Below are 288,358 nucleotides of genomic sequence, written 5' to 3'. Positions count from 1 at the left end.
GCATAATGTGGGACCTTCACGACATACACACACAAGGACTTCCAAAACCCTGATGACCGCTTTCAGAGTGAGGGGGACATACGGTGTGCACACCATACGGGAAGAGGCCCCCACAGCAAGGGTCATATTACACATCCTATTCTCAGTGCAGACACACCACAGGGAGATGTCACCTCTATTTGGAATACAGACAGTGGAACACCCTAAAGGAGACAATTTATCTCACCAACAACCTCTCTGACAATAGTCTTCCCGCACTGGACATCATTGATAACTTGATGTTGGCCACGCTGTATTAGACCATATACTGTTTCTCATTTTCTACTCAAGCATACCAGACCCACTCAACATACACAGTGGGGTGACCTACTGAAGTGTGGGAGATGGCCCAATATACCTGAGAGCCTAGGGGCCCGGCCATGGGTTAATAAGGCCCTGCCAATCGTGAGTGTTTATCCACTGGAAGTCGAGCAAATGATACGCCTCCTGGCAGGCACATGTGCATCTTTCTTGTGGTCTGCATGGAATGTATTAGCATGGACACACCCTTGTATGCCCCTCCTTCCTCCATTCCACCTCTCTAAGTGGTCTATTTACTAAGCAGTGTTAGGAAACAGAGTGAAAAGTGATAAGGTGCCAGCCAATCAGCTCCCAACTGTCATTTTTCAAACACAGCCTGTGAGATGACAGTTAGGAGCTGATTGGCTGGCACCTTATCACTTTTCACTCTGTCGCCTAACACTGCTTAGTAAATAGACCCCCCAATATCTAATGCAGGCAAAATCTAAACATGCAAAGATGTGTAAGGATTATGCTGGCAGGATTCTAGATACCAGCATTATTAGCACCGGGATCGCGTACCCAGCACAAGTGAATATGAAAACATAACACAAGAAAAAGGTGTTGGGATGAGTTTGCTAATTTGTGAATGAATGAAAAAGATGTTGGTAATAAATAATTATATATGTTGTCAGATTACACAGTTATCTAGAGAAAACTAAATGAGACTAGAGTCAGGCTAAACAATATTTATTTTTTCTGTACTTCAGAGTAACCCTCCCCTTACAAGCACCTGTGAAAAACCATTAAGCTGATATCAGTAACCACTATTTTGTATTGCTGTTCTGAGAGGCATGGATGGGACCAGCATTGGGAGGGTGTGCTGGTTCCTGTAGTGCTATTTGGAGGTTTCTGGGGTACCTCCTAGGTGAGTTGGCTGTTATCATCTGGCACAACAGTATGTAATTATGACCCAGAGCGGGTGCTATTATTATGTAGCGTTAGGGATGCCTGTACAGAGGAACCTTGACGCTGCCCGGCGCTTAATCATTTATTTGCAAATATATGCAACAAAGACCTTTGGTATTCAATTATCATGTAATATTCAAGCCTTTGTGCTGGTTTTTTTCCAGTGTGCTGGAGGGAAACTTTTTTCTTTTTTTCTGTAGTGCAGAGTAAACCCCTCTCTTTACAAACACATGTGAAAAACCATTAAGCTGATATGAGCAACCACTATTTTGTATTGCAAAACAATATTTATTACTGTACTGGGGTGCCAAGGGGTGAAAGTACAGAACAATACAGAACAATATATCGAGTTCTGACATGAGGTGCAGTAGCCCTGCCGAAATGCTATGGCAAGTCCCCATTTGCAGCGGCGGAGCACTTTCAAAGGGATCCCTAAAGTACCGTGTCCTAAAATCTTTCATGGTCACCCTTACTGTACCAACCTTTATCAGAAGTACTGATCAGTATGTGCATCCAGTTCTTCCGATTCTTCTATTATCTCAGTACAGCAGCCCACGCACTCACTGACAGAGAACGAATCACTTCTCAGATTGTATCTGCTACTGCTGCACCATGTGATTAGAAGCCCCTTTTTATTACTGCTATGCCAATGAGGAGGGTATAGATCAGTGGTTCCCAAAATGGGTGCCGTGGTCAGTGGCGTAACTAGGGTATTTGGAGCCCAGGGCAAGTGCCCCCAGTAGTAGTGCCCATTATGCAGTGCCCCCCAGTAGTAGTGCTCCTTATGCAATGCCCCCTGTTGTAGTGCACATTTTGCAATGCCCTCAGTAGTGCTCTTTATGCAGTGCCCTTTATACAGTTCCCACAGTAGTGCCCTTTATATATTGCCCACAGAAGTGCCCCTTAGGCAGTGCTCCCAGTATTGCCCCCTATACCATGCCCCTTATACAGTGCCCCCAGTAGTGCCTCTTATATTGTGCCCTCAGTAGTGCCCCCAGTAGAGCCCCTTATATAGTGCCCGCAGTAGTGCCCCTTATGCAGTGCCCCTTATACAGTTCCCCCAGTAGTGCCCCTTATGCAGTGCCCCTTATACAGTTCCCCCAGTAGTGCCCCTTATACAGTTCCCCCAGTAGTGTCCCTTATGCAGTTCCCCTTATACAGTTCCCCCAGTAGTGTCCCTTATGCAGTTCCCCCAGTAGTGCCCCGTACACATAAAAAACACAGACACATAATTATACCACTCCTGAAGGATTCCCTATAGGACGAAACGCGTTGAGGCCACCTGACCCAGGCTCTCTGTCTTTATAAGATAAGCACATTTTTATTCTTATTTTAACTTTGTACTGTGTATCCCCCTACCTTGTAACCCAATAAAAACTCCTGTTTTGAACGTACTGACGAGAAATTACATGTATCTAGCTCGTATACGCTGAAACATCCATACCCCCATGAGGGATTCCTAAAGGGTGCAAGGCAGTTCCGGGAGGAGGACACATTACATGCTATTGAATTAGCGTTATCTGGTACGCAGCCTCTATATATAATTATTGCGCTATTTATAAGAACATACTACACTATATATACCTTTTTTCTCATGAGCTTGCATAAGCTCTTTATAAGGTGTTCTAGTTGATGACATCCCATTCAAACCTATCCACTTCGAATCACCCATCCCTGGAGTTCAGATAAGCTTAAAAGATTATATTTTTGGTACGCACACTTATTTCTATGAGCACTCGTTACCACTGGATTTTAAATACTACACTATTAGGCACATGTCTTCTTAAACCTCTGTTTCAAAACCACTCCATCCGTTAGCCAAAACGGACCCCAAGAGGACTGCTGCCCCCTGTAACTAAGGATCAGTGTTTTGCACAGAATTCTATCCACAACCACATATTGCACTTGTTACACATTTGTGTAATAGACCTTTAACTTAGGGAAATAGTGTTTATTGTGTGCTGCCCACACACTCCACACACATTCCCACTCCTGTGTCTGCCGTTCCTCCGGCCTCGCTCAGCACTATGGGAAAGACGTCATGATGTCTCTTGCTTCACCCACTGTGGGAGCCACAAGGCGGAGCTCATTAGTGAGCTCCAGCCTGGCTCCGGCCCTGGGTGCAACAGCCAATAGTAGTCTGTCTGACAGTACCCAGGGTCGTGCCCCGCTCGACCCCCCCTAGATACGCCTCTGGACCCGGGTCTGCCGCCATTCTCCCTCCTCTCCATCCCTCTTACCAGTCAGCAGCCCAGCACAGGCTGCTGTGGGCTGGGCTGTTATGGGACCAAGGAGACTGCAGCAGTCTTCTCTGTCTGCGGGGGGATGGGTGGGAGCGATCACACTGATCACACCAACCCTGGCTTTGCCCCAGCTGCGGGGCTCACAGCGCCCCCTTGTCATTGCACAAATATTTTATTTTCTAATGTCCACGCCTCCCACAATTAGGCTACGCCCCCATCCCAAGTGTAACGGGACCAGAGCCGGCTCTCTACGGCCTTGCTTACAGGAGTGCAATGGGTTGGTGGTCCAGGACCAAATAAAATTATCAACGTGATAGGCAAAACCAGTGGCAATCATAAATTATGTGTACAAACAGAAGTTAAACCCTGTCCACCACAATATAACAGAACCTAAGGATGACAGATAAGCACAATTTACTTAATTTAGTAATTTTTATGATTTTTATTTTGGTACTGGGGACTTACTATCATAAAATATGTGAACAACCAGAAGTGGAACCCTGTTTACTCAATTTTATATTTTTTGCACAAAGTTCTAAATAAGACACTTTTGGCTCAGGGGCGCCGTGAAAAAATACGGATACTCTAAAAAGAAGGCATAGATGGCTTGCAGAGAAAACTAAAAATAATAAAAAAGTAAATAAGACCATCACAGACCTTGTGCCATAGGGACCTTGCAGTTTTGCCCCTGACATCAATACAAGCTTTACACTCTAATAGAACGTTAAACAGCTAAATAATGTTTATTTCTGCTAAACTCAAACGCACTGCTATCTGATAACATAGTTTAGTTGATATTTGTGTTATTTATGATGTTTTACAAAATAACACTGACATAGAGGAAATTCTAATGTGAAGTAAGGAAGCACCCTTATAATTTACTCTAAACTGTTACAGTTCATATTTCCCAGTTTCACTGCAGCCATCGGTATGACTTCTAACCTTTATCTACACAATGATGTTATAAACATGTAAATAAAAGCTATATTTCAATTAGCTGCTATGCAACATATCTACTATACCTGGCTGAATTAAAAGAAACAGACTAATTCCAAAGTGGATTTCACAGGTCAGTGACTTTAGGCTACAGGATTTCTGCATTTGCGGGTCCTGAATCATATACACGTGGCAGAGTGGCTTCCCCTCCCTTTCCTCATTCCCATCTTCCAGGATCTCTCCGTCAGCAACATAGGAAGTCCCTGTGTATATCCCAGGGGTACAGTATTGGCAGCAGAGGACTGAAACCCGGGAGAGGGGCTGTAGTTTATAATACACTGCTACATATAATTCACCTTAATGCCAGTGCTAACAATTCCCAGCATTACCAGTATTAGCACTGTAATATGCTTTTATTGTTTGTTTTTTAATACTCTGGTAAAATAAGGTTTTTAATAATAAAGCGTTCTATTTTTGACTGATTGCACTGTACAAATAATGTATAAATATTTGACATCACAATGGGTTGCCTGTGTTTGTTTATTTTTTTTGCAGCTGTGTTTTTTTGTTTTTTGTTTTTTAATTGAACACTTGATGAAATATTTAATTGGATGTCTATTTCAATACAAAAAAATAAAATAAAATAAATGACAGGGGGTTTGAAAAGAACAGAACTAACTATGCTAACACATGCATCAGTCAATGTTAGGATTTCAGTAGTGACTCTACCAATGAGAGTTTATACAGTCTATATGAGACTAAAGTAAATCTATGCTCTGTGAGTATATAAGGTCTCTGTATTCACCTAAAAACAATCAAACAAACAACAACAATTGAAAATACTGATAATTTCAGGATTATTGAAAATTCAACAGTTCTGACATTTAATGGGGTAGTCAATAGTTTTTTTCACACCATGGGGTAGATGTATAAAACAGTGAAAAGCACGGAGAAGTGTGTCTTTGGAGAAGTTACCTCCTACCTGTCAGCAGCCCAGCACACGCTGGGCGTTTTAAGAGAGGAGGGGGCCCGTGTGCACTCCTCGTGCAGGGCCCCCTCCTCTTTCCCTGGTGGCTGGCAGCCGACTGACGTGGCTGGCCAGCCACCGGAGCATTAGTAGACTCCGGGCACTAGAGTGTGCCTGGAGACTACTGGGCATGCGCAGAATCCCGAAAAAAATGGGCGCGGCGACCATTTACCGGCATTCTGTGCATGCGCAGTAGACTCCGGGCCATGCGCAGAACACCGGAAAAATGCCCACGGTGGCCATTTTTCCGGTGTTCTGAGCAGCAGTGACACCTGATGCGGGACCATGGCCAGGTAAGTTTAAAAAAAATATGGGTGCAGTGTGTGCGGTGCGGGGCCCCCCTGGACCCGGGGGCACATGTGCCCCGCACACACTGCACCCATTATAGATACGCCACTGCCACTTATAAAAACCCACACTTTAGTAAATAAACCTCTTAATCTCAATAGATAAGACTGTTTGAATAAGAAACATTTTGGGTTGCAATTGTTATGTAAAACAATTTAACTACAAAAAGGTGTTTTAAGCGTATTGCAGCAGTTCTGTGCAGGGGTGTATCTAGGGGCCTGCGCGCCCCTGGCAAAATAAGGGATTGGCGGACAGAGCTGGCTACAGCAGCAGCCCACACTGGAGGGGGGGGAGGGGTGATCTGGGACAGTGCTGCAGCATACACTGCTGTGAAGTGGAGAGGGCTGGCTACAGCGGCAGCCCACACTGCGGGGGTGGGGGGAGGGGGGTTGGAGGTGGCTGCTGCGACAGTGAAAAAGCTCACACTGCTGTGGGGTGGACAGGGTTTCAACAGCAGCAGCGCTGTAGCTGCACAGTGGCAGTGCACACATCATAGGGCGGAGCTTGACAGAGGTGAGGAGCAGGATTGGAAATGAAACCGCTCTGCAGTTTTGACTGGTTTGGTCCTACCTAATCCAGGCACTGCTGTTATTATACAGGTGGCTGTGCGGCAGCGATGCCCCCCTTCACTTCTCTCCCCTCCCTCGTCGTCGTGTTAACAGATCAGCAGCATAGACTTTTGACAGGCAGTACCGGCCGTGGGTGGACCACCGGCACCCCCCCTCGACCGGGCGCCCGTGGTGAGTGCCATCTTGGCCAATAGGAAGATACACCCCTGGTTCTGTGTTACTCTGGGCAGGGCCGGCTCGAGGCATGTTCAACCAGTGTTGCCGAACACTGGTTGCCACCCCATAGAGGGGGCAACCCTCCCAACATCCCAATTTCAACGGGACAGCACTGTCCTGCTGTTCCACCCGTGGGTCAAAGTGTCCCGCGGGTGGTCTGGTCAGGAGGTTCTGCACCCCCACAGCTGTGCGGCGGTGCCGGACACTGGACTAGCTGAATGGATGCTGCGCGCATGCGTGCAGCATCCATTCAGTGGCGGGAAAGGGCTGGGGGAAGCCCAGCTAGTGACGGAGTGCTGCGCTCTCCTCCAGCCTGAAGTTACATGGGAGGAGTGCCATGGGGGCATGTCCCCAAATTATTCCATTTAGGGGCGTGATCTATATTAATTAGGCCATGCCCCAATTTTCGGTTGCGCACGGCTTTGCAACTATCCATGCTGCACAGGGCGCGGCTACCCCTGGAGCTGGGCCTGAGAGATTTATGCAAAGCTGATGGTTAAGCGATTTTTGGTGATCTGTACATGCGTCAGGATTCATTACCACCATTTATTTGCAAAGTGACTGACTGACAGGGACTGTTTGTGGGCGGCAGCAGGGAAGTGGCGACTCAAATGCAGACTTGTCGCAACCATTATTGGGGTGTTGGCGCAGCCTGAGACTGCCATCCCGTACTCAGTAAAAGGGGTTCCGGCGTCTCAGGGCCTGATTCGGGGGCGTATGTAGTTGCAATCGCCGCTGTAATTTCATAAGCTGCAGAGGTACAATTATTTGAAAAATCGCACCCTCCGTATCTTTCTTTCCATGAAATAGGGCGTTACAGGGCGGGACTAGGACAATGGCATTTCACGTAACCACCCTGACTTGTGGGAGCGTATTGGGCATGTAGCATATCCGCATTAGTTGAACGGAACTTGCATTAGCATAAGGAGTTATATCTGGTTTCCCACAACTACAGCCACTTTGCGTAGGACGTAGAATCAGCACCATAGACAATAAGGCTGTATGATTAATATCATTATGACCCAGGGGTCTATGTATTAAACCTTGGAGAGAGATAAAGAACCAACCAATCAGCTCCTGTCACTTTACAGGCTGTTTGAAAAATTAGTTAGGAGCCGATTGGTTGGTACTTTATCTCCGTCCACTTTATCTCTCTCCATGGATTAGTACATAGAACCCAAAGATTTTAGCAACAGACCTCCTATCCTGTTGTTTTGTTGTCTCCCGTCCTGACCTAATTGTATACCTTGTTTATACTTGAACTTTTCATACAGCAAACTTTTTTTTACAATTGATTAATAATCACACAGCAGCGGCGTAACCAGGGCAGGGCGAGCGGGGTACGTCCCCTGGGCGCTGTGGCACCGGCGGCGTGGTGGGGTGCCGCTGGCCACGGTCCCGGCCCGCCCTAGTTAGCCAGTGTAGCGCCGACCGCAGTGGGTGCGGTCAGCGCTACACATTTACACAGGACTGGCGCTAGGCTTCCAGCGCCTGTCCTGTGCTGCACAGCTGAGCCCATTCCCTCCCCCTGAGCGCTTGCCCAATAGCGCCAGGAGGAGGGTGGCAGGCGGGCTCAGGCTGCGCATAACACACCTTGGCGGCGATGTGTGTGTTAATCAGCAGCCAATGAGAGTTAGACAGACTCTCATTGACTGCTGCGCGCCCACTGCAAGAACCGGGCTCCGTCCGGCTCCTGCAGTGGGTAATGGGAGAGACGTCATGACATGACAACATCTCTCCCATAATGCAGAGCGGCCCGTCCCGGGAGGATGGACATGCGGACGGCGACGGGAGCAGGAGCGTGGATACAGGTAAGTATTTTTCTTTTGTTTCATTTCAGTGTGTATTTCGGGGGGGGGCGCGCTCTATTACAAAGGAGGGGACTACTGGGTGGGATACTACTGGGGGCACTGCTTCAGGTGGGGGGGCCACTACTGGGGATACTACTGTGGGCACTGCTTCGGGGGGGACCACTACTGGGGGGATACTACTGGGGGCACTGCTTCGGGGGGGGGACCACTACTGGGAACTGCTACTGGGGGAGGGATACTACTGTGGGCACTGCATCATGGGGGACCACTCCTGGGGACAACTACTGGGGGGGATACTACTGGGGCACTGCTTCGGGGGGGGGGACCACTACTGGGGAGGACCACTACTGGGGGGGATACTACTGTGGGCACTGCAATGTGGGGAATCACTACTGGGGACTACCACTGGGGGGGATACTACTGTGGGCACTGCATCATGGGGGACCACTACTCGGGACTACTACTGGGGGGGATACTACAATGTGGGGAACCACTACTGGGGACTACCACTGGGGGGGATACTACTGGGGGCACTGCATTGTGGGGGACCACTACTCGGGACTACTACAGGGGGCACTGCATCAAGGGGGACTCCTACTGGGGGAACTATATAAAGAGCACTGTATAGGAGGGACGACTACTACTGGGGGCACTGCATCAAGGGGGACTCCTACTGGGGGAACTATATAAAGAGCACTGTATAGGAGGGACTACTACTGGGCGCACTATATAAGGGGCTCACTACTGGGGGCACTGCACAGGGGGGACCACTACAGGAGGCACTGAAAAGGGAGAACCACTACAGGGGGCACTGCATGAGGGGGACAACTACTGAGGGCACTGTATATGGGGGATCACTACTGGGGGCCTGCATATGGGGGATCACTACTGGGGGCCTGCATATGGGGGATCACTACTGGGGGCCTGCATATGGGGGATCACTACTGGGGGCACTGTATAAGGGGAACCACTACAGGGGGCACTGTGTAAGGGGCACTGCATATGGGGGACCACTACTGGGGGCCTGTATAAGGGGAACTAATTGGGGACTGCATAAGGGGGACCACTACTGGGGGTACAGTATAAGCGGCACTACTGGGGGCCTGTATGAGGGGGACCACTACTAGCGGCACTGCATATGGGGGACTGTATAAGGGGCACTGCATTAAGGTGCAAATGGAAAGAAATGTTCCCAGTGACAAGAAAGTGGTGTGTGTCATGTTGACACGCACCATTTTTCAGTGGCCACGCCCGTTTTTTGCTACACGCGCACATAGGGGGGAGGGGGGGCCCTGGGCTCCAAATACCCTAGTTACGCCACTGTCATACAGACACCATTCCTTCTCCAATTCGTTGATTGCTTTTCTACTGTATTCTAGATTTTATTTCACATTTTTGGCTATGTTAATGCTAATCGTACAGATGGTTTGTGTTCAGCACATGGAGTAATCATGGTTTAAACAGAACCAGCTGGTTAGAATGAAAATGTAATGTAATTATAACATGTGAAGCAGTTTGTTTGCCACCATACAATACAGCTCTCTTGATAATTGTGAAAAGAAAATACTCAGATAGAATAAACAGGTCCCAGGAGGGGAGAGTCAGAAAGGATGAGCTAGAGGCAGAGAGGAGCAGTGCAACGCACCATGTACATATCTAGAATGGGTGCAGGGTGTACAGTGTACAGTCCACATCCTGTACCCATTCACAAGACACCCCTCCGTCTGGGAAAATAGCGCCATTGTCCCAAGGATCGGCACATGCGCAATAGACTCTGGCACAATGTCAGTTTACTGAGGACAAGCACCAAGAAGAAGGGGGAGGGGACCCACACAGAGACTGCACACAGGCTCCTTCCTATGTTAAACCACCCCTGCAGGGTACATACACTGAGGTGTTAAAATACCTACAGTCACCAGGGTGGGGAAGGAAATGAAGTATAGGAGTGCAGAAACAGTTGAGGTAGCTAGGGGGAATCGGTATGGAATCCCGGCCGCCGCATGGCCGGCAGTTCGATTCCCGGCAGCTGCAGCCCGACAGATCAGCAGAGCCCGCCAGCGGAAGCCCGACAGTGCTGGAAATCCCGATCGTCCCTAAGGTAAGTATAAACTAACCTAACCTAACTCCCTAACCCTCCTTAGGGGTGCCTAACCCTAACCTCCCCCCCTAAGTGCCTAACCCTAACCCCCCCCTTCCCCGCTGCCTACACCTAAGTCCCCCGGGGGGTGCCTAACCCTAAACTCCCCCCGGGGGTGCATAACCCTAACCCTCCCGGGGGGGTGCCTAACCCTAAGTCCCCCCGGGTGCCCTAAACCTAACCCTCCCCCCCGTGGCTCTCCACTCATGGCGCCCGGCATCCCTTCGATCGGGATAAATTATCCTGGCATCGGGTAAATGACAGGCGTCTAGATATAGACGCCGGTTATTTATCCCACGCCGGGATAAAGCAGCCAGGAAGCCGGCTGTCGGTATTAATGTGGTTTCTCTCCTTCTTAAATGTATTTCCTATATTCAGGGAATAATCCTATGTAAACTAAATACATCATGCAGGCCTTTCCGGGTACTCACAGGATATATAGCCTTGTTATCTTAATGTAATATTCATAATGACACCAACACCACTGATCCCTTCCAACAGTAATTTGTTTTGCTTTCTGGGACTCCCAAGACCTAAGGATGAAGTGGCCCGTACTGTGTAGCACACAATGGAATAGGCTGTCTTCCGGAAAAGAAGGAAAATGTGTCATATCCTCACCCAGAATACAGTATGGCAAAAACATGATTAATACTAAGGGGTATATTTACTAAAGTGAGAGTTTTTAGAAGTGGAGATGTTGCTCAGAGCAACCAATCAGATTCTAGCTCTTATCTTCTAGGTGCTAGTTAAATATATTAAGTAGAATCTGATTGGTTGCTATGGGCAACATCTCCATTTCTAAAAACTCTCACTTTAGTAAATATACCCCTAAGGGGTCTATGTAATAAGTTTTGGAGAGAGATAAAGTGGGCGGAGATAAAGTACAAACCAATTAGCGCCTAACTGTCATTTTTCAAACACAGCCTGTAAAGTGACAGGAGCTTATTGGTTGATACTTTATCTTTCTCCGTGACCAAGCTCCAGCGGCGAAACGCGCATTTGGACAGACGGATGCCAATGTCTGCGCAGCACGGCATCCCAGCTACAAGTTTGTACCCTACAGCGGGATCTTTATTTGTTTTATACATAGGGGATTCATTCCACATCATGCGCTATGTTATATACCATTAGGTATGCAGACTATTGATTTTACTGAATAAATCTCCATTGACAATATTTCTATTAGTCACTCTGCTCCTCATGTGGGAACACAGTTAGAAACAACAGAGGATACTGAGCACTTACTGTTTTAATGTTCAACTTTGGTTATTTATTTATTATTATTTTTTCACTGGTGCAATATATGTTACACCACTGCACTTTTTTGTATACTGTTTACCATTTTTATGAGGTATCTGATATCCTCTTCTCTGACACCAACAGGAGACTTGACAATTATTGTTGCACAGTGGCTACCTAGTAGATAGGCATATTATATCTTTTTACTCTTTTGTTACGCCTTGCGACTTGTTAATACAGTGCTGTATAATATTGTAATGATGTGTTCATAAGATCTGGACAAAATCTCTTTTTTCAGCCTGTTGATTAATAGTTGACATCACTCTGCTATTTGTTCTCATTACGAGTGTGATCTCTGTGCAACCCATTTATTGTTAAGTAGCCACTTAGTAGATAGGTGAATAACCTCCCCCCCCCACTCCTTTTTCTCTGTCATCTACTGCAATCTGCTAATACTGTGCAATCCTGATATGATGCTTTTACAAGTTATTCTGATTTAGCAGGATGATTCCAACCTATATAGGAAATTATTATCTGGTTTTATGTTAACTGTCAGAGCAATACAGTTTGGTGACCTTAGTTGATATTACCCAGCAATTTATTATTTTTTCTGAATGTTATGAGCACAATTTTTGTAAAATCACTTTATGCACTGCAAATGTCTTTGTACCAATGGATATGTGTTTTTCCGGTTGTTTAAACCATTGATGTTTAGTGTGTCCATTCACACCATACCCCAACATATGTTTTGCTTACAGTTAGTTATCTTTACCTCTATTAACTGCGGACAATCTCTATTGAGTAGTTCTCTCACTGAGTGTCCAATGCGATGAGTATGACACCCAACAGTAGAAACTAAATTGGAGTAACGTCCCTGTTATGCTGTTGTTTCTAAGGGTAAACTGCTCTCCGGTAATCTCTCACTCCTCACTGATAGCAATTTGCATAGGTGAGAAGCATTAGAATGAGGAATAGTAGCTCTATACCCTGACCTTCCTTACAATTTGTGCCCGTTACTTTACTGAGACAGTGGCGTAACTTCATCCAAGGTGCCCGGAGGCAAGATGAATTTTGGTGCCCCCCCCCCAATTAAAATTTACCACCCCCCAGCCCCAGCTTCCGCCAGCCCCCTATGCAGTCCCTTTTATACAATGCCCCCAGTAATGGTCCCCCTATGCAGTGCCCTCAGTAGAAGTCCCCCTATGCAGTGCCCGCCTATGTATGACCCAGTAATGGTCCCCCTATGCATTGCCTCCAGTAGTGTTTCCCGTATGCAGTGCCCCCAGTAGTAAGGCCCCTGTAGTGCCACCAGTAGTAATGCCGCTGTAGTGCCCCCATATGATGCCCCCTGTAGTGCCCCCATATGATGCCACCAGTAGTAAGGCCCCTGTAGTGCCCCCAGTAGTAAGCCCCCTGTAATAAGCCCCCTGTAGTGCCCCTAGTAGTAAGCCCCTTGTAATTACCCCAGTAGTGCCCCCAGTAGTAAGCCCCCAGTATTAAGCCCCCTGTAATACCCCCAGTAGTAAGCCCCCAGTATTAAGCCCCCTGTAGTGCCCCCAGTAGTAAGCCCCTGTAGTGCCCCCAGTAGTAAGCCCCCTGTAATGCCCCCAGTATTAAGCCCCCTGTAATGTCCCCAGTAGTAAGCCCACAGTAGTAAGCCCCCTGTAATGTCCCCAGTATTAAGCCCCCTGTAATGCCCCCTGTAGTGCCCCAGTAGTAAGCCCCCAGTATTAAGCCCCCTGTAGTGTCCCCAGCAGTAAGTCCCCTGTAATGCCCCCAGTATTAAGCCCCCTGTAGTGCCCAAAGTTGTAAGTCCCCTGTAATACCCCCAGTAGTAAGCCCCCTGTAATACCCGCAGTATTAAGCCCCCTGTAATGCCCCCAGCATTGTGCCCCCTGTAGTGCCCCCCCCCCCCGCGCTCGCGCAAACACACATATACAAAAAAAAAAAAAAAAAACCTTAATCCCAGCTCCAGTGACTGCTGCCTTCCGTCCCTGGCGCCCGCTCCTCGGAACTATGGGAGTGACGTCACTCCCATAGTGCACTGCGGGACCAGGAGTTCCGGCTGCCGCTGGCCCCCTGGGGGGGGGAGAGAAGGAGCGGGCGCCCGCTGGTAACACACTCAGCGGGTGCCCGGCAAATGGAGGGTGCAGGGGGTGCGACTGCTCCCCCTGCATCCTCCATAGTTACGCCACTGGAGGTGGAGTGCCGATCAGCGGCGTTCCTTCTCCATGCAGCTCTTCCTCAGCAGTGGCCGGGCCCGAATGACAATGGAGCCAGGTGCCCCCTTCAGGGCTGGCGCCCGGCGGCAAATGACTCCACTGTCTCCGGGAGTTCCGCCACTGTACTGAGATATGATGAAACATTAGGGGACACTTGGATGTTTTATGACATGTAACATTAATAGATTGCATGTGCAAAAAAATTTTTTTACATACACATCAATGATCTAAATATTTTGCCCTATTATAAGATGGACTAATTTAGATAGTGTTAATCACATTGAGATCTGCATTGTCATAATGTCATTTTTTAGTTACTTAAGTGATTTACAGTATAAATCTTTATTTCAATTATGTTTATTTATGTTTTTTTGTTTTGATATATTATATATGTGCAACTTATTTTTGTTTAGATTGATGTCTATTGGATATTGAATAAGCATATATATGACATCTATCTTTCCCTTTTTTAAAGTATATCTATTAAAAGTTAAGATTTAATTTTTTTCAATTTTCATCAACCAAAGGAGTGCTCACCAAACAGAGGCCCTGATTCAGACCCGGACGCTATTTGCGGACGGTCATTCTGAAAAAGGAGCCGGATATTTAAATTGAGCGCTCGCTCTTTGTGGTCTGTGGACACCTCTATGTCTGAGCGAGCGTCCGAAAGATGCGCTCGCAATTTTGTAAAGACGCCCCTTTGCCGTTCGCATCATACTTCATCTCCGCTATTTATTAGATTAATCGAGAACATTGAAAGACAAAAAGACAACGAAGTGACGGTGCTTTGTTATTTATGCACACCCATTAAACGCCCGTTTTGACCGTTTGGCACGCCTGCGTTCGGATCTCCACTCCCCGTTTTCAAGCACCTTCCCCTGTTACCACCCACAAACGCCTCATTCTGTCACTCAAATTAGCAGCCCCTCGCTGTTTTACGATCGCACGATTTCCGACCGTAATGACTGGTTGGCGCATGCGCATTACGACCCATACGCATGCACAGTTGTGCGAACATCGCTCGGAGCGAACGAGCGGCCGCTTACGAGCGGCTCTGAATCAGGCCCAGAGTCCATTTCTCTCTCTTTTTTTTCGAATATTGTATTTAACTCTAGTGAGCACCACCACTGCCAAATATATACCATTTATTTTCCCCATTCATTGTATTTAGTGAATAGGAACAGTGGTTTATTATGTTGTATACCAATTAACCCTATCATTTGCTTGTGCGTCATTACTCCCCTCCCCCCTTTTCCTTGATTTTTACATTAGTACATAGACTACTTGATCTGTTTATTGTATTCATTTTATTTATTTTGTTTATTTGATACTGGAGAGTAACCATTTTACCTTTCTCATTGACTTCTGTCTGGTACTCGTCTGTCAAAGGCAATAAAAGTTTGCACATCGCTAACTGTATCTATTAAATGAACCCTCCATAATCTGTGGATGAAAACTTCTTTATTCTTCATACAGTAGTTCATTCTTTTTGGAGAACAGTTGGAATGATTTCTATTTGGTTATCCACATAAAAAATGTTTTCTATGTGCATGTATGCTATAATCAGATACTTTTCCTAATAATTAATAAAATCTGAAACTATAAATGCAAAAAAAGTTTTTAAAAAAGGAAATAAAATTAAATAAAAAAATAAATCTAAACAAAAAAAATAACAAAAAAAACATAATAATAGAAATAAACATAAAATCAAAAGTAAAATAGAACCTAAAACTGAATTGGAAGATACCGGCTTAAAATATTCTTTCACATTTTATGAAAATATTTAAAAAATTCAGAGGGATATTTACCAACATTGCTCACAGGTGCTACTTTGCACTAAAACATACCAAACATTCAGCAACTATTAATCTGTTGCAGTACATAGGATTCTATTTATCATTAAATATTTGCAGAATTCCCCCTGAAAACACCAGTTTTCGGGGGATACCCGCAAGTATTTAGTGTCCCCTGAATGTATTATGGATGGACCACAGCAGATATCTCTGATATCTCGCCAGTAACCGCAACCCCCATAGGCATTCCATAGGCATTACGCCATCTAAAGATAGTAATTAGGCCGGCCCCCTCCAGCGTAAATATGGGGGTGTGGCCTAATTACCATAGGCCATGCCCCCTGTGTGACGGTATTAGGAGGCATGTCCACCTCCAATTAACGTCAGGCTGGGGGGAGCCTCACTAGCTGGGCTTCCCCCAGCCCTCTCCCATCACTGAATGGATGCCGCGCGCATGCGGGGTCCGGCACCGCCACACAGCTGTGGAAGTGCGGGGCCCCCAACCTCCCCATTTAACCAACCGCGGGCCACTTCGGCCCATGGGTGGAACAGCGGGACAGTAATGTCCCGCTGAAATCGGGATGTTGAGGAGGGGTGCGCCCTCTATGGGTGGCGCCCCTGTGCGACCGCTCAGGTCGAACACCCTAGAGCCGGCCCTGATGAAGTAGTGGGTCTTGAAAGATTGTAGAGAGGTGGAGAGTCTGATGGGGAGAGGGAGAGAGTTCCAAAGGTGGGGAGCAGCACGGACAAAATCTTGGAGGCAGGAGTGGGAGGAAGTAATCAGTTGGCATGAGAGTGGTGTGCATTTGTTGAACGAAGAGGTTGGGCAGGAGAGTGAAGGGAGATGAGGTCAGAGATGTAAATGGGAGAGGAATGGGTGAGGGCTTTGTAAGCGAGTGTGAGAACCTTGAATTGGGTTCTGAAGAGGAAGGGGAACGAGTGGGGGCTTGTAGGAGAGGTAAGGCAGATGTATAGCGTTTGGAGAGGAAGATGAGCCGAGCAGCAGCATTGACAGACTGGAGAGGAGAAAAATGAGAGTTGGGGAGGCCAGATAGGAGGAGGTTACAGTAGTCCAATTGGAGATGACCAGTGAGCGTATGAGGATTTTAGTAGCATCCTGGGTAAGAAAGGGTCTGATCTTGGAAATATACCAATGCATCAAAGGATTACAGCAGTACAGCAGGCGTTGAGATTTCGACGCCTGTCATTTAACCCTTGCCGGGATTAGACAGTCGGGAAGCTGGCTGTCAGGATTCATTCCATTCGGCTTCCCGACTGCTTCCCTTCTGACCAAATCATTTAAAATTCTCCATTTAATCGACCATTATTCTATTTGTAATGAAACGCATACTAAATCGCATAAGATTGTAACTGAAAAAATATCTGTTTGTTCTGCCACATTCTCCTAATGTTAGTTAAGTAGTATAAACAGGAAGAAGTGCTATTATTATCATAATATAAATATTATTAAAATAAAAGTATATTTATAAAGTCCCGTGGACAATATCTGTATAAAAAATATGATCAAGGGGCCTATTCATCATGACATAATTATCACTAAATGTTTTGGTGGTATTCATCATGCCTCACTAACAAATGTATCACTTCCGAAAAGCTGTTCTTTTTGCCGAGTCAGTTTTTTGGAAAAGTGATACTTTTCCCCATGTAGCTACAAGGATTTCCTCACTGTTGCATGTCTCTCCCCCTCCTTCCCTCACTCTCTATAACCCCGCTGTGTCTCACCTCCTCCCCCTGCATCCTCCGGTGTTAAATGATAAATAAATTGTCATGTCTCTAACCCAGGACGCTCGATCTGCAAGGCGCTCACCCAAAACCCAGACCTCTAGCCCACACACGCCACCTTTGTCGAGAGCCGCACCTGTCATGTATGTGATGTGATGTGTGCGAATTACAGCAGGAATTTTGTGTACAATGTCAATAGCGGGCTCAGCATGCGGCGGCATTGAATATAAGTGAATGTTGGTGGGGGGTGGTGGAGAGCCATACTGTACTATTAGCTCAGTGAGGTTGAACAGTATGAATGTTTTTTTTTTACTATGTGCGTCTTTTAAGCACAGATTGCAAGTTTTTTTGTTTTGGAAGTAGTACACCTTTTTACTTCGGCTGCTGAAGACTTTATATACGGGAGCACACTGCAGAAAATGACGCTCAGCGCCTGTACTAACATTACAGAATAGTTGCAGTAAATCATACTGTAGAGCACAGTGCAGTAGAGCTGTAGTTTACAGTATTTCAATGTAGAACTCATGCATGCGCAGTTGTGATTTTCAAAAGCGACATCTGGTGGACGAACACTAGTATTACACTCGCCGACAACTACATACGCCAAACTACACCTCAAAGCGACACCCCGTGCCAGAATACGCCGCCCTGCAACCAGGCGCAGTGCGACTAGGTTATCATACTATACGCCATAATGAGGATAGATGAGCGTGGCTACATCTGTATATAGGAAAATGATTTGCCCCTGTTTACAGTCTATTTATATAAGTAAATTAGATTAAAAAGAGAGAGAGATATCAGTCCTGATCTGCAGGGATTGGAAAGTGGACATAAAAAGCTTAGCTTCCAGCCCAATGCTATGAGTATAACAATACATAGATGCAGACGAAATAGTGCTGCTGGGTAGAGTTTATAGTCCAATTATATCAGGGAAGTACATTACATAGGGCGACAGATAAATCCTGCCTTGCAGAGCTCATAGTTTAATGCAATAACACATACATGTAATACAATAAAAAGGAATTGTCCTGCCTTGTATAGCCTACATCAGTGGCTCCCAAACTGGGTGCCATAGCACCCTGGGGTGCCTTGGTACACTTGCAGGGATGTCTCAGGTTGATGTTCCAGCACCAAATCATATTATTTATGGTCAATGTAAGAGACAAAAACATAAAATATGTGGTCAAACAGAAGCGCAACCCTGTCCACCATCACATTACTGAAGCTTGGGATGACAGGTAAGCCAAAGTTACTTAAGCAATCAATTTCTCAATAACAAACTTTTGGCTTAGGGGTGCCATGAGAAAAATACTGATACTCTAGGGTGCCATGATACAAGAAATTTTGGGAACCACTTACCTACACTGACCTAGCACTATAAAATAAGTAGGAAATTATCATAAGAAATCATAAGAAAATATTCTTGGGTCTGCAGGGCTTGCGAGCAAGTTTTGGTACAGGCAAATGCATAAGACAAAATCCCGTCCTACAATGAATATGTTCTGTTGGCAACACAAGGGGATGTAGTTAGCAGACCGGCGGATCGCATTCCGCCGATCTGAATCCCGATGCTGGAAGTCCCATGGAACTTAAGATAGGCTCCTGTATTTCGATGCCTATCTTAATCCCGATGCCGGAACACAGACAGAAGCCAGCTTGAACAAGGTAAGTCCGGAGCCTTTTAGCTGTTGGCCGTGGGGGAGGGGGGAGGTTTAAGCAGCATAGTGGTGTTAGCATTTTGGAGAGGGTTAGGGTTACACACCCCTAGGGGGGGTTATGGTTAGGAACCACTGGGGGGATTAGTGTTAGGCACTAAGGGGGGAGGGTTAGGTTTAGGCACAAAGGGGGGGGACTTAGGTTTAGGCACTAACAGGGAGGGTTAGTGTGCGGGTGGGGAGGGTTAGGCTACAAGGAGGGAGGGTTAGGGGGAGAATGGTGGAGGGTAAGTATACTTACTGGACCCCTGTTGGGATACCAACCATCAGGATGCCGCTGTCTGTATTTTGACAGGAGGCATCCCGACAGCCGGCATTACATACCGATTCCAACACAAGATGCGTCTTATATACAAGAGGAAAACTCCATTCCCAGTCTCTGCTGTTTTCAGTTCAGACCTGGTATACAGAAAAGCAATGCTGTCAGATTTACCAAGCTCTGGAATACTAAGCATTCCAGAGATTGGCCCCCGCAGCTAACACCATCTTTGGATGGTGTTGTGCTGCTCTAGCCTACAGCCTACACATCACAAAACTTACCGGGAATCCTCACCCACCCCCGTCAATCGCCACCACGCATGTGTGGTCTGTAGACTGCATATGCACAGAAGTCCTGGCTCAAGAATGACCGGTGACTTGGTCATTTCACTCCAAGCACATAGCAGGGACGGGCTCCTGTTGGAGCTCCTGTACCTGTGGGTGCTCTTTAATACACTTGGCCAGTATGATCGCTTATTGCAATGCGATCATGAGCACTAATATTGCGCCCCGAGATCACATTGAGCATGTGATCATTGATAAATAGGCCCCTTAGAAACATAGAACGAGTTTCTCCAGAGGTCTCCTTTTTTTCTTTTCCTCCTCCGATTGTTAACTTAAAAAAAAAGCAAAATCTTTCATAGGGTAGTAACAAAGCGTAGAGGTTCTCAAACTCCGCCATTACAGTCCGGGTTTTAAGGATATCCATGCTTGAGCCTAGATGGTTAAATCAAATTGACTGCTGTACTAATTAAGTCACCTGTGATTAAGCATGGATATCCTTAAAACCTGGACTGTAATGGTGGAGTTTGGGAACCTCTGACTTAAGCGGATTTAAGAGTTCACTCTGGACCTCATTCAGAGCCGGATGCTATTTGCGGACGCTCGTTCAGAAAATGTGGCCGGATATTTAAATTGAGCGCTCGCTCTTTGCGGTCTGTGGACGCCTCTATGTCTGAGCGAGCGTCCGAAACATGCGCTCGCTATTTTGTAAAGACGCCCCTTGGCCGTTCGCATCATACGTCATCTCCGCTATTTATTAGATTAATCTAGTACATCAAAAGGCGTCTGAACTGCTCGCAGTGCTTGTGGAAGATTTTACTTCCCGCAATCACTGCGAGCAGTTCAGGCTAAAAGACAACCAAGTGACGCGGTCGATGACGCTGCTTTGTTAATTATGCACACCCATTAAACTGCGTTTTGAACGTTTGGCACGCCTGCATTCGGATCTCCACTCCCCCGTTTTCAGGCACCTTCCCCTGTTACCACCCACAAACGCCTCATTCTGTCACTCAAATTAGCAGGCACTCGCTGTTTTACGAGCGCACGATTTCCGACTGCAATGACTGGTTGGCGCATGCGCATTATGACCCATACGCATGCGCAGATGTGCGAACATCGCTCGGAGCGAACGAGCGGCCGCTTACGAGCGGCTCTGAATCAGGCCCTCTGTCTTCCACACTCACACCCAGTGAGAGGCCTCTGTAAGTAATAGTGCTGGAAAGAGGCGTATCAGCTCCCATATGTGTTTAGGATAAAAATGAGAATAGTTGCACCATTAATATGAAAGAAATAGTACCCGTATGGTAATGCCCTTACATTGGATTCTTGGTTTCAAGCGTATCTAAAATTATTCTTTCACACTTTTCTCCATAACAGCATTCCATGTGGGATGTGTGAGATAAACATAAAAACGTATATAGCGCGATACCGGTTTTTAAAAGGCAAAATATATCTTAATAGATGTACTCGTACTCACATAAAAACAAATCAGTATATACATGTAACAGTGACAGTTTGCAAGCACCAGCCACCTTCCAGAGAGAGCATAACATGTAACAAAACATGTCACATAACATGTCACGCACCACAGGGTATTAGGGCCTGATTCAGAGTTGTAGATTATGCCGATGTTTTTTCAATTGAGCGATTATCAGTAAACCACGCATACTTCTGAGTCACACTCACACTGCGCATGTGTCAAGTGCCATCACCGTAGTCACGCAGAGCGACAATTTATTCACTGTGTGACTGACAGTCGGTAGCTCCCACCTCAACCAACAATGATTGACAGCCAGCAGCACTCCCCTCTCGGCGCAGCTGTAGATCAGCCATGAATTCAAGAGTTGCAGCAGCCGTGGCTCCTGGTAGCAAAAGATCGTGGCCAGCAGTGATCAGGAAGCCGGTATCACCCCCACCCAGCACGGCTGCAGGGCACGCGTTAACCTCCATGGAAGCAAGATCCACTGCTCCTGGAAGCAAACCGCGGCTACTGCGGTGTACAGCCAGTGGCACCCTCACCTCCTCCATCCAGCTGTTGCTGTGTCCTGATCACTGTGGTCAGTATGGAAGAAATGCCAGACATACAGTACTTTAACAGTGTGGGGGCAGTGCCATGGCAGGATGACTTTAATAAGTAAAAAAATAATACCAAAGTTACTGTTGAACATTTTGCATGGTGTGTGCTTGTGTTTCCACTTACCAAATCAATGCTGCAGCTTTCTCCCACATCTTCCTCCTCATCTTTGTGTGGTTTCCCCCAGGTCCCTTGTTTCCTCCCTCAGGTTGGGTACGTGATCCCAGCACATGCAATGCCGACATTCAGAATCCCGGCGCTGTAATCTTGACAGTGGAAATCCTGATGCATGCAGGTAAGTATCCTAGCCCGACCCCTAACCTTAACCCACCTTTCCTATAGTTTAATCCTAACTCTCCCCTCCCAAAGCTGAACCCCAACGCTCCCCTCCACGAAGCCTAACTCTCCCCCCCGCAGCCTAACCCCAACTCTACTCCCCACAGCCTATCCCTTACCCTCCCCTTAGTGCACAACCCAAATCCCTAAACCTAACCTTAATTCTTATCGTCGGGATTCCGGCGCCAGGATTCTGAGCAGCGGCAATGTGTGCTCCAGGACATTGACTACATTCCCCTCCCACAGTTCAAAACCTACTATATATTAGTGTGTTTGTGGGGTGGAAAATGTAGACCGTTACGATCCCCAGGGCTTAAGCACGTCTTGCTGTAAGAGAAAGGCAGCTTGCTAAAGGTGAAGACCTCAAGTTGTAAAGGTCTTATCATCTCTCTACTGCTAATGCTCTAACATAAACCTTATGAGATCTAAGTAAAGGAATACAATAAAATAAGGATACAATAAAATTCAATTATGAAATGTAGTGAATTGAAACCACTAAAATCACCAATGATGTTTATTTAATTGGTAAGATGTTATTTGATAAGTGGCCGATGGTGTTATTGGACAATGCAGCAAGATGACGGCCTCGGCCCAAGTGGATCTTTTCATCACCTTATATGGGCACATTCCAGATTGATGACAGAACGTGCGCTACAACGAGCTGTAGTCTTGATCTAAAGGGAATTCAATTAAAGTTTCAGATCATCAATTCATAGGAAGAATTAAACATTTATGTTTTAACAATAGTGAGAATACAAGAATAACAGCAATGATAGGGAAAATGTAACCAGAATGCAATTCCCCACAGAATTCTAACAAAAAGTGTGTAATGACAAAGTGTAAGCAATCATAGTTTCAGTCATATAAAAAAAAGTTATTTTATCCCAAGTTTTAATTTATATTCCAATGGTATTGTGTTATACAGTACATGGAATCCACAAGAAAATATTTTAAATTTGTCATTTAATGGAATCTTCTTAATTTTTAGGCAAATACATTTTAAATCTTTTATATACAGGAAAATCTTTTTAATTGCTAGTCAAATGGATTTTTTCTTGTAATTTATTGGTACTCTTCCTAATGTGTAATCCACAAGAAATAAAAAATATACTGGCCACCAGATTGGGGTCTACTTAGTATACTGGCCACCAGATTGGGGTCTGCTTAGAATACTGGCCACCAGATTGGGGTCTGCTTAGAATACTGGCCACCAGATTGGGGTCTGTTTAGTATACGGGCCACCAGATTGGGGTCTGCTTAGTATACTGGCCACCAGATTGCGGTCTGCTTAGAATACTGGCCACCAGATTGGGGTCTGTTTAGTATACGGGCCACCAGATTGGGGTCTGCTTAGAATACTGGACACCAGATTGGGGTCTGTTTAGTATACTGGCCACCAGATTGGGGTCTGCTTAGAATACTGGACACCAGATTGGGGTCTGTTTAGTATACTGGCCACCAGATTGGGGTCTGCTTAGAATACTGGCCACCAGATTGGGGTCTGTTTAGTAATCCAGTCTCAAGCTGCACATTCTTACTTACATTTCTGTCTCATGGAATTTATCTCTGTTAGCAAACATTTAGATGTAATGACTTGATTGTTATTGGTATTACCTGGGTGGGGGATGTTGTTCAGTGATGCCTAGTTTATTGTAGGATAGTGCTTGTGTTTATTCAAACCCAGTGCTACATTTCTCCTTTGATTAGTGAGCATTTGTCCCCAGCTGTAGCATGTCTCAATCAGACTTACTTTAAGTTTAGAATCAATATTGCGGCAGCCGTGGATGACGATGGCAGCCGTGTATTAAAAGCACCAAGTGTAATTTATACAACAGTTATACAACAGTTGAACAACATCTAAGACAAGTAATGATCTTGTAATTACATGAACAGTAGTTAGTGTTTTGTATATTTTCGAATGTTTTGAGAAAAAACAATGTATCAAAAACTTCTCTTAATAATCTCACTCCATGGAATCATCTCTAGGACTACTACATCCTTTACTCTCCCTGCAGCTCATCCTTCTGTACATATTGCTGCCTCATTAATCTACCTCCTCTTACAAACACACATGAGCTTTTAACTTATCTATACACACTGACAATGACATCCACAACCTGTCACCATAAAAATCTGTCAGACTAATCCCACAAATATACTTATATCTCTCTCCTGCTGCTTCTAATAGCTGGTGACATATCACCAAATCCAGACCCGGCCCACATGCCACACCCACAACGAACTATAAATTCAGCTAACTTCATAAACATTGCATATCTCCCTTCACCCTCCAAGTCAGTAAAATATGCCTTATGGAATGCACGCTCTGTCTGCAACAAACTAACATCCATCCATGACCTCTTTATTTCAACTAACCTCAACCTTCTGGCAATAACAGAAACATGGCTCACACAATCAGACACTGTCTCCCCTGCTGCACTTTCACATGGTGACCTACACTTCTCACACACCTCCAGGCCTAGCAATTGTAAAGGAGGTGGGGTAGGAATATTACTCTCCCAATCTTTCACATTCACAGTTCTCCCACAGGTACCGTCACTCACAGTTACATCTTTTGAAGTGAATTCTATCAGGACTTTCACCCCTTTCTCTCTGCAAGTTGCTGCTATCTATTGCCCACCTGGCCCACCCCAACAATTTCTGGAAAATTTTTCTGCCTGGCTCCCTCACTTCCTATCCCCAGACATCTCCACCATCATTATGGATGACTTCAATATCCCCATTGACTGTCCAAAATTGCCTCATGCCTCCAGACTACTCTCTATAACCTCCTCTCTTGGCCTCTCCCAATGGACTGACTCCTCTACTCATCAGGAGGGCCACTGCCTTGATCTTGTATTTACCAGACTATGCTCAGTTTCTGATTTCACTAATTCTCCTTTCCCTCTCTCAGATCACAACCTTATCACCTGCACACTCTCCTCCATTACATCAACCTCTATGTAGAAATATTAATGGTATTAACTTTCAACAACTATCTACCTCTCTACAACAACAACTCTCACCAATTTCTGCATTCACTTCTCCTGAGACTGCTGCATCACACCTAAACCAGATTCTAGAAAAAGCCCTAGATGAAGTAGCTCCAGCTACCCATCACACACCACGTAGACTTTGACATCAACCATGGCATTCTAACTTAACAAGGCATCTACAAAAACTCTCATGTAAAGTAGAACGTCAGTGGCGACAGTCTCGTACTCCAAGTGACTTTCTCACATATAAGACTATCTACAACTCTTACCGTACTGCTCTGGACGCTGCCAAACAAACATATTTCCAATTTCTTATCTCTGCTCAAGCCTCTAACCCCAAGCGACTTTTTAATACATTTAAACTGCTTCTTACCCATCCCTCACCCAACCCACCTGGTACTATCAGTGCGCATGATCTTGCGCCCTATTTTAAGGACAAGATTGATAAGATCCGAAATTAAATGGTATGCTCTTCCTCAGCTAGTGACCTGCTCAATTCCCTACCTGAACCCTCTGGCTCATTCTCTTCATTTGACCTCACAAACAAAGATGAAGTATCTATACTCTTCTCATCCTCCTACTCTATTACCTCTCCTCTAGATCCTATATCCTCACAAATCAGTAAAGCTCTGTCTCCTGTGCTCATCCCAACCCTAACTAAAATCTGCAATCTGTCTCTCGCTACTGGCATCTTTCCATCACTGTTCAAGCATGCAGTGATTACTCCCATTCTGAAAAAACAAAAATCTGACCCCAATACTCTCTCAAATTACTGTCCTATCTCCTAGCTCCCATGCCCCTCCAAGCTGCTTGAGAGACTTGTCTACACCCACCTCACACACTTTCTAAACTCACACAACTTATTGGACCCACTTCAGTCAGGCTTTCGTTCCCAACACTCCACAGAGACAGCACTGACTAAGGTAGTAAATGATCTGGTCACTGCCAAGGCTAAAGGCCATTACTCACTCCTAATTCTTCTAGATCTATCTGCTGCTTTTGACACTGTTGACCACTCTCTCCTCATACAAACACTACAATCCCTAGGTCTTAAGGACACAGCTTTCATGGTTCTCTTCCTACCTATCTGATCGCTCTTTTACTGTTCATTTTTCTGACTCTGCCTCCTCTTCGCTACCTCTATCAGTTGGAGTACCGCAAGGCTCTGTCTTAGGGCCTTTGTTATTCTCAATCTATACCACCTCTCTTGGCAAACTAATCCGCTCTTTTGGATTTGAGTACCATTTGTATGCAGATGATGCTCAAATCTACCTATCCTCCCCAGATTTATCACCATCTGTATTGGTCTGTGTGACTGAATGTCTTTCTGCCATTTCATCTTGGATGTCATCTCGCCACCTGAAACTTAATATTTCTAAAACAGAATTAATTATATTTCCACCGGCCAAGAACAGTTACCAACCTGATCTCTCCATCACGCTTGATAACTCGACAATCCATCCTGCTCTACAAGCTCGCTGCCTTGGTGTCATCCTTGACTCTGAACTGTCTTTTGTTCCCCACATTCAATCTGTCTCAAAATCATGTTACATACATCTAAATAACATATCCAAAATTCGACCAAATCTCACACAAGACACTGCAAAAACTCTGATCCATGCACTCATTATTTCCCGCATTGACTATTGCAATAGTCTTCTTACTGGTCTTTACAAAAACAGGCTATCGCCATTACAATCCATTACTAATGCAGCTGCAAGGCTTATCTTCCTTGCCAAACGTTCATTGTCTGCTGCCCCGCTCTATCAGTCCCTCCATTGGTTGCCGGTATTCTACTGTATTCAATACAAAATACTTTTACTTACACATAAGGCCATCAACCAAACCACACCAACATACATCTCTTCACTCAGCTCAAAATATCTCCCCAACCCGACCTCTCCGCTCAGCACAAGATCTGCGTCTCTCATCCCCACGCATTACTTGCTCCCGTTCACGGTTACAGGACTTTCTTCGGGCAGCACCCACTCTATGGAATGCCTTACCATGCACAATAAGACTTACATCTAGTCTCCAATCCTTCAAGCGTTCCCTGAAAACTCACCTCTTCAGGCAAGCTTATCAGATTTCAGAACTGCCCACATAACCTTCATAGCTTCCATGTCTAATTACATCCCCTTTCACAGTCCACACATAACCTCACACACTGTCTTTCTTTCACATCCTCCTGACATTTGGCCGACATTCCTGTGTGACTGGATCATGCAGCCCACCAAGAAACTCTGCAGTCTAGCTGGACCAAATTGCAATATATAGCACCTATCCTTGTGTATCAAAGCCTATTTCCTTATAGAATGTAAGCTTGCGAGCAGGGCCTTCCTACCTATATATCTGTGTGTTATTACCCAGTTTTGTTCTATTAATGTTCCAATTGTAAAGCGCAATGGAATATGCTGCGCTATATAAGAAACTGTTAATAAATAATAAATAAATACTGGCCACCAGATTGGGGTCTGCTTAGTATACTGGCCACCAGATTGGATTCTTTATACATGCAGATCATCTCCACCTTGGGATATCTTGTTTGGACACAGGATTTCTTTTCCCAAATTGAGAATAAAAATGTTGTTAGGCTGAGATGACAGGAGAACAGGACTGAGGACTAGTGAGCTTATCACTACATCTGGAGGTTCTCCTGAGTATTTAGGACACTATCCCTAATAGATCTTGCACTATAAACTGTCTTTTAAACACCATGGAGTGGCTAAGTGTGGATATGGTGTTCACATTTACATATTATATAACTATACCTGTGTTTACTGAAGAATTGTTATTGATATACTAAGATCTGATATATATATATATATATATATATATATATATTAGGGGTGAGCGGGTTCGGATTTCTGAAATCCGAACCCCCCCGAGCCCCCCCGATCCGAGTCCGATCCGAATCAGGCTCGACTTTTCCCGCCTGACTCGGATCTGAAATCGAGGCAAAACGTCATCATCCCGCCTTCCGAGTCTCGCGGGTTTTGGATCCTATATAAGGTACCCACGTCGGCGCCATTTTCTCACTCGGCTGTGGACAGTGAAGAGGGAGGGTGGGAGTTAGGGCTGTGTAGTGTAGTGTAGTGTAGTGCTGCTGTTGTCCACTACTTCAAAGTCCATAGGGGCTGGCTGTGTTGTGCTGTGCTGCTGTTGTTAATAGGGGCTGTGTCCACTACTTCAAAGTCCATAGGGGCTGGCTGGACTGTGTTGTGCAGTCAGTTCTCCATAGGGGCTGTGTCCACTCCAAAGTCCTGTGCAGTGTCCCAGTCCTAAAGGAGTGCTGCAGTGTTGTCCAGGGGGTGCTCTGTCCATCAGGGGTGCTCCCCCCAAGTGCTAAAAAAATAATATATTTTCTGTGTTTGTGAATTGTGTGCGCAGTAGCCGCACGTGCATCAACAAAGTAGTGCCAAGCGTGCGCCTGTGTCATAAGTAAAGGGCCGGCTGGCTTGACCGTTAAGGGTGCTGTAACCCCCGAAAGTACACTCCAGTCCAAACCAAAAAAAAAATTATTTTCTGTGTTTGTGAATTGTGTGCGCAGTAGCCGCACGTGCATCAACAAAGTAGTGCCAAGCGTGCGCCTGTGTCATAAGTAAAGGGCCGGCTGGCTTGACCGTTAAGGGTGCTGTAACCCCCGAAAGTACACTCCAGTCCAAACCAAAAAAAAAATTATTTTCTGTGTTTGTGAATTGTGTGCGCAGTAGCCGCACGTGCATCAACAAAGTAGTGCCAAGCGTGCACCTGTGTCATAAGTAAAGGGCCGGCTGGCTTGACCGTTAAGGGTGCTGTTACCCCCGTAAGTACACTCCAGTCCAAACAAAAAAAAAAATTATTTTCTGTGTTTGTGAATTGTGTGCGCAGTAGCCGCACGTGCATCAACAAAGTAGTGCCAAGCGTGCGCCTGTGTCATAAGTAAAGGGCCGGCTGGCTTGACCGTTAAGGGTGCTGTAACCCCCGAAAGTACACTCCAGTCCAAACCAAAAAAAAAATTATTTTCTGTGTTTGTGAATTGTGTGCGCAGTAGCCGCACGTGCATCAACAAAGTAGTGCCAAGCGTGCGCCTGTGTCATAAGTAAAGGGCCGGCTGGCTTGACCGTTAAGGGTGCTGTAACCCCCGAAAGTACACTCCAGTCCAAACCAAAAAAAAAAGTATTTTCTGTGTTTGTGAATTGTGTGCGCAGTAGCCGCACGTGCATCAACAAAGTAGTGCCAAGCGTGCGCCTGTGTCATAAGTAAAGGGCCGGCTGGCTTGACCGTTAAGGGTGCTGTAACCCCCGAAAGTACACTCCAGTCCAAACCAGAAAAAAAATTATTTTCTGTGTTTGTGAATTGTGTGCGCAGTAGCCGCACGTGCATCAACAAAGTAGTGCCAAGCGTGCGCCTGTGTCATAAGTAAAGGGCCGGCTGGCTTGACCGTTAAGGGTGCTGTAACCCCCGAAAGTACACTCCAGTCCAAACCAAAAAAAAAATTATTTTCTGTGTTTGTGAATTGTGTGCGCAGTAGCCGCACGTGCATCAACAAAGTAGTGCCAAGCGTGTGCCTGTGTCATAAGTAAAGGGCCGGCTGGCTTGACCGTTAAGGGTGCTGTAACCCCCGAAAGTACACTCCAGTCCAAACCAAAAAAAAAATTATTTTCTGTGTTTGTGAATTGTGTGCGCAGTAGCCGCACGTGCATCAACAAAGTAGTGCCAAGCGTGCGCCTGTGTCATAAGTAAAGGGCCGGCTGGCTTGACCGTTAAGGGTGCTGTAACCCCCGAAAGTACACTCCAGTCCAAACCAAAAAAAAAATTATTTTCTGTGTTTGTGAATTGTGTGCGCAGTAGCCGCACGTGCATCAACAAAGTAGTGCCAAGCGTGCGCCTGTGTCATAAGTAAAGGGCTGGCTGGCTTGACCGTTAAGGGTGCTGTAACCCCCGAAAGTACACTCCAGTCCAAACCAAAAAAAAAATTATTTTCTGTGTTTGTGAATTGTGTGCACTGTGGCTGCACGTGCATCAACAAAGGAGCAGCGCCAAGCGTGCGCCTGTGTCCCATAAGTAAAGAGCCGGCTGGCTCATTTCTTAAAGGGTGGTGTAACCCACAAAGTGCACTACTCTCCAGCAAAAATAAAATAATATTTTCTGTGTTTGTGTGCGCTTTAGCCGCACGTATATATATCAATATAACATAAATGGAGGACCAAACTTTCTCCGATAAAAATAAAATAGGGAAAGATCAAGAACCACTTCCTCCTAGTGGTGTTGCTGCTGCTGGGAGTTGTTCATCATCCCAGAGAGGAAGTAGGAACATCACTACTTTTACTAAACAATTGACCCTCCAACAGTCCCTAGCGATGAGGATGAAGTACGACAGCAGTCATCCTGAAGCAAAACGTATAACTGAGGCCTTGACTGCTATGTTGGTGTTAGACGTGCGTCCGGTATCCGACATTAGTGCAGTGGGATTTAGACAATTGATGGAGGTAGTGTGTCCTCGGTTCCAAATCCCGTCTAGATTCCACCTGCATCCTCAAAGCAGCAGCGACAAGCGTGCGTCTGTCTGTTAAAGGGTGGTGACACCCTCAAAGTGTGCTACACAAACAATTAAAATATTGTTCTTTTTTTTCTGTCTTTGTGAATTGTGTGGGCTGTAGCCGCACCTGCATCCTTAAAGCAGCAGCGACAAGCGTGCGTCTGTCTGTTAAAGGGTGGTGACACCCTCAAAGTGTGCTACACAAACAATTAAAATATTGTTCTTTTTTTTTTGATCTTTGTGAAATGTGTGGGCTGTAGCCGCACCTGCATCCTTAAAGCAGCAGCGACAAGCGTGCGTCTGTCTGTTAAAGGGTGGTGACACCCTCAAAGTGTGCTACACAAACAATTAAAATATTGTTCTTTTTTTTCTGTCTTTGTGAATTGTGTGGGCTGTAGCCGCACCTGCATCCTTAAAGCAGCAGCGACAAGCGTGCGTCTGTCTGTTAAAGGGTGGTGACACCCTCAAAGTGTGCTACACAAACAATTAAAATATTGTTCTTTTTTTTTTGGTCTTTGTGAAATGTGTGGGCTGTAGCCGCACCTGCATCCTTAAAGCAGCAGCGACAAGCGTGCGTCTGTCTGTTAAAGGGTGGTGACACCCTCAAAGTGTGCTACACAAACAATTAAAATATTGTTCTTTTTTTTTTGGTCTTTGTGAAATGTGTGGGCTGTAGCCGCACCTGCATCCTTAAAGCAGCAGCGACAAGCGTGCGTCTGTCTGTTAAAGGGTGGTGACACCCTCAAAGTGTTCTACACAAACAATTAAAATATTGTTCTTTTTTTTTTCGGTCTTTGTGAAATGTGTGGGCTGTAGCCGCACCTGCATCCTTAAAGCAGCAGCGACAAGCGTGCGTCTGTCTGTTAAAGGGTGGTGACACCCTCAAAGTGTTCTACACAAACAATTAAAATATTGTTCTTTTTTTTTCGGTCTTTGTGAAATGTGTGGGCTGTAGCCGCACCTGCATCCTTAAAGCAGCAGCGACAAGCGTGCGTCTGTCTGTTAAAGGGTGGTGTAACTCTCAAAGTGCTCCAAAAAATAAAAAACTATTTTTTTAATGTGTTTGTGACTTGTGTGCGATGTAGCCGCACCTGCATCCTTAAAGCAGCAGCGACAAGCGTGCGTCTGTCTGTTAAAGGGTGGTGACACCCTCAAAGTGTGCTACACAAACAATAAAAATATTCTTCTTTTTTCTGTCTATGTGAATTGTGTGGGCTGTAGCCGCACCTGCATCCTTAAAGCAGCAGCGACAAGCGTGCTTCTGTCTGTTAAAGGGTGGTGACACCCTCAAAGTGTTCTACACAAACAATTAAAATATTGTTCTTTTTTTTTCGGTCTTTGTGAAATGTGTGGGCTGTAGCCGCACCTGCATCCTTAAAGCAGCAGCGACAAGCGTGCGTCTGTCTGTTAAAGGGTGGTGTAACTCTCAAAGTGTTCCAAAAAATAAAAAACTATTTTTTTAATGTGTTTGTGACTTGTGTGCGATGTAGCCACACTTGCATCCTCAAAGCAGCAGCGACAAGCGTGCGTCTGTCTGTTAAAGGGTGGTGACACCCTCAAAGTGTGCTACACAAACAATTAAAATATTGTTCTTTTTTTTTCTGTCTATGTGAATTGTGTGGGCTGTAGCCGCACCTGCATCCTTAAAGCAGCAGCGACAAGCGTGCGTCTGTCTGTTAAAGGGTGGTGACACCTCAAAGTGTTCTACACAAACAATTAAAATATTGTTCTTTTTTTTTTGGTCTTTGTGAAATGTGTGGGCTGTAGCCGCACCTGCATCCTTAAAGCAGCAGCGACAAGCGTGCGTCTGTCTGTTAAAGGGTGGTGACACCTCAAAGTGTTCTACACAAACAATTAAAATATTCTTCTTCTTTTTTCTGTCTTTGTGAATTGTGTGGGCTGTAGCCGCACTTGCATCCTCAAAGCAGCAGCGACAAGCGTGCGTCTGTCTGTTAAAGGGTGGTGTAACCCTCAAAGTGTGCTCCACAAACAATAAAAATATTCTTTTTTTTTTCTGTCTTTGTGAATTGTGTGGGCTGTAGCCGCACTTGAATCCTCAAAGCAGCAGCGACAAGCGTGCGTCTGTCTGTTAAAGGATTACATCGGTGACAGCATCCAAGTAGGCATGTCAGACAGTCCGTACCTGTACTGGCAGGAAAAAGAAGCAATTTGGAGGTCCCTGTACAAACTGGCTCTATTTTACCTGAGTTGCCCCCCCTCCAGTGTGTACTCCGAAAGAGTGTTTAGTGCAGCCGGGAACCTTGTCAGCGAAAGGCGTAGGAGGTTGCTTCCACAAAATGTGGAGAAGATGATGTTCATAAAATGAATTATCAACTCTTCCAGGGAGACCAGCCTCCAGAACGTACAGAGGGACCTGTGGTTCCAGCAGGGACGAATTAATACTCTGTGAGGATGAGGATGTACACACTGAAGAGGGTGAGGAATCGGTGGATGAGGAGGATGAGGATGACATCTTGCCTCCGTAGAGCCAGTTTGTGCAGGGACAGATAAATTGCCAGCTTGTTTTGTGGGGGCCCAAACGAACCAATCATTTCAGCCACAGTTGTGTGGCAGACCCTGGCGCTGAAATGATTGGTTTGTTAAAGTGTGCATGTCCTGTTTATACAACATAAGGGTGGGTGGGAGGGCCCAAGGACAATTCCATCTTGCACCTCTTTTTTTTCTTTGCATTATGTACAGTTTGGGGCCTAGTTTTTCAATGCCATCCTGTCTGCCACTGCAGTTTCACGCCTAGATGGGTCACGTGTTTGTGCCGCCCACTTGTGTCGCTTAGCATAGTCATCCAGCTACCTCGGTGCAACCTTTTGGACATAAAAACACTATTGTGAGGTGTGAGGTATTCAGAATAGACTGGAAATGAGTGGAAATTAAGGTTATTGAGGTTAATAATAGCATAGGAGCAGAAAAACCTACAAATTCTGTGATTTTAGCTGTTTTTATGCTTTTTTTCAAAAAAATACAGATCCAAAACACAAAACCCAGAACCCAAAACACGCAAGGGTGGTTTTGGCAAAACCAATCCAGATCCAAAACACGAAGAAAGATCCAGATCCAAAACCAAAACACAAAACACGAAAAGTGGCCGGTGCACACCCCTAATATATATATATAGCAATACACATGCTAACATAGTTACAGCTATGGAGAAATATGTGACTGAGAATTTTTAAATGAAGGGGTCCTGCATAGTATTGACCAGAATGGACTCTTTTTAGTATAGTAGCCAAAAGGGAGGAGGGCCCTACTAGAGACAGCATACATTCAAAAGGGAAAAGATTGAAGTGGCACAAGAGGGTGACATGAAGAGGGTAAGAATTTGGGGAGGAGGTGGGAAGGTTAACTATTCTCTTATCCCCAAAGGGTAGTATTAAATAGAAATAAAGGAGTATATTTTACTAGGAATTGGTATGAATTACTGCCGGACGCAAGTTCAAATCCCGACAGCGGCTGCCTGACATGGGTGAAAATCCAGATTGTCCCCAGGTAAGTATTTACAAACCTAACCTCCCCCCCTAACCCTCCTTAGGGGTGCCTAACCTTAACCTTCCCCCTGGTGCCTTGCCCTAATCCCCCCTCTAAGTGCCTCTAACCCCCCCTTCCCCGCCACCTAAACCTAAGTCCCCCAGGTCTAGCCTAACCCTAACCTCCCCCCGGGGGTGCCTAACCCTAACCCTTCCTCCCCCTAGCCTGACCCTAACCTCCCGCGTGGGTAAGTCCCCCCCGGGAGCCCTAAACCTAACCTCCCCCTCTGCACGGCTGTATGCACTCGACACCCGGCATCACTTCGATCAGGATGCCGGGCGCCGGTCTCCAAGCGTCGGCAAAATGACAGGCGTCTAGATTTCGACGCCTGTCATTTAACCCTCGTCGGGATAAAGCAGTCGGGAAGCCGGCCGTCGGGATTACGTCCACCCATTTCCCGACTGCATACCATTTTACTACAATCATATCTTCATTCTAAAACATAATAATGAATGACTAGATTTATTATATATTATTGGAATATATCAGTTTTTCCAGTTTTATCTGGAGGTTTTCCATGCTTCTGTTCATATTTCTTGCTTATCTAATGGACCTGTCCACTGCTGGACACAATAAATGTAAAATTGACAATTATTTTTATTTAATTTACAACTATAATGGACAATGTTTCTGTAAGGTCATATCCATTACAAGAAACTTATTTTTCCTTACTCCAAATTGTGTATAAATTATGATACACGCAGAGTAATACGAGATGTAAAGGTCAGTGTAATAAGAATTACATCGGTATGACAAAGAGATGTATAAATTTCATGTAGTTTCAATCCCGGCAGTCATGATGTCAGGGCTCAGAATGCTGGTGCCGGCATCCCTGCGGTAAGTAGAGGGGTTAGGGGGAGGGTTAGGGGTTAGGCACTACTGGGAGGGTTAGGCACTAGGAGAAGGGTTAGGGTTAGGCACTGGGTGGGAGAGTTAGGCACTAGGGGGGAGGGCCAGCTTTAGGCACTAGGGAGAGGTTAGGTTTATGTTGCAGGGAGGGAGGGAGGGGTAGGGATAGGGTTAGGATACTTACCAACAGGTGTCAGTATCCTAACCCTGTCTGGATGCCTGTGTCGGGATTCTGACCGCCGGGATCCTGGGTGCCGGGTTGCATAAATGCTAGGTCATAAGAAAAGTGAAAGTAGACACAATAACACTGAGAGCACTTACAGTATTGCCAGATGTTTCCTTGACATAGAGATCACAGGGGCAATTTATGCCGCAAACTCCTAAAAAGAGAAAACAGACACCATAGTACCTAAATGACTCCATGAGAACATTATACAACTTAATGAGGCTGATTCACTTCATTGGGACATTGTCCTCCTCATTTTATACTCATCAGTTATTCTATATTATTATACAGAAAAATAAATATATTATAGTGACATTTTAAGTAAAATGTAATATGCTCTATGATAGTTACTGAGATGCAAAGATTAGTCTATAAATGGAATCCATAACTAGATATTATGGCAGAGCCGTAACTAGACATTGTGGTGCCCTGTGCGAGAAGGAGCATCGGTGTACTCACCATCTCATATTTTGATATTACTGTTAGTTTGCGGCACTGGAGGGGCCATGGCTAGTGATACTGTGGCAGTCTGGTCCTGGGGCTCTTGGCTGTTAATGTTTGTCCCCATTTTGTATGTTTAAATGCTGGAAGGTATGTACATAAGGCCTGATTCAGCTTGGATCGCAGTTAATAATACGCATGCAGTTGGCCGATTATTGCGTTCTGCGCATGTGTACGTATCGCAGTTCGCGTGCGTGAGCCAGCCACTGTGATCGGGACTGTGATCTCAGAGGCTATGCAGACCCATTGAAGAGTGATTGGCAGGAAGTGCCGTTTGTGGTTGGTGACAGGGGGGTGGTTGGGGAAGCACAGGCGTGCCGTTTCAGGGGCGTGCATAAATTAGTCACTGCGAAGCCATACTCAGCCTGAGGTCTCATAGCGTGCTGGCTGTTACCAATTTCTGAGTAAGGTCAGGGCTTGTGCAAGTGTGTGTATGGGTCTGATGGTAGTCTATTGTACCGATGGTTTAGCTATTCTGATAAGAATTATGGATGTGCGTATGGTAAAGTGGGCGTCCTTATGTAGTGCTGAGTTTGCATTGTGATCGCAATGGATTAGCTTGCTATCGGAGTTGATATGCGTGCGTATGCAGTATTGCGATCCGTAGTGAATCAGGCCCATAGATGGAAGAACACAATTGAACACAATTATTATTATTCTCTGTAGGACATCATTTCCTAATAGTAGAGGCTGGCAGTAGTGTCCTTACATTACATTACTGACATGAAATCTGTTGTGTAGATGAAAAATATCCCCATGGTCTAAAGTAATCTAGTAAAATATAGGGGTGAGCGGGTTCGGATTTCTGAAATCCGAACCCCCCTGAGCCCCCCCGATCCGAGGCCGATCCGAGTCAGGCTCGACTTTTCCCGCCTGACTCGAATCTGAAATTGAGGCAAAACGTCATCATCCCGCCTTCCAGGTTTCGCGGGTTTTGGATTCTATATAAGGTACCAGCATTGGCGCCATTTTCTCACTCGGCTGTGGACAGTGAAGAGGGAGGGTGGGAGTTAGGGCTGGCTGTGTAGTGTAGTGTAGTGTAGTGTAGTGCAGTGTAGTGTTGTGCTGTGCTGTGCTGCTGTTGTCCATAGGGGCTGTGTCCACTCCTCCAAAGTCCATAGGGGCTGGCTGTGTTGTGCTGTGCTGCTGTTGTCCATAGGGGCTGTGTCCACTCCTCCAAAGTCCATAGGGGCTGGCTGTGTTGTGCTGTGCTGCTGTTGTCCATAGGGGCTGTGTCCACTCCTCCAAAGTCCATAGGGGCTGGCTGGACTCTGTTGTGCAGTCAGTTGTCCATAGGGGCTGTGTCCACTCCAAAGTCCTATGTAGTGTCCCAGTCCTAAAGGGGTGCTGTAGTGTTGTCCAGGGGGTGCTCTGTCCATCAGGGGTGCTCCCCCAAGTGCTAAAAAAATAAATATTTTTTCTGTGTTTGTGAATTATGTGCGCAGTAGCTGCACGTGCATCAACAAAGTAGCGCCAAGCGTGCGCCTGTGTCATAAGTAAAGGGCCGGCTGGCTTGACCGTTAAAGGGTGCTGTAACCCCCAAAGTGCACTCCAAACAAAATAAAAAAATATTTTCTGTGTTTGTGAATTGTGTGCACTGTGGCTGCACGTGCATCAACAAAGGAGCAGCGCCAAGCGTGCGTCTGTGTCCCATAAGTAAAGGCCCGGCTGGCTTGTCCGTTAAAGGGTGCTGTAACCCCCAAAGTACACTCCAAACAAAATAAAAAAATATTTTCTGTGTTTGTGAATTGTGTGCACTGTGGCTGCACGTGCATCAACAAAGGAGCAGCGCCAAGCGTACGCCTGTGTCCCATAAGTAAAGGGCCGGCTGGCTCATTTCTTAAAGGGTGGTGTAACCCACAAAGTGCACTAGTCTCCAACAAAAATAAAAAAATATTTTCTATGTTTGTGTGCGCCTTAGCCGCACGTATATATCAATATGACATAAATGGAGGACCAAACTTTCTCCGATAAAAATAAAATAGGGAAAGATCAAGAACCACTTCCTCTTAGTGCTGTTGCTGCTGCTGGGAGTTGTTCATCATCCCAGAGAGGAAGTAGGAACACCACTACTGTTACTAAACAATTGACCCTCCAACAGTCCTTAGCGAGGAGAATGAAGTACGACAGCAGTCATCCTGAAGCAAAATGTATAACTGAGGCCTTGACTGCTATGTTGGTGTTAGACGTGCATCCGGTATCCGCCATTAGTGCAGTGGGATTTAGACAATAGATGAAGGTAGTGTGTCCCCGGTTCCAAATCCCGTCTAGATTCCACTTCACTAGGCAGGCGATACCGAGACTGTACAGAAACGTCAGAAAAAGTGTCCTGGAAAATACGGTTGTACCCAATGTCCACTTAACCACGGACATGTGGACAAGTGGAACAGGGCAGACTAAGGACTAAATGACTGTGACAGCCCACTGGGTAAATGGATCACCTTACGCAGCAACAACAGCAGCGTCACCAGTAGCAGCATCTCAGAAACGCCAGCTCGTTCCAAGGCAGGCTATGCTGTGTATCACCGGTTTCAGTAAGAGGCACACCGCCGACAACCTCTTAGAGAAACTGAGGGAAATCATCGCCCAGTGGCTTACCCCACTTAGACTCTCCTGGGGATTTGTGATATCTGACGCCACCAATATTGTGCGGGCATTACATCTGGGTAAATTCCAGTACGTCCCATGTTTTGCTCACACAATAAACTTGGTGGTACAGAATTTTCTGTAAAGCGACAGGGGCATGCAGGAGACGCTTTGGGTGGCCCGAAAAATTTCTGGCCACTTTTGCCATTCAGCGACTGCATGCGCCTGTGTCATAAGTAAAGGGCCGGCTGGCTTGTCCGTTAAAGGATGCTGTAACCCCCAAAGTGCACTCCAAACAAAATAAAAAATTCTTTTTTTGTTTTCTGTCTTTGTGAAATGTATGGGCTGTAGCCGCACTTGCATCCTCAAAGCAGCAGCGACAAGCGTGCGTCTGTCTGTTAAAGGGTGGTGTAACCCTCAAAGTGCGCTCCACAAACAATAAAAAAATTCTTCTTTTTTCTGTCTTTGTGAATTGTGTGGGCTGTAGCCGCACCTGCATCCTCAAAGCAGCAGCTAAAAGCGTGCGTCTGTCTGTTAAAGGGTGGTGTAACCCCCAAAGTGCACTCCAAACAAAATAAAAAATTCTTTTTTTGTTTTCTGTCTTTGTGAAATGTATGGGCTGTAGCCGCACTTGCATCCTCAAAGCAGCAGCGACAAGCGTGCGTCTGTCTGTTAAAGGGTGGTGTAACCCTCAAAGTGCGCTCCACAAACAATAAAAAAATTCTTCTTTTTTTTCTGTCTTTGTGAATTGTGTGGGCTGTAGCCGCACCTGCATCCTCAAAGCTGCAGCGACAAGCATGCGTCTGTCTGTTAAAGGATTACATCGGTGACAGCATCCAAGTAGGCATGTCAGACAGTCCGTACCTGTACTGGCAGGAAAAAGAGGCAATTTGGAGGCCCCTGTACAAACTGGCTCTATTTTACCTGAGTTGCCCCCCTCCAGTGTGTACTCCGAAAGAGTGTTTAGTGCAGCCGGGAACCTTGTCAGTGAAAGGCGTAGGAGGTTGCTTCCACAAAATGAGGAGAAGATGATGTTCATAAAAATTAATTATCAACTCTTCCAGGGAGACCAGCCTCCAGAACGTACAGAGGGACCTGTGGTGGTGGATTCCAGCGGGGACGAATTAATACTCTGTGAGGATGAGGATGTACACAACACTGAAGAGGGTGAGGAATCGGTGGATGAGGACGACATCTTGCCTCCGTAGAGCCAGTTTGTGCAGGGACAGATTAATTGCCAGCTTGTTTTGTGGGGGCCCAAACGAACCAATCATTTCAGCCACTGTCGTGTGGCAGACCCTGGCGCTGAAATGATTGGTTTGTTAAAGTGTGCATGTCCTGTTTATACAACATAAGGGTGGGTGGGAGGGACCAAGGACAATTCCATTCTTGCACCTCTTTTTTTTCTTTGCATTATGTACTGTTTGGGGCCTAGTTTTTCTGCCATCCTGTCTGCCACTGCAGTGTCACTCCTAGATGGGCCACGTGTTTGTGCCGCCCACTCGTGTCGCTTAGCATAGTCCAGCTACCTCGGTGCAACCTTTTGGACATAAAAACACTATTGTGAGGTGTGAGGTGTTCAGTATAGACTGGAAATGAGTGGAAATTAAGGTTATTGAGGTTAGTAATAGCATAGGAGCAGAAAAACCCACAAATTCAGTGATTTTAGCTGTTTTTATGCTTTTTTTTCCAAAAAATACAGATCCAAAACACAAAACCCAGAACCCAAAACACGGAAGGGTGGTTTTGGCAAAACCAATCCAGATCCAAAACACGAAGAAAGATCCAGATCCAAAACACGAAAAGTTGCCGGTGCACACCCCTAGTAAAATATATGTGGTTCCAGTGAGTCCCTGAAACTGCTGCATACACATACTATACATTTTTTAGATTAGCTTTACTATAGTTAAAATGGTCTAACTGTTAGTGTGAGGGTACTTTTATATTTGTAACCTATTTACCTGCTGTGACCTGTGACTGTGCACTGGAGTCCAGTGTGTCAAAGTGGCACTCACACTGGGCCCTTCTATGTAGGACTCTGGCGCCCCCCGGGGGCCCCACTCCCAAACGCTCACCCCAAAATAATTATTGCTACATAATGGTAGCACCCACTCTGGGTCATATAATTACAATTGATGTACTGCATGATAACCCCGGGGGGGTTCTGACTGGGCCTTTCTCATGGCATCACCACTTAATTCACATAGAATACTTTTATCACTTCTCTATTTGTTTGTACATTATATATGTCATTTTAATTCTTTATCATTTCATTAACACTTATTGATTTATCTTTACACATCTTTTCTACATACTTCACTATCACCTTTTTCCCTTTTTCGTGTGATGCCCTGGGGATGGCCCTTGGTTGGAATTTTTTTGGGGTGCCTTGATTCTCAGACGTGAGCCCCTTAATATTAGGGACGCCAGTATAGAGGAGCCTTGACGATTGGCCTGGCGCTTATTCACATATTTGCAAATATGTGTAACCAATACCTCTAAATCTCTATTATTATGTAGGATTTACGTATTGTTTTTGCTGCAGTGTGCTGGAGGGCAAATCTCTCTTTTTTTCTGTGTTCAGACTAAACCCCGCCCTTTACAAGCACCTGTGTTATGCAATTAAGCTGATCTGAGCAACTACCATTTTTCTTTGAAAAATAAGTCCTAAAAAAAGACATTTTCTCTGGACTACGTGATATGTGAAGTTGGATGCCTGTCAGACTGTGGCGTGATACACTTGAGCCTGTTTTCAAGTTTGCTTAAAGAGATAACACCAACAGTGTGTTTACCCAAAGAGAAGATTTCACTTACTACTGGTCACCCCGACCTGGGCATCAGAAGCCAAAGAACAAAGATGCATCAGCAGTTTGGCTTACTTATTCACTAAAGAACCAACCCCAGTGCATGCATCATTGTATATTATCACTGCCCATATATGTGCATCATCGAATGAAAAATCTTCATTGTACTATACATGTTAACAGTAAAACCCATTCTGTTGTTTTATGTAACCATGTGTATCAAATCCCTTGTATCCTGGTATACTGCCAGAATTCTTATTCATTTCTCATTTGTGATCATCCCACGAATATCTGCGCAGAATAGTGGAGGTATTGCTTTACTAAAATTATATGTTCTTTATCACAAGCACACTGTCTAAGAATTCTTCCTTATCAGATGGGGGCTCGTGTCCATGTCCGATAATCTGAAGCCACGGAAGCTGGAGATGAAGGCATCGCTGCACTGGTCACAACGAGAGAGTACAGTCCCGCGGCTTAAGGTAATATACCTTTCTTTTTTATGTATATTTTTTTCTCATCGCTTGTGCCCAGTGCTGCGATCTCTTTCTTCTATGTCTCTCAGAGGCTTGGAAAACAGACTCAGGTTGACGTGAGTTAAGTTTGTGATAAACAGCATGTTTCATTATAAGTTACATAATAAGGGTTAAAGGGTTAAGTTAGGTGTTAAGTTAAAGTTTAAGGGGCTATTCATTAAACCTGAAAATTCTCTGGAGATAATTAGCTTTAGAACTCTCATGGAGTTCTAGCTAATTATAGGTGGAATTCATCATTCCACCTCTCCATAAGTATCTATTCCGAAAAGCTGTCATTTTTGCGATGACAGCTTTTCGAGAAATAGATACTTTTCCCTGTCTACACTAACTTACCGCATCTGGAAACAGTGCTGCGCATGCGCTGTTACATCTGTAAAACCAGCGCATGCGCTGTTACATCTGTAAAACCAGCGCATGCGCAGCACTGCCTACAGATGCGTTAAGTTTGTGTACCCCCCGCCCCCCCCCTCCGCTCACCCCCCTCCCCCCGACTTACCTGTCCGCGCAGCAGCCTCCGGCTCCATCCTGCTGGTCTGTCATGTGGTTTCCCTGCAGACCACATGACAGATTAGAAAAACAAATAATTTTTTTTTTCTTTTTCTAAACTTTCTTGTGCTCTGCTGGGGAGCACACATGTCCGACCAGCCTCCGGAGCCTGAGGACGGAGCAGAGCGCCGGAGGGACTCGTCGGGGGACCTGCACACGCGGATACAGGTAAGTTTCACCTGCTATTCGCCACCTCACAGTGGTGAATAGTAGCTGCATCAAATTCCGAAAATTTATAATTTTCGGAATTTGATGAATACCACAATTTCCACATCCCAATACTAATGTACTAATGTATGGGGAGTGTGGAAATTAACGCAGGGGAACTTAGCAAGGAGATATCTGTGATATCTCCTGTGCTAAGTGGCTACATGAATACCAAAATAACGTTATTTAAGGAAAATGTCCTTAAAAACGTTATTTTAGTGTTGATGAATAGGCCCCTAAGTGTTTAAGTTTCTGTACTAACCAATCATCAATCATCTGTTTTATGTGTTGTTATATGTTAGATATGACTGAAGTATGAGAGATATTCTGTCTGTGTGAATTTGTCTGTCAGAACTGTGTCTCAAAAGAGTGCTGACCTTCAGCTAGTGGGAACAAACGGGGACAACTATGATAAACAGACTCCTTAAACTTTTAATTACATGGTACAAGAATACCTGGAGGACGAGTCTCAGCTGAACATTGGTTGCTGTGGTGCCTTCAGGGATCTTGTGGGCCAGACTCAGATGGTGCGCCTTCACCTGCAGGAGACAGGGTGACAGCAGAGAGTTAGTTACTGGGCACTGGCACACTCAGAGAAAATAGGGAGACAGGAGATTATGGATGGGTAACCTACGTGTCCTCACACAGACATGTAATACCACAGGTGTAGCTCTTATGACTGATTGAGCCTGTAGTATATATTTTGAACATATTTTAATTGGCAGCTGAATTTCTAATACAATTTCAGTATTTAATTCTATAGTACTACAATGGATGACTAGATATATTATATATAATTGGAATAAATTTGTTTCACTAGTTTTATCTGGAGGTTTTTCATGCCTTTGTTCGCATTTCTAAGTTTTACATATTTAGCTTATCTTATTGGCCGCAATTCAAATCAGCGCACTGTTAAGTCGGAGAATGGCGGTTCTCATGACTTAACATGGGTGTTTAGTCATGTCTAGTCGTGAGAACCGACATTCTCCAAATGAAGTGCCAGCCGAAAGGCTGTTAGCGCACCTTTGTCGGATTACTCTTCGCACCCCCAGGAGGGTGTGAGAAGAAATCCTTTTAGTGAGGCCAAACATCAGGTTGAATTGATTAGCTCTGGGAGCTCCCTCCTGGGGCTATTCATCATCACTTTGAATTGAATTACGGCCATGGACTTGTCCACTACCAATAATTTTTTATTTCATTTACAATTATAATGGACTAATGGGTCTGTTTACTAGGCCTTGGTTGGAGATAAAGTGAATGGAGATAAGGTACCAGCTAATCAGCTCCTAACTGCCATGTTACAGGCTGTGTTTGAAAAATGACAGTTAGGAGCTGATTAGCTGCTACCTTATCACCATTCACTTTGTCTCCATCCAAGGCTTAGTAAATAGACCCCTATGTTTTTGCAAGATCATTTGTATTACAAGAAACCTATTTTTCCTCTCTCATATTGTGTATAAATTTTGACACTTGTGGATAAATATAAGATGTAAATGTCAGTGTAATAGGCATTACATTGTATGATAAAGAGATATATAAATAGTACTAGGACATAAGGGAAAGGTAAGTAACCACAATGACAATGAAAGCACTTACCTCAGGTATTGCCAGGTGTTTTCTTGGCATAGGGATCACGGCCTCAGGTATTGCCAGGTGTTTTCTTGGCATGGGGACCATGGCCTTAGGTACTGCGAGGTGTTTTCTTGGCATAGGGATCACGGCCTCAGGTATTGCCAGGTGTTTTCTTGGCATGGGGACCACGGCCTCAGGTATAGCCAGGTGTTTTCTTGGCATGGGGACCTTGGCCTCAGGTACTGCCAGGTGTTTTCTTGGCATAGGGATCACGACCTCAGGTATTGCCAGGTGTTTTCTTGGCATTGGGACTATGGCCTCAGCTACTGCTAGGTGTTTTTCAGGCATAGGGATCACGGCCTCAGGTATTGCCAGGTGTTTTCTTGACATGGGGACCACAGGCTCAGGTACTGCCAGGTGTTTTCTTGACATGGGGACCACAGGCTCAGGTACTGCCAGGTATTTTTTTGGCATAGGGACCATGGCCTCAGGTACTGCCAGGTGTTTTCTTGGCATGGGGACCACAGGCTCAGGTACTGCCAGGTGTTTTTTTGACATAGGGACCATGGCCTCAGGTACTGCCAGGTGTTTTTCTGGTATAGGGTCCACGGATGACAATTTAGGCAGCAAAGCCCTAAAAAGAGAAAACAGACACATTTGCATCTAAAAGACTCAAAGAGAATGTAACAATAGCTAAAGTTATTATAATATAATAATTTACCCATAGCTACACATTATTAGTAATAGCTAAAAACATACAATCTATTCTTATCTATAAATGACACTAATTTTCATCATTTTGCATTTCTATCCATAAATCACATTGTTGTGATATCTGCACAAAGTACTTACGCAGAGCGTCTCATAAGACCAGTGTTACTGGAACTGGGTGCTTTGTCCTTATGGTCCACATGGGCTGGCTCTGTGGAAAAGAATACAGAAGTAGTACAGTTACTACTATGTCTGGTATATGTTTTGCTTCTGTTAGTCAATGGATTATAGTTTGGAACCCCTATTTGTTCCTATTGTTCCTGGGTCAGTCGCTTCCTTTGCCTAATCTGTAACTGTAAAGACCAGCATGTGTACATACCTCCCAACCACCCAGCATGGTAACCTGTGGTGTAACTACAATTTGTATTGCTGCGATAAGTGGTGATGCAGATTGTTAGTGCACAACTAGGATAAACCGACCTCTTAATCTTTTCGATATAAGATAAAAAAAAATACCTGGAGAACGAGGGTCTTTCAGCTGCAATTTGTCTTCTCTTGTAGCACGGTTCCTCTCCAACTGCAGGAGGAAGGGTAAACAGCAGAGAGTTAGTTACTGGGCACCGACAAACTTAGAGAAAACAGGGAGATAGACAATTATGAATGGGTAACCTATGTGTCCTCACACTCATGTAATACCACAGATGTAGCTTTTATGACTCATTGAGCCTGTAGTATATATTTTTTACATATTTTAATCGGCAGCTGAATTTCCAATAGAAAGTAAAAGATCACATTCTAACTAGGGGTGAGCGGGTTCGGTTCTACTCGGTTCCATTCGGATTTAAAAACCGAATTTTATTGGCTATCCAAAACTCGTGACAGCTGATAGCCAATAAGATTTGGTTTTTAAATCCGAACGGAACCGAGTAGAACCGAACCCGCTCATCCCTAATTCTAACCAATCTTATCTTATCTGATTTTGAATGTTCATAATGTTTATTTTATTTAATAAATCCCTTGTTCCACCTCAGTTATATCCAGTAACATAGATAAATATGCTGTTACCCCTTGGGGGCTGCTCACCAGTGTTTTGATGTGCTTGGCCTTGCTCCCGTAGGTGAGTGTCCTGCCACTCAGTGCGCCCTATGATAGATAAAGCTCTGGTTGTAGGGGAGATCACTGAGGAATCCTTACACATTGTAATGAGCAGTTTAAAGATCTACTACTATTGTTTTATACTGTTTGTGAGAAACAAATGATTGCACTAATTACTAATAATATGGTTGATTGCAGCCATTAAGCCGTATTCAGTTAGGTGCAAAAAGCCATTTTCGTCATTTCGCTAGGCAAAAACTTACCCCGGTAATCAATTCCAAAGACTTTTTGCCTCTGCAGAAAGTCAATGCATTAGAATCGGCAAAAATGATTCGCCTATGAAAGATGTTGAAAAAAAAGTGCAGAATTGGGTTTTTGGGGTGCAAACTTGCGGGAACCACCCTGCATACTTGGGACAGCCCCACAAAGGTAAACTGTGTCAAAAAAAAGTTTTAAAAAACTTAACACTCCAAAAAAGTACTTTTATTTTGGGGGCGATAAAAACAAAGTTGGGTGACAAACTTAAAAACTAGCGAAATAGATCCCAGGGGGGTCCCCAAGTATGCACCAGGTGTTTTTAAGATTGCAGGTGCTTGTGGCAGGTGGATTTTTTATGTTTTTTAAAACTTCACATTAGCGACTTCAAAATATGCAAGCACCCATTTTCATGTACCCCAAATTTGCTGGGACTACTTATTTTGATGACAAAAATATTGCTAAATGCCATTATACACCACTTATGTAAAGACGCTAAAAACAAGCTTTGGGAGAAAAAAAAAACATATTACCTTTATTAGGGGTACTACAACACCCCTATAGTGATCCCTTATGTTAGTGCAGCTTTTCGGAGGGTACAGAGTGTTTTCCCCATTTTTGATGGTACTTTTCGCCAGGTCAGAATTCACCGGATGCCATTTTTGCTGATTTCTAATTGAATACGGGGATAAGCGGGGACGCGCGCAATACTTTTCCGCATTGAAAACCAGCAATGACGGCGAAAAGTACGGGACTCAGGGATGTAACAAGGGATCCAAGCGCCCCTGGCAATGTAATGAACTGGCGCCTCCCCTATGCAGTGCCCCCAGTAGTAACCCTCCAGTAGCAATCCCCCTATGCTGCATTGCCCCCATTAGTAGCCCCCCTATACAGTGCCCCCAGTAGAGTGTCCCCCCTATACAGTGCAACCCCCCTAAATTACCCCCAGTAGTGGCCACCCCTATACAGTTCCCCCAGTAGTGGCCACCCCTATACAGTGCCCCCAATAGTGGCCACCCCCCTAAATTGTCCCCAGTAGTGGCCACCCATATACAGAGCCCCCAGTAGCAGGCACCCCCCCATAAAGTGCCCCCAGTAGCAGCCACCCCTTATTTCAGTGCCCCCAGTAGTGGCCTTCCCTATAGAGTGCCCCCAGTAGTGGCCACCCCTATACAAAGCGGTCACCCCCTATTTCAGTGCCCCCCCTCTACACACACACACACACACACACGCAAAGAGAGAAAAAAAAAAACTTACCTGATCCTCGCTCCTGACGCGACCGCCGCTGTCCGCTTAGTCCCGCCCGCTCTTCTCCTGCATGGGAGAGACATCATACGTCATGACGTCTCTCCCATCACATGCTGCAGAGGGAGCCGGAAGACGGAGCTCATTAGTGAGCTCCAGCCGGCTCCCTCTGTGGACAACGCAGCAGCTAATGAGAGTCAGGCTGGCGGCTGCATGTTTGTAAACTGTGTAGGGCAGACCGCCATCACTGCGGTCTGCCCTACACTTGTGGGGCCGAGGGACTTGTCCACCCCTTGGCTACTGGTGGCACTGCCGGGGGGCACCACCCCTTTGGTCGGCGCCCCTGGCGAGTGCCATCCTGGCCAATGGGTAGATACGCCCCTGGTCAAGTGGCGCTGTTTGGGCCTGTCAAATTTCTGTTTATTATCATTCTTGCTTATAGCTTCCTCTTATTTCATCCCCAGCATCTCCTGGCCTCTCCTATCTCTTTCCTGGCCCTTCCCCATGAAGCCATGGCCCTTTTCTGGGTGCATTATGTCCCTTTGAAAAATGAGGGGGCACCAATGCTCTTTCTGGCATAGGGCAACAAAAAGTCTAGTTACGGCTCTGCTCCCTCCCAAGTGCCAAAAAAATATTAGTTAATCAATCAGTTTTTTTTGTGTGTGTTCACGTTAGCCATGGCATCACAAAACGCCTCTGTTGAGATTTGCATAAACATTTTCAAAGGTGAAAATAGAGGATATGGTTTAAAAAATGGAATAAAGCAGCTAAAACTGTGTTCTCTGATTATAGTGTCCCTACTCCCTACCCATGGCCCCTCTACCTGACTTTCAGTGAGTCAGAGGGGCAACTCCATGCAGCCATATTCCAGAGTGCAGCTGCTCCTCCTATAGTCCAGGTCAGAAGATGTGTAGGGGGTGTGGTGATGATATGGACTAAAAATGGAGCTCACATCCACTAAAGTGGACAATGAATCCCCAATCTAACAGGGAGCGCAACAGTAATTTATACACAACACAGGGTGGAATGACGATATAGGCTTGGGTGATGGTATAATCTGGAGTGATGTATACATCATCTTCTTCACACAATATTAATTTGTCCCCGCTGGAATCCACCATTACAGGTGCCTCTTTAATTTTTGAATGTAATTGACAGTAAAGGTCGTTCTCGTAGAATTTGTATTTCATTTTGATGGACATCATCTTTTCCACATTTTGGGGAAGTAGTCTCAGGCCGATCACTGACAAGGTTCCCGGCTGTGCTGAAAACTCTTTCTGAGTACACACTGGAAGGTGGGCAGCTCAAGTAAAGCAAAGGCAGTTTTATGTGTAAGGGCCTCCAAAGGGTATATTTATTTACTAAAGTTTCTAAAAATGAAAAGCGTTCATGTTGCCCATAGCAATCAATCAGATCCTGTCTATCATTTTGTAGAATGCAATAGAGAAATGATAACTACAATCTGATTGGTAGCTATGGGCAACATGAACACTTTTTAGAAACTTTAATAAAACTAAAATTACCCCCAAATTGCCTCTTTTTCCTACCAGTAGTTATTTACATGTATCTCTTTATTTTCAGATCTGTGTCTGTTGGGAAGAAAAAACAAAGTCTTCATCCCTTCTGGGATGAAAATCCACTCTCAGCAAGCAGGCATGGCGCTCAAGAATTCCCAAGAAAGACACAACGTAAAACTTAAACTTTAAACTGAAATGTTGCATTCAATGTTCTGTTCCGCTTGTTCACATTTCTAAGTAATATGGTTAAGTGGACAGTGGGAACAATGGCAATTTGAAGGCCACTAACTAACTCTGTTTTTTTTAATGTCCCTGTACAGGTTGGGAAATGCCTTTACTTCCACTAATCCAAAGGATTATTGAAATCAATTGTTTTTGGAAACACTCTTCCTGGTCCCCTTCTGGGATGAAAATCCACTCCTAGCCACAGAAGCAGGCGCAGGATTCTCAAGAAAGACGCAATGTAAGGCCTAAATCAGGGGTAGCCAACCTCGGCCCTCGAGGGCTACTAACAGTTCATGTTTTCCAGACCTCCTAGCTGGTGCACAGGTGTATTCATTAATCACCAATACATTTGTAAAGATCCACAGGTGGAGTTAATTATTACAGTTATTATTCTGTGAGGAGACCTGGAAAACATGCACTGTTGGTAGCTCTCAGGGTTGGCTAACCCTGCCTTAAATCATAGATCTTACGCTTGAGGCCACTAACTAACTCTGTTCTTTTTAATGTCCCTGTACAGGTTGGGAAATGCTTTTTCATGTGGAAAGCACTACTAGAAGTCTGCCTGGTCCCCTTCTGGGATGAGAAAATCCACTCCCAGCAACAGCCATGCTCAAGGATTATTCTGTTGCAAGGACTGATGTGAATGTGTAAAAAATTTTTTGTAAATGCCTCCTCCACTCCCCTTCTCCCTCATAAGTTTTCTTCTGAACTAAATTATGAAATAAAATTTACTACCAATCAACCCTTCCTGTCCCTGCCCTGCCTTCAACTACATACATACTCCAACTCCCTCAGGCCTCTCTTGAATCATAAAAGTGTTTCCTAATGTGCCATGTTTGAAGTTGAACTGCCATGTGTTTGTGCCGCCCACTGCTGCCGCTTAGATTAGTCAGCCAGCTAGCTTTTTTCAAATTTTGGGCCTAAATTGGATGAAAACAATATAGTGAGCTGCGAGATGGTCAAAATCGACTGGAAATGAGTGGAAATAAGTGTTTTTGAGGTTAATAATATTGTAGGAACAAAAACAGGCCCATTTTATGTGATTTTAGCAATTTTTATGATTTTTTAAGAAAAAATCCAGATCCAATACCAAAACCGAAAAACAAAACACGGAGGTGAGGTTTTGGCAAAACCAATCCAGATACAAAACCAGAGGAGGATCCAGATCCAAAACCAAAACATGGGGGTAAGTGCACATCTCTAAATAACATATGCTGGAATGGATATGACATTTCTTTCTCCACGGGGCACTTTGAAAAAAATTTTTATCTTTTGAACGTTTGCCGCTCTTATATTAGTGCTGCTACCTATCTGTTCTTACCCATCTAAACTTCGCTAACTTACTGTATCTTACATCTACACCTGCAATGGAAGCTACAGACACCGGGAAAGACTGACAAATGGAGATCCAGGCTCCCCACAAGTGGGTAGAGCTGAGATATCATGACCTTCGCACAGCAGAACAGGTGTTCCAGTTACAGATCCCCTGTGCTTACCATTCCGGTGGTAAAACATACGGTCATCAGGGGAGACCACCACATGGAGCCTGGCAGGTATAATTCTAATACTAGACTCCTTAACATTGGACGCATAGCATAAGGGGTTTTTACAGTTAAACGCTCCGTTTGGAATATTATCAGCTCCCCGATCAAGGATAGAGCTATGTCTCTCATATCCTCAGAGCTCTGAATATATTTACAGGACAATTCTAAAAAGGACTCTGATAAAAGCACCTTACAGGTATTCATCTATTGCAGCACTAATATATACAAATCCTTTGAAGAAAGAGAAATACAGTGATACTATTGTGAATTGATACACTGTTAAAAGTTCATGTGCTTTATACGGGTGCCATTATTTTAGATAGAGGAGAATAATATAATACACACTGTTGGAGTATATATGTTTTATACTGATTAATCTCAGCGATTATATTTTATTTTAATAAATCAGAATTTATAGCAATAAATAATTGATTCTTATATGAAGTTTTAGTGAACGTGTCAATTGTATCCACTCCTTGGTTCAAAAGCTGCTATACACATTGTTACTTATTTTTTACCTTGGGGCTGACTAAAGGCCCCCATACATCAGCAATCGATTCTGGCAATTCTGCAATTTGCAGATGATTGTATAAAAATATCTTCAATGTATGGGCTTCACAGATCGCAGATTGCATCCAAAAAGTGATTGGAATTGTTAAATCAGATTGTCCAACATGTTGGATTTCACAGATCAATTGAGACAGTAGATTGCTAGTGTATGGAGATGATCAGCAGATTTGCAGACCATTACAAGTAAAATGATGGGCCTTTCAATATTGGCAGATCTGTGTTTGCTGATAATGATATGCAAATAACTGAAAAAGATCTGTAATGTATGGGTGCAGATTGCTAGATTGGGAAATCCTAAAATCGGGCAATAAATCGTCAAATTGTTCAATTGTGGTTTTCAGATTGCTGATGTATGGGGGCATTTAGGCTTGTTTCTGCATTACTGGGTCTAAAAGAATTGCAATTACAATTAATGAGACCTCTATCATGACTCCATCTGATAATGTCACCACTCAAAGAATGCTTGAGGACTATTTTAATGATAACGGCCAAATAGGCATGTCCGTTTGAGTACTGGCAGGAAAAAAAGGCAATCTGGAAATTGCACGGGGTAGGCGCACATCCCTACTTATTAATGTACTAAATGGACAGTACTGGAAATTAGTCTAGGTCATATTGACCAAGTAAGACTGTGTAAATTGGAGTCAGTGTAATCTAATGGGTCTATTCATCAAAGTTCTGTTTTGCATTTGATTTTATATTCAATTTAGCTCACCTGAAATCAAATCAAATCAAGATATCACTGACAAAATCCCACATTTACAGAAATTTGATTCTGTAAGCCTTTTCTAAATTGAATTTGGTGTGGTAAGATTTTGACTAGTGATTTCTTAAACACAGAATTGAACTCAAAATCACCCAAAATAATACATCTGGCAATTTTAGCATGAGCAGGTGCCAGTTACACAGAAACATGCAGAGACCTGTGAGATCCGTGCATCTTTCTGTTACATTAAAAGTGTAAAATAAAATTAAAATCCACATGGGGTATCCCTCTAAATGCACAACCAGCACCAGGCTTTTCTGAGCCGGTCCTGGTTTGAAAATACATGGGGACAAAAGATGTAGGGTTCTCCCATATTTTCAACATCCAGCACCGGGCTCAGTGAGTCCTTGTACGGAGAACAAAATGAATAGGGTCCCCTGTATTTTCCAAAACCAGCATTGGACTCTTTTTTAGCGGGGGTATAATGTTGCTAGCCAGTCCAGGTTAAGGTTCCCTGGGGAAGTGGGGACCCCCCTTGGAATGGGGGATATACACTCAAATGAGGATGTGAAGTATGTGAAAAAACCATATCAATTACAAATACGTATAAAGTAATTATGTTTATTGATATTAAAATCTCTAAATCCCAATTAGGGATGGCGGTATGTACCCCAATGACCTTCTCACTGTGCGGGATGAGATGCTCTTTCAGGGATTGTCTTTCCGTAAGGTCTTTTATCTTCTCAGTTCCATACGTTACCCTGATGTGGTTTTCTATGAGACCATCAGTGAGGGAAGTAAACTTAGGGGTAACTGATAAGAAATGGAAGCGGAGTACCGCACGTATGATCACCAAAATCTCTGTCCTAAATTTCCATCTTGGATTTCTCTGGGGAGTGGGTCCCAAACAGGTGCAATATTGATGTCTTTTATACCCAGGATGTGGTGATCATTATCTGTTAGCTTCTCCCTGGGGTATAGAAGTATGTTCTTTTCCCTACAGGCTGAGCTCCCAGCATCCCATGGAGGGTGCTCCTGCAGATCACTGTAATGCTCCTCTACAGGTGACTCCCGGAGGTCCAGATGTACAGTGTAAGTGAGCACTGCCTGTGTCTTATTCACAGTGCTGAGACAGGCGGCTAAGCTGCTGGATGTCTGCCTGCCTGATCCAGCAGATCACTGTAACCCTCCTCTACAGGTGACTCCCGCCGGTCCAGGTGTACACTGTAAGTGAGCATTGCTTGTGTCTTATTCACAGTGCTGAGACAGGCGGCTAAGCTGCCGGATGTCTGTCTCCATCTGATCCTGCTTCTGTATTCTGCTCCTGCAGATAACTGTAACCCTCCTCTACAGGTGACTCCCGGAGGTCCAGGTGTACAGTGTAAGTGAGCACTGCCTGTGTCTTATTCACAGTGCTGAGACAGGCGGCTAAGCTGCCGGATGTCTGTCTCCATCTGATCCTGCTTCTGTATTCTGCTCCTGCAGATCACTGTAACCCTCCTCTACAGGTGACTCCCGCCGGTCCAGGTGTACAGTGTAAGTGAGCATTGCCTGTGTCTTATTCACAGTACTGAGACAGGCGGCTAAGCTGCCGGATGTCTGTCTCCATCTGATCCTGCTTCTGTATTCTGCTCCTACAGATCACTGTAACCCTCCTCTACAGGTGAGTCCCGGAGGTCCAGGTGTACAGTGTAAGTGAGCACTGCCTGTGTCTTATTCACAGTGCTGAGACAGGCGGCTAAGCTGCCGGATGTCTGTCTCCATCTGATCCTGCTTCTCTATTCTGCTCCTACAGATCACTGTAACCCTCCTCTACAGGTGAGTCCCGGAGGTCCAGGTGTACAGTGTAAGTGAACACTGCCTGTGTCTTATTCACAGTGCTGAGACAGGCGGCTAAGCTGCCGGATGTCTGTCTCCATCTGATTCTGCTTCTGTATTCTGCTCCTACAGATCACTGTAACCCTCCTCTATAGGTGAGTCCCGGAGGTCCAGGTGTACAGTGTAAGTGAGCACTGCCTGTGTCTTATTCACAGTGCTGAGACAGGCGGCTAAGCTGCCGGATGTCTGTCTCCATCTGATCCTGCTTCTGTATTCTGCTCCTGCAGATCACTGTAACCCTCCTCTACTGGTGACTCCCGGAGTTCCAGGTGTACAGTGTAAGTGAGCACTGCCTGTGTCTTATTCACAGTGCTGAGACAGGCAGCTAAGCTGCCTGATGTCTGTCTCCATCTGATCCCGCTTCTGTATTCTGCTCCTACAGATCACTGTAACCCTCCTCTACAGGTGACTCCCGGAGGTCCAGGTGTACAGTGTAAGTGAGCACTGCCTATGTCTTATTCACAGTGCTGAGACAGGCGGCTAAGCTGCTGGATGTCTGCCTGCCTGATCCAGCAGATCACTGTAACCCTCCTCTACAGGTGACTCCCGCCGGTCCAGGTGTACACTGTAAGTGAGCATTGCTTGTGTCTTATTCACAGTGCTGAGACAGGAGGCTAAGCTGCCGGATGTCTGTCTCCATCTGATCCTGCTTCTGTATTCTGCTCCTGCAGATAACTGTAACCCTCCTCTACAGGTGACTCCCGGAGGTCCAGGTGTACAGTGTAAGTGAGCACTGCCTGTGTCTTATTCACAGTGCTGAGACAGGCGGCTAAGCTGCCGGATGTCTGTCTCCATCTGATCCTGCTTCTGTATTCTGCTCCTACAGATCACTGTAACCCTCCTCTACAGGTGAGTCCCGGAGGTCCAGGTGTACAGTGTAAGTGAGCACTGCCTGTGTCTTATTCACAGTGCTGAGACAGGCGGCTAAGCTGCCGGATGTCTGTCTCCATCTGATCCTGCTTCTGTATTCTGCTCCTACAGATCACTGTAACCCTCCTCTACAGGTGAGTCCCGGAGGTCCAGGTGTACAGTGTAAGTGAGCACTGCCTGTGTCTTATTCACAGTGCTGAGACAGGCGGCTAAGCTGCCGGATGTCTGTCTCCATCTGATCCTGCTTCTGTATTCTGCTCCTGCAGATCACTGTAACCCTCCTCTACAGGTGACTCCCGCCGGTCCAGGTGTACAGTGTAAGTGAGCATTGCCTGTGTCTTATTCACAGTGCTGAGACAGGCGGCTAAGCTGCCGGATGTCTGTCTCCATCTGATCCTGCTTCTGTATTCTGCTCCTACAGATCACTGTAACCCTCCTCTACAGGTGAGTCCCGGAGGTCCAGGTGTACAGTGTAAGTGAGCACTGCCTGTGTCTTATTCACAGTGCTGAGACAGGCGGCTAAGCTGCCGGATGTCTGTCTCCATCTGATCCTGCTTCTCTATTCTGCTCCTACAGATCACTGTAACCCTCCTCTACAGGTGAGTCCCGGAGGTCCAGGTGTACAGTGTAAGTGAACACTGCCTGTGTCTTATTCACAGTGCTGAGACAGGCGGCTAAGCTGCCGGATGTCTGTCTCCATCTGATTCTGCTTCTGTATTCTGCTCCTACAGATCACTGTAACCCTCCTCTATAGGTGAGTCCCGGAGGTCCAGGTGTACAGTGTAAGTGAGCACTGCCTATGTCTTATTCACAGTGCTGAGACAGGCGGCTAAGCTGCCGGATGTCTGTCTCTGCCTCATCCTGCTTCTGTATTCTCCCGGCCAGACTGGACAGCAGCGGTGTACATTGTAGTGGCAATAGGGTCTGTAGCATCAAGGAGTGTGCTCCAGCGCTGTGTGAAGTAGATCTCTGTTCTATATTAACCATGCGGTTGTGTCATGCCTGGTTTAGCCAGAAGTCTGCCACTGGTGCAGCGTTCAGTCCTCTGCCAGCTCGGTAACTTAGCAGCATGGCAGTGTGCGGCCAGGTGGGCATGTCTGTAGTAGGTCGGACAATCACAGCTTCAACTGGGATTTTATGTGAAACTGCATCTAATCACCTGGACTAAGTCTCCTCTTTTTGTTACTGACATACTCCTCATCCTCACTACATTTTCTCTTCATAGTTTTGGGAAATGGTGTAAATATTCCAGTTTCTAGGCATCCAGTTTCTAGGAAAGCTGAACTAAGTCTCCTCCTTTTGTTAGTGCCATACTTTTCACAACGTTTTCTCTTCCTAGTTTTTGGAAATGGTGTAAAGGTTCCAGCTTCTAGGCACTTTATGAGATGTTCCCTCATTAGTTCACAGTTGTAGCTGCTGGTGGGAATGTCGTTGTAGAAGAGCAGCTCCACAGCAGTTGCTATGGCATATACCACACAGTCAAGTGAGTCTTCCGGCTGTTGCTCCACGTCCAGGATTTTGATCATTTTCAGCGTGTTTCTTGGAACAACAGTTCCGTAGAGGTCTTGTAGTTGTTTAAGAGCACAGGGGGTAAACATTAACTCTTGAAGACTGTCTGCAACTTGTATCTCCCCATTCCGAAAGCAGGACACGAAACAGTGTTGGTGACACTTATCTGCGTGGATCTGTACTGCAGGCCCAGAGACGGGGATGTAGGAGCTAAATATTCCTCCCCATGTGCTTTGCAAGCCTTGCGTATTAAATTGTCGCTGCAGTATGTTCTGGGCGGCATCAATGATGCTGGCTTCCAGATGTCCGCGGCCCTGCAGGCTGAGTCTATGTTCATGCGTTAGCCATAAATGAGCCAGCCACATTATCTGTAAATGTGCAAGAAAAAAGTGGAATTATGGATAAATGGCAATATGTTTCTACCTACTAAACCAATGTTATTTACATGTGCTATAAAGACACATGCACAGCATTTGCCCATTGCTTAGGACACTAGGTAATGGTATACAAGGGTGGTAGGGTACTACATATGTAATCAATGTAACAGTATAGTCAAAGTATTTGCTGGAAGCCAATGAGAGTAAAATGAATTAGTGGTATATAACAAAACAAATAGCATAAAGGAGACTGCTGGTGTATGAAATCCGGTCCTAAAGAACACCCAATGTTTTGCAGCAAACCGGGAACAATAAAACATAAGACTGGTAAAGAATGAAAGCCAAAGCCGTAAGGTCACATGACTGCTTTTGCCCATTCTGTGCCTTCATGCCGCTGTGCACAAATGTCACTGTAAGATGGCATTGTAGCACGTTTATGTTCTGGCTGATGACAATGTAGCTGTGGGTTATTATACGGTTGCAGTTATGATAAAGTCAGTGTGGCCTGGCTGTGTTAGCCTATTAAGGAAAGAGTAGGAATGTCATGGTAGGTAACTTTGGCCTACAGTATTTGTGTTTTCAGGGGCTTCACTAGATATCAGCATCCAGGAAAGAGGTCCTGACTGTCAGGCATCTTTCTTCTTAGTCATGTGAGTGCTGATAACATTATGTAACTTATTATGTTTCCCAATGGTGAGATGTGGAGTGAATTAGGAGGACAGTGTCAGCGTGCAGTAGTATATTCTCACATGTGCACTGACCATCTGCCAGATCCCTCTCCCATGTCACTGTAGCACATGAAGCATGCAGACACTGCCGTTTCCATGTGATGTCATTGCAGAGTGGGAACTGGGCAGTGACAATGTGATCACACGTAACCTCCCTGACGTGTGGGAGTGCCATGGGATTGTTGTGGACATGTAGTAAAAGCCATATGTGATTCTGAGTTGTACATAGGGAGAATAAAAGTCTGTGTCTGATGTATCTCTTCTCTTGTACCCAGCATGTAGGTGGTGCAGGTGCAAATACTAATGATGATGGTTACGGCGGCTGGTGTAATATTAATGGGCGGCACAGGTTTCTATGTACAGATGCACAAACTCCTGCATGAGCTGAATGTATAGCCACATTAGTATAAGGTAGTGACTCTGAATACAATTACTGTATATATAGCCACTTTGTATGTGACTCAGAATAAGCCCCCTAATATATGTATAGGGTAAGGGAGAGGGGATAAGATGGTGTACTAAGCCATTCCTTAGTAGTCTGTATGAGTTTAGCAATGGTTGTTATTAGTCAGTGACATATGTAATATGCAGAGTATGCCTGGTATATCTATGTGATTAGGGGCCTATTCATCACTGGGGGCCTGGAATCAAGTGATTGTATTACAGTCATTTATGTTTTAAAATATCCACACAGAGCTGATTGTGTAGGCCAGGGATATTCAACTTGCGGCCCTCTAGTGGTTGTAGAACTACACATCCCAGCATGCTCTGCCTCAGTTTTGCTATTAGGGTATGATAAAGCTGAGGCAGGGCATGCTGGTATGTGTAGTTCCGCAGCTGCTGGAGGAATGCATGTTGAATCCCACTGATGTAGGACAAACAAGCCACAGCATGAAACAGACAGAACAGGAGAGTACAATAAGAAATTCTAATTCTGATATTGATGAGATACATTCTAAGGCGCTTATTTATATTATAGGTGTGGAAAGCCCAATTGTAGAAGAAAATATGATTAATGATGATTGGTAACAAAAACAATTAGAAATAAATAAAGAAAAGATGACAGGGAAAATAATATCCCACCCTGCTAATAATACAACATAGCTCTAAGTAAGCACAAATGGTCATAGCATGGTCTACTTACAGCTAATACACGGGTACAAACATGGTTGTGAGGTCCCCCAAAAAGCTGCAACCAGCACCGGTCTATGCCAGGCTTAGATGGTCCCATTATAATAGTGCCATGCTATTAAACTATATTTTAAAATAATATTTACTTTAAAATATTCTTACCTTAGACTCTCGTATCAGCAAAAAGCGTTAAAGTAATGAAAAATGCGTGCAGATAGCTATACCGATATATAACTAGCACACAACTCACTCTCATCCAATAACTGATTGTCCTGTACCAAGCAGGGCCTTTTTTCCCACACCTGAGTGACATCACAAAGGCTGCCTGTGACATCATCAGCCTCAACCTGCCTGCTTTCCACCACTGCATGTAATGACTCACATGCTTTACTATAATGTTTGTTTACCAGGGATAGCTGGGCTACAAGAAAATGGTCTTTGTTCACCGGCATGCAGATGATGCCAACAATTACATTCTAATTCCCATAACAAAAGTGTGTGAGGGCCCCTATGTACCACCCAATGGATGACAAATGTATATAACACACGTAACTATGACAAGGACCCCTCAGCTCTGGGTCACATAGCAGCTGTTCCCCTTGCATCTATGGTAGTTACGCCCATGGCCATGCAGCTAATTGTATCGAGCCCAAAATGTTTTAATGACCACTACTTTATACCATTGTATTATGAGGCATTATGCAATAGTACACAGAATAAAACAGAGCAGTCCTGAAGGGAAAGGACACCACAGGCCCATGTGCCTATACCAAAGTCACCTTCTAACAGTGATTTGTCAGGTGTCACAAAGCACCATCTCAATATTCAGCATTAAACCTCTTGTCAGATTGTATATTCTCATTACTTCCCTTCCAGATCTTGAAATACAAATAGAAAGTATGGTGGCCACTCACATCAGCTTAATGATATTGCTCAGGTGCTTGTAAAGGCCGAGGTTTATACTGAACTACAGAAAAAAGAAGATTCCCTCCAGCACACTGCAGCAATATTAGCAAAAATACTTGAATCCTACATAATAATAGAGATTCAGAGGTATTGGTTGCATACATTTGCAAATATATGATTAAGCGCCAGGCCAATGTCAAGGCTTCTCTATACCGGCATCCCTAACATTAAGGGGTTCACGTCCGAGGTGCAGAGCAGCCCAAAAGAACCCAGCCAAGGACCACTCCCAGGGCATCACACGAAAAATGGAGAAAGGTGATAGTGAAGTGTAAAGTATAGATGTGTCAAGATAATCAATAAGTGTTAATATAATAAGAAAGAATTAAAATTACATAAATAATAAACAAACAAATGGAAAGGTGATGAAAATATATCTATTGAATTAAGTGGTGATGCCCTGAAAAAGGCCCAGCCAGAGCCACTCCGGGGGCCCCACGCCCAAACGCTCACCCCAAAATAATTATTGCTACAAAATAGTAGCACCCACTCTGGGTCATATAATTACAATTAATGTACTGCATGATAACAGCACATGTATAAGCTGAGAGCTGACTCACCTAGGATGTACCCCAGAAACCTCCAAATAGCACTATAAAGACTAGCACATCCTCCCAATGCTGGCTTCTTTTTTCTGTGGTTCAGATCTTGAAATAGAAGTAATATCTGAGCCTAAGAGCCTGGAGCGTGTAGCGTGTTACTGCAAGCGGATGATAGTGGATATTTCCCATTAGCTCTCGGGTTCTGCAAATGTTTCAGTGACAATAGATCTAGCAAGTAATAATGTATTGTCACTTGTAGGCAGGGGCTGGCATCTTTAAGCCTAGGGGGCAGGCACAAGTAAGTGGCCTGGTTTTTCCACCAGCGCATTGCAGTGGTGAAAGTCACATGATAATAGCCTCTGTAGGTGTGGCTTGTCTAATGTGGGCGTGCTTTAAATAGCCAATTAAATATATGAAAAATTGTTATGTCAAAGTGCTATAAACAAATACAAAGACCAGCCCCATCCCAAACCAGAAACCATTCTAGTGACCACTGCAAAATGCACATAGCGGTATAGTGACGGATATACAATGCAGGAACCATTCTACTTACCAATATACAATACAGGGATACAGGGACCATTCCTGTGACCATTATACAATACAGGGATTATTCTCGTTACTAAGATACAGCACAGGTACATTTCTCGTGACAGATATATAATAAAGGGAACATTCTAGTGACCAATATACAATGCAGGGACAATTGTAGTGACCAATATACAATGCAGGGACAATTCTAGTGACCAATATACAATGCAGGGACCATTCTAGTGACCAATATACAATGCAGGGACCATTCTAGTGACCAATATACAATGCAGGGACAATTGTAGTGACCAATATACAATGCAGGGACCATTCTAGTGACCAATATACAATGCAGGGATAATTGTAGTGACCAATATACAATGCAGGGACCATTCTAGTCACTGATATGCAATATAGGGGACAGTCTAGTGACTGGTATAGAATACAGAGACCATTTTAATGACCTATATATAATGCCTGGACCATTCTAGTACCTAATATATAATAATATTTTATTATTACTATCGTTTATTGATATGGCACCACAAGTGTTCCGCAGCGCCTTACATAGTACAGAAACAAGTGACCAGTGACTTACAGTACAATACAATACAGGACAAGGATAATATACATTGCTACATTTGCGACCATAACACCCAGATAAGCAACCAAGTAAGTAACCAAGTGTTAGGTGCCCTAGTGGGGAGTAAGAAGTAGATGAAAGTAGAGAACAGAGAAGCACAAGAGGGTAGAGGGCCCTGCTTGCAAGAGCTTACATTCTAAAGAGGAGGAGCAGACAGACAGGCATGACACAGATGGGGATGCAGACAATGGACCTCATTCAGACCCGGTCGCAAGCGCTGAGCACTCGCAACTGGGTCGATGTTAAGGCCCTGAGCATGCACAGCGGCCGCACTGTGCGTGCGCAAGCCCCGGAGCGAGAGAGAATTTCTCTCGCTCTGGAGCTCACTACAAAAGGGGTGGCTATCGATGTTAATCGACAGCTCACCCCGTTTTGTAGGCGGGGCGGGGGGTGGCTACACAAATGGAGGCATTCCCAAGCGACCGCCTGCCGTTTTGTCGGCGGCCGCACTGACATCAGTAGTGATGTCAGTGGGGAGCTTCCTGCTCGATCAGAGCAGGAAGCTCCCTGGGGCTTGCGGTTGCCGAGACCCAACCTTAGGGTCTTGTCACAAGCCTCGATGGTCGCGATGGTCTTGACCATCGTGACCATCAACCTGGTCGGTCGCTAAGCTGTGGGTGGTAACCCACAACTTAGCTAGCGACCAGGAGGCCACACTAAAAAATAAAAGCAGCTGCCCTCATTCAGAACGAGCGCTCGCTTCCTGCGACCGCCTCTGAATGAGGGCCAAAGTTCTAGTAACAGGTATATTCTACTACTTGTTAGGGAACAATAAGCAAACAGCCCAGTTAGAATATCTGCATTATGCTCATAGGCTATGAAGCTGCAGTAAATGTACTGTTTTCATTGATAAGTTCAAAGGCGATGGAACGGCAAATATCTATTAATTAAAAACCTCATATGAGAACTTATAGGCCACAGTCAAGCAAGAGTTCAACACATCTAACAATGGCAGCAGCAGTGAAAGTGTGACATACATGTTTACTCACTGACTACTTAGAATATAGTTTAGGAAAAACATTGTAAATGTAAGCAGGCTACATAAGATCCTGGAATTGGGTCTGGCTCTTTAACAGAGCTATGTCCACTGTCACACATATAGCCGCACTTAGGGGCATATTCAATAACCCGCGGGACTTCTCCCGCGAGTAATTGAGGGGTGAAAGTCCCGCGGCGTGGGGTTAAGCTATTCAATAGAATAGCTTTTTCCCCGCGTCAAAAAACAGGACTTCCACGTGAGAACACACTGATTCCGCGAGAACTGCGGAATCAGTGTGTTATTCTAGCTCGCGCGAGGCCGAATAGGGCGGCCTCACGCTGATTTTACCTACATGAGGTGCGAGGTTAAGTCAAACAGCAGGGACACCCGCGTGTGGAATCCCCGCTAAATGAATCCTGTCCAGTGCACAAATTAACCACGGGGTAAGCCCCGCAGCTAATTGAATGTGCCCCTTAGACATTTTTGCACACTGGGCACCCTGTCCTTAAGAATTATTCTTTAATTTCACCTAACATACTTATTTTTCTAGCATAAGGGAGGAGAGACTTTAGATTATTCAAACAGTGGCCAGTAACTGGTATATAATATAATACACAGATAGCGTTGCAGTGACCTCTATTGTAATACAGAGAAAATATAGAGCAAGGAACATCATAGAGACAGCCATATAATGCTGAGAATATTACTGTGACCACCATACACTGCAGAGAACATAACAGTGACAGCCATATAATGCAGATAATATCACGGTTCCCACCATATAATTCAGAGATCATAACAATAGCCACAAGATAATACAGTGACCGCCATATACAGTAATGCAGAGAACTTCATAGTGACCAGCAAATAATGCAAAGAACATCTCATTACAAATATATAATGCAGAGAGCATCACAGTGATCGCCATATAATACAGAGAGCATTACTGTGACCGCCATATAATACAGAGAGCATTACTGTGACCGCCATATAATACAGAGAGCATTGCAGTGACCGCCATATAATACAGACAGCATTACTGTGACCGCCATATAATACAAAGAGCATTGCAGTGACTACCGTATAATGCAGAGGTTTACAGTGACCAACATAAAAAGAAAAGAACATTGCAATGACCTCTGAATAATGCAGAAAAGTTCACAGTGACCGCCAGATAAGGGAGCATCGCAGTGATGAGCCATATAATGCAGAGAGGTTCCCAGTGACCGTCAGGTCAGGGAGCATCGCAGTGATGTGCCAGATAATGCAGAGAGGTCACAGTGACCGCCAGATAAGGGAGCATCACAGTGATGCGCCATATAATGCAGAGAGGTTCCCAGTGACCATCAGATAAGGGAGCATCGCAGTGGCTGCCAGACAATGCAAAGAGGGTCGCAGTGACTGTCAGATCAGGGAGAGTGCAGTGATGTGCCATATAATGCAGAGAGGTTCCCAGTGATCGTCAGATCAGGGAGCGTGCAGGGATGTGCCATATAATGCAGAGAGGCTCCCAGTGACCGTCAGATCAGGGAGCGTACAGGGATGTGCCATATAATGCAGAGAGGTTCCCAGTGACGTCAGTACAGGGAGCATTTCAGTGGCTGCCAGATAATGCAGAGCATCACAGTAATCACCATATAATGCAGAGACAAACAGAGACCCACGTATAACACAGATATTATGAATATCCTCTAACACACAATAATAATCCCCCCCCATAAACACACGTTATTACACCAACCCCAGCACAGACAGTATTAAAACACCTCCCCCCCACAGAGAACAAAAAAAAGCAACTCCACCTCTCCCCATTACATAAGTATTCCATCCCCCACCCCCTCAAATATCATTTAAACATTTGATATCTCCACTGGCACTTACCTGTCTGGAAGGATCTGTCTGGTCCCTGTGGAGCTCCAGGTACAGGAAGAGATAAAAGAGATCAAATGGACTTGAGGTGTTGGAGACTTGGGGTGAGGGGGCGGGGTCTTGGGCAGGGGCAGGAGGAGGTGGATTAAAATAGCCAGGTAGGGCAGGAGAGGGGGCGGGCCTCCTTGTAAGGGGGTGGTATAGGAACAAGTTTAGAATAGCCAGAGAGGGTAGAGGAGGGGGCGGGATCTTGCCCGCGACACTGGGGAGAGTGTATTCAGTAGTGACAGACAGGAGATAGCAGGTGTGGAGACTCAGGGGTGTCTCAAGCAGGGAGGGACTGACACAGACTTGTCTTAGGCAGGAAGCAGGTAAAGTACTGTACCAGTGCACCCTGCACAGCCACTGCTGTGGAGCAGACTCGGAACAATGCTCAGTGTGCAGCTACAAGCTGCATGGATGTGATAGACAGCCGGGTAACAGGCAGAGAATGCTGCCCAGCCGCTCTGATGATTCTATTGTCGGAGCAACTGCAGAGTACTTTCTGCATGTCACCCGGCCATCAGTCATCCATGTGTGTGGCCCTCACTGAAGGAAAAGTGTACCAGCCCGGGGGGCATATGGCACCCTGCCCCCCAGCCCAGCCCGCCCCTGCCTGTAGGGATGAGCGGGTTCGGTTCCCTGAGAACCAAACCCACCTGAACTTTGGAGATCCGAGGCAGATCCGAGTCGGCTCGGGTTCTCCCACCAGACTGACCTGAAAACGAGGCAAAATGTAATCATCCCGCTGTCGGATTCTCGCAGGTTTTGGATTCTATAAAGGTCCTGTGATCGCCGCCATTTTTTCATTACGGCTGTGGAGAGTGAAGAAGGAGGGAGCTGGGATCTGTGCTGTTGCTGTTGTACGCTGACGCTGTGCATAGGGGCTGGCTTTTGTTGTCCATATAGGGGCTGGCTGTTTTCCTGTCCATAATGGCTGGGTGTTGTCTATAGAGGGGCTGGCTGTTGTCCTGTCCATAAGGGCTGGCTGGCTGTTATCTACAGAGGGGCTGGCTGGCTGTTGTCCTGTCCATAGGGGCTGGCTGGTTGTAGTGCTGTGTTGTCCAGGGGGTGCTCAGACTTTTCACACCTGATTGAATATGCCTAACACAACAGAACAATGTGTTACTAGCAATATTCCTGATGACTGGGATTCAGGCATAATACAGTCTCTTAATGGCCCGGTTTGATAACTCACATTCATATTCCTTAATGCTTATCCCAAAAAGATATCTAAGAAGTGAGTAATGCTACTTGTACAGCAGTCATGTTTGTATCCAGGGGCGTATTAAGAGATGTCAGTTCGCTGACGGCAGCCAGGGAGAGAGAAGGGGGCTCCGATAGGGGAGTGAACACAGGCCCCCTCCTCTCTCCCCGGCTGCCATCAGCAAACTGACTGAGCAGTAGGCTCTGTGTACTAGAGTGTGCCCGGAGCCTACTGCACATGCGTAAGTCATACTTACCTACTTTATAGCTATCCTTTCTGGGAGCAGCCTCGGGAGCTGCCGCTAGAGCCTGGTTCGGGGGGTGGGGCCCGGACTGATGATGCAATAATACCCCTTTTCCACCTAAATTCCGGGTCTGACCCGGAGTTGGAACAAAGTCCCTATCCGGATCAGACCTGGAATTTTGCCAGCGCCGACTCAGGATATTCCCGAATCAGCGCCGCTCACACCGCAGTCGGGTCTGCATAGACCCGGCTTTTGCGGAGTGTAAGTTTTCGCTTGGAGATGACGTCATCACCAAGCGCCACTGAAGCCGGACCAATCGGCCGGCTAGCAGCGCACTCCAGGTCATTATGACCCGGAGTGCGCTGTTCTCACAGCAGGGTTTCACGGGCTACGCCCATGTTAAACCCTGCTAGTTACCTGGGTTGGATTGCCGCGTCTCTCGACCCGGCGATCCAAACCTCTCCCCTTTTACACCAGGGAACTGCCCGGGTTAACCCTTCAAAAACCCGGGTTTTAGCCCCGGTGTAAAAGGGGTATTAGACATAAATCGCACCATTTAGCCTTGCCCCTCCTTGCTGGGTCCGCGAATTCCCCATTAAATCTTCCCATCCTGTCTGCTTCACTAGGAAGTGGGCAGGATGCAGGAGATCTGCCTACACTTCCGGGAGTTGCGGGGGGCTTCCCAAAAAATAGGCAAATATGGCGTAAGTCACCGGGAAAATGGCGCGGCAGCCATTTTCCCGGCGACTTCCTACTGCACATGCGCAAAACGCCGGGAAAATGGCCACGTGGTTTTGTGTAGTGCTACTCTGTGGGACTTAGGAGTGGTAAGTATAAAAGTATGGGTGCAGGGTGTGCAGTGCGGGCTCCCCCTGAACCGCACACCCTGCACCCATTATAAATTAGCCCCTGGGTGTATCTATAATGGGTGCAGGGTATATGGTGCACATGTCCAGTGGTCTCACACCACACACCCTGCACCCATAACTTATACTTAACACTCTGCCAATGCTGCTGTAATCACCAATGTAGTCACCGGGAAATGACATGGGTGCCATATTTATAAAATTCTGCCCATGCCCAGTAGAGAAATCGCAGTGCCAGAGTATAATTAGTGCATTTGTCTGTAAGAGAAGGGGGAGACCTGCATGGAGACTGTACATGGGGCCCTACTCTCTTATCATTGTCCCTGACATCAGGTACAATTGTATTGTCATATATATGTAGGAAATCTCATAGTAATAACATACCTTTAGCAGCCAGGTCAGTTTACTGTCCCGATAATTGATATGGCTGCCTGGACTCTTGCGTAGCGCCATAATGCAGTTTCTTAGGGCCAGAAGGGAGCGGTTTATATAGCCACTTTCTTTCAGGGTTAGGCCAGTGTTTTTAGTCTGATATAGAAACAGGAAAGATAATGAAGACACATCTGACTTCAGTCACAGGACCTTATTCAGAGTCAGTCGCGAGCGCTGATGCGCTCGTAACCAACTCGATGGTTAGGCCTGCGCAGACGCAGCGGCCGCACTGCGCGTGTGCAAGCCCCGGAGCGACAGAGAAACTCTGTCGCTCCGGAGCTCGCTACCAAAGGGGCGGCTGTCGATGTTGATCGACAGCTGCCCCCGTTTGGTAGGCGGGCCAGGGGGGTGGTTTCCAAAACGGAGGCGTTCCTTAACGAATGCCTACCGTTTTTTGGGAGGCCCCACTGACATCACCAGTGATGTCAGTGGGGAGCTTCCTGCTGAAACACAGCAGGAAGCTCCCTGGGGCTTAAGGTTGACGAGACCCTACCCTTGGGTCTCGTCGTAAGCCCCGATGGTCGCGATGGTCTTGACCATCGCGACCATCTCCCATAGCGGTCGTTAGAGCTGTGGGTGTTAACCCACAGCCTAACGACCGACATGGAGGCGGCCATTCAGGATGCAAGCGGCCACCCTGTTTCTGAGCGACCCTTGCATCCTACGACCGCCTCTGAATAAGGCCCACAGTGTGGATGTAGCACAAACACAAACTATTGTATGATAAAACTAATTACACAAATTACTTCAATTGTGTCCCAAGATAGTGAATTCCATTCAACTTAAGGGGGATACACACCTGACAGATATACAGATACACATTGCATGTTCCTCTTTGCAGGCCCGGATTAAAGGCAGGGTGACAGGGGCGGTCGTCCTGGGGCCCCCACACATAGGGGGCCCCCGCACACTGTCCCCGATCCCCAGCCGCTTCTACTAACATTAACTGTTCCCTGCTGCTATTCTCGGCAGCCGCTGTAAGAGAACAGCTTAGCTGCTGCGGACAGCAGCAGGGAACAGTAGACTGACTCACTACAGTGACAATCTCGTGAGATTATGTCAAATCTCGCGAGACTGTGGCTGGTCTCAGAGAGAAGAGCCCAGGCTGCCTGCCCTGCAGTGCGTGCGGGGCATAGCAGCTGAGTCGGGCACCCAAGGAACCATTTCCCCGGGCGGCGGGCCGTGGAGATGAGGGCTGAAAGAAAGGTAGCCCACTGTCCCACTACCGCACACATTAGTATCATTAATATATCATATATGCGGATATATATATATATATAAATATATATATTATATATGCAGACAGTATGTGCGTATGTATACAGTATATATATATATATATATATATATATATATATATACATATATATATTAGGGGTGTGCACCGGCCACTTTTCGTGTTTTGTGTTTTGGATCTGGATCTTTCTTCGTGTTTTGGATCTGGATTGGTTTTGCCAAAACCACCCTTCCGTGTTTTGGGTTCTGGGTTTTGTGTTTTGGATCTGTATTTTTTTGAAAAAAAGCATAAAAACAGCTAAAATCACAGAATTTGTAGGTTTTTCTGCTCCTATGCTATTATTAACCTCAATAACCTTGATTTCCACTCATTTCCAGTCTATTCTGAACACCTCACACCTCACAATAGTGTTTTTATGTCCTAAAGGTTGCACCGAGGTAGCTGGATGACTATGCTAAGCGACACGAGTGGGCGGCACAAACACGTGACCCATCTAGGAGTGACACTGCAGTGGCAGACAGGATGGCAGTTAGAAAAACTAGGCCCCAAACTGTACATAATGCAAAGAAAAAAAAGAGGTGCAAGATGGAATTGTCCTTGGGCCCTCCCACCCACCCTTATGTTGTATAAACAGGACATGCACACTTTAACAAATCAATCATTTCAGCGCCAGGGTCTGCCACACAACTGTGGCTGAAATGATTGGTTCGTTTGGGCCCCCACAAAACAAGCTGGCAATTAATGTGTCCCTGCACAAACTGGCTCTACGGAGGCAAGATGTCATCCTCATCATCCACCGATTCCTCACCCTCTTCAGTGTGTACATCCTCATCCTCACAAAGTATTAACTCGTCCCCACTTGAATCTACCACCACAGGTCCCTCTGTACCTTCTGGAGGCTGGTCTCCCTGGAAGAGCTGATAATTAATTTTGATGAACATCATCTTCTCCACATTCTGTGGAAGCAACCTCCTACGCCTTTCGCTGACAAGGTTCCCGGCTGCACTAAACACTCTTTCGGAGTACACACTGGAGAGGGGGGCAACTCAGGTAAAATAGAGCCAGTTTGTACAGGGGCCTCCAAATTGCCTCTTTTTCCTGCCAGTACAGGTATGGACTGTCTGACATGCCTACTTGGATGCTGTCACCGATGTAATCCTCCACCATTCTGTCAATGGTGACAGTATCATATGCAGTGACAGTAGACATGTCAGAAATTGTTGCCAGGTCCTTCAGTCCGGACCAGATGTCCAAACTTGGTCCTGCCTGCCCTGCATCACCGCCAGCGGGTTGCTTAGGATACCTAAGTTTTTTCCTGGCAACCCCAGTTGCGGGGAGAAAATGAAGAAGGAGCCGTTGACGTGTCACGTTCCGCTTCAGCTGACAGTGTGTTCACCAGCAGGTCTTTGCACCTCTGCAGGCTTGTGTCGGCCGGAAAGAGAGACACCACATAGGCTTTAAACCTAGGATCGAGCACGGTGGCCAAAATGTAGTGGTCTGATTTCAACAGATTGACCACCCTGGAATCCTGGCAAAGCGAATGAAGGGCTTCATCCACAAGTCCCACATGCCGAGCGGAATCGCTCCGTCTTAGCTCCTCCTTCACTTTCTCCAGCTGCTTCTGCAAAAGCCTGATGAGGGGAATGACCTGACTCAAGCTGGCAGTGTCTGAACTGACTTCACGTGTGGCAAGTTCGAAGGGCTGGAGAACCTTGCACAACACGGAAATCATTCTCCACTGCGCTTGAGTCAGGTGCATACCCCCTCCTTTGCCTATGTCATAGGTGGATGTATAGGCTTGTATGGCCTTTTGCTGCTCCTCCATCCTCTGAAGCATATAGAGGGTTGAGTTCCACCACCGTGTCACAACCTCTTGCTTCAGGTGATGGCGGGGCAGGTTCAAGAGTGTTTGCTGGCGCTCCAGTTTTCGGCACGCAGTTGCTGAATGGCGAAAGTGGCCAGAAATTTTTCGGGCCACCCAAAGCGTCTCCTGCACGCCCCTGTCGCTTTTCAGAAAATTCTGCACCACCAAGTTTATTGTGTGAGAAAAACATGGGACGTGCTGGAATTTGCCCAGATGTAATGCCCACACAATATTGGTGGCGTTGTCAGATATCACAAATCCCCAGGAGAGTCTAAGTGGGGTAAGCCACTGGGCGATGATTTCCCTCAGTTTCTCTAAGAGGTTGTCGGCGGTGTGCCTCTTACTGAAACCGGTGATACACAGCGTAGCCTGCCTTGTAACGAGCTGGCGTTTCTGAGATGCTGCTACTGGTGACGCTGCTGCTGTTGCTGCGTAAGGTGATACATCTACCCAGTGGGCTGTCACAGTCATATAGTCCTTAGTCTGCCCTGTTCCACTTGTCCACATGTCTGTGGTTAAGTGGACATTGTGTACAACGGCATTTTTCAGGACACTGAGGACACTTTTTCTGACGTTTCTGTACAGTCTCGGTATCGCCTGCCTAGTGAAGTGGAATCTAGACGGGATTTGGAACCGGGGACACACTACCTCCATCAATTGTCTAAATCCCACTGCACTAATGGCGGATACCGGACGCACGTCTAACACCAACATAGCAGTCAAGGCCTCAGTTATACGTTTTGCTTCAGGATGACTGCTGTCGTACTTCATCCTCTTCGCTAAGGACTGTTGGAGGGTCAATTGTTTAGTAAAAGTAGTGGTGTTCCTACTTCCTCTCTGGGATGATGAACGACTCCCAGCAGCAGCAACAGCAGCAGTGGCAGCAGTAGGCGTAGCAATGCAGGATCCTCCGGAGGAATCCCGGATAGGAGAGTCAGTCATGCCAGTGACATGGCCTGCAGGACTACTTCCGATCCTGACTAAGGAGGAAATTGACGAGGAGGGAGTTGACGGTGTGGTTTGCAGGCGCTTGGATACAACAGGACAACGGGATTTAGGTGTCCCTGGACTGCTTACGGTCTTAGCCAAAGTTTCTGAACTTGACAGTAACTTTTTATGAACGCGCTGCAGGTGCCGTATAAGGGAGGATGTTCCTAGGTGGTTGACGTCCCTACTCCTACTTATTTCACCTTTACATATGGTACATATGGCAAGACAGTTGTTGTCCGGATTTGGATAGAAATATTGCCAGACCAAAGAGGTGGAATGTTTGGTCTTCTGCCCAGGCATGACCGTGATGGGCTTTTTCATCCCACGGACAACAACTGTCTCCCCCGGAGCCTGATTTAAACAAACCACATCACCATCAGAATCCTCCTCGCCAACTTCCTCCTCAGCGCCAGCTATACCAGTATCCTCATCCTGTTGTACTTCAACAGTGACATCTTCAATTTGCATATCAGCAAGTGGACTGTGGGTGCTCCTTTCAGCACTTGCAGGGGGCGTGCAAATGGTGGAAAGAGCCACCTCTTCCCGTCCAGTGCTGGGAAGGTCAGGCATCGCAACCACCACCACACTTGGACTCTCCTTGGGGATTTGTGATATCTTCTTAGAAAGCACAGTTCTTCGCTGTGCTTTTGCCAGCTTAACTCTTTTGATTTTTTTAGTGGGAGGAGGGCTTCCATCGTCATGTGAAGCTGAATCACTAGTCATGAACATACTAGGGATCGACCTTAGCCGTTCCTTGCCACTCCGTGTCGTAAATGGCATATTGGCAAGTTTACGTTTCTCTTCAGCTGATTTAAATGTCTTTTTCAAGGTCATTTTCCTGAACTTTGCCATTTGGGATTGTATGTGCCCTCTACTATGACATTGGGCATCGGCCTTGGCAGACGACGTTGATGGCATGTTATCGTCTATGTCATGACTAGTGGCAGCAGCTTCAGCACTAGGAGGAAGTGGTTCTTGATCTTTCTCTATTTTATTTTTATCGGAGAAAGTTTGGTCCTCCATTTATGTTATATCGATTTGATATATACGTGCGGCTAAACACAGAAAATAATTTTTTTTTTGGTTTGGACTGGAGTGTACTTTCGGGGGTTACAGCACCCTTAACGGTCAAGCCAGCCGGCCCTTTACTTATGACACAGGCGCACGCTTGGCACTACTTTGTTGATGCACGTGCGGCTACTGCGCACACAGGCCCTCATTCAGAGCCGTACGCTCTGAGCAGAGCGCACGCTCTGAATGAGGGCCGGGCTCCATTTTCATGGAGCGTCCTCCTGGACGCTTGTATAGCTGTGGGTCACCACCCACAGGCTATACGAGCGTGCTTTGTGATGGCCGCGATGGTCGAGACCATCGCGACCATCGAAATTGCGAGCCGGAGCCTGCGGTTGAGGTTTTCAACCGCAAGCTCCGGAGTGATTTTGGCTCTATCAGAGCCAAAATCACTCCCACTGACATCACTAGTGATGTCAGTGGGCTGGCTTCTGACGGGAGGCGTTCCCGTGGGAACGCCCCCGTCAGGGAGGCACGCCCCCGGCACGCCCACCAAAGGGGGCGTGCTGTCAATCAACATTGACAGCACGCCCCCTTTGATCGGACACAACGAGCGAAGGATTTTCCTTCGCTCGTCGCGTCTGGCGCATGCGCACGACGGAGCTCCCTCCGTCGTGCGCATGCTCAGTGCATAACATCGACCCACTTGCGAGCGGACAGCCGCTCGCGAGTGGGTCTGAATCAGGCCCACAATTCACAAACACAGAAAATAATTTTTTTTTGGTTTGGACTGGAGTGTACTTTCGGGGGTTACAGCACCCTTTAACGGTCAAGCCAGCCGGCCCTTTACTTATGACACAGGCGCACGCTTGGCACTACTTTGTTGATGCACGTGCGGCTACTGTGCACACAATTCACAAACACAGAAAATAATTTTTTTTTTGGTTTGGACTGGAGTGTACTTTCGGGGGTTACAGCACCCTTAACGGTCAAGCCAGCCGGCCCTTTACTTATGACACAGGCGCACGCTTGGCACTACTTTGTTGATGCACGTGAGGCTACTGCGCACACAATTCACAAACACAGAAAATAATTTTTTTTTTGGTTTGGACTGGAGTGTACTTTGGGGGTTACAGCACCCTTTAACGGTGAAGCCAGCCGGCCCTTTACTTATGACACAGGCTGCACGCTTGGCACTACTTTGTTGATGCACGTGCGGCTACTGCGCACACAATTCACAAACACAGAAAATAATTTTTTTTTTGGTTTGGACTGGAGTGTACTTTGGGGGTTACAGCACCCTTTAACGGTCAAGCCAGCCGGCCCTTTACTTATGACACAGGCGCACGCTTGGCACTACTTTGTTGATGCACGTGAGGCTACTGCGCACACAATTCACAAACACAGAAAATAATTTTTTTTTTGGTTTGGACTGGAGTGTACTTTGGGGGTTACAGCACCCTTTAACGGTCAAGCCAGCCGGCCCTTTACTTATGACACAGGCTGCACGCTTGGCACTACTTTGTTGATGCACGTGCGGCTACTGCGCACACAATTCACAAACACAGAAAATATATATTTTTTTGGTTTGGACTGGAATGTACTTTGGGGGTTACAGCACCCTTTAACGGTCAAGCCAGCCGGCCCTTTACTTATGACACAGGCGCACGCTTGGCACTACTTTGTTGATGCACGTGAGGCTACTGCGCACACAATTCACAAACACAGAAAATAATTTTTTTTTTGGTTTGGACTGGAGTGTACTTTGGGGGTTACAGCACCCTTTAACGGTCAAGCCAGCCGGCCCTTTACTTATGACACAGGCGCACGCTTGGCACTACTTTGTTGATGCACGTGAGGCTACTGCGCACACAATTCACAAACACAGAAAATAATTTTTTTTTGGGTTTGGACTGGAGTGTACTTTGGGGGTTACAGCACCCTTTAACGGTCAAGCCAGCCGGCCCTTTACTTATGACACAGGCTGCACGCTTGGCACTACTTTGTTGATGCACGTGCGGCTACTGCGCACACAATTCACAAACACAGAAAATAATTTTTTTTTTGGTTTGGACTGGAGTGTACTTTGGGGGTTACAGCACCCTTTAACGGTCAAGCCAACCGGCCCTTTACTTATGACACAGGCGCACGCTTGGCACTACTTTGTTGATGCACGTGCGGCTACTGCGCACACAATTCACAAACACAGAAAATATATATTTTTTTGGTTTGGACTGGAATGTACTTTGGGGGTTACAGCACCCTTTAACGGTCAAGCCAGCCGGCCCTTTACTTATGACACAGGCGCACGCTTGGCACTACTTTGTTGATGCACGTGAGGCTACTGCGCACACAATTCACAAACACAGAAAATAATTTTTTTTTTGGTTTGGACTGGAGTGTACTTTGGGGGTTACAGCACCCTTTAACGGTCAAGCCAGCCGGCCCTTTACTTATGACACAGGCGCACGCTTGGCACTACTTTGTTGATGCACGTGAGGCTACTGCGCACACAATTCACAAACACAGAAAATAATTTTTTTTTTGGTTTGGACTGGAGTGTACTTTGGGGGTTACAGCACCCTTTAACGGTCAAGCCAGCCGGCCCTTTACTTATGACACAGGCTGCACGCTTGGCACTACTTTGTTGATGCACGTGCGGCTACTGCGCACACAATTCACAAACACAGAAAATAATTTTTTTTTTGGTTTGGACTGGAGTGTACTTTGGGGGTTACAGCACCCTTTAACGGTCAAGCCAACCGGCCCTTTACTTATGACACAGGCGCACGCTTGGCACTACTTTGTTGATGCACGTGCGGCTACTGCGCACACAATTCACAAACACAGAAAATATATATTTTTTTGGTTTGGACTGGAGTGTACTTTGGGGGTTACAGCACCCTTTAACGGTCAAGCCAGCCGGCCCTTTACTTATGACACAGGCTGCACGCTTGGCACTACTTTGTTGATGCACGTGCGGCTACTGCGCACACAATTCACAAACACAGAAAATATATATTTTTTTGGTTTGGACTGGAGTGTACTTTGGGGGTTACAGCACCCTTTAACGGTCAAGCCAGCCGGCCCTTTACTTATGACACAGGCGCACGCTTGGCACTACTTTGTTGATGCACGTGAGGCTACTGCGCACACAATTCACAAACACAGAAAATAATTTTTTTTTTGGTTTGGACTGGAGTGTACTTTGGGGGTTACAGCACCCTTTAACGGTCAAGCCAGCCGGCCCTTTACTTATGACACAGGCGCACGCTTGGCACTACTTTGTTGATGCACGTGTGGCTACTGCGCACACAATTCACAAACACAGAAAATATTTTTTTTTTTGGTTTGGACTGGAGTGTACTTTGGGGGTTATAGCACCCTTTAACGGTCAAGCCAGCCGGTCCTTTAGGTCAGGAATGGGAGGGTTAGGTTTAGGGGCCTGCCTGGGTGGGTTAGGGTTAGGCACTGACCGGGGAAGGTTAGGCAATGGGGAGGGGGGTTAGGGTCAGGCACCACTGGGGGGAGGTTAGGGTTAGGCACTGCCCAGGGACGGTTAGGTTTAGGGTGCTGGAAGGGAGGGTTAGGTTTTGGCACCACTGGGAGGAGGGTAGGGTTAGGCACCACTGGGGGAGGTTAGGGTTAGGCACCACCGGGGAAGGGTCTGGGGGGAGAGGGGGAGGGTTAGGCTACTTACTGGCCCCTGTTGGGATGTTCACCATTAGCATACCACTGTAGGTCTTCTGACCGCCGGCACCCCGTCTGCCAGTATATGATATAGATTCCGACATTCCAGCTGTAAGGAAAGTTGATTCAAATCACTAAAACCATGTGAGTCAATAAAAGTCAGACGGATAAGAGGCAAACTCCTAAATGCCACAAAAGTCGTAATAATTACTTTATACTTGACATTTAAAGGTAAAGCAAAAAATAGGAACTAAACTAATTGCTATAAGTGTTCTTGAGAGAAGTGGGTACAGAGTCCAATTTGCAAAGGGTCAGTGCATTGATTACAACCAAAGAGGGACTGTAATTGCCGCAGCAACCTGGTACCCCCCAAAAAAACTATTTTATACACAGTAGAATGTCGTGCAATGATAGCTGCTAAATCCAACCAATACATGGAGCTGTGGCACAGGAGGCTAGGACACCTAGATGCTATGTGAGCTCGGTATGCATAATAGTACATTTCCTTTCCCTCCCTCCCCTTCCCTAGTAGTCCTTTATCTATTTCTCCCCCCACTCTCTATTTTCTCCTTCAACCCAAACTCTCATTGGTTTTTGTGGCATTTCTCTCTCTCTCTATAAATATATAATCGTTCATTTATATGTATGTTCATGATAAACTCAAGACCTACTGAACCGAATTTGAGTGGATTTTCATTGAAATGTTCCTCGAGATCCACTGAGTAACATAGGCTACACACACACACACACACATACACACATATATATATCCTTTCTCCTCATCAGAAAGCCATTACAGAGATAACTTATGGGCTTCTTCCAGCAGCAGCTCCTCGTGTAATCTGGGGGAGGCGGAGCTTGTAATATATACACCCTCTCCAGTCTCCAAGCAGCAACTTTCACTTATTTGCATAGACACGCCCACTCTCAGCCAGCTGTTGTTAGTCTCAGAAATGGGCATTTGCATTCAACATCAAAAGTACAATAAGGGAGGAACTCCCACCTGTCACGGCCAGGGTTTCTCGGCATGGAAGTCACCGGGTATTACCTGTGAGGTAGTTATGGTGGGGGGTCTCTGGCTGCGGTGCTGGTGTTTGGCGAGGGGCATTGGCTGCGCGTGGTTCTGTGCAGGCACATTGTCACTAGGCCTGGTGAGGTCGGGCGGTGTTTCCGTTCCGTTGGCTTGGGTGCCGCCATCTTGCCTGCGGCCATGTGATTCCGGATGTCCAATCCTGGTAGGTCATGTGCTCATTCCAGCCAGTCACAGCGCGGCAATGAGTATTTAGGATGGTCCAGATCCTTCCATCCTTGCCAGTGCAACGTGTTTCTCAGCTGCGGCTGAGAGAGAGTACCTGTGTCTTACCTGCCTGCCTGTCTGTTATGCTACTAGCCTGAACCTTGCCTGCTGCAACCTGCTGGATTTACCCTGCACCCTCCACCTGCCTGAGTACCTGAACCTGCTGTTCCCTGCACCTTGCCTCCCTTCACTCCCAGCTGGACTTCATTACCTCAGCCTGCATTGCTACAGCTCACCATACCTGCACTCGTTACAGCTCATCATTCCTGCATTCAGTTACAGCTCATCATACCTGCATTCAGTTACAGCTAATCATACCTGTATTCTGTTACAGTTTACCATATTTGTATACTGGACTGTTCCTGCCAGTCACTATCTGGACATTTCCCATTAACCCCCACTACAGTTATCAAGTGCACTTTAGTGCTATACCTGGACTTTTTATTTGCCATTCCCATGTCCTCTAAGTCACTTATTAAAAACTTCACTTTTTCATTTAAATCTGCTTCTATGTCTGCTCCTATCACCACCCGGGTCCACAACAAATTCAGAACCTCACACCACCTGGCTCTCACCCATTGTGTACGGAGTTCTTCTTTAACTATTTGCCTGGCATGGGTATATCAGATACGACCATACCAGACTGGGCTTTACCTGACATGGTCATATCTGATACGACCTGTCAGGAATGCCCACTGGGTGGCTGCGTGAAGCTAATCTTCCAGCAGCCGCCTACATCAGAGGGACCTCCTGGTCCCTCTACACCCGCAGCTCTGCCTCCTTTGTGTCCCGATCACTGCTGGCCACAGTGATCGTGCACATGGCATCACCCCCTTTCTAGCATGGTTGAAATCCATCCTAGCAGCAGCCACGGCTTCTGTAGCCGCGGCTGCTGCTGAGTCCCGATCACTGGCCTCCTGGCCGGGGGTTACCCCACCTCCTTCTCATTCCTTCCTTCCGGCCATATATATATATTCAAAGCCGGATAATTGGCTGAGACAGGATCGGTTTAAAATTAGATCGAGGCAACGCCATTTTGCAAACGGCAATGAGATGCCATTTTGCGACTGGCCGCCCAGCGCCATTTTAGTGAAACTCGCCATTATAAGTACATACGACGATGCTATCATTTAGCATTGTGCGATTCCCACGCAATAGAAAGAAGTTAAAAGTCCTCACCACACAAATACAGACAGTCATTAATACATATAAAATGATTATCCCTGCAAAGCACGTACCATGGTGAACTCCACAAAACACCTAGTCGCACAACGCTAACAAGCGTCTTTTCCCAATTCCCCAATATTTACATACTGTACACTTACATAAAAGGTTCCCTAGCATTAAAGTGTAATATCCAAGGTTTATGCAGTAATTATTCATGTTGTGTAATAAAGATTATTTGATATCTAAGATTTAGTACATGGTAAGCAGACCGTGTTTGGTGTTGTACTGATCCACTGTGTCTCCACAGATTTTCCGGTATCATCGGTGAGAAGATCGCAACATGCGTCTGCAAACTATGGACTACAGAGAGTTAAAACTTTAAAATGTACTCTGTAATGTTAGCAGCTTAGATTAGCATGCAGCGGGAAAAGGACACAAAGGGTTGTCGGAGGCTGTTTGTGTCCATTCTAATTGACCTATGAACTATCCTGTAACAGAAGCACCTTTAAGAAGAAAAATTTAATGCAAAACTTGTCTATTGTATTGCCAATCCCTGAAAGAGTATATGTGCACTCTCTGACCCCAGTCGAGAGTCTTCTTGCTGTGCTGTTGACAGAGGTTTCTAATGCTGATGCCGGTATCTGGGCCCAGAGTGCGTGCGTATATAACAACTGTACCTAGGGGCCAATTCACTAGGTTGTGAAGGAACTGCAGCAACACAAGGGATTACTTGATCCAAGGGAATGAACTTCAAAAACACTTCCTCCAGAATAATTATGATGAGTCCCTTGTGAGGGGAGCATTCCAGCAAGTCCTAGACAAAGATAGAGAACATCTTCTGGAGTACAAAACAAAAAAGACTGACCCTGAGGACAAATTCAACATATGCTTTATCACCGAATACAATTCATCATCAAATTTCATTAAGCATGTACTACGCAAGCATTGGAAAATCCTCACAAAAGATCAAACATTGGCACAAATCCTATCAAAGCAACCGCGAGTGGTTTTTAAGAAAGCTCCAGATTTCAAACAAAAACTTGTCCACAGTCATCAACCACCAACGAGTTCTATACAAGCCTCAATTTCAATGAAGAAGAGCAAAGGCTTCTTTCACTGTGGAAGATGCTTGAACTGCAAAACATCAAAATATCAGAGCACGTTACTGACCTTGAAGTTCAAATCAAACAACACGGGTACCATGTACATGTCCAAGACATGATTACTTGTGACACCAGAGGTGTGATTTATCTCCTCACTTGTCCATGCAACAAACAATACATTGGAAAGACCATAAGATGCCTGAAACAGAGGATAGGAGAACATAGAATGAATATCCAGAAGGGATTTGAAGAACATAGCATGTCACTACACTTCAAAACCAAGCACAACAAGGATGCCTCCCAGTTGAGGTTTGTAGGAATCAAATTAGTAAAACCAAATTGGAGAGGAGAAGATTACAATAAAAAATTAAGTAGAGAGGAGATCAAGTGGATCATGGATCTTAAAACCTTAGCACCTGCAGGACTCAATGTGGATTTAGAGATCCAAACCATTCTATAATTAGGGTCACTATCTTAAGTTTATGGAGCTATCGCAACTACACACCAAATACCGACCTAGTTATTTGTTATACATTCACGTAGATTGAATGCGAAAGTTACCATTATACCTACTTCCTTTATATGGAGTTCACCATGCCATTAAGGCACTGGTGACTATGCTAGTTTAATCTCATTAGCGGATGTTATATCAAGTTCAGCCATGTAAACTGAAATTACATTGCATCTCCATCTTTTTTATAGCATGAATTGTTTGCATACACCACTATTCTGATTGACTATAAACTTTGGGACGTTACAGAGTAGTACCATGTTAATCATATGGCCAATTATACAGTTGGCTTGATTAGATTTTACTGTACTTTCCTCTTGACATTTGTCGAAGCTGGATAATTGGCTGAGACAAGATCAGCTTAAAATTAGATTGTAAAGACGGCATCTTGTGACTGGCCGCAAGACGCCATATTAGAAAATGAGATCGCAAGACGCCATTTTACGAATGGCCGCACAAGCGCCATTTTATGTAAACTCACACTTAAGTACATAAGGCGATATTACTATTAGCATCATGCGATTGCATCTTTCACCATTTCTCATACATACATTAATACGCACAACTGCGCTGTTAACTAGTCGCATATTAGCGAATACATAAGATCCTGTATGAAAACGCTGTTTATTAGCTTCATGCACACGCATCTGCCCCAAGTTAACTAGCGTCTTTATATCAAACCCCAAATACTCACACATTGCATATTCACATAAAAGGTTTCATAAGCTTTAAGGTATACGATTCAAGTATGTTCATTTATTACAATTGCTGTGAAATAAAGGTTATTTGGTAGCTAAGGCTTAATACATGATAAGTACGTCATGTTTGGTATTATACTGATCTGCATTCTTTCAACAGCATTCCGGTATCATCGGTGTGAAGATCGCAACAGGCATTCTCAACTTATGAACCGAAGAGATTTAAAGCAGCAAAATGTATTTCTGTGAATGTTTGCATGAGGCGGGAAACCAGAGATCACCAGTTGTTAGAGGCTGGACTGTGTCTATTTGAACCAACCTGTTAGATGCTTTGTAACATATGCACTCTCCTTTAGGACCAATGGTATTAGCAACAAATTTCTCTATTGTGTTGTCTATTTCTGGGGGATATAAATATGTGTGATCTGACCCTGGGTTTTTAGTCTTCTTGCTGAATGCTGGTTGACGGGGGTTTCTTGCTGATGCCTACATCTGGTCCAGAAGCACTACGTATGTATAATTGTACTTGGGTCTGTATAATTTCTTTGCGCTAAATTGTACTTAGATCATAGCGTGTAACTGACTGTACTTTTACTTGAAATATCACTTTGTGCTTTGGAACCACAGGTTTAAAGTCTGGAGTCTTTATTTACTGTATGACTGCGTACGCAAAATAGCGTCATCCTTAGAGGTTTATAGGAAGGACATTAGAAGGTATAGGCAGGGGTATATAGAGGTTCTAATTTAGTATCGTTAGTTGGGGGCTCGTAGTAAAGTCACTTACCTACTCACACGATACATACGGTTATCGATATCTCACCAAAGGGTGGAGTGGCCACACGCAGGGTTTACCTGCAACCATTCGGTGCTGAGAAATCGCTACCCGTTTTCGTGTAAGCCAGGGACGCTGACTAGAATCCAGGGACAAGAGAGGAAAAAGTTTGTTTTCCTCTGTTGATAGAACCTTATGTTTAGAGGGGTGCCACAGTATCGAGCACGTGGCTGAGTCGCAGTTTTGCACACAGCCAAGCCGCATTTTTGTGTACGCAGCTAAAGGTTGTCATGCGGTTGTGATGTAGTCACAGTATTGTATATGCGACTGGTCGCACAATAGCGTATACGTACTTCCAGTTGTGCTGCCACGTGTTTAAACAAAGCCATTGAGGTTTACATTTTTCAATTGTTATCAATATCTGGGTTAACGTGTATTTTTCTGCGCAGGAAAAAAAGTGTGTAACAGTGAGTATTTGTTGGTAGGGGTAACTTGTTCCCTAAAGTTAGAGGTACCGTATGACCTTTAAGGGCTAAGTGCTTGTCGCTCGGTAAGCAGCTTACCGTTTCCATACACAGTAGCAAGTGTACATGTTGCCTTTGTTGTAGAGAGGTGTGTGGAAGTAGCCGGCTTAAACTTCCATAGGTGTGGAAGTTGCCTTCTTAAATCTTATCCGGGTGTGTGGAGCAGCCTTTTTCAAATCTTCACAGGTGTGTGGGCGCTGCTGTTTAAATCGTTCACAGGTAAATGAAAGTATCTTGATTTTCTTTCACCAGTTTAAATCTTTATTGAAAAACGTAGGAGTTGTCTCAGAATGGGAGCCATGCAAACAATAGAGATGTTAGACAATTATGTGCTGCTAATGGAAGCGCCGCTTGGATCGGCCCGTCGTATTATGCATACTAAGTACGGTACTTATGCAATAAGGTATTGTGATGTATGGTTTAAAATGACGATGAAGAGTGTTAGACCGTTTCCCAGAATTGGTAGTTTTGATAAAGATGTATTGGATAATGTCCGGGATCACATCAGTCTGATGCGCTCCCAAGAGAAAAAGGTAAAATATTATGAATGTTTAAAGTTGTGGCAGCATGAAGGGGATGCGTGGCTTAAAAATGTGCAAACGACGCAAACTAGCGGTGTGAGCGCATTGCCAGAAAATACATCTGCGACGCTAAATTGCAATACGGGCAAGCCGAAAAATGGCGCGCACGTGCAGCAAGGTAGCATTGTGGAAGGTATTGCCAGCAGTTCACACGCACCACCCCCACCTTATGTGGATGGAGGTGCAAGTACAGTTATCAAAAATACCCATAAAAATGTAACAAGCAATTTGTACCCTCTCTTAAGCAACCATAAAGAAAATGTTCATGATGTGGATGATGAGCCTATTGTAATGTCTGCCATTTCCCATGCTGTACAGATGATAGATGCTGCACCACAACAATCACGAGTGGTGCCACCATCTTCATTGGTAACAGCAAGGGAAGTGCTAGCCCTCTCTGCACCCGTAGAGGAAGTTGTTAATACCATACATAGCAGCAACAGATTAAACCCCCAGCCAGGTAATAAGGTCAAAGGTAGCAGCGCTGCCGGTCTGCATCCCATTCGGACAATCACTGTTACGAATGGAATTGCAGATGCGAACGGTGTAGTGCCCACGAGGGAAGTGGTAATGCATTGTCCTTGGACAAGAACAGAACTAAATTCCATCATAAATGATTTCCCCGATCCCAAAAAGGAACTAGCCAAATGTCAAAGATTTTTGAGGAATTTGGGTAGTTCTCATGAGCCAACTAATAAAGATTGGCGGGTGGTGTTAAGAGCCTGTCTACCACGCAATACCGACGTGACAAAATTTATCACAGATTGTGTATTGGATGGTGACGTTCCCTTAACAGATCAAGTAAACCAAGGTAACATTTCCCGCATTGTAGCTCAATTGGGTATATATTTTCCGGTAGTAGTTAACTGGAACAAAATTTTCACAATAAAGCAAAAGGAGAGTGAATCTGCAGAAGATTATTGCGACCGGGCTCTGCAGGCTATCACCCAGTACACTGGGTTAGAAGATATTAAAGATAGCACTCACCACAGGGGAATGATAGTCACGGTACTCATGGACAGTCTTAAAGAGAATTTAAAGACTCGGGTTCAGACCTCACAACCTGGCTGGAGGGGAGTCACAATAGATACACTCATAGAATCTGCCATAGAACATGACAAAAACATCTCAAAGAAGAGAGAGACCCAGAGTGAAAAACTAATGGCTGTCAGTATCCAAGCTCTGGAAGGAATGACGGTAACATCACAGCCAACAGACACACTTGCATCTGCACACACACTTACACCTGAACAGTTATATGCCATCACTAACCCCATGCAACAGCAAACACAGCTCTATTCCACTAACCCTACACAACCACAGGTCCCATAATACTCACAAACTTCATACCCCCCACAATACCCTTATCCTCCATATCCTTACCCATATCCATCACCTTTTCCCCCTGCTCAAACCTCACAACAACCCGTGTCTTCATCAGATCCACGAACATGTTTTAATTGTAACCAGCAAGGACATTTATTTAGAAACTGCAGATTAATAAGGGTAGGACCCCCAAATCAGGGAAAACCTGCATATCTCCATAAGGGATATGCACAGAGGCCAGCAAATATCCAGCAAACCCCAGCTCCAATTTTGGCTGTTAATGCTTTATTGGAAAATGGTAGCCAAAGCTAGGGGTCAGGTCATACCTGTAGTCTACAGATAGTCAGGTTAACGGGAAGTACTAGGGAAGAACCGGTCATGATGGTTGATGTAGCTGGTACTGAATATCCTTTTCTTGTAGACACAAGGGCGACCAGGTCAGTTATAAAATCTCCCGTTAATTTACAGGTGACCAACGATACAGTACCAACAATGGGTGTAACAGGTAAAGTGGAACGTTATCCTTTAACAAAATCCATAGAGGTTACTATTGGGCTGCTGCATACCAGGCATTCTTTCCTGCTGGCTGCTGCGGCTCCTACTAAACTGCTGGGTAGAGATTTGTTATGTAAGATAGGATGTGTCATATATTGCACCCCTGATGGTGTATTTCTAGATATCCCAGAGAGAGTTGCGCACGAGGTGCGGGATATGTTGGATACTCCCCAAAGTATAATGTATCACTCTACAAGTTTAAATGAAAATCCATCTCAGGTAGATCAAATGTCCCAAATTCCAGATTCCCTTTGGACTAAGGATGGACAGGACACTGGAATAATGGCAAACGTAAGCCCCGTAATGGTAAATTGAAAAAACGGTAGGCAAGCTCCAAAAATTCCCCAGTACCCACTAAAACAGGAGGTAGAAATAGGGTTTTTTCCAATAATTGAGCGATTATTGCAACAGGGAATTTTAGTTCGTACAGCTAGTGTAGCCAACAGTCCCATCTTTCCGGTGAAGAAGAGTGGTGAGAGGGGTTATAGGCTGGTACAAGAGCTTAGAGGTGTTAATAAGGTAGTAGAGAGCCAATACCCCTTAGTGCCAAATCCAGCTGTCATCCTGATGCAGATCCCACCAAATGCAACCCATTTTACTGTCATTGACCTCTGTTCTGCTTTCTTCTCTGTGCCTCTCCACCCTGACTGTCAGTATTTATTCGCATTTACATATGGTGTACAATATACATGGACACGGTTGTCCCAAGGTTTCATAGACAGCCCCAGTATCTTCTCCCAGGCCTTGCATGACTGTTTACAATCTTTTCAACCTGCCAATGGATCTGTTCTAATTCAATATGTGGACGATTTATTGCTATGTTCTGATTCGTTTATGTCATGTTTAAATGATACAAAACTTTTGTTGCTTCATCTCTCGCATACAGGACACAAAGGGCCTGATTCAGAGCCGGTCCCTATTAGCGCTCGCTCATTCAGAAAAAGGGGGTGGCTATTGAAATGAACCGTTCGCTCTTTGCGGTCTGTTGCCGCCTCTATGTCTGAACGAGCGAACAAAACATGCGGTCGTTTTTTTGATAAAAATGCCCCCTGGCCGCTCGCATCCTACGTCATGTCCGCTATTTATTAGATTAATCGAGTACATCGACCAGTATATGAACTGCTCGCTATTCTTGTGGTTGGTTTTTCCTACCACAAATTTGCGAGCAGTTCTGACTATAAAATAACCCAGTGACGTGGTCAGTGACGCTGCTGTATTAATTATGCACACCCATAAAATGCCCATTTTGACCTTTAAGCACGCCTGTGTTCTGATCTCCACTCCCCGTTTTCAAGCACCTTTCCCTGTTACCACCCACATACGCCTCCTCCTGTCATTCATATTAGCAGGCATTCGCTATTTAGCAAACAAACGATTTTTGGCCGCACTGACTGGTTCGCGCATGCGTATTACGATCTGTACGCATGCGCAGTTGGGCAAACATCGCTCGGAACGAACGAGCGGCCGCTTAGGAGCGGCTCTGAATTAGGCCCAAAGTGGCTAAAGACAAACTACAGCCGTGCCAATCCAGAGTAAAATATTTGGGACACTGCCTAACTCAGGGGTTACGACATCTCACAAATGATAGAATCCAGGCCATACAGAACATAACACTACTGCAGAACCAACAGCAAATTCGTACCTACTTGGGAATGTGTGGATACTGTAGAATGTGGATCCCAGGTTTTTCTATTTTGGCCTTGCCTTTACAGGAATTAGTCTCTTCATCAAAGCCCGATCGTGTCATACACACAGAGGAATCAGAGCAGGCTTTCCTTAATCTTAAGGATAGTCTGACAAAAGCACATGCATTGGGAATACCTGATTATAAAAAACCTTTTGATTTGTATTGTACGGAAGTCGATGGTTGTGCTGCAGGTGTCCTCACACAAAAACATGGTGATGCCAGTAGGCCCGTAGCATACTACAGTGCCCAATTGGACACTGTGGCAAGATCACTCCCCACTTGCTTGAGAAGTGTAGCAGCTACCGCTCTATTGGTGAGTAAAAGTGAGGACATAGTATTGGGTCATGATTTGATTGTCTATACTCCCCACACTGTATCTGCTCTGCTGAACTCTGCTCAAACCAGGCACGTCTCTTCGGCTAGGTTTACCAAATGGGAACTAGCTCTAATCGCACCCGCAAACATCACTGTTAAACGTTGCAGCACGCTGAACCCAGCAATGTATTTACCATATGTACAACATGATGTACAAAGGGTGGAAGGAGGTGAGTTCAGCGGACATAATGATGCACACGATTGTATGGAATATCTGAATCAGACCTTAACTGCTAGGCCTGACATACATGACACACCTTTAGAGAATGTAGATGTGACTTTTTACATGGATGGGAGTTGTCATAGACAAACAGACACAGGTGAATTATGTACAGGTTATGCTGTTGTAAATGACACAGACATCATAGAAGCTAAACCTCTTGGTCCTCCTCACTCAGCCCAGGTGGCAGAGTTAGTAGCACTAACTAGAGAGTGTGAACTGGCTGCAGGCAAGTCTGCTAACATTTACACTGACTCGAGGTACGCGTTCAGGGTGATGCATGATTTCGGGGCTCTATGGCGTCTGAGAAATTTTATGACAGCAGCAGGCACACCAGTTGCACATTCCCGACACATAAAACATCTTTTAGAAGCAATCCAACTGCCCAAAGCGGTGGCAGTAATTAAGTGTAAAGCCCATACATGTGAGGATGATCCGGTGTCACTGGGCAACAACAGAGCCGATGCGCTGCAAAATGGGCAGCAGGGTTAAAAATGTTTTCTCCAACTGAAAAAATTATGTCTTTCCAAACAATTGATATGCTGAAATTAATTGAGATGCAAAATTTGTGTTCAATTCAGGAGAAGTCCATGTGGAAGTCCAAGGGATGTGGGCAAGAGTCCTCCGGGCTCTGGAGGGATGGACAAGGTAAACCAGTAGCCCCCAAGGCATATTACCCCAGCCTGGCTGAGGCAGCACACGGTCTGACTCATCTGGGAAAGCAAGGTATGTGCAAATTGGTAAGAGCATATTGGTGTGCACCAGGTTTTTCTTCACAAGCAGAAAAGATAGCAATGTCCTGTCTGGCCTGCTTGAGGAAGAACATAGGGAAAGCGATCCCTACCGAACCATCCCACATTCCACCGACTGATGGACCTTTACAGGTGATACAAATTGATTTCATCCAATTACCACCCTGCAGGAATCTCAAGTATGTATTGGTGTGCATTGACGTATTTTCTAATTGGGTTGAGGCCTACCCAGTGGCCACTAATACTGCTGCGTTTACTGCCAAGAAAGTAGGTCAGGAATTTGTATGCAGATACGGTATCCCTAAAATCATCGAGAGTGACAGGGGTACTAATTTCACAGGTGATGTTTTTCAAAATATGTGTAAGCTGATGGGTATTAATAGCTGACTTCACACCCCCTACCGACCGCAAGCCAGTGCCAAGGTAGAGAGGATGAATGGGACTATTAAAAATAAGTTAAGTAAAATCATGGCAGAGACTGGACTAGGATGGCCAGAAGCATTACCGTTGGTCCTGCATAGTATAAGGACCACTCCCAGATCCCCTCTAAATCTGTCGCCCTTTGAAATACTGTTCGGTAGACAACCTCATTTGATTATAAGCCCACAGGAAGACTTGAAAGGTAACAACGAGGTAACTGTAAGGTATCTTATATCAATGAGTAAGCAGTTAAAACAGCAACAGCAGAAACTGAAATTGTTGTCCAATGATATGCCTGAAACTAACTGACATGATGTTGAACCAGGAGAATATGTTATGATCAGACATTTCTTGCGTTCAGGTTGTTTGACTGATCGGTGGGAAGGTCCGTACCAGGTGCTGCTGACAAGTACTACATCTTTGAAGGTGGCTGAGAGAGATACCTGGGTCCATTCCACTCACTGCAAAAAGGTCAATCAACCCGTGGAGAAACAAGTCAGAGACAAGGCTGATAGCGTGGACCTGTCGATCGCGAGCTTGTTCCGGGAGGATTGAAAAGGTCATAGTGATATACCTGAACTAAAAGAAATTTGCAGGTCTTGTTGTGGCAATAGACGGGCCTGCTGTGTTCATTTTCATATTCTCTTTTAGAGTGTTCACCATCCTGGTCGGTTCTGGGATATCCGGTTTCTGTGACAGGGGACCGGTTGAGGAGATGGGAGCTGATGGCAGTGCTGATGGAGTGGAGTCAGGAGGAGTGCAATGTCAATCAGGGGAGTGTCTGACCAATCTTAGTACTGTTATTGTTAAAAGAGCTGTTATTCCGGATATTCGGGGATGGTGTGGAAGTTTATCGTCTGAAGATTCCAGTATTTGTGAGCTTTGTGGGTCCCTAGTTGATGAGAACTGTATTCAATGGTGCCAGCCTAAATATAACCCGTACTGGGGTGGGTATCCTTTAGAGGATTATCATAGCATGGTAGGCAAAGTATTAAATCAAACTGATTGCTGGGTGTGTTCACATGTGCCACAGGGACAGCATAATGTAGGGTTGGTGCCATTTCCGCTGAATATCACGGAAATTTTAGAATTACAAAAAGGGAAAACGTTGGATGGAAAATTCCTCTCATCTAAACCACCTCATTTTAAACTCTATCAATTCCAAGTAGATAGATCACTTTTGTGTTTGAACATAACCAACCCCAATAAACCCGGGAGTTGGGAAGTGACGGGGAATAATCAGACGATGACCTTTTCACAGAGAGCTGATCTGTTACGTTCAATTAAATCTAGTGGGAAACATTTTAGGTACCAGTATACATTGAGATCCACCAAAGAAAATATTGGTAAGGTATCAGATGGTTATTGTGCTAAAATAATACAACCAGAAACTTGCATAAACCAGATGAAAGAGCCTGAGATAGGATTGTTTGCAAGGGAAATGTGTTAAATGATAATGATGCATACCATTCCTTCTGTTCTCCCCGATAATGTATATTTTATATGTTAAAGAAAGGCGTATAAGTGGCTCTCCCCGAGTTCCGAAGGTTTATGTTACCTGGGAAAAGTAGTCCCAGAAGTTATGACCCTCACACATGTTGAAATGCTTGGTATCCATAAAAACACACCATCACCATACCTTCACACGCAATATGAACACAGAGGCAAACTAAATATGATCCTGGTGACGTGCATAAAGCCACTAAGTTAATTACTGAGACAACCGACTTCCAAGTTTTAGTCGCACTGGATCCCACCAGGATCGCTCGGGGTACATAAAATTTTAGATATATTCAGGAACTTGCTAAATTGATAGATAATATCACCGAGATGTATGATGACACATTCAGGTATACAGGGAGAGAATTGCAAGCGTACAAGAAAAAACTGGTGCAACCCTGGCTAGTGTTAAATTATTTAACTGCTGTTACTGGAGGGTATTGCGTAACTTTGGCCACCCAATTTGGAGTAAAGTGTTGCACTTACATTACAAATGATACCAGCGACTCCGAGGAGATGATAGACCGGAAAATGGATGAAATTCTGCAGCTGAAATGGGAATTTCGAAAGAACCATAATGCTTCAGTGGCTGAAGTAGAGGAGAAGTTAGAGGAATGGGTTCTCAAGTCTAGGAGAGTGGGTCCAGGAAATGATTGCGAACATAGGTAAACTCCTGATCCTCATACTGGTTGTCATCATAGTAATTGGCATATGTGTCAGGGGTGTTCCTACTGTGTTGAAATGTGGAAAATGTAAAGATAAGTTAAACCGGAAGAATTAAATTATGATGGTGGTCAGTAGTAACAATATGAATACTGAGGTAAATGTAGAACTGCATTACAACCCTGAACTAGAAGGTACCATAGTATAATGTATAGGATTTAGACATGCATAAAATGTGTTATTAAAATGTTATTTTAAAACATCTTAAATAATGTAAGTCCCTATTCCCCCTCAAGACTTCCTTTATAGGATTGGTGCATCCTCACATCTTTCCCATGATCTCCCAAGATCCGCGGTGTGCATATAGGGGTAGTTTTATGTCTCCTCCTAGAGACACATTATTGATGGATTAAGAACCACCTTGTGCCATCCCATAATATAAAATTAAATAATATGTCATAATGTAAGCCTAAATTAATTTTAAATTCAGAGTATGATAGCATGTTGTTTGCTATCAAAGGGTGGACTGTCGAAGCTGGATAATTGGCTGAGACAGGATCAGTTTAAAATTAGATCAAGGCGACGCCATTTTGCAAATGGCAATGAGACGTCATTTTGCGACTGGCCGCCCAGCGCCATTTTAGTGAAATTCTCCATTATAAGTACATATGGCAATGCTATTATTTAGCGTCGTGCGATTCCCACGCAATAGAAAGAAGTTAAAAGTCCTCACCACACAAATACAGACAGTCATTAATACATATAAAATGATTATCCCTGCAAAACACGTACCATGGTGCACTCCACAAAACACATAGTCACACAGCTCTAACTGGCGTCTTTTCCCAATTCCCCAATACTTACACACTGTACACTTACACAAAAGGTTCCCTAGCATTAAAGTGTAATATTCAAGGTTTATGCAGTAATTATTAATGTTGTGTAATAAAGGTTATTTGATATCTAAGGTTTAGTACATGGTAAGCAGATCGTGTTTGGTGTTGTACTGATCCACTGTGTCTCCACAGATATCCGGTATCATTGGTGAGAAGATCGCAACATGCGTCTGCAAACTATGGACTATAGAGAGTTAAAACATTAAAATGTACTCTGTAATGTTAGTAGCTTAGATTAGCATGCAGCGGGAAAAAGGACGCAAAGGGTTGTCGGAGGCTGTTTGTGTCCATTCGAATTCACCTATGAACTATCCTGTAACAGAAGCACCTTTCAGAAGAACCAATGTAATCATACAAAACTTGTCTATTGTATTGCCAATCCCTGAAAGAGTATATATGTGCGCTCTCTGACCCCAGTCGAGAGTCTTCTTGTTGTGCTGTTGACGGAGGTTTCTAATGCTGATGCCGGTATCTGGGCCCAGAGCGTGTGCGTATATAACAACTGTACCTTGGGTCTGTATGATTTATTTGCGCTAATTGTCTTTAGATCACAGCATGTAACCATCTGTTTTTATATTGAATAATAACTTTTTGTGCTTTGGAACCACACCCAAAGTCTGAAAGCATTTATTTACTGTGCGACTCATTATGCTAAATAGCGACAATTTTAGAAGGTATAGGCAGGATTTTAGAAGGTATAGACAGGATTTGGATAGAGGTTTTAATTAGGTATCAATAATATATATATATATATATATATATATATATATGTATACACACATACAGACAGTATATAAATATTATATATACACAGTCTATATACAGTATATATATATATATATATATATATATATATATATATATAAATACAGTGTGTGTGTGTGTGTGTGTGTGTATATATTAGGGATGTGCAGGCTCGGTTCTAGTAGTAGAACTGAGCCTGCACATCCCTAGTATGTATATATATATATATATATATATATATATAAACAGTATATGTGTATGTGAATGAATATGTGTTTGTGTGTATATATATATATATATATATATATATATATGTGTGTGTGTGTGTATACACATACATATACACAAACACACAATAGGGATGTTCACTGACCATCGATGTTTTGCAAACCATCGATGGTCTTGAAACCACAGTGGCAGGCACCGATGCTGCATATCGATGGCATTGGTTTCTGCGGTCTCAAATAATCAATGAACATTTTTATCAATGGTTTTCCCAATTGACCATCGATGGTACACCTGTCAATAGCTACCATTACAGTATACCATAAAAATTGCTATTTTTATGGTATACCGTGTTAAAAAAAAAAATTATAATAATATAGGTTTAGGTAAGTTTTAAAAAAGATGTTCTTGACCTAATTCAATCATAAAAATAATACGACAATTTCTGAGCGGTTTTTGGAAAAATAATTTGTCAGTTAAGTGGTTAACAATGTTACAGTTAAAAATATAATTAATATACAATTATAGACTTGTAAAATAACTGCTAAACATAACTATTTTTTATTAGAGGCTAGCAGTACACAATAGGTTGGTAAAGAGAGTCTCATAGGGACATATCCTAACCAGGGTGCCAAGAGGGGGTCGTGCAGGTACTAATTACCCAGACCTGGGCTTGTTGGATGGGACCTGGCGGGGGCCCGTGTCCGATGCCATACCCGCTCTCTTGTCAGCAGCCCAGCGTATGCTCAGGGCCGCAACTAGGGGGGGGCTGGAGGTGCACGTGCACCGGGTGAGCCGCTGTACCTGGTGCCAATGACCTCCAGCCCAGCGCTGCAGAGAGGCTCCAAGCCGGACGTCCGCTGGTAATATTTATTACCAGCGGGCGCCCGGCTCCTTCTCTGCAGCGACGCGGTGTAGCCGGAGGCTGGAGTTCTCTCCCGAACTCCAGCTTCTGGCTCTCCCCACGGGCACTATGGGGGAGACGTCATGACATCTCCCCCATAGTTCCAAGGAGCAGCCGGCGGACCGGACGCGACGCTGGATGCAGGAGCGGGGTTCCAGGTAAGTATTTTTTTTTTAATAAGCTGCACTACAGGGGCATTATTATGGGGGCAGGGGCATTACCACAGGGGCATTACTATGGGGGCATAGGCAATAAGGGGCATTACTAATGGGGCATGAGCACTACAGGGGCATTACTATTGGGGCATGGGCACTACAGGGGCATTACCACAGGGGCATCACTGTGGGGGCATGAGCACTACAGGGGCATTACTGTAAGGGCACTACAGGGATATTAATATGGGGCATGGGCAATACAGGGGCATTACTATGAGAGCATGGGCACTACAGGGGCATTACTATGAAAGCATGGGCACTACAGGGGCATTAATATGGGAGCATGGGCACTACAGGGGCATTACTGTATGGTGGGCACTACAGGGGCATTACTATGGGGGTATTAACATATGGGCATTACTATGGGGGCATTACAATATGGGCACTACTGCAGGGGGAATTACATGGGGGGCGCCAAATTACTGTCTTGCCCCTGGTGACAAAAATCCTAGTTTCGGCCCTGGTATGCTGTTGTGTGCTGGGCTGCAGTGGGAGACGAGGGAAACTCAGCAGCCGTCTCCTCTCTGCTTCCTGTGGGGGGGAGCGATCACACTGACCATGCACCCCCCCTGGACTTGATTTGTGCTGAGGGGCTCATGGCGCCCCCCTCCCCAGCTCGAAGTGGCACTGCAAATAGGGTTTTTAATATTGTTTGCAAAGGGGATGTAACCATGCCTCCCTCAATGAAGCCACACCCCTGATAGCAAAGGGGCCCAGGTCGGCTCTCTACGGCCCTGATCCTAACTAGAATAGTGACTCAATGAATAAATCTCAACCCATATACAAATAGACTCAGTGGAACAGTCCTGACACCTTATTATACTGAGTTTTGGCTAAATAAGAGGAAATGGCTGACTCCCTCCCACCTATAGTGATGGACCACATAGGAAGGTACAAGGTTCAAATATTGAGCTAACTCCATACATTTGCTATTACCATATATACTCGAGTATAAGTCGACCCGAATATAAGCCAAGGTACCTACTTTTACCACAAAAAACTGGGAAAACTTATTGACTCGAGTATAAGCCTAGGCTGGGAAATGCAGCAGCTGGTTGTGCCCCCAGTAGTAATTCCCCCTGGTTGTGCCCCCAGTAGTAATCCCCCCTGGTAGTGCCCCCAGTGGTAATCCCCCCTTTTAGTGCCCCAGTAGTAATCCCCTCCTGGTAGTACACCCAGTGGTAATCCCCCCTTTTAGTGCCCCAGTAGTAATCCCCTCCTGGTAGTACACCCAGTGGTAATCCCCCCTTTTAGTGCCCCCTGTAGTAATCTCCCCTGGTACTTCCCCGAGTAGTCCCACCCCCAGTAGAGGGAGACGTAATAAAAAAAAAAAAAAATCACTTACCTGAAACCCCCGCTCCTGGTCCCACCGCTAACAGCTCCTCCGGCCGCTTTGCATGGGAGAGAAGTCATTACTCATGACGTCTCTCCCATTACCCACTGCGGGAGCCGGAAGATGGCTCCCGCAGTGGGAGCAGCAGCAGCCGATGAGAGTCTGACAGACTCTCATCTGCTGCTGATTACAACAAACACACAGCTGCCGGCTCCGGCGGCTGTGTGTTTGTGCAGCGCTGACCGAACTCCGTCCGGTCAGCGCTACACACTTCACTCGAGTATAAGCCGAAGGGGTGCTTTTTCAGCACAAAAAATTTGCTGAAAAACTCGGCTTATACTCGAGTATATACGGTAATTACCCTGATACCTCTTAACCACATATAAATACCATAAATGTTTTTTTTGTACCATATAAAAGGTTTCACACAAGCACAGGTTACATATTACACAGGTAAATTGAAGGTATTTTTAAAATATTTATATTTTTGTATCCAGAATTTTGGTACGAAAATGAAAGTTAGGGAGTACAGCCATGGCCAAAAGTTTTGAGAATGACACAAGTATTGGATTTCACAAAGTTTGCTGCTTAAGTGTTGTTAGACCATTTGTGAGATGTTACTATGGTATACTGAAATAAAATTACAAGCATTTCATAAGTGTCAAAGGCCTTTATTGACAATTACATAAAGCTTACGCAAAGAGTCAATATTTGTAGGGTTGACCCTTCTTCTTCAAGACCTCTGGAATTCGCCCTGGCATGCTGTCAATCAACTTCTGGGCCACATACTAACTGATGGCCTCCTAATCTTACCTAATCAATGCTTGGAATTTGTCAGAATTTGTAGGTTTTTTCTTGTCCACCCGCCTCTTGAGGATTGACCACAAGTTCTCAATGGGATGAAGGTCTGGGGAATTTCCTGGCCATGGATCCAAAATTTTGATGTCTTGTTCCCCGAGCCACTTAGTTATCACTTTTGCCTTATGGCAAGGTGCACCATCATGCTGGAAAAGGCATTGTTTACCAAATTGTTCTTGGATGGTTGGGAGAAGTTGCTCTTGGAGGATGTTTTGGTACCATTCTTTATTCATGGCTGTGTGCTTTGCAAAATTATGAGCAGTACCACTCCCTTGGCTGAGAAGCAACCCCCACCCTACAGGGTCTCGAGACTTCCTACCCTTTGAGCAACTGGTTATGTCGCAGTTCTTTTGCCTCTCATAGCCTATCCACCATTTATAAACTCTTAATTGAGATATGCTTCTCAACGTTACCAGGATTTACTAAAAAATAGTAGAAAGATCTCAGCCTGGACATTAGTGACAATGACAACCAATGGCATTCTATTTTTGACTAATGTCAAGGTTATTTCTAGATCGTATCGCTTCCCCTCCATTTTGTCTAAGATGTATCCTGGTGTGTCCGCGAGATGTTGGAGGTGTGGTATAGACAGGGGAACTCCCCCTTTCACATATGGTGGTCCTTCCCGATCTTGAGGATGTTCTGGGATGGGGTGATTTTGGTCACACGTGAAGTAGTGGGTCCTGATGTCCCAGATGGACCTGAATTCTGGCTTTTGAATCTACTCCCTAGACCTTTCTCTTTATATAAAAATTCACTTTTGAAATATCTTAACAGTGCGGCTAAAGTGGTGATTCCCGTGCGATGGAGGTCTACCTCTCCCCTGACTCTTATGGACTGGTTTCAGAGTATATAATTGTACAGGACATTGGATAATATTATTATGTCATCTCCTGATAAGTTTCAAACCTATTCAGCAATTTTGTTTAACTGGTTGGAATTTAGTGAGTCAGACCAATATAAATCCCTCACACGTCCATTATAGATACTATTATTTTTTATATAGTTTTATTCTAGGCTATTATTTAGCATGGCCGGTGACAATTTTTTGCTGCCATTTCCCTTCCCTATCTTTTCTGTCATTTTTTTTCTTCTTTTCTCTTTTCCCTTTGTTATTCTTTGTACTTTTTACTATTGGTTGTGTTTATATTTAATTTCTATCTTGTTAATATGCTATGTGTATAGTGATATATTGTATTTTTTACAAGTATCCCTTTGTTTAATGCTATATTTTCTATGTTGATTTATACTGGATATTTATCATATGTGACTGTACTGCATTCTATATGTTTCTGTTTCTTGAAAATCTAATAAAATGTACTTGCAAAAAAAAAAATAACAGTGATGGGCCGCAGGTCGCACGAAGAATTTCCACCGGTGGCTCCTTAATCTAATGCGGGTCATACATCTATGTGCCGATACCCTGATTTCCCCATCCCAATCCAATTCACCGATCAGCGGACTAATGATCAGGGATTTCTTGGGGGATCAACAAAAAGCCTAGGGTCCCCGTCCTGATTCAACAAACCCCTAGAGCAGTGACATGGGGATTGAGACCATGTGAGAGAATAGTGGAGCAGGTGGTGACTGTAAAGGACATGCGTGGGCATGAAACATTGATAATGACTATTGATGGATTTATGGATAATGATATCAAGATTTATAATATATATAATACATACTTGCCGACATTGGAGTGTTCCTTCCCGGGAGAAGCCCGGGGAGGAGAAGCAGGTGGGAGTTGCTGGGGACAGGGTCGGATGGGCCGTGTCATTAAACCGCACCCCCTCGTGGGAATTTTCCCCCTTGTGGCAAAATCTTAATTAGGTCACACCCCCTATTCGGGGATCCGTAAGTCGCAAATAAAATTCTCCTTATTCTGCCCACTTCACTAGGAAGTGGGCAGAATGTGGGAGAAGTGCCTACCCTTCCGGTGCTACGTGGGGTTACCCGAAAAATTGGGAGCCTCCCGCGACTTTCGGAGGGTAGGCATGTATGATATAATATACTGAATATAAGTCTAGGCCGAAGAGGCTAATCAGGCATAAGGAGAATAGAGTACATGCTGGGTATTTGGGTTCATGGTATAATGGACCATGTAGTGTCTAGCACAATGACCATGTAGTGTCTAGCACAATGATGGCAGAAATAATATGGTGGAGGTTATCTTCTAAAATAAAAATGTAGACTGTAATAATTACAGTATATGTGATATCTTTTAGATCAGATTTTCCCAAACTCTGCCATTACAGTCCAGATGATTAAAACAAAATCACTGAGCTACTGATTAAGAGCTCTATTTATTATCATTATTTTTACTAAAATAAAGTGAAAAAGGGTGTTTTCACACCCTTTTCACATTATTTTAGTATCAAAAACTACAATGATGGTGTTGCTCTAATTGATATTGTAATTAATCATAAGCAAATACTTAGCATGGCAGAAAATAAATTCAAGACACCAAATAAATGTATCTGACATAAATTTTATATATATGTAAACATGTCAATAAAATAATTAATATGACATATAAATACAACCTATATAATGAAGAAGTCTGTACAGACTAATCTACATACATTACAAAAGAATCTACTGATTCCTAATAAAAAACCTGCAATAGCAGATTCACTGAAAAAGAAAAGATCATGTAAATTGTGATCAATCTAAAAAACTAACAGTTCTCACCGGACCAAAATCCACATATGAGAGTCCTTAAAACCTCCTTTATTCTGACCTCTGGGTCTTAACGAGGGGTAGCATTTAATAGATCTCCAGATGTATCATATGTGAAGGTGTTGAAACAACAGTCTCCGTGCTATTGGAGCGCATTTCTAATCCAACCTGTATTGTCCAACAGGTATAGCAATTGATGGTATCTCTCAAACGACATGCTGATGGATAAGGTTATCCTCCAATGGGGAAATCCTAAGGCTATAATAAAGTCAACATGTGACCACCTATTACCTTTCTCCGTCTTTATTCCAACCTGCAGGCACCGTCACAGCATATTTGAATAGCGCTCGTGACTCTCAGTGGAAACAAAGTAATGTCCAATGTCAATAGAGCAACTGTATCACTTAGTAGTAGTCCACTAACGCGTTTCGCTTCTGCTACATGAAGCTTTATCAAAGATTATGATTCATATGCTGGCCTCAGAGTAGGCTCTAATCTCAGCTTTCTGGAGTGGACTCTCAGATCGCCTTAAAGATGATCTTACAACACAAGATTTACCACCCAAGTTTATGATCTCATCTCATTATGCAACAAGGTAGATCTACGCTTCCGTGAGAGACAGGCTGAAAAGAATAAAACAGACCGTTTCAGGTTTTGACCTACCCCACCACCTCCTCTTACTGCTCCCCCAGAGACTGTTACGGAGGAACCTATGCAGATTAATCGAGCCTGACTCTCCGAAGAATGACAGAAACATCACCGTGAGAATCTTTGCATGCGGAGAGGCCAGTCATCTGGTTACCTCCTGTACCCGTCGTCCAGCAAACTATCACTCCTAACCAGCCATGGAGACAATAGGTTGGGTGTAATGTCACTGTCTCCAGCCTAATCTGAATCTACTATCCCCGTTGTCCTAGAGTTGATTCAAGAATCTAAAAATGTCCTATCTCTCCTAGATTCCGAAGCGGCCGGGAAATTTATTTCATCGAGCTTGTCCAGCGGAATCGAATTTCTGTACAGTCATTGATTCAAATCATCTCCCTCTCTGCAGTGGATGGTAGTCATCAACAGAATTGTCACTCACCAGACTCATTCACTACAAATTCGAATTGGTGCTCTTCATGTAGAACTGTTAAAACTTTTTGTAATCCCAAAGGCCTCCCACGGAATCATTTTGGGGTACCAAATACAGATTGGTTGTCTGTATGCAAATTTTGTCTTGGGGAGATTTTTGTCTTTCCCCCTGTCTTCCACGTGTGAAACCTGTAAATAAAGTTCAAGTATCAGATTTTTCAGAACTTCCTTCTCAATACTGTATGTCTCAAGATGTTTTTTTGCAAATCCGGAGCAGATATCTTACCTCCTCATAGGAATTGGGACTGTCCTATAGAGTTAATGCCTGGAAGATCCCTCCACGCAGACTTTCTTATCCACTTTCAGTACCAGAAACAGTAGCCATGTTGGAATATATTCAAGAAAATTTGACCAAAGTGTTCATCCGACCTTCAACCTCTCCTGCGGGTGCAAGATTCTTCTTCATTATGAAGAACGATGGAGGACTTCGGCCCTGCATAGACTACCATGGCATCTATCTTCATGATATCTTAATCTTCTCCTCCAACCTAGAGGGCCATCGGCAACATGTGAGGGAAGTTTTGAGCAGTTTGCGGAAGAAAAATTTATATTGTAAACTGGAAAAATACATGTTTGAAGTTCCCTCTATACCCTTCTTAGGATATAATGGGTTAGAAATGGATCCGGAGAAAGTGCAAGTCGTCTTGAATTGGTCTCTGCCTACGTCTCTGAAGGTGGTACAAAGATTTTTTTGGTTTGCGAACTACTACCGCAAATTCATTAAAGGATTTTCATCTCTAGTAGCACCCATTACAGCTTTGACCTGCAAAGGAGCCAAAACCCATGGAGTGGTCCCCCGAACCTCAAACTGCCTTCATCACTGCACCGGTGTTACGTCAGCCTGATGTTAGTAGATCCTTCTTCTTTAAAGTCGATGCCTCCTCTGAAGTGGTAGGAGCAGTTCTCTCCCAAAAAATGAAGACAATAAGTTCCATCCGTGAGTACTTCTAAAAATTATGCTATAGGAGAGCAACAGTTACTCCCCATGAAACTTGCATTGGAAGAGTGGCGTTATCTCCTTGAAGGAGCAAATTTTCCAGTCATGATCTACACATACCATTGGAATTTATTATTTCTAAAGAATGTCCAGTGTTTAAACGCCTCGGTTGGCTTGGTGGGCCATGTTCTTCACACAATTTAATTTTACTCTGACTTTTCGTACCAGGATCCCAGAATCAGAAGGCTGACACTTTATCTCATTCTATTATTTCTGAAAGTTCTACAGAAACCCAGAGGAAACGTCCTGTTCTTGAACCCAGAGCTTTTGTTGCCACTAAAAATATACCACCTCCCAGCAAGACGTTCGTCGCCCCAGAACTTCGTAAACGATTGCTGGTATGGGCACACGCATCCTGTTTTGCTGGACATAATGGTATTTACAAGACCATGGAATTCCTACAACGTTCTTACTGGTGGCCAGCTATGAGATCTGATGTTGTGGAATTCATATCATATTGTACTAAATGCGCACAACATAAACCTCAAGGCAGACTCTAGCCGGGAATCTTGTGCCTTTGTCTATTCCAACTCGACATGGACACATCTTGTTATGGACTTTGTAACAGACCTTCCAGCTTCCAGGGGATACACCACAGTTTGGGTGGTTATAGACAGATTTTCTAAAATGGTTCATTTCGTTCCACTCAAGAAATTACCTTCGCTTTTGAAATGGCTCAACATTTTATTTATGAGATCTTTTGTCTACACGGGCTTCCCACTGAAATCATCTCCGATCGAGGAGTACAATTTGTGCCAAAATTTTGGAGAGTACTATGCTCAGCTTTACAAGTTAAATTAAAGTTTTCAACAGCTTATCACCCTCAGACTAACGGGGCAACAGAATGTGTTAATCAAGACCTGGAAACGTACCTATGAATTTCTCTCTTCCTCGCAAGATAACTGGTTAGAGTTTTTACCCTGGGCAGAATTCGCACACAATTGTTCTTATTACTCCTCCACCGGTCACACCCCATTCTTTACAGTTTATGGTACACATCCACAGGAACCAGAATTTCAAAGTCTACCAGCTTTCGACTTGCCAGCAGTAACATCCTCTTTACAGTACTTCTCCAAAATTTGGAAAAGAGTTCAATCTACTCTTCAAAAAACTTCCCATCACTACAAACACTGGGCAGATAATAAAGTAAAAACAGTCCCAAGTTTGAAAATCTGAGATCAAGTTTGGCTTTCTACTCGAAACATACACCTATGGGTACCATCAATGAAATTCGCCCCTCGTTTTTTTGGTCCGTTTTCCGTAATGGAAGTAGTCAACCCGGTGAATTATAAGCTTAAACTGCCTTCTTACCTCAAGATTCCCAATTCATTTCATATTTCTTTATTAAAGCCTCTGATTTTAAATCGGTTTCTCAAAACTCTGCCTCGTCCTCTAAAAATACTTACCGAAAGAGGAGTCGGGTTTGAAATTAAGAAAATCCTGGATTCTCGTTTTTGTCATCGTCACCTTCAGTTTCTGTTGGATTGGAAGGGTTATGGTCCAGAAGAGAATTGTTGGGTGAATTCCACCAATGTTCATGCACCTTCATTGATCCGGAAATTCCACTCGGAAAACCCAAGAAAACCTAAAAGGTGTCCAGAGGCCACCCCAAAAGGAGGGGGTACTGTCACGGGCCTCTCTGGTGCTCAGCAGGGTGTCCGGGATTTACCTGTCTGGGCACTCTGGCAGGGTCCGTCCAGCAGGGGAGCAGCTGCTGGAGGCTGGCGTGATGTATGGGCAGGTCCCTGGGAGGTAGCGCCGGTCTGCTGGCATCCTGGAGTAGCTGGAGCTTGGAGTCTGCATCAGTGCTGGGCGACGCCATCTTGGGTCTGGTCACATGTCTGGTAAGAATCAATCCAGGCTGCAAGGTCTACAGTGGCCTCAAACAACCAATCCTGCACAATCTATTGCTAATGTAGCAATGTATATTATCCATGTCCTTGTTCTGCATTGCACTGTATTGTACTGTAAGTCGCTGGTTACTTATTTGTATATGTACTTTGTAAGGCGCTGCGGAACACTTGTGGCGACATATAAATAAACAATATTAATAATAATAATAATAATAATAACCATAGTCAGTTTGGAGATAGATAATGTGCTTGCTGGAAAAAACTACTATTCAAAAAGAACTTAAAATCAAGGTTGGTCGGTGAGGCGGAGTGACGGACAGACCTACATAAATTGGTGCAGCAGAAGAGGCATCCTGGATGCACAAGTGAGTAGAGATGGCAGTGGCGTCCCTCCCCGCGGTGATACCCAGTGCGGGGAGGGACAGAGTGGCACAGCTTTGCCGCACACTGACAAAAAAGAGGCATGGTCACAAGGGAAGGGGCGTGGTCACACTGGAAGGGCGTGGCCTCACATCCCAAACCTCCATTCTTATCACTTGGGGGTGATGGTGGTGGGGGGGTGCCGGAGGTGCGGAGTTCCCTGTGTGTAGTGCTGGCTTCCTCAGTGACTGGAGCCCATCACTGAGGAGGAGTCGACACCTTTGTGCCACCCCTCGACAGGTGAAACGCAGGTGCGGCCCGCACCCCCCTTGTCTTGGTAGTACAGGGAATAGATGTCATTAATGTATTCATTTGTTAATAAGATTTATATATAGAGTTATTTTTGGATGAACATCCCAGGTGCTTCTAAATATAATCTACTAAACATCATTAATACAAAAATAAGAATAACTCACTATATTATTTATTGGAAAGTCAATTCATATTTGGACTCGTGCTCCTCGATTTGAGCAAGTGTGCCTGAATATCTTGCATAGGTGGAGCAAAATAGCCACTTTTGCATACAAGCAGTGGGTGGGGAAATGGGGGAAATTAAGGTGAGAGGTGAGAAATTATCCTGGCAGATTGGGAGCCCCGGTGCAAAAGTGCAGAAATAAAGGGGTGAAGGGGTGGATATTTTCAGAGGCATTTCTTCATGGGCATGGGCATTCCCAAATGGCAAGAGAACTTCAATTTTGTAACAGCTCACAGCTGGCAGAAATCGTGTTCCATCCTCCACTTCTATTGTGATCCATTTGGTCAGAAACACATATATTTCCAGGAAACCTAAATTGATTGAACTTTATTAAAGACACTCCCAATGGCCACTGCACTGTTTAGCGTAAAAAATAATAAAATAATTCGAAAATGAACAGATGATTGATCCAAGCAGGTATAGTACATTCTGGGAAAAGGAAACTAGTCCTTCTTCACTGGACCTTTACATTTTTTCCCCACAAGGTAATGTTTGATGTTGGCCATATGGAAATAAGAAGAAAGGTTGAACTGGCAAGTTACTGTCTTCCTACACAGAGTCATCAGTGAGGATAGGCTAGTGGGTTCCAGGTGAATGTGTAAATCATTTTATATACCAGCTGGGTCACTTGCCTGGTGGCAGCCTTATGTACTACGTTTAATCTCATAGGCCAAGTAAATGGTTAAAGTAAATGTACTTTATTGTATAACACCACCCAGCATTTTCACAAATAAGTACCAGTGGGTTCATGGTACCAAGGACTTCATTCAGAGTCGGTCGTTGCGGCTGCACGGTCGTATAGGAAAAGGGGCCGGATATGCAAATGATGCACACGCATGTTGCGTCCCTAAGGTCGGATCGTTAGCTGGCCAACCAAGGGGTGGATGCGGTCGGACCGCTAAAAATACGCCCACATCTCGTATGCATAGCACGTCATCTCCAGCTATTTAAGGATTAATCGCGAGCATCAGTAACCATCGGAACTGGTCGTAGAGCTTAAGGTTGACCATACCCTCTCTTAAGCTCTATGATCATGTCAGTGTAAAACCTCCCGTCACGTGTGCCATGACACTACTTGGTTAATTATGCACTCCCATAAAACGCCGTTCGCATAATGAGGCACGCCTGCGTTCGGATCTCCACACCCCCGTTTTCAAGCACCTTCCCCTGTTACCACCCACAAACGCCGCAAGCTGTCACTCAAACTACCGACCTGGCGGTGTTCAAGGAGAGAGAAATTTCTGATCGTAGCCGCTAGTTTGCGCATGCGCATTGCGAACTGTACGCATGCGCAGTTAAGCGAACATCGGCTGCGTACGACCGTGCGGCCGCTTCGACCGACTCTGAATGAAGTCCCAAGTCTCAACCAGAGCTCTATGATAACGGACAATAACTACTCTTCCAGGAGCACTGGTTCCTCTGATGGATGTAATCATATCACTTCTCTATCATTTCATGTAAATATTTTGACTATCAACATTTTCATTATTGATAGGGTGACCACAAACTTAGACCAAGTGTAAAAGGAACTGGTCAGGTCTGTCCAAAGATCAAGACTCCTACCACCAAGAACAGTCCTCTTTTATTCCTCCTATGGTCACCATGGAGTATGGGGCCACAAAAGACGTTACTTAGATTACAGAGTTTCTCCACATCGGGACCAGCTTAGTAGAGTGTCTGCAGTGCTTTGCTCTACTAGGCCTTGATATCAATCAGTGGGTTCCCCCTTTTTTTTTGTAAACACTTTTTATTTGAGAAATCGCAATAAATAACAGAGACCATAACATTCACAATCTCATTGACATAAATAGATAAAATATAAAGTCACTTCTGTGTGCAATAAATGTACCAAAAACGCAACAGGATAGACTGCATGGAGGGGGAATCACGTTTCTTCCAATCCACTACCAGCTGATATTTCACTGCACTGACAATTTGTTTTGGTGCCTAGTCAATGTAGGAAGGTCTAGTGGGAGAAGAATATATTTAGGATCATATGGAATGGGAATAGAGAAATGTGTTATTACAGTAGGTCAATAATTTCATTCCATAGATCAACTATCTTGGAACAATACCACCATATGTGAAAAAAGGAACCCTCTGTAGCACATCCTCTCCAACATCTATTTGATGTGCCCGGATACAATTTGCTCAAGCAGGCGGGCACATACTGTAATACCATCTATAGAATAGTTTACATATATTCTCTTTTATCTTGACACATATTGAGCTAGAGGCAGCGTTGTCCCAGATCTCAGTCCATTCCTCATCGTCTAAAGAAATACCCAAATCCACTTCCTGGGCCTTTTCGTGAGGATCACAGTGTAATGGTGATTCCTCAAGTAGCAATGTATACAGAGAGGAAATGCATCCACTGGTTGAGGAACATCTCATACATAAAGCCTCAGTGGAGAAGGGTCTATTAATGAGGAGGTTTTTCGCCTTAGAATGAAAGTGTCTAAGTTGTAAAAAAAAGTCCTAGAAGAAAGAGCTGACTCCACCTGAATCTGGGAGAACTGGGGACACTTGAATCCTTAGTGATATCATTTAAATAAAGTATGCTTTTCTCTTTCCATGGATGAAAGGAGATCTTGGCCCTCATTCAGAGCCGTACGCTCTGAGCAGAGCGCACGCTCTGAATGAGGGCCGTCCTCCATAATTATGGAGCGTCCTCCTGGACGCTCGTATAGCTGTGGGCCACCACCAACAGCTCATACGAGCGTGCAGGTTGATGGCCGCGATGGTCTTGACCATCGCGACCATCGCCACTGCGAGCCGGAGCCTGCGGTTGAGTTTCTCAACCGCAAGGCTCGGAGTGATTTTGGCTCTATCAGAGCCAAAATCACTCCCACTGACATCACTAGTGATGTCAGTGGGCCGGCTTCTGACGGTGGGCGTTCCCTTAGGAACGCCCCCATCAGGGAGGCACGCCCCCCAAAGGGGGCGTGCTGTCAATCAACATCGACAGCACGCCCCCTTTGATCAGACACAACGAGCGAAGGAAAGTCCTTCGCTCGTCGCGTCTCGCGCATGCACACGACGGAACTCCCTCCGTCATGCGCATGCTCAGTGCACACCATCGACCCACTTGCGAGCGGACAGCCGCTCGTGAGTGGGTCTGAATCAGGCCCCTTGTTCGTACCCGGAGGGAAATCAGGATTGTGAAATATTGGATCAATAGGAGAAGGGCTAGCACATTTTCTATTAGCATAGTCCCAAATAGATAATGAGCTGGAAACTATTGGGTGAGAGACCACAATCTTAGGTCGACGAGACCTCGGCAGCCAGAAGAGAGAGGAGACCATAGAGAGAGACCCAAGTCATCAGCTTAAATTGCAGCCCAGACCTTCATAGCACTGGGGTTACATCATTGCACACAGCGCAGCTAAATAATAATGTTTAAAGTTAGGTATACCTAGCTCTCCACTATGTGTGGGACGCTGCAATAACTTTAACCGGATCCGAGGGTGTTTGTTCGCCCAAATAAACCGTAAGGTGTGGAACTTTAGAAACTTAAAAACATAGGGTGGTACAAAAATCGGATCCTAGGGAGCACGTTCATTTTCACAGAGTTCACTCTGCTTATCCTAAGAAATGAAATGTTTAGACCAAGTATTCAAATCCAATTTCAATTGATCTAAAATACGGGGAAAATTCACCTGAAATAACTGATTTTGACGGTGTGCTAGGAAAATCCCCAGACACTTGTTTTTTTGTTTATGCCAGTTAAAAGGAAAAGAAGGCTCCAGAAGGAGTTTAGTTGGTCCAGGTTTATAAAAATCAAGTACTTCCATTTTGCTCATATTGATTTTATAGCCCGAGCAAACAAGAGTAGAGGTCAATTTCAGCAAGTAGAGTTTGCAGAAAGCAAGCCAGATCCCCAAGGGATATAATAACATTGTCTGCATATAACGCGATTTCGTGCTCAGAAGAGCCGGTTTTTACACCAATAATGTCCGAATTGTTTTGAATCCTAGCAGCCAGGGGTACCTTGACTAGAGTGAACATTAACGGAGAAAAAGGAGACCCTAGTCTGGTACCATTGGCAATTCCGAAGGGGGAAGAAGTAGTGCGATTGACAGAGACCGTAGCAGTGGGAGATCGATATAGGGCAGAGATACCACCAAGAAATTTCCAGAGAACCCCAGTTTCTGGAGTACCCCGAAAGCAAAGGACCAAGAAATACGGTCGAATGCCTTCTCGGCGTCTAGTGCCACAATTAACGAGCTCTCCTAGTATTGTCAGACGCCTGATGACCTGGAATAAAGCCCACCTGATCTGGGTGGACCAGAGGCGGAAGGAGGAGAGCCAACCTATTAGCCAGAATTTTGGCATCAATTTTAAGGTCTACATTTAGCAATGAAATTGGCCTATAATTAGAGCACTGCATGGGATTGCTGTCAGGCTTCGGAGTTACCACAATATCAGCTTGAGTGGACTTTGGGGCAAAGGATGCCCCATTCAATATATTATTGAAAAGGAAGGTGAGGTGAAGGGCGAGCTCCTTCACAAATGATTTATAATATTGTGTTGTGAAACCATCAGGACCCGGGGCAGCCGAGGACCGTATAGACTTAACAGCTGCCGTTGTCTCCTCTATAGAAATTTCCTCATTGAAAAAGGAGAGCTGGGAATCCAATACACACGATAACTGAAAATTTGATAGATATGAACATTGAACGTACTCCCTCGTGACCATTGTAGGAAAAAAGGGGGGGTTCTGGAAGATTATAGAGGGAGTTATAAAAGTCCCTAAACTCCTTCACCATCACTGCAGGGTCATGTGTAAGTGCTCCTAATTTATGGGAATACAGTTTATCTATTGTACTTGAGGCTTGTTTATGCCTCAATTTATTAGTTAGAAGGGTGTAAATTTTGTCCGCTTTGTATAGCCGCAGCCCGACGAGATAAAAGGGCTTTCGACTGTCTTTTAAGGCATTCTATCTGGGAAAAAAAAAAAGGCCTTGGAGGAGCGTTTATGTTGACCTATCAAACTGGAAATTTGGGATTCTAAGGATAAGATTTCCTGGGCCATTTTATTTTCCGGATTGCGTAGGTCTTTGCTATCAGATGGCCTCGAATAGTGGCCTTATGGGCTTCCCATATAATTCCAGGGGATATATCATGAGTGATGCAACAAAGCAGTTTTAGTTTCAGAAAAGGTTAAATGGTGCAGCAACAGAGAGTCATCTAATCGTCATCTACGTGTCCCCCGTGGGGCCCTATAGAGATAGTAATGCCCGCATCGGTAACTAGTGAAGAAATTGATTGAGAGTTGTAGACCATATCAATATGGGAGTAATCTTGATGTGGTGCGGAGAAGTGGGTATAGTGGGTATAGTCCCTAGCTGAGGAATGTTTAAGGCTTCAAGAGTAACATAAGTTAAGCTGTTTAAGGGAGGACGCAAGGGCAAAAGAGGATCTAGACGGTGTTGCCTCTTTTTTGTTTCAGGGGGAACCAGATCTATCTAGAAAAGGGTCGAGGACAGAGTTAAAGTCCCCTCCCAATATTATATGTCCCTGTGCAACTCGGCCAAGATGTTGGGATAAGGAATGGAAAAATTGTGATTGTTCTTGATTAGGGACATATACTGAAGCAAAGGTAAGAACCTCTGTGCGGAGGGTGCCTATCACTATTAGATAACGTCCCTCCGGGTCTGCAATTGTTTTAGTATGGACGAATGGGATGTTATGGTGAATCAAGATAGCAACCCCTCTTTTCTTACAATCTGCAGATGCAAAAAAGGTCTGGTTAAATTGCTTACCTTGGAGATGAGAATGAGATCCGGTGAAGTGTGATTCCTGTAGAAAGACCACATCGGCCCCCTCTCTTCTGCACGCGCCCAGGGTAACAGTGCGCTTTCTAGGAGAATTAAGCCCGCTAACATTTATAGACAGTAGTTTAAGTGCCATGAAAAAATTGTGAATGAGGTTCTAATCGTCAAAATGTATAACAATAAAAAAAATACCCAAAGACCAACAGAGGCCCACCCCAGAGAAGGGATAAAAATTATAGGACTAGAAAAAAATAAAAATAAAAAAGAACTGTTAGCTAAAAACAGAAAATGAGAAACAAAAAAGGAATAATGCCCAATAGGGCAAAAACACTGCTGACAAGGGTCCGTGATAAGGACCGCCACAAATACAAATAAACTAACAATAATAGCAAAATGAAAGAGGGTGCATTGGGTAGTGGTATGAGAGCACAGCATGACCAGGATGTCCTGGTCCCCAACTAGTCGGACTAAGCCAAAATATCAAATACAGTCTCTTGGAGAAGGGAAACAAAACATGTCACCTAAACAGGGGTCAATAAGAATAGGGAATAGGGGGGGGGGAGAAAGAAAGTGGAAGGGAGACTGTAAGGAAGGGAGAAAAGTGGGGGGGAGGTGGGGAAGGGAAAAAAGGGGAAGCAAAAAATTGTCTAGAACTTTTCAGACAAATGTACATAAGAGGGTTATAACAAATGAAACTGAGAAAATCTATTTAAAATAGCAGAAACGTATATGCTAAAACAAATAACACTTATACAGAGAAAAGGACGAAAATAGCAAAGGATATCGTAGGATAAATCCGGTATGAGTGAAAAACAAGTTCCTACATACACTGTCAACTTGGAAGATAAAGTAAATAGGCAAAAGTATAACAGGTTACATTTTAATAAATTAAAGGCGCATCAGAGAAACAGTAAATCTATAAGAAAACGGTAAAGAACATTATTAAATACTTGTAGCAAAAAAGGAAACCCCCATCGGTAACAGATATGGTGTTGATGGAGAATCTTGGTAACAGGTTGTAGATCCCCATGTTTCTGAATTGTAGAGGGGACCAAGCCCTGAAAGATTTGCAACTGTATTTCCTGGAAGAAGATGGTGGGGAGTCCCGGGTGGAGAACAATATTTTTTCCTAGGGTTTATAGTAGTGAAAACGTTGTCATGTTTGGGCTAAAAAGATCTTGTGCTGAGGGATTAGAAGTCGAGGTCCCAGGTTGGGAAAGGAACCGGAGGCAAGGGGCCTGGATGTATGTCCTCCTCATATCCACAACTACCAGATGTTGGTGAGACCTGACCAAAGGCGCGGAGTCTAACCTACTGGGAGGTGTTCACCAGTGACCCCTCCAAGCGGGTTTTGGGTTTAAGCTGCACCCAGCAAGCAGGTTGTGGCCCTTTGGTCAGGTATCCGGCACAAGTGGGAAACAGAGGAACACAATTGAGGTGAAGCACAGGAGAAAGGCATTAGGAGTCAGTACTTGGCTGACGTACCGAGTACACAACACACTGTGGCACCAGACACAGAACTGGCACAGGAGGATGACACTTAGGAGATTGTACTCGGATGACGTACTGAGTACACACACTGTAGATTAAGACTAGGAATAAATCACTAGAAGAAAAGAGAGTGGAGCCTGGAATACTGCAACAGCTGGAAGTAGTGACATACAGGCAACCTCCTGTTGTCCAGAGCCCAGCTAAATACCCTAAGGTAGTGATCCATTGGACGAGTGTCAGCTGACAACAAACTAAATGCATCCATTGGGTGAAGGGCTAAACAGGTTATGTAGAATGTCATGGCTGCATCCAAAATGGCAACCACAGAAACCAAGCCACGGAGCAACACATGGATGTCCTAGTGGACCCCAGGCATACTCCTCAGTGCATCACTCGCCGCCGCACCTGGCATCTGACTGCTCGAGAGGTCAGGGGAAGCTGGTGCTGAGTTGAGTAATGGCCGATCCTAGGCCGCAACCTGATAGACATACTACAATATCTCTGGGGGGCTTAGATTCCGAGGGCTTGCTCTTAAGGGCTCTGTGAGCTCTATCACATAAACAGTTATCATCAGTGAGCTCAGGGACCAAATGTTGAAAAAAGTCTTTCAGAAATGCCAGCAGTGAGGCACTCGGCACCGATTTCGCGACATTCCTAATCCTCAGATTAGTGCGACGTGAACGGTTCTCTTGGTCTCCTTGTTTCTCTTTCAGAGAAATTTAATTTTGTCGTGAAGCTGAGAAAGCTCCTTGTCTAGACCAGTGGTTCTCAAACTCGGTCCTCAGGCCCCCACACAGTTCACGTTTTCCAGGTCACTCAGCAGGTGCAAGGGTGTATTCATTACTCTCTGACACATTTTAAAAGATTCACAGATGGAACTAATTATTTCACTTGTGATTCTGTGAATAGACCTGGAAAACCTGCACTGTATGGGGTCCTGAGGACCGAGTTTGAGAACCTGTGGTCTAGACAATGTTGTGAGCGGCACGGGTCAGCTGTCTTGGTTTCCTCACTGTCAGTCCTGGAACCCAAAGTGGCTATCTCGCTTTTAAATTCTGAGATGGCCTTGGAAAGTTCTTTATGAAAAGCGGTTTGCACACCCTCCAATAATCCAGACATTACAGCTTGAATTTGTGGGTCAATATCCGATTTTGGAGAGCAGAGTGAGGAAGGAGATTCCAGTTGAGGCATTTGGCACGGTGGACCTTTTGCATTATTATTAAAAAAAATTATAACAGAAGGTGCCTGAACTTTCTTATTTATTTGATACATCATAAGAGGAGCAGGGAGACAAAAGAGAGCAGAGGAATATTAATTTGCTGTGTGGAGGAGGGTAAGATTACCTATAGGTGACACTATGATAGTGATGAGGGGTGAGGAGGAAATGTTTAGAGAAGCATTTCTAGCCGACCACTGACAACAGAGATTAGATCTGTAAATCCAAAATAAATTCGGAAGCCCGCCAGGCTTGCATTCAGCAGATGTAAACCAACTAACCTAACTGTTAGTGCATAAACAACGAGCCCGGATACCATAGGGTTAATACAGTGGCGTAACTAGGGTATTTGGAGACCAGGGCAAATTTGAAAAGGGAGCCCCCCCACCCAACATCCCGAGCTGTGCGGGCGCCGAAGGCGCGTGCGAAAAAAAATGGGCGTGGTCACTTACAAATGGGACATGTCAACATGACACACCCCTTTATTTTCACGCTGAACATTCCTATCCATAACCTTAACCACAGTAGTACCCCTTATACAGTACCCCCAGTATGCAGTTTTGGTCCCTCTTATGCAGGCCCATAGTAGTGCCCCTTATACAGTATCCCCAGTAGTGGTCCCCCTTATACAGCCCCCAATTAGTTCCCCTTACTCAGTACCCCCAGTAGTGGCCCCCCAAATGCAGTGCCCCACGTAGTGTTCCCCCTTATGCAGTGCCCCCAGTAGCAGTCCCCACAATGCAGTGCGCCCAGTAGAGGTATCCATGTTATGCAGTGCCCTTTATATGGTGCCCCCAGTAGTAGTCCCCCCTATGCAGTGCCCTTTATATAGTGCCCCCAGCAGTAGTCCCCCCCATGCAGTTTTCCCAGTAGTGGTCCCCTTATGCAGGCACCCTGTAGTGATTCCCCCTATCCAGTGACCCCTGTAGTAGCCCTTCCTATTATTGCCCCCAGTAGTGGTCCCCCGAGTGCAGTACCTCTTGTAGTAGGCCCCTTTTATAATGCCCCCAGTGGTAGTTCCCCCCCAAGTAGTAGTCCCCAGTAGAGTAGGTCCTCCCAATGGCGCCCCCAGTAGTAGCCACCCCTCCCCCAACAGAGGTCCCCCCAGTAGTAGCCACCCCTCCCCCAGTAGAGGTCCCCCCAGTAGTAGCCACCCCTCCACCAGTAGAGGTCCCCCCAGTAGTAGCCACCCCCCTCCCCCGTTGTGCAGATAGGTTTAAAAAAATATATATATATATTAGGGGTGAGCGGGTTCGGATTTCTGAAATCCGAACCCCCCCGAGCCCCCCCGATCCGAGTCCGATCCGAGTCAGGCTCGACTTTTCCCGCCTGACTCGGATTCTGAAATCGAGGCAAAACGTCATCTTCCCGCCTTCCGAGTCTCGCGGGTTTTGGATCCTATATAAGGTACCCACGTCGGCGCCATTTTCTCACTCGGCTGTGGACAGTGAAGAGGGAGGGTGGGAGTTAGGGCTGTGTAGTGTAGTGTAGTGTAGTGCTGCTGTTGTCCACTACTTCAAAGTCCATAGGGGCTGGCTGTGTTGTGCTGTGCTGCTGTTGTTAATAGGGGCTGTGTCCACTACTTCAAAGTCCATAGGGGCTGGCTGGACTGTGTTGTGCAGTCAGTTCTCCATAGGGGCTGTGTCCACTCCAAAGTCCTGTGCAGTGTCCCAGTCCTAAAGAGGTGCTGTAGTGTTGTCCAGGGGGTGCTCTGTCCATCAGGGGTGCTCCCCCCAAGTGCTAAAAATATAATATATTTTCTGTGTTTGTGAATTGTGTGCGCAGTAGCCGCACGTGCATCAACAAAGTAGTGCCAAGCGTGCGCCTGTGTCATAAGTAAAGGGCCGGCTGGCTTGACCGTTAAAGGGTGCTGTAACCCCCGAAAGTACACTCCAGTCCAAACCAAAAAAAAATTATTTTCTGTGTTTGTGAATTGTGTGCGCAGTAGCCGCACGTGCATCAACAAAGTAGTGCCAAGCGTGCGCCTGTGTCATAAGTAAAGGGCCGGCTGGCTTGACCGTTAAGGGTGCTGTAGCCCCCGAAAGTACACTCCAGTCCAAACCAAAAAAAAAATTATTTTCTGTGTTTGTGAATTGTGTGCGCAGTAGCCGCACGTGCATCAACAAAGTAGTGCCAAGCGTGCGCCTGTGTCATAAGTAAAGGGCCGGCTGGCTTGACCGTTAAGGGTGCTGTAACCCCCAAAAGTACACTCCAGTCCAAACCAAAAAAAAAATTATTTTCTGTGTTTGTGAATTGTGTGCGCAGTAGCCGCACGTGCATCAACAAAGTAGTGCCAAGCGTGCGCCTGTGTCATAAGTAAAGGGCCCGCTGGCTTGACCGTTAAAGGATGCTGTAACCCCCAAAGTACACTCCAGTCCAAACCAAAAAAAAAATTATTTTCTGTGTTTGTGAATTGTGTGCGCAGTAGCCGCATGTGCATCAACAAAGTAGTGCCAAGCGTGCGCCTGTGTCATAAGTAAAGGGCCGGCTGGCTTGACCATTAAAGGGTGCTGTAACCCCCAAAGTACACTCCAGTCCAAACCAAAAAAAAATTTATTTTCTGTGTTTGTGAATTGTGTGCGCAGTAGCCGCACGTGCATCAACAAAGTAGTGCCAAGCGTGCGCCTGTGTCATAAGTAAAGGGCCGGCTGGCTTGACCGTTAAAGGGTGCTGTAACCCCCGAAAGTACACTCCAGTCCAAACCAAAAAAAAAATTATTTTCTGTGTTTGTGAATTGTGTGCGCAGTAGCTGCACGTGCATCAACAAAGTAGTGCCAAGCGTGCGCCTGTGTCATAAGTAAAGGGCCCGCTGGCTTGACCGTTAAAGGGTGCTGTAACCCCCAAAGTACACTCCAGTCCAATCCAAAAAAAAAATTATTTTCTGTGTTTGTGAATTGTGTGCGCAGTAGCCGCATGTGCATCAACAAAGTAGTGCCAAGCGTGCGCCTGTGTCATAAGTAAAGGGCCGGCTGGCTTGACCGTTAAAGGGTGCTGTAACCCCCAAAGTACACTCCAGTCCAAACCAAAAAAAAATTTATTTTCTGTGTTTGTGAATTGTGTGCGCAGTAGCCGCACGTGCATCAACAAAGTAGTGCCAAGCGTGCGCCTGTGTCATAAGTAAAGGGCCGGCTGGCTTGACCGTTAAAGGCTGCTGTAACCCCCGAAAGTACACTCCAGTCCAAACCAAAAAAAAAATTATTTTCTGTGTTTGTGAATTGTGTGCGCAGTAGCCGCACGTGCATCAACAAAGTAGTGCCAAGCGTGCGCCTGTGTCATAAGTAAAGGGCCGGCTGGCTTGACCGTTAAAGGGTGCTGTAACCCCCAAAGTACACTCCAGTCCAAACCGAAAAAAAATTATTTTCTGTGTTTGTGAATTGTGTGCGCAGTAGCCGCACGTGCATCAACAAAGTAGTGCCAAGTGTGTGCCTGTGTCATAAGTAAAGGGCCGGCTGGCTTGACCGTTAAAGGGTGCTGTAACCCCCGAAAGTACACTCCAGTCCAAACCAAAAAAAAAATTATTTTCTGTGTTTGTGAATTGTGTGCGCAGTAGCCGCACGTGCATCAACAAAGTAGTGCCAAGTGTGCGCCTGTGTCATAACTAAAGGGCCGGCTGGCTTGACCGTTAAAGGGTGCTGTAACCCCCGAAAGTACACTCCAGTCCAAACCAAAAAAAAAATTATTTTCTGTGTTTGTGAATTGTGTGCGCAGTAGCCGCACGTGCATCAACAAAGTAGTGCCAAGCGTGCGCCTGTGTCATAAGTAAAGGGCCGGCTGGCTTGACCGTTAAAGGGTTCTGTAACCCCCAAAGTACACTCCAAACCAAAAAAATATATATTTTCTGTGTTTGTGACTTGTGTGCACTGTGGCTGCACGTGCATCAACAAAGGAGCAGCGCCAAGCGTGCGCCTGTGTCCCATAAGTAAAGAGCCGGCTGGCTCATTTCTTAAAGGGTGGTGTAACCCACAAAGTGCACTACTCTCCAGCAAAAATAAAAAAATATTTTCTGTGTTTGTGTGCGCTTTAGCCGCACGTATATATATCAATATAACATAAATGGAGGACCAAACTTTCTCTGATAAAAATAAAATAGGGAAAGATCAAGAACCACTTCCTACTAGTGCTGTTGCTGCTGCTGGGAGTTGTTCATCATCCCAGAGAGGAAGTAGGAACATCACTACTTTTACTAAACAATTGACCCTCCAACAGTCCCTAGCGATGAGGATGAAGTACGACAGCAGTCATCCTGAAGCAAAACGTATAACTGAGGCCTTGACTGCTATGTTGGTGTTAGACATGCGTCCGGTATCCGACATTAGTGCAGTGGGATTTAGACAATTGATGGAGGTAGTGTGTCCTCGGTTCCAAATCCCGTCTAGATTCCACCTGCATCCTCAAAGCAGCAGCGACAAGCATGCGTCTGTCTGTTAAAGGGTGGTGACACCCTCAAAGTGTGCTACACAAACAATTAAAATATTGTTCTTTTTTTTTCTGTCTTTGTGAAATGTGTGGGCTGTAGCCGCACCTGCATCCTTAAAGCAGCAGCGACAAGCGTGCGTCTGTCTGTTAAAGGGTGGTGACACCCTCAAAGTGTGCTACACAAACAATTAAAATATTGTTCTTTTTTTTTCTGTCTTTGTGAATTGTGTGGGCTGTAGCCGCACTTGCATCCTCAAAGCAGCAGCGACAAGCGTGCGTCTGTCTGTTAAAGGGTGTTGTAACTCTCAAAGTGCTCCAAAAAAATCAAAAATTTTTTTTTAATGTGTTTGTGACTTGTGTGCGATGTAGCCACACTTGCATCCTCAAAGCAGCAGCGACAAGCGTGCGTCTGTCTGTTAAAGGGTGGTGACACCCTCAAAGTGTGCTACACAAACAATAAAAATATTCTTCTTCTTTTTTCTGTCTTTGTGAATTGTGTGGGCTGTAGCCGCACCTGCATCCTTAAAGCAGCAGCGACAAGCGTGCGTCTGTCTGTTAAAGGGTGGTGTAACTCACGAAGTGCTCCAAAAAATAAAAAACTATTTTTTTAATGTGTTTGTGACTTGTGTGCGATGTAGCCGCACTTGCATCCTCAAAGCAGCAGCGACAAGCGTGCGTCTGTCTGTTAAAGGGTGGTGACACCCTCAAAGTGTGCTACACAAACAATTAAAATATTGTTCTTTTTTTTTCTGTCTTTGTGAATTGTGTGGGCTGTAGCCGCACTTGCATCCTCAAAGCAGCAGCGACAAGCGTGCGTCTGTCTGTTAAAGGGTGGTGACACCCTCAAAGTGTGCTACACAAACAATTAAAATATTCTTCTTCTTTTTTCTGTCTTTGTGAATTGTGTGGGCTGTAGCCGCACCTGCATCCTTAAAGCAGCAGCGACAAGCGTGCGTCTGTCTGTTAAAGGGTGGTGTAACTCACGAAGTGCTCCAAAAAATAAAAAACTATTTTTTTAATGTGTTTGTGACTTGTGTGCGATGTAGCCGCACTTGCATCCTCAAAGCAGCAGCGACAAGCGTGCGTCTGTCTGTTAAAGGGTGGTGACACCCTCAAAGTGTGCTACACAAACAATTAAAATATTGTTCTTTTTTTTTCTGTCTTTGTGAATTGTGTGGGCTGTAGCCGCACTTGCATCCTCAAAGCAGCAGCGACAAGCGTGCGTCTGTCTGTTAAAGGGTGGTGACACCCTCAAAGTGTGCTACACAAACAATTAAAATATTGTTCTTTTTTTTTCTGTCTTTGTGAATTGTGTGGGCTGTAGCCGCACTTGCATCCTCAAAGCAGCAGCGACAAGCGTGCGTCTGTCTGTTAAAGGGTGGTGACACCCTCAAAGTGTGCTACACAAACAATTAAAATATTGTTCTTTTTTTTTCTGTCTTTGTGAATTGTGTGGGCTGTAGCCGCACTTGCATCCTCAAAGCAGCAGCGACAAGCGTGCGTCTGTCTGTTAAAGGGTGGTGACACCCTCAAAGTGTGCTACACAAACAATAAAAATATTCTTCTTCTTTTTTCTGTCTTTGTGAATTGTGTGGGCTGTAGCCGCACCTGCATCCTTAAAGCAGCAGCGACAAGCGTGCGTCTGTCTGTTAAAGGGTGTTGTAACTCTCAAAGTGCTCCAAAAAATCAAAAAATTTTTTTTAATGTGTTTGTGACTTGTGTGCGATGTAGCCACACTTGCATCCTCAAAGCAGCAGCGACAAGCGTGCGTCTGTCTGTTAAAGGGTGGTGACACCCTCAAAGTGTGCTACACAAACAATAAAAATATTCTTCTTCTTTTTTCTGTCTTTGTGAATTGTGTGGGCTGTAGCCGCACCTGCATCCTTAAAGCAGCAGCGACAAGCGTGCGTCTGTCTGTTAAAGGGTGGTGTAACTCACGAAGTGCTCCAAAAAATAAAAAACTATTTTTTTAATGTGTTTGTGACTTGTGTGCGATGTAGCCGCACTTGCATCCTCAAAGCAGCAGCGACAAGCGTGCCTCTGTCTGTTAAAGGGTGGTGACACCCTCAAAGTGTGCTACACAAACAATAAAAATATTCTTCTTCTTTTTTCTGTCTTTGTGAATTGTGTGGGCTGTAGCCGCACCTGCATCCTTAAAGCAGCAGCGACAAGCGTGCGTCTGTCTGTTAAAGGGTGGTGACACCCTCAAAGTGTGCTACACAAACAATTAAAATATTGTTCTTTTTTCTGTCTTTGTGAATTGTGTGGGCTGTAGCCGCACCTGCATCCTTAAAGCAGCTGCGACAAGCGTGCGTCTGTCTGTTAAAGGGTGGTGACACCCTCAAAGTGTGCTACACAAACAATTAAAATATTGTTCTTTTTTTTCCGGTCTTTGTGAAATGTGTGGGCTGTAGCCGCACCTGCATCCTTAAAGCAGCAGCGACAAGCGTGCGTCTGTCTGTTAAAGGGTGGTGACACCCTCAAAGTGTGCTACACAAAGAATAAATATTCTTCTTCTTTTTTCTGTCTTTGTGAATTGTGTGGGCTGTAGCCGCACTTGCATCCTCAAAGCAGCAGCGACAAGCGTGCGTCTGTCTGTTAGAGGGTGGTGTAACCCTCAAAGTGTGCTCCACAAACAATAAAAATATTCTTTTTTTTTTTCTGTCTTTGTGAATTGTGTGGGCTGTAGCCGCACTTGAATCCTCAAAGCAGCAGCGACAAGCGTGCGTCTGTCTGTTAAAGGATTACATCGGTGACAGCATCCAAGTAGGCATGTCAGACAGTCCGTACCTGTACTGGCAGGAAAAAGAAGCAATTTGGAGGTCCCTGTACAAACTGGCTCTATTTTACCTGAGTTGCCCCCCCTCCAGTGTGTACTCCGAAAGAGTGTTTAGTGCAGCCGGGAACCTTGTTAGCGAAAGGCGTAGGAGGTTGCTTCCACAAAATGTGGAGAAGATGATGTTCATAAAATGAATGATCAACTCTTCCAGGGAGACCAGCCTCCAGAACGTACAGAGGGACCTGTGGTTCCAGCAGGGACGAATTAATACTCTGTGAGGATGAGGATGTACATAACACTGAAGAGGGTGAGGAATCTGTGGATGAGGAGGATGAGGATGACTTCTTGCCTCCGTAGAGCCAGTTTGTGCAGGGACAGATTAATTGCCAGCTTGTTTTGTGGGGGCCCAAACGAACCAATCATTTCAGCCACAGTTGTGTGGCAGACCCTGGCGCTGAAATGATTGCTTTGTTAAAGTGTGCATGTCCTGTTTATACAACATAAGGGTGGGTGGGAGGGCCCAAGGACAATTCCATCTTGCACCTCTTTTTTTTCTTTGCATTATGTACAGTTTGGGGCCTAGTTTTTCAATGCCATCCTGTCTGCCACTGCAGTTTCACGCCTAGATGGGTCACGTGTTTGTGCCGCCCACTCGTGTCGCTTAGCATAGTCATCCAGCTACCTCGGTGCAACCTTTTGGACATAAAAACACTATTGTGAGGTGTGAGGTATTCAGAATAGACTGGAAATGAGTGGAAATTAAGGTTATTGAGGTTAATAATAGCATAGGAGCAGAAAAACCTACAAATTCTGTGATTTTAGCTGTTTTTATGCTTTTTTTCAAAAAAATACAGATCCAAAACACAAAACCCAGAACCCAAAACACGGAAGGGTGGTTTTGGCAAAACCAATCCAGATCCAAAACACGAAGAAAGATCCAGATCCAAAACCAAAACACAAAACACGAAAAGTGGCCGGTGCACACCCCTAATATATATATATATATATATATATATATATATATATATATATATATATAAAAATATACTTACCTGAATTTCTGCTCCTGGTCCTGGTCGCGACACCGCTCCCGCCCGGGCTGGCGCGCTCAGCATTATGGGACAGACGTCATGACGTCAGTCCTATTACCCACTGCAGGAGCCGGACGGAAGTCCGGCTCTTGCAGTGGGTGCTGCAGCAGTCAATGAGAGTCTATCTGACTCTCATTGGCTGCTGTTTAACACACGCATCGCCACCAGCGCTGGCGGCGATGCGTGTGTTATGCACAGCCTGAGCCCGCCTCCTGGCGCTATTGGGCAAGTGCTCAGGGGGAGGGAACGGGCTCAGGCATGCAGCACAGGACCGGCGCTGGAAGCCTAGCGCCGGTCCTGTGTAAATGTGTAGCGCTGACCGCACTCATTGCGGTCGGCGCTACACTGGCTAACTAGGGCGGGCGGGCCGGTCCAACGGCGCCCAGAGCACGCACCCCGCTCGCCCTGCCCTAGTTACGCCACTGGGTTAACAGTGACAAAAATGGTTTCTAGCCACAACAGCACATACTAAGTTCCAATATAGCAGGGCTGAATTACAGAGTCCCCAGAGTCCAGTGATGTGCGGTGAGGTCAATACACACACACACATATATATATATATATATGCAATTACCGCAGTTTTAGTCAGTGCTGCACATGCGCTGCTTCTCTGAATAGATTACTGATACAGCTGCGGTAAGGTAGGAAAAGGCAGGGAAAAGTATATGTTTTAATAAAAGCTGTCATCGCAAAAATGCCAACTTTTCGGAATAGATACTTGTGGCATCCTTGCCTATTTCCTTTTTTCTCTTCCCGGGAGAAGCCCGGGTAAGAGAAGCAGGAGGGTGGCGATGGGGGGTGGGACCTGACGATTTGTGTTATTAAGCCCCGTCCCCTCATGGTAAATTGCCGCGATTGGCTCAAATTTAAATAGGGGGCGTGCCAAATGACGCGATTCATGAAGAGTCGCGTAATTAAACCCCGCCCCCTACACAGAGACCCGCGACCGCCGCGGAAATGCTCCCCATTCTGCCCACTTCACTAGGAAGTGGGCAGAAATGCGGGAGAAATGCCTACTCTACCGAGGGTGCGGGGGGTTACCCGAAAAATCGTGAGCCTCTTGCAAATTCTGGGAGGGTAGGCATATATGACTTACGGAGAGGTGGAATGATGAATTCCTCCAGTAATTAGGTTTAACTCCATGCAAGTTCTAAACCTAATTACCTCCAGAGATTGTTTAGTAATGATAAATAGGCCCAATATGTTTAGCCTTGTGTCAAAGTAGTGGTATAGGTAAAAGAGTGGAGCATTCTGTCTCTGCTGTTCCCTGTTATACAAAGTAGTGAACATTAAGCGGTTTATTCATCATCATATTTTCACCTGCTTATGTAGAGCCATTTATCAAAATGCTGCTTACATTTCTCTCCCGGAATGGACCGCTGTCCCCACACACTAGTATGGGGACAGAAATGAATCAAGCTCTGAAAATACAATATTTTCAGAACTTGACTGCGGGAGCATTCGCCATCTTCAGATGTCCTTTGCTCCTGCTCGCAGTGCACACCCCGCTCCTTCCCTATGAGAAGGAGTCCCGGGTTGCAAAGAGGGATCCATAATGAATAGACCTCTATATGAGAGAGCAGACACAATGGCTCTCAGAAAATATATAGAAGCAGCCTCTGCTGTTAGGGTGCTCCAACGTCTCTGTCTGCTCTGTTGCTACTGCAGCTGAGGACAGCAAAACAAGGGGACCACCAAACAGAGTGCTGCTGAGGAAGTACCTGTGAAACGAAGACCCAGAGAGACAATGGGGACTAAGCTTTGGATGGAGATAAACTGAATGAAGATAAAGTACCAGCCAATCAGCTCCTAACTGCCATCTCACAGGCTGTATTTGAAAATGACAGGAGCTGGTTGGTTGGTAGTTTATCTCCATTCACTTTATCTCCGTCCAAGGCTTAGTAAATAGACCCCAATGTGAGTAGGTGTAGGGCAGTGGCGTAAGTTCATCCCAGACGCCCGGAGGCAAGTTATAATTTGGTGCCCCCTCCCCCCCCCCACATCACAGCCACTGATACTGTAATGTATCTATTTGCATGCAGCAGGCTATAGAAAGATGAAGGCAGCAGCTGATGGTGTGACATGGAGCTCTCCACTAGTATATGATGGCTTCTCAGATGCCGGGAAGGGGTGCCATGTATTGGGCGGCCGTGACGGTACACTCCAGGTCATACTTGCCAACTCTCCCTCATTGTCAGGGAGACTCCCTGAAATAGCAGCAATCTCCCTGTCTCCCTGAAGAGTCTACCATTCTCCCTCATTTCACCTTACCCCCATTATGACACTGTTATATAAAAGAAAAATCAGAGATATATACATTCAAATGGGATCATTAGTATAATTTCCCTGCATTGGGTATAAGGCACAGTGATCCCTATGGCTACATGCGTTTTCTGAGAAGTATCAGTGTGTTTTCATCAACAAGTAGATCTTACTAACCGCTTTGGGGCTCATTTACATGTGGATGTAACTCAATTTTATGACATGCCCCTTCAGATGTAGCAGTACACGCCCACTGTACCGCCACACTCATAGGTGCTGCTTTCACAATCTCCCTGAAATGCTTTTTCAAAAGTAGGCAAGTATGCTCCAGGTACATATTTACAGCCCTAAGTGGGGTGAATATGTTGTGGACAATGGAAGAGGTGCCCCTTCAGAGATGGAGCCCGGCGGCAAGCGCCTCCATTGTCTCCCATAGTTCTGCCCCTGGTGTAGTGGATGAACTGTGCACAGAGTGACCTACAAGAACACTGGACGGCCGTTTCGCCAATAGTTAGATTGCGTAATCCGGAAGTGTTGACAAGTATGCTTTACATATTGGTTCCTGTCATGAAAAAGACGTCTTTAGAAATATATATTTTTTTTAATGATCATATTGCTGGTATATGGAGTGCGCTACTGCGTTTTCCTCCATGATGCTCCTTTACATGAAGCATCTGATCCTTTTCCAAGATGGTTGCCATTTTTTAGCATGTGCTGTGCCATTTGGATTATTATGTTTGAACGCCACAGTCATATGCTCCGTGGGGGACCCTGCATAATCCTGTGATCCTGCCTACATTCATGACCGGCTGGTCCACTGTATCTCCTGTATACATAACTGTGAGTATGGCTGTCCTGAAACTGTGCACTACAGTAAATACAAGGTCCTGGTTAAATTTATCCTGTCTACCAAACTTCTTTTCTCTAGTGACTATTATTTAATAACACCAATTTAATGTATAGCATGAAATAGTACACACATTATTAACACATATTTCCCAGAGGGAATTATATTTTGTACTGCCAGTGCCCACTACTCTCTGGCCCTCATTCAGAGTCGATCGCTAGATACAAGCGATCACTCTGAATGAGGGCGACCGCTTGTGGTGTGAAGTGTGGCCTCCTGGTCGCTAGCTAAGCTATGGGTTACCACCCACAGCTCTAGCGAGCGACCAGGTTGATGGTCGCGATGATCAGGACCATCGCGACCATCGGGGCTTGCGACGAGATCCTAAGGTTGGGTCTCGGTAAGCGCAAGCCCCAGGGAGCTTCCTGCTCTGATCGAGCAGGAAGCTCCCCACTGACATCATTGCTGATGTCAGTGGGGCCACCCCCAAACAGCAAGCGTTCCGTCGGGAATGCCTCCGTTTGGCCGGCCACCCCCCCTGCCCGCCTCCCAAATGGGGCGAGCTGTCAATCACCATCGACAGCTTGCCCCCTTTGGTGCGAGACCCGTAGCGACGGTGCGCCTGTCGTTAGGCGGGTCTCGCGCATGCGCACGTTGGACCCGGCTCCGACGTGCGCATGCCCAGTGGGCAAACATCGACCCGGTTGCGAGCGCTCAGCGCTCGCGACCGGGTCTGAATAAGGCCCTCTGTCCTGAATATATGCTTGTTAGCTTATACATACATAACATTACATACATATATACATACATACAAATATGTTAGATTCCCTGTTGAACATATAAAAAAATTTCTCTGGCAATCACCAGAATATTTTCTGCTTCATAGTCTAAAGCTGGGTACACACGTAAAGATTTTCTGTAGAACCATCCAACTAGTTGATTGGTTGGAATGAAAATCTGGTAACGTATGGGAGTAAATGATGATCAGCAAAATGCCAGAAAACAGATGAAAATGGACGTCAGACAAGTTTGTTAAATGTTTGATCTAAACAATTTGTTCAAACAACAGTTTTTGTCCATTTTCCAGCATTTAGGAGCAAATTTGCTTTCATCCCTTACCAGATTTTCATTACAACCAATCAACTAGTTGGATGGTTGGACAGAAAATCTTTACTTGTGTATGCAGCTTAAGTGGTACTTAACTGTATATTTACTAAAGTGAGAGTTTTTAGAAGTGGAGATGTTGCCTGTAGCAACCAATCAGATTCTGCAGTACCTAACATTTAACTAGCACCTTCTAGAAGATAATAGCTAGAATCTGATTGGTTTTGATGGGCAACATCTCCACTTCTAAAAACTCTCACTTTAGTAAATATACCAAGAGTTAGGGTGGCACAGCAGCACAGCGGTTAGCATTGCTGCTCCCCTGTGCTTAGTCTCTGGGTTCTAGTCCAACCGGGCCCTGACTGTGTACTGTATATGCTTTTCCCATGTTTGCTCCCACAGTCCGAGAACACACTGGTAAGTTTGTGTCTGTGTGGTAGAGCATTTAGACTGCCAGATCCAATAAGGCAGGGACTGGTGTGAATTTAGCATTCTCTATAAAGCGCTGTATAATAGGATAATAATATTGTGGCTACTATATTTAATAACGTTCCCTGCCTACAATAAAGTTCTATTTGTTTTTCATTATTTCCCCATAGGCAAGTGTCCTAAGCTGCAAAGCACTCCTGTGTATCTCTGTCTCTTTGTAGTGAATGAGTTAATATCCTCTCCTCCCTCTGGGGTTTGGGCAGCATAGACATTCCTCTCCTCCTCCCTTACATCCTCTTCCTCCACCATCCCTCCTTCCCACCCCTGCCTGCTGCCCCCTCTCCTCCTCCTCCTCCTCCTCTCTCCCTCAGTCCTGGATGAGGAGACACAGGGAAACTGCTGGGCTATGAAGACAAGGATCCTGCTAGCCTTTGTGGCCCTCCTGCCCCTCTTGTGCCAGGCCCAGGAGAATGAGGAGCAGAGATCCTGCGATGGGGCATTTGATCTGTACTTCATCATTGACAAGTGAGTAGCAGAGAGTGAGTGTGAGGGGAAGGCGTACAAGCAGCCAGACACAGCAACAAAGCCAGAGCTTGCAAGACATGGGATGAGAGTATGAGAAAGTCTGACAAAGTGTATGAGCACTGGCTCCAGCTGTAGGCAGAATAATTCCCTTACAGGAAATGAACATAACAACCAATAAACACGTGTCATTCACAATCTTACAGTTTTATTGCCCATAGCATCTGTATACTCATTATACAGACCAATTGCATATGATCAAGTTTGCCCCATGCACTATATATATATATATATATATATATATATATATATGTATATATATATACAAACCATCCAAACAAATGTGCTTGTCCTTTCTCTTCATCAACAGCTACATGTGGCTAAGCTGTTCCTGTAAGAAATTTCTTACTGGCACTTCATTTTTAAAGTGGCGGCCGCTGAGGAGGAATCCAAGTTACAGCAGTGTGATAGAAATATATAGTGAGATATAGAGTGGGCTACAGGAGACCTATGAAGCCTAGAGAGGGACCAGTGACGATACAGAGATAGTAGTGATGATGGGCTAATATAGCAGAGGTATAATCATATGAGACATGTAGCATAGATAGAACTAATGGAACAGCCAGAGGGGGTGGGGAGCAATCACCAAGTCAAAACACAGAATAGAGAGAGCTACAGTGAGTATACTGATTGGCGACAGCGTTAATGTTGACTTAGCAACTATTTCCCAGATAGATATGTTACTCAAATGTGTGATATAAGAGTAAAAAGTAATCCAGAAGTGCAGAATCTGGTCATTACTGAGGTATATGCATAAGTAACAGTAACCACCCAAGAAAGATCTCAGGAGAATTCCATTATGTACAGTATTGTAGCCCGTGATGCATAATAGAGGAAACATTATTCAGTAGGAGTGAGCGCAGGCAGACAGATGTTAGACACAGACAGACTGTCAACAGTCAGGCCTGCCCCTAAGCGCCTGTAAGGCAGAACCTACAGTAAGTAGCACAGGGGTTGGGGTCTTATAAGCTTTGTTGTTTGCAGTAATTTGTAAGAAGGTGACAAAACGTCAGACAAAGTAGAACTGTGAGTTGGGAAGCGTATTATTACTTATAAGTACAGGCGTTCACTTAGTAAGAACTGAATGCACGTGAAAGGCGACACTACTGAGGAAATAAAGTTATTTTGACAATACTGGGGCTTGTCTTGGCTATGCGATGTGTGACAAAACTGTAATGTATTTATTATGAACCAGCGATGGACGCTTTAACCCGCATAATGCCAGTGTGGTCTGCAGTGAGCCCGGCTGTGGAATCCACGTTGTGTTGGTCTTGGGACAGACTGCATAAAACTTTCTTTGTTAGATTCCTGCTTTAGTGACCTGGTGCTGCGTCAGCAACTATGCTGCTGTGTGTATCTGTGTCCACCCCAGCCTCTAACACACACCACAGGAGGCAACTAGCGCTGTGTGTATCTGTGTCCACCCCAGCCTCTAACACACACCACAGGAAGCAACTAGCGCTGTGTGTATCTGTGTCCACCCCAGCCTCTAACACACACCACAGGAGGCAACTAGCGCTGTATGTGTCTGTGTCCACCCCAGCCTCTAACACACACCACAGGAGGCAACTAGCGCTGTGTGTATCTGTGTCCACCCCAGCCTCTAACACACACCACAGGAGGCAACTAGCGCTGTGTGTATCTGTGTCCACCCCAGCCTCTAACACACACCACAGGAGGCAACTAGCGCTGTGTGTATCTGTGTCCACCCCAGCCTCTAACACACACCACAGGAGGCAACTAGCGCTGTGTGTATCTGTGTCCACCCCAGGCTCTAACACACACCACAGGAGGCAACTAGCGCTGTAGACTTTCCCACAGCAACTTTACTTCTCCATAAATGAATCTGTTTGTTTTACATATAAGTCTGTTTGGCGGTTTTGCTATTAAAATTGATTGAAGTTGAGCATAAGCAGGAACAAGTCTCAAATGCTTGTTTATTGAGGTTTTTATGAAATATAAAAAGTTGATAAACTTATGAAGGTGTTTTATGTTTAATACTGCTTGTGCTTATTCCTATTCTTGCACGTATTGCAGCTAATACGGCTTTTCCACCAAAGTCCAGCCAAGGATACTAAACACGGGTTTCAAGCTGTGTCACAGCAGCTTGAACCCTGTTTTCACCGCAGGATGGGCCCGGGATATTGCCGGGGCTTACCACTGCCGGTACTTGGAGATTACATCATCACCAAGCCCCGGGAAATGTGCCTGTTCCTATGCTGTGAACGGGACACGGGGCAGATGACCCAGGATACCCGTTTCCACTGAGCCTTACCCGGATCTTATCCGCGTAAAACCCTGCTCAAGACCCGGGTCAGTCGAGCCTATTCCACTGAGCCGTGATGCAGGTTGACAGGGCAATAACCCAGGTTTTAGCGGCAGAGCAGTAACTAGAGTTTTTGGTGCCCTGTGCCAGAAAGAGCATTGGCGTCCCCCTCGTTTTTAAAAGGGACATAATACACCCAAAAAAGGGCAATGGCCTCCTGAGGAAGGGCCAGGGAAGAGATAGGGCAGCCAGGAGATGCTGGGGATAAAAGAAGAGGAAGCTACAAGTGAAAATGAGGAAATTTGACAGGCCCAAACAGCACCCCCTGCCCTGTGGTGCCCTGTGCCATGGCACCGGCCGCACTACCCTAGTTATGGCCCTGTTTAGCGGCAGTGGATAAGGGGTATTAGTGAAACATTCCATGTGGGGGTTATGTAATGGGGTCCAAGGTTTCAGAGGCAGCACAATTCTGGCGATCTCGGCTGCAGATTTAAGGCCTGATTCAGAGGCGGGCGCAATGTTGATGTTGCACGCAGTGGAGCGTTTTTTAGCTACTGTGCATGCATCAAAGCTGCACTCTGCACGCGCGGCAATGGATTAGCAGCATAAGTGAGAGTCAGCGTTTGTTGGGGGTAATGGGAGGGTGGTTAGAAAAATGCAGATGTATCAGGACCATTTTCTGGTGTGCTCTAGTGAACTTCTGTGAATTCGTTTGCAGCTGCAGAGGCCCCGTTGTCTTAGTAGTGCCGCTCTGCCTGAGAAAGCATAGGCTTTTATACATAAGCGGCGGATGCAAGACGCCAGAGATGGGCGTATTAATGATACCAGGTAACTCATTAGCATAATTTCGCAAGTCCACTGTGTACGAAATTGCAGATGCGACGGTATTTGCTTCCATCTCTGAATCAGGCCCTTAAAGTGGCAATTACTTAAATGGCAAAATCAGGCTAGCTTTACCATTTAAATTATTGGCGCTTTAAATCTACAGCTGACATTGCCAGAATCACGATGCTTCTGAAAACTCAGACCCTATTACATAGCCCCCCCGTTATGTTCCAACAAGATTTCAAGCTTAAAGCGTTATTACAGTATGTATCATTGTCTTGGGAGTTCGTGCCTGGATCTTGTTCATTTAAATGGAATGATCCAGATGCATACGCCCTCAACTTACACAGGCCAAGGATGCTGCTAATTTTGTGTCTTTGTTTACATCCTGATATGAAATACAGCGCTTCCTTCCTGTATGCTGTACAATGTACTTCACAGGGCTCTGTAAGTCACTGCAAATATAGGGGTATATGATATCTTAAAGAATGTATTTTGGGGGAGGGGTGTGTCAATGACACCACTCAGGGAATAATACAATACTTTTAGAAACGGGTTTATAACTATGGTAGTTTCCTTTTCACATTTTGAACAAAATATATTTATAACTTAAATCCTCTTGTTGCTCTTTTGGTTCAAATGCTTCCTTTCGGGGATGTTATTGTATAGACTGGAATGGGAATACAGTATCCCTACTTATGTAGCAGTCTATGGTAATTTGGGACCTAATTATTAATGTCTGCATTTTTGCCACGTTACTGTTATCACCGCCAATCGCAGTAAGAACAGATTAATTAACTTGGCTATTTGTCATTGATATCCTGCCAGGACAGTGCATTTGTTAGGAGGCAAATACTTTCCCCCATTAAAATCTCCTTCACTATTGCTTATCTCAACAGTGAAGGAGGTATTTGTATTGGGTGCACACATGCCAGGCATACAATGCAAAAATGTAGCCTATAGACTACAATGGCTAATCTGAAGATGGCGTCAGATGATGTGGCCAATCTCCGAAAATTAAGCTTTTTGGATCTTCATAAATAGTTCCAGACCACAGGCCTCATTGTGTATAATGGGGACAACTTTATACTGAGTAGGTGTCTGAAGATTACTACTCATAGTGGCCCTAGGTTCCATCCTGTCAATGTGTAGAGCTAAATACATTAAGAGTCACAGCTTAGGTGCCAGAAATTAGCAGTTTGCTTTTACTGAAAAACACACCCAAACTTTTGGGTTCCGAGTGAACCAGAGTCCTGGCTCGGATCACATTTGGGGTTTCCGAGTAGAACAGAGTCCTGGCTCGAGGCTTCCCGTAAGTTCGGAACTCGAATCTAAAAAACTGTTCTCGGATTTTGGATTGCATGTAAATAAGGTTCAAATTACATGATTAAAGCTGTTTTTATCAATTTTAAAGAAATTGCAAAACCAAATAAAAAAACACTTGAGGGTAGTTTTGCCAAAACAAAAGTAAATACTCTGTTCTACTCCAAACCCCAAACCCGACACTACTGGCCAACCACTTGTTTGTTCCTATGACTACCAATTTAGCAAGCTTATGGTAGCCCATAGCCGGGAACTATTCACCATCTGGAAGATGATGAGGGAGGATGGCAGAGCAGATGGTGGATGTAGGTGAAGTTGACCCTTTTACACTTTGGCTAATGTTGACACTTCCCAACTCATCACTAATTAACGCTTTCAGGGAGAACTCACCATGTGCTTTTTCCATAGAAGCAGGAACAACTATGAAACCATCTCAAATAATTTTGTTGTAAATTTTTAAATACGATTTTAATATCACCCCTTTTTCCACTCAATGTAGATCTATGTAATCTAAAGGGAAATTCTATTTCTCAACAATGCATATCTGTGGTCCAATTAGGGGCGTTTCTAGAGAGGAGGGGGCCCGTGTGCAGTCTCCGACATGGGCCCCCTCCTCTCCGCCCGGCAGCGCACTGAGCTGTGCGCGGCCAGCGCCGGAGTTATAGACTCTGGGCACTAGAGTGTGCCCAGAGTCTATAGTGTATGCACAAGTCACCGGGAAAATGGCCACGGCGGCCATTTTCCCTGTACTGCGCATGCGCAAACGATGGGAAAATGGCAGTCGTTTTACAGCACCGAACTCCCGCGCTGACGTGGAACTCCGGAGAGGTAAGTAATATTATGGGTGGAGTGTGTCCGGTGTGGGGCCACCCTAGACCCAGGGGCCCGTGTTCCCCGCACACCCTGCACCCATTATAGATACGCCACTGGGTCCAACTTTGTATTTGTGAACCCTCTCTAAGGTGTGCAAACATTATGGGCCTGATGCAGACTTGTCAGGAAATCAGATGTACGTGTTCCCGGGCTGCGTGCGCAGAACCAAAAGCGTATACTGCAGTGCGTTCACCTCCAATCAGTATGCTTGGTTTGGTACAATCAATATCATGAGCGAGCATTTGCACTAGCACTATACTAGAAGCCAAGGATACGTGTGAAAACATATTCACGCTTACGTTCAAGTTTGCATATCCTTTGTTAAGTCCCTACGCCCTCAATTAATTTATCTTACATGAGAAAGCTCTGTTATCGTTGCAACCTAGTTGCGGCTCTTCAGTCATAAGTGAAGATGCATTAAAATACGGATCACTCTGCATTGCATGTAGTTAAATAGACTTAGTTATGGTGCATGCTCAGTGCGTAAACACACCAGCAGGCATCATGGGCTTATCTATAATGTGTGCAGGATGTGCGGTGCACACAGGCCCACAACGCACACCCTGAACCCATGGACAATAATTACCTGTACGTCGGCACCACAGAAATCACTGGAAAAATGGAGTGGGTGCCATTTTCCCGGAGATCTGCACATGCACAGTAGAGTGATCACTGAGAAAATGGTGTGGGCACCATGTTTCCGTAGGTCAGCACATGCGCAGTAAACTCTGGCACAATGCCAGAATCTAATATGCTTTTGCGCTGGCAAGATAGAGGAGGGGGAGTGGGCGTCCGGAGACTGCACCCTCCTCTGTTAACTCACCCCTGACAATTTAAACTCTTTACCATTTCACATGTCTTTTAGCGCTGCACAAACCTGAAACGTATCTCACAGTTCCATAAAAGATTTCTTCAAAATATTTTTTTATTGAACCCAATGCACATCCCGCCATATAAGATTGAGAATACAAATGAACACCTAAATTAATTTACAGCATAAAAGTGTTTTTTGTGCACGACAGTCTTTCCTCACCGCCCCCCTTCCTGTCCACTTTTTTCCTAACCGCTATCTCTTAAGCATTCCGAGGGTTACTGGCTCTCCCATGCAATGCGGGCTTCCGTAGTGAATATTGAAGTTTTCTCATGCGTCTGCCCACTTTTACCACAGGGAGCTGAACTCTCTGCTGTTACATTTCAGGACACCAGTTGAAGAGGGATATTGTGTGCTTCTTAAAAAAAAAAAAAAAACCTTGGATTCACAAATTCCCAAGTCATTCTGACAATACTATCTTGCTTCCATTTCCTCTGTCCCGATGTTAAAGAGCGATTTGTAAATAATAGTAAGCCCTTTCATCTAGCTTATCTGGCAGCCAAACATTAAAATTAGTACTGGATAATGATCCTTCCGCAGGATCACCTACGGAAACCTTGTTACGACTTTTACTTCCTCTACATAGTCAAGTTTGATCGTCTTCTCGGTGCTCCGCCAGGGCCGTTTCCAACCCCGTAAAGAAGTGTGCAAGTGTTGTTTTGTTTTACTATATTAACAGCTAAAATGAGGTCTTTCTGTGTCTGATGAAAACTGACAAATAGGGAGGGAGTGGCATGTAATGTACAGTACTTGCACATGGTAACGTGATCCAGCTGTGGACTGTCTCCTCACTGCCTAATGCTTGGTCTCTGCTGTTTGAATCTAGGGCCTGATTCAGACCCGCTCGCTAGGCTGCATTCGCACGTAGCCTGCCTATGTTTGCAATGTGCGCATATGTATAAGGCGCAGTGCGCGTACTAGTCCATGCGATCGTGTAGGGCTCACACGCTGCACATGGCCGCCTCGCTACAATGTGTGACAGGACGAGCATATTTGTGGGTGGTGACAGGGGTAGGTCGATGGAAAGGGGGGAGTGGTGGTGCGAACACAGGCGTGTCTGAGCATCTTAATGCCGTTTCAGATGCGTGCATAATTAAGACGCAGCGCCATAATACACGTGACATGGCTGAATTACACACTGAAGCACTCGCAGTGCTTGCTGTAGGGTATGGTCAACCACAAATGCTGCGTATGGGTCCGATGGTACTCGATGTTACCGATTGTTGCATACACATCCTGGTGTATTACGAAGGGAAAGTGAGAGTCTTATGACAGGCTGGTGGGCGTCTATATACACACTGCAATCGCACGCCAAGACATAGTGGGCGTGCTAATGTCTTGCTGTGCGATCACCAGATTTGCATACTTTGGCAGCTGATGGCTGCATGTGAACGCATCTAACGAGCAGGTCTGAATCGGGCCCCTAGTGCATGTGCAGGGCCGTAACTAGGGTAGTGTGACCAGTGCCATAGCACTGGGCACCACATGGCAGGGGGCGCTGTTTGGGCCTCTCAATTTTCCTGTTTATTATCATTCTCACTTGTAGCTTCCTCTTCTTTTATCCCCAGCACCTCCTGGCCTCCCCTATCTCTTCCCTGGCCCTTCCCCTACCTTTTCAGGTGCACTATATTATGTCCCTACTTAATGCTCTCTCTGGCACAGGGCACCAAAAAGTCTAGTTACAGCTCTGTACATGTGTTCATTTGCTTTTTGCATTTCAAGGGTCTGATTCCTTTTTTCAATAAGCCTTTGCCTTAGTCATCACTTTGCATCCTCAGATCAAAGTTCTGTAATTCACAGTTAGTGCTATTTTTAAACTTTAAATTGTATGAAAAGTGATATCCTCAACCAAAACTTTCATAGATAACAAATCATTGATGACTTCAAGGTAATTTATCCTCCTCCCATCCCCCTTTTCCCCACTTCTGGTTAAAATAACGGGAGGGCTTTGCATTCGGCAGTAATACAGTGTTTTGTGGTTCAGTTGAAAATGTTGTTGTTACTTTGTATTTTATATTTTGAAATGTATCTACTGTAAGTTCAATAAAGAATTAGGGGTCTATTCATTATGTTAATTATCGGGGGCCAAACAGACCCCGATATTTAACACTTCTTCTCACCTCGAGCTCCAGATCAATTCATCATTGCTCCGGCGTGGAGACAGCTGATACACAAATCAGCTGTTTCCACTGAACGTTTCACTGCAGTGACCATAGTGCGCATACGTGACCTACAGGTCACGCATTCACACAATAGCCCTGACGTCCGGCGGAAGGAGCCGGACAGGGGCGGAGGGATCCCTCTTTGCAACCCGGACCCGGAATATATATGTGTATATATATATATATATATATATATATATATATGCCACAAAACTGCCGGCACTCACATTCAAAGGGCACGATTCAATGCAACGCAAATTGAATACCGCCAGGAAGAGCACCCAGATCTATTCAATTCAGAGCGCTGTTATGTCAGAGAATGCCAGTTCTCACACCTTAGTTAAATATGGTGTTTAGTTGCGAGAATTGGCATTCTCCAACTAAACTGCCAGACGCGATGCTGTTTCTGCGGTGCTAAGAGCAGAAAACGGCATCTCGCCTGTAGTTTTGTCGGATTTCTGCTCACACCCCAGGAGGGATGCGAGAAGAAATCTTAGTCGCACTGAATTGAATAGCTCCGGGAGCTCCTTACCGCCGCTATTCATTTTGCGTTGAATTTAATCAAGCCCAAAGTCACAATTTGCTCCTGTGCCTGATTAACAATACCTGCCAGTCCAAAATAACGGCACTAGGAGACATGTTATATGCAAACATATCTTGTATTACCGCTCCTTTGTCAGGATCATACAAATGGTAGCAAAATAACATAACATTCACCCGCATATGTACCCCACCTGCAGAAAGCACGCCATGTCCACACCACTGCTCTGCTATTCTGGGAGAACCTCCAATGGGCGGACTTCCGGTACCCACTGTGGCTGTAACCAGAGGAACAATCCGCTTGTGTTCCACCTGGTCCGCACACTCAGGACCTCATTCAGAGGCGATCGCAAGAAGCGATCGCTCTCTCTGAATGAGAGCGGCCACTTCTGGTTTTTTGGTGCGGCTTCCTGGTCGCAAGCTAAGCTGTGGGTCACGCTGCGCGTGCGCAGGGCCACCCATCGACCCGGTTGCGAGCACATCAGTGCTTGCGGCCGGGTCTGAATCTTCCCCTCTGTTCCCAAGTTATCACCCCTCTCCACCATGTCAGTGGACCCTTGGTAACAGAAGCAGATAAGTGACTAGCACCCCAAAGAAACAAACTGTGTAAATCCTACAAAATTTTCAGAAATATAAAAAAATTACAAATATATAAAATTATTATAAACACATGACCCCCATGTATGCAATAGCTGTTATTCTAAACATTATAAGCATCAACCGTAGTATAATGTATCTTTTAACTTATCATTGATAGTATATTTGTTGTTTTAGAGTGTTCTGGAACATTGATGATGACGTTGCTATTAGGTCATCTCCGGATACATTATGTTCAGAGATGTGGCAGAATGACTTCACCGAAAGATATCTTTGAAATATATCTTTCAAGTCGTTGGTGGTACAGATCGTACCGTGTGTATGCAGCTTAAAGGCGGGTATCCACTACCCAATTAAACAGAGCGATTGAACGATAACGACATCGTTATCGTTCAATCGCTCATTAATCGGGCACAAATCAGGCACGATGCGCGCGCCTGCTGGTCGTTTCCAGCATCAATCATCGCCCAAACATGCTGGTCAATCTGCCGATAATGACAGATTGACCATGTTAGGGGATGATGGAGAGTGCCTATACTGAATGACTGATCGTTCAGTGTAGGCACTGCAACGCATGGCGAACGACGGTACGATTACGATGTCGTAATCATACTATCTTCCCTGTGTCGGGTAGTGGATGTGCGCCATAAATAAGATTGTTGCTTAGGGGTCTATTTACTAAGCAGTGTTATCAGACAGAGTGAAAAGTGATAAGGTGCCAGCCAATCAGCTCCCAACTGTCATTTTTCAAACACAGCCTGTGCGATGCCAGTTGGGAGCTGATTGGCTGGCACCTTATCACTTTTCACTCTGTCTCCTAACACTGCTTAGTAAATAGACTGCTTAGAATGTTTAAGATATATCTATAACACATCCCACAGCACAAGTTGCATTTTAGATGATGCTGCCTGAGTGGGGTGTGATGTGATCATATTATACATATATTTAAGGAGGCCTATGTCATATTATATATATATATATATATATATATATATATATATATATACACATAAGATATATAATGTGACATAGGGCTCCTTAAATATATGTATAATACGAACACATCCCACTCAGACAGCATCACCTAAAACACTCCCACAACTTGTGCTGTCATGTCATGTACTGGATGAGCTGCTCATGGCTGCTCCGATCGCGGTAGCGGCAATTGAGCCGCCGGTCAGTGCGTCAAGCGGCCCAGCAGAGGAGAGAAGGGACCGGCCCAGCGGGAAACTTCCCAGTGGCCCAATCCGCCCCTGCGTCATATACTGTGGCTTCAGTCAGGCCAAATAGCAGCAGCTGTGGCTTTTCCCACACCAAACTCCTTTGAGATTCATTTGCGACATTTGTTTAACTAACTCTTGCACAATTAAAGTTGCAGCCCAGCATCTGCAGTACACTTTGAGTGGTGTTTTGCTGCATCTGCGATGCGAATAAGGCGCAAATTGTAACGCAAAAGACGGTATGCTACACCACTACCAGAGGCTCAGTCATGCCACATGTCATATTGAGACTAATGCTATGTACACACCTACAGATCTATCTGCCGTGTCGCCTCCAAATAACGTCAGGATGGGGGGAGCCTCACTAACTGAGACTCTGAATGGATGCGCGCAGCATCCATTCAGAGTCTCCGGGGTCCGGCACCGCCGCACAGCTGCGGCAGTGGGGGGTCCCCAACCTCCCGATTTGACCACCCGCGGGCCACTACGGCCCACGGGTGGAACAGCGGGACAGTACTGTCCCACTGAAATGGGGATGTTGGGGAGGGGTGCGCCTGCTATGGGTGGCGCCCCTGTGCGACCGCTCAGGTCGAACACCCCTAGAGCCAGCCCTGCAGGTAAGCTATGCACAGTTACCAATTGGCCGCTCGATGTCTGCGCTGACATCACAACTGGACAGGCATTTGAATTTGCCTGTCCAGTTGAGATGTCAATCGTGGGTGCTCCCGGCAGTGTACAGACGGTATATATATATATAATGAGCATCTGTTGTGTTGCAGGGCTGATGAGATATGTCTGTGAGCGATGTCATTCACATACTTATGGTCTGTACACACCCGCCGATCCGCAAACGATATATCGTTCATTATGTACCCATCTGTATTAGCTAAATGGCTCCTTACCTCTGCCTTTTACAATGGGAAACAGATATTGACAGAGTCTGATAGAAAACTACTAATGACACAAACTGAAGCTGGACACATACACGAGGGTCAAGCAACAAAATTAATGTGCAATATGGAAACACTCATGGATTGCCAAATTATATGAGATGGGGCCGGCATTCACTGTAGATATAGCAGCCGTAGCTCTTCTGGCTACATTGGAACCTGTTAGTGCTGCCGGAAGAAGACGGCACTAATAGGTGGGATGGGATTATCAGCAGTCATCTTCAGACAGTATTACCCACAATGCCTGCTAATGTTCCTCTCCATCCTGAAAGGATCATTATCCTATCAACTTTCAGCACTCAGTGTACATACAGTATAGGGCCACCGTAATCTCTTCATGAAAATGTCTGACAAATGGTCAATGGTAAAAGATTAGGAATATTTCAGAATAATTTCATTGATGTGATGTGATCTGATATTCATCTTAGTCCCAGTGAAAGATAAACAGAATGTAATTGGTTAGAAAATGTAATTGCTTTGTTACTATTATTAAACAAGCAATACTCAAAGTGTACATTTACGTGTCTTTAATGAATATATTTATCAAACAGTCACTGTATATAACATTTGTAGAATGCAGGGCTGTAACTAGGGTAGTGCGGCCGGTGCCATGGCACAGGGCACCACAGGTCAGGGGGCGCTGTTTGGGCCTGTCAATTTTCTGTTTATTATCATTCTCGCTTGTAGCTTCCTCTTATTTCATCCCCAGCATCTCTTGGCCTCTCCTATCTCTTCCCTGGCCCTTCCCCATGAGGCCATGGTCCTTTTTTGGGTGCGTTACATCCCTTTGAATAATGGGGAAGGCTCAAATGCTCTTTCTGGCACAGGGCACCAAAAAGTCTGGTAGAATGATTAGCTGTATCAAGGCCATACATTAAATATCCATCATACACAGCAGTTACATTACTAATATATATCCATGGCACACATTTACCAAGCAGTGTATAGAGGGCCTGATTCAGCATGGATCGCTATTCTGCTTATACGCACGCACCGCAGTTGCTTTAAATGTTTGCATACACATAGTGTTCACATCCTGACATAAGGACGCCCACTTTCCCTTACTCACATCCGCATACTAGGGGAACATAGCGAAACCATCTGTAACATTGAGTAACATCGGACCCATATGCACACTTGCACAAGCCCTGACCTTACTCAGAAATTGCTACCAGCCACGCACGCTATCAGTGTTTTGGCTGCTTATAGCCATGCAGTGGATAATTTATGCACGCCCCTGCAACGGCGTTGAAAAGCACTGGCACACCTGCGTTCGTCCAACCACCCCCAACCTCCACCCCCCTTCACCACCCACAAACGTCACTTCCTGTCAATCACGGCCATGGGTCTGTGTAGCCTCTGCAAATGCAATTCCCATCGCAATTGCTAGTTTGCGCACTGCGATGCATATGCATGCACAGTACGCAACAATCGACCGATAGCATACGTATAAGCAACTGCGTTCCTTGCTGAATCAGGCCAGGAGTGGAGAAGTTGCCCATAGCAACCAGTTTCTACTTAGCATTTTATTGAAAGTACTTGATAAATGCTACCGCACAGCTGATTGGTTGCTATGGTAACTGCTTGCTACATCTACCCAAGGGCAGTAAACAACCCATACAGTGGCCTATCTATAATGGATGCAGGGTGTGTGGTACCCAGACAACCCTACGATCCAAAACACGGGAGAGCTGAGATTTCCAGAAATATGACTTCTGAGTAACCAGATGTTCTACCAGCGTGTGAAAGTTAGGTAAAAGGCTGGAAGTCGCAGCGCTGTTCTGCGCAGAGGTTTTCCTCCGTCAATCTGTTGTACTTGTTGATATTTTTAATGTGCCCCGTAAGTATGTCTGTGCAAGTGGATCCAAAAATAGACACAAACAACTTTGCAGCAGACTGGTACATAAAAGAGTCTGCCTAAAAATTCCTTACCTTGCATTAATGAACTAAGCAGGGATCACACAGCTCTTTCCGTGTGTTGCAGGCTGCTCCTCTTCCTGCCTTGACCTTAGATGTGCTCCTCGCGCTGCTAAATAGTGGGGAAGAATTTGGCTGCTCCAAGCATATAAAAGAGATCACAGGCCTAATTCACTACGGATTGCAGTTCAACTGTGATTGTATGCTAATCAATAGGGATCGCAATGCCGCCGCACCACTACATAAGGACGCCCACTTCACCTACACGCACATCCGTAATGGTTAGCAAGACTGCGAAAACATCAGTACAAACGAGTAACATCGCAGCCTCACGCACAGTTAAGGCAGATCAGACCTCACTCAGGAATTGCTAACTGAGGCTTCAGGCTGCGTATGCATTGCATTGGTTAATATATGCACGCCCCTTCAACGCCGTTGAAACGCACCGGCACACCTGCGTTCGGCCGACCACCACCCCTGTCACCACCCACAAACGGCACGTCCTGTCAATCACTCTGTGATGGGTCTGTGTAGTCACTGTGATAGCAGTCCCGATCACAATAGCTAGTTCGCACACGCACACTGCAATCCATGCGCATGCGCAGAACGCAACAGTCGGCCGATTGCGTGCAAATAAGTAACTGCGATCCTTGCTGAATCAGGCCCCAACCTGTCAGTCTTTCAATAAGCTGGGACTGTGGTGATTTTGATGATAGGAGGGGGCCCGTGGTGTGTGCAGTCCTGAGCATTCGCTCCAGTGCATGTGCTATGTAGACTCTGGGCCTGATTCAGAGCCGGACGCTCTGAATGAGCACCCGCTCTGAATCAGGGCGTGTTTTTTTTTTTGCGAAGCGGCCTCGTGGACGCTCGCATAGCTGTGGGTTACCACCCACAGCTTATGCGAGCGTCCATGATGATGGTCGCGATGGTCAAGACCATCGCGACCATCGGGCTTGCGACGAGACCCTTGCAGTAGGGTCTCGTTTGCCGCAAGCCCCGGAGTGATTTGGCAGAGCCAAAATCACTCCCACTGACATCACTAGTGATGTCAGTGGGGCCGGACCCAGACGGTAGGCGTTCCCATGAGAACGCCTCCGTCTGGGCAGCCACGCCCCTGGCACGCCCACCAAAGGGGGCGTGCTGTCACTCACCATCGACAGCACACACCCTTTGGTGCGAGACCCATAACGACGGCTACCCCGTCGTTATTCGGGTCTCGCGCATGAGCACGACGGAGGCGCCTCCGTCTTGCGCATGCGCATTTGGGCAACATCGACGCGCTTCCGAGCGGGTCTGAATGAGACCCTCTGTGCCAGTGCCTACTGCGCATGTGCATATCTCTGGGAAAATGGTGCCTGCCCCCTTTTACCAGTGATTTCTCTATCACGCATGATTTCTTCTGAGGCGGCTGTTAGGTAATAAGTATATGCAACGGGTGCAGGATGTGTGCCCCCTGGATTACATACACCTGCACCCATTATAGATGCGCCACTGACTGTGGACTAACCTCAGCTGGGTATAAAGCAGAAAAACAGCTGGGGCCAATGGGATATAAAGCTGAGAGATGGACCAATGACGCGGCTGGGGGGGGGGGGACGGCATACATACTTGCCTATGTTTCTGTGCCGTGGGAGGTGGGACTTTTATGACATGATTGGGCCCCTCCTAGCACTAAACGATGACATGACCTGTGTACTTGGTGTGGAGCTGTAGCCTGACTACGCAAACCGTACTTTCCTAGGAGGCACCCCCGGAATTCATATCTCCAGGATATTTCGGGAATGTAGTAGACTTAGGCTTGGTGCACACTAGACGATGTGTACCCAGCCCGACATCGGCAGCGACGGGACTCGGCGGGGGGAGCCGGCATCGGCCAGTGCATACACATTTACTGATGCGGGCAGCAACGACGGGGGTCATGCTGCATTCGGCACTCGCAATCAACATCCCCCTTCACCCCTGCATGTAGGGCCGACGGAGGATGTCGCTGATGACCCACAGGAGCATGCCTCGTCAGCGATATAGTGGGTACACACTAGATGATGTGCCTGATATGTCGGTGCAATCCGCTGGATGGGAAAAATTTGTCATCCAGTGTGTTCCCAGCCTGGTCTATTTACTAAGCTTTAGATGAGGATAAAGTGAACGGAGCTAACGTACCAGCCAATCAGCTCCTGCCATGACACAGGCTGTGTTTGAAAAATTACAGTTAGGAGCTGATTGGCTGGTACTTTACCTCCGTTCACTTTATCTCCATCCAAGGCTTAGTAAATAGACCTAAGCTTGGAATGCTGTCTGTTGCCGGTCGCTGACCTATAGAAACATCAGATTACTGTTCATAATAATGCAAGAAGTAAAATATTAGTCAACTAGGATTTAAAAATGATCTCCCATTGCACTGTATCTAGCTCTTGATGAATAAAATAAACGTTCACCCTATACTTGCTGACAGATCCACTTTTAAAAAATAGTTTTCGTCTATTTACTGGTCTCTCTACTCCCCGGAATCCTTCTATAAGCAGTTTTAGACATCATTCCTTGGTTTACAAAAACCTCAACATTTTGTTAACGTTGCCAAAAAAGTGTTAATCTCTGCAACTTTTTGTCTGAATGGTAATCAGCGGGTATGGTAGAGCTATGAGTTGTTTTATAATTAAAGTAAACCTGTTATTGCCACATAAAACCACATTGGCTCCTATAACATATCAAATGAGGATATGCCATGTTGATGTGTCTAAAGAAGAAATGTTATTATATCATGATTTATCCAAGCTTTTTGCTATTTCTATATGAGGAATGCATTTTGCCAGTGGTAACATTTGTATGCTGTGTCCACATACTGAGCAAAAAAGTATCAGGACAAAAAATGTATATATTATAAAAATAGCATATGGACGCCCATATATGAAGTCAGAGACCATCCACCTCGGCACCAGTAGTACACGCGCTAGGTTTAGTTCAGGCGTACATACACTCAGATACACTTACACCCAATCAGACAAAGTTATGGGGCCCAAACATCAGTATTTCTGCGTTTTGCAGATGATTGAGTAAAAAATCATCATGTATGGGGTACACTGATCACTGATTCCAACCAAAAAGTGATCGGATCTGTGAATCAGGTTGTCTAACATGTTGGATTTCACTGATTGATCGGGGCCGTAGATTGATAACAATTAGCCAATATGCAGACTGGTACTAATATTTTACTAGTAAAATCACTTTCATGATTCACAGATCTGATCTTTAGATAAAAATGATCTGTGAATCGCTGGTACATATTGGCAGTGTATGGATACATATTGATGTATTAAGAATTGTTAAATCAGGGAAAAACTGAATCTGTGAATCATTTTTTGTGATTGCTGATGTTTTGTTTTGATAAGGATAAATAAGTTTAATTTAATAATAAAAAAAAAACTTCTAAACAAAGTAGGTATGAATATATTACAGTATAGTGTACATAGGTGGTCATTCAGACCCGCTCGCGAGCGGTAGTACGCTCGCAAGCGGGTCGATGTTCCCCACTGCGCATGCGCACGACGGGAGCGAGCTCCGTCGTGCGCATGCGCGAGACCCGAGGAGCGACGGGCTTTCCATCGCTCCGGGTCTCGCACCAAAGGGGGCGTGCTGTCGATGTTGATTGACAGCACGCCCCCTTTGGTGGGCGTGCCGGGGGCGTGCCTGCCAGACGGAGCCGTTCCCATGGGAACGCCTACCGTTTGAAGCCGGCCCCACTGACATCACTAGTGATGTCAGTGGGAGTGATTTTGGCTCTGATAGAGCCAAAATCACTCCAGGGCTTGTGGCAGGGAGACCCTACCGCAGGGTCTCCGTCGCAAGTCCGATGGTCGCAATGGTCTTGACGCTCCCCCTCTCCGACCGATGAGATGTTCTTACATCTTAGTGCTTCCTGCTTCGCCTCGGCGAAGGGGGAAGCGTTATAGCGGCATGTTAAGTGCCGCTATAATACATCTACCCCATTGAATGTTATATTGGTTTTTGTAATACAGTATTAGCAGTTTTGGCTGTGGTGGATAGATCTATACTAGAGCATAGAGCACCCTTTGGTTTTGTCATTACTATGATTCTAATAATGTTATCCATATGGAATGACTCTCAAAACCACTCTGTTTAATTCAGGATCCCTCTCAGCAATAAACCCTGACCCTTTTGAAATCAATAGCGGCTGCCTGGATATATATTTTTTCAAGTTTAGTAGGTGGTCTAGATTCATTTCCTTGCAGTAATGTTAGTCTATTAGTTGCAACAGGTTATCAACAGGTAAATGCAGGAGATATCAGAGATTTCATGTTGGGTAATGCAGTCCCCATATTCCTATAGTTAATGGAGACTGCGAATGGATGTTTTTATTTCTCTGTAAAGCAATGTCATGTCAGGAGGGTCTCACCTTGTATCCAGTGCTGCAGTATAGGCTTTGCTGCATTACTCCCTGTGCACTTTACCCCCTCCTGTCTCTGGGGCTGGCAGAGGAACCCAGGTGCTCTATTTAACAACGATACCAACTACCGGCGGCATCTTTTGTTTAGTATCCAGCGTTGCTTTCTGCTGTGTTGCCGGCAGTCTAACGCTGCCAGTGACAGATTGCTGACTAATGTGAATGCGCCACGGCCATCTGCACACGCGCGTTTTGCCGCAATGCGGGCAGTACCACTTACACCATCTATAACTGAGCTTTCCGCGGTTCACAAAGTACTGGACGATCGTCATAACCCTTTAATGAGTTTTATGACTCGTTCTTACATGGAGCCCATGGTATTGTGGGGTAAATAGCGGTGATGCTGCATTATGGAGCACTGCAATATATAACACTAGCCACCAATGATACATTCAGCCCTGTATTTCTTCTTCCTGTAGAGTTACTGTATCTCTGACCCATTATTCAGTAATGAAATGATTCTACTCTCTGGGCCTGATTCATCGCGGAGCGCAAATGCAACAGCGTTCGCAAATCGGCCAATGGTGCGTACTGCGCATGCGTATGCAGCGCAGTGCACGTGCGTGAGTTAGCATTGCGATCACACTGCGATCACCTACGCAGAGACAAAGCCAGGCCCTCGGGTGGGATAGCAGGACAGGCCCAGAAAAACAGGTCAGTTACATGGTATGATTAAGTGATTCACTATGTCACGTACGGTCGTACCTCCCACCTGAGCCAACCTCACCAACATCTCCCGGGTGGCATGTGATATAAGTTGACAAGTATGTATTAAACATGTACAAACTTATTGTACACCTATTTCATTTGTGTTCTGTAACATTCTTTTTGAATGCAGGATATTAGGTAGGGGGTGTATATTGAGTATAACTCAATTCATGGCCAGGCTAAGCTTTCTTCACTAGCCAGATCTAAATAGGTGGTATTGGGACAAGTATCCCTGGAGGAACAAATTCCTTGCATTTACAGCTGCAATGTTACATTATTATATACTATAAGCGATTTACCTGTCACTGTGAATAACATGTAGCAATACTGCTGCTGAGCTTATAGTCCCATCAATCTCCCTTGATGAAATGCTTCAGAGCAGATTGTCAATGGAGGTGTAACACTTTGTTTCAGAATTCAAAAGGTCAAAAAGTCAACAGTACAATCATAGCTGTCAAAATTGTCGACATCTGCAAAATATCTTTGGATGCAACAGCGATGCTAAACTATGCTGATGTGGCAGGAGGCATCTGAGGGGAAAATACGCCTTCTGTCGGCATTGTAGATCCGATTACTGCATCTTAAGGCACAAGGCACAAGGGCCCTGATTCAGAGCCGGACGCTCTGACCAGAGCGCTCGCTCTGAATCAGGGCCCACCTCCATAAATATGGAGCGTCCTCCTGGACGCTCGTATAGCTGTGGGTCACCACCCACAGCATATAGGAGCGTGCAGGATGATGGTCGCGATGATCTTCACCATTGCGACCATCGCCACTGCGAGCAGAAGCCTGCGGTTGAGTTTCTCAACCGCAAGGCCAGGAGTGATTTTGGCTCTATCAGAGCCAAAATTACTCCCACTGACATCACTAGTGATGTCAGTGGGGCCGGCTTCTGACGGTAGGCGTTCCCTTGGGAATGCCTCCGTCTGGCAGGCACGCCCCCGGCACGCCCATCAAAGGGGCGTGCTGTCAATCAACATCGACAGCACGCCCCCTTTGATCAGACACTACGAGCGAAGGAAAGTCCTTCGCTCGTCGTGTCTCGCGCATGCGCACGACGGAGCTCCCTCCGTCGTGCGCATGCGCAGTGCAGACCATCGACCCACTTGCGAGCGGACAGCCGCTTGGGAGTGGGTCTGAATCAGGGCCAATGATCCCTATGGCTACATGCATTTTCTGAAAAATATCAGTGTGTTTTCATCAACACGTAGATCTTACCACAGGTGAAACTAGACATTTGGTAATGGGTGGTCCCAGTTCCAACCCATTACCAGAAATTATGTTACCTTGGAAGTTTGGCACTGTGTTTCGTGATCATTATTTAGGCAGCAAAGGAAGGGACAGTGCAGAGACACTGAGGGGGAGTTACAAGAAGGGTAAGGATAGGGATACTGTGGGGGGCTTACAGGGAAAGTGAGGGCAGGGACACTGAGGGGTACCTACGGGGAGGGAGAAGGCAGAGGCACTGAGGTGAAGTTACGAGGAGGGTGAGCGTAGGGACACTGAGGTGAAATAATGGTAGGATCGGAGCGCTGCACCCTATACAGTAGTTACATGTATTGTATTAATATAATGATCTGGTGTCTCCTAATGATATGATAGAGACATAAATGCAAATAACTGAACAGTACACTCTGATGAAATAATGTTAATTTACTGAATACAAATAACAATATTAATAGAGCACTGAATGCATGCGATGGATCTATGCAGTGTCACATATAACAATGCCATGTCACAAGTGAGGTTAAATGGCACAACAATGTCTGGGGTAAATAAGGGGGGAATGATCCCAGTATGTGGGAAACTGACCATGGCGGGTCACACAAAACTGAACACAATGTGATAAGTTATGGATTGAACACGACGGGTCACACGACTGTGGCAGTATCTGCTAGTACAGAGTTTTCTCGATTAGGTAAACAATTAGGTGGTGAGAGTGATGAACTCACAAATTGAAGTGCTCTCCCTTCCTTCATCTCACCCACACTGTGCTCTCCCTTCCTTCATCTCACGCGCACTGTGCTCTCCCTTCCTTCATCTCACCCACACTGTGCTCTCCCTTCCTTCATCTCACCCGCACTGTGCTCTCCCTTCCTTCATTTCACCCGCACTATGCTCCCCCTTCCCTCATCTCACCCGCACTGTGCTCCCCCTTCCCTCATCTCACCCGCACTGTGCTCCCCCATCCCTCATCTCACCAACACTGTGCTCCCCCTTCCCTCATCTCACCCGCACTGTGCTCCCCCTTCCTTCATCTCACCCGCACTGTGCCCCCCCTTCCTTCATCTCACCCGCACTGTGCTCCCCTTCCCTCATCTCACCCGCACCGTGCTCCCCTTCCTTCATCTCACCTGCACTGTGCTCCCCCTTCCCTCATCTCACCCACACTGTGCCCCCCTTCCTTCATCTCACCCGCACTGTGCCCCCCCTTCCTTCATCTCACCCGCACTGTGCTCCCCCTTCCTTCATCTCACCCGCACTGTGCTCCCCTTCCCTCATCTCATCCACACTGTGCTCCCCTTCCTTCATCTCACCCACACCGTGCTCCCCTTCCCTCATCTCACCCACACCGTGCTCCCCTTCCCTCATCTCACCCGCACTGTGCTCCCCCATCCCTCATCTCACCAACACTGTGCTCCCCCTTCCCTCATCTCACCCGCACTGTGCTCCCCCTTCCTTCATCTCACCCGCACTGTGCCCCCCCTTCCTTCATCTCACCCGCACTGTGCTCCCCTTCCCTCATCTCACCCGCACCGTGCTCCCCTTCCTTCATCTCACCTGCACTGTGCTCCCCCTTCCCTCATCTCACCCACACTGTGCCCCCCTTCCTTCATCTCACCCGCACTGTGCCCCCCCTTCCTTCATCTCACCCGCACTGTGCTCCCCCTTCCTTCATCTCACCCGCACTGTGCTCCCCTTCCCTCATCTCATCCACACTGTGCTCCCCTTCCTTCATCTCACCCACACCGTGCTCCCCTTCCCTCATCTCACCCACACCGTGCTCCCCTTCCCTCATCTCACCCACACTGTGCCCCCCCTTCCCTCATCTCACCCACACTGTGCCCCCCCTTCCCTCATCTCACCCACACTGTGCTCTCCCTTCCCTCATCTCACCCACACTGTGCTCCCCTTCCCTCATCTCACCCACACTGTGCCCCCCCTACCCTCATCTCACCCACACTGTGCCCCCCTTTCCTCATCTCACCCACACTGTGCTCCCCTTCCCTCATCTCGCCCGCACTGTGCTCCCCCTTCCTTCATTTCACCCGCACTGTGCTCCCCCTTCCCTCATCTCACCCACACTGTGCTCCCCTTCCCTCATCTCACCCACACTGTGCCAAGGGCTGTCTTAACAGCAGTGTGGGCCCTGGGCAAAGCAAAGCTCTGGGGCTCCTACCCACCCACACACACAGTATACACATAACATACACAGTATACACATAACACACACACTATACACATAACACACACACTATACACATAACATACACAGTACACATAACACACATACTATACACATAACATACACACACAGTATACACATAACATACACACAGTATACACATAACACACACACACACAGTATACACATAACACACACACAGTATACACATAACACACACAGTATACACATAACATACACACACAGTATACACATAACACACACAGTATACACATAACACACACAGTATACACATAACATACACACACACAGTATACACATAACACACACACAGTATACACATAACCACACAGTATACACATAACATACACACACACAGTATACACATAACACACTCACACACAGTATACACATAACACACACACACAGTATACACATAACACACAGTATACACAACATACACACACACAGTATACACATAACTCACACAGTATACACATAACATACACACACACAGTATACACATAACTCACACAGTATACACATAACACACACACACATAGTATACACATAACACACACAGTATACACATAACATACACACACACAGTATACACATAACACACACAGTATACACATAACATACACACACACACACACACACCCACCCTTCCCTCATCTCACCCACACTGTGCTCCCCTTCCCTCATCTCACCCACACTGTGCTCCCCTTCCCTCATCTCACCCACACTGTGCTCCCCCTTCCCTCATCTCACCCACACTGTGCTCCCCCTTCTCTCATCTCACCCACACTGTGCTCCCCCTTCCCTCATCTCACCCAAACTATGCTCCCCCTTCCCTCATCTCACCCACACTGTGCTCCCCCTTCTCTCATCTCACCCACACTGTGCTCCCCCTTCCCTCATCTCACCCACACTGTGCCCCCTCATGTCACCCACACTGTGCTCCCCTTCCCTCATCTCACCCACACTGTACTCCCCTGCCCTCATATCACCCACACTGTACTCCCATGCCCTCATCTCACCCACACTGTGCCCTCTCATTTCACCCACACTGTGCTCCCTCATCCCACCCACACTGTGCCCCACTTCCCTCATCTCACCCACACCGTGCTCCCCTTCCCTCATCTCACCCACACCATGCTCCCCTTCCTTCATCTCACCCACACTCTGCCCCCCACTTCCCTCGTCTCACCCACACTGTGCTCCCCTTCCCTCATCTCACCCACACTGTGCTCCCCTTCCCTCATCTCACACACACTGTGCTCCCCTTCCCTCATCTCACCCACACTCTGCCCCCAACTTCCCTCATCTCCCACCCACACTGTGCTCCCAACTTCCCTCATCTCACCCACACTCTGCCCCCCACTTCCATCATCTCACCCACACTGTGCTCCCCTTCCCTCATCTCTCCCACACTGTGCTCCCCTTCCCTCATCTCACCCACACTGTGCTCCCCTTCCCTCATCTCACCCACACTGTGCTCCCCCTTCTCTCATCTCACCCACACTTTGCTCCCCCTTCCCTCATCTCACCCACACTGTGCCCCCCTTCCCTCATCTCACCCACACTATGCTCCCCCTTCCCTCATCTCACCCACACTGTGCTCCCCCTTCTCTCATCTCACCCACACTGTGCTCCCCCTTCCCTCATCTCACCCACACTGTGCCCCCTCATGTCACCCACACTGTGCTCCCCCTTCTCTCATCTCACCCACACTGTGCCCCCCCCTACCCTCATCTCACCCACACTGTGCCCCCCTTCCCTCATCTCACCCGCACTGTGCTCCCCCTTCTCTCATCTCACCCACACTGTGCCCCCCCTACCCTCATCTCACCCACACTGTGCTCCCCTTCCCTCATCTCACCCACACTGTGCTCCCCTTCCCTCATCTCGCCCGCACTGTGCTCCCCCTTCCTTCATTTCACCCGCACTGTGCTCCCCCTTCCCTCATCTCACCCACACTGTGCTCCCCTTCCCTCATCTCACCCACATTGTGCCAAGGGCTGTCTTAACAGCAGTGTGGGTCCTGGGCAAAGCAATGCTCTGGGGCTCCTACCCACCCACACACACAGTATACACATAACATACACAGTATACACATAACACACACACTATACACATAACATACACAGTACACACAACACACATACTATACACATAACATACACACACAGTATACACATAACATACACAGTATACACATAACATACACACAGTATACACATAACATACACACACAGTATACACATAACACACACACAGTATACACATAACACACACAGTATACACATAACATACACACACAGTATACACATAACACACACAGTATACACATAACATACACACACAGTATACACAACACACACACAGTATACACATAACCACACAGTATACACATAACATACACACACACAGTATACACATAACACACTCACACACAGTATACACATAACACACACACACAGTTTACACATAACACACACAGTATACACATAACATACACACACACAGTATACACATAACACACTCACACACAGTATACACATAACACACACACACAGTTTACACATAACACACACAGTATACACATAACATACACACACACAGTATACACATAACTCACACAGTATACACATAACACACACACACAGTATACACATAACACACACAGTATACACATAACACACACACACAGTATACACATAACACACACAGTATACACATAACATACACACACACACACCCTTCCCTCATCTCACCCACACTGTGCTCCCCTTCCCTCATCTCACCCACACTGTGCTCCCCCTTCCCTCATCTCACCCACACTGTGCTCCCCCTTCCCTCATCTCACCCACACTGTGCTCCCCCTTCCCTCATCTCACCCACACTATGCTCCCCCTTCCCTCATCTCACCCACACTGTGCTCCCCCTTCTCTCATCTCACCCACACTGTGCTCCCCCTTCCCTCATCTCACCCACACTGTGCCCCCTCATGTCACCCACACTGTGCTCCCCTTCCCTCATCTCACCCACACTGTACTCCTCTGCCCTCATCTCACCCACACTGTGCCCTCTCATTTCACCCACACTGTGCTCCCTCATCCCACCCACACTGTGCCCCACTTCCCTCATCTCACCCACACCGTGCTCCCCTTCCCTCATCTCACCCACACCATGCTCCCCTTCCTTCATCTCACCCACACTCTGCCCCCCACTTCCCTCGTCTCACCCACACTGTGCTCCCCTTCCCTCATCTCACCCACACTGTGCTCCCCTTCCCTCATCTCACACACACTGTGCTCCCCTTCCCTCATCTCACCCACACTCTACCCCCAACTTCCCTCATCTCCCACCCACACTGTGCTCCCAACTTCCCTCATCTCACCCACACTCTGCCCCCCACTTCCATCATCTCACCCACACTGTGCTCCCCTTCCCTCATCTCCCACCCACACTGTGCTCCCAACTTCCCTCATCTCACCCACACTCTGCCCCCCACTTCCATCATCTCACCCACACTGTGCTCCCCTTCCCTCATCTCACCCACACTGTGCTCCCCTTCCCTCATCTCACCCACACTGTGCTCCCCCTTCCCTCATCTCACCCACACTGTGCCCCCCTTCCCTCATCTCACCCACACAATGCTCCCCCTTCCCTCATCTCACCCACACTGTGCTCCCCCCTCCCTCATCTCACCCACACTGTGCCCCCTCATGTCACCCACACTGTGCTCCCCTTCCCTCATCTCACCCACACTGTACTCCCCTGCCCTCATCTCACCCACACTGTGACCTCTCATTTCACCCTCACTGTGCTCCCTCATCCCACCCACACTGTGCCCCACTTCCCTCATCCCACCCACACTGTGCCGCACTTCCCTCATCTCACCCACAGTGTGCTCCCCTTCCCTCATCTCACCCACACTCTGCACCCCCTTCCCTCATCTTACCTACACTCTGCCCCCCCCTTCTCTCATCTCACTTACAATGCTGGGCAGAGAGGGAACTTCTTGAGCTTGGCTGCTGCAGCAGCCATCAAGCAGCCGGGCCCCTCCCCCACCCCAGTGCAGATCTGCTCAGCTTCTCCAGGACCACCCAACACACAACGTTGCTTGATGCTGGCCTATGCTCTCCGGGCCGGGTCCAGGCAGCCTCTGGGGGGGTTTAGTGGTGGGCGGCCGCAGGACCCCCCGAGTGTCCAGCCACTGGTGTATGTAGGCAGAGCGGGAGGGCGCCCCTCAAGTGTTTGGCTCGGGACTCCAGTCCCGGAAGACCCCCCTTAATGGCGGCCCTGAGTGGCTGCTGCCGTTCTGCTCCTCACATAAATTGGATCGCACACGGCCCGACGTCATGACGTCACCGTGCGTTTGTGCATCAAGAGGATCAGATGATCCTATTAGTGCTGAATGCCGATGCAGGGGAGTCGGAGCTGGTCTTCCCGGTCAAGTGCGGAGGTAACGCGTTCCTGACCGGCAGTCGGGCACCCATTATTTGCAAATAAAAATAAAAATGTTTAATCGGCGGCGGAGGCTAATGATGTGTCTGGTGCACCCCCGGACCACGCCTTAGTTTCGCCTATGGATCTTACTAACTGCTTTGGGGCTCATTTACAGTTGGATGCAAATCACTTTTATGACACGCCTCTCAGATGTAACAGGACACGTACATTTACCACTGCGTTCATAGGTGTTGCTCTCACAATCTTCCTGAAATGCTTTTTCAAAAGTAGGCAAGTATGGTCCTCTCCCATCTGAAGTAAGTCTAAGCTTACTCAATTGGGAGACGGAACTTCTCTGTCAGGGCCAGGAAATCTACGTCAGAAGACGTGGACTCTGCCCTCGGCAGGGGCGTATCTAGCCATTGGCTAGGATGGCACTTGCCAGGGGCTCCGGCCAAGGGAGGGGCGCCGTCCGGCAGTGCCACACATGGCCAAGGGATAGATTAGTGTCTGGTGACCTGGCCTGAGCTGGTGTTGTCTCCTCCTCCCCCTCTGTGCCATGCTGCCATTGGCTGCTGCCTGGCGGGTGGGAATCATGCAGACGCGGTGGTATTGGACAGCTCAACTCGCCAGGAGCAAGGATGCTTCCCCGGGACCCTGCAAACAAAGAGTATGGTGGTCGCTCACATCAACTTAATGACATTGCACAGGTGATTGTAAAGGGGGGGTTTACACTGAACTACAGAAAAAAAAGGGATTTTCCCTCCAGCACACTGCAGCAATATCAACAAAAATACTTGAATCCTACATAATAATAGAAATTCAGAGGTATTAGTTACATACATTTGCAAATATATGAATAAGCGCTAGGCCATCATCAAGGCTCCTCTATACCAGCGTCCCTAACATTATGGGGTTTACGTCCGAGACGCAGGGAACCCCAAAAGAATCCAGCCAAGGACTATCCCCAGGGCATCACACGAAAAAGGGAAAAAAGGTGAAAGTGAAGTGTAAAGTATAGTTGTATAAAAATAAATCAATAAGTGTTAATATAATGGTAAGGGGTTAAAATTACATAAATAATAGACAAATAGAAAGGTGATAAAAAAAATATCTATGTGAATTAAGTGGTGATGCCCTGAAAAACGGCCCAGCCAGAGCAACTTCGGGGGCCCCACGCCCAAACACTCACCCCAAAATAATTGTTGCTACCTAATATGTGCTGGAGGGAAAATCCCTTTTTTTTCTGTAGTTCCCCGGGACCCTGCATCCATCCTCGGCGCTGAGCAACTGACCTCACATGGCTGAAAGGTATAACCCGGGGGGGGGAGACTCTCAGCTGATGCAGAACCTCTTCCGGTGGGTGGGGCTCAGCTGCTGCAGAACCTCTTCCCGGTGGGGTCACACATCAATTACTTTCAGAATATTGAGCTCTTATTTATAACATGTATGACTGCCATTGAATGGATGTTGTTTCCTACTGTCTATCCTTTGTGTTTTCCTGTGTCTGTCCTCTCAGTCACTATCCTGCCCGTCAGTCTCTCTCTTGCCCCTCAGTCTCTCTCTCCTGCCCCTCAGCGTCTTACTCTCCTGCCCCTCAGAGTCTTACTCTCCTGCCCCTCAGAGTCTTACTTTCCTGCCCCTCAGCGTCTTACTCTCCTGCCCCTCAGCGTCTTACTCTCCTGCCCCTGAGCGTCTTACTCTCCTGCCCCTGAGCGTCTTACTCTCCTGCCCCTCATTCTCTTTCTCTCCTGCCCCTCAGTCTCTCTCTCTCTCTCCTGCCCCTCAGTGGCTCACGCTCCTGTCCCTTAGTCTATCTTTCTCTTGCCCCTCAGGGGGATGGCTATGGAGATGAAATGTAATTATTCAGAAAATATTGAGGGAGGGGGCGCCAGTCCATCACTTTGCCAGGGGTGCTCAGGTGAATCGGTATGTAATACCGCCGGCCACATGGCCGGCAGTTCGATTCCCGGCAGCGTCAGGCCGACAGTGGAACAGATCCCGGCAGCGGCAGCCCAACAGCGCTGGAAATCCCGATTGTCCCCAGGTAAGTATGAACTAACCTACCCCCCTAACCCTAACCCTCCTTTAGGGGTGCCTAACCCTAACCTCCCCCCAAGTGCCTAACCCTAATCCCCCCTCTAAGTGCTTAAACCTAACATTCCCCTTCCCAGCTGCATAAACCTAAGTCTCCCGGGGGGTGCCTAACCCTAACCCTCCCTCCCCCTAGCCTAACCCTAACCTCCCGGGGGAAGGTGCCTAACCCTAAGTCCCCCCGGGAGCCCTAAACCTAACCCTCCCCCCCCACTCGGCTGTCCGTTCGCGGCGCCCGGCATCCCTTCGATCGGGATGCCGGGCGCTGGTCTCCCAGCGTTGTGAAATGAGCGGCGTCTACATCTAGGTAGGTGTCGGTATAATGTCAGCCGACTTCCCGATTGCATCCCGCTCAGGCCCCTAGATACACCCCTGGCCCTCGGCACTCCCAGAAAATGTCCCCATCGCCATTCATTCCCCACCCCCAAATGGCCGCAGCCTGTCAATCAGGCAGCTGTGTACAGGACACTGCCGGGGTCACAGTGGCATCACAGCACATACTGTACACGCTGCAGACCTGGTGCATGAGCAATCCATCCACCATCTGATTTGTATGCAAACCATCGGGTTCACGTACAAGTCTGTATCAGGCCCTTCATCTAAATATCTGCAGCCAGTGGGCGTCTCAGTGGGCTAACAATCATTAGCATAAAGACGCAGCCACGGCCTCATCTGTGTGCACCTCTGAATAGTGTGTGAGCGCGCTAATGTGAAAGCTGCAGCATTTACTTTAGGCAGCAAGGGAGAGTGAGAGGGAGCGACCCACCATCAGAGTGTCAACTCTCCATCCAAGTGTTTAAAGCTCCACAGTGCTAGTGTGGTAATGAGGTTACTGTCATTTTGTCCATGTGGGTATGTGACTGAAGTGATGAGATGCTCGTACTACTAAATAACATTACGTATACAGCAGCGTTATTTGTGCTGTAGAGTTATCCTGAAGGGAAAAATAGGAGACTGCAATGAGGAAACTTTACATAGGAAATCTCTATCATTTGTTTACCTGACCTGGATGACTTTTAAACCTTCAATCGTCAGAGGGGGGCCTTGTGTAACACCATGCAATAAAACACCTTCTTAATAAATTATATGAAATAAAGACTCGGAGACATGAGATTTGGCAGAATAATTAGTTAGCAATTTATTAAAATTATCTCATGATTATTAAATTAATATAAACTGATCGAAAGTACAGTATGGTGGCAAAGAAAGGATGGCAACATTCAGCTTACTTCAGACATGCAGCACCCAGACATGCATAGCAAGCGGATACCGCCCAAGGTGCAGAGCAGCCAGTAACTAAACAACTGTCAGCAAAAAGGTATCCACTCAACCCTCTAACATGAGTACCCACCCGGAAGGGTGATGACACTATCCCCGGCAGGGTGATCCAGCGAACTAACAAGTCAACGAATGTGAGCACACCCAAAGACTATAATACTACAAACTGAAAGAGATTTGCACCCTAAGTGGCGACCTGACGTTCTTTCCCGCCACAGAAAACAACTAACTACAACAATCCCACTGAAAACACATAGGGAGGGAGGGTGGGAAGATAGGAACAAAAGAGGGCTTTGTCTTAGCCCACACCTATGATCCCTAAGAATGGGCGTGGTAACTGAGGCGCTGGAGCCATATTCTTTGCGTTCCTTGACACGCCAGCAAAACGGTTGCGACCCGCCTGCGTTCTTTCCCGCCAATCACCGTTACCTCCCCCAAACCCTCCCTGACTTTCCACCCCACTGAGAGTAAATAGTCGCTGCAAGTGACTACAGTAATGATCCTTGACGCATGCCTATTGCAACTTAAATGCATGTGTGGTTTAAAGATAGTCACTCAACTCCATTAATGTCGGAATAGTGTACAACTAAAGGCGTGTATCCACTGATAGATATACAAACCAGAGCACGATTACGATATTGCTGTCGTCCTCTTGTTTGTATATCTAGTGATGTGTCTAGACTGTACGTTCACTCGTTCAGTCCAGGTACATCCCTCATCCCTGCACATGCTGAACCTGACGAGATCGTCAGGTTGACCAGCATGTACGGGCGATGTCGGAAGCGACCAGCGGGCACGCGCATCGCTGGTCGCTTACGACCAAAACATGCGCGATTTGCAAGCAATTGCACGATAACGACGTCGTTATTGTGCAATCGCTTGGTGAAATCGCTAAGTGGATACCCCCCTTTAGAATCAGGCCCCATGACTCATGGGGAGGGGGGAATGAGGGTGAGGGGAAAGTTTGAGCTACAGCCGTGTGATTAGCCTGAGGGTATTACAGGGTAGCACTTTAGCTTATCACACAACCATTACCCATCCAGGCATGGAGAGTTTAACAACCTTTAACAAATACATAGGTACTGCTGCATTAGATGCACCTTTTAACACCATAAGTAACAGGCAGACTTATGGTGATGATGGTAACAAAATAATCAATTTAATAAACTATTAGCCCTGCTGCTTCCTGTTTTGCCACATAAACTATGTCTTATTCATACGGGTGACCCCCCCACACCCCCGGAAGGGTAGGCACTTCTCCAGCAGTCTGACCACTTCCTAGTGAAGTGGGCAGAATAAGGAGAATTTTATTGCGGACCGACGGGGGCGTAGGGGGCGTGACCTAATGACGCGATTCCATGAGAATTGCACCATTTGACTCCGCCCCCTTATTTAAATATTCACCGTTAGTGGCAAATTGCAGCGAGGGGGTGGGGCTTAATGGCGTGATCCGCCCGGTCACGTCCCCAACACCTCCCACCTGCTTCTCTTCCCCGGGCTTCTCCTTGGGAGGAGAGGTCAAATGTCGGCAAGTTTGGTCTTGTTTCCCTAGAGATACCAGAAAGTTCTGCTGGCTAGATCCTTTACAGTTAGGCTAACTTGGCAGTTTTAGGCTTACGGCCTGTCTCAGAGATAGTCGGTAATGCAGTCTTACACGGAACCACTCTTGCAATAGCGGTTGAGGGAATTTGCAAATGGTAATCTCTAAAAAAACAAATCAAAACTATGTTGCAACTCTCCAAAGCAGCACAAGGAAAAAAAATAGTGTCACCAACTCACAAATGCATGTACGAGAAAGATTGGTCACACATGCGCTAAGAATTGTCCCGACATGTGATGTGTTGCAAAATATGGATGCAATGTTCCGAATCCAAATGGAACTTCTTCAATGATGTAACAGATGAATTGCCCTCCAATAAATGAATCCAATGTCACATAAAATACAAATAGAGATAAAAACAACGGTGTAATACTAGTATTGTCTCAAACGTTACACCCGTGTGTAGATAATGGATGTGATGATAGATGAATCCTAGTAGGTTTTCAGAGAAAACAGTAGTAACGTAGACACAAGTCACCTAAATGAGAGGAATGACAGGACATCATGAAAGTGGATGCTTATATAGATGCTTACATAAACATCACAGGTAAAAGACTCATAAAGGCTTCTTTAGTAATTCTCCCTTCTCTGGGGATTGGTCTCACGAGGATGAAGTTTCATTCTGGAAATAAAACATAATGGCTACAATGTAATATATAAAAATACACCAAAAATTTATTTATTAAATATAAAGGTACTCGGCACAGTATCCGTACCAGATAAAGGTGGTAAATGTCTTACAACACGCTTAGGGCCAAATTCAATTAGCCACGAAAAGTGCAGTTTGGGGAAAAGTTTTCGCCGATTTGCCTGTTTTCTACTTTTCTTCGTATTCAATTCCAGGACGTTTTTCTTATGCGAAAATTTTACATGGAAAAATAGGTGAAAAAGTTTATCCACATATAGGCTTGCGAATTGAAAGTGCAAGATCGCTATTTTGGGGTGCAAATGTGGGGATTTGATCCAGAACCCTTTGGACACCTCCCCTAATGACATCAGAAAATGTAAAAAGTGTTGGAAAATGGGTAAAAGTGGGGGGCCTGGTACTTTGGGGGGCTATATGGTTGGGACAGGTGTTTTTGGGATTGCAGGAGGCTGCAACAGGTGTATTTTTAATATTAGGGTTAATTGGTGAGTGGACTGTGCTTCTAGGTGTGGTGAGAAATGTGGGGATGAGTCTAGTCAGAGGGGGGAGGGGGGTTAGGAGCTGGTTGGTTGGTACTTTATCTCCATCCAAGGCTTAGTAAATAGACCCCTATGTGCCCTATATATCGTCCGATCCGGATATCGAGATATCGTCTAGTGTGTACCCGGGATTAGCCTTTACATGGTGGCAAGTTTATGTCAATATTTAATTTAGATATTTCATTTATTGCAAAACTATGAATCTGTACAGTAGCTCATTTCACACCTTTATCCAGAATCGGTTTGATATGCCACCGGCTGAAATCCCGACACTGGAAGTAAGTACCCTAACCTCCCCCTCCCCCCCCCCCTAACACTCCCTTGGTGGTGCCTAACCCTAACCTTCCCAGGGGGTGCCTAACCCTAATCCCCCCCTTCCCGCACCCTAAACCTAACCCTCCCGGGGGGTGCCTAGCCATAACCTCCCCCCCAGTGGTGCCTAACCCTAACACTCCCTTCCCCTAGCCTAATCCTAACTCTCCCCCCAGGGGTGGCTAAACCTAACCCCCCTTACCCGGGGACAGAGCAGTGACTTATCCATCCGGATGATCGGGATTCCAGCGCTTCGAGATGCCGACATCGGTATCCTGTTCACCTTCGGGATATCGGCGTCGGCATATTGCCGGGCGGCGGGATTCGGGTGCGGTATATCGACACTCGCCATTCCGTCCGCCCGGCAATATTACTACATCCCATTTTATCCTGATGGCTGCAATGTAATATATTTTATGGCTGCAATGTAATATATTTTATCCTGATGCAATGTGATATATTTTATCCTGATGGCTACAAAGTAATATATTTTATCCTGATACAATGTAATATATTTTATCCTGATGGCTGCAATGTAATATATTTTATCCTGATACAATGTAATATATTTTATCCTGATGGCTGCAATGTGATATATTTAATTCTGATGGCTGCAGCCAAGTGCTGCGATCGCATCCGATGTTAATCGATGTTACTGATGGTTGCATATACTTCCTGGAGATGACGTGTGCAAGTGGGCGTCTTGAGACAGGCTAGTATGCGTCTGCATACACAATGCGATCGCACGCTAAGACATAGTGGGCGTGCTAATGTCTTGCCCTGCGACCGCCTGCCTTGCAGTATTTGCATACGCATCTAGCGAGCGGGTCTGAATCAGGTCCTAAGTCCAGTCATGGCAAAGAGGGACTTTGTAATTAATTGCAATTCATCTGATCACTCTTCGTGACATTCTGGAGTATATACAATTGCCATCATAAACACTGAAGCAGCAGACTTTGTGAAAACCAATACTTATGTCATTCTCAAAACTTTTGGCCATGGCTGTATGTATCTATATGGCGTGCACATTAATGGCCTGGCTCTGAGTTGTATGCAGACGTGGCTGCGACTTTATGCTAATACCGCGGGCTATTTTGTGAATACTGAGATGTCCACTTGCAGCGTCTTGCGGTGGTGCAAATCCATCGGTGCAGGTACCGTGGAAGCTTGCGCCACCCCTATGGCCTATATCCATCGGTGCAGGTACCGTGGAAGCTTGCACCAGCCCTGTGGCCTATATCCATCGGTGCAGGTACCGTGGAAGCTTGCACCAGCCCTATGGCCTATATCCATCGGTGCAGGTACCGTGGAAGCTTGCACCAGCCCTATGCCTATATCCATCGGTGCAGGTATCGTGGAAGCTTGCACTAGCCCTATGGCCTATGGCCTATATCCATCGGTGCAGGTACTGTGGAAGCTTGGACCAGCCCTATGGCCTATATCCATCGGTGCAGGTACTGTGGAAGCTTGCACCAGCCCTATGGCCTATATCCATCGGTGCAGGTATCGTGGAAGCTTGCACTAACCCTATGGCCTATATCCATCGGTGCAGGTACTGTGGAAGCTTGCACCAGCCCTATGGTCTATATCCATCGGTGCAGGTACTGTGGAAGCTTGCACCAGCCCTATGGCCTATGGGGTCCTGTGGGAGTGGTTCATTCATCTTTAGGTGCAGCTTCTGTCAGCGGCACGCCCACATCTACCTAGGCACCCCCTGTTACCTCCCAGGAACGCCTACTGAAACCACCCTCCCTGCGTCAAAATTTGTTCAGCGTCTCGGATCTGTAACAATCGTGACACATGCGCAGGACTTATAATATTGGCCAAATGCATGAATATCACCATAGTTTGTGACTCAGAAAGGTCTATCCATAGCAACCAATTATATTCTAGCTATTATCTTCTAAAAGATGCTAGATAAATGATAAATAGAATCTGATTGGTCACCATTGGCAATATCTCCACTTCTATTAAACCCACACTGTAAATATACCCTCTAAAGTAGGGGTGGGGAACCTTTTTTCTGCCGAGGGCCATTTTGATATTATATAGAACATTATTTGCGGGCCCGGTGCAGACCACGCCCCCTCCGTGTGATGTCACATGGAGACGAAACCACAATCACTGGTGATTACAGCAATGCCCGGAGCATACAGATGATGCTCCGGGGAACTGTAAGGGCAGCGGTGTGACCGTCTGAAGCGTCCTAAGGACTCTCCAGACAGCACTGCTGCATAGATTCTGGCTGCAGGGTGCCATTCTAGGCACCCTCCTAGCCAGATGAGGCTAGCAGAAAAAAGGCACAGAGGGCAAGACCAAATGATTCCGCATCCCTGCCCAAAAGCTTTAACTCTTTCATTGTTAATTTGTCACCCTCCGAGAAGGCACATTGCTGCTTAACAGTGACCATCTCTGACTCATGTTCAAAAAAAGAAAATGTGAACACTGACGGTATTTTCATGGAACAGGTCAAGTGGCCACAAAGTCAGTTTACTGGATAAGGGCGTGGTCTAGGCAGGATGAGGGCGTGGTCTAGGCAGGATGAGGGCGTGGTCTAGGCAGGATGAGGACGTGGTCTAGGCAGGATGAGGGTGTGGTCTAGGCAGGATGAGGGCGTGGTCTAGGCAGGATGAGGGCGTGGTCTAGGCAGGATGAGGGCATGGTCTAGGCAGGATGAGGGCATGGCATTCTGCATTTGGGAACACTGGAAAGCATGTAAAGCCAATCAATTAACAAATATCTTCAGAACTGAGGGCCTAATTCAGAGGTAGATGCTAATCCCATTAAGGCTACAACTATGAACGTACTAAGAGTTATGCTAATACCGCAGCCGCTGCGTACAAAGGGCCTTATTCAGGGTTGTAACACTAATGCCGCCGATGCTACCTATGCAAATATATGCAAATGTCAAAGACGCCGAAGAATGATTTGAGACGCCCACCTGCAGCTTTGGAAATCCAAGCATCTGCGTACAAAGACGCAGCATTAGTCACAGATCATTCGATTCGCAGTTCCGAGTAACCCTATGGCTACTGAGAATGGCCGCGGCAACTGGGAAGCCGGAACCATTTTTCTTGTGTACTGGATCGCAGACACATGATGTGACACGCCCCGGAAACAATCGCAACGTGTGTACGTTCTTTGTAACCACTCCCACGACCTCTCCTAAACGCTCCCTGACTGTGAATCTCACTGTGAGTTAAAAGTCGCAGCGAGCGACTACAGTAATGTACCTTCACGCTTGCACAGTACAACTTAGATGCATGCGCAGTTTACCGATAATCGCTCAATTCTGTAATTATCAGCATAGCGTACAACTCTGAATCAGGCCCAAAGGCGCACCATCGGTCACTCATCGAAGGCTTGTTTTCAGTTTAGTTACATTTGTGAATTTTGGTTACATTTTAGAAAGGAGTCTCTCCTATAGCGGCCGATTCAGAATTGAATGCATGTCTTTTATACGGATGGATCTTGCGGTTTATCGTACTGCACGTTCAATCTCCGCAGCCTGGCCTATGCATCTATGGGCAGTTATAGGTTGTATGCATCACAGTCACATATGCGCTTGCATCGGCGCAGTAGTGACTGGGTGGCAACAGATGGGTAAAAATGGTTACTGAAGGGGTTACCCCTGAACTCGCAGCACCAGCTCTAAATGGACCAATCAGGCGCAGAGAACCATTTTCAAACATAATGCTGGCGCTAGGTGCAAATTTGAATGCATGACCAGCGCCAGGCACCGTGTGTGTATGACCTCCAGAGGCTGCGGCTAGGCTGTGTGTTTCCCCGGGGGACAGTGTAGGTAATAAGCAATGTGGGGTTGCTTACATGTAAGGAATAAGCATCTTTTATGCAGGACTCTGCAAATAGGATTGGGACTGTGGGGGAGATGTACTAAGCCTTGGAAAGAGATAAAGTGGAGAGAGATAAAGTACCAGCCAATCACCTACTAATTGTCATTTTTCAAACACAGCCTGCAAACTGACAGTTAGGAGCTGATTGGCTGGTACTTTGGGCCTGATTCAGAGGCGGTCGGAGGATGCAAGCGGTCGCTCAGAAACTGGGCGGCCGCTTGCATCCTGACCGGCCGCCTCTGTTTCGGTCGTTAGGCTGTGGGTTTACACCCACAGCTCTAACGACCGCTAGGGTGATGGTCGCGATGGTCATAGACCATCGCAGCTTACGACGAGACCCTAGGGTAGGGTCTCACTTGTCGTAAGCCCCGGAGAGCTTCTGGCTCTGTCAGAGCCGGAGGCTCTCCACTGACATCACTAGTGATGTCAGTGGGGCCTCCCCCAAACGTTCCCATGGGAACGCCTCCGTTTGGGCTGCCACCCCCCCGGCCCACCTTCCAAGCGGGGCGAGCTATCAATCAACATCGACAGCTCACCCCCTTTGGAAACAGACCCGCTACGACCGGGCTCCCTCGTGCGCATGCGCACTGGACAAACATCGAGGCGGCCGTGCGTCGTAGACCGTACGGCCGCCACTGAATGAAGCCCCTTGTCTCTCTCCATTTTATCCCTCTCCAAGGCTTAGTACATCTCCCCTTGGAATCGGTATGATTTTCCCGCCGGACCCATGCCTGGGGGTTCAAATTCCGACAGCGGCGGCCCAACAAGGATGAAAATCACTATCGTCCCTAGGTAAGTATTCACTAACCTGTTCTACCCCCTAACCTTAACCTTCCCCCCCAGTGCCTAACCCTAATCCCCCCTCTAAGTGCCTAAACCTAACCCCCCCTTCCCCGCCGCCTAAACCTAAGTCCCCTGGGGGGGTGCCTAACCCTAACCCTCCCTCCTCCTGGCCTAACCCTAACCTCCCAGGGGGGGTGCCTGACCCTAAGTCCCCCCCGGGAACCCTAAACCTAACCCCCCCCCCGTGGCTATCCGTGCTCGGCGCCCGGCGTCCCTTCAATCGGGATGCCGGGCGCCGGTCTCCCGGCGTTGGTAAAATGACAGACGTCTAGATTTAGGCGCCTATCATTTAACCCTCGCCGGGATTAAGCAGTCGGGAAGCCGGCTGTCGGGATTAGGTCCGCCGGCTTCCCGACTGCATACCCTCCCCTTGTATGAGTAACTCTAGGCAGTTTTCCGCCCAGTTTTCAGTTTTTCTGGTTTCACCACCGAACATGTGACCCCGTGGGGAGGATCCGCAGGGACAAGGATGTAGAGGGGTGCCGAGAGCATCCTGAAGACACTGCGTGCGGCTCTACAGGTTTCCAGTAAGGCAATTGCTGTCGCACACGGCAGCGATGATCTCTCCCTCTAGGCCCTGCAGCCTTGGCAGCAGCACAGCTGGAACACCTCAAGTTGTGTTCCTCACTCTAGGTACCTGTGAAAGAGCGGTTTAATAGTTGACCAGAATTGGATAGATAAATTAGATCACTGCCATATCAATGATATATATATATATATTTTCTGTGACTGAAAGTGTAATTGTTATATTTTTTTCTGTAGGTCTGGCAGTGTGAAGAACCACTGGCATGAGATTTACCAATTTGTGGAAAGTCTTACTGAAAAATTCACAAGGTGAGTGTGAAGTTTTTAAAATAAATGGGCAATGCCTATGCAATGTGACTATATGAACCTTTTCAAAATGCATTTATTTGGGAGGGAGAGAGGGAGGGTTACACTCTATTTTGAACATAGTGGAAGTCGGTCATCTTATTAAGTAACATTGTAAATTTCTGGGTTTATTTATGCTTTTTATAATGTCACTGTTCATAAATAATAAATATGAAGATAGAAAATAAATGGTCATATTAAAAGACCAAATAATTATCTTCAAAATTAGAGTCTGTAAATACAAGCATAGCTGTTTAGACAGGGGCACCGAGGGCGAGTGAGGGGGGCTACAAGCTAGGGAGGCATAGAACAAAACATCTTTAAAAGGCTAGAGAGAGTCATCCAAAATTCGAAGGCAATTCATGGTCTTATAGAAATTGTGGTCTAGTTGGCGTATAGTAGTCAGGAACAGTATGTTTTTTCCTTATTCGACTGCTGTATGTATTTGTCTTCCTTTCTTCTGCCTGTGCTGTGGGACAGCCCTATGCTGAGGATGTCATTTATCGTCTTCTCCTCCCACGGGAAAACCATCATGAAGCTGACTGAAAAGAGGTATGGCACTGCCTATGGCTAACCACAGCACATCTTATATTGCTGTATTTTGTTTTGTAGCATACTTAATATGTGTTTTTATTTATGCATAAATACACACAAAACATATTTTTATATTGAGTTTCTCTAGGCATGGTATGAATGGTGGGTTCGAGCTGCCAGTGAACAGGGCCACCATTGGTAATCTTGGTGCTCCCACCATTGGTCATCTTGGTACTCCCAATTCTACTTTGCTTTCAATATACATTTTTACCCACAGATACTAACCTTGATTTAGCGTATTTTATCTGTCCGTGTTTCTTCTACTTACCTGCCATATATAACTATATTATCTAACTCTACCTGCAGCTCTGATACTTTGGGCACAAGCTTTAACCTTGGAAGTTACTTAAAGTGGAAAATCCCATTAAACAAGCCATCTCCTATGATGCAATTGTACATACCGAGCTCAGCCTTAACTACATGTAAAATGTTCAGGTCGATTAGTAATAGTAATAACCTTGCAATACCTGGGATAAAGGAATACGGGCAGGTGAAATGTACACTATTGTTTATCTTTGATGACATGAACACAGATGGATGAGCTTCCCACCCCTCTATCCACAATGAATTCCTTCCTCCTGTTTACAGATTTCACCCAAGAAATACATCATCCTTTACTAACAATTTGACCAAGGTGAGAGGCAGAGCAGTCAATTTAGTACCCAAGGAGGTGTGACCAGTAAGGGGAGGGATATGGCCACAAACCACAGGATCACAGATACTCTGCCCTCCCACTGTCCACCTGGCATTCAGAGGCATATATATCACCCCTTGTAAAGGTGATATATATAATATGGGCAGCCCTGCATGAGAGTGAAGCAGTGACAGCACTGTCCCCAGTAGTGCTGATAACAGTAATGCCTAATGCCGATGGATGACCTCGTGCATCCACATAGAGGGGACAGTGCAGTCTTGTGTTGCATAACCTACTTCATTCCCCAGCAACACTGAGCAGTAACTGTTATTAGGTTTTGTGGGGGAGATGTATCAAGCCTTTGAGCAAGATAAAGTGGAGACGTTGCCCATAGCAATTAGAGATGTGCGGGTTCGATTTTACTTGGTTCTTTTCGCCACATTAGCGCAAGTTCGGATTAGTTCGGAGTTATCTTATTGGCTATCCTGCTCTCACGTGTTTTGGATAGCCAATAAGGTAAATCCGAACTTGCGCTAATGTGGTGAAAAGAACAGAGCAAAACCGAACCCACACATCTCTAATAGCAACCAATCAGCTTCTAACTGTCATTTATCACATACATTCTATAAAATGCTGGTTGCTATCGGTAACTTTTCCACCTGTTCTCTTTAGAAATGTCATATATCTGCCCCTAAGTCACAGTGGAAACCACTCAAGGGGATAAGACCTTCCCCAAGGAAGAGAACGGTTCAGGAACACCATAGATTTCTCCCAAAAAATGTACCTGACACGGGGCCTGATTCATAGCCGGACGCTCTGAAAGAGCGCTCGCTCTGAATCAGGGCGTTTTTTTTTTATTTTTGGAGCGGCCTCCCGGCCGCTCACATAGCTGTGGGTGACCACCCACAGCTATAGCGAGCGGCCATGATGATGGTCGCGATGGTCAAGACCATCGTGACCATCGGGCTTGCGACGAGACCCTTGTGGTAGGGTCTCGTTCATCGCAAGCCCCAGAGAGCTTTCTGCTCTAACAGAGCCGGAAGCTCTGCATTGACATCACTCGTGATGTCAGTGGGGCAGCCCCCAAACGGCAAGCGTTCCCTCGGGAATGCCTCTGTTTGGGCAGCCACCCCCCCAGGCCCGCCCACCAAAGGGGGCGAGCTGTTACTCAACATCGACAGCTTGCCCCCTTTGGTGTGAGACCCGGAGCGACGGATTGCCCGTCGCTAGTCAGGTCTCGCGCATGTGCGCGACGGAGCCGGCTCCATCATGCGCATACGCTGTGGGCCACCATCGACCCGGTTGCGAGCGCTCAGCGCTTGCGACCAGGTCTGAATCAGGCCCACAATTCCCATTATGAGGGAAGATCCCCCTGCAAGAGAAATATTTTTTTTTCATGCTCCCTCCCTGTGACATACCGTGTTTCCCCAATAATAAGACCTACCCCGAAAATAAGACCTAACAAAATACCCATTTTGTCCGGTCCCTGCCTGCGCTACACTAAAATGCCCCCAGCTCCGCCCCCGCATGAAATGGATGCCGCTGTTAAAGATTTAAACAGTGGCATCCAATCACAGCTGCAGCGTCTCACTCTCTCACAGTGAGTGCGCGGCAGCTGGTGTATGTGGCAGCGTCATTTACAGCAGCGCCGCGGAGGAGAGGAGAGAAAAAGAGGAAAAAAAATAAAGGTAAGTAAAGAATTGTATTGAATTATTGAAATTGCTGTCAATGTTAATTAAAATAAGCCCTACGGTGTTTTTTTGACCCAAAAAAAAATAAGACAGTGTCTTATTATCGGGGAAAAAAAGGTAACAGTTTGCACTTATACCCTGTATACATGTCATCTTAGCTAAATTACCAGTTGTTTGTATTCCTTTTGTTGTTGTTCATTAATGTTATTTTTATATCTGTTGCTGTCATTTTTTATTTTCTTTTGTTATACTTTTTTAATAAGCGTACAACACATACACATACCCTTACAATAATGACAACCTAACCTTGCTATTCCCTGTGACTTAATCCATTATGGGTGGGCAGGGTGGAAATGCCTTTATGTGACTGCCCTGGAGAGAGGAAGATGAGCACGTGCCTGACCGCTATATGACCCCCTCTTAGTCCTGGATAAGATATCGGTCACCTCCTCCCTTCTGTTAAAAGGCCTCCTCATCTTCTTTAGTCCCACAAGAGCTCATGGCCTGCCAGGTCCAACTCCTAGATTTGCAAGACGCCCTCACACACGAGAGAGCTGCAGGAATCCGGCTGTCTTCCCGACTATGCTCAGGTTCCGCTAGCTGACTACATGTAAGGTGCTGATTTGCCCAGTGAGCCTAGAACCCTTAACTTTCACACTGGGAATGTTGAGTTTACATACAGTACTGCAAGTAAATAATATTGCACATTGTTGGTGAAAGGTACCATTTAAAATTGCTTGGACACATTTTGATGAATAAACAGTTTATAACTGTAATATTATTGTTCCTGTATAATACTCAGTCTGGGTGTATCCTCCACAGAGAACTGATCCGACAAGGTCTGCAGATCCTTCATTCAGAGGTGCCGGGAGGTGACACTTTCATGCATGAGGGATTTAAAAGGGTAAATATGGTTTCTGGATGAGCCCATCTTTTAGAAGATATTAAGCAGTGGAAAATAAATGTATAAAGTGACAAAACTAAATATTTATGTATCCCTATTTTACCACATTAGGGGTCTATTCAGCAACAGTGACGATGTTGCCCACAATATTATTGGGCAACATCGTCACAAGATTTGATCAATTATGATAAAATAAGTAAGCTATGCAGCAATATTTTGAGCAGGGACAGCAGTTGCGGTAACAGGCTGTCCCTGTGATGTCACAGAAGGGATTGTTGTCGGGATTCCGAAAACAATCCCTTCTGTTTGTTCCTCTGTGCATGCTCAGTCATGCGCTCGGGAACAATCTCCGTCCTGGCTTCCCTGTGACCGCGGAGGGGTAAGTACAGTTCCAGCCTCCCGAAACTGATTGATATGTGTATACAGGCTTTATACTAGCTTGTATACATGTATATTTATGTGCTTTTATATTTAACATTCATATATAAATGGTAAATATAATCCTACATAAATATACATGTATACAGGCTAGTATAAAGCCTGTATACACATATCAATCAGTTTCAGGAGGTTTAAAAGGCTCTAGAATGACTTACCTGCCGCCGATCACCGGGAAACATGGACGGAGACTGGGCGGTGTTACAAGATGCTGCAGGGACTTATGGGAAAATATCCCTCTGTCCCTACAATTTTTGGGATATTTAAGTATTTTCTTCGTATAACGCCATTCTGAAATGTCATTATATAAAGGAAATATTTATCGAGTGATTTAACACTTTTTGCTTTGCTGAATAGCAAAAAGTGTTAAAGTACTGTAGAGATCAATGGCTGATCCCTACAGTGCGGTATTCAGCGAGATGGGAATCAATGGAGAAGATAATTGCGTTATTTTCTCCACTATTCCATTGCTGAATAGGGGAGCTACATAAAAAATACGGAAATCATAGTTTCCGTATTTTTTATGTAAAACAATCAATACTGAATAGACCCCTAGGAGTAGATGTGCTAAGCCTTGGAGAGAGATAAAGTACCAACCAATCATCTCCTGTCATTTTTGAAACACAGCCTGTAACATGACAGTTAGGAGCTGATTGGTTGGTACTTTATCTCCATCCACTGTATCTCTCTCCAAGGCTCAGTACATAGCCCCAATTTTTACTTCCATTCTTCCTAAAAACATTCTCCTTGCATTAATAGATAACCACTAAGCACAGATGTTATCCTTTGGCATGATTCTCACAATTGGAGGGAACCATATTTATTTATTTAGTTTTAATTTATTTCCCGCAAGAGATTACCTAGGAGCAGATTCGGTTCCAGAGATATGTGATAATGGAAAATTATAAGATTGGCCTAGGTCTTGGACCTTTTTCAAATACATCTGTGATTGTTTCAAAATGCATTTTATTTCATTATGTATCTTAATTTATATAGTGACTGAATATTACGCTGCACGATATGTAGAATATTTAATCATTCATATCAGTATCTGCCCCAGTGGGGTTAATAATCTTTATTCCCTACCAATCAATCACAAAAACTGGGTTAGTTTAGTCATAAAACAATTCCCCTTCCAGTTTTGGGGTGTGGGAGGAAACCTGATCACACCCTGAGGGAACACACGGACAAAAAACGGGGAGAAGAACATACAAGATAGTATCCTGGCTGGAATCCCACCCATGGCGCCACCCTTGTGAGGCAGCAATGTTAACCCATGTGACACCATATTATATCAGCTTACAGTTATTATTCACATTATTATGACTTGAATTTCTGGTAACTTTTATAAGACTATGGGCCATACTTGCCTACTTTTGAAAATTAGTTTCAGGGAGATTATAGTCGGTTGTAATATTTTCCTTCGAGGGGGGTGTGCCATGCTCCGCCCAAAGGGCATGTCTAGCTATACCTATCTGCATATCCATTTGGTAGTGGATAGATCCCCTTCAGTAGATGTACCCTGTCGTCATCGCTCACTGTCCAACGTCATTAGTTACTATCCATGTGCACATGGAGGGGAAATATAAACCTGTGACGAGTGAAGCATGGCGAGCGAACAAATTTCTACTTTTGGTGTCCTTTATGGGCATGGAACCGCACTTCCGCCCCCACTCTACGTCACCTCCAGGTACATCTACTGAAAGGGATCTATACACTACCATATCTATTTCTACTCATGGGTGAGACGCCAGCAATAAAGGGAGATCAGGGTTGTATACTGCAAAATGCAGGTGCTGGGGATTGCGGGCAAGAGTAATGGCTGTCCAGTTGCTGTGTGTTGGCTGGTGTCTCAATGCTGTTGCAGCAGTGCAGGATGTGTCCTATATCATTAAACAGTCCTCTTTCCTCTATATAATACCACAATAGTGTGTGCTGGGAGCTGTGCTATTCCCCCTCATATATCATTGTACAGTCCCCTCCCCCTATATAATAATACCACATAATGTGTGCTGGGAGCTGTGTTATTTCCCCTCATAGATCACTGTACAGTCCCCTCCCCCTAAATAATAATACCACATAATGTGTGCTGGGAGCTGTGTTATTCCCCCTCATATATCATTGTACAGTCCCCTCCCCCTATATAATAATACCACATAATGTGTGCTGGGAGCTGTGTTATTTCCCCTCATAGATCACTGTACAGTCCCCTCCCCCTAAATAATAATACCACATAATGTGTGCTGGGAGCTGTGTTATACCCCATCATATATCACTGTACAGTCCTCTCCCCCTATATAATAATAATACCACATAATATCAGTGTTTTCTGGAAGCTGTGTCCCCTCCCCAGGCCAGTGTGCAGTCTCCAGTTACTTACCTGGTACACATGATGACTCTGCTGCTGCTGCTCTGTTCTCGTGGCACTGGCTGCCGCCAGAGAAGGAAGCGGGTCTCGCCGCATTGATTGTGGAGAGGAAGGGCACTGTGGCTGTAAAGGTAGCGCTGCCACTGCAGAACACTGCCGCGCACACTGAGATCGGGCTGGGTTAGGCGGCCGGCCACCGCTACTCACTCCCAACCCCGCGGTGGTTGACTTATAGTAAGCATGACGTCCACACAAGCGTGTCATGCAATCTCAGATCCCCCGCGCCTGTCACATCCGGACTGAGTCGCGCATGCGCAGTCCGGATTTCTGACGGGGCAGTGAAGAAAGCGGGGGATTCCCTTTATATTGCGGGGTAGTGGGAGCTCCCACCTAAAAGCGGGAGGCTCCCGCAGAAAGCGGGAGGGTAGGCAAGTATGCTATGGGCCTGATTCAGCAAGGATTGCTACTGCAATCGCAATAGCGATTATGCCAGCAATCTCACTACGAAGATATGCTAATGATTGCAATCGCAATGCCATACGTAGCCCACCTTACCTTACACACATCCGTAACACTTAGCAAGACTGCAAAACCATCGGTAACATCGGAGCCTCTCGCACACTTGTTCAAACGCACTGGCATGCCTGCATTTCGCCGACCACCACCCCCAAACAGTGCTTCCTGTCAATCACTTTGCGATGGGTCTGCGTATTCACTGCCCGATCGCAGTGGAGTGTTCGTGTGCGTGCACTGCGATGCATACGCATGCACAGTACGCAACAATCGGCCATCTGCGTGCATAATCGCAATAGTGATCCTTGCTGAATCAGGCCCTATTTGCCATATTTATCTGCTGCGATCCTCCATTTTCGATCATAAAATGATCATAGTTTTGAAAGGGGGCTGCTTCAATGGCAAATTTACCAAGCTCAGGAATGCACAGCTAATGCCATCATCATGTGACGTTAGCCGCTGTAGCCTATAGGCTACATTCTGCAGAGTTTACCCAGCAATGGCCACTCCCACATGTGTGGTCTGATGACAATGCAGGCGCAGTAGTGTGAGGGAGTGCTGAAGCAGAAAATAAAGTGATCATGAATAAATGATCACTACTTTTGCTTATCGCAGGGACGGGCTCCTTTCATCGATAAGAAATCATGATTATTGGGTCTAAAACACGACTATTAATGAATATGCCCCTATGAATATAGGGGTGCGGGATGCATATCGCATTTGGGATGCAATGCATCCTCCCACTCTTCGCATGCCTGCTGGCATTAATTACGCCGGTATGCATGACGGGAGCTGACCTCAGTGAGGGGCTTCTGGGTCTATGACCCAGAAGATCCTTTTGGCATCCTTCTGCGCATACGCAAAAGGACGCGATGATTGCACCCCTCCGGGGGGGGCGTCGCTAATAGAAGACCATAGTCTTCTATTGGGAGACGCCATCTAAAGATGGCGTTACCCACCGCATCAAAGCCCTGGAATATATCGCATTCCAGGGCTTAATGCATATGCGAAATGTGGTCAGACTCACGATAACAGCATTTTCGAGGAATTGACAGCATTTCTTGCTTTGCTGCATCCCGCCCATGGCCTGATTCAGATATGGACACAATGCAGATATTTATGCAGATTGAGCGAATGTTAGCCATTGTGCATGCATGAAAGCCGCACTGCGTACGTGCAACGATTTAATTGTGATTACACTCACACAGAGGATTCGCTTGCAAAGTTAGTGACAGGTAGTCAGCATTTAGGGGAGGTAACGGGGGTCGTTAGAATAATGCAGACATATTGGACCATTTAAACACTGTGTTCTGGGCATCCATAAATTAACTACTGCGTTCTTGAGCCTCCTGCACGTCTGCTGACCCTCTACGTCTGCGACAGCTTATGCCGGGTACACACTAGACGATATCTTGTCCGATCTGGCCATGTCATATGAGATATCATCTAATGTGTACCCTCAATGTCACTGACGATGCGCGCTCCTGCATGCATGCAGGTCCGACAGGCGACATCTTCAGCGGGGGCCACGCCCCCGAATGTAGCATGGCCCCTGCCGTCGCTGCTGGCATTGGCAAGTGTTTACCGGCCTTTAGACTTACGCAGAAGGCTGATTGTCGTCTGATCTGCGTTCAATGTTTCTGCTGTCTCTAGTTTTGTGCGCGAGCGGCAGATGTGAGACGCTTTCAGTGGTCGTCTCTATACACTGGGCGGCAAGTGAGTCATTAGCAAATTTTAGTAATTGCGATCCGTGTGAGATTGCAGCTGCGATGGCATTAGTGTCCACATGTGAATTAGGCCCTTATTGTCCATCTATAACTATTTATAGTAGGGGTGTGCACCGGCCACTTTTCGTGTTTTGTGTTTTGGTTTTGGATCTGGATCTTTCTTCGTGTTTTGGATCTGGATTGGTTTTGGCAAAACCACCCTTCCGTGTTTTGGGTTCTGGGTTTTGTGTTTTGGATCTGTATTTTTTTTTAAAAAAAAGCATAAAAACAGCTAAAATCACAGAATTTGTAAGTTTTTCTGCTCCTATGCTATTATTAACCTCAATAACCTTAATTTCCACTCATTTCCAGTCTATTCTGAACACCTCACACCTCACAATAGTGTTTTTATGTCCAAAAGGTTGCACCGAGGTAGCTGGATGACTATGCTAAGCGACACGAGTGGGCGGCACAAACACGTGACCCATCTAGGCATGATACTGCAGTGGCAGACAGGATGGCAGTTTGAAAAACTAGGCCCCAAACTGTACATAATGCAAAGAAAAAAAAGAGGTGCAAGATGGAATTGTCCTTGGGCCCTCCCACCCACCCTTATGTTGTATAAACAGGACATGCACACTTTAACAAACCAATCATTTCAGCGCCAGGGTCTGCCACACAACTGTGGCTGAAATGATTGGTTCGTCTGGGCCCCCACAAAACAAGCTGGCAATTAATCTGTCCCTGCACAAACTGGCTCTACGGAGGCAAGATGTCGTCCTCATCCTCCTTATCCACCAATTCCTCACCCTCTTCAGTGTGTACATCCTCATCCTCACAAAGTATTAACTCGTCCCCACTTGAATCCACCACCACAGGTCCCTCTGTACGTTCTGGAGGCTGGTCTCCCTGGAAGAGCTGATAATTCATTTTGATGAACATCATCTTCTCCACATTCTGTGGAAGCAACCTCCTACGCCTTTCGCTGACAAGGTTCCCGGCTGACTAAACACTCTTTCGGAGTACACACTGGAGGGGGGGCAACTCAGGTAAAATAGAGCCAGTTTGTACAGGGGCCTCCAAATTGCCTCTTTTTCCTGCCAGTACAGGTATGGACTGTCTGACATGCCTACTTGGATGCTGTCACCGATGTAATCCTCCACCATTCTGTCAATGGTGACAGTATCATATGCAGTGACAGTAGACATGTCAGAAATTGTTGCCAGGTCCTTCAGTCCGGACCAGATGTCCAAACTTGGTCCTGCCTGCCCTGCATCACCGCCAGCGGGTTGCTTAGGATACCTAAGTTTTTTCCTGGCAGCCCCAGTTGCGGGAGAAAATGAAGAAGGAGCTGTTGACGTGTCACGTTCCGCTTCAGCTGACAGTGTGTTTACCAGCAGGTCTTTGCACCTCTGCAGGCTTGTGTCGGCCGGAAAGAGAGACACCACATAGGCTTTAAACCTAGGATCGAGCACGGTGGCCAAAATGTAGTGGTCTGATTTCAACAGATTGACCACCCTGGAATCCTGGCAAAGCGAATGAAGGGCTTCATCCACAAGTCCCACATGCCGAGCGGAATCGCTCCGTCTTAGCTCCTCCTTCACTTTCTCCAGCTGCTTCTGCAAAAGCCTGATGAGGGGAATGACCTGACTCAAGCTGGCAGTGTCTGAACTGACTTCACGTGTGGCAAGTTCGAAGGGCTGGAGAACCTTGCACAACACGGAAATCATTCTCCACTGCTCTTGAGTCAGGTGCATACCCCCTCCTTTGCCTATGTCATAGGTGGATGTATAGGCTTGTATGGCCTTTTGCTGCTCCTCCATCCTCTGAAGCATATAGAGGGTTGAGTTCCACCGCGTCACAACCTCTTGCTTCAGGTGATGGCGGGGCAGGTTCAAGAGTGTTTGCTGGCGCTCCAGTCTTCGGCACGCAGTCGCTGAATGGCGAAAGTGGCCTGAAATTTTTCGGGCCACCCAAAGCGTCTCCTGCACGCCCCTGTTGCTTTTCAGAAAATTCTGCACCACCAAGTTTATTGTGTGAGCAAAACATGGCACGTGCTGGAATTTGCCCAGATGTAATGCCCGCACAATATTGGTGGCGTTGTCAGATATCACAAATCCCCAGGAGAGTCTAAGTGGGGTAAGCCACTGGGCGATGATTTCCCTCAGTTTCTCTAAGAGGTTGTCGGCGGTGTGCCTCTTACTGAAACCGGTGATACACAGCGTAGCCTGCCTTGGAACGAGCTGGCGTTTCTGAGATGCTGCTACTGGTGACGCTGCTGCTGTTGCTGCGTAAGGTGATACATCTACCCAGTGGGCTGTCACAGTCATATAGTCCTTAGTCTGCCCTGTTCCACTTGTCCACATGTCCGTGGTTAAGTGGACATTGTGTACAATGGCATTTTTCAGGACACTGAGGACACTTTTTCTGACGTTTCTGTACAGTCTCGGTATCGCCTGCCTAGTGAAATGGAATCTAGACGGGATTTGGAACCGGGGACACACTACCTCCATCAATTGTCTAAATCACACTGCACTAATGGCGGATACCGGACGCACGTCTAACACCAACATAGCAGTCAAGGCCTAAGTTATACGTTTTGCTTCAGGATGACTGCTGTCGTACTTCATCCTCCTCGCTAAGGACTGTTGGAGGGTCAATTGTTTAGTAAAAGTAGTGGTGTTCCTACTTCCTCTCTGGGATGATGAACGACTCCCAGCAGCAGCAACAGCAGCAGCGGCAGCAGTAGGCGTAGCAATGCAGGATCCTCCGGAGGAATCCCGGATAGGAGAGTCAGTCATGCCAGTGACATGGCCTGCAGGACTACTTCCGATCCTGACTAAGGAGGAAATTGACGAGGAGGGAGTTGACGGTGTGGTTTGCAGGCGCTTGGATACAACAGGACAACGGGATTTAGGTGTCCCTGGACTGCTTACGGTCTTAGCCAAAGTTTCTGAACTTGACAGTAACTTTTTATGAACGCGCTGCAGGTGCCGTATAAGGGAGGATGTTCCTAGGTGGTTGACGTCCCTACCCCTACTTATTTCACCTTTATATATGGTACATATGGCAAGACAGTTGTTGTCCGGATTTGGATAGAAATATTGCCAGACCAAAGAGGTGGAATGTTTGGTCTTCTGCCCAGGCATGACCGTGATGGGCTTTTTCATCCCACGGACAACAACTGTCTCCCCCGGAGCCTGATTTAAACAAACCACATCACCATCAGAATCCTCCTCGCCAACTTCCTCCTCAGCGCCAGCTACACCAGTATCCTCATCCTGTTGTACTTCAACAGTGACATCTTCAATTTGCATATCAGCAAGTGGACTGTGGGTGCTCCTTTCAGCACTTGCAGGGGGCGTGCAAATGGTGGAAAGAGCCACCTCTTCCCGTCCAGTGCTGGGAAGGTCAGGCATCGCAACCACCACCACACTTGGACTCTCCTTGGGGATTTGTGATATCTTCTTAGAAAGCACAGTTCTTCGCTGTGCTTTTGCCAGCTTAACTCTTTTGATTTTTTTAGTGGGAGGAGGGCTTCCATCGTCATGTGAAGCTGAACCACTAGTCATGAACATACTAGGGATCGACCTTAGCCGTTCCTTGCCACTCCGTGTCGTAAATGGCATATTGGCAAGTTTACGTTTCTCTTCAGCTGATTTAAATGTTTTTTTCAAGGTCATTTTCCTGAACTTTGTCATTTGGGATTGTATGTGCCCTCTATTATGACATTGGGCATCGGCCTTGGCAGACGACGTTGATGGCATGTTATCGTCTATGTCATGACTAGTGGCAGCAGCTTCAGCACTAGGAGGAAGTGGTTCTTGATCTTTCTCTATTTTATTTTTATCGGAGAAAGTTTGGTCCTCCATTTATGTTATATCGATTTGATATATACGTGCGGCTAAACACAGAAAATATTTTTTTATTTTTGCTGGAGAGTAGTGCACTTTGTGGGTTACACCAGCCTTTAAGAAATGAGCCAGCCGGCTCTTTACTTATGGGACACAGGCGCACGCTTGGCGCTGCTCCTTTGTTGATGCACGTGCGGCTACTGCGCACACAATTCACAAACACAGAAAATATATATTTTTTTGGTTTGGAGTGTACTTTGGGGATTACAGCACCCTTTAACGGTCAAGCCAGCCGGCCCTTTACTTATGACACAGGCGCACGCTTGCCACTACTTTGTTAATGCACGTGCGGCTACTGCGCACACAATTCACAAACACAGAAAATAATTTTTTTTTTGGTTTGGACTGGAGTGTACTTTGGGGGTTACAGCACCCTTTAACGGTCAAGCCAGCCGGCCCTTTACTTATGACACAGGCACACGCTTGGCACTACTTTGTTGATGCACGTGCGGCTACTGCGCACACAATTCACAAACACAGAAAATAATTTTTTTTTTGGTTTGGACTGGAGTGTACTTTGGGGGTTACAGCACCCTTTAACGGTCAAGCCAGCCGGCCCTTTACTTATGACACAGGCGCACGCTTGGCACTACTTTGTTGATGCACGTGCGGCTACTGCGCACACAATTCACAAACACAGAAAATAATTTTTTTTTTGGTTTGGACTGGAGTGTACTTTGGGGGTTACAGCACCCTTTAACGGTCAAGCCAGCCGGCCCTTTACTTATGACACAGGCGCACGCTTGGCACTACTTTGTTAATGCACGTGCGGCTACTGCGCACACAATTCACAAACACAGAAAATAATTTTTTTTTTGGTTTGGACTGGAGTGTACTTTGGGGGTTACAGCACCCTTTAACGGTCAAGCCAGCCGGCCCTTTACTTATGACACAGGCGCACGCTTGGCACTACTTTGTTGATGCACGTGCGGCTACTGCGCACACAATTCACAAACACAGAAAATAATTTTTTTTTTGGTTTGGACTGGAGTGTACTTTGGGGGTTACAGCACCCTTTAACGGTCAAGCCAGCCGGCCCTTTACTTATGACACAGGCGCACGCTTGGCACTACTTTGTTGATGCACGTGCGGCTACTGCGCACACAATTCACAAACACAGAAAATAAATTTTTTTTGGTTTGGACTGGAGTGTACTTTGGGGGTTACAGCACCCTTTAACGGTCAAGCCAGCCGGCCCTTTACTTATGACACAGGCGCACGCTTGGCACTACTTTGTTAATGCACGTGCGGCTACTGCGCACACAATTCACAAACACAGAAAATAATTTTTTTTTTGGTTTGGACTGGAGTGTACTTTGGGGGTTACAGCACCCTTTAACGGTCAAGCCAGCTGGCCCTTTACTTATGACACAGGCGCACGCTTGGCACTACTTTGTTAATGCACGTGCGGCTACTGCGCACACAATTCACAAACACAGAAAATCTTTTTTTTTTTGGTTTGGACTGGAGTGTACTTTGGGGGTTACAGCACCCTTTAACGGTCAAGCCAGCCGGCCCTTTACTTATGACACAGGCGCACGCTTGGCACTACTTTGTTGATGCACGTGTGGCTACTGCGCACACAATTCACAAACACCGAAAATAATTTTTTTTTTGGTTTGGACTGGAGTGTACTTTGGGGGTTACAGCACCCTTTAACGGTCAAGCCAGCCGGCCCTTTACTTATGACACAGGCGCACGCTTGGCACTACTTTGTTGATGCACGTGCGGCTACTGCGCACACAATTCAAAAACACAGAAAATATATTATTTTTTTAGCACTTGGGGGGAGCACCCCTGATGGACAGAGCACCCCCTGGACAACACTACAGCACCCCTTTAGGACTGGGACACTGCACAGGACTTTGGAGTGGACACAGCCCCTATGGAGAACTGACTGCAGAACACAGTCCAGCCAGCCCCTATGGACTTTGAAGTAGTGGACACAGCCCCTATTAACAACAGCAGCACAGCACAACACAGCCAGCCCCTATGGACTTTGAAGTAGTGGACAACAGCAGCACAGCGCAGCACAGCACAGCACAACACTACTCTGCACTACACTACACTACACTACACTACACAGCCCAGCCAGCCCTAACTCCCACCCTCCCTCTTCACTGTCCACAGCCGAGTGAGAAAATGGCGCCGACGCGGGTACCTTATATAGGATCCAAAACCCGCGAGACTCGGAAGGCGGGATGATGAAGTTTTGCCTCGATTTCAGATCCGAGTCAGGCGGGAAAAGTCGAGCCTGACTCGGATCTGCCTCGGATCGGGGGGGTTCGGATTTCAGAAATCCGAACCCGTTCACCCCTAATTTATACACATAACATAAAACTTGTTGCTTGTAGGTAAGGTATTGATTTTAAAGTGATAAGAGGATTTTTGGTACTTACCGTTGAATCCTTTTCTCTGAGTCAGGCTGGGGGACACTGGACCATGGGGTTGTAGTGGGAAGGTGTGGAGTTGGCACTAATGACTGAAATCTATAACTCCCCCCCCCTCTGCAACCCCTGACTTCAGTACAACTTCAAATGTGCCTGGTAAGGAGAAGCAATATTCAGTGACACTGTCACATCAAAAAATAACTAAACTGACGGTCATTTAAGACCCAAATCATAACTCATACTCAATACGACTGAGCATGAGGGAGGGAACGCAGTGTCCCCCAGCCTGATTCAGAGAAAAGGATTCATCGGTAAGTACCAAAAATCCTCTTTTCTCTTTCTTCAAGACTTGGGGACACTGGACCATGGGACATTCAAAAGCCGCCCCTAGGGTAGGGAACGCCCAGGTTGCCTTACCGAAGAACTGTATGCCCAAAGTGGGTGTCAACAGAGGCAAAAATATGAAACCTGTAGAACCGGTCAAACGTGTGGACAGAGGACCAGGTAGCTGCGTGACAAACTTGTTCAGCTGAGGCCCCGTGATGTGCCGCCCAGGAGGCCGCCACAGCCCGAGTGGAGTGAGCCGACACCCTAGCTGGTGCCGGGCGCCCCGCCTCAGAATAAGCCTTTGAGATCACTGAATGAAGCCATCTTGCAATGGTCTGCTTCGTGGCTGGCCAGCTACGTTTGTGGGCGTCGTAGAGGACCAATAGAGAGTCCATCTGAAAGTTCTGTCCAAGTAAATTCGCAGGGCCCGGACGACATCCAACAGTGACAGATCGTCCTGGTCCCCTGAAGACTGTGACAGTGAGAAAACAGGAAAAACTATTTCCTGGTTCAAGTGGAAAGATGAAACCACTTTCGGTTGAAAAGAAGGAACCATTCTGAGAACAGCCCTGTTGTCATGGAAAACAAGAAAAGGTGGTTTGCAAGACAAGGTCCCCAACTCAGAGACCCGCTGAGCCGAGGCAATGGCCATAAGAAAAACCACTTTCAATGTGACGAACCGAAGGTCCACGGATTATAATGGCTCAAACGAAGCCTGCTTAAGAGCCAACAGAACCAGGGGCAAATCCCATGGCGCTACTGGCGGCTGAAATGGAGGCTGCACTCACAAGACCCCCTGTCAAAAAGTCCGAACCTCTGGCAGGAGAGCCCGATGCTGCTGAAAGTAAATGGACAGAGACGAAATCTGTACCTTCAAAGATTGAAGCCGCAAGCCGGCTTCCAAACCGCCCTGAAGAAATGCTAACAGCCTTGGAAGGCGCAACTGGGCAGTATGCACTCTGCGCCGCTCACACCACATGATATAGGTTTTCCAAAACCTGTGGTAGTTCTGCGCGGAAACTTGCTTCCGCGCCAGAGCATGGTCCCGATGACTGAAGGGGAAAAACCCTTAACCTTCAAGAGCTCGGTCTCAACAACCAGGCCGTTAAAGCCAACTGAGGTAGGTCCTCATGACAGAATGGCCCCTGCAGAAGATCTGGTCGCAGTGGAAGATGGACCTGGGGCTAGCTTGAGAACCGTGGGGAACCACGACCGGCGCGGCCAGTTTGGAGCCACTAGGATGACTGAGACCTGCTGCTCCCAGACTCGACGGAGTACTCTTGGTAACATGGGAATTAGAGGAAATATGTAGGCCAGATGGAAGTTCCAGGGAACTGTCATGGCATCCACTGTGAATGCCCAAGGATGTCATGGCATCCACGGCGAATGCCCAAGGAGGTGGACCTCGCACAAAATCGAGGGACCTTGCAATTGTGGCAAGACACCATCAAGTCCACCTCCGGCAGCCTTCACCTCTGTACCAACTGCTGGAAAACCTCCGGGTGGAGAGACCACTCCCCTGGCAAGAAAGTGGTCCTGCTGTGGTAGTCTGCCTCCAAATTCTCTACCCCCGGTATGAAGACCGCTGAAATTGCTGGAACAAACCTCTCCGCCCAAGTGAGAATGAGACTTACCTCTGCCATGGCAAGCGCGCTCTTGGTACCGCCCTGGTGGTTTACATACGCCACCACCGTGACATTGTCTGATTGGATCCTCACTGGCCAGCCGACCAGGAGGGCCAGATAAATGGCCCGGAGCTCCAGCACATTTATTGAAAAATCTCCAATGACGACCAGGTCCCCTGGAGGCAGAGGTTCTCCGTCACCGCTCCCCAGCCGCTGATACTTGCGTCTGTGGTGACAATGTTCCAGTTGGGAGTAACCAGGGACCGACCCTGGAGAAGGTGATCAGTAATCAGCCACCAGCGAAGTGACTGATGAGTGCTGTCTGACAGAACCAGCAATTGAGAAGAGAGGTCGTTCGAGCGGCCCGTCCAATTCTGGAGATTCTGGAATTGGAGAATCCGTGAATGGAAGCGGCCGTACTGGATGATCTCGAAGGTAGAGACCCTCGTACCCAGTAACTTCATGCCTAGCCAGACGGATGGGTGAGGGGCAGACAGCACCTTCCTGACTAAGTCTTGAAGGGCCCGGGCTTTGGGCTCGGGCAAGAAAACTCTTTGCAGTTGTGTATCGAAGATCACCCCCAGAAACATCAGACGTTGACACGGCCTGATGTGACTCTTCTCGAGATTCAGTATCCACCCGTGATACTGTAACACCTGAACCATGTGATCCAGGTGTAGCTGAAGTTGAGCAGCTGAATCCGCCTTCACTAGCAAATCAGCCAAGTAGGGCACAATCGTTATTCCCTCGGAATGCAGTAGACTCGCCATCGCTGCCATGATCTTTGTGAAGACCCGCGGAGCAGTAGCCAGTCCGAAAGGCAGAGCCTGGAATTGGTAATGAGCTCTCCCGACTGTGAACCTGAGTAGAGAATGATGTCCCGCCCAAATCGGTATGTGGAGATATGCGTCCCTGATGTCAAGAGACGCTAAAAACTCGTTTGCCGACATACCCTGGATCACTGACCAGAGCGATTCCATGCGGAACCGATCCACCCATAGGCTGGCATTCAAGGCTCGCAGATTTAAAATCGGCCGATAAGTGCCCGGACGCAGACCCGGAAACGTGAGCCCTTTTGCTTTTGGGGCACCACAGGCAGGAAAGTGCTCTTTCCACCTGTCGCCTGGGATATGATGGTATCAAGCTCGGAGCCGAACAGGATGCCTCCGCCAAAAGGTAGAAATTCTAACGCACGTTTAGATTCGGCGTCCGCTTCCCCGGTGCGGAGCCAGAGAGCTCTGCACGTCGCGACTGCCGTAGCTGAGACTCCAGAGGAAGTCTGCGCTCCATCTTGTGCGGCCTTACACACATAGTCTGCTGCCGCACGAATCTATTCCGCCAGTTCCAGCAACTCCTCTGGATGAGTCACTGGAAAAGCCTGCTACTATTTTGTCAGCCCACTTCTCCATGGCTCGAGAAACCCATGCAGATGCCAATAAAGGGCGAATAACCACCCCGGCGCCCATAAAAATACTCCAAAGGCATCCTTCCAATATTTTATCTAGCAGATCCTTAAAGGAGGCCGGCCCTTGGACTGAGCCACGGCCGCATCCAATAATAATAAGGTCCTCCACGCCCTGACCTGCCGTGGACTCTGAACCTTCCTCTTCAGGCAGAACCTCCTCTACTGGAAGTTCCCCCTCCTCCTCCTCGGGATCTGACCCCTCTAACGGCCCCCTGGATAGAGGGAGATGCTTATGCGCAGTGCGGAGTTTAGGATCCTCAAAAAAACACTCCATATAGGAAGACACCTTTTCAAACCCCGCTGCTGTGCGTTCCATTGGTGCGGACCCAAGGCGGATCAGGGCCCTGGTGACCAACTCCCGCTACTGCGGGCGACGAAGGCAAAATAGGAGCTGGCGCTGCTTGAGCTAGTTCCTCTTTATGGTGGAGCAACATCACCAAGTCAGAGAGTGAACGGCTCATAACCTGGGCCCACGCAGGTTCCTCCGTAACCGGAGTGGCCCCCCCTGGCTGCGCACAAGTGGGCCCCAGCTGACAGTCCATACACAATGCCCCTGCATCCAGTTGTCCACATGGTAATTTAACCTGACACTGGGCACATGTAAAAAATATAGCCATAGTGGGGTTTTGGCCCTTTGTGGACTTTTTGTCCGTCATTTAAGCCCTCCTCTTCCTGCGCTACCCTGCCGGAGCAGGCAACCCAGAAAACAACAAAAACAATAAATAATTAAATATATAATATGCGGCAATGAATATGCAAACACTCCCACACAGGCACAAAAAAAGATTCGGCAATAACTGAAAACTACGTAGCTGCACCCTGCATAGGAAAATGAGTTTGAGATCTCTCTGTCCTCCCTCCATGCTGGTCAGGCTTGTTCATTAAACAGACTGTGAGCAGCCCATGCAGCTTCCGGAAGTCCTGTATTCTGCCACTGGAGAGCGGGGGGAACTAGCAGATCATGGCTCCTCCCCCCACCATACTGAAGCAAGCCCCACGGCTCCTTCCCTCAAGTGCTACTCTCCCCTCTGTGGGGAAAGCACTTGGACTAACCCGCGCTCACCATGGGTGGACTGTAGTCGGCGCTCTCCCTACAGGAGCCGCCGACAGGAAGCCCGGCAAGATGGCGCTCGCCACCCAGGACCACACTAACTGCCTGCACCTCTACCAGGTACAGCAGCGCGCAATCCCCGGGCCCAGACGGTCTCACAGAGACGGGAGTGTGCAGAACGGGGGAAGCGCTCAGCTTTATCCCTCCCATAGCCACAGCACTTATAGGTAAAAATTAAAATAAGTATTACAAATAAAAAGAAAAGTCCTATCTAAAGAAAGGGGGGGGGGGGGGAGTTATAGATTTCAGTCATTAGTGCCAACTCCACACCTTCCCACCTACAGCCCCATGGTCCAGTGTTCCCCAGCCTTGAGGAAAGGGAAAATAAGCCTAAAATAAATGTTGCCATTCTGTATATTAAAGGGCTGCTAAATTATTCACAAATATATTGGTAAAAGTTCTGATAACGTGACTGGTTGTTTAATGTTCTACTTAAAGGTGCAGAATTTAGTAAAAATTGATTTTCTAAAGCTGTGCGTGGCCATGCAAAACAGTGGTCACTTGGTAATTTCTCTTACTATAAATATTTGTATTTTATTACATACCATGTAATAATAAGCATATATTATCGAGTGGTGAGAAGCTCAATAAGACCAATATTAACCCGCAAATTATACCCAGCAATTAACAACACATCATTTCCAGAAGTGTATTGTACAATATAACCAGGCTGCTCCTCAAATTATACACAGCAAGCAAGCACATATTAATTATTATAATTTGTTGTCATTAAGAAGTTAACTGTACCTAAATGTGTTTTACAGGCTAATGAACAAATCTATCATGAGAACAGTGACGGTAAGTTATTACTGTTTCCATTAGCAATAATTACATTACTTAGCAAACAGATCTAATTATCAAAAGTGATGCTACTACCAATTTTGTATAATTAATATCCAACCTAATTAATGTAGTAACTTGATGTGTCTCAGGAAAGTCTTCTTTTTCCCATTACAATTATATGAACCAACAGATCTATCAAGCACAAAAACACGGCAGTGTAAACGCCTAGTTTAGGTTGTGTACCAATCACGGGGTACAAAGAGCATATGGTTCCCTCAAACTTTCCACTACCAGTACTAGTAGTAGGCTGGTGCCACTATAGCAAGAGACCATACAGCGTGGGGTCCCTCCACCACATGACCCACCACCATATTGTCAACCAGCCTCAGGCCGATCAGCGCAGGGTTGCATTCCCTAGGGCATAGTTTCTCAAACTCCGCCATTACAGTCCAGATTTTAGGGATATCCATACTTGAGTCCAGATAGTTAAATCAAATTGACTGAGGTAAATTGTCACCTGTGCCCTATGGGGATCTTGCCCTCAAAACAATACAGGTTTTCCCCTTGGATAACATGCTGATAGTACTTGGGCTCTTCCCAACACTTGTGGGCCATGGGTGTTGGGGTAATAATAAAGTCTAATTACAGGTCCCGGCAAGCCCTGCCATGCCCTATTTTAAAGGATAGAAGGGCATGCTGGTAATTGAAGAAGCACAAATGGATAAAAGGGCCTGCTGTACAACTGTAAAACAATATTAAAATAACAGTACTTACACACCGAATCCTGTAATAATTTATTGAAAAAACTCCACTAGTCATTTTACACATTTGTTACTTACATAAATCCACTAGTCTTCTTTAGTCCAAGTGGCAACCACCTTCTGGCTTGGCAAAAAAAAAAAAAAAACGCACAGCATAGATCCTGTCATTCCTATGAAAATGAGTGGCTGCACAATGAACCACCATTCTCTTGGTTAGTACACTGGGTCTAGGGGGGCCCACATAGCACACCCTGCACCCATACAATTATACTTACCTCTCTGGAGTTCCGCGTCGGCTAGTGCTGCAGATAGAAATCACCTGAAATATGTTGTGACGGCCATTTTCCTGGAGATTTGCACATGCGCACTAGAGAAGTCTCCGAGAACATAGTGCGGGTGCCATATTCCTGGAGACCTGCACATGCGCAGTAGCACAAATCCAGAGTCTACTGGGCTGACTGAGAGGAGGGGGCCTGCACAGAGGCTGTCCACTGGCCCCTTCCTATCTTAAACCGCCCCTGGTTGCACTACAAAATTACCATGTTTTTGTGGCAGCTTTGCAGTGGGATCTATATATACATTAGGGATAGACAGCTTGATATATTTAATGGGCTGCCCTCTAACCTTTAGAAGGGTCGCACATTACCCATAATCTCAATACTATGTTAAAGGAATATATTTAATAAAAGACAGAGAGGCATATCTGTAATAACGGATCAGCAGGCAGTGTTACAAGCTACACAAGTCTGTAGATAAAGCAGGAATGAGTTGGGGGCTGCCGTCACTGATATACAGTATACTGAAGAAAATTCTATTTCTGTCGATTTTGAATTTCAACTGATGTTTACACTTTTCCCCCCAACCCTCAGGTGCCAGAGCGGCGAGTGTTATTATAGCTCTTACTGATGGGGAACTGCACCAAAATCAGTTCTACTATGCAGAAAAAGAGGTACGTCAATGTTTTGTTGGTTTCAGAAAGCGCAAAGTGCAATCATCTGCTCATTTGCTGCTTTAATTATAATAAAACAGCTGCCCATGGCTCTGTAAATAACATTAATCACCAGACTATCAAATTTATGAATCTTACACATGATACATTTTTATTTGGACATGCAATCCAGCCAGAAATGCGTAAGATGTGCTGGGTCATCATATACTGTATTACTGGCTTTATGTTATGCCTATGTTAGTGCGGCATGTGAATGACGCGACGCACTGTGGGCCTGATTCAGATGTGGACACTAATGCAATCGCAGTTGCGATCCCGTGCGCAGCTGCTGTGCGAAAATATGCTAATGCCTGCAGCCCACCGGTGGCCTCGCAGATCGTACAAAGACGGAGCAGCGCTCACAGATCCTTCGATAATCGACCATATGAGTAACCCTATGGTCACGCAGAATGGCACCGCGGGAACTGAAACACTGGCGCCAAGTTTTTTGCGTACGGGATCGCAATAGTATAATGAGATGCCCCGAAAACGTCCGCGATATGCCTGAGTTTTTGCCGTCACTCCCCGTAACCGGCACCAAACGGTCCATACATGTCAATCATTTTGCAAAGAAATTCTTACTGCGAGCGGCATCGATAAGGTACCTTGGCAGTGCGACCGTGATGCATGCGCACTTGGCCGATAATCGCTGAACTGCGTAAATATCGCCATCGGATCGACATCTCAATCAGGCTCTGTGTGACCAGGGCTGAATCGCGCAATTCCAGTTTATGTCTACATGTGATTTTTATGAATTAACTTACTTAATGAGCAAACTGTTTCTACCAATTGTGTTTGGTAAACAATGAGTTTAAAAATACTCACATTTTTAATAAATCATATGAAACAAATAGGGGCGGCCAAGAGTATGTGACAGAATCTTCAGTAAACTGAAAGGTATTTTCTTGCATTTACGGTAGTTAACTAAATAACTTAAGCTGGGTACACATGGGCCGTATATTTTGATTGGGGCGACAAAAGGGGCGATTTTTCAGCAAATTGCCTGCCCCAATATCTGTGCTACACATTATGCAATGTTTCCATAGAAGCCAGCGATTTTCCACCACACCATACTGATTTTGCATATGTCCACCCACAAGAATGATGACATAGTGACAGGAGAACATAGGAAACATGGGCAGATATCGCACACATTTGAATTTGAGGCCGAGATTTTCGTTCTTGACCGACAGATCAGATAATGGAAGGAATGCGTTTGTGGATGTTCTCTAACCGTTTTATGGGTGAAATGCTGAAATGATCGTTCATACACACTATACAATAAATCAGGCCGATCACACGATTATTCGCAAATCGGCCCAATAACTGTATAGTGCAGAGGTTCCCAAAACTGGTCATCAAGGCATCCCAACAGTTCAGGTTTTAGAGATATCCATGGTTGAGCACAGGTGGTTAAATCAAATTGACTGAGGCACTAATTAAGCAGAGACGTGCAGTCAGGGGAGGCAGAGCCATACTCCTGAGATTTGATATAAAAATGATTAGAATAATACAAAGAAGATATCTATAACTTACAAACATCTTCTTTGTTTATTGTAATAATTTTTATAGTTAACACTCACCAGCTTTGTGGAGCTCCCTGGGACTGCAGGGAGACGAGAGATGAGGCAGCAACAGCTCAGCCTCGCTTCTGTATAGCCAGACACTGCTTGCAGAGCTGGGGCAGGGCCACACCACGGACAGTAAGCTGCACAGAAAGAGAGCTAATAGAAGCATGCCTCTGAGTATGGGGGGCATGCCTTGAGCATTGAAGGACACCTTGGATGGGTCATGTGACCAGGAAGTGTGCCGAAGTGTTTAGAGATCAGAGCTCAGTCAGCAGAAGCAAGAGAAGATACAGTGATGCAGTTAGGAGAATCAATGAACACTGAAGCTTAGTGTAGTGAGGGGAGAGTTACAGTGACTAGGGGGTGAGACAGGCTCCCAGCACTCAGACCCATCTCCATGTGTGCCTCCCCAGCCATTGATATCACTGCATGTCACTGTAATTAAGTCACTTGTGGTCAAGCATAGATATTCTTAAAACTTGGACTGTTAGGGTGCCTTGAGAACCAAGTTTGGGAACCGCTGGTATAGTGTGTACCTAGCTTTATTCATAGTAAGATCTGTTTGCCCTAGGCACACTGATGTGTTTCACTCATCCTGCAATTACATCCTGGGCAGCAGCAGACAAACAACTGTTTAATTTCTCAGCAAGTGTGAAGATCCTTAAAGCGTGTTATTTGCCATTTGCTGGCCTCTGTTTTTCTTACTGAATGTTACAGCTTGCTAACAGTTTCACTTATGTCATGTAAATTAGCTAAACACCCGTCCTGCTTTGTGAGAAAAAATTTTGTAGTGCTGTATGTTTGATCTTCCAATAGACAGATCCTGTTCTTTGCCTAGGTTATAACTTCAGTTTCATAAATGAAGTTTCTGAAACTGAAATTAAAAATGTTTTTCAACCAAATCACAGGCACATATGTAGCTTTAGGTACTAGCACTAATTAGGTTCACTAGTTTGCTAGGTGTTAAACTGCATACACACACAACGATTTGTTACCAACGATTTTATGAACGATTTTCTGTCAATTATTGGTGCATACACACGATCAGATTTTTCCTTCAGATATGAACGATAACGATTTAAAAATCGTTCAGTCGTTCATATCTGAAGGAAAATCTGACATATCTGACATGCCTGAACGATGGACGATGAACGATGCGCGTTCCCGATGGTCAGATAACGATATCTGACATCTGATGTGTTTGCAGTCAGACTTGGACGATTCCATTCATTTTAATGCAGTCAAAAATCGTTCAATCGTTCAAAACTTTGGTAAAATCGTTCAAATCGTTCATCTGACAAATCTGACCGTGTGTATGCTCCATATCTGTCAGATTATCTGTCAGATTTTTTAAAGTGTAATGAACGATTTTCATGAACTACAAATGATTTTTGCATATTCCCTTAATGAAAATTGTTCAATTGACAAGTCTGACTGAACTACAAACTACAAACGTGAATGCGCATGAACGATAATCGTTCATCATTTGACTCAGAAAGTGAACGAATTTTTCAAACGATTATCGTTAATCGATGTCGTTTAACGATAATCGTTCAAAAAATCGTTGTGTGTGTCTGCAGCTTTAAAGTGTTTGCTTATTACACTGCCCCTTCTTTCCCTGAGCACTTGGATACCTTGCCCTGACAATAAAAAAACACAATGCAAAAAAAATAATACTTTCCTGCCAAAACAGCTGCAGTCATGAACAATATTTATTTAGATAAATAATGTGTGTAACAGGGTGTTTGCTTATAATGCGAATACCCCTCTGGTCCCCTGTAAAAATATACCCTAATTGTATAACTTTAGTTATTTTGCTATTCTTTGCTTTGTTACAACAAGGTACTGGAAATAATTTTGGTATATGTACAAAATAATGATACGATCTGGCATTCCGAATGTTTACCATGCAGGGAACTATTAAGTATAATGGAAATAATGTATCCCCTACTTTAAAGTATAAGAATATAGAAAGTCAATGTGGACATAACACAGACACAAGTACCGATATGCCACATACATCTGTCCTCCATGCGCTACAAGTCACGTTACACATAACAGGTGAGCGCCAAGCTTCTATTCGTGCGACTTTTTCCTTTCCAGTGTGTCCTATTCGCACAGTGATGCGAATAGATCGCACAAGCATATTTGCTGATTAAAATTATATGCGGCGTGCCTAAATTCTGTGAGCGACTGCGGGTGTATCTGCATGTGAAATGCTACGTTACCGCGGCTGTGACACTATAACATAGCATTTTGCATGCAGATACATAAAACAATGTATAACTGGTGTCTGTGCGTGGATTGGGGAAGGAAGTTGCATTATCACATACAAGTGCAATGCATATACCATGTGTTTATATTCCCATAATTTTTTTATTTTCATTTAGGCAGAGAGAGCTCGCAACATGGGTGCTATTATTTATTGTGTGGGAGTAAAAGACTTTAATGAAACACAGGTAAGTGGAGTAATGTGGTGGTGCATATTATTTGTACATTAAGCTGTATTACAGGAACTGATAAACAAGCTGCTTACAGTGGGTGTTAAAGTTTCCTTGTTTGCTGTCAATGAGTCACTAATGCAATTCATTATACATTTCTATTTTCCACATAATTGGGCTGGGGAGGTGGGTTTCCAGGCAACCGGAACCCCCCCCCCCCCCCCCCCCTGCATTTGCTTATGACTTTGTGTCACCGTGAAGCTGCAGTAATCACTGGGTGAAATTGTATCTGTGACTTGATGTAGATTTTACTGTCCTTTGCTATAGGAAATGTGTGGTGCCTACTATACATAAAAAGGTTTTCCCTACCGGAGACAGCATATCTGAAATATTTTCTGTTCCGACAAGAACTTTAAACATCCCTACAAATTCGGACTGGTTCTAAAAGTTCCCATAAACAAAAAAAATATATAACATAACAATTGCATCACCTGATTGAATAAATACAAATATATATGTGTACTACAAAACATATTATTATTACTTATTTATTTTAATACACTTTTTTTTGACAGATTGCTATATAATGCAACAGGGACACCAGTCCTTGCAGACCAGATAATGCGCACATTAGTAGACATAGGGCAGGAAGTACTAAGCATCGCTCCCGCGATGCAGTACATCCCCCCCTGTCTTCAGGTACATACCGAGGGTCATTGCCGCGGTATGTACCAAGAATATTGCAAAGGACAGCTCTCCCGATGGCGATGGCTCCGGACAATGGGACTTCCGTGTTTAATACCAGAAGTCCCTCTGGTGTCCTTCTGTACATGCGCAGAAGGCCGCGGGGGGTGATGGGAGGGGGAGCGTCCCGATAAGAAGCCCATAGGCTGTGGTGTTACCCATCAGGACAAAGCTGCTTAGTACATTTTGTGAATGCGGATTTTAACAGCATTTTCACCTTTAGTACAGCCCGCCCATTGAAAGCATCACACAAAAAATTACCATCTATGAAACTATTGGTATAGCTATAGGTACAATAGATGGCATGAACAAACATGACTAGAACACACAGAGTAAGACCAGAAGCAAACACTCAGAGATGGACATGTAAACTAATGGAACATTCTAAGGGGGAAATGTACAGTATCAAACCCTAGAGAGAGATAAAGTGGAGAAATTGCCCATAGCAACCAATCAGATTCGAATTGTCACTTTATAAACTGTGCTAGATAAATGACAGTTAGAAGATGAATAGTTGCTATGGGCAACTTATCTGCTTCATCTCTCTCAAAGGTTTGATACAAACCCACAACTCCGAAATTCCCAGCCATGACACATGGCAGCTCGCCCTTTCTAAATTAGATCACTTTAAAAAATAAATAAATAAGGCAATGTCCTAGAAATAAAAGTCTTGCTACACAACAGCAAAAAAAAACCCTACAATTGTATATGTTTCTTTGATGTAAAGTGTGTTACACATTTCTACTCCCTTTTGGTTTCCGCTGCAGGAGTCCCCTTGCTGCTCATTTGTACCCATCTTTCCTGATGTGCTTTCGCTCTATGTTACATTAAATAGATCCTGAAGTCAGAATTCATGATATGAAACAGAGGGACAGAGGTAGCCCTGGGCTGTGAGGCATATTTACATGGACAGAGACAGGATGGAAACAGCCAGAATGTCAAAAAGAGATATTTGTAGGGCCACCGACGGCGTAATATTACTATACATATGCGCGGTTTGGATTCCTGTTTGGTACAGCTCAGCTCTCTGAAATGCAACACAAACATGCAGTTATATTTTATGGCTGTGTCTATGGGAATGTTATTCAGTTACATTTATAGAAATCTAGGTTAATCAATACCTTACATCATTTTTTGTATTCAGTGAACATGTATTTTATTGCTATTGTCTTTTGGTTGCCAAAATGAAACACATACAGTATTTTATGTTCTCCCCCAATTAAAGAAGGGGAACGCCATTCAGATTGATGAGTATTGACCAGCTTTCAGTATAAATGGGAATGAATAGGTTGAGGGATTTTCAACCTGATTTCAATTGATCTAAACCTGCATTTGTCTTACAGCAATTTAATAACAATCATTTGTCAGTTCATGTTGAATTACCTTAGTAAAAATATTTCCTGATAACTAAAATACAAATGGGGGCAATCATAGGACCAATCACTCACATGATGTCCTGTGATTACAGCTACAGATGTAATGTCTTGTAGGATATATGTACTGTATATGTATATATATATATATATATATATATGTCCTCTCTATGCTGGCACTCTGTCACACAAACAATGAAGTTCCTCCGGTGCCTGTCCAAAATATCCCATGTAGATCCACCAAAAACGGGACGGCACTCAGAGAGTTGATATGCAAAACAACATATATTGTAAAAATGCCTCCAAAGCAGCAACGTTTCGAGGTGTAACCCTCTTTAAACACTTGAGGCTTGAGAAAGAGGGTTACACCTCGAAACGTCGCTGCTTTGGAGGCATTTTTACAATATATGTTGTTTTGCATATCAAATCTCTGAGTGCCGTCCCGTTTTTGGTGGATCTATATATATATATAAAATTATGTTAGAGTGTTTACCATCCCAACCTTTTGTGCTGAGGATCAGCTTACTGTGAAGAACCCCTTCCTGTGCTCATGGTGATCCCTCTGTCTTCCATGACCTTGTGTTCTCAGTAAGGTACAAAAAGTCTGTAAGACAAATCTTTGTGTTGACCTTATATCCTTATATATAAGGGGCCTATCTATTAGGCGACCTGAAAAACTGAACGTCTAGCGTTCAGTCCTTCAGGTGAACGGTGTTCACTGAAAGTCATTCAGTGCAGGAGACCAACCTCCTATCTGTGAACATGGGGAACCTGATCGTCGTCAGGCTGACGAGCATGTTCCACAGATATTCGAGTCGGCAAAGACCCAGCGTGCACGCGCATCACTGGTCCTTGCCGGCTATCCATTAGACGACTTTCTGAACGTTACACATATTACTAAGGTCACCTCTACAACATTTTTACAACATAAACACAAGAAATGTCTCTAACATCTTGAGTTCACCTACTGTATGTACTTATTATAGTGAGGTGGCCCAAACTGTGCTTTATGTTCTAGATGTGATCTATCTGGGGATTTACAACAGTAATATTATGCAACTAGTATTTTGGACCTGTCATTTGCTGGGTCGCTAGCTATTGTGCTGGGGGGGGGGGGGGTTTCTCTCTTCCTCCACCTTCCCATCTCTCTTCCCCTATTTTTCTCAATATTCCTCCCATGTCCATCTATTCCTTCCATCTCCCCCTATTACACTCATCTATCTCCTATTCCTCCCAGCTCACCTATTCTTCCCCTTGCTTCACCCATCTCCCCCTATTTATACTGTTTCCCCCTATAACTTCTGTCCAGGGCTATTTTTCTGGAAAAATAGTTTCAGGAACTGTGGGTGGAACTACTGGGGGTGGAGCTATAGAAAATCACAGACACACACAGTGTATATATATTCTATATATATATATACTGTGGTTAGCTAGCATCTTATGGAATAGGGAAGTAGAAATTCTGCACAAATGTTAAATGATATTTTTAATGCTATAAGTCACAATCATACGATAAGGTGATACATGATCATGATGATAAGGTTGGACAGCTTCCATTAGGAGAGTATAACAATTATTTGATTGGTTTATGTGATATTAACATTTTGATATATAAAAGTGTTCAATGATGTTGTCAGTTGGCAATAAAATACTTTGCCAGCTCTGTGTATGCTACACAAATAAATCTTCAAAGAGACTTCATCATTTTTCTGATCATTTCTATATCATAGTAAATAAGGCACTCAAAAGGGAACTTTAAAATTAAACTCATCTTATGGAAAATACATTTTGGCCCAGGATATTACATCATAGTTAATGAAAGGTTCAGGAACTGAGGGCCTGATTCTGACCTGCTCGCGAGCGCTGAGCGCTCGCAAGCGGGTCGATGGTGCCCTAGTGCGCATGCACACGATGGAGGGAGCTCCGTCGTGCGCATGCGCGAGACCCAAATAACGACGGGGTAGCCGTCGTTATGGGTCTCGCACCACAGGGGGCGTGCTGTCGATGGTGAGTGACAGCACGCCCCCATTGGTGGGCGTGCCGGGGGCGTGGCTGCCAGACGGAGGCGTTCCCATGGGAACGCCTACTGTCTGGGTCCGGCCCCACTGACATTACTAGTGATGTCAGTGGGAGTGATTTTGGCTCTGATAGAGCCAAAATCACTCCAGGGCTTGCGGTCACCGAGACCCTACCGCAGGGTCTCGTCGCAAGCCCGATGGTCGCGATGGTCTTGACCATCGCGACCATCATCATGGACGCTCGCATAAGCTGTGGGTGGTAACCCACAGCTATGCGAGCGTCCGGCTCTGAATCAGGCCCTGAGTTCCTTCTTGTTCCTGCTGAAAAATAGCACTGCTACCGTCTCCCCCTATTCATCCCATCTCCCCCTATCTCACCCTTTTTCTCAGAAATTCCTCCCATCACCCCATATGTCTCCCCCTATGCCTCCCATCATCCTTATTTATCAAGTACATTCTATAAAATTATAGTTAAAAGCTGATTGCTTGCTCTGGGTCAGTCTACACCCATCCTCTTTACAAGGTTTGGCGCTTTTTAGGGTTCAATCCTATTATCCGCAAGGTGGGTGAGTTGCCATTGCAATGGCATAGAAGCGCCAGCAACAGCACCCTAACGTGCCCCCTCATGCTGTGAACCAAAATCTGTGAGTCTGGAGGTACCGTGAGTGCGACATATAGCCGCATTACTCGTGCCGCGGGGGAACTCACAGCTAGTTGGACTGACCACAAAGTGTTTGGAGCTCCTTTACAAAGCATTTGATTGCATCTCCTGTCTATTCCACAGCTCTCTACAATTGCTGACAGCATTGACCATGTTTTCCCAGTGACGGGTGGCTTTCAAGCTCTACAGGGCGTTATTGACTCAGTGAGTATATATATTAAAGCGCTACATAATGTAAACTAATCTCAGGATCACTGGTAACTATAAAGAACTGTGTGTACAAAATATACCCAGATTGTTACAGGGCAAGATTAACACACAAACTGTGACTCATTCGCTAGCTGTAAGGCGTAAATGTATCACCCGTATAAATGGCAAGCGCACTTTTGGAGTTATTGATGATGATTGTTGGGTCTGCACAGACACCATTTATACACTAGATTTACTCATCTTGTAGATGCATCTCTGCTCATATGCAAACAAGGCATCTCGTCATTCAACTGTAAATGAGGCTCCAATATCTATCTACACACATTTGTATACCAATAAGAGTTCCATAAATGCAGTGCTATACTTGTGGGATTATTATTATCATTATCCCTTAGTTATATGGCGCCACAATGGTTCTGCAGTGCCTTGCATAGTACATAAGCAAATGATCACACAAGAAAACAGTGACTTACAGCAGTGGCGTCCCTCCCCGCAGTGTCACCTGGTGCGGAGAGGGATGCTATGTGTGCGGTTGAGCTGTGCGCTGAGAATAGGGGCGTGGGCCCAAACCCCCATGGTTATTATTACTGGGGAAGGGGGATGCCAGAGATGTGTACTGCCCTGTTTGCAGTGCCGACTCCCTCACAGTGTCAGGAGCCGAGTGCTGCACTTAATGCTACAGTGCAGCAGCCAGCTCCTGTCACTGAGGGGGAGTCGGCACCTTGGTGCCCCCCCCCTTGGCGGGTGACACCCGGGTGTTACCCGCACCTCCTTGTGACGCCACTGACTTACAGTACAAAACAAAGCAGGACAATTATATACATTGCTGCATTAGCGATCATATCACTAAAATAAGCAGCAGGGCGTCAGCAAATAAGTGTTAGGTACTGTTGTGGGGAGTATGGAGTAGATGATAGTATGAGTAATGGAAGGAGAAGCACGTGAGGGAAGAGGGCCCTGCTTGTGAGAGCTTACACTCTAAAGAGGAGGGGCACAAAGACAGGGGTGACACAGATGGGGTAGACAGTGAAGAAGGAGCATGGAGCAGTGGAGTAGTATGAGAGCTCAAAGGCTTTGACAAAGTAGTGAGTGTCTTGAGAGCCAGCTTGCAGTTTTGTAGAGTGGTGGAGAGTCTGATAGGGAGAGGGAGAGAGTTCCAGAGGTAAGGAGCTGCACGAGCAAAATCTTGGAGGCAGGAGTGGGAGGACGTAGTTAGTTGGAAGCAGAGGCGGCGTGCATTTCTGGAGCAAAAGGGGCGGGTGGGAATGTGAAGGAAGATGAGGTCAGATTGTCTGTTTTTGTTTGAAATGTTACTAATGTTTCCCTGTAATATCCTAATCAAAACACAATTTGAGCGCAATTAATTAGGACTATTTTAACGCAGTAATTTGTCCTGAAATAGTTTAAAACACACTTGAGTAAAGTTAATTCTGCCGTAGCTGACTTATATAGAGCCTTGCAAAAGTCACATTCATCTGCAGTGATCCCCTTAAAAAGGAGAGGTAATAGTAAACCATAAAGTAACAAAAATTAATATAATTTGTTTTTTGTTATTAATGGTGATCCACCTCTGATAGTGATAAGGGGCCCATTTATTAATGATTACATTTTGCAATGCGATCTGGGCACGATACTAGCGTCCATGATTGCATTGCAGGATGCGATCATAATGCCCGAATGTAACAAAAAGCACGCGGAGGGAAATGGGCTCTGAAAGGAGCCCGCCCCTGCGATGTGCTGGGATTCCTGTGCCGGGACTCCAGTACATGTGCGGTCTACTGACCATGCATGCACTGCTGCCATTACCAGGAGAGGGTTCCCATGGGATATTAAATATTTGCGGTTACCCCCACGAAAATGATGAATAAGCCACAAATAATTATTGATAAATGAGCCCCTAAAGCCTAATAAGTTTTTTTGGATTAACTTTCCATTAAATTGAAAGCAGCGATGTTGCGTCAGATGGTCCTGTCCTCAGGTTTGTTCCCAACTAATCATATCTGTGACCTGTTTGGAATGCTCTTCATTTATGTTCGTGTAATAGTTTAGGCAGATGAGTCTTCCAGTGGGGGCAGCAGATGACTTTTCTTCTTCTTTGAGGAGCAGACAGCCCCCCTTTTTCCAAGAATTTTCAACTGACAATTCTAAGTAAAGTTCCATTGGTAAAACTGATTGAAGTGACCCCCTTTCATATCTGAAATTCACCCCTTGGCTATTTTGTGATGTGGATTGCATTATTTTGTTGCTGTATAGTATAAAGTATATTTTATGTGATATGGTATATGAAATTGTTCAGAGATGGAGCGCACATAAAATTGCTCTTCCTGTCAGCACCAGTTAGAGAAAACTGTGGCTCTTTGGTCCGTACTAACAGTAATAACTTGGCTCCCACTTTGCTTGACTAAAACTTGAATTGAGACAGAGAACTGCTTCTTCTTTCAGATCCTGAAGAAATCCTGCATTGAAATCCTGGCTGTAGAGCCGTCCAGCGTCTGTGCTGGAGGTGAGTTACCACAGGAATTGCAACCTTTCAGGGCCAGAGGAGGCAAGACATTGCAGGCATTTAATGGTCTTAAAGTGGACCTGTCTGTTCAGTTATGTTATATGTCTAGTCATATGGGACACTTCATTTATGGTCATTTGGGAAAAGTAAGTGTAAGACTCCCCTCTTCCTCAGACTTGCATGCCATCTAAATATGTACTGCCTGCCATGTCCTCTGCTAAGATCAGGGGCAGGACTAGCGACACTACGGGGGGTTATGTCATCTATGAGATCAGATTTTAGGAAAGCCTGGTAATGCCCAGGCAGGGCTTCATTGTGTATGTACCGGCCCCTGTGCCCAAGAATGGGATCTCGTATGAGCACCTCCTGGTACTACGCATGCACAATGATGCTACAAGCAGTATTTTTACACATGTTTTGCTATAATAATTTTATGTACAGACTGATGAGAGTTTTGTTTCTGCATATATATATATATATATATGTTGCATTATGCACTGATTTGTGCACTCTGTTAGTACATTTCATGGCATGTATAGGCCTGTGTATAGTATTAGTTACTGTCTATAGTATAATGTGGACAGTATGTATTTAACAGTATAGAATCAGAGTACTTGATACTTTGATATGTTAATATGTCCCCCCCAGTAAGAATTATGCAAACGGAGGTGCACGTTACAACTCCATAAAACAGTTGCGCCTAGTGCCACGTATCAGACTTCATTTCTTTAGGGGTAAATTCACTAAAGTGCAGGTTTTTAGAAGTGGAGATGCTGCCCATAGCAACCAATCTGATTCTAGCTATTATCTTCTAGAAGGTGCTAGATAATTGTTAAGTAGATTCTGATTTGTTGCTATGGGCAACATCTCCACTTTTAAAAACCCGCACTTTAGTAAATATACCCTTTAGTGTTTAAAAAAATAAATAATTTAAAAGCAATCATTTGAATTGCTAATAAGATACATTTAAGTCTTCAATCGGTCAAGTTTATAAATAAGATCTAAAAAGTCAGAGACAATTTTCCTATATTTTGAACAAAGAAGTACAGTAGTATATAAAATGTGGCATGCATTGCTACAGACGGGGAGGCAGCAAAGGTCATGGATGATATTGGTTGTGACATGCCCAAAGGTCTAGTAAAATTTGCTTCCAAAATTTGGGTTACATACTGTGTCATCATCCTAGAATTACTATTTTAAAATTCTTTTAAACATGGTACTGAATCTGAATTCACAAATGTTTCTATTGATTAATAATCTTTGACTATCACTTACATGTGATCAGTGCTGTGATGGTGACTATGGGAGTCTTCCCAGTAGCGTTTTCTTCCTTTTTTTGTTTAGTTTTTTTTTTTTGTGTGTCAGTGAATAAGTATCAGATATGTTATTGTTCTTCTGTGTACTGAGCATTTGTATTGTAAATGACTACTGTACGCATCCTATTCTTCCCATCCCGCCATCTTCCAATGTCTATTCCCGGATATTCTTCTGTCTCTGTGCAATCTTAGTATGGTGACTTTGATTTAAGTAGATTACACTCGATGTAAGAAAGTCACTATCTAAAATGATTTTATATCAAAGATCGTGTATTACTGGCCTAAATAATATACATTAATGGGTAAATTTATTAGACATTGAAAAGAAGACTCTGGAATCTGATTGGTTGCCAAAGTTTGATTAATCTCCCCATAAGTAACTGGAGCATTGATATCTTGTAACACAGTTTGTGTATAAGAAATGTACTCTCTTCTTTTCATCCCTGAGCCGCCATTTTGTAGTTGTCACAAAGGCGCACTGTAGAAAGGTAGCACGCGGTAATGACAGCTGTGCTGTTCTCCCCATGTTCTGTCTGCAAATGACCTGGGTTGGCCAGTGGGAATACACTAGGGGTGTGCACCGGCCACTTTTCGTGTTTTGTGTTTTGGTTTTGGATCTGGATCTTTCTTCGTGTTTTGGATCTGGATTGGTTTTGCCAAAACCACCCTTCCGTGTTTTGGGTTCTGGGTTTTGTGTTTTGGATCTGTATTTTTTTTTTAAAAAGCATAAAAACAGCTAAAATCACAGAATTTGTTGGTTTCTCTGCTCCTATGCTATTATTAACCTCAATAACCTTAATTTCCACTCATTTCCAGTCTATTCTGAACACCTCACACCTCACAATAGTGTTTTCATGTCCAAAAGGTTGCACCGAGGTAGCTGGATGACTATGCTAAGCGACACGAGTGGGCGGCACAAACACGTGACCCATCTAGGAGTGACACTGCAGTGGCAGACAGGATGGCAGTTAGAAAAACTAGGCCCCAAACTGTACATAATGCAAAGAAAAAAAAGAAGTGCAAGATGGAATTGTCCTTGGGCCCTCCCACCCACCCTTATGTTGTATAAACAGGACATGCACACTTTAACAAATCAATCATTTCAGCGCCAGGGTCTGCCACACAACTGTGGCTGAAATGATTGGTTCGTTTGGGCCCCCACAAAACAAGCTGGCAATTAATGTGTCCCTGCACAAACTGGCTCTACGGAGGCAAGATGTCATCCTCATCCTCCTCATCCACCGATTCCTCACCCTCTTCAGTGTGTACATCCTCATCCTCACAAAGTATTAACTCGTCCCCACTTGAATCCACCACCACAGGTCCCTCTGTACCTTCTGGAGGCTGGTCTCCCTGGAAGAGCTGATAATTCATTTTGATGAACATCATCTTCTCCACATTCTGTGGAAGCAACCTCCTACGCCTTTCGCTGACAAGGTTCCCGGCTGCACTAAACACTCTTTCGGAGTACACACTGGAGGGGGGGCAACTCAGGTAAAATAGAGCCAGCTTGTACAGGGGCCTCCAAATTGCCTCTTTTTCCTGCCAGTACAGGTATGGACTGTCTGACATGCCTACTTGGATGCTGTCACCGATGTAATCCTCCACCATTCTGTCAATGGTGACAGTATCATATGCAGTGACAGTAGACATGTCAGAAATTGTTGCCAGGTCCTTCAGTCCGGACCAGATGTCCAAACTTGGTCCTGCCTGCCCTGCATCACCGCCAGCGGGTTGCTTAGGATACCTAAGTTTTTTCCTGGCAGCCCCAGTTGCGGGAGAAAATGAAGAAGGAGCCGTTGACGTGTCACGTTCCGCTTCAGCTGACAGTGTGTTCACCAGCAGGTCTTTGCACCTCTGCAGGCTTGTGTCGGCCGGAAAGAGAGACACCACATAGGCTTTAAACCTAGGATCAAGCACGGTGGCCAAAATGTAGTGGTCTGATTTCAACAGATTGACCACCCTGGAATCCTGGCAAAGCGAATGAAGGGCTTCATCCACAAGTCCCACATGCCGAGCGGAATCGCTCCGTCTTAGCTCCTCCTTCACTTTCTCCAGCTGCTTCTGCAAAAGCCTGATGAGGGGAATGACCTGACTCAAGCTGGCTGTGTCTGAACTGACTTCACGTGTGGCAAGTTCGAAGGGCTGGAGAACCTTGCACAACACGGAAATCATTCTCCACTGCGCTTGAGTCAGGTGCATACCCCCTCCTTTGCCTATGTCATAGGTGGATGTATAGGCTTGTATGGCCTTTTGCTGCTCCTCCATCCTCTGAAGCATATAGAGGGTTGAGTTCCACCGCGTCACAACCTCTTGCTTCAGGTGATGGCGGGGCAGGTTCAAGAGTGTTTGCTGGCGCTCCAGTCTTCGGCACGCAGTCGCTGAATGGCGAAAGTGGCCAGAAATTTTTCGGGCCACCCAAAGCGTCTCCTGCACGCCCCTGTCGCTTTTCAGAAAATTCTGCACCACCAAGTTTATTGTGTGAGCAAAACATGGGACGTGCTGGAATTTGCCCAGATGTAATGCCCGCACAATATTGGTGGCGTTGTCAGATATCACAAATCCCCAGGAGAGTCTAAGTGGGGTAAGCCACTGGGCGATGATTTCCCTCAGTTTCTCTAAGAGGTTGTCGGCGGTGTGCCTCTTACTGAAACCGGTGATACACAGCGTAGCCTGCCTTGTAACGAGCTGGCGTTTCTGAGATGCTGCTACTGGTGACGCTGCTGCTGTTGCTGCGTAAGGTGATACATCTACCCAGTGGGCTGTCACAGTCATATAGTCCTTAGTCTGCCCTGTTCCACTTGTCCACATGTCCGTGGTTAAGTGGACATTGTGTACAACGGCATTTTTCAGGACACTGAGGACACTTTTTCTGACGTTTCTGTACAGTCTCGGTATCGCCTGCCTAGTGAAGTGGAATCTAGACGGGATTTGGAACCGGGGACACACTACCTCCATCAATTGTCTAAATCCCACTGCACTAATGGCGGATACCGGACGCACGTCTAACACCAACATAGCAGTCAAGGCCTCAGTTATACGTTTTGCTTCAGGATGACTGCTGTCGTACTTCATCCTCCTCGCTAAGGACTGTTGGAGGGTCAATTGTTTAGTAAAAGTAGTGGTGTTCCTACTTCCTCTCTGGGATGATGAACGACTCCCAGCAGCAGCAACAGCAGCAGCGGCAGCAGTAGGCGTAGCAATGCAGGATCCTCCAGAGGAATCCCGGATAGGAGAGTCAGTCATGCCAGTGACATGGCCTGCAGGACTACTTCCGATCCTGACTAAGGAGGAAATTGACGAGGAGGGAGTTGACGGTGTGGTTTGCAGGCGCTTGGATACAACAGGACAACGGGATTTAGGTGTCCCTGGACTGCTTACGGTCTTAGCCAAAGTTTCTGAACTTGACAGTAACTTTTTATGAACGCGCTGCAGGTGCCGTATAAGGGAGGATGTTCCTAGGTGGTTGACGTCCCTACCCCTACTTATTTCACCTTTACATATGGTACATATGGCAAGACAGTTGTTGTCCGGATTTGGATAGAAATATTGCCAGACCAAAGAGGTGGAATGTTTGGTCTTCTGCCCAGGCATGACCGTGATGGGCTTTTTCATCCCACGGACAACAACTGTCTCCCCCGGAGCCTGATTTAAACAAACCACATCACCATCAGAATCCTCCTCGCCAACTTCCTCCTCAGCGCCAGCTACACCAGTATCCTCATCCTGTTGTACTTCAACAGTGACATCTTCAATTTGCATATCAGCAAGTGGACTGTGGGTGCTCCTTTCAGCACTTGCAGGGGGCGTGCAAATGGTGGAAAGAGCCACCTCTTCCCGTCCAGTGCTGGGAAGGTCAGGCATCGCAACCACCACCACACTTGGACTCTCCTTGGGGATTTGTGATATCTTCTTAGAAAGCACAGTTCTTCGCTGTGCTTTTGCCAGCTTAACTCTTTTGATTTTTTTAGTGGGAGGAGGGCTTCCATCGTCATGTGAAGCTGAACCACTAGTCATGAACATACTAGGGATCGACCTTAGCCGTTCCTTGCCACTCCGTGTCGTAAATGGCATATTGGCAAGTTTACGTTTCTCTTCAGCTGATTTAAATGTCTTTTTCAAGGTCATTTTCCTGAACTTTGCCATTTGGGATTGTATGTGCCCTCTACTATGACATTGGGCATCGGCCTTGGCAGACGACGTTGATGGCATGTTATCGTCTATGTCATGACTAGTGGCAGCAGCTTCAGCACTAGGAGGAAGTGGTTCTTGATCTTTCTCTATTTTATTTTTATCGGAGAAAGTTTGGTCCTCCATTTATGTTATATCGATTTGATATATACGTGCGGCTAAACACAGAAAATAATTTTTTTTTTGGTTTGGACTGGAGTGTACTTTCGGGGGTTACAGCACCCTTAATGGTCAAGCCAGCCGGCCCTTTACTTATGACACAGGCGCACGCTTGGCACTACTTTGTTGATGCACGTGCGGCTACTGCGCACACAATTCACAAACACAGAAAATAATTTTTTTTTTGGTTTGGACTGGAGTGTACTTTCGGGGGTTACAGCACCCTTAACGGTCAAGCCAGCCAGCCCTTTACTTATGACACAGGCGCACGCTTGGCACTACTTTGTTGATGCACGTGCGGCTACTGCGCACACAATTCACAAACACAGAAAATAATTTTTTTTTGGTTTGGACTGGAGTGTACTTTCGGGGGTTACAGCACCCTTTAACGGTCAAGCCAGCCGGCCCTTTACTTATGACACAGGCGCACGCTTGGCACTACTTTGTTGATGCACGTGCGGCTACTGCGCACACAATTCACAAACACAGAAAATAATTTTTTTTTTGGTTTGGACTGGAGTGTACTTTCGGGGGTTACAGCACCCTTTAACGGTCAAGCCAGCCGGCCCTTTACTTATGACACAGGCGCACGCTTGGCACTACTTTGTTGATGCACGTGCGGCTACTGCGCACACAATTCACAAACACAGAAAATAATTTTTTTTTTGGTTTGGACTGGAGTGTACTCTCGGGGGTTACAGCACCCTTAACGGTCAAGCCAGCCGGCCCTTTACTTATGACACAGGCGCACGCTTGGCACTACTTTGTTGATGCACGTGCGGCTACTGCGCACACAATTCACAAACACAGAAAATAATTTTTTTTTGGTTTGGACTGGAGTGTACTTTCGGGGGTTACAGCACCCTTTAACGGTCAAGCCAGCCGGCCCTTTACTTATGACACAGGCGCACGCTTGGCACTACTTTGTTGATGCACGTGCGGCTACTGCGCACACAATTCACAAACACAGAAAATAATTTTTTTCTTGGTTTGGACTGGAGTGTACTTTCGGGGGTTACAGCACCCTTAATGGTCAAGCCAGCCGGCCCTTTACTTATGACACAGGCGCACGCTTGGCACTACTTTGTTGATGCACGTGCGGCTACTGCGCACACAATTCACAAACACAGAAAATAATTTTTTTTGGGTTTGGACTGGAGTGTACTTTTGGGGGTTACAGCACCCTTTAACGGTCAAGCCAGCCGGCCCTTTACTTATGACACAGGCGCATGCTTGGCACTACTTTGTTGATGCACGTGCGGCTACTGCGCACACAATTCACAAACACAGAAAATAATTTTTTTTTTGGTTTGGACTGGAGTGTACTCTCGGGGGTTACAGCACCCTTAACGGTCAAGCCAGCCGGCCCTTTACTTATGACACAGGCGCACGCTTGGCTCTACTTTGTTGATGCACGTGCGGCTACTGCGCACACAATTCACAAACACAGAAAATAATTTTTTTTTGGTTTGGACTGGAGTGTACTTTCGGGGGTTACAGCACCCTTTAACGGTCAAGCCAGCCGGCCCTTTACTTATGACACAGGCGCACGCTTGGCACTACTTTGTTGATGCACGTGCGGCTACTGCGCACACAATTCACAAACACAGAAAATAATTTTTTTTTTGGTTTGGACTGGAGTGTACTTTCGGGGGTTACAGCACCCTTAACGGTCAAGCCAGCCGGCCCTTTACTTATGACACAGGCGCACGCTTGGCACTACTTTGTTGATGCACGTGCGGCTACTGCGCACACAATTCACAAACACAGAAAATAATTTTTTTTTTGGTTTGGACTGGAGTGTACTTTCGGGGGTTACAGCACCCTTTAACGGACAAGCCAGCCGGCCTTTTACTTATGGGACACAGGCGCACGCTTGGCACTACTTTGTTGATGCACGTGCGGCTACTGCGCACACAATTCACAAACACAGAAAATAATTTTTTTTTTGGTTTGGACTGGAGTGTACTTTCGGGGGTTACAGCACCCTTAACGGTCAAGCCAGCCGGCCCTTTACTTATGACACAGGCGCACGCTTGGCACTACTTTGTTGATGCACGTGCGGCTACTGCGCACACAATTCACAAACACAGAAAATATATTATTTTTTTAGCACTTGGGGGGAGCACCCCTGATGGACAGAGCACCCCCTGGACAACACTACAGCACCCCTTTAGGACTGGGACACTGCACAGGACTTTGGAGTGGACACAGCCCCTATGGAGAACTGACTGCACAACACAGTCCAGCCAGCCCCTATGGACTTTGAAGTAGTGGACACAGCCCCTATTAACAACAGCAGCACAGCACAACACAGCCAGCCCCTATGGACTTTGAAGTAGTGGACAACAGCAGCACTACACTACACTACACTACACAGCACTAACTCCCACCCTCCCTCTTCACTGTCCACAGCCGAGTGAGAAAATGGCGCCGACGCGGGTACCTTATATAGGATCCAAAACCCGCGAGACTCGGAAGGCGGGAAGATGACGTTTTGCCTCGATGTCAGATCCGAGTCAGGCGGGAAAAGTCGAGCCTGACTCGGATCGGACTCGGATCGGGGGGGCTCGGGGGGGTTCGGATTTCAGAAATCCGAACCCGCTCACCCCTAGAATACACAGGTGCTGAGTGACTCAGGGGTCTATGTAGCAAGCCTTGGAGAGAGATACATTGGATGGAGATAAAGTACCAACCAATCAGCTCCTTACAATCTGTCACTTTACAGGTTTTGATTGAAAATTGACAGTTAGGAGCTGATTGGTTGGTACATTATCTCCATCCACTTTGTCTCCCTCCAAGGCTTGGTACTTGGCCCCTCAGTGAGTGCAGACAAAGGGTTTACATAACATAGCATAAATAAATAAATATTTTTGATTAAAAAGTGTTTAATCAAAAATATTTATATTTTTATGGCGGCAGCCGGCGTTCTCTGCGGATCGACCTCCATGGTCACTTGTTGTTGGTATATGTCCAGGCCATTGTGATGCTTAATGTCTCCTCCAGCCCCTGTGGTTGTTCTACATTGCCTGCGCACTATGGAGATGTGTGATCATTAGTCTTTGATCTGGAGATATTTGCTTTGTCCGGATAGACGCTGAGATCATGTCACGTTATTTCTGAAATATTGTTTTATGTCTGACAACTGAGGTCTTGATAAAGGTTCAGTTGAGAACCGAAACGTCGACCAGACCATGATGAGATTTACAGTCATCTGACCAAGATGAGATCCATATTCATCGGATTATGATGTTTTAACAAATTGAACAATTGATTTAAATGGCGAGCGCATCCTTCCCTCAGCGGAAACAGACAATATTTTAGGGGCCTGTCGGTTCTTGGAAGCACCCCGATGATGTTTATGTAAAGTTGAGAGTGCAGGACTCCTTGGGATATATATATATATATATATATATATATTCTATTGAATCCTAACACCCTCCCCAGCTTGATCAAACCACTTTAGTCTTTGTAATGCTGGGCATACATGGCAAGATAAAATGCCTGTCAGACCGACAGACATTTTATCTGGCCGGCTGCCAGCCGCAGATGTCCGCGGCATACACTGTGAGAGAAATCTCACAGTGTATAGCCCGACATCTGCGCTCCGCCCCTGGGGGAGGAGACATTTCCCTGTTCCATACACTGCCCGATGCGGCCGACAGTTACCGGGTAAATATCGCATCGGACGGGCATGCTGGACAATCCAGCATGCCCGACCGAGCAATATTTAACCCTCGGTCGCCCCCCCCCCCACGCTACAATTATCGCGGCGATCCGCCGATATCGGGCGGATCGTCCCGATAATTGCAGCGTGTATGGCCAGCATAAGTGACACACATTGTGTGGGAGTGTAAATATCACACAGAATGAAGGCCACCCCAAAAATTCCCAAATGGCAGGACACTGACTTTTATACTCCCAGCCCCGGATTTATTCCAGTTTACTTTCACCCTAAGGATTTGTGTACGCAGGTATAGCATTTAGAATAAAGTGCAGACCATTGTCACTGTACTCTATAATGGTGTTAGATCTTGTGTAAAGTAAGTAACACATATATCAGGTATTTCTAACCTGTCCACCATTTCCATCCTGTCCTTTGGGAACATGGTATATACTCACTATTACTAAGCCCTGAGTTTAGATTTCCAAATGTAACATTTCCTGGAATTTACTTTTGTTTTATTGGTTTTGGTTTATTTATGATTTAGCAGTCATCAGATACATAGAGAAAAAATCAAACTATAGTAAGCTGACACTGTGAGTAAAGCTGGGTACACACTATACGATGTATCATTCTGACCCGGATCTGAACAATATATCGTACACATCATATAGTGTGTAGTGCACACCCTATCCATCATTTACGACGGTCATTCATCGCATCGTCCCATATGCTGTCCTGCTTGGCAGATCGGATGATGCATTGCTGTTACATGCAGCATGAAACGATACATTGTGCCATCGTAGGCCGAATCGTGCAGTGTGCATCTTTGCATCGCTGGGTCGCACCGTGGTTTGGTGAGTACTCAGCTTAAGCTGCTTACATGTGTCACATGATCCACTTTGCTCCATCTCAGTGAGTATTGTGATTGGTTGGCATTCTAGTGGCCATTGAGGAAAGATCAGTTATGACTGCTCAGGCCAATAAAACTGCTGCAAGCTGCTTACTCCTTATATGAGCAAACTATTGTGTTAACTCTTTCTTTGGGTGATTAATATTCTAATAGACATGTGCACAGACACCCGGATGCATTCGCTTTGCCAAAACCACCCTCAAGTGTGTTGGTTTGGAATCGGTTTTGGTTTTGGATTTATTTAAAAATGTATGAAAACAGCTAAAAGCATATACTTTGGGCTTGTTTTTGTTCCTATACTATTATTAACATCAGTAACATTAATTTCCAGTAATTTCCAGCCAATTTTGACCACCTCACAGCACCTGAAATCACAACGAAGGGACTTAAATGTAATTCAAAAACACGTGAAATCCGGTTTTTAAATTCGAGTTCCAACATGCAAGAAGGCCTGAGTCGGCACTTGGTTCTACACGGAACCCCAAAGTGATTCCGAACTGGGACTCGGTTCGACTCGGATCCCCAAAGTTCAGGAGTGATCTGAGTACTATAATTAATATAACTCCTAGGAGCTCATTCAGACCCGCTCGCTGGCAAAAAGGGGCCAGATATTTAAATTAAGCGCTCGCACTGCGTCGCTTAAGGACGCCCTCTATGTCTTAGCGAGCTACGGAAAAGTGCGCTCGCAAGTGTATATAGACGCCCCCTTGCCATTCGCAGCACACGTCATCTCCGGGAACTGTAGGATTAATCGGGACGCGTCACTCCCATAATGCAAAGCGGCGGACGGATGAGCTGATCTCGGCGGCGGGACCAGGAGCAGAAGCGGGTGTCAGGTAAGTGTGTTTTTAAAAAATGTTTTTATTATGTCTCTACTGCGGGGGGGGGGGGGGGGGAACTACTGGGAGCACTACAGGGGGGGACTCCTGGGAGCACTACAGGGGGGGAATGCTACTGGGGGCACTGCAAGGGGGGGAATACTACTGGGGGCCCTACAAGGGGGGGAATACTACTACTGGGGGCACTACAAGGGGGGGGACTACTACTACTGGGGGCACTACAAGGGGGGGGACTACTACTACTGGGGGCACTACAAGGGGGGACTATTACTACTGGGGGTACTACTGGGGGGGACTACTACTAGGGGCACTACAAGGGGAGGGGACTACTACTAGGAGCATTGCATAGGGGGGAGGGGACTACTACTAGGGGCACTACATAGGGGGGAGGGGACTATCACTGGGGGCACCTCATCGAGGGACCACTGCTGGGAGCTCTATATAAAGGGCAATAGTGGGGGTACTGCATAGGGGGAAGACTACAACTGGGGCCACTATTTAAGGGGCACTTCATAAGGGTTACCACTACTGGGGGCACTATATAAGGGGCTTACTACTGGGGGCACAAGGGGCACTGCATAGGGGGGATCACTACTGGGGGCACTACTCGAGGCCTGCATAAGGGTGTCCTCCTGTGGCACAGGGTGGCACTGCAAATGGGCACTACAACAGGGGGCTGCCCCTAATCTTTATTTTTACCTTACATTAATCCCATATGGACCCGCCTCCTCCCTAGAACACTTGAGGGGGGGGGGGGGCGCCGTAGCACGCACGTTCTTTCGGGCACCCTGGCTACACGCTACTCCTCTGCCAGGGCCGCCTGCATGCATTTGCCCCCCAGGCTAAAAGTTGCCAGTCAGCCCCTGGGTAGAATCAAGGGGATATTAGGACTCTCACATGTGGACTTTGATCGGGTGAGAACTGTCAGATCAAGATTGGTCACATTATATATGAAATATACAATTTTTTATATATATTTTTTATGTTTTTTGCTTCCTTTAGTAAACTTGCCAGTTATGCAGGTTTTTATTAGGAACTAAGAAGTTCCATGGTAATGCATGATAGTTTGTACAGACTTTTATAATATTAAGGTGATTGTTATGTCATTTGTATACCACTATTGACATGCTTATTGTGTGTTTATTAAATATATGTTAGATTTATTTGGTGTCTTGAATTAATTTCTGCCACGTTAAGTATTTATTTGTAATTACAAGTCCATTTAGCGCAACTCCACCAGTGTAATATTTAATTTAAATTTACTGCCTATTTCCCATTCTTTCAGTTGGCAGCTTTTGTGCGCTGCATCAGTTTTGTTTTGATCTAAGGATTTTTTTTTGTTTTTTTTTTTGTTAGTGATGATCATTAATATGGTGCTATAATTTTTCGTGACTGCTGTAATAAGTGATGTAATAGAGACAGAATGTCTGCGATGTTGGAAATGATCCACCAGTTACATCACTAATGTTTCTTGTCCCATGTTATTTCTTGATAAGAAAATTCTTGGGGTGTGGGGATAATTAAGCATTTGAAGCTACTTCTGTAGCAAAGTGTTTTTACTGTTCTTGCTTTGCCAGAGCCTTTATAGTGTGAGTCTTTTATGTTCTTTTTCATATAAGGTTGCATGCAGAGAGTTAGGTAATGATATATACAATTATACCTGGTTTAACACCCAGAAGTCCCTCTGACGTCTTTCTGTGCATGCGCAGAAGGCCGCAGGCCGTGGAGGCTCATGGGAGGATCCGATCTGAACCCTCCCAAGGGGAAGCGTCCCAAAAAGAAGCCCATAGGCTTCTATTGGGTAACACCACCTGAATGTGGTGCTACCCAACGGGTATAAGCATCATGCTTTGTACATATGGGGAATGCGGTAAAACCCACTAAAACTGCATTTTCGGGGGTTTAGTACATCTCGGCCTTAATAAGATCAATTCTGGTCTGTGCGCTAATGGAGTGCTCAGTTCCTTACTGGCCCCTATACTGAATGTGTTGGCCACAGCTCTAGTAAAAATCGTATTATACAATATAGCTATTGTGCTGTTCATTTGAAGTACTGGTCTGGGGGGGGGGGTTTCTAGGCAACTGGAACCCTCCCCCCCCCCCCCCTCCTGCGCGTTTGCTTATGTGGGTGTAACTAGGTATTTGAAGGCCCCATAGTAAAAATTTGTAAGGGCCCCTATGTACCACCCATTGGTGAAAAATGTATATAACACATGTAACTTTGACAAGGAAGATGCCCCCTCCCTCAGCTCTGGGCCCCATAGCAGCTGCACCCCTTGCACCTATGGTAGTTACACCCATGTATATACTGAATGTACAGTTTTATACTATCTATAACAGAATAAGCTCATTTTCCTAGAGCGTGTGAACTCCCACAATCCCCCAAATTCAGGCTTGCATTGCTCTGGCAGAAAGAAACATTAATGAGCAATCCCTGAGCTTCGCCTTGTCTGCTCTTGTATAATTAGGTGCAGATTTATGGACATTAGGGACAGGTGGTGCAGGCAACAGATGTTCTTTTGGAGTTCAACCAATTCAAAGGGGTGTATCTAATCTATGGGGAAACGATATGGAGTCTTCAAATACCTAGTTACGCCCCTGGATTGCACGTTATATGTTAGGGATTGGTGTATATGGGAATCGCTTACGTAATCTTTAAAATATGAATCCACAGCGAATAGACCTATTGATCAATAGAGCTCTGATTGGGGTGAGAAGTCTGATTTTGATGATATAAAAAAAATTATTGCCACAAATTTGTGATAAGGCTGATTTTGATGATAAAAAAGAAACACTTTTTGCCACAGTTGTACTAAATAGTAGAGGGACAGTTGAGAGATACTCAGCAGCCATGGCGATACAGGCTCTGTCCTTACCGCTTTGCCATACCGTTCTCTGCATGTGCCTTTAAAATTGCTGTATTCAAAGGCTCATGTGAGACCAATTCAGGGCACACGTGGAAAGTTATGCATGCAATGAATTGTATAGATTTTCTCCCAATTGGCAGAGACATTGGCCCTCATTCAGAGCCGCTCGTTAGCGGCAGTACGCTCGTTCCGAGCGATGTTTGCACATCTGCGCATGCGTACGGTTTTTAGTACGCATGCGCGAACCAGTCAGTGCGGCCGAAAATCGTTGGTACGCAATATAGCGAGTGCCTGCTATTTTGAGTGACAGAATGAGGCGTATGTGGGTGGTAACAGGGGAAGGTGCTTGAAAATGGGGAGTGGAGATCCGAACGCAGGCGTGCTTAAAGGTCAAAACGGGCGTTTTATGGGTGTGCATATTTAAAACAGCAGCGTCAGTGACCACGTCACTGGGTTATTTTTTAGCCAGAACTGCTCGCAAATTTGTGGTAGCAAACACCAACCACAAGAATAGCGAGCAGTTCATACGCTGGTCGATGTACTCGATTAATCTAATAAATAGCGGACATGACGTAGGATGCGAGCGGCCAGGGGGCGTTTTTAACAAATAAACGAGCGTATGTTTTGCTCGCCCGTTCAGACTTAGAGGTGTGAACAGACTACAATGTGCGTACGGATCATTTGAATAGCCACCCCTTGTTTTTAAACGAGCGACCACAAATAGCGAACGGCTCTGAATGAGGGCCATTGCACACAAAGGGGCTGATGCATCAATTGTAGCAAAATGGGCTTAGATTATTTTAAAAAGTGCACAGAAAAATATAATTTTACGCACATACAGTATGCAGAGCTATACATCTGCAGATGCGTATCTGGCTCAGCAGCACATGCGCCTAGCTTATAGCAAGTCATTCTCAGCCTGTATTTGTGCCTACCCTGTAGAACAGGGATGGGGAACCTCAGGCCCGGGGGCCGTTTAAGGCCCCCGGAATCATTTGGTCTGACCCTGTGAGCTTTTTTATGCTAGCCTCATCTGGATAGCATGGTGCCTAGAATGTCATCCTGCAGCCAGAATCTATGCAGCAGTGCCACCTGGACGCTTCAGACGGTCACACCGCTGCCCTTACAGCTCCTAGGAGCATCCTCACGATGCTCCAGGCATTGCTGTATTAACTGGCGATTGTGGCTCCGTCCCCGTGTGACATCACATGGAGGGGGCGTGGCCTGTACTGGGCCCGCAAATAATGTTATATATATCAAAATGGCCCTTGGACGAAAAAAGGTTCCCCACTCCTGCTGTAGAACTTGCAAAATATAAGCCACATAACATGCGTATCTGGGCATAATTGTAGGTCAGTACAAACCACGTTTGAACTTCTCGGTGTGTGTCTGCAACTGCTTATATGCGTGTGTGCGTGCGTGCGTTCGCTGAAAGTGCCCAGAGTGAAAGCATGAAACATACATTACATAAATTTATTTAGTACTCACTCTGTATTAGTCCCACAAAGTCTATTATTCTCCTGCACAAAAGCTAAAATTCAGGCAATTAAGCAGGAGAAAGCAAAAAAGGAAAACTGAATCGGCCCCAAGGCCCTGTTTTGAACTGCTAATATGCCGTATAAATGTAAATTGCAGTGTTTATAGAGCTTCTCTTTGGTAAGGAACAGGCTGATTGGTCGTGAATCTGCGCACACGCCAGACCCGTATTGCGCATTTGCAGTATGGGTCTGCGTAATCACACGCAGTTCGGCAGCAGACTATCAGTGATTGACAGTCTTCTGCCATTTCTGGGCGGGGTGTGGGCGGCGATGGTCTCCGTTTTCCAAAATGGAGGCGTGTTGCCATTGTTAGGGGGCAGGGAAGAGGCCAGGCGATCTCCGTCGGCTGACGGAGATAGCCTGGCCTCTTTTCTTGAACTGCCTTATGGTAACTCAGCCGGCTGAGGATCACACAGACGCAGCTCAGCATTACTAATAATAGCAAGGACGGAATTGCGAAGCTGCTTGTGTGCGGCTTTGCAATTCTGTACTGTGCTCAATCGGGCCCAGAGATCCATCATACACAAAGAGTTCAAAATAGGGGCCTCATTCAGACAAGTACGCAAACCCGATGGTGGGGCACCTGTGCCTGTGCAGAACAGGTCCTGCATCGTTTCACGCACTGCTCCCTGCATCGCAGTCTGATTGACAGGCCAGCCCCATTTTCTGAGGGTGCTGACGCAGACTCCGTGGCTTCGGCTAAGGAGCTGAGGGGGGCAATCTGAGTAACCTCAGGGTTTCTCAGATTGCCCTTATTAGTGTATGGAGTCATAGGGCCTGATTCATTATGGATCGCAACTGCAACAGTGTATGCAGAGTGGTCGATGGTGCATACTGCGCAAAGCCAATGCAGACAAAAGGACGAGACGTCAGCGTTTTAGGGTGGTGACAGGGAAGTGGTTGGAGAAACACAGGCGTGCCTGTCCGCTTGAACACCATTGGATGGGCATGCATAAATTAGCCACTGCAACTGCATACGCAGCTTGAGTGCTCACTGCGTGCGACGAGGAAAGCAATATCTGAGTAAGGTCAGGGCTGCTGTAATTGTGCACGAGGGGCCGATGTTACTCGATCTTCCTGATGTACACACAGGATTGCAGGGTATTATGGATCTGTGAAAGCGGTCGTGGGCGTCTCTATGCTGGCTTTGGGTGATCTCTGTACTGGCTTTGCGATAGTATTCATTAGCATATTACAGCAGCAGACCTGCATGCGTAATCGCAGCTGCGATCGCAATAGCGATCCATAATGAATCAGGCCCCTAGAGCTGACATTGTTTGATATACAATCAATTGCTAGATATAAGATGCTGGACGTCACGATATAAGATGCTGGATCCAGGATGTCACGTTCAATGAGCGTGACATCCTGGTAATTTTATTTTATGCACTGGCTGGACAGATAATAGATGGAAACAGGCCAATCATTGTACACAGGAGCTGCCACTTTCTTTTTGGGGGGTTTCTTGTGCTGGCTGCTTTATCCATTCCTTACACACAGGTCATCAGCCACCACATCTTTGCTCAACAAAACATTTACCCACTCAGGCATTTCAGAGATAATACGTGACCATTTATTTTTTAATTGCAGCAATTTGATTGTTCTGCGGTTTTTTTGCACAAAGGAGCTGATTCAGACCCACTCGCTAGGAAGCGATCGCATGTAGCTGGCCGATTTTTGCAATCTGCACATGCGTATGCATCGCGAACCACTGCGAAAAATTGTGAAGTGTTCACTCACCCAGCATAGACAGCCCATCTGAATGAGTCACAGCAGAGGCCGTTTGTGGGTGGTAACAGGGGTCGGCCACTAGAAACAGAGTGGAGGTATGAAGGCAGGCATGCCTGAGTGTTTCAACGCCGTTTCAGAGGCGTGCATAATTAACAGGCAGCGTCATAGCACACATCACCTGGTTGAATTTCACACTGAAGTGATCGCAGTGCTTGCAGCACAAGGTATAGTCAACCTCAAGCGCTGCGAGCACATCCGATGGTGCTCGATGTACCAATGTTTTCATGCACTTCCAGGAGATGACGGGCTCAAGTAGGCGTCTTATGAATGGCTGTTGGGCGTCAGCATACACAAAGTGATTGCACGCCAAGACATAGTGGGCGTGCTAATGCCTTGCCGTACGATCGCCTGCCTTGCTGGGCATGTGCTGGATTTGCATACGCTGCGAGCGAGCATCTAGTGAGCGGGTCTAAATATGCTCCAAAACCACAAACCACTCTGAGGGCTTCAATAGCAATAATGCCAGAAAGGATAAATGTACTAACCTTCTCAAAATGCCTTTTACACTAAAGCTACAGGGCGGGATCCATCAAGCATCGCATTTTGCATGCAATTCATTCCGCCACTCATCGCATGCATGCCCATAAGAGCTGCCCTTTGTGACAGAGGGACTTCTGAGTTTATGACCCCGAAGTTCCCCTGGCGTCCTTCTGCGCATGTGCAGAACGACCTGCGTGCCATGGGGGAACCTGGGAGGGATTCGATTGGATCCCTCTCAGTTCAGGATGCAGTAAAAAGCCCATAGGCTTCTATTGGCCCCACCGGCTTAAAGCTGTGAAAAGCTTTGCTTTCTAAAGCTTGGTGCATTGGAGAAATGCGATCAAACCCCCGAAAACAGCATTTGATAGCATAATAGAGGATAGAGCATACCGCCCATAGTGTTGAGCTGCTTTTAGCCATATATTTTGGTGAATACTTCAGTTTAGACAACATCAGTATTTAACTAGGTCAGAGGTTCCCAAAATCCAACAGTACAGACCAGGTTTTAGAGATATCCATGCTTGAGCTCAGGTGACTTAATTAGTACTTCACTCAATTTGATTTAACCATCTGGACCCACGCATGGATATCCTTAAAACCTGGACTGTAATGGCGGAGTTTGGGAACCTCTGCAATGCAATGGTAATTTTACTAGAAGCAGCAGAACTATGTAGTGACTATAGAGACAGTACCTGATGATCTGAACACACATCAGCAGTCTCTTCCGCTACACTAGCTTGTCAGCATGCTGCTGACACGTATGACAACTACACTGCCTCATCACCCGTCTGCTTCTAGAATGTAAATGGGCACCTTGCAAGAGGAGAGACAAATAGGCCGCTCACCCTGCTGAGGAGTGGTGATGAATTAATTATTGTTTGGGGGAAGGGGTCCTGCAGCGTTGCCGTCAACCACACCAAGCCTGACCCGTCGCCCACCCCTTGCTGCCAGCACTGCCCAAGATTTAATTCAAACACTGACCTTTTCCAGCCCCTCCTGCTGTCTTGTCATTATCAAGGATGGTCAGGCTGACAGTAACTGAGGAAGAAAAGGACACAGTGACGGAGAGAAAATCAGATTAGCCATTTGGCGGAAGGTGAAATTAACAGTAACAGAGAAACAGACTCAGTGTATGTATAAATAAGATGATCAGCCAGATGCTTTATAGTTAAACCTATAGTATCATGATAGGCTTTGACGGGTTAGTCCCAAGATAGTGGAAATACTTTTTTTTTTTTGTAAATTGCAGCTCATGACAAAAATATCACTATTTATGTATTTTGCACTTATTCAAAGATACTGTGAAATGCCTGTATACCTGCACAATACAGAAAAAAAATAATGAAAACATGACAATCTCAACTAACTTTTTCCTTATATGCCTCCTCTGCCCCCATCAGTTATTTCAGATGCCCCTCTGCCCACTAGCTTTTCCATTAAATGCACATGTGCCCACCACCTTTTCCCTCACATGCACATATGCCCACTAGCTATTCCCTCACATGCCCCTCTGCCCACCAGCTTTTTCCTCACATGCCCCTCTGCCCACCAGCTTTCCCTCACATGCCTCTCTGCCCACAAACTTTTCCTCACATGCACATCTGCCCACCACCATTAGCTATAAATGCTATTTATCGTTTGTATGAGATTTCTGTTAAAGAGACGCCAAGCGCGTGACTTGTTGCCCTCATGTTTGCTCATTGGATTGTGGATGAAAATGTATTTACGAGTCGCATGATCAGCTTAAACACAAAGGGCCTGATTCAGAGGTGCACGCAGTAGAGCAAGCTCACGTTATGAGCGATAATCGCCATAAGACGCATGATCTATATGATCTTGCATATAAAATCCTCGCCGCTCACTGCTGCAGCGATCAGCGCTCTGTAAAGCCGGCGCATGCAGTCGAATATTGGAAGCCGGAAAGTGGGCACACGTTAAATGCCCAGACTGCGGGCGTGTCATGAACTTGTGCACGGAACATGGTGGAGCAGCTACCAGTATGAACGCTGTTACATGCCGGCATCTGAGGCTTTCTCAGCCTTTTTGAGAAAGCCTCCATGTGAGGAGAATTATGTTAAGGATACAGAAGGAGTTTGTCTAAGATATACTCACTGGACCTGAGAATCAACTTATTTCTTATTGCACCTTAGATTTAAACCACAGAAAGTGCGGACATTCCATTTGAGGGTGAGAATACAATTGCCAGACTTGGGACTCCGCTGCTTTGTTTGCCCCTCACCTGAGTACAATTATTATAGAAGCCGTTATTAGAGGGTGCATGCTGCTTTAACTGAGAGCGAATACCCAGTCGCTGTATGAATACGGATCCTGCTCTCATCACTTTGTTGGAGATGCTGGGCAACTGCTGGAATGCGCTGGGTCTCCTGATAGAGAGCCGCACAGACTGTCTGGTGCATACAGATGATCTGGACATTTCAGCTCACTCACACATACAGCCTAATTAGTGAGGAGCTGGATCATTTCCTACATTATACTAATCCAGGATTGTGAGTGTTTGAAATCCGCTCAGGACATTCTATAATAAGGATCTTTTAGAAGTGTGTCACTAGAACTTTAATACAGTAACGTATTAACTTTACTGCAACATTGTCTGCTACATTAGAGAATCATTGTGGCTACATAAATATCAACTTTCAATTATTTGAAACAACACAGGCACCTATTTGTTTAGTACCGTGTGGAATCAGGATATATAGGCCACCTTTTAGTCCCCTGCTGAGATTCATTTTACTGTTTGGATATTTAATATGTACATGTGAATATTTTATTTTTTATTTTATGTTTTTTTAGGATATGTGTAATTTGCATTTTTATTGTGATTAAAATAGGTTATTAATCCTTTTTGCCTTGTGTCTCACATCACACCATTTCTTCGTTCTGTTGTGATTGAGAGAAGATTGGCATAGCTTCTCGTGTACGTGTGCAGCATTGTGACACTTTTTTGCAATACACCACTGCTAGCGCCGGGTCCAATATTACTGTTTGAGGACTCAGTGCCGTCTTTTTATTTCTTGGAGGGGCTGAAAAGCTCCACATATATATATAGTCAAGTAGACAGGCCCACCAAATAAATAGTTCAACAGCCGGGATGCAGATCCTAAGAACTAAGCAGACCGCTCAATCTTGAACATACAATCAGATACAGACAGCACTCCTTGGGTACTTAATACTCAATAATCCAAGCTTGTTAATCCATTACTGTGCAAGATACATTTATTACATATGTTGTCAAGGCATTGACGAAATATATAATAAATTAATCTGAAACCTTGCACAGTAATGGATTAGTTCTAGAGAAAAGTATATCTGTACACTCCAATAGATAACGAGTTACGGTCATATATGAGGCCCCATAGTAATTAGCAACCAATAATGTTCAATTTATGGGGGTGCAGCTCTATTCCAACCAAGTTAGACTATAAACAAAAGAGGCTAGGGGTTGTTAGAGATGGGCGCACATGCACAAAATCAATACATTAAAACTTGACTTTTATTAGTTAATTTACTAAAAATTCCATTCACTGGGAATGGTACAGTGAAAATTAGAGGTAAAAAATGTATTTATTGCATTGTTAAGCATACATATAGATTAGTGTATGTGAACAAATCGTGTATAAAAAAGCAGGGTCCACCATTTCAGTTTCTACAGTATGTTGAAGCGGAGCAAAATTATATGAAATATGTATATTCAATATATCTAATAACCTACATATAAATGCTCCTTGTTGGTCATAAAGCTAAATTAATAAAGGAATTCACTAATATTGGTGGTAATAATATCACATCTACTTGAGTGGCTTGTGAAATCTTCAGCAATAATGTCCTCCTTTAATATAAGGCATGACTGCTGGTTCAATCCTTTATAGGTCAGACAATCACATCACAATACTTATTATCTTTTGCTGTCCCATGTGTCACAATTTATTCATTTAATATAATACACATTGGTTTGTGAGCATAGAATAGCGTCACACTAATACTGCTGTATAATATCAGTTGTATTCTTACTGATCAATTCATATACATCTCACAAATCACTTTAAGCTGTGCTGGCATAAATAGTGTTGTTGCAATGTTAACATCATCCCTAATCAGGTAACATTATTACCACAGCTCAGATAATCACAGATAGATAGTAATTATCTATATGTTATTCTGGCAGATTTTATTATTGTTGTTACTTAGTATTTATAAGCACTCCTAAAAAATGAATGCATTAAATCACAGAATAAACTATATGTGCCTTACTGCAGCTTTCAGCAAGGCTCAAAAAGGAATCAATCTGCGTGGTAAATCACACTTCTATAAGTCACATTTAGCTGTCTCATGTGTCACAATTTATTCAGTTAATATAATACACATTGGTTTGTGAGTATAGAATAGCGTCACACTAATGCTGCTATATAATGTCAGTTTTATTCTGACTGATCAATTCCTATGAAGCTCACAAATCACTTTAAGCTGTGCTGCTAATAATGTTACTGCAATGTTAACATTATCCCTACTCAAGTAGCATTATTACCACACCATATATTTATAGTATTATCACTTCTAATCTAGTACATGCATGATATATACATTTTCATGGGACCATGTGGTGGACCAACTGGAAACACCAACATGCACATTTCACTGTGTAAACAGCTTTATCAAGGCTGAACCAGATTGTCCCACTCAGGTGCATATTTAACAGATATAGGCGACCTATCAAAATGCTTCTTCAGGTCACATGCATGTGGCAGCCAATGAGAGCCATAATTCCAGCTAGCTGCATCAGAGATCACATGATCTACCTTAATACTACAGCTCATTCATGCCATTTGTAAACAAAACTCCAGGTCACATGATTGGATCTTGTCTCCTAAAGAAGGAGAAGAACATACAAATACTATTATAACAAAATAAGTAGTGTCAGAATGATAAACTAGAGCAAAATAATACATGTAATATAAAATAATATAATAATACTAAAGGAAACAGTTATAAAATAATAAACTCAATGATCCTAATATCATAAAAAAAATCCATCTCACAAATAAAAAGAGGTAATAAAATCCCAATTATATAAAATCTAAACATATATACATATATACACACACACATGTATATATATATATATATATGTATGTATATATATATATATATACACACATATATAAATAAACAATTTGCCAAGTGAATTATGTAATTGTTGATCTAATGTAGAGTCACTACCCAATTAACCAATGGCAACAACAAAAAATAATCACTTGGCAAATTGTTTATTTATATATGTGTATATATATATATATATATATATATATGTGTGTGTGTGTGTGTATATATGTATATATGTCTAGATTTGATATAATTGGGGTTTTATTACCTCTTTTTATTTCTGAGATGGATTTTTGTCATGATATTATGATCATTGAGTTTATTATTTTATAACTTTCCTTTAGTATTATTATATTATTTTATATTACATGTATTATTTTGCTCTACCGTGTTTCCCCGATAATAAGACATACCCCGAAAATAAGCCCTACCCTTACTTTTGAAAAATGGTCCAAAATAAGCCCTACCCCGAAAATAAGCCCTAACAATATCCCCATTTTGTCCGGTCCCTGCGCTACACTAAAATGCCCCCAGCTCCGCCCCCCGCATGAAATGGATGCCGCTGTTAAAGATTTAACAGTGGCATCCAATCACAGCTGCAGCGTCTCACTATCTCACAGTGAGCGCGCGGCAGCTGGTGTGCGTGGCAGCGTCATTTACAGCAGCGCCGCGGAGGAGAGTAGAGAAAAAGAGGGAAAAAAATAAAAGTAAGTAAAGAATTGTAAAGCAAGACGGAGGGCATGATGGGGATAAAAGCAGGACGGAGGGCATGATGGGGATAAAAGCAGGACGGAGGGCATGATGGGGATAAAAGCAGGACGGAGGGCATGATGGGGATAAAAGCAGGATGGAGGGCATGATGGGGATAAAAGCAGGACAGAGGGCATGATGGGGATAAAAGCAGGACGGAGGGCATGATGGGGATAAAAGCAGGACGGAGGGCATGATGGGGATAAAAGCAGGACGCAGGGCATGATGGGGATAAAAGCAGGATTGAGGGCATGATGGGGATAAAAGAAGGATTGAGGGCATGATGGGGATAAAAGCAGGATTGAGGGCATGATGCTGTCAATGTTAATTAAAATAAGCCCTACCCCCAAAAATAAGCCCTATGGAGTTTTTTTGACCAGAAAAAAAATAAGACAGTGTCTTATTATCGGGGAAGCACAGTAGTTTATCATTCTGACACTACTTATTTTGTTATAATAGTATTTGTATGTTCTTCTCCTTCTTTAGGAGGAGATGAGATCCAATCATGTGATCTGGAGTTTTGTTTACAAATGGCATGAATGAGCTGTAGTATTAAGGTAGATCATGTGATCTCTGATGCAGCTAGCTGGAATTATGGCTCTCATTGGCTGCCACATGCATGTGACCTGGAGAAGCATTTTGATTGGTTGCCTATATCTGTTAAATATACACCTGAGGGAGACAATTTGGTTCAGCCTTGATAAAGCTGTTTACACAGTGAAATGTGCATGTTGGTGTTTCCAGTGGGTCCACCACATGGTCCCATGAAAATGTATATATCATGCATGTACTAGATTAGAAGTGATAATACTATAAATATATGGGGTGGTAATAATGCTACTTGAGTAGGGATAATGTTAACATTGCAGTAACAATTATTAGCAGCACAGCTTAAAGTGATTTGTGAGTTTCATAGGAATTGATCAGTCAGAATAAAACTGACATTATATAGCAGCATTAGTGTGACGCTATTCTATACTCACAAACCAATGTGTATTATATTAACTGAATAAATTGTGACACATGAGACAGCTAAATGTGACTTATAGAAGTGTGATTTACCACACAGATTGATTCCTTTTTGAGCCTTGCTGAAAGCTGCAGTGAGGCACATATAGTTTATTCTGTGATTTAATGCATTCATTTTTTAGGAGTGCTTATAAATACTAAGTAACAACAATAATAAAATCTGCCAGAATAACATATAGATAATTACTATCTATCTGTGATTATCTGAGCTGTGGTAATAATGTTACCTGATTAGGGATGATGTTAACATTGCAACAACACTATTTATGCCAGCACAGCTTAAAGTGATTTGTGAGATGTATATGAATTGATCAGTAAGAATACAACTGATATTATACAGCAGTATTAGTGTGACGCTATTCTATGCTCACAAACCAATGTGTATTATATAAAGTGAATAAATTGTGACACATGACACAGCAAAAGATAATAAGTATTGTGATGTGATTGTCTGACCTATAAAGGATTGAACCAGCAGTCATGCCTTATATTAAAGGAGGACATTATTGCTGAAGATTTCACAAGCCACTCAAGTAGATGTGATATTATTACCACCAATATTAGTGAATTCCTTTATTAATTTAGCTTTATGACCAACAACCTCTGCATTTATATGTAGTTTATTAGATATATTGAATATACATATTTCATATAATTTTGCTCCGCTTCAACATACTGTAGTACATTGCTTTCATAATACTGGGAAACTGAAATGGTGGACCCTGCTTTTTTATACACTATTTGTTCACATTTTCTATCTTTATACACTAATCTATATGTATGTTTATCAATTCAATAAATTAATTTTTTACCTCTAATTTTCACTGTACCATTCCCAGTGAATGGAATTTTTAGTATAATTAATAAAAGTCAAGTTTTAATGTATTGATTTTGTGCATGTGCGCCCATCTCTAACAACCCCTAGCCTCTTTTGTTTAATACAGTAATGGAATAACAAGCTTGGATTATTGAGTACCCGAAGAGTGCTGCCTGTATGTGGACAGATTTTTTGCCACTAGTTTTGTAACCAAAACCTTGCTTTCAAAATCCTGCGTTTGCCACCGGACGGGTGAAGTGAATACCAATGATTATCTCGTTACAATGGCTCCTACCATTGAGTCAGACATATTAGGCAGCAAGTGAACACTCAGGGCCTGATTCTGGGATTTACGCAATGCCGATATTTACGCCGATCGAGCGATTGTTTGCCATTGAGCATGTGCGAATGTTGTACTGCACATGCACAGCAATACTTTTCAAATCACGCTCGCATGTGCAAAGTGATTGACAGGTAGACAGTGTTTGGGGGAGGTAACGGAAGAGTTCTAGGCAAACGCAGGTGTATCGAGACCGTTTTACACGTATCAGCCTCCTGTGATGCCAGAACAGCTCTGATCCCTCGAGGCATGGACTCCACAAGACCTTTGAAAGTGTACTGTGATATATGGCACCAAGACATTATATTTCCAACACATCTCACAGATGCTCAATCGGATTGACATCTGGGTAATTTGGAGGGCGAGGCAACACTCTGAACTTCTTGTCACGTTCCTCAAACCATTCCTATACAACTTTTGCAGTGTGGCAGGGCACATTTTCCTACTGAAAGAGACCACTGCCATCAGTGAAATCCAGTGCATAAAGGGGTGTACTTGGTCTGCAGCAATGTTTAGGTAGATAATACATGTCATCGTAACATCCACATGATGCCTGGACCCATGGTTTCCCAGCAGAACATTGCCAAGAGCATCACACTGTCTGCCAGCTTGCCTTCTACCCATAGTGCATCCTGGTGCATCTCTTCCCCAGGGAAAACGACGCACATGCACCCGGCCATCCACAGAAAAGAAAATGCCATTCATAAGACCAGGAGACCTTCATCCAGTGCTCCATGGTCCAGTTCTGATGCTTTCGGCGGTGGGCAGGGGTCAGCATGTGCACGCTGAGCGGTCTGCGGCTATGCATCGACATATGCAGCAAGCTGCGATGCACTGCGTGTTCTGTCATTTTTCTATCTTAGCCAGCATTAATTCTTTCAGCAGTTTGTGCTACAGTAGCTCTTCTGTGAGATAGGAACAGGCGATAATGACGTCATCGGCGGTAACTTAACGCAGATCCGGACTTAACGCTTCAAATTGAATACAGTCCTTAGGGGTATATTTACTAAAGTGAGAGTTTTTAGAAGTGGAGATGTTGCCCATAGCAACCAATCAGATTCTACTTAACATTAACTAGCTCATCCTAGAAGATAATAGCTAGAATCTAATAGGTTGCTATGGACAACATTTCCATTTCTAAAAACTCACTTTAGTAAATATACCCCTAAGGGCCGTATTCATTTTGAAGCGTTAAGTCCGGATCCGCGTTAAGTTACTGCCGATGACGTCATTATCGCCTGTTTTGGTTTTACCTCGTATTCAATTTCAAAGACTTTCCGCCTAGGCAGAAAGTCAATGCAATGTCATAGGTGGTAAAGTATCGCCTATGAATAGTAGGCAGAAAATAGTGCAGAATTGGGGTTTTGGGGTGCAACGTTGCAGGAACCCCCCTGCAGCCTTCAGACAGTCCCCCAAAGGTAATCTGTGTCAAAAAAAAACTTAAGGACACCCCAAAAATTGACTTTGAAAAAGGGGGAGTAAAAAAAATAGTGGGGTACAAAGTTAAAAACTAGTGAACTTGACTCTGGGGGGTTCCCCAAGTATGCCCCAGGTGTTTTTTTTATTGCAGGTGTTTGCGGCAGGTGGATTTTTCACGATTTTTTCAATTTCACTTTTTCAACTTTAAATATGCTGACCCCCATTTTCAAGTACAAATTTGCTGGGATAAGTTATTTTCTGGAAAAAATACTCCTAAATACTATTCTGCATCAGGTATATAAAAACGCTATTTAGCAGCTATTGAGCCCATTTAAAAACACCAAATACCTTCAGCAAGCCAAATCGGGGGGTACCATAGTGAACCCCCATGTCAGAGCATCATTTGGGGGGGTGACAGGCTGTTTTCCCCAAAAATGACAGTACTTTCAGCTTGTTACAGTATTGCCGGGTGCCGTTTACGCGTACTTTGAAATTGAATACGGGGTAAAGCGAGCACACGCGCGATACTTTAACGCCTACAAAACAGGCGAAGTTGGCGATAAGTCCGGGCCGCGTTAACTTAACGCGGCTTGGCTCAAATTGAATACGGGCCTAAGTGACCTTGACAGGTGCCATTGTAATGAGATAATCAATGTTATTCACTTCACCTGTGAGAAGTTTAATGACTGACGGTCTCATCGTCATGCTGCCGTATAATTTAGCCAGTGACATCCCAGGTATACATATCAAATTGCAAATAGAGGCGGCACTCAGGCACAATACGTACATACATATGAGAAGAATGTCAAATCATTTTGGCACTTTAAGATATATATATATACTTAAAATTAAACTTTTTGCTTTTGGTGCATTTGTAATTTTGTATACATCACACCAGATACACAACTTTTTGTATTTATAACTTAAATAGTAGTGTTTGCAAATAAACATACACAGCATGTCATTTACAAAAAAAAAAGTACTGTACTATTTAGTGTTTAAAAATACATGATATTTACCATAATGCACATGTGTATTCGCATATGGGTTACTATAAAAAATATATTTTTTAGATGCACAATACACTACTTAGGGTCTATTTACTAAGCTGTGAAAGGTGATAAGGTACCAGCCAATCCGCTACTAACTGCAATTTTTCAAACACAGCCTGTGACATGGCAGTTAGAAGTTAGAAGCTGGTACCTTATCTCATTTCACTTTATCTCCTAACAAAGCTTAGTAAATAGTCCCCTGTATGTGTGGTACATGGGTGTGGTTGTAAAGGCAATGATTGTTCTTTATGTACTAAGGCAATTCATTTGTTTGATTAAATGGGTAATTGAACAATCCAAATTACAATCGGTGAAAGTGTAAGAATAGACTTACTGATCTATGCAGCCAGGTCGGCGAAGCAGGGTGTGTGGCGGCGGCATTGGTGGGTGGGGATTACCGGCATTGTAAAGCAGGGGGCAAGGGCTACGACTGCGCGAATCGCGTCATCGCCATCCCTGGATTGGCCAGTTTTACTGGGCAAGTGGGACGCTGCGAGGGGGGAAGGGCTTAACTGGGTATTTGAAGGCCCCATAGCAAAAGATTGTAAGGGACCATATATACCACCCAATGGTGCAAAATGTATATAACACGTAACTTTGACATGGGCCACATAGCAGCTGCACCTCTTGCACCTATGGTAGTAGTTACGCCCAGGCAGGTGGCGGGCGAGCCAGGAAACCTGCTCCATTCTGCGGGTGGCCAGGAGCACCACCTGATTTTCGGGAGCCCCTTGGCCATTCCGGGAGAGTAGGCAATTTCCTTCTGGCATCCTTCTGGCATCACAAGGCAACTACTACTGGCGTTAACCCTTTGTTAAATAGCAAACAGCAGTGATAAAGGCTCTTGCCGGCATTTACGGAGGCATTTTGACTCATCGCTGTTTGTTAAATAGGCCCCCTAGTCCCAGGCAGCAGCTAGACCAGTACTTATCAGCAGGGTCACTGTGACAAACCGTAAGGATGGAGTAAGATGTGATATTATTATCATTTTGCAATAGAGAGAATAGAATAAAAAATGTTTACACTTACATGCACTAGGGCAGACTTGGCCAACCTGTGGCTCTCCTAGTGCTGTGATACTACAAGTCCCAGCATACACTTCCACCGATTAGCTGGTAAAGCACGCTGGGACTTGTAGTTTCACAACAGCTGGAGAGCCACAGGTTAGGCAGGCTTGCGCTAAGGACTATATAAAAAATGTATTTCTTAACAAAAGAGAAGTTAAACAAATTAATATGATGCGCTATGAAAATCTATATTAAAACAAGCCCTTTCTCCTGGGTGCTGGAAGGTCCTATGGACCAGCCTAAACAATATTTGTATGCATTTTGTCATAAGTGTTTCTGTGAAAAATATGCACATAGCGCTCCAGTTCTGTCATTCTAATGGAATGTTAAATACTCAGTTGCAGGGTTGCTTGGTCAGAGCAAGTTCTCTGTCTCAGAGTTGCCAAGTCTTGCAGTGATTTGTGTAGTGTCCCCTATTGGGACCTTTATGTAATACTGAATAATGATATTTGTGCTGGCGACAGCTTTACTTTGTTATACTTCCACTCCACAGATTTCTTTATATTTTTTAAATAGTATAACATAATGTAAATAACAGCACTTGTGCCTTCAGTTTATCTGCTGTACAATGAGCATATTATGTTTATAAATATACAGAGGGCCTGATTCAGAGGCGCAGCCGCTATTTGCGCCTTTATGCTAATGCTGCGACCGATTCTGAGCCTACTGAGACGCCCATTTGTATCATCACTATTCAGTCTCAATGCATATTTTTAGACCCATCGTCGGTGCACCATCGATCGCAACATCCTATGGCAGGTGCATTTTCACCCTCTGGTGTCTGTGTCAGCGCTATTGTGACTAGATGCAGCCGCTGTCAGCGACACACCACGACACGCCCGTGCTTGGCTAGTTACTCCCCTGTTACGTCCCAGGTACGCCCACTGAAAATCACTCTCTCTGTATCCAAAGTTTTTTTTATAAAAATCAGAAAGTTAAAAATGCAAAAGTAGAATTTTTTTTAGAATTAAATAGTCTCACCCCAAGGTGCCTAAGGGAACCCATAGATGCAGAGAGGTAACTCACTGTAGTGTCTTCCTCAGTAGATGTAGTATTGTAGTGTGTGGTGTGTCACAGGGAGCTTCAAGCCAGACTCAACACATGTACTGTAGGGAATACATACGGGAGACCGGCAGTTGGAATGCCGGCGGTCAGAAGACCGACAGCTGCATCCCGATGCTCAGAAGACCGACCGGGGCTCGATAAATATCCTATACCTCCCCCATTCACCTCCTATCCCTCCTTTCCTGCATCCTAACCCCCCACCCCCACCCACTCCGCAGCCTAACCCTTACCCTCCACATTAGTGCATAAACCTAACACTCCCCCCTTGGTGCCTATGCCTAACCCTAACTCCCCTCCCCCCCGGTGGTGCCTAAACCTAATCCCTCCCTGCCAACAGCCTAACTCTAACACTTCCCCCCTGCAACCAAACCCCCCCGGTGGTGCCTAAACCTAACCCCCCCTACGGCCTAACTCGACCCGCTATAATTACATTCGGGGTGCCGTCTGTCAGGTTTCCGGCGTCGGCATCTCAAGTGATGTTGGGATTCCAGTGCGAGTATTCTGGCCGCGGGTCAAGATTCTGGCGCCAGGATGCAACAATGGGAGAAATGCGGTCAAACCCTGAAAATATGCACCAAGCGACGGCATGTCGTGCACTCCAGGGTTTGGATGCGGTGGGTAATGCCTTCTTTAGACGGTGTTACCCTATAGAAGCCTATGGGCTTCTCTCCACAGCGTGCTGTGAGAGGGATCCAATCAGATCCCTCCCAGCGCCCTCCGCAGTCCCCCAGATGGACTTCTGGGTCCTAGACCCGGAAGTCTTTCATTCGCAAAGGACTGCTCTTACCTAGAGAGTGGTCCTTTGCACTTTATCTTTATGCATACCGGCGTAATGAATGCCACCATGCATGCAAAGAGCATCAGGATACATTACATGCGTTACAGTGCCAGCGTCTGTGACGCTGTAACATAGCATTTCGCATGCAGATACAGCCGCAGTCACACACAGAATATAGGCATCCCGCAAATTATGTTAATCAGCAGAAGCTGCTTGTGCGTCCTCTTTGCGTCACTTTGCGAATAAAACGCATTTGAAAATAATAATTTGAATGAAAAGACGCTTGGTGCTACCGAGTCAGGGCATGGTGTGACTAGCAGGGTTGTATAACGCGCAAGTAAGAAGTATGAGGACACATTTGTACATATTTATTAAAAAATCCAGAACTTGAGAGAAACTGTATCTCCTGCACTAGGCTTACTCACGCCAAAGACTGCAGTCCCTATAATTCTCATTGGGAACTGCAGTCCAGGCTTTGTGTTTTGTAGGTTGTCCCCAATAGTTAAGGCGATCTGAAGACTACAGTATCCTGCATCCTGGACTGTGCATACAGTATGTTGTATTTGCTTTGTAGTATAGCATAGAATGCTCTGAGTTCAGAGGCATCAAGAAGTAGGCGGCCATATAAAATGTTGCTGTGTGGCTCAGTCATTTTCAGTTATATCCTTCATGCACCACATAAAAAAATACAATAAAATGCGAATTGGTAACAATCTTCAATATACAGCTGGTGTGCCAAATGGCTCTGGCTTATATAAACACAGATATGCTTCTATACAAGGACAGGAGCCTATTAAGGATGTTTCTATAATCCAAAGTATGAGTTATGGGCACCCTGTGGTCATACAATCATAAGAAAGGTATGGGCAGTATCCTCTGGTAGGATCAGGCTGTATTGCTTTGGTGCTGACTGCGCTGTTTTACTGTTATGCCAGCTCTGCGTATTCGTATGATCTTGAGGAAGTTGTGGTGGGTGTTAAATTCCGACAGTGAGTATGTGGTGTTTGTAAATAGACCGTGCATCACCTCCTGCTGTTCCTGAATGAGACAAAGAAAGGTTTCAATTTGTGTTTCAAGGTTCTGAATGTGTCACATGAACGAGGAATGGAGTATGGAAGTCTGGCTCATGGCTGCAAAAACACATTAATCTGGAGTCCTTTCCAACCTAATTCGTGATCTGCAAAACATAGGGGCTGATATATTTAAGGCTGAAAAGCCCTATTGTAGCCAAAAACTGTCGGGTTGTTATGAAACATTGCTCTCCCCGGTTTGCATGAATAAGTTTGTTTAACAATTACCAGTTGTGTTATGCCCATTTTAAGATGATGAATGCAGATGAAAAACTTAAAAATAACTATATTCTTTGAAAAAAATATATATTTTGTAATTTAAAGGTTACACAATTTTTTTAAAATAATATATTATTACATTTGTGGCATGTGTTATTGTTTTCATTTGTATTTTCATTTGTCTCGTTATATGTGTGAAATAGGTTATTTTATATACTATATTTCAGCAGTATACTGTATATTTTGGGGGAAAACAATGTTGAAATGTATCCATATATATATATATATATATATATATATATATATATATATATATATATATATACACACTACCGTTCAAAAGTTTGGGGTCACCCAGACAATTTTGTGTTTTACATGAAAACTGATTTTTATTTATCAAATGAGTTGCAAAATGAATAGAACATGTAGTCAAGACATTGGCAAGGTTAAAAATAATGATTTTTATTTTAAATAATAATTTTGTCCTTCAAACTTTGCTTTTGTCCAAGAATGCTCCTTTTGCAGCAATCACAGCATTGCAGACCTTTGGGATTCTAGCTGTTAATTTGTTGAGGTAATCTGAAGAAATTTCACCCCACGCTTCCTGAAGCACCTCCCAAAAGTTGGATTGGCTTGATGGGCACTTCTTGCGTACCATACGGTCAAGCTGCTTCCACAACAGCTCAATGGGGTTGAGATCTGGTGACTGCGCTGGCCACTCCATTACAGACAATACCAGCTGCCTGCTTCTTCCCTAAATAGTTATTGCATAATTTGGAGGTAGTGCTTTGGGTCATTGTCCTGTTGGAGGTGGAAATTGGCTCCAATCAAGCGCTGTCCACAGGGTATGGCATGGCGTTGCAAAATGGAGTGATAGCCTTCCTTGTTCAAAATCCCTTTTACCTTGTACAAATCTCCCACTTTACCAACACCAAAGCAGCTCCAGACCATCGCATTACCTCCACCATGCTTGACAGATGGCATCAGGTTCTCTTCCAGCATCTCTTTTCACTTGTTCTGCGTCTCACAAATGTTCTTCTGTGTGATCCAAACACCTCAAACTTCGATTAGTTTGTCCATGACACTTTTTTTTCCAATCTCCCTCTGTCCAATGTCTGTGTTCTTTTGCCCATATTAATATTTTCCTTTTATTGGCCAGTCTCAGATATGGCTTTTTTTTTGCCACTCTGCCTAGAAGGCCAGCATCCCGGACTGTAGACGTTGACACTGGTGTTTTGCGGGTACCATTTAATGAAGCTGCCAGTTGAGAATTTGTGAGGAGTCTATTTCTCAAACCAGGGCCTCCCACTTCTCTTTCTACTCTGGTTAGAGCCTGTCAGTGTCTTTGCAATTTTTCACATGAAATAGCCTTCATTTCTAAGAACAAGAATAGACTGTTGAGTTTCACATGAAAGTTCTCTTTTTCTGGCCATTTGGAAAGTATAATCAAACCCACAAATGTGATGGTCCAGATACTCAACTAGCTCAAATGAAGCCCAGCTTTATAGCTTCTCTAACGAGCAAACCCGTTTTCAGCTGTGCTAACATAATTGCACAAGGGTTGTCAAGGATTTTCTAATCATCTATTAGTCTTCTAATGCGCTTAACAAACACAATATACCATTAGAACACTGGAGTGATGGTTGCTGGAAATAGGCCTCTATACACCTATGTAGATATTCCTTTAAAAACCAGGCGTTTGCAGCTAGTATAGTCATTTACCACATTAACAATGTATAGAGTGTATTTCTGATTAATTTAATGTTATCTTCATTGAAAAAAACAGTGCTTTTCTTTCAAAAATAAGGAAATTTATAAGTTATAAGTTATGCAAATCCCCTATTTTTGGCTGTTATCTTCATTGAAAAAAAACAGTGCTTTTCTTTCAAAAATAAGGAAATTTATAAGTTATAAGTTATGCAAATCCCCTATTTTTGGCTGAACATGTCGGGACTTGGTGCAGAACCAAGAGCCCTCCTTAATGACTAATTAGGCAAAATAATTTTTTAATCAACTTAATTTGGCCAATAATTACGAAATTGTTGGGGTAAAAAGGGAAGAAAAAGGACACTGCAGCTAGTGATACGGTGCTCCGGTTATGGCGCACCCACCCAAGCCCTTGTAGTGAAGCCTTATGACGGTATGTGCTCGGGCCCTCTTAAGCTCTGTTACAGGGCTGCATACAGGTATGAGGATCTCTGTGGTACCTGACTACCTGCTGTGTGGGAGTGATATTTGCAGTGCTTAATGGGAAGGCAATACTTTTAAACAGAACTGAAGTGAAAAGATGAGGATAAAATGAAATGTTGAGGCTTCCCCCATAATACATAACGGTTGAAATATCTTAATTGCAGATTTATTCTTTCTCTAAATTACTTGTGCACATTTTGGACATGGCAGGGAAATCAGAGGGCCAGACGCAATGGGTGATAATAACAGGATTTGCATCATAACAGTATCACCCCCCTATGTGTTTGCATCATCACACACAAGTCATCGTGACTTCATTTGCTTTAGGAGACAGTGAAACAGGATCCGGTGACAGTGTCTGACTCTGCCGGTACTCCAAGCTGACTCCACATCATTTGAGAGTCTCACGGACATTACACTAAGCACGTACGCTGGAAGTGTTTTCTACCTTTGCAACATCAACTCCAGTTTTCGTTTTGATCCACTGGATATAATGCAGGCACTTGTTTGATCATGGGTCTGGTTTGGGGAAATCGATGCTGAGCACACCATATGATTGACTTCTAGGTCATCAATAATTAGTGTTAATTTTTCCGCACATTGATGCATTGAGCCTCATGAAATGATGTATATATATTTTTATTTTTTTTTAAACCCACCTTGCATGTGTACTTGCTTTCCACTGTATTGAGTATTAATGAGCATTTCCAAGTTACACCTCTCTCTTTTGTCTTCTTGTTTCAGAGTCCTTCCAGGTCGTGGTAAGAGGAAATGGCTTCTATCATGCCCGAAATATTAATCAAGTGCTGTGCAGCTTCAAAGTGAATGACAGCATCACCATAAGTAAGATCCAGTCCCGATGAGACTTGTTTCCCAAAAATTCCAAATATACTGCAGCAAAGCATAGCTTGCAGTGTCTAATACAAATTATTTGCTAACACTGAACAGCAATGCAAAATGCAATACTGAAACATTTAAGAACATGTTATTATTTTTTTTCTGGTTATTGGAACATACGATCATCGATGTAGCAATCGATGATGCCAATCCCTGCAGCATTTCACCTGTGCTTTTGGAGTGCTTTGGATGTTTGCGCAGGATAAATGAGCATCTTTAGCTACTGTAGAGTGGAGCATAGATTATAATTGCTCATTTTCTTGTACATGATATCAGGCTTTCTCTGTTTAATTGTGTTTAATGACAATAAAAGATAAGAAAGACGCACTTTATTGATGATAATTAAAGGATTATTCTAAGATGGTGGCATCCAAGGTTAAATATATCGCTATGTTATTGATTGATACATTTTCATCAGTAGATTGCATATTCTGTAATACAACTTTCAACAAATGAAGTTAATTCAACCTTGTTCAATTATTATATTAACCTGGTAGAAGTGATCTTTACACCCAGTAATCTTTAAAACCCTATTTTACTATCTTCCAGATGAAAAGCCGTCCGACCTACAAGACACTTACCTGCTATGTCCTGCCCCTGTCATTGAAGAAGTTGGACAGTATGTTTTATTGATTTTTCACTTTATATCTGCACCTTTCTATGCACTTTCTCCATAAAATGTACTTAGATAAAGCAAAAGACACCCCATTGAAGGTAACAGCTGAGTCGAATTATGAAATATGATCATAGCCACAAACGCTCTGCTAATAATCACCAGTAAAATCCACAACCCCCAGCGAGCCAGTGAGTCCGTCCACTGGCTTCACTGACAGCGGCTTCTTATTGGAACTGCAGCTACCAATCTTACATAGCACAGGCAGTCCCAGGGGAGGTTGCTGCTCCTGGGACTGCCAGTCTGGGCTGTGATTAACAGAGAGCGTGCATCCAGTGGGAATCCACGCCTCTACCTTTCGGGCAGCCAGGGGCTGCAGTCAATGCAGTCCCTTGAAGCCCGTGCTTTGCGCTTGCGTGATCTCTCTGCCGCTCGCGCGCATGCGCTGGTCCTGGTACTTGCCAGATCTGTTTCGCAGGGGGCGGGACCCAGCCGGCTCAGACTGCCTCCTCCTTTTCTCCTATCCAGGACAGACAGCAGCAGCACCCTTCAGGGTAGAGGGTAGAAGTTGCTGCCGATTATCACAATTGGGAATACCTTCAATCATACACAGTCTCCAGACCTTGAACTTCAGTAACTCAGGGCCTAATTCAGCAGTGCACACCGATTGGATTCCTCTCACAGCACTTTGCGAATAGAAGCCCATAGGCTTTTATTGGGCAATGCCATCTAAAGATGGCGCTGCCCACCGCATCCAATGTATTGGTTTCCAGAGCTTGGTGCATATGCGGTAAGCCGCCAAACCTCCAAAAACATAATTTTCGCAAAAATAACACATTAATGCATCCTGCTTTGTATCTGGATTCCGCTGTTCTCTACTATTATAACCTGTGTTCCACTACAAAATAGTACACACACATATCAACATTTAAACAACGTGGACATTATGAATTATCACCACATCTCTTCTGGTAAATATGACATCAGGCCCATGACCATTAGAAACATACAATTACAGGTAATACACTTGTGCATCCCATGTTACTAAAAAAAATAATTGTCTCATAGTGTTAGAAAAAAAAATTGTTTTAAAAAATTGATACTTTATTTTTAATTCCCTTATTTGTTTTCTCAGGGTGGTGTATCTACAAGTCAGCATGAATATGGGCCTTACCTACATCTCCAGCTCAGTGAGCATCACCAGCACGCACTGTGTAAGTACCTCACACGCACACACTGAGGGACTGTGGGGGCGTGGCCTCGGATATGACACTGCATTAGGGGCAGAGCGAGGGGCATGATGGCGTGGTCATGTCACTGTGGCCCCGCCCTCGCTGCACAATGTCGACATTGCCAGCATTGTGAAGTAGGGGGCGGGGCCGCAATTCAGCGCAAATCGCGTAATCGCTCCGAGGGTATGTGGAGTGGCGGCAGGCCAGGAGATTTGTCCACATTTCCTGGAGGCCGGGAGCGTCACCAGATTTTTGGGAGCCTCCCGGCTGTTCCAGGAGAGTAGGCAAGTATGGTCCTATGCCAGTAGCAGATCTTACATTAAATCGCTCTGCGCATAGTAACAAACATTTGGGGAGAGGTATCAAGCAGTGAAAAGAGTGGGGAAGTGGACCAATGGAGAAGTTGTCCAATCAGCTTCTAATCTATCATTTTGTAGAATATACTTGATAAATGCTACCTCACAGCTGATTGGTTGCTACAGTAGGGACAACTTCTCCAATCTTTTAACTGATTGATACATCTCCCCCATTGTGGCATATTTAATGTGTCTCTGGCCACTTAGAGGTATTTATAATATGAATCTGCATCTGGTGTTTGCATTCTCCCAACATTGGAGGTCTTCAAAGCCTGACATTGTCATGGCCGCGGATGTTGTATGTGAATTTCTATCCGAATGACTGACTTCAGTGCCTGCTATCCCGGTATATCAAAATAATGTCTATATATTCCATGTTTACACAAAAAAAAACAACGCCTTTTCTCATCTACACCTTTTTACCACTGTATTCCACAGCCCACAGGGATAATCCTATTTATCGCCTTGCTGATACTGTTTCTTCTACTACTCCTGGCACTACTCTGGTGGTTCTGGCCCCTTTGCTGCACAGTGGTAAGTACTGTCAGTAACGCTAATCATCATTATTACTGTAACATCAGTATTGGGTCCTGTCTTCTAAATATATATATTAATGACCTTTTAGGGACGCATCAACGCTAAAAATGCGGTCGAACCCCTAAAATGACATTTTCAGGGGTTTGGCCACATTTTCCATATGCACCAAGCTCCGGAAGCCTACGGGCTTCTTTACAGAGACTTCCCTAGGCGGAATCCAATAGGAATCCCTCTGAAGCTTGCGCATGCACTGGCCGACGGCCGCGCATGTGCAGAGGGATTCATGGATCATGAACCGGGAAGTCCCCACACCGCAAAGGTTAGCTCTTATCAGGAGAGCTGTCTTTTGCTTAAATGACAATGACAGTGCATACAGCGTTACTAATCACCGGTACGCATGCGATGATTGGCGGGATGCATCACATCCAAAATGCGATGTTTGATGCATTCTGTCCATAATAGGATAGTAACTGGCTAAGGAAAGATTTATACAAAATGGTAAACTGTGGACTGGTTGATGAAATATAATGTACTAATGAAGTGGAATAGAAATCTAGATAATTGAGATGGATAATGATTTATAAGTTAACAGAAGAGTGAGTAGCAGCTCATAGTACCAGGCAATGGCCACAAAGGGCAAATAAATCCCAAGATGCATAGAGAAATGCACAAAAATACAACTGATGCAGTGTTATGGCTGTACGTCACTAGTTACACCACCAAAACTGTTCAAGGGAGGGCCCTGCTCTGGCCCCCACCCTGCCCCCCAGTGCATGTGATGTCATGATGTCAAAAAGCAATATCCGTGGTAGCAGCTGCAAAGCAGGGATGACGCATCTGTGACTTTGCCTTGCAGTGGAGTGTCCCACAAGGTAGAACAGGGTGGCAGGGTGCCGTCGGGGTACTGACCGTGCCATCCCCTCGGCAGCATCACCGGTCACACACTCCTCAGTACAGCCCTGTAATACATCTACAGCCCTAATTCCCGTTCTGCCGATCCGACCCGATCCGCGATCAGACCTGTGGATCGCCGGCCATCGATCATCGACTCCCCAATTCCGACCATTTTCCGGTCAGAATCGCAATTGTCCAACATGTTGAATATCCCCAATGCCCCAAAACCAGTGTCGGCAAAATGAGGAATTGTGGCAATCAGTCCCAGGCGTATGGGCCCTTTAAGATTTCTTACCAGATGATGGAGTAAACATGGGGATCTGTATGAAATATATATACTACTAAATATATATATATGTATAATAATAGAAGTACCAGTGGGAACTTAACTTTCTGTTATTTGGGTGTAGATCCCAAGGGAAAAAAAATAAGAAAAAAGACTAAAGTAGCTCCCAGTAAAGAAGATGAGTTAAAGTACTGGAACTTTTTTAAATAGTAGTATTCCCAACATACTAACACATTACATTGTTTTACTAAAGTGTGTTACTTATGTTCTTATTAGGTGATCAAAGAGCCACCACCTCCTCCTCCTCCGGAGCCAGTAAGTATACAGACTTTCCTATCTCTTAATCCTGTCTCAACTCATTCTTACCAAGAAAAAAAAAAAGTTTACCAATGGCCCCTTAATGTATATAAGTGATTTCCCAGCACCCCCTAATATCATAAAAAAAAATGTAACAACAAGTATATCTTTATTGCTGATTCTTAACTAAGCACCATTTCTGCCTACATTTTCTTCTTTGCTCTATAAAAACCTGTTTCGATGAGTTATGCTGTATTAGGCTGAAGTACCTCTCGAGACTGTTTGAGGTAGTACAAGCTGAAAGACGCTGCTATACACAGTATTGTTGGCTTTGAAATCTCCAGTATAATGACATCAGTGAGTACATGAGCAGGGAGTGTCCCCAATCAGGGTTGGGTCTAACTATTTTGCAGCAGTAGCTGTAATGGGACCCGTGCCTGTATTAAATCTAACTTTAAAAAAGAAAAAACTATTTTGAATTTGCACAATTGTGAGACTAGAATCGATGTTGTCAATCTATTATAATAATACTCAAGTGCTGCTATTATTATAAACTAGGGATGTGCAGGCTCGGATAGGTTCGAGTTTGCACGTGGAGTTCGGATTTTTCCCTCCAAAAAAACGGAACTCAGAACGAGGCAAAACGTCATCTTACATGGACGAACATCATCATTCCTGGTCTTTTGTCCAGGAATGATGATGTTCGTCCATGTAAGATGACGTTTTGCCTCGTTCTGAGTTCCGTTTTTTTGGAGGGAAAAATCCGAACTCCACGTGCAAACTCGAACCTATCCGAGCCTGCACATCCCTATTATAAACAGCAGTGACAACTATCTGAAGGGAGATTCAGAGTAGAATTTATGTTCATTGTTCAGTAAATGATCAGTAAAAATTAGAGGGTACAGTATATATATTCCGTACAGAATGGTTGCACAGTTAGCGTACAATGAAGCTTTATGACATTCCACCTAAATACTGCAGTAGAGTAGTGCCGTAATGGGATATGTCATCACAAACCATGATGGGACCCATCGGTATAGCTTTCAAGTGTACAAAGGTCACAAACACAAGGGTGTCTATGTGCACAGTGTGCTTATGGGTCTTGCATGACTACAAGGGCACAGTCGGGGGGAGGGTTGTTGAATATCAGGGTCATGTTCTATAACAATTTATTGCTGTCCCCGCATTGGATGCACACAGTTTTCATTGTTACTGAAAACATTTGCACCAGGGTCTGTGGGCCTCTAGGTACACAGCTAGTAGTGATCAATAACTTAAATAACCATAAAAACACTATAAGGCATGTTTCGCCTTCACAATAAGCAATATGTCCATATAATGCCCCTATAAAATGTTCTTTGTTCAATCTAAAAAAAAATCAACATGCTGTATGCTCTCTTGGGGGTGTTAGGTGATGTAATATATTGTGCACTTGTATTCTATACTCTTAAACTGATTATAAATATCATAAACTACAGAATTTAAGAAGCAATTTAGGTATAAGGAACTGGAACGTGAAGGACAGGCCGGGCAACTCATCAACTGTGTAATAACTGTAGAGCAGTTTAAAAAAAAAAAAAAGTGAATACCGTATCTATAACAAATTATTTAACTGCTAGCAAAGGAAACTGGAATATGCCAGGTCACCTCAGTGTCTACCCACTGCTCCGCGCCTCACCCTACTCCTTCAACCCACCTGTGCCAAACAACCCTCCCCCCTCTGCTCGGTCCCACCCCCACACTTACCACGTCCCATCATCCTCTCCTGCTGTCCTGTCGCCCTAACAGTGAGTGCCGTTGGAGCGGGCGCATGCTGGAGACAGGAGAGACCTTAGCAAATTATTATATAGATAACTTTGCCTTGGGAGACTTGTGGGATTCATTCTATGCAGGAGAGAGTGATTTATACACAGAGAAAGCAGTGTGCTTTATAATTTGTATTCTTAGAGGCCTCAGATTTAATGCAGAGGTCGCCACCCATACATTTGCTTTGATGGTACCAAAGATTGATGTTTTTGAAGTTCTAGATTTTAACGCTAGCAAGAAAGCAATTCTTTATAAATATATCAATATTTAACCAATCTTACCCCTACCCCCCATTCATGCTTTATTATTGATCCAAAAATATCTCCGCAATATATCAATTTATAGGGTTACTACAAAACACTGCTCAGTGATCGGCATACCTGTGAAGGGCAATAAGTTTGCACTATTAGAATCAGTGAAATGTCCGTTCTGGAATGTGAGAGGTTAACCTTTATCCTACCCTCCCGCTGTTTATGTCCCATCCAACAAACCCCTCATTCATGTCTCCATACATCTGAGCCCCTTCTTCCATCAGGATACAGCTGGACACTGCGGCTCTGTATACACAGGCTTCCTTTCATTCACCCCCTTACGTGTTAACTCCTCAGATACTTGCTATTCACTGGAGCTATATTTCTATGCAATCATCACCAGTTTCTATGAATTGTGATATAAAAGCAACAACACATATTTTGCAAAAGGTTTATAAGCCTTGAAAAATTTGGGCTCAAGAAATCTTACCGATTCGGGAAATGTTTCTAAGCCACGTAGGTAGAAGGAATTAGACTGTAAAACACAGGTTGGGGTAAATTTACTAAAGTGAGAGTTTTTAAAAGTAGAGATGTTGCCCATAGCAACCAATCAGATTCTAGCTAATATATTCTAGAAGGTGCTAGTTAAATGTTAAGTAGAATCGGATTGGTTGCTATGGGCAACATCTCCACTTCTAAAAACTCTCACTTTAGTAAATTTACCCCGTTGAGTATGGGCAGCCCATCAATAGACCTTTTATTTTATTATAAGCTGAACAATATTTCATCACCATCCTAAATATATCTATTAAGCAATAACAGTCCATAACTCGCAATGTATTTCTCTCTAGTAAAATAATTTGTAAATAACTAATAAATACATTGTTTCAACACTACTTCAAGATCCCAGAATACCCTAGGGGAGCCCCAGTAATATTTGTTAGATATATTTTGTGAATTGTCGGCACTTTTAAATATATTTTCATCCCCCAACAATGGTTTAGCAAGGATCGCTATTGCGATTACACATGCAATTGTCTGATTGTTGCGTTCTGCGCCTGTGTATGCATCGCAGTGCACGTGCGCGAACACTCCACTGCGTTCGGGAATGCAATCTCAGTGACTACGCAGACCCATAGCAAAAGTGATTGGCAAGAAGCACCATTTGGGGTTGTGACAGGAAGGGGGGGGGGGGGTCGGCGAAATGCAGTTGTGCCAGTGCGTTTGAACGCCGTTGCAGAGGCGTGCATAAATTATCCATTCCGATGCCATATGCAGCTTAGGCATCCACTGCGTGCGATGAGGTTAGCAATTTTTGAGTAAGGTCAGACAAGTGTGTGTGAGGCTCCGATGTTACTCGATGTTACCGATGGTTTTGCAGTTTTGCTAAGTAGTACAGATCTGTGTAAGGTAAAGTGGGCGTCCATTTGCCACCCCAACTGCTGACAAACATCGCCGGCTGGGACTCACTGGCAGTTGGTGTGACTCCCCTATTTGAATTTTGGACTTTGCTGCAGCCCCACCTCTGGAGCCGCCACTGATGCTGGGTAAAATAATATTGGGATTATTGGTTGTACAGATGCGCCCAGTTACATTGTGGCTGATTGCGCCACAAACGTATTCATCATGCGATTCCCTACATACACTATGGCACGCACTGCGATTGCACCATGCATTCCTATAGAGGTGCGGTCACGTACGATATGCGTGGTGTGATTTTCCACGGCAACGATATAGCTGGGCATATCTGTAATTGACAGTGGAATGGTCAACATTATTGTAAAATGTCAGGACCATTAGCAACATTAGATTGGGGAAATAGTGCCTGTATTGGATGGGATATTCCATCTTAATAAACATGTAGGCATTTAGCGATAGGAGACAGACATCGTCTTGCAGAGTAATCCAATCCCCATTCAGCCACCCTGCTAGCCAGAAGCAAGGGCCGTGGGGCAGCAATGGTGCAGCCCACAGAGCCCCTAGTTACGACCCTTGGTGGGGGCTGTCTAGGGTGCCCAGAACTTATAAAAGACTCTTAAAAAAAATAGTTATGATAGGGTTGCATATATGTGACTGGATGACACTGGTCATGTTGGAAGATGTGCTACATAACAGTTTGCAGCGTGCAATTTCTGTGATGTGTGGTGAGGTCAATGGCTGGGGAGGCACACATGGAGATGGGTCTGAGTGCTGGTAGCCTGTCTCACCCCCTAATCACTGTACCCCTCACTACACTAAGCTTCAGTGTCCATTGATTCTCCTACCTGCATCACTGTGTCTTCTCTTGCTTCTGCTGACTGAGCTCTGATCTCTAAACATTGCAGTGCACTTCCTGGTCACATGACACATCCCCAAGGTGTCCATCAGTGCTCAAGGCACGCCCCCCATACTCAGAGGCATGCCTCTATTAGCTCTCTTTCTGTGCAGCTTACTGCTCGTGGTGTGGCCCACCCACAGGTCTGCAAGCAGTGTCTGGCTATACAGAAGCGAGGCTGAGCTGTTGCTGCCTCATCTCTCGTCTCCCTGCAGTCCCAGGGAGCTCCACAAAGCTGGTGAGTGTTAACTATAAAAATGATTGCAATAAACAAAGAAGATATTTATAAGTTATAGATATCTTCTTTGTATTATTCTATCATTTTTATATCAAATCTCAGGACAGGGGATGCTCTGCCTACTCTGACTGCAGGTCCCTGTGCAATTGTCACTATGTAGAGATGCATCGAAATGTAATATGTCAGGCTATACATTATGGAGGAGATGGTACCACAGCTGTAAGGAAATATTTGACTGTTGTCTTGTACACTTCTGGGGCAGAAAGCATAGACTCCTATTCGGGACTTGACTGCATCTATTTCATAATTGTCTAGGATATTTCTGGATGTCGTAGGCATCAATGTCACTAGAGTTCACTGCGTCTCCATGATGCACACAAGAGGGTATTTATCAGAAGTTCCCAGCTGCAGGCCAGTAAATAAAGGCAATGGGGGGAATTGATTAATGAGTCTTGGTGGCTATTCTGAAGAACCGTTGTATTATCAGGGCAAAGATCGAAATGTTGTTCTAAGATTTCCGTGATGGATCATTGACACTTTTGTCTTTTTTTTTGGTGACCGTCTACTGCAGAATCTTATATTAGTCTTTTTTACCTACTTGGGAAAATAAAATTAAACTTTGAAGAGTCTGATTTTAAAATATATGAAAATCCTTTTTATTAATTCATATTTTTGTCCTGGGTAGAACAAGTGTAATCTGATATCTTTATGTTCAAAAGCTATTGCAAAACTAGTCACTATTTAATCTTAATATCTTTATCCCATTGGTGTGCATATATGGTATTACAGGGGAGATGTACTAAGCCGTGGAGACAGATAAAGTACCAACCAACTGGCTCCTTACTGCCATATTACAGGCTGTGTTTGAAAAATGTAATTTAGGAGCTGATTGGTTGGGACTTTATATCTCTCCCCTTTATCACTTTCCAAGCCTTAGTGCATAGACCCACCTATGTTTCATTAATCATCATATAACTGTCATCCATGCTGATATATGCAAATACATACCTCTATATTTGCACTGCCTTATTCGGACTCACAGACTATCCTAATACTGCTCATGAACATAAAGATAAGAATTCTTTGTTTATATAGTGTTTTTTCTCTCAATAGTACACAGAGCTTTTTGCATATTCATTCAAGGCTGAGGCAGGCATCTTGGAAATACACAGCACACACAGACCATACTTGCCTACTCTCCCAGAACTGCCAGGAGGCACCTGAATATCTGGTGGTACTCCTGGCCTTCCGAAATAGCATTCAAGTCTCCAGGAGCTGCACCGCTTCTGTTTGAGTAAAGTAGGAGGTCCGGGCGGCAGATGGAGTGATTTGCATAGTCACGCCCCCCCTTCCCTTCCCCGCACCACCCTCCTATGCCTCTCCCAGCGGGGTCAGCCAGAAAGTCGACAAGTACGACACAGCCAACACACTAGGGACCATTTCTGTAATTGAATCTGCCAGTATATTTTTGGATTTCTGAGATATAGGGGCATATATTTACCGAAGGTCAATTTTCAATCGATTTCAATCAATTTAAAATCAATCGAAATAGATCTAAATCGATATTCTGTTTTTGGGGCTAAATCACACATTTACTACTACTTAAAAAAACTAATCAAAAATTGTATGTTAGTAAATCTGTGATTTAGCCCCAGAAACACATTGATTTAGATTGATTTGAAACCGATTAAATTCGATAAAAATTAATTGAGATTGACTTTTAGTAAATATACCTCATACTGTACACATATGCATACATCAGTGTGAATGAGATCAGCTTGCTGATTGATGAACCATAAAAGATGGACACTAATGGAATGAATATGTTATACGAGTATGTCCGTCAATTGCTTCATATATTTGCATGTACTGTATTGTGTATATAAATCAATGTAAAAAAAAATGTATAGGTCTGAGCACATATATGTATAAATAACTTTATTAAGAAATAATGGACTGCTTACTGTACAATATGAGGAGATATTTAACATCTCAGAGTTATTGGACCTACATGAAGGCTCCCAGCTTGTAGCCTTGTGCTTTTATATGCTCCTGCAACTCACCAGTGGCTTTTAATATTATAATATTTTATAGTAAGGGATACATATTGTTCAACAAATACAATATTAGTGTACTTAGATGGGCCAAGATATCAAGTCATACATAAGTGGTAATGAAGGGGATAAGGAAAGAAACAGAATGTATAATTTGCTTTCTTTCTGCCTGTTTCTATCTCAGGAATCTGATGATGAGGACGGTTTACCAAAGAAGAAATGGCCAACCGTGGATGCATCTTACTATGGAGGAAGAGGAGTTGGGGGTATTAAAAGGATGGAGGTAAAGTGGAGCGTTGTTACATCAACTACGACAAAGTCTAATCATTCAGAGGTTCCATGTCCCCACCCCTTATTCTATAACCAATCCCTATCAGTCTCTTTGATGGGGTGCTGTATCAAACCTTCTATGGAGAAGTTGCCCATCCTAGCTATCATTTTAGAATGTACTGCCAGAAGGTGTTTGGTGAAATGTAGGAGGGTAAAGGCGTAGTACTAGACCACACTCAGGGCTGGGGGGTGCCACCGCTGCCTTCTCCATTTGCCAGGTGTCCACTGAGATTTTGTTACCAGTAGGCGCCCGGCGGCTCCTTCCCTGCAGCCGGAAGCTGGAGCTCACTCCTGAGCTCCGCCTTCTGGCTCCCGCAGTGGGTTTTGGGAGAGACGTCATGACGACTCTCCCATAGTGCAGAGTACAAGGAACTGTCGGGCGGCGGTGGGTGCAGGAGCCAGGTTTAAGGTAAATATAGTGTTGTGTGTCTGTCTGTATGTGTAAGGGGCAATACTACTGTGGGCATTGTATAAAGGGCACGACTACTGTGGGCATTGCGTAAGGGGCACTACTACTGTGGGCATTGTGTATGGGGCACTAATACTGTGGGCATTGCGTAATGGGCACTACTACTGTGGGTATTATGTGTAAAAGGGGCCACATTATGTGGATAAGGGGCAGTACTGTTGGCATTGTGTATAAGTAGCACTACTGTGGGCATTGTGTGTAAGAGGCGTAACATAAATAAGGGACACTACTATGTGGTGTAATGTGAGTCAGGGGCACTATGGCCCTGATTCAGACCCAATCGCAGGTCTGAAGGGCGTTTTTGTTTTTTTTGTCCGGCCTCCAGGCCGCTCGCTAAGCTGTGGGTGACCACCCACTGATTTTGCGAGCTGCCAGGTGATGGTCGCGACCATGGGGCTTGCGACAAGACCCTTGTGGTAGGGTCTCGTCTGCCGCAAGCCCCCAGTGAGTTTGCGGCTCTAATAGAGCCGGAAGCTCACTACTGACATCACTGGTGATGTCAGTAGGGCCGCCCTCAAACGGCAGGCGTTCCTTCGGGAACGCCTCCGTTTGGCCAGCCATCCCCCCCCCTCCCCGCCTACAAAACGTTTGTAGCGAGCCCCGGAGCGAGTGAATTTCCCACTCGCTGCGGGGCTTGTGCACGCCTAGTGTGCGCACTGCCCGGCCATCGACCCGCAGGAAGCTGGCATGACCCTATTATTGGAAGATGAGTAATATTTTGGGCTGAGTATTCATAATGTGTGTAACCATTTCAGAAGTCTCCGTAGTCTTTCCATAGACTTCTTGCTTTGCTAATGTATGTTAAGAGCCTCCTGTGTGTACTGGCATTCTGGGGTCAGGACCAGCCCTCTCTGCCCACCTCTTTTCAACAGGCATCGGTCCAATGGCTCCCACTGCAGCAACGGAACAGTCCCAGTGAGGAGGACTGAGAACAGGGGAGAAGTATTACGAGTATGGGGCAGGTCAGGGTGGTGATTAGAGCATCTGAGGACCATTCATTGCAATTTTGAAATCACACATGACTGGGTAACTCACCTGATTCTCCTTGATGTCTCATTTCAGTGATCTAATACTGTAGGTCAACTCAAAAACATGCTTTTGATTTGTGGGTGCAGTAAGGCCAATAATACCTTTATTTCCTGTTCTCTTTCCTATGCAACAATCCCCCCAACCCGAGTGTACATGGGCCGTTAGCAGCTTTGGTTCTCTTCCCTCCTTTTCAAAAACTGCAGCTCCCCCATTACACATAGATTCATATATTAGGCATATAATCACATGCGACAACTGTAGCTTCCATATCCTCAATTACATTATTCACCGTCCTAAGTAGGAGGTCACCACTAAAAGTAAGTGCATTTATCTTTGCTACAAGCATACGTTTAGCTATAAAACCTCCATTATAAATGATTGGATAAGAGCTTCCTTCTTGACAGTAAAGACTGCACTTGCCCCCGTACTGTGGAGCTTACACTCTACATAACCAGGCGAAGAAAAGTCACCTCTTTTACATTTTATTTTGAGCCAGAGGAAGGAAAATAAATCTCCCAGAGATTTATGAAAAAAAGAATATTTTTGACACTATATATGGTAAATATATTTATTTCAGAGATCAACCCATCCCGTTATCTCTAATTATATATCCATCAAGTATAGTATCCTTCAAAATGGCATTAAACATAGTTTTAATGAATTTATTCATATCTGGAACACCAGTTCCTTTGGTACATAGCCTCAATACCCTTACAATGAACCTCTTTCTGTACTGATGATTGCACAGCCTCTAGTGGAAATGATTGTCTTTTTCCATAGTTAACAAAGCCTGTTTTATCCATTTATTGTAGCTTGAAAATATACTTCATTATATAATGATATTATGTGTCTGTTAACGGCACTAGTCACATTCTGACACAGGACTGTGCGACCTCTGATATACAGGCAGCAGTACAAGACCCCCATCGGGCTGCCAGCTTAACAGCAGGATAATATTACATACGATGCAAACTTTATTTTACAGATTTAACCAGCAAGTACATTATATGTAGGGAAAGTCAACTGAAACATTGAAGAGTCCACCAACCCCCAAATTCTGCATTGAAATACATATACTGTATCTTATACGCAATGTGTGGGAGTTCTTGTTTGTTTTTATTGATTTTTTTATTTTAATGTAAAATGCAATTTTTTGGGAGGTTGAACCCCAAAACACACAGTAATTAGGCAAGCTCTAGCCATTATTAGTTATTATCAGTATGTCAAAGGCAGGGACGGACTGGGGCTCCAGATCAGCCCTGGCGCTGGTCGGCCAGGTTTTGATACCGGCCCGGCCCATCAGCCCTTCTGGCATTTGCCAGAAGTGCCATATGGCCAGTCTGGCCCTGGTCCATGGAATGATTGCATTTTCTGGCATGGTGTGCACACCTCCCAGCCCATACAGTAATAGGGCCTTGGGAACATTGCCGTCTAGTGTTCAGCGCTCAGAAGTAGAGGGAGAGATCAGATGAGCATTTGAAACATAGAAAAAGATAGTAGGCCTCTACGTATAATTACTACTGTATCTACATTGTCGGTGTTTGCTTTTTTTTTCTGTACTTCAAATCTGGTGAATGTGGATATATCCACACAAGTTGCTGCAGCACATTTTTTAAACTTTATGTCGGTCACACAACTACATAAGTTCTTTCACTGAGCATTTGAGACAGAAGAACAAGAGGAGAGGCTTTTGACGCTGCTGTTGACTCTTTGATTCAGATGCAGGTTGGCGATTAAGATATGTTGTAGGCTTAGGCTTGGTATACACCTTACCACGGTGCAATCCAGCAATGCAGAATTGCGATGTGATGATACGATGACGAGATGTCTCGTTACATGCTACATATAACAGTCATGGTTCAATGAACAATGGCTGGAAACTACGAATTGGGCAAAAACACAATTTATTTGATATATCATTCAGATCCAAATCGGAACAATACATTGGACGATAGATCGCATACGGTGCACCCAGCTTAAGACCGGATAGGAGGTATACATGTATTTTAAATACAGCATTTAAAAAAAATAAAAAATAATAATAATATATATATATATTTATTATTTACAAGGATGTAAATAGACACTGACAGCTTAATATTTTTAGTCTTATGTAGTGTTCAGTTTTTTTTCCCACACTGTGCTATGAATAATCAGGAAAACTCCTGACCTCCAACCATCACGATTGAGCAGAGGCACTGGAAGTGTTGAAGGGTATCTAGAAACACAATTTGCATTGAGTATTTCTTGAGTAATTGTTACAGAACCCATTACAATGTTATTGCTATCTTGGTCAGTGTACATGTTATTTTATTTTTGCTTTAGGTGAGGTGGGGTGGTAAAGGCTCAACCGAAGAGGGAGCAAAGCTAGAGAAACCTAAAAATGCCATTATTAAGCTTCCAGACCAGGAGTTTGAGCCCTGGGAGCCCAAACCGAAGAAAAACCCACATCGTCGGGGTCCGCAGGAAAGAAAATGGTACAGCCCAATCAAGGTAAAGATAGACTTATGGTAACACCTTCTCATAATCCCGGTGAGCTGTGTGAATTCAGTCTGACTGTATGTTGTACTGCAGGGTAAACTGGATGCCATTTGGGCTCTACTGAGGAGAGGATATGACCAGGTGTCTTTGATGAGGCCGCAGGCAGGAGACAAGGTAAGAGACTGCAGAAACACCCCGTGATTACACAAAACATGTAATATGGTATCATGTATTGCTTCAAAACCAGTGAGATTAAAACAAATTATACCATTTATTCATGTATGAAGCTTTATCCGTTGATTTTAATGGTTCCAACGTGTCCGCTGCATGTATAGAGGCCATAGAAATTGACAGGTCCGTGGAAATGAATGGGAACATTGACGTGAATTGGAAAAAAAAACCATAATACCATTTATTCATGTACAGAGCTTTATCCATCAACAGTTCCAACGTGTCCAGTACATGTATAAAAGCCATAGAAATTAACATGTTAATGGAAATGAATGATAATATTTATGTGAATTGGAAAAACTCTGATAATAAATAAGAAAACCTGCAGTATGGTGTCTCCCTAACATGATGACCATTCCTGACCCCTGGTTTAGAATGATGAAGAAAGCTGGGGGCCTCTTCAGTTTAACAATTGCCATCCCGGTGACCCCAGTATACTTAGCACAAGTCCATAATTCCCCTGTCCATTATACCAAAAGAGTAGAAATAAGCAAACACATATGCTATTTTAAAATCCAGTTTAATTTTTCACCACCTTTAAATTCCTTCTTTCTTGAACTGTGAAATGGGAGAAAATATGTAAATTTGAGCAATGGTTCATTAGTGCTACCCCTCGTTGAACGATCCTGCCCGTCCGGAGGCTCCCTGTCACTACCAGCCATTCACAAACAGCCAGTGTAAGGAACAAGTTGTGATTGGCTGTTGTGAAAGGTTGGACGTGCTGAGCACGGGGCTGATATTCACCATATGTGGCGGAAACAAGACTTGTGTCTAATGATGGGGAGAACACTATAAATTCTGCTGACATCATAAACAGAGCAAAGCAGTGCTTGAGTATCTGGTAATAAGGCTTAGAGGCTTATGTAATAGGGTGAGATCTGGTGCGGGAACTTCTGCAAGGTTTAAACCAGCTTGTTTTCCCTTTATAATGATTGCCGTTTTAAACATACGGGTAGACAAACAGGAGTTCCCGCAGCGGCACCGGATCATACCCTTGCATAAGCCCCTTAGCCTGCCTGCTGTGTACAGAAAAGCTGCCTATGGGTGAGATGTATCAAAGGCTAAAATGCGGTAAATCCTCTAAAAGCTACAGATTTCATAGGATTGTCGCATCACTTATGGCTATATCTTCTGTGGTCCCAAGGCACAGCAGTCCCCATTAAGTTTTTTATGGGGCTGCAAATGGCCACATGCTTGCGTTCAATATCTAAAACCATAATTAGATGATGTTGGCTGTTGTAGTCTATGGACTACTTTACGCTAAAGTCCTCGGAGATGATCGCAACATAATTGCGATTACTGATACATCTCCCCCTTAGACTGTTATGTCAGGTACACACTAGACGATATGTCGTCCACTCCGACGGATCGGACGACATATCGGGCACATCGCCCGGTGTGTACCCACTACGTTGCTGACGATGCGCGCTCTCGCGCCTTGTCAGAGACATCGTGCAGGTCTGACGGGTGATATTGTCAGTGGGGACCATGCTGCCAAAATGCAGCATGTCCCCCACCGTCGTTCCATAGCTGCTGGTATCGGCAAGTGTGTATGCACCCCCACCGGGTCTCGTCGCTCACGATATCGTGCTGGGTACACACACCGTTTAGTGCATACCCAGCATAAGTCTTAGGGCCCTGAATCTCACATGAGCCCTGTAAGCAGCTGCATAAACTGCTAGTGCTATTTTTGCACCCATGCATCAGGAATGTTTTTTTTACCATGTGAGCTTAAAGATTCGACTGGTGTTTTAATGGCGTATGGAGAAATAATCGAAACGGTCTCCGTAGACAGTAACAGCAACTGTGTCACGCTACATGAAACTCCATAGGGTCCCTAAAAGAAACTATTTCACCGCTAGTCACATTTAATTTTCCAGTCTTATAATTTATGCTGATTAGTCATCTTTGATTTTGCTGGTGTCTCTATGGTAGTCAACGAAGCGGTTTGGTCTGCGATTACCTTGTCCACTGACCGCAATATATTAATTAGCATAAAAAAACTAAAACTAAATAAAACATAAATACATTACAATGTTCAATTATAATTATTTCCACAAAACATTTTTAAAAGGTTGCATATGGACCTTCTTTCTCCATAATAATGTACTTAGCCCGGCTAGATTCTGTGTGTTGCTGTCTGTGTAGGGGGACTGAGTGTTGTAATGTTATTTTCATAACTAGTGGTGACAAATACAGTTGCCCAGGCCACAGCATCAGGGCGCATCAGAGGGGCTCGAGGGAATGTTCACTGCAGATAATGAGCCGTGACAAGCAGAGGAAAAGCGTCTTCTACACCCAAACTGACTGAATGCTGGCATGCTTAATCAACTGAGTGGTAGTTTAGTAAGAGGTGCCAGAATATTATTACCATTATGAGGAGGTGTTATACATTTATTTTACTATGTGGTAGCACCAATGGCAATGGAATCAGGACTCTAGATGTAGAATTCGATTTAATACAGCCACATAGAGATAAAGGACAGAACATAACTTGTGAGAGGGACCCGCATGAAAGAGATACATTTATTAAAGTCATTTTGTAGCCCACAAAATGTAAGCATCCCCAGGATGTATGACGGGGGTGGTAGCAGGTATCAGGGATACCTGCTGCGCTTCCCCCATTTCCAATCGCAATAGTAGCCCCCATAGGCTGTGGCGACACTGAGGGGGGTGCGGACCTCACTGAGTGATGCCATCCGAGTGGGTGAAACCAAAATAGCAGGGCTGCTATCTTGGTGTCACCTTGTCCGATGGTGTCACCAAATAGTGCTGCAGCGGTGATGGACGACGTGCGCATGTAGTTCACAGTAATCTCTTGGGAATAAGCTACAATCTGCTACATATGATTGATATGACTAACGGGCATATTTATCAATTTTATTTTTGCTAAAATAATTTCAAACGGGTGTTTTCACACTCTGTTCACATTATTTAGTATCACTTACATGTATTAAAGGGCTTTTGGAGCAGTTTTTGATGTATTTAAATACCGCATTGCGATATTGGGCGACTTTATAACATCATATCCGTATCTGAGATGCGGATTGTGATAAATATGCCCATAAGTGACTGATACACAAGGTCACTGGTGAAGTGAAGCTTATTTAGTTCTTTTTGTGCATGGTTTCTACTGCTTAATGTTTACCACTAGTGGTGTTTATTCAGTGTGACACCTAGGAGATTTATTTATTAAAGTGAGAGTTTTTAGAAGTGGAGATGTTGCCCATAGCAACCAATCAGATTCTACGTAACATTTAACTAGCACCTTCTAGAAGATAATAGCTAGAATCTAATTGGTTGCTATGGGCAACAACTCCACTTCTAAAAACTCTCACTTTAGTAAATCTACCCCTTTATAGTTTCATGTTTGATATACGGTAGGATATGTTATCACTAGTAACTCGTGAGTATTTAGTTCACATACTTATTGGTCACACATTCCTATCCTGTGCCTGTTGTGATTGCTAAGTCTTGCGGTTGTTGCTTTTGATGTTGAGGTCATCACATTTTTTATTGTGTTATTTATTGTGTTTTTATTGTTTGTACCATATAGATAACGGATAAAAATAATAATGATGATGATAGCCTGATTATAAATTAGTACATTATTATATCATCTTGTTGTTTTTACAACTTCTCTTTAATGGATTTTTAAACTGGTAAGGTCTAAGCATTTGATTGTATTCTATCTTATTTATTATTTATTTATTACCAGTTGTTTATGTAGCACATACATATTACGCAGTGCTTTACAGAGAATGTGTGGCTTTCACGTCAGTCCCTGCCTCAGTGGAGCTTACAATCTATATTCCCTACAACACACATACTCAATAGGGTTAATTTTTGTCCCAAGCCAATTAACTTACAAGTATATTTTGATTTGTGGGAGAAGACCCACGCAATTACAGGGAGAATATACAAACTCCATCAGGGACACGGACTGAAGCTCTAGATCAGCCCTGGCAGTCCCCCCCGTGTGTGCGCGTGCCATAGGCGTGGCCTCACCGCAAAAGGGGAGTGGTTAGATCTCACGGGGTGTGCCGCGAGCCAAGTGGACCTGGCCTTGTGGAAGTCCCCTGTCTCTCAGTATCCTGGGAGGCGGAGCAGCTCGTCCAGCTATTAAGACCGGGCTGGCCCTTCAGCCCTTCTGGCCTTTGCCGGTAGTGCCATATGGCCTGTCCGGCCCTGAACTCCACACAGTTAAAGCTATTTAGAGCCATGGTGGGAATTAAACCCAAGACCTCGGTGCTGTGAGGCAGTAATGGTAACCATTACACCAGCCGTTCTGCTCAATCAATCTTTATCTCCTGCTCTATCATAGTTTATTAGCCAACCAAATAATGTGAATGATCACAGAAGCGCGGGGTATTTCAGCAGAGGAGTGTGCTTAAGCTGCCCATCCACTATGCGATTTTGACAGGCGATTGCACGATAACGACGTCGTTATCGTGCAATCATCACAAATCGGGCAGTAAAATGATAGATGTTAAAAACAACCAGCGGGCGCGCACATCGCTGGTAATTTTTAACATCTATCATCGCCCGAACATGACGGACCGCCGTCAGGTTGCCATGTTCGGGGAAGATTGATCTGTATGCACTTCACCCCTAGGGGGACGACGACACGATTATGATGTTGTAATCGTGCCGTCGTCCCCACATCTAGTAGTGGATGGGCAGCATTAGAATGAAGGAAGCAGCAGTGACATTGTCATCATGCAAACTAAAGGCCTGATTCAGAGTTGGGAATAGAGTAAGATAGAGCAAGTAACTGTGCATCTTGGTAAAACCATGTTACACTGCAGACGGGTCATATGTAACGTGTGCAGAGATTTAGATCTAAATTGCAGTGTAAAAATAAAGCTGTCCAGCATCTGTGGACTACATGCAAAAGTAGCCTGTATTTACCCTACATGCAAAAACATGTACAGTTGTGGCCAAAATTGCGGACACTTTTTGAAATTTCAATGTGTTTCAACTTCGAATGCTTATAAAAACTGTTACACTTCACGCAGTGTAAAGATTTATATATCAAATGAAAGGAAATTTAATGCTGAATTCAACACAATAAACAGAGGTCAAATATTTGCAGTACAAGGGAAGTTATGCAGTGAAAACAACACTTATGGTGAAAATCCCTGTGTACTTATGATGTTACTGTCCTATCAGTAGTTCGTTGGGTATCCTTTATTTTTCAAGACAGCAGCACAGCGACGTGGCATTGAGCCAACCAATGTTTGGAGCTCTTCCTTCTTTATTATGTGGTGCCCTGAGACAATTATAGCCTCAATTAATTGTCTTTTATTGGATGGACGCCTCAGATGTACCAGTTTTTTCAAACGGAACCACAAATGTTCTATGGGGTTCAGGTCTGGTCTGTTTCCTGGCCATCCCAGCACCTGTATGTCATTCTCCGTGAACCACTGTTTGCATGTCCATGCAGTGTGGCAGGGAGCAAAATCCTGCTGGAAAAAAAATGGGGCATTATCAGGACAAAGATCCCTGATAGAAGGTAGAAGTTTTGGTTGTAGGATGGTGTCAATGTACTTTCTGCTGTTCAGTGTGCCATCTATGACATAAAGGCGGCCTACAGCATCTGCTGTCATACATGCCCAGATCATAACACTTGTAGGATTCTTTGTTGTTGCTTGAATGCAATCTGGATGTACCTCTTCCCCGATGTGATGTCTCACATATTTTCCCCATCACTACCAAATATTGATGTCTTAGTTTCGTCACTCCATATCACTTGTTTCCACTGACCTTCTGTCCATGCAATGTGTTCTTTTGCCCACTGTATTTGTTTCTGCTGCTGCTTTTTATTCAGCAATGGCTTTTTTCGGGGAATCCTACCTTTTAGGCCAACCTCCGTTAGTCTTCTCGGTTCCGTTCTTGCACTGACAAAAATACCAGTTGCACTCAGTTCACTGCTAATGGCCGCAGATGACATCCATCTGTCCCTGACGCAAATTCGTTTTATTCTGCTATCATCAACAGCTGTTGTGCACTTTTTCCGGCCTTTTCCTTCTTTGTTTTGTATAGATTGTGTTTCCTGATAGCGTAAACAAAACTTTCGTACTCCTGATGTTGTCACATTCCCACCAACTTCTCTCGCAATTGCTGCATACGAAAGACCATTTTCACGTAACACCACAATCCTGGATTTCTGCCTGGGTGACCAGTCACCACTTTGCCTGGACGACATTGTTGTATTTATTTTTTACACCGTCAATAGCACTAAACAATACACACAAACATCCAACCATAATTGCACTTCAGTAACCAACTTTATTCTGCAAAATGAAACAGCCAAACTGACCTTTCCCACCTCTGAACATGACCTTGCACCTGCTCATAAACAACAGCTGATTGGTCCTCAGAACGACGATTCCGATTGGCTGGTACGGTAATAGCTGTCACTACAATCCGCTTCTTGAATCTCACGCATCTGTGCTTCTTTATCTGACTGAAAGTAGCATAACTTCCCTTGTAATGCAAATATTTGACCACTGTTTATTGTGTTGAATTCAGCATTAAATTTCCTTTCATTTGATATATGAATCATTGCACTGTGTGAAGTGAAACAGTTTTTAGAAGCATTCAAAGTTGAAGAACATTCAAATTTCAAAATGTGTCCGCAATTTTGGCCACCAGTGTATGTATTTACACCCCTTGCATTGCTGGGGTCCTGTGTACCTGTACCTGGACAAAGTTTGTCCATATACACAGTTACCTGCTCTATCTTACTCTATTCCCAACTCGTAATTGGGCCCAAAAACCATATATTCTGGCGGCAGCTCTATCCACATTGGGAATTGCATCTCTGAATCAGGCCATATGTCTTCTCTGTTACAGCGCAGTTGAAATGTACATAAACTTGTATGGTATTCGGTCATTAAATAGCTCTACATTGCTGTTTATTGTCTCTTCCTTGGATACAAAAGAAATCTTCTCTGATTGCATTTGGAACACTTGTATCCAGAGAGCAGATTTGTGTTGTATTGTATCTAAGGGTACTGACAATAAATGACTTTTATTGGATAAAGAAAAGGCTGTGATCCAAGAAGGACTACAAATGATAAAGCCATATAATAAGTAAAGGTTGCAGGAGGGCATGCACAAGTCATTAGGTTACAAATTCATCTTATGGTGGACATCCCCCTTAGGAAGAATTAGGTCCCAGCTCTTTGGGCTAAAAGGAAACCCCCCCTAATCATTACAGCATTTCTTTCATATCAGATTGCAGTGATGTCCTAATAAACAATTAAGGCCGCTTGTTTACTATGATGACCTATACAGGTAGCTTCCAGTATTGTGCGATACTGTGCAGCATTGTATTGTGCTTAAAGGTAGTGTGCTTTTCAAATACTTTTGTTTTAGAAGGTTCATATTAGATGTACTACTAATAATGTCATACTTTTGGGTGTTTGTATTTAGCGGTAACATTTGTACTTCAATACCATATTTGTGGTTCTTCAATGTCTCCAAAAAAGTTATTAGGCAGCATCTGAGTATATCATGAAAGCTATATTTTAGGTCACTCATTTTAAGGTGCAATATCATAATGGGTTCACTGTAAACTGCTAAACTTTTATCTCTTTTGCTTCTTTTTATTCATCATTTTTATTCTGATTTCTTTTTTCCAGGGACGCTGCATTAATTTCACAAGGGTGAAGGCTGACGGGAGTCAGGCTATCTATAAGCCTCCTGCTAACACGGCTGCACCAAACAATCCACCAACACAGCCTCCACAACGGCAGCCCCCACCCGGTCCTCCCCCTCCGCGGATGCCTCCAGGACCTCCTCCTGCTCGTCCTCCTCCTCAGCCCATGCATTGAGACCATGCCCTGGGCTTCTGTATGCTGGACTGACTGACTTTTTTAGAGCAACTGCACGGCGGCAGCACAGGAAAACCTAGATATTAGGTGCCTGATGAGTCCTGTCCATGGGAGCTGGCCCCACCATAGCATGAATTACTCATTTTGAAAACAAATGTGTTCCGTTATAGAATACTTTTGAATTATTTTCTTATTTGATGGCTTACTAACAGTCATTCCATTTGATACATCCTAATTTGCAATGGTTGTGTTCATTTTTTTCACCCCCCACCAAAAATTAAAAGTGACACGCATAACCCATTGATCCGTTCTGGGCAACCCAGGGCTTCATTATTCCCTGACCGTGCAGGTGCCTCTAACTCTTTGGCTGCCAGAGTATCCTTATAGTTAGAAATACCATGTTAGTCTGGCAGCCAAAGGGTTATATGTACCCAGTCTATTTATTCTGTTATTTTTTTAAGGATAGACAAATGGCGTTTGTTGCTGGCCAGCAAAATCTGCTCCATTTGCGCTCAGGTGACAGCCTGACCTCTGTACATTCCACACTCGCCATCTCTACACTAACGCAGCGTAATGTAAATTGTATACAATGTTTCCATTTTCTGCTTCAAAACCCAAGACTTTTGGCAGTTTCAGGGTCGTTTCATACTAGATGCCATCAATGCAGTTGAACTGGATGCCAAGGTGTAGGGGGCACCAGCGCAGACTCCCTGCGTGGCCAGGACCCACCCAAACGGCCCATTCGGTACCTCCTTCATTGGCTTAAATTTAAGCAATGCTCGCACAGACTGTTGTGCAATTGCTCGTGAGTCACGTACACAGTGCTAGTGTCAGAACAGTGCAGGAGAGATACAGAATGGAGCCATTTTGAAACGACATTTAGACCAGCTACACCTAGTTTAAGTTGCTTAGGTTTCTGGGCCTACTATTTGCCTATGGACTGGTCTCGCTGCATCTACAGTGTGAGATTGCAGCAGGGAAATACTCAATGACTGTTTTTCTTTATATTACTTCTGTACAGAACCTAACCATAAGAGCATGTGGCACTGCTGGGCAGTTCGAATAATTTATAAGATGTACCGACAACTTTTTTCGACCTCAAAACCAGTATAGCTGGAAGTCGCAATGGATTGGTGGGGGTCAACTCTTATTTCTTACATTAAAAAAGAGGTAATACGTGCTTTGTATCTGATGGGAGAAATGAAACAGGGTAATAATCTCTACAGATCTTTACTGGGGTTATTAATCAAAAAAATATTAATATAACAGATGGAAGAGACCACTGTACAAAAGAGGAAATGCGAGTTTAGATTGATACACGTTGAAAGGTCAGTGTGTTCAGACATGATGTGAACAGAATGTACTTTTACCCCTGTATTCAGGAACAGATTAGATTAGACTGTGAGGTGTTGGTGAAGATTATACACTGCATCAGTGCCCTGTTTGCAGTATATTTCAGTGACATATAGACCAAAGATGCACTTTAGCAGGTTGAAGTTACAAGAAAGAACACTATGAAAACACCAAATATAATAACATACTATTATAGTACTGTATGCTACAATTTGTAATTAAATCATTTCAATTCTTCAGTTATATTTAAGTTAAAAAGGCATTTCAAATGGCGGTTGATAGTAGTTCTCCCTGAAAGCAATTCAGAATGGTTTGTATTTAGTCCATGTGTTTTATTATTTGCTAAACAAGGCTCTGAACATAAAGGGTATAATAAAAGGAGCGTGAGGTGTAGGAGTTTCAGCGTTATCCGTAGGTGACATATAGTGGGGAGTGATGACTCCATTCTACGATGATAGAGGTCACAAGTGAAAATGAGAGTACAGTATGAAAGTGATTGGTTAGAGAATCAGACCAATATACCTTTAACCATTTGACTGTATATAGAACCATCTCCCGTTACAATCAGAACTTTTGTATTGTTTGTACAATGTTTTTTTTTTTCCTAAATACACTTTAAACATCTTTATTTTTGGACTGGGGGGATCAGGAAACGTCTTCAGAACATGTAACCAAGATGGCAAGGAAGCCATCTTGTCTAGTGGAGGTTATTCAATATATATACGGTATATAGAATATCATTCGTATATATATATTTATAGCTTCCTGTAGCGTAAATATTTTACGTTAATTTTTTTCTGATATTTAGAAATTAAGGGATTTTGTACTAAATTTTATTTTTGTCTATTTTGATAATTCAGGTATTACAATGAAAAATTACAGGATTTCTGTTATCGGGAGTGTCAAATTTGGGAACAGATCCACAAATCCCTCCCACCAACCCATTTTTCTTCCCGACAATCAGAATAACATATCTCCCGCCCATTTTTGGCTAGATACATACTATAATTAGAACTGGGCGGGTATCATAGCCATCCAATCAGATGCCACGTTTCTTTTGACACTCCGAGGGAAGGCTACTGGCAGGGTGGAAATACAATATAAGCAGAGTAGTGTGTTGCAGGCTCTGTTAGGCAATGAGGTTAGTCAACAAGGTTCTTGGCTGCACATTTTCTATACACAGACTTGTGTTGGGATTTGAAATGCAGATCTTGTTACCTTTTCAGGTGCTTATAGGCTATCTCAAGCAACATATTAATATACTGCTTGACATAAAGTCTACTATGGGGTCTCTCGTCATTTTATTTGCTCTTTTTTATGTAAGATGTACTTTATTATTATGCAAATGCTTAAGGCTCCCTTCCAAGGTGTTTAAAACTTCTCCCTCTCCCATCACTCACCATTGTATCTGTCTTGCTTGCTTCCTAATATGCATAATTCTTTACATTACATAGAGAATCACTATTTTTCTGCTTGAGCCCCTCACATTTTTGTGATTTCCTGTGACCATCTATAAGAATCTATATGACGTTGTTCTCTGTATTGGAAAAATGAGAAATTAGAATACCTGTGTAACTTTGACCAGGAAAATAACTAAATAATAAAGCTACTGTATAACTTGTTTAGAATGTCACCAGAGCTAATTCATAACTTGGGTCCACCAGAGTCAATTCACAACCTGGGCCCACCAGAAACAATTCACAACCTGGGCCCACCAGAGTCAATTCACAACCTGGGCCCACCAGAAACAATTCACAACCTGGGCCCACCAGAGACAATTCACAACCTGGGCCCACCAGAAACAATTCACAACCTGGGCCCACCAGAGACAATTCACAACCTGGGCCCTCCAGAGACAATTCACAACCTGGGCCCATATATAATATCCTGCAAGTTGCGAGGGCAGCAGTGAGACTTTGGTGATTTAGTCATTAGCTTAAAAACAGGAATTTTTTTAAAAGGCAAAATTGACTCGTCAATTCTAGCAGCTAAATAACCAAAATGTCACTGTTGCAAGCTATTACATTTGGGTCCAGGTCTATATATGCTGTACAATTTATATTGCATACACTACTGTACCTTTTTCATAGCTCTCTTTGTTTGCTATCAAAATATATTGGACCATTATGTGTTTGAAAACACACTTTTTGAAATCAATTGGACCGTTATGTTTTTGAAAACACTTTTTGAAATCAGTTGGATCATTATGTTTTTGAAAACACACACTTTTTGCTTTTGAAGCGCATATAAGCAGCATGTTGACTTTCAATAACCTGGTGCAAATAGCACAGACATACAGTATGCCTAGCAACCATTTGTTATCTTGTGATTACTTGCCTAGAGCTAATGAGTCTCATGAAAGTGAATATATGGTTGCTGCTTTGAGCTGCTGCGTGTTCCTGTGATTGGCACCCTGTCATTACATTCGCTTGCTCATGTCTTACCTATGCTGCAGGTTTCAAGAAGTTTACGAGGAGGGAGTAATCAGGAAGACAGCATTAACATGTAGTGTTGTAGTTTCTGTAAGTCAATGTTTATATTCTACTCTGTGACACACATCAAGGTACATGTGTATACAAGCTTTATAATGTCATGGTATAATCCTTTCCTATCTGACAGTCAATAAAAGGTGTCAATAAAAATGACCGTTTTTGCATCCTTCTTGTGTTTGCTGATGATCACTTGCGTAACCCACTACCCTACGTGGTTCATACTACTGAGCAACATTTTGTACTTGTTCTAAAGGAAAGTATTCATTGGTGTATAAATTAGATGTACGACAGTACTACCTTATGGTAATTGTTTCTTTTCAGATATAGCGTGTATATATATATATATATATATATATACATATACCTTGGGGTAATTTGCTTGGTGGATGGGTGTCAGTGGTGCAGTTTTTAGTGCTTAAGTGTGGGGGTCCATGCAGCTTTTCAGGTATAAATAAAAGAAAAAATGCTTTAATGTCAGCATGATCAGGAAACAAAACAACAAACGCCTAGCCCCCATCAGGGCACTGATTTACTTCTTCGCCCCTGACTAACCTTGGGCAGCTGGTCTGCAAACATAGTCCAAAGTCTCTCTGCCTCCTGCCAGAATAACACTGGGATAATTAGCCTGGCATGGCTTGGCCTCTGGCTTCTCAATTGTCAACTGTCCTGACACAGGCTCTGGCCTGGTCTTTATCTGGCTGGCGGCCACAGCCTCACAGTCTGGCCTGCTTCCTTGCAGTTAACAATAGGCTCAATCCCAGAGTTTGATGGCCTTCCCTGTCTCCCACAGGTCTAGGCTCAGGCCTCCTGGCCCTCAATGGCTCTCTGGAATAATGAGCTCTGTTTGACTGGTCTGCCTCAGTCCTCCCTGGACTGAATCCACTGGGCAGCCATTAGGTGAGCTAACACCTGGCTACAATTTCCCCCTGTGTGGACGGATCCCTCTAGCCCCACACAGAATAAATGGCTCACTATCACCATCACTGGTGATCCTGTAACAATATATATGTATATGTATATATATATATATATATATATATATATATATATATACAGTACTGTGCAAAAGTTTTAGGCAGGTGTGGAAAAAATGCTGCAAAGTAAGATTGCGTTCAAAAATAGAGGTGTTAATAGTTAATTTTTATCAGTTGACAAAATACAAAGTGAATGAACAGGATAAATCAAATCAATATATGGTGTGACCACCCTTTCCCTTCAAAACAGCATCACTTCTTCTAGGTACAGTACACTTGTACTAAGTTGGAGATTTTGTAGGATTATAGTCAGGTGTATGATTAACCAATCATACCAAATGGGTGATAATGATCATCATTTTCATATGTAGGTTGAAACAGTCATTAACTGAAACGGAAACAGCTGTTTAGGAGGCTTAAAACTGTGCGAGAAACAGCCAAACTGCTACAAAGGTGAGGTTGTGGAAGACAGTTTCATGTCACAGGTCATACACCATGGCAAGACTGAGCACAGCAACAAGACACAAGGTAGTTATACTGCATCAGCAGGGTCTCTCCCAGGCAAATATTTCAAAGCAGACTGGGGTTTCAAGAAGTGCTGTTCAAGCTCTTTTGAAGAAGCACAAAGAAACGGGCAACGTTGAGGATCGTAGATGCGGTGGTCGGCCAAGGAAACTTAGTGCATCAGATGAAAGACACATCATGCTTCCCTTCCATCAGAAGATTTCCAATAGTGCCTTCAACTCAGAACAGGCAGAATCTAGAGGGACCCAAGTACATCCATCTACTGTTTGGAGAAGTCTGGCCAGAAGTGGTCTTCATGGAAGAATTGCAGCCAAAAAGCCATACCTTCGACGTGGAAACAAGGCCAAGCGACTCAACTATGCACGAAAACATTGAAACTGGGGTGCAGAAAAATGTCAGCAGCTGCTCTGGACTGATGAGTCAAAATGTGAAATATTTGGCTGTAACAGAAGGTAGTATATAGTAAGGTTCTCTCTAGAGCACTTCTTTACTGCAGTTGCTTCTAACCACCAGCAGCCTTCAACGAGCTGCTAAACTTATAGCTAAAAAGAACACAATGGCCCGTATTCAATTAGGGAGCGAAAAGTCTGTGCTGGACTTTTCGCTCCACATCGGAGCTTTTCTGGGGATAAAGTATCGGGCACGTGCCCGCTTTATTACCGTATTCAATTTAAAATTACCGAAAACGGAAATAATTGTAGGACCCCCCTAAAGATGTCCAGACATGGGGGATCACTATGGGTACCCCCGTTTTTGCCTGCAGAAGAAAGTCGGGTTTTTAAATAGCCGCAGCAGGTGTTTTTTTTCCGACATTGTGATGCAGAAGAGCACTTAGGTTTTTTGTTTTTTCATTTTTAAGTTGCCCCATCAAATTTTGGGTACAAGAAAATGGGTACTAGCATATTTTTAAGTCCCTATAGTAATTTTTTTTAAATTCTGCAAAAATGCACCTGCCGCTAATAGTCTATTCTAGAATACACCTGCCGCATACTTGCAGAATAGCCGTGAACCTAGTTCCCTATTTTTAAACACCGTTTTCCCTTTTTTTATTTTTTTCACCCCAAATTTTTAATTCATTTTTTTGGGGTGTCCCTATTTTTTTAAAAAACTTGTTTTTGACACAGTTTATTTTTAAATGTCATTCCCAGGGGTGCAGGCTATTTTTTTAAGCCTGCACCCCTAAACCCCAATTCTGCACTTTTATTCGCCATGTAAAACATGGTGAAAAATTATCCCCATTTTTTATCAAAGACTTTTTGAACCTGCGAAAAGTCTTTGAAATTGAATACGGGGATAATTGAAATAGGCGAAAATGACATCATCGGCGATAAATTATCGCTGATTCCGACTTTTCGCAGCCTATTTGAATACCCCACAATGTGTTAGTCCTGCAGCACTGGAATTCAATGTCCAATTTGCACAAGGTAAACAGATCGGATCTTCTAAAAAAGTCTATTCTCTATACAGCAACAAAGTTTATATTTCAATAAATCCAGGTATTAGTCTCCTATTAAATAGTATTAATGTTCAAATAACTCCAAGCAAAGATCCATATATTATAAAAAATAAAACCACAATCTTCTTTAATATCTCAAACAAAATGTCTTGCTCCACACAGCTCCCGCAGCTCTCACCCACGGCTTCTGCATCGCGGCTCTCACCCGCGGCTGTCTCTCATTCGGATTCTGTCTTTCAGTGTCTTTAGCAGTTAAGCTGCCCGGCTTTCCTTTCAGCTGTGGCTCTCACCCGTAGCCAATCCCTGCCGGCTTAGCTCTCCTCTACGTTCTTATACCTCCAAAATGTGACTATAGATGGGCTTATAACAGATCGGATCTTCTAAAAATGTTGATTCTCTATACATTAACAAAGTTTATATTTCAATAAATCCAGATACTAGTCTCCTATTAATGTCCAAATAACTCCAAGCAAAGATCCATTTATAAATGGTGCCAAAAAAATAAGTCTTTATTATAAAATTAAAACCACAATCTTCTTTAAAATCTCAAACAAAAAATGTCTTTCTAATTTGTCACAAGAGGAGCTGATCGAATATAAAGATGAAGGTAATTAGGTTTAGAACTCGCATGGAGTTCTACCTAATCATTCCTCCTCTCCATAACTGTCTATTCCGAAAAGCTGTCATTTTTGCGATGACAGCTTTTTAGAAAATAGATACATACAGAGCAGGAGGCGGAGGAGAGACGAGGGAGTGACGGAGGGAGCCGAGGAGGATCTGCTCAAGCTGAAAGCAGGTAAGTATAACCCGCTATACGCCATCTGAGAATGGCGTATAGTACACCATAAAATTTCCGAAAATACATAATTTTCGGAATTTGCTTAATAGCCTAATTTCTACATTCCCATACTAAAGTATGAGTGTGGAAATTAACGCAGACGGACTTAACACCAGGAGATATCACTGATATCTCCTGTGTTAAGTGTGTAAATTAATACTAAAAAAATGGTAATTAAGGAAAATGTCCTTAAAACCGTTATATTAGTATTGATGAATAGTCCCCATAGACACAGCAGATATCCTTAAGCGATCATGAATGCTATCCAGGTTAAATCCCTGTCACTGCCAAATCATAGGAATGGTGATTCCTTCTGGACGTGAGATATTACTTTACTCGCGGCTTGCTCCACACAGCTCCCACAGCTCTCACCCACGGCTTTTGCGTCGCGGCTCTCACCCTCGGCTGTCTCTCATTCGGATTCTGTCTTTCAGTGTCTTGACAAAGACCATGGAGGGTAGAAGCGCTTCGGATGCAGCTGACTTGAACCTTGGAGTCCATAATCTTTTAATATAAGTCCTTGTATAGTCACATTTTGGAGGTATAAAAACGTAGAGGAGAGCTAAGCCGGCAGGGATTGGCTACGGGTGAGAGCCGCAGCTGAAAGGAAAGCCGGGCAGCTTAACTGCTGAAGACACTGAAAGACAGAATCCGAATGAGAGACAGCCGCGGGTGAGAGCCGCGATGCAGAAGCCGTGGGTGAGAGCTGCGGGAGCTCTGTGGAGCAAGCCGCGAGTAAAGTAATATCTCACGTCCAGAAGGAATCACCATCCCAATGATTTGGGAGGGAGCTGTGTGGAGCGAGACATATTTTGTTTGAGATTTTAAAGAAAATTGTGGTTTTATTTTTTATAATATATGGATCTTTGCTTGGAGTTATTTGAACATTAATAGGAGACTAGTATCTGGATTTATTGAAATATAAACTTTGTTGCTGTATAGAGAATCAACTTTTTAGACGATCCGATCTGTTTCCCTTGTGAACACTTTTTGAACACTATTCTTGAATACTATTTGATATATGTTTGAATTATTTTAAGAAATTACACATTGAATTCCAGCGCTGCAGGGCTAACACATTGTGTTCTTTGTAACAAAAGGCAGCTTGTTTGCCGAAAGGCTGGAGAGCAGTGCAATGATGAGTGCCTGAAGGCAACAGTGAAGCATGGTAAGGAGTTTGGGGCAGCGTCTCCATGTTACCAGGCCATGCCCTAACGCATTTCATCAGCGACTTTGTCAGAAGGCTGTCTGAGTGACGTATGTATGGGCTTTTAACAGCTCCTATAGCCAATCATTACTCGCCACTGCTCAGCACTGGCATATATAAATCGCAGCATTGTCTAGTGAGGGCGAGGCCATGATGAGACAATCGCGCCGTCACGCCACCAACACTACTTAGTGGAGAGGGCAACCCAAAGGTTGGTATGGTGTAAGTGTATCTGGCTGTAAGCATGCCTGACGTAAACCTGGTACATATTCGACTGGTGCAGGGCAGGGTGCATCCTGTAATGCCTCCACCTCAGCTTATGAGTATACATACACTATTTTTATATTTGTTTCGTTGGAGCATTTTCTTAACACATAAGGTCTGACTGGGCATCACCCCTATGGACCTCATTTTATGGGACACACTTTTTGGCAGATACACTATAGAGGCTCCAAGAGGGAGAAGCCAGATGGGCAGGGAGGGCCTGACTGGACGGATGTCTGAAGTTTGTGGGCATGTCGGGGGCAGGGTCATATGATCGCGTCATTTTGGCCCCACCCCCGCTACACAATGTCGATAGTACAGGCATTGTGAAGCAGGGGGCGGGGCCAAAATTATGCAATTCAATGTGAATCATGTCACCGCCCCCCCCACTGCAGGGGTTTAGCAGCTAAACGCGGGGGAGGTTCAGGGGGATCGGCGGCCGCCGGGAGGGGTGCCTGCCTTTCCGGGGGGGGCAGGAGCTGCGCACGATTATCGGGAGGCTCCCGGCAGAATCGGGAGGGTAGGCAACCCTGTATAGAGGAGCATCAGAAAGTATAATCAAACAGGAACTCTTTATATCTGTATATACTATGAAGTAAAAAGGGATTAAACACATGCTGCTTTCAACATGGAGAAAAGGAAGTAAGAACACCTTCTATAATATAGGGCCGTATTCAATTAGCAGCGAAAACGGCCATTTTTTTCGTCATAGGCAAAAATGGATGTTTTTCACCAAGAAAAGGCGATATTTTCGCCAAAAAACAGGCGAAAATGCAATTGGCAAAATAAAACGTAACCAACAAAGTGTACAACTTACAAATTTTTGGGGGGGTCATTTATCATTAGGGGGGTGTCCAAAGGGTTCTGAAAGAAATCCCCAGTTTTAGCAAAAAAAGGAATTTTGCATTTTTTTTGGCTTGATTTGGGATGGTGAAAACTTATCTCCAGTTTTTTTTGCTAATTGCGTTTTCGCCTGGTTTTTGGCGAAAATATCGTCTTTTTGGCGAGAAACTGACGTGTCATGACGCTAATTGCATACGGCCCATAGTCTGGGATTCAAACACCCTTGGCTACCTTCTTTTTTATCTAACTTTATCAGCAGCTGAACGCTGATTACATCTGCATGTATAATACACACCGTTGAGTACAATGGTTGCAATAACAAAATGTCTAACAACACTGAATATGCAGCACAAAACAATGTGCAAATGCATGTAGCTGGCTCACATAGTGCACATTAAGGTGCACATCCTGGTTGGAGGGGAAATGCATGGCAGTATGGAAGATGTAAGTGACTGGAATTTGATAGTTTTATAAAACAGTAGAGAAGTGGTGGTATGGCATACCTCCATATACTCAAGGTTGGACTGGCCAACAGGTACAGGGGAAATCCTTGGTGGCCCCCACTGCCTAAGGGCCCCATCCTTTTCTCTAATGTCAAGCTCCAGACTGTGCACTCATTTTATACATTGTTACTTTATTAGAGGGTCAAGTACATGGTCTTTAATGGCTGCGAAAACCTCTGTGGGAGCTGGCCACACCACCTGTGGTAAATAGCCACAGCTTTATATATGGGCCCCTACCACTGCATTCTCCTGGTGGCCCCTTCATGCCCCATTCATACTGCATATACTACCCAACTTACCCCACCGGGTGCACATCTACTGTCTGCCCAATTCTTCTGATCAGCCGTGACAAGCTTGTGCTCCTCCTAAAACGCCACTTAGCTTGCTTGTTTTGCCAGAATACTTTGTACAAATTGAGGAGCAAGAGCACCACCAAGGTGCACTTCATAAATGAGCCCCTGTGACATTGGCTTATCTATAATGGGTGCACATGGGCTCTACCGCACACTCTGCACCCATATAATTATACTGACCTCCCTGGAGCCCCGCGTCGGCCAGTGCTGCAGACTGAAATCACCAGAAAAATGGTGCAGCTGCCATTTTCCTGGTGATTTGCGCAGTAGACATGTCTCCAGGAACATAGCGCAGGCACCATATTCCCTTGCATAGTAGACTCTTCCACAAAGCCAGAGTCTACTGCGCTGTCGTATAGAGGAGGGAGTCCACATGAAGATCTCCCACGGGGCCCCTTCTCTCCTAAACCTCCCCTGCCCTGTGAATATCTTGCTTGATATATAAGCCATGGGTGTATGCTGGCACATGTAGTTCTATAAGTTGCAGCATACCCAAGCCAGTTTACGCCTCCTGACAGGCATATCTGCAACTGCTTCCACCTCTCACTATATGGCAATTATGTAAAGCCAATCAGAGATGAGCAAAGATCTTAAAATGGATGCGTATTTTTGCCGCACATGCTAGCACAGAAAAACACGCATGTGTCCAGCTCTAAATGACCCCAAAAATTTGTGAAATTCAAGAGGGGGGGACAGGGTTAACTGACTGTCACCTCATACAATTTGGACTTCAGTGTTTCTTCTCATCTCAATTTCCATATATGGGTTTGTTAGTTTGGAAGTTTTTATGCTTCTGTGGAAATTGAGAACTGCATATCAATCTTCATGTTTCTAAGCGTGAGCTGCAAAATGAATGTGCATTAGATTATCCAGTGAGAGCTTGGTAGAAGACATTTTGTGAAATGTAAGGACTGCCGCTTACGCCTCGTGCTAATTCTTTTTGGACGGCTGAATGGATCCAAGGACCGGCTGTTAAGAAATGGCCATCGTTAGTGTGACATTTTATTGAAAGCGTCATGTGAAGAGAGAGAGATGCAGACTGTTCTCCTGTCATTGTGGAATAACACAAACACTGGCTGACTTTTCACCAACCCCTGTAACCGCAGGCCACCCGCCTGCCACAAACCATTTGTCAGTGACGGCCCTGCTCCTGTCTTTGTCATTGCGAAGACTTTATACGCCTCAGAAGACCAATTTCAGAGATGACTTACAGCCAGTGTTTTATGGAGCATCTCAAGTCAAGGGTGCTGCAAAAATAATTAGAGAGATCGGTGACCCTGGTGACATATTTATTATAACTATTATTATTATATGTGTGTATGTGGAATATCTGTTATTATTTTATATTTATGTGTCCTATGTGAAATCCACATAAATATAGAGATGAATGCATGTCTTTCATGATTGCTGCCACATTACAACTCTGCCACAGGCGCGCAGCCATCTCCGTGCCTAGGCCGCCCTCTCCGTACACATGGGGGTATATTTACTAAAGTGCGGGATTTTAGAAGTGGAGATGTTGTCCATAGCAACCAATCAGATTCTAGCTATTATCTTCTAAAAGGTGCTAGATAAATGTTAAGAAGACTCTGATTGGTTGCTATGGACAACATCTCCACTTCTAAAAACCTGCACTTTAGTAAATATACCCCATGGTGTGATAGCTGTCAACATTATTGAGGTGCAATTACAAACATGCATGATTCTGCATAGCCTGCAATTACGTTGACACGGAAGGTACATATACGCAAAATCGACTCGACTAGAACTCTTCACAGATTTCCAAACTGCATATATATCACCACGGTCATCAAATGTCAAGTGACAAAATTGTTTTTGAACTGCATAGAAAGAAGTTGATCGGTTGGCCCATTTTTTTCTTCCCCCCTTTAATTAATGGTGTTCGCACAAATATTGTAAATCTGCGGGAAATTTGACTTTGCACAATGCAAACATTAGATTTCTTTTGCAGGATGACGCTATATAAATTAGAGAGCTGAAGAAGACACATTGAAATAATCGCCCCTTTTTCTCACTGTGAAACAACATATTTATTTCCAGCTGTAATATGGTGGCGAATAGGCTTGTCCTCAGCTTTTAATCTGATACATCCTGTACATTTCAGTAGCAATTTCTTCTCTAGGTGCACTAGGACCCATGTAAAAATAAACAATAATAATAAAAAAACAGAAGCAACACATGTGTAATACAGTCATGTGCATAACTGACATAGGTGGAAGGGGATCCGCTGCTATGGGGCCCGGAAATGAGTGGGGCCCATCTTCCTTGTCAAAGTTGCATGTGTTATATACATTTTTCACCATTGGGTGGTACATTGAGGCCCTTACAAACTTTTGCTATGGCGCCTTCAAAACGCCTGCATACAGTTGTACCCTGTACAGCACTGACTGTTCCACTTCTTCTTAACAATCTGCCTTTGGTCTTTGTGATAAGCAAAGATGGAAGTTTACACAAGACTGCAAAGCATACTTGCCTACTCTCCCGAAAATCGGGTGCAGCTCCCGACATCCGAGACTAGGCAAGTCCCCCGGAATGGCTGCCGGCACCACCCAAACCCCCGCGCCAGCTGCAGAAGTGGGCGGTCCGGGGGTGCGAAGACGCAATTCGGGCTGAATCGCATCATCGTAGCCCCGCCCCCTGGCTTATAATGCCAGTAATATTGGCATTATAAAGCGGATGGCGGGGCCACTATGAATCAATCACGTCGACGCCCCCTGCTCCGCCTACTTGAACCACCCCTACCCTCTCTGCTGGACGGACCTGCCAGCTCCTTCCCAGATCCCCCTGCAAGTATGCTGCAAAGCCCATTTAACACACTAAACAAATTTTGCAGCCCTTTTTTATTATTTTCACATTGAGATGTGGATTTAACCCATGTAAGCAACACTGAAAATCAGTAAAGCGCAGCATAACTTTTCTACACAATCACACAACTACCAAGTCATTTGTTGAAATGTACGCAAAAGTTTAATAGAAAAGACAAACATCCCAACTGAATTCTCTACTGAATGGTCTCTACGACCTGACTTTTCAAATTTGCTTACTCTGCTTAATGATTACTCCAGATCTACATCTATGCATCGCAGTGCGCGTACTAGCCACAGCGATCGAGACTGCGATCGCAGAGGCCATGCAGACCCATGGCAGAGTGATTGACAGGAAGTGCCGCTTGTGGGCGATGACTGGGGATGTTCGGGGAAACACAGGCGTGCCAGTGCATTGGGACAGCGTTGCTTGGGCGTGCATAAATTTGCAACTGCGATGCCTTACGCAGCCTGAGGTTTCATAGCGTGCACTGAAGTAAGCAATTCCTGAGTGAGGTCTGACCTGCATTAACTGTGCATATGGGTCCAATTTTACTTGTAGTTACCGATTATTTCGATATGTTGTCAAAGTATGCGTATCTGAGTAAATCAGGCTTGCCTACCCTCACGATTTGGCCGGGAGCCTCCCGAATATCAGGTGCCGCTCCCGGCCCCCCAGAAAGGCAGCCGCCATCCCTCCCTACCTCCCACGGAGTTAATATCAAAACCCCCGCAGCGGGGGGCCCGGTGACGCGATTCGTAGCCCGCCCCCCCGCTGTACAATACCGTTTATTCCAGAATTGTGAAGAGGGGGCGGGGTCGTGATGATGCACTCTTGCGGCTATGCCCCCTGCTCCGCCCCCACAGTGTCATAATTGTACAGCCGCGCCCCCAGCTGTAAACTGACAACTGACATTCAGCTACCTCCCGGAAGGAGGGAGCTGAATGTCGGCAAGTATGGAGTAAGGGGAAGTGAGTGTCCTTATATTAGGCTGTGATCGCAATGTGAATGCAAACATTTACATATCACTGCTGATATTAACAACTGCGTTGCGTGCGTATAAGCAGAATAATGATCCATAGTGAATCCGGCTTTAAGATTCCTTTAGAATGTAAGCTCCCATGAGCAGGGCCCTCGTCCCTCACGTGCTTCCTTACTCCTAACTCCCCAATTGGCACCTAACACTTGCTGAGGCCCTGCTGCTTGTGCTATGCAGCAATGTTTATAAACCTTGTCCTGCATTGTTTTGTATTACTATTAACTGTTTTTCTTGTGTACTCATTTATGTACTGTGTGAGGCGCTACGGAACCTTTGTGGCGCCACATAAATAAAGGATAATAATAATAATAAGATAACAATTTGTACGTTGAATTTTGGATACTGCAATAAATAGGTTGTATTATATTGCCATCTGCTGGTTGTAAATAGATTACAGTTGTTAAACATTGAAATTTTCACCTAAAAATGATCTATACCAAATTTATAATGAAAGTGAGACATTTTTAATTTTAAGCAACAAAATTTTAGCTCACATGGATTAATTGAAAATAATTGTATAAGAAATTAAATATTATGAGCAGCAACAGGATTCAAAAAAAGCATAATAATAATAATAATAATAATAATAATAATAACAATAATAGTAATAAATAATAATTATAATAATATATATATTTTTTTAACATCTTTATTTATAGTGAAGCAATGAATGACATAGCAACATGTAACAAAAATATTATCAAATTAAATATGACACATAGATGAAAAGTGTAACATATAAACCGAGAAACAATATTACAGAAATATTTGCATAAGGTTAACAATTCAACCAATTCTCAGTACAATATAAATATTGCAGGAACAAAACAGTCCTATAGATAAGGGTAACCCTATAGCATTAAATATACATACTGAGCCAGAAAAAATAAATAAAAAATAATAATCAAAAAACACCATCATCTTAGTATACAATAAAATGAACTAATAAAAATAATAAATTAAATAAAACAAAAAGAAAAGAAAAGTTAAAAAAAAGAAAAAATTGTGCCCGCCCCCTCTCCCCCAACTCCGCACAAATAATTGAAATATCATAGGACAATGGGTGGATCGCCCTCTGCTATAGGTGTCATATACCAAACCGTATTGGACAATGAGCCGTGGAGTTGAGCCCTAACAGCACTGGAAAAAGTTGTAATGTAGACCATACACCAAAAAATTGCTCCACTTTCTTGTCCCCCTCCATCATCACTCCCACCCATTCCATTCGGAAAAGGTAAAAAAGTTTAGCTATAAATAACAACAAAGATGGGGATTCAGGATTTATCCAAATTTGTAAAATAAACTTACATGCTGCTGCCCTAATTGCAAGCATCAATTTTTTACCACCTATAGAAATATTTTGTTCCCTTGGGGAACTACCAAAGAGCTCCCATTCAGGGGTTAAAGGCAAATAATTTACTAAGTGTTCGGTTGAGAAGTTACGCACCTGTACCCAAAATCTACGAACTAAGGGACAAAGCCAAAGGCAATGATAAAGATCTGCATATGATTCGCCACATTTAAAACAGTTATGAGTGGTAGATAGTCCTGTTAAAAATCGTCTGTGAGGGGAAAGATAGGTTCTATGCAGCACATTTAGAAACATCTCTTTATACATTGAAGAGGAAAGCATTTTGCATGATTTAGAATGTGCCTGCAATAGATCGTCTACCTGAAGATCAGGTAGGTACCGGCAGAGCCGTAACTAGACTTTTTGGTGCCCTGTGCCAGAAAGAGCATTGGCGCCCCCTCAGTTTTCAATGGGACATAATGCACCCAAAAAAGGGCATTGGCTTCATGGGGAAGGGCCAGGGAAGAGATAGGTTAGGCCAGGAGATGTAGGGGATGAAATAAGAGGAAGCTACAAGCAAGAATGATAATAAACAGAAATTTGACAGGCCCAAACAGCGCCCCCTGACCTGTGGTGCTCTGTGCGATGGCACCGGCCGCACTACCCTAGCTATGGCCCTGGGTACCGGAGCCAACTTGCTAGACCCTGTTGATTAGTGGAGTGATCCAAAATTATTTGGAAGTCCTTATATGCCAAAGAGATTGCCCTCCCAACTGACGGTGGTTGCCCAAGCATCGTATCAACTGGATTCTGCCAATCCACCGAGGAGAAATATTGCAATATCGAGCTGATGTAATGTTGGGCAAGGAGAAATGCCACCGGATATGCTGCCAGAACAGGAAATTTGTCGGCAACCTCCTGGAACGTAAGTGGCCTCCGATTATGGTCATTGGTCACAATATCTATATTAAGTATCCCACTTAGCTTCCAAATATTAAAAGGGTGATGCGCTCGTCCCTCTTGAAAGTCTAGGTTAGCCAAAAAGGGGAGATATAATGATTTGTAGGCATTAACACCATGTTTATGTCTCATCCACATCCATAATTTCTTGATGTTCCATAACAGTGGATTTTCCCTAACTGGGGAAGGGACCTCTTGATCGTGGAGATGTAAAAAAGTGATTAAGTCCCCACCCTGTAACAACTCCCTCTCAAGGTCTGTGTTAGCATAGTTTTCCTGGTAATTATCCAATCTTTGAGGTATTGTAATTGAGCTACTTGGGAATACCACAAGAGATTAGGAAAATTAACACCACCAAACGGGCTGCTGCAACTTAATCCAACTTTCGAAAAAGATAATTGATATATTGGATGTCTTTGGGTGAAAGCACAGCTGGTAAGGCCTGAATAAAATACATAAGATGAGGGAATGACACCATCTTGACCAAACTGGCCCTCCCCAAATAAGACAAAGAAAGAGATTTCCAACTCTCCAACTCCCCAGCGATTTTTTGAATAACATTGGTAAAGTTAAGATTATATAAGAGTCCAGGCCTCCTAGGAATCCGTATTCCCAAATATGTGATATGGTCAGATTTCCAAGTCAATGGCATAGTGCCAATACCCCTCCTAAGAAAATTACCTGAACCCAGTCGAAGCACCTCTGATTTGGACTAGTTAACACAAAATCCCGAAACGGCACCAAAAGACGTCAAAATTTTAAAAATGTGTGGTAGAGAGTCAGCGGGTTTTAATAAATTATTATTACTATTATTATTATGCTAAAAAAATAAACATTTTATTTATATAAGCTTCCAATTTCTATTTGATGTCATCCAAGATCAATCTAGGATTACATCGTCCGTATTCATGTGTTTAATTTTTCGAACAGGTTACTGAATTTACTAAGCTTCCGAATTGCTGTCATTCGTGTTGTTCGATGTAGTATTCATTCGATATCATTCGTATTATTCATTTGTATTTAGCGTTAGATTTTTACTAACTCGAATGATCAAAAGCACGGATGGATCAGAGAGATCCGTGATGCATGCATCTGTGTGTCATAAAACAAACACAGAAAACTCATAGATCATCGATTCAATTCGGCAGCCTTTTGACATAGACATCAATAGGACCACAAAATTTACTAAGGACGCAAAAACAAACCCAAATAGAAATCTCAAATAGAACACCTTTTTCCATTCGAGTTTCATATCTCAACCGACACAGATGCATGCACGGATCAGGGAGATCCTTGATGCATGTGTTTGTGTGTCAAAAAATAAACACAGAAGCACGGACGGATCAGTGAGATCCGTCTGTGCTTCTGTGTATAAAAAAATTAAAACCACGGTGTGTGTTCCCTCTAATGACAGTACTACCCAAAAAACTGCTCCGCCGCAGGATTTCACTATAGAACTCCCAGTGCTGGATGCTCATTGGCTGAGAGAGAACCGGACCCGCTCGAACTTTGTGATCCAGGCCGGGATCCGAGTCCAGCTCAGGTTTCCCACCTAACTCGGATTCCAAAGTCAATGGTGGGAACCGTTCATTGGCTGAGAGGCGGAATGCTCGACTATCTCAGCCAATGAGCGCTCAACACCGGGATTTCTATAGTGAAATCCCACGGCAGAGCCGTCATTCGAGTACTATTGACCTTAGAGGACAGTACTGTGTTCGTGGCTTGGGTAATTGCATTTTTTTGTTTTGCCAAGCCCTATGGATGCCTATTTTGGAATGAAGAGGACGTGATCCATGCATAGGAGGAGGTGAGTATGGAATGTTTTTTTCAGGTACCTTATGGATTATCTACTTGGACAAGTGAACGTGATGGGCTTCAGGGACACATAGGTGAGTATGTGAGATAGTGAGTGTGCATGAATGTTGTATTGTCACGGTGTGTGTGTTCTGTGTTTTTTTTCTTTCACTGTGGAACTACAGGTACCAGCGGGCCCGTAATGCCCCGCATGCTGGTACTTGTGGTTCTCCAAGTACCAGCATGCAGGGGAAGCTGCTGGGACCTGTAGTTCCACAGCAAAAGACAATATTTTTACCACTGTCCATTGCACCACATTACATGATCAAACCGGCACCCATCACTCCAGGGGTGCCAGGGATAGCCCCGGGCTATCATCCTAGCCCTGGGGTGCCCTGGAGAAGGGGACCCTTTTATTTGGGGATCCCCAGCATGGGCTGACTAGTGGTCAGAGGTAATGCTTTAGCTGGGGGACCCGGTCAAAGGGTTCCCCTGGCTGTAGCATTACCCCCCTGCTAGAAAAAGTTTGGTGCTAGTTATGGAAATTACAGAGAATCCCTACTTTTTTTATCCCCTTTATTTCCAGGACTTGCTCAGAGCCCAGTGCTGGTTGCGCTAAATACAGGGGACACCTACATCATTTGTCTCCTGTATTTTGGCAACCAGGGCTGGTACTGAATAGCCTGGTCCTGGTTGTGCTTAATACAGGGGACCTCTACGTCATTTGACCCCTGTATTTAGCACAATCAGTACTGGGTCTCCAAAGCCTGGTGCTGGTTGTTGTTTTGAGGAGGGGGCCACGTTGTTTTTTTATAAATTTTTACACTGGTTTTCATTAGAGATGAGCGGGTCCGGTTCTCAGAGAACCGGACCCGCTCGAACTTTGTGATCCAGGCCGGGATCCGAGTCCAGCTCAGGTTTCCCACCTAACTCGGATTCCAAAATGATCATCACCGCCACTTTCACTCTGGCTGTGGAGAATGTATTGAACAGAGAGGGGTGCAGTGTCCGTCCAGGAGCTGCTGTGTCCGTCCAGGGCAGGGGCTGCTGTGTCCATAGAGGGGTTGCTGTGTCCATCCAAGTGCAGTGGATGCTGTGTCCATCTAGGGCCTGCTGTGTCCATCCAAGGGCAGTGACAGCTGTGTCCACCCAGGGGCTGCTGTGTCCATCCAGGGCAGTGGCTGCTGTGTCCATCTAGGGGTTTCAGTGTCCATCCAGGGCCAGGGACTGCTGTATCCTTTCAGGTGTGCTCTGTCCATCCAAGGCAGGTGCTGCTTTGTCCATCCAGGGGTTTTTGTGTCCATCCAGGGGTTTTTGTGTCCATCCAGGGGCTGCTGGGTCCACCCATGGGTGCTCTGTCCATCCAATGGTGCCCAGTGTAAAAAAAATAAATGCTAATAATATAAATTTAAAAAATAATATTTTTTGTGCTGTACCCCAGTGTACTATATTATTATTTTTTTTACTGTGATGCTGCCGGTCAGACCGCAGTGTAATATTCATACACGTATTGTGACACTGTAAGTGGTAGCTCAATATATTCATAAAAAATATTGTGGCACTGTAAGAGGTAGCGCAGTGTATTATTCGTAAAAAATATTGGAACACTGTAAGTGGTGGTGCAGTGTATTCATAAAAACTATTGTGACACTGTAAGTGGTAGCGCAGTGTAGTCATAAAAAATATTGTGACACTGTAAGTGGAAATATAGTGTACTAGTTATAAAAAATATTGTGACACTAAGTGGTAGCACAGTGTATTCATAAAAAATATTGTGACACTGTAAGTGGTAGCGCAGGGTATTCATAAAAAATATTGTGACACTGTAAGCGGAAACGCAATGTATTATTCATAAAGAATATTGTGACACTGTAAGTGATAGTGCAGTGTATTATTCATAAAAAATATTGTGACACTAAGTGGTAGCGCAGTGTATTCATAAAAACTATTGTGACACTGTAAATGGTAGCACAGTGTATTCATAAAAAATATTGTGACACTAAGTGGAAACGCAGTATATTATTCATAAAAAATATTGTGACACTAAGTGGTAGTGCAGTGTATTCATAAAAAATATTGTGACACTATAAGTAGTAGCGCAGTGTAGTCATAAAAAATATTGTGACACTGTAAGGTGGAAACGCAATGTATTATTCATAAAAAATATTGTGACACTGTAAGTGATAGCGCAGTGTATTCATAAAAAATATTGTGACACTGTAAGTGATAGCGCAGTGTATTCATAAAAAATATTGTGACACTAAGTGGAAACGCAGTGTAATCATAAAAAATATTGTGACACTGTAAGTGGTAGTGCAGTGTATTGTTCATAATAAATATTGACACTGTAAGTGGTAGCACAGTGTATACATAAAAAATATTGTGACACTGTGTGGAAACGCAGTGTATAATTCATAAAAAATATTGTGACACTGTAGGTCATTGATACTGCAGTGTAATATTTAAAATTGGTACAAATTGATGTGTGCTGTACCCCAATTCATTTGTATTGTTTGTTATGGAGAACGATTAGTTGACAGGAGAGCAGGAACCATATACTAGTGCTGGGGCTGCTGCCAGTGCCATCAGTCATGATTATACTAGTCCATCTATGTCATATACTAAAGCCAATTTCCAAGGGCATACAGGGCTTAAGTCAGGGCATCTAAAATCAAAGAAGCAATCTTTTACAGTGGTAAAGGAAAAAACATCAAAGGGAAAGTTAGCTGCAGAAAGACATAAAATTGGCAATAAGCTTTTCACCACACGAAGTGGCAAGGAAAGGCTACGGTCTTGGTCTTTATTTATGACGGGTGGTCCTGCCTTATATGATGATGTAAGCCTTTCTCCTTGTAGACATTTCAAAAAATTTAAATTAATAACTCATAGGAACCAACTGTGCACTCAGAAATGTCACAAAGCTCCGAGGAGAGTCTAAGTGTGTCGGCAGGTGCCATGTGTGAGCCTGATATTTCCAAAACTGTACTCGAAGAGGAGCCTCCTTCCACTACTTGTGCGTCCTCTGCAAATGTGGGGATGAGCACCACAAGTCAACATGCTGACACAGAAATCGAGGATGCTTCTGTGGAAGTGCACCAGGATGAGGAGGATATTTGTGTAGCTGATGCTTATAAGGATGTTGACGATGAGGGTGCTGATGATGAGAATGTTGTTTGTGTAAATCAGGCCCCAGTGGAAACAGTTGTTGCCCATGATTAGGAAAATCCCATTGTCATGCCTGAGCATAAAACAAAAAAAATCCACTTCTTATGTGTGGAATCATTTCTATCCAAATCCAGACAACAGTTGTCAATCCATCTGTACACATTGTAATGCCAGAGTAAGTAGAGGTAGGGACCTTAATCATCTAGTAATCTCCTCCCTGTTACGTCATCTACAGCGCATCCATCCAAAGTGTTTGGAAAATCCAGAAACTTTGGCTAAAAAAGTAACAGCAAGCAGTCCAGCGTCAACTAGCTCCCTTCTCTCTGTTAGATCCAAGCACCTGGCATCTCCACTACCAACACCTTCATCAACATTATCCTCAATCATGATCGGAACTAGTCCTGCATCCAATTTCATAAGGCTAACTCAGTCTCCCCTATTCTGGATTCCTCAGAAGAATTCTTGAGCACTACACCTGCTGCTGCTGGGAGTGGATCTTCATTCCAGAAGGGGACCATGAAGACTACTAGTAGTAGTTAAAAAAAATTGACTGTTGCAAGAGAGAGCAAGTATGACAGCTGTCATCCAGTTGCACAGAGAATCACTGACGCCATAACATCTATGCTGGTATTCTATGTGCATCTGATATCCGCCATTAGTGCAGTGAGTTTTAGACAGTTAATTGAGGTCCTGCGTCCCCGCTACCAAATCCCATCTATGTTCCACTTCTCTAGAAAAGCAATTTCCAGCCTGTACAGGGACATTAAAAAAAAACTGTGTCCTCCAAAATGCCGTAACCACAGATATGTTGACAAGTGGAACAGGACAAATGCAAGATTACATGACTGTAACTGCCCACTGGGTGGGTATATTGCCTTCAGTGGCACCAACAGCAGCAGCAGCAGCTGCATCTAAGAAACAGCAGCTCATTCAAAAGCAGGCTACTCTGTGTATCACCGGTTTCACTAAGAGGCATACCACTGACAACCTCTTAGAAAAACTCAGGGAAGTCATTGCAAAATGGTTTACCCCCATTGGGCTCTCCTCGGGATTTGTGATTTCTGACGACACCACCAATATTGTAAGAGCATTACAGCAGGGTGAATTCCAAACGCCCCATGTTTTGCTGACACAATCAACTTGGTGGTACAATTTTTTTTTTTAAATGACAAGGCCGTGCAGGAGATACTCTCTGTAGCCCACAAAATTTCTGGACATTTTCACCATTCAGCAGGTGCATGTAGAAGATTGCAGCACCTGCAAGAAATGTTGAATTTGCCCTGTCACCAGCTGAAGCAAGAGGTAGTTATAAGGTGGAAATATACCCTTTATATGCTTCTGCGGATGGAGGAACAGCAAAAAGCCATCCAAAGCTACACAACGAACTATGACATAGGAAGAGGAGGGGGAATGCACCTTACTCAAGCTCAGTGGAAAATACTTTCCTTGTTGTGCAAAGTGCTGAAACCCTTTCAAAGTCACCTGTGAAGTGAGTTCAGACACTGCCAGCTTGAGTCAGGTAATTCCCCTAATTAGTCTGTTGGAAAAGCAGCTTGAAAAACTGGAGAAGGAGCTGAAACGATGCGATACAGCTATGTATGTCGGACTTGTAGATCAAGTTCTTTATTTGCTTCGCCGGGATCCAAGTGTTGTCAGGATCTTACAATCGGATGAATACATTTTGGCGACTGTGCTGGATCCTAGGTTTAAGTCATACGTCGTGTCTTTCTTCCCAGTGGACACAGGCCCTGATTCAGAGACGGACACTCTGAAAGAGCGCTCGCTCTGAATCTGGGTGTTTTTTTTTTCTTTTGTGTGGCCTCCTGGCTGCTCGCATAGCTGTGGGTGACCACCCACAGTTATTGCGAGCGGCCAGGATGATTGTCGTGATGGTCAAGACCATCGTGACCATTGGGCTTGCGATGAGACCCTTGTGGTAAGTCCCAGAGAGCCCCAGAGAGCTTCTGGCTCTAATAGAGCCGGAAGCTCTTCCACTGACATCACTGGTGATGTCAGTGGGGCCGCCCACAAACGGCAGGCGTTCGCTTGGGAACGCCTCGGTTTGTGAAGCCACCCCCCCATCATACCTACAAAATGGGGCGAGCTGTCAATCAACATCGACAGCCGTCCCTTTTGTAGTGAGCTATGGAGCGAGAGAATTTCTCTCTTGCTCCGGGGCTTGCGCACGCGCAGTGCGGCCGCTGCGCATGCGCACTGCACATCATTGACCCGCTCGCGAGTGCTCAAGCGCTTGCTAGCAGGTCTGAATCAGGCCCACAGATCTAAAGAGATGCAAAGAGCTGTTGGTAAGGAAATTGTCAGCTCAAGTGGCACGTGATGCAGCGATGTCTCCTCCTTCAGTCTCTCCAGCAAGTGCGGCTGCCAGGAAAAAATGTAACTTTCCCAAAAAAGACCCACTGGTGATGGAGATGAATCAACACAACCAAGTTTTGACATCTGGTTGAGTCTAAAAGAATTTCCTACAATTAAATAGACCTTTACTGTGACTCCATATGATACAGTCACCATTCAAAGAATGGCTGAGGACTATTTTAATGATAGCGTCCAAATAGGTATGTCAGACATTGCATTTCACTACTGGTAGGAAAAAAAAGGCAATTTGGAGGCCCTTGCACAAACTGGCTTTGCTTTACTTGAGCTGCCCACCCTCCAGTGTGTACTCAGAAAGAGTTTTCAGTACAGCCGGGAACCTAGTCAGCGATTGGTGTAGGAGGCTACTTCCTCAAATTGTGAAAAAGATGATGTTCATCAAAATGAACTACAAATTTCACAAGGAAGACCTTTACCACCAGTTACATCCAAAAATTACAGAGGCACCTGTAATGGTGGATTCCAGCGGGGACGAAGTAATATTGTGTGAAGATGATGTACACACTGATGAGGGTGAGGAATCGGATGATGATGGTGACAACATCTTGCCTCTCTGTAAAGCCAGTTTGTGCACGGAGAGATTATTGCCAGAAACAAACCAATCGCTTCAGCCACAATTGGCAGTTCCTGTCGCTGAAGTGATTGGATTGTTAAACTGTGCATGTCCTGTTTACTATATACAACATGAGGGTGGGTGGAAGGGCCCAAGGACAATTCCATCTTGCACCTCTTTTCTTTGCATTATGTGCTGTTTTGGGGCATTGCTGCCTGACATTTTAAATTTTATTGTTTATTAAACTGCCATCCTGTCTGCTACTGCAGTACCACTCTGTGCCATGTTGCAAGCTGAACTGCCACATGTTAGTGCCGCCCACTGCTGTCACTTAGGTTATTCAGCCAGCTAGCTCGATGCAACCTTTTGGCCTAAACTGGATAAAATCAATATTGTCAGGTGATAAAAATTGCCTAGAAATGACTGGAAATAAATGTTATTGAGGTTAATTACTGTAGGAACAAAAACAGGCCCAAATTATGTGATTTCAGCTGTTTTTATGATTTAAAAAAAAAAATACAGATCCAAAACCAAAACACAGGGGTCGGCCCACATCCCTAGTTTTCATTTTTTAAACCACAGAAGCACAGACGGATCTCACAGATCTGTCCGTGCTTCTGTGTTTATTTTTTTACACACAGATGCATGCATCACGGATCTCCCTGATTGTGTCGATTGAGATGGGAAACTCGAATGGAAAAAGGGTGTTCTATTTGAGATTTCTATTTGGGTTTGTTTTTGCGTCCTTAGTAAATTTTGTGGTCCTATTGATGTCTATGTCAAAAGGGTGCCGAGTTGAACCGATGGTCGATGTGTCCGAAAACATGTTACCGTCCGATTTGCGAGTGTTCTCAGCCGAGATCTAGACATCGAATGGAGCAAAGTCGGCAGAGTTAGCCTTTAGTAAATTCTGAATATGCAGCTCACGGCAGATTTATCCACATTCAAAGTCATTTGAGGTAAGTAAATTTACCCCTTAATGTGCTTTCGATCTGCATAAAATACATAAGCCATGAACATAATACAGGGTTTTAGATTTCGCAGAACATATAGGAATCATGAACATTATATACAGGTGAGGCAGCCATTTTGGCTAATCTATTTAAAGTAGGGGTGTGCACCGGCCACTTTCGTGTTTTGTGTTTTGGTTTTGGATCTGGATCTTTCTTCGTGTTTTGGATCTGGATTGGTTTTGCCAAAACCACCCTTCCGTGTTTTGGGTTCTGGGTTTTGTGTTTTGGATCTGTATTTTTTTTAAAAAAAGCATAAAAACAGCTAAAATCACAGAATTTGTAGGTTTTTCTGCTCCTATGCTATTATTAACCTCAATAACCTTAATTTCCACTCATTTCCAGTCTATTCTGAACACCTCACAATAGTGTTTTTATGTCCAAAAGGTTGCACCGAGGTAGCTGGATGACTATGCTAAGCGACACGAGTGGGCGGCACAAACACGTGCCCCATCTAGGAGTGACACTGCAGTGGCAGACAGGATGGCAGTTAGAAAAACTAGGCCCCAAACTGTACATAATGCAAAGAAAAAAAAGAGGTGCAAGATGGAATTGTCCTTGGGCCCTCCCACCCACCCTTATGTTGTATAAACAGGACATGCACACTTTAACAAATCAATCATTTCAGCTCCAGGGTCTGCCACACAACTGTGGCTGAAATGATTGGTTCGTTTGGGCCCCCACAAAACAAGCTGGCAATTAATGTGTCCCTGCACAAACTGGCTCTACGGAGGCAAGATGTCATCCTCATCCTCCTCATCCACCGATTCTTCACCCTCTTCAGTGTGTACATCCTCATCCTCACAAAGTATTAACTCGTCCCCACTTTAATCCACCACCACAGGTCCCTCTGTACCTTCTGGAGGCTGGTCTCCCTGGAAGAGCTGATAATTCATTTTGATGAACATCATCTTCTCCACATTCTGTGGAAGCAACCTCCTACGCCTTTCGCTGACAAGGTTCCCGGCTGCACTAAACACTCTTTCGGAGTACACACTGGAGGGGGGGCAACTCAGGTAAAATAGAGCCAGTTTGTACAGGGGCCTCCAAATTGCCTCTTTTTCCTGCCAGTACAGGTATGGACTGTCTGACATGCCTACTTGGATGCTGTCACCGATGTAATCCTCCACCATTCTGTCAATGGTGACAGTATCATATGCAGTGACAGTAGACATGTCAGAAATTGTTGCCAGGTCCTTCAGTCCGGACCAGATGTCCAAACTTGGTCCTGCCTGCCCTGCATCACCGCCAGCGGGTTACTTAGGATACCTAAGTTTTTTCCTGGCAGCCCCAGTTGCGGGAGAAAATGAAGAAGGAGCCGTTGACGTGTCACGTTCCGCTTCAGCTGACAGTGTGTTCACCAGCAGGTCTTTGCACCTCTGCAGGCTTGTGTCGGCCGGAAAGAGAGACACCACATAGGCTTTAAACCTAGGATCGAGCACGGTGGCCAAAATGTAGTGGTCTGATTTCAACAGATTGACCACCCTGGAATCCAGGCAAAGCGAATGAAGGGCTTCATCCACAAGTCCCACATGCCGAGCGGAATCGCTCCGTCTTAGCTCCTCCTTCACTTTCTCCAGCTGCTTCTGCAAAAGCCTGATGAGGGGAATGACCTGACTCAAGCTGGCAGTGTCTGAACTGACTTCACGTGTGGCAAGTTCGAAGGGCTGGAGAACCTTGCACAACACGGAAATCATTCTCCACTGCGCTTGAGTCAGGTGCATACCCCCTCCTTTGCCTATGTCATAGGTGGATGTATAGGCTTGTATGGCCTTTTGCTGCTCCTCCATCCTCTGAAGCATATAGAGGGTTGAGTTCCACCGCGTCACAACTTCTTGCTTCAGGTGATGGCGGGGCAGGTTCAAGAGTGTTTGCTGGCGCTCCAGTCTTCGGCACGCAGTCGCTGAATGGCGAAAGTGGGCAGAAATTTTTCGGGCCACCCAAAGCGTCTCCTGCACACCCCTGTCGCTTTTCAGAAAATTCTGCACCACCAAGTTTATTGTGTGAGCAAAACATGGGACGTGCTGGAATTTGCCCAGATGTAATGCCCGCACAATATTGGTGGCGTTGTCAGATATCACAAATCCCCAGGAGAGTCTAAGTGGGGTAAGCCACTGGGCGATGATTTCCCTCAGTTTCTCTAAGAGGTTGTCGGCGGTGTGCCTCTTACTGAAACCGGTGATACACAGCGTAGCCTGCCTTGTAACGAGCTGGCGTTTCTGAGATGCTGCTACTGGTGACGCTGCTGCTGTTGCTGCATAAGGTGATACATCTACCCAGTGGGCTGTCACAGTCATATAGTCCTTAGTCTGCCCTGTTCTACTTGTCCACATGTCCGTGGTTAAGTGGACATTGTGTACAACGGCATTTTTCAGGACACTGAGGACACTTTTTCTGACGTTTCTGTACAGTCTCGGTATCGCCTGCCTAGTGAAGTGGAATCTAGACGGGATTTGGAACCGGGGACACACTACCTCCATCAATTGTCTAAATCCTACTGCACTAATGGCGGATACCGGACGCACGTCTAACACCAACATAGCAGTCAAGGCCTCAGTTATACGTTTTGCTTCAGGATGACTGCTGTCCTACTTCATCCTCCTCGCTAAGGACTGTTGGAGGGTCAATTGTTTAGTAAAAGTAGTGGTGTTCCTACTTCCTCTCTGGGATGATGAACGACTCCCAGCAGCAGCAACAGCAGCAGCGGCAGCAGGAGGCGTAGCAATGCAGGATCCTCCGGAGGAATCCCGGATAGGAGAGTCAGTCATGCCAGTGACATGGCCTGCAGGACTACTTCCGATCCTGACTAAGGAGGAAATTGACGAGGAGGGAGTTGACGGTGTGGTTTGCAGGCGCTTGGATACAACAGGACAACGGGATTTAGGTGTCCCTGGACTGCTTACGGTCTTAGCCAAAGTTTCTGAACTTGACAGTAACTTTTTATGAACGCGCTGCAGGTGCCGTATAAGGGAGGATGTTCCTAGGTGGTTGACGTCCCTACCCCTACTTATTTCACCTTTACATATGGTACATATGGCAAGACAGTTGTTGTCCGGATTTGGATAGAAATATTGCCAGACCAAAGAGGTGGAATGTTTGGTCTTCTGCCCAGGCATGACCGTGATGGGCTTTTTCATCCCACGGACAACAACTGTCTCCCCCGGAGCCTGATTTAAACAAACCACATCACCATCAGAATCCTCCTCGCCAACTTCCTCCTCAGCGCCAGCTACACCAGTATCCTCATCCTGTTGTACTTCAACAGTGACATCTTCAATTTGCATATCAGCAAGTGGACTGTGGGTGCTCCTTTCAGCACTTGCAGGGGGCGTGCAAATGGTGGAAAGAGCCACCTCTTCCCGTCCAGTGCTGGGAAGGTCAGGCATCGCAACCACCACCACACTTGGTCTCTCCTTGGGGATTTGTGATATCTTCTTAGAAAGCACAGTTCTTCGCTGTGCTTTTGCCAGCTTAACTCTTTTGATTTTTTTAGTGGGAGGAGGGCTTCCATCGTCATGTGAAGCTGAACCACTAGTCATGAACATACTAGGGATCGACCTTAGCCGTTCCTTGCCACTCCGTGTCGTAAATGGCATATTGGCAAGTTTACGTTTCTCTTCAGCTGATTTAAATGTCTTTTTCAAGGTCATTTTCCTGAACTTTGCCATTTGGGATTGTATGTGCCCTCTACTATGACATTGGGCATCGGCCTTGGCAGACGACGTTGATGGCATGTTATCGTCTATGTCATGACTAGTGGCAGCAGCTTCAGCACTAGGAGGAAGTGGTTCTTGATCTTTCTCTATTTTATTTTTATCGGAGAAAGTTTGGTCCTCCATTTATGTTATATCGATTTGATATATACGTGCGGCTAAACACAGAAAATCATTTTTTTTTTGGTTTGGACTGGAGTGTACTTTGGGGGTTACAGCACCCGTTAACGGTCAAGCCAGCCGGCCCTTTACTTATGACACAGGCGCACGCTTGGCACTACTTTGTTGATGCACGTGCGGCTACTGCGCACACAATTCACAAACACAGAAAATAATTTTTTTTTTGGTTTGGACTGGAGTGTACTTTGGGGGTTACAGCACCCTTTAACGGTCAAGCCAGCCGGCCCTTTACTTATGACACAGGCGCACGCTTGGCACTACTTTGTTGATGCACGTGCGGCTACTGCGCACACAATTCACAAACACAGAAAATCATTTTTTTTTTGGTTTGGACTGGAGTGTACTTTGGGGGTTACAGCACCCTTTAACGGTCAAGCCAGCCGGCCCTTTACTTATGACACAGGCGCACGCTTGGCACTACTTTGTTGATGCACGTGTGGCTACTGCGCACACAATTCACAAACACAGAAAATAATTTTTTTTTGGTTTGGACTGGAGTGTACTTTCGGGGGTTACAGCACCCTTAATGGTCAAGCCAGCCGGCCCTTTACTTATGACACAGGCGCACGCTTGGCACTACTTTGTTGATGCACGTGCGGCTACTGCGCACACAATTCACAAACACAGAAAATAATTTTTTTTTGGTTTGGACTGAAGTGTACTTTCGGTGGTTACAGCACCCTTAACGGTCAAGCCAGCCGGCCCTTTACTTATGACACAGGCGCACGCTTGGCACTACTTTGTTGATGCACGTGCGGCTACTGCGCACACAATTCACAAACACAGAAAATAATTTTTTTTTGGTTTGGACTGGAGTGTACTTTCGGGGGTTACAGCACCCTTAACGGTCAAGCCAGCCGGCCCTTTACTTATGACACAGGCGCACGCTTGGCACTACTTTGTTGATGCACGTGCGGCTACTGCGCACACAATTCACAAACACAGAAAAAAATTTTTTTTTTGGTTTGGACTGGAGTGTACTTTCGGGGGTTACAGCACCCTTTAACGGTCAAGCCAGCCGGCCCTTTACTTATGACACAGGCGCACGCTTGGCACTACTTTGTTGATGCACGTGCGGCTACTGCGCACACAATTCACAAACACAGAAAAGAAATAATTTTTTTTTGGTTTGGACTGGAGTGTACTTTGGGGGTTACAGCACCCTTTAACGGTCAAGTCAGCCGGCCCTTTACTTATGACACAGGCGCACGCTTGGCACTACTTTGTTGATGCACGTGCGGCTACTGCGCACACAATTCACAAACACAGAAAATAATTTTTTTTTTGGTTTGGACTGGAGTGTACTTTCGGGGGTTACAGCACCCTTAACGGTCAAGCCAGCCGGCCCTTTACTTATGACACAGGCGCACGCTTGGCACTACTTTGTTGATGCACGTGCGGCTACTGCGCACACAATTCACAAACACAGAAAAATTTTTTTTTTTTGGTTTGGACTGGAGTGTACTTTGGGGGTTACAGCACCCTTTAACGGTCAAGCCAGCCGGCCCTTTACTTATGACACAGGCGCACGCTTGGCACTACTTTGTTGATGCACGTGCGGCTACTGCGCACACAATTCACAAACACAGAAAATATATTATTTTTTTAGCACTTGGGGGAGCACCCCTGATGGACAGAGCACCCCCTGGACAACACTACAGCACCCCTTTAGGACTGGGACACTGCACAGGACTTTGGAGTGGACACAGCCCCTATGGAGAACTGACTGCTCAACACAGTCCAGCCAGCCCCTATGGACTTTGAAGTAGTGGACACAGCCCCTATTAACAACAGCAGCACAGCACAACACAGCCAGCCCCTATGGACTTTGAAGTAGTGGACAACAGCAGCACTACACTACACTACACTACACAGCCCTAACTCCCACCCTCCCTCTTCACTGTCCACAGCCGAGTGAGAAAATGGCGCCGACGCGGGTACCTTATATAGGATCCAAAACCCGCGAGACTCGGAAGGCGGGATGATGACGTTTTGCCTCGATTTCAGATCCGAGTCAGGCGGGAAAAGTCGAGCCTGATTCGGATCGGACTCGGATCGGGGGGGCTCGGGGGGGTTCGGATTTCAGAAATCCGAACCCGCTCACCCCTAATTTAAAGGATTATTCATCCTACCCACGAAGGTACCAAGTGAGGCAGCCCTCTTCAGCGCACTATATAGGTTACACTGGATAGAATAGGTAATGCCTAGAAGAGATTACATGTAAAGTGGAGCTACAGAACTTAATCAAGAATCCTTACAAAATCATAAGATTAATGCATTTTTCATCCTATTCAAGAGAGAACCAGGCAGAGGCGCTGAGAGCCATGCCGAGCCTGGGGAAGAGGGTGTGGCCTAATTGCATGATGCCCCATTAGGAGAACAAAATATTTTTGCAGGGGCGCTGTGACCCCCTCAGCCCTCTGCAAAACTGGGGAGGTGCACTATGCCCCCCACAGGCATAGGTGATTACTGTTTGCTGCTCAGCAGCCACGAGCAGTCTCCCACTGCAGGCCAGCACACAGCAGATAGTGCTGGGCTGCTGTGAGGTAAGAGGGAGGTGGGGGGTGGCGCAGGACCCGTGCACCCGCCGGAACCCTCCAGCAAGCCCAGGTAATTAGAACCCACTCCCCCTCCTCTTGGCGCCCCTGGCAAGGCAGCCATTTTGGGTGCATTGCCTAGGTTACAATGTATTTTTCATCCAGTTCATGAAAGAAGGAGAGAGGAAGCAGATTGGTATAGAGCGAGTACAGTAAGAACGTGTTCAGATAATTTACTTGCCATGTGGGAAGGAGGAGCAGTTCCATATATTTTATATCGGTTGCTGTTGCTTCTCCCCTGGAACAAGATCTATGCTGATGATGAGGATGATCGACACTGACTTTGCATAGCCTGTGAATAAAATGAATAATAAACTATAGGGAAAAAAATGAAACAAGCAGTAGTGATTCTATCATAGTCTAGCAGTACTAGGGTGGAACTGGCAAAATTGAGTTGTACTTGCAAATACCAGCACAAGGTTATGTCAGGAAGCAGGG

At 45.0% G+C, this 288,358-nt stretch overlaps 1 protein-coding gene across 1 annotated transcript; it reads left to right on the top strand.

Annotated features, from left to right (window-relative positions):
* The first annotated feature begins 124,223 nt into the window (after positions 1-124,223).
* Positions 124,224-259,574, top strand: LOC148522894 (anthrax toxin receptor 1-like). Its single transcript, XM_088473487.1, has 18 exons — positions 124,224-124,367; positions 162,928-162,999; positions 163,516-163,587; positions 166,777-166,858; positions 183,480-183,513; positions 185,129-185,208; positions 189,206-189,274; positions 194,176-194,256; positions 196,705-196,765; positions 232,182-232,280; positions 232,884-232,953; positions 234,083-234,161; positions 234,974-235,069; positions 236,529-236,567; positions 243,397-243,495; positions 247,366-247,533; positions 247,615-247,695; positions 255,402-259,574. Exons 1-18 carry the CDS (start codon positions 124,249-124,251, stop codon positions 255,591-255,593), a joined length of 1,593 nt encoding a protein of 530 aa, XP_088329613.1. The 5' UTR covers positions 124,224-124,248; the 3' UTR covers positions 255,594-259,574.
* Positions 259,575-288,358: the final 28,784 nt, after the last annotated feature.

The sequence above is a fragment of the Taudactylus pleione genome, unplaced genomic scaffold, assembly GCF_031769625.1.
Source record: "Taudactylus pleione unplaced genomic scaffold, aTauple2 ptg000136l, whole genome shotgun sequence".
NCBI classification, from domain to species: domain Eukaryota; kingdom Metazoa; phylum Chordata; class Amphibia; order Anura; family Myobatrachidae; genus Taudactylus; species Taudactylus pleione.
Note: the sequence above shows the minus strand (reverse complement) of the source record. Positions and strands in the feature narration are given on the sequence as shown.

What these genes read in the sequence shown, in the direction of transcription:
- LOC148522894 (XM_088473487.1), top strand. Translation starts at nt 124,249, where the DNA reads ATGAAGACAAGGATCCTGCTAGCCTTTGTGGCCCTCCTGCCCCTCTTG. An exon ending in ATGAAGCTGACTGAAAAGAG is followed by an intron (nt 163,588 to 166,776) that starts GTATGGCACTGC and finishes TATCCTCCACAG; the next exon opens with AGAACTGATCCGACAAGGTC. An exon ending in GAATGACAGCATCACCATAA is followed by an intron (nt 232,281 to 232,883) that starts GTAAGATCCAGT and finishes ACTATCTTCCAG; the next exon opens with ATGAAAAGCCGTCCGACCTA.